The sequence below is a fragment of the Sorex fumeus genome, unplaced genomic scaffold (genome assembly GCF_029834395.1).
Source record: "Sorex fumeus unplaced genomic scaffold, SorFum_2.1 ptg000054l, whole genome shotgun sequence".
NCBI classification, from domain to species: Eukaryota; Metazoa; Chordata; class Mammalia; order Eulipotyphla; family Soricidae; genus Sorex; species Sorex fumeus.
The window spans coordinates 11019788-11308145 of NW_026606111.1; the positions used below are offsets into that span (position 1 = coordinate 11019788).

Here is a 288358-nt window from a genome sequence, read left to right on the forward strand (position 1 = left end):
CATTATTAATAATTTTATTACATGCCATACATTTCAATCATCACAGTGGACAAAAAGCACAGATGTTTCATTAGATATTAAAAAGAAATTTATTAAGTTAATTGACCTGTACATTATAGATTCAGTAAAATGTCTAATAGCAGCAAAATCTTTCCAAAAGATTAAGATATAAATTTCATGGAGTACTTTATGTCAATATTCTCTATATACAATTTCTCTTCTCTCATGTACCTATTCTCACAAGTATTTCACCCACTACACTGCACACAATGCTGTTGTTAGGTCACCCTTGATTAATTCACAGTCTGCATCCTATTTGATTTCATCAGTGACATTTAAAGGAGCCTATCATTCATCTGCCACTGGACTTCTGGGTTGTTTTCATATCCTGGCTATTATACTAAGCACTGCAGTGGACATAGGTGTGCATATATCTTTTCAAATGAATGTTCTTTGTGTTTGGGGGTTAGGTGCCAAGAAGTGAAATCATTGGGCCATATGGAAGTTTTATTCTTACCTTTTTGAGAAATATCTATACTAATTTTTCTTAAAGATTGAACCAAACATTATAACCAATAGTGAATAAGAATTCCTTTTTAAACTACATCTATACAAAGATTGGTTTTATATAAACCATTCTCACTGGTATGATATATTTCATGTGATTTTTACTTGCATTTTGATGATAATATGTGGGGATAAACTCACCTTTATGTGCCTATTGGTTATCTGTATGTCCTCTTGATAGAATTGTCCATTTATCTTCTCTCCCCATTTGTTAATGGGATAATTCATGATTTTTTGGCTGAGCTTTGTTTTTTATATATTTTAGATATTAGCCTTTTTTGATGTACAGTATGCAAATATATTCTCTCTTTTTATAGAATGTCTTTTAACTTTGGCCTTTTTTCCAAGCAATTTTTTAAAAAAATTGGTGTAGATATAAACAATGAAAAATATGCATTATCAGAAATGAAGAAAACGAGTGGTTTGCTGAAACATGCAAGGAACCAGAGGTTATCATGCTCAGCAAGGTGTAAGTATAAATACTGTATTATCTGACTCATATGTGGCATATGAAGAAAAAATTGGAGGGCCATGAAGGGCAAAATTTAAGCAAATTTATGAAAATCTTTGCTTCCAGATTATAGACTGAAAATTTAATAAGTGGAAGAGTAGGTAGAAGGGAATAATGATGAGATAGGTAATCTGGAATCAGCATGAGGTCACTGGTGGAAGATCATGCTACTTTTATGGTGGTGACATGAGGTAATTTAGTTCATTGAAATCATAAATGTTAACATTATTGTAATTGCCTTGTTAAAATGACAATTAAAATAAGAATGTTTATAAAAGAGGTAGGCTAGGGTGTAGTAGAAACCAGTGAAGAAACAATAACAATGGTAGTGAATGTGAAGTTGGAGCATTGTCTATCTGAAATTATGATTAGGAACATTGTATATCACAGTGACTAAATAACAAACAAATAAGTAGCACTGTAGCACCATCATCCTGTTGTTCATCGATTTGTTTGAGCAGGCACCAGTAACATCTCCATTGTGAGACTTGTTGTTACTGTGTTTGGCATATCGAATACCCCACGAGGAGCTTACCAGGCTGTGCCATATGGGCAGGATACTCTTGGCAGCTTGCTGGGCTCTCTGAGAGGGACAAAGGAATTAAACCCAGGTTGGCTGGGTGCAAGGCAAATACCCTACCCTCTGTGCTATTTCTCCAGCCCAACAAATAAGTAAATATATAAAATTAAAAGAGTTTATCACACCTTACTACATAAAGTCTCTTTTTATCCCCATCTTCCAGAGCAATCTCCTTTTCTGCGTTTCTTCTTCTTTTAGGCTCCAGAGACTGTATGTATGTATATATATATACATACATATATAATATATATACATATATATATAATATATATATTACCCTCTTTTCTGACTGTACTTATCCTGGATAATCTCTTCTCCCTTACTGTCTGATCTACCTACTTACCTACTTAACAAACTGCTTGTTACAACCTCCTCTTGGACATCTAATAGTCTCCCACAATAACATCTCCAAAATAAGCTGATTTGCATCCAAAAGGAGAGAGAGAACAAAGGGGAATGCCCTGCCATAAAGGCAGGGTGGGATGGGGGGATGGGAGTGATGGAGAGTAGGCATTGGTGGAGGGATGAGTATTTGATCATTGTACAACTGAAACACAAGCACAAAAATTTGTAAGTGTACAACTATACTTCATGGTGTTTCGCCAAAAAAAAGAAAAAAAAGCTGATTTGTACTGAACCCCAAATAGGGTTCTCTTTCAGGAGCTCCCTTTATGTTTCCCTTCTGTTAAGATTGTTTCTCCCTTTTCAGTTGTTTATTCCCTGGAGTAGCTCTTAGCTACTTTCCTTTTTTAATTTACACCATACCTCCAAGTGCTATAAATTAGGTTTCCCCTATCTTTAAAATATTAAAATATATCCATAATCTCACTCTTCTAATCGTCTCTATCACTGTGACCACCTCCAAGACAACATCATTACTCTTCTGGGTACTTGTCTCATTAGGTGGTCAGTCTGTGCCACAGATAAAGTACAACCAGGGTTAAAAATCCAGTAAGCCACTCTCAGGGAAAAGACAAGTGCATGACATGGGATCACTGAGGATGGATGACAGCACACAGGGCTCAAATTATACTGCCTGAGAAAAAAGAAAGCAAATAAAACTAAACCTTTTCTAAGGGATTAATCCTTCAGAACTAGTAGATTTATTCTGAGTTGAGGTGGACAATATGACAATGGACATCACACTTCCTGCTGCAATAGAAAGACTTCAACCAGTAATTAACTCATGGAATCACAAATACAGGAAACTCAGGCGTATTTGACCAGCTGTTGAACAGCTGCTGTCAAGAAATCTCAAGGAAGGTTCATACATATAGTCGTTTTTTATTTTCTTCTGGTAGATTTTTTTTAAAACAACACAGCAAATCAGAGAAGACAAGCAATTTTTAAGGGTCATAAAATCACGGTCTAACAATCATAGGAAGGACAGAGGTACTATCTCTCAACACCTCTACACAGCATAATGATTGTCTCTCTTCTGTGACATGTCTCACTAGGTCCTCTCAGAGGAGCCATGTAGTAACTGACCATCCCTGTTCAGTAAACTTTGATGCAGTGTTGCTAAATGAACTTCACAAATTCCAAATTCAGTAATTAAGCTTAGAAATAAACTGATGGTCCACCAAACTGCTATTAAATGCTTAAAGAGAAGAACAAAATATGGAGCATTAACAAAAGGAAGATATATATCCACAAAGAAGTAGCAAGCACTTGTACAGGAGCAGAAGTGCAGAAGCAGGAAGCCTATGTATTAAACCTATATATCTACAGGATGGGCTGGAGCGATAGCACAGCGGTAGGGCGTTTGCCTTGCACGCAGCCAATATGGCCGACCTGAATTCGATTCATCTGCCCCTCTCGGAGAGCCCAGCAAGCTGCCGAGAGTATCTCGCCTGCACGGCAGAGCCTGGCAAGCTACCCGTGACGTATTCAATATGCCAAACACAGTAACAACAGGTCTCACGATGGAGACGTTAACTGGGCCTGCTCGAGCAAATCGATGAACAACGGGAGGACCGTGATCTACAGGATCTGAGCTTTCTTGTCCAAATGTCTTTGCAGAAAATAGGTTTGACTGAACCATAAGTTATGCATTTAGTCCTGATGGAATACAATTCTAATCATAGAATATTCTGGTACAGAGAAATATGAATAGAACCATCATTGCTCTTAACTCTTACTTTTTCTGATACCGAACTAAATCAGACCTATTCTTAATTATGAACCATAGTAATACCTGTATCCTTGCTTCCTGATCACTATCCTAGTATTTGAAATAATCAGCAATCATAAACTTTCCATTTTTTGTGGTGTGGATGGGACATCCAGCAATGCTCAGGGCTTACTCTTGTCTTTGCTCTCGGGAATCACTTCAGGCAGGGCTCCCAGGATTATCTGTGGTTCCAGGGATCTGTCTGTATCAGCAGTGTACAAAACAAGTTCCTTGCCCACTGCACTATATCTTTGGCCCAAATTTTCTTTATGTTGTGATTATGTCATTATTTACATAGGAATCTTCCTAAGACTCATAGAAACAGATTCATCTTAAAGGTCAAATAATGATAAATGTCAGATGAAATTCCACAGAAATCTGTAGCACTGTAGTACCATTGTTCATCGATTTGCTCTAGTGGGCTCAGTAACGTCTCCATTGTGAGACTTGTTAATGTGTTTGGCATATTGAATATGCCACGGGTAGTTGCCAGGCTTTGCCATGAGGGCGAGGTACTTTCGGTAGCTTGCTGGGCTCTCTGAGAGGGGCGGAGGAATCGAACTCGGATTGGTCATATTGGCTGAATGCAAGGCAGATGCCCTACCCACACAATCCATAGAAATCAAACCATAAAAGTCACAGTCCTTGGGGACAAGAGACAACTGGGTTTCGATCATGGGCACCATATGGCTGGGTGTGGGCTTAGAGATCTTTCAGTCTATTCCCCACCTCTCCTTCCAGGTGTGGCCCTGGTGGTGACTGGCAGTGTACAAGAAGCATCAAACCTTCTGGTCTTAAACATTCTACTAACTTTGTGCTTGGTGAGATTAACTGGGAATGGCACCAGGTTCCCTGGGCATCTCTTGGGAGTCCCTTTCTTCTGCTCACGCCCCATTCCCTGCCTCCATAAAACACACCACGACACACACACACACACACACACACACACACACACACACACACATACCCCAACAAATGGTAGTAAGCATATTGGGAAGCTATAGTACAGCACAGAAATGTCAAGTGAAAATATGATAACTTGGAGGCAAGGCTTCCTTGTATTTCAATCTCCAGACATGACAGTCCACACAGCCATTGGCCAGAATAGGATGAAAAACTCTAATGTATGAAAGTCTCATAGTGCCTCCACAGTGAGTTAAGTGAGTAAAAGATAAACTTTCCATGAGAATTGTACTTGTTTTCCCAGGCAAAATTAAATGACACCAGTGATACTCCCCCTCCCATGAAGAGAAAGCGTGGTTTAATCTCAGACACCAATAGTTTGTGTGGATTGAAAATTATGAAAGAAACAGAGTACAGTATTTTCTAATCACTTATACAAGTGAAAAAACTAATTTGAATTTAATATGAATAAAATGGCCAAAGCATTCCTCACCCTGTAGTGCTGTGAGACAGTAACTCACAGAGGATGTAAGTCTGCCCTTGGATTCCTCCTCTGGCTCTTTGCTGACAATTATTTGTTAAGTATTGCAGTGAGAGCTGGGTGACAGGAGAGCGCCTGAGATATGAGGCAACTATATAACCTTGTCCCAGCCTCATGACTGCTAAAGAGCTCTTGTTGAACTTGTCTCTCTGAAAGAAAAAAAAAAGCATTATTGAACTGATATGTATACCCAGAACTCATATCAAAGCTGACACATCAGGTACACATTCAAACTACTATGCCAGGCTGTGATAATAATTACGCTGACTGTTGGTATCATTGTGTTCACACTATTACCCAGAAAAATTGCATCTTGAGATTGTTGTGTTGATTTAGATTTGAATCTATTCATGTCTAGAGCATAGAAAGATACCAAAAAATAATTTCAAAATCCTTCCTCAGTAGAAGATACAATATCAGAAGCATCTCTAAAGTAAGATCGCACTAAAGCATAGCATAGTGACCCAGGAAAAAGGGGTTGAGTTAAACATGGAGAATTTTCCCTATCAAGTATTTGAGGAAATTATTTATCTTTATGTATTTCTATCAGTTAATATTAATAATGAAAGAAAACAAAAAAGCCTTAGGTATAATATATGTTTTCTTTGCTAAAAAGATACTAAAAGATACTGAGGCCTAGCTATGAATGAACAGTGTAAATACATGTTACTTCTATTTTTTTGTGACAAAAATTGAAAGTAGTACAATTACGGAGTTTTAAAAAATGGGGATATTTTGAAACCTTCACTTGGAAAAATGTGAGTGTCAGAAATGTCATGAAGGCAAATATAATGTGGAGGTCACATAATTTAGTGTTCGCAAAGTGCATCCTGGATCAGCTACACCATCCTCATTTGAGGCTCACTAGATATATAAATTCCCCCTTTCCTGCTTCTAACTTGGAATCAAGAACCAGAAACTCAGAGTTGGAATGATAGTACTGTGGGCAGGCAGTTGCCTTGCATACAAGGGACCCCTTGGCATTGACTGCACCCTATGTGGTCCTATTAGCCCCACCAGGTTTATCCCTGATTGCAGAGGAAAGGAATAAGCCTGAAGAACTGCTAGTGTGGCACCCCCCAAAAGAATAAAACATTCAGGGCAGAACTATGTAGTCTGTGATTTAACAAGACTGTGATACCACTGGAGTTTGAAAGACACTGATATACAACTCCAGCTCCACTTGACTGATGGGCAAAGTAAAGATCAGCATGGTTGCCAGATTCATTGTTTGGGGCAAGGTGAAATTAGAGGCTTTGTATCTTTTGCTTATTGCTTAAGTGTATCTTACACTTAATCCTTTAACAACTAAAGATTCACTTAAATAGAAAACTTTAGCTATAAAATAAATAACCATTTTCTTTAAATAACACCAGTTAGATTAAAGAGATGTGACAGTGCACAAGGTGGAGGCATGAAGGAGAATCTCAGCTGCAGAGTCATGCATTTTTTTCTTTTCTTTTTTTTGGCGGGGTCACACCTGACAATGCACCGGGGTTACTCCTGGCTTTGCACTCAGGAATTACTGCTGGCGGTGCTTGGGGGACCATATGGGATGCTGGGAATTAAACCTGGGTTGGCTGTGTGCAAGGAAAACACCCCACCCGCTGTGTTATCACTCCAGCCCCAGAGTCATGCATTTCTTAATGATTTCAGTGTTGAGTCTTGTAAGAACCAGAAATTCATACAGACCCAGTATTCTGCTATAGGTTTAGTACATGAACAAAATTAAATTTTTATGTTTGTAAATCATTCCTGTAAAAATTACTATAGTTTTTTCTACAACCTAGATGCTGTAGGTGAAATCTCATATCTTATGCCATATTTATGCTTCTTTTTCCAATACAATAGTAAATATTATGCCTCCAAGCAATGGATTTAGAAAAATGGTGCAGCATACACTGAGAAGCTACTTTTATTAATTATTCAGTTTTCAAAATATTTATATGATGGTTACTGAATTGTATAAAAGTTTTCTCTCAATACTTTAAAATTGTATACTTCTAATTTGCAAGTTGGGAACTGTGAGATACTAACATTTCATTGTGTTTCTAATTAAAAGTTATTTAAAAAATAAACCCATTGCTAAATCAGTCAGAAATAGAAAATTTTTTTTTCTTTTTTTATTAGTGAAACACCATAAGGTACAGTTGTAGATTTACAATTTTTTGTGCTTGGGTTTGATTATACAATGATCAGATACCCATCCCTCCACCAGTGCCCATTTTCCACCACCATGGATAATATGCCCCCCACCCCCATCCCCCCATCTCCCCCTGCCTCTGTGGCAGGGCAATCCCCTGTGTTCTCTCTCCTTTTGGGTGTTGTGGTCTGCAAAAGAGGCATTGAGTGGCAAACATGTTCAGTCCATAGTCTACTTTCGACATGCATCTCCCCTCCTGGGAGGATCCTCCAAACACCCTTTATTTGGTGTTCCCTTCTCTATCTGAGCTGCCCTTTCCTCTAGAATGCCTGACTGGCCACTAAGCTATGGAGTAATCCTCCTGGTGCTGATCTCAGCTATTCTTGGGTATTAATCTCATATTTTTGTTACTTTATATCCCCCAGATGAATGCAATCTTTCTATGTCTATCCCTCTCTTTCTATTTCACTTAACATGATACTTTCCATGTTGTACCACTTGTATGTAAATTTCATGAGTTCATCTTTTCTAACAGTTACATAGTACTCCATTGTGTAGATGTACCAAAGTTTCTTTAACCAGTCATCTGTTCTTGGGCATTCAGGTTACTTCCAGTTTCTGGAGAAATAGAAAATCTTTAAGATAAAGGCATTTCAAGTATTTTTTAATTTACAGATTATGTTAAATCACAAAAAGAATAAGATAGATACATTATCATTCTCCAGGATAATTTTTATGACAAAATTACATATGTGTGTGTCCATGTGTATTTTTTATGTAAGATTACTGCTATTTATTCAGCCACTGATTAGCTGAATGAATTGGGCATGAACTCCACCTTACTTTTTTTTTAAATTTTTTATAATTTTATTTATTGAATCACCATGAGAGCATTTACAAAGCTTTTAGATTTAACTCTCGATCATACAATGAAACAACCGTACCTTCAACAGTGCCCATTTTTCACCCCCAAACTCCCCAGTATACCCCCATCTCACACCTTCCCCCTACCTGTGGGGCAGATGATTTCCACATTACTCTCTACTTTGATCACATACAATATTTTGACACCAGACCCACTGTTATTATTTGGGATTTTACACCAATACTCAGATCTGCTGGAAAGGCAACAGTAGACAATTTGTTTTCTATTGCTGGTCAAGAATAACACACGTCATGTGGCTGCAGTAGTGGCCGCGTGACTTTGAAATTCTGAAATTTTAACAATTAAATCTGGAGGAATTTCTGCCAAAACCTGCTGGATTCTGAGATTTGCTCCTGAGTCTCTGGGATCATAGCCATTAAGCAGCTTGATCAGGAGCCAGAAAGGCCGTTCATCAGTGGTGACTCGGGATCTCGTTGAGATGGGAAGGAAAGGGTTGGCTCCACCCCCATCCCTTGATGCCCCATGTGTTGTGTCTAGACATTGTAGGCCCAAACCTGACTGTCCAGTGGCCTCTGGAGGATGGCGGCCACTGGGCTACCAGCGGGAACAGGCCAAGGCACAAAACCTATTCCCACCTGGGTTGGCCCAGCGTCAGTACCCTACTGCAAGGACCGGAGGCATTTCTGGCAAAAGCCTCTGGGTTTCAAGATTTGTTTCTGAGTCTTTGGGATCACTGCCATTAAGCAGTTCAATAAGGAACCAGAGAGGCCATGCCTACAATTATATAGCTGAGCTGGAGGTGGTTTGTGGGTGTGTCTCCCACATACCTAACTTTTGGCTGTTTACTTTCTTGGTAAACTTTGCCCCAACTTTTTGGCATCTGGCCAAAGGCACAGCAGCAATTTTGGGGTATTCTGAAGTCTAAAGGTGCCATCAGGCTGCTGATGCACTCGTCTCACAGGTAAAGATTGACCTGCTGGCGGCACCATACCCCTCCATGTGTATTTCTTTTCTGCTATGCAAGAGACCACTTATAATAAAAAGACCAAAAAGGGGGATAGTTTTACTTAATGTGGTATGCAGACAAGATCACAGTGCTTCTGAAACAAATTTAACCATCCAGTCTCTATGACCTTGTATATATAACTTATATGGAAGTTTGTTGTTCCATTTGTGGACTGAGAATAATAATATTATATGACTTATTAGCATATTATAATAAATTAAAAAAGCACATGTTGAGTCTAGCAACAATATACCCCTACAGATGACTATGATGTAATAAATTTGGCAGTAAATATACACTAAATTATAGCTAATAGATTTATATTGTTCTTTATCCTCTCATTAAAAGTGCATACTCCATACATTTTCCTGATATGTATATGTGTGAATATTTGCATGCGTATGTGTATAGATTTTCAGCAGTCTTAATTGTTCCATTTTCTTATCCAAATTTGGAATACCTTTTATTCTTAAAATTATTTTATTTCTAAATACTTTGAAGTTAATTTTTCAATTTGTATCCTAAATATAGTGCATTAATTGGAAAGGTGGGAGTTACACCCAGTAGTGAAGAGAGCTCACTCCTAGTTCTATGTTCAGGATTACTCCTGGTGGGTGTCTAGGGACCACATTACCATGTATACTGGGACTTGAAACAGGTTCTGCCATGTGCAAGGCATACACTATAATCTACTGTACAATTGCTCTGGCCAGGCAGTGCATTAATTTCTAATTGATAGTTATAATTCCTAGCATGTTACACTTCTCTTATTAGATATTATATATTACAAGGATTCTTATATATTGTCATTTTAAAGTGACAATAATTTATAATAGCACTGTTCTCCCATTGTTCATCAATTTGCTTGAGCAGGCACCAGTCACGTCTCCATTGTGAGATTTGTTGTTACTGTTTTCGGCATATCAAATACATCACGAGTAGCTTGCCAGACTCTGCCATGAACCAAGGTATTCTCAGTTGCTTGCCAGGCTCTCTGAGAGTGGCAGAGGAATCAAACCCTGGTTGGCTGCCAGCAAAGCAAACGCCCTACCCGCTGTGCTAAATTTATAATAAAAACTTATAATTTAAGCTTTACCACAGAGCATCAGAAATAACATGAAATACCTTATGATGATAGCTATTAGAAAAATCCTAACAGTTGTTTAGGTTATCTACTAAGAGTTCTTGAAAGAAAATGGTTATGAGTTAAATTGTGAGAGATTAATGCTTTAAAGGTCCTGGCCCCTGATAGAAGTATAATTGTCAAATAATAGAAGTGCTAAGAATAGATGTATGACTTAAACTCCAAATGAGCCATAAATGTTCTACTTAACTTACAAAAAATTCATATATTTTAAGAAAAGCAATCCTAACTAATTTATGTCCAGATGGTAATCATTCAAATAACATCTTCAGTATTTAAAAATATATGTTTAGGAGTTTCGGGACACATATGTTCTTCTCAAGGCTTAGCTCTTCTCATGGCCAATACCCTGGCAATAGTTAGGGATCACTACTGGAGGTGATGGGTGTGGGGATAGGGATTAAATCAGGTTCAGTCCTGCACAAGTGCCTAAACCAGTGTACTCTGTCTCTTGCATTCAATTTTTAAAGTACTTTTCCTGAAAAAAATATGTATTTTATTAGTTCATTAGTTGCCAATTTCAGTAGTTCATTTATTAATTCATTGTGCAAGAACAAAGACTACATAATGTGATACAAGTACCTGATTAAAAATGAAACAGAAACAATATGTAATTATGTAGTCTAAATTTCTGGATAACACATCATGTTAACAAATAGTACTGTACTTTAGTCTTCATTATATTTATATATTGTATGTAAGGCTAGTTATGGTACTAATTTAATTACATTATAGTCAACATACTGGGCTGGAGTGATAGCAAAGTGGTAGGACATTTGTCTTGCCCGCAGCCAGCCCGCCCGAGCCGGGTTCAATTCCTCCGCACCTCTCAGAAAGCCTGGCAAGCTACTGAGAGTATTCAATATGCCAAACACAGTAAACAAGAAGTCTCACAATGGGGACCTTACTGGACCCGCTCAAGCAAATCGATGAACAACGGGAGGACAGTGTTTGTTTGTATAGTCAACATAAATTCTGGAGATAATCCATTTAGGTTTAAATTGTGACACTCAAAGTTTATACACTGTAATCTGGACAAATCACTATTCCTTTTCATCTTTTTTCCACATAGAGGAGTGGGATTGACAAAAATTCTATGTTTATTGGTTTAAGAAAACTTAATTAAAATAATTCTTTTACCATTGAAACATTTTCCATAATATTATTAATATTAATATTGTTAATAGCAAAAAGAAGTATTATTATCAACTTAATACCAATTGTAGTTTATTGTTGAATAATTAAATATATTTGAAAGTAACACATAGTTAATATAAGGATAGGATATTATAATCTCTAGAACTTCTGATAATTAAATTTTGGTATTTATTATGAGCAAAGTTTAAAATTAAAAATATTAAAACAATATCAGTACCTAAAAGTTTCTAGAAATATCTTATTATGCCTTTTTTATCCCATAAAAATGATAGTATTGTACTGTGTATTTTCCTTATGAATTTTCAGTGCAAATCAAACTTCATAAGCATATTCTGTATTTTGTCTTTTAAAGTTGTCACTAAGAACTATTACTGTATGAAAATTTTAATTTATTTTAAAGTTTCTTTGAATAGTACAACCAAAAGTATTTTCCATAGATTCAGTATTAAGATAGCTACTCTAGAGTTAAAACTGTATACTCATATCAAATAAAAATTCTGAGATAATAAATTGGGAAAATCAGGAAAAAAAGTCATAGCCTTTGGTATTCTATATGGTATAGAATAGCCCACAGGGAAATAAAATGCTATTTCATGAATCTCTTACAAACCCAAAGGATGTATTCAAATTACCAAAAAACAATTTTATGACAATGATAAACACATTTCTGTTGATCCAGAGGGATGATCTCAACTTCCCATTTCTTGGCTAAGGAGGATTAACATAATTAAGATTAATATCCTTCTCAGTGTCTTTCCCCATTGCAGACATATCTAAAGCCTTATGAAAAATCATGAGACATAGGCAACTGTTTCATTTTCTTGAACTTATGAGGGGTGAAGTAGAAAGAAAATGTAAGCAGTCATAATTCATAACATTTTTTTCAAATGAGGCAAGTACTAGAAACATTCTATTTACATCAGTTGCAGAACATGAAATTTTGTGGTCCATGTTATCGAAGTTCACAAGCTTTCCTGCACAAAAGTAGCACCTAAATTTTAAGGAAGTAAAATTATCAATGTGCAGTATGAATCCTTGACAAATAATATCAAAATAGGAGGGAGACCTTGGTATCACAACCCCCTTCTCTTCTCTTTATTGCTATTTTTAGCATGGGATGGTACACTGGCGTACAAGCAGATAGGTGGTTGTTGTTCTCTGGAGGTCAAATATTTGACTATAGCATTGGACTGTGGCAGTTAAGCTACGGGTCACTTGTGATGATATAGGTGGTTCAGGGACCAAACTCATATTCTCGTACTTGCAAGGAAAACAAACACTCTACCAATTGAATGTGTCCTCAGGAACCCAAGGTATCAATATGTTTAGAAAACCCTTAACAGAATCTTCTACGAATTCAAATTTAGAAATCACTTGTTTAATTGAAAATTTCAAATGCATATTTTTCTGTCTTATATTCAGTACCAATTTTCAAACAACTTATTTTTTTATCTCAAGCAAATGTTTATTAACTATCATATTATGTCAGCTTTAACAATTTTTTCTCTTGTTAATATTGAAGTAGAGTGAAGGATATGTTTAAGACATGCTAGTAATATGGGATTTCAGACTTCGCATATATTAATCAGATTTTCTACTAGGGTATGGACCAACAGTTATGAGACCAACACAATAATGAGAGAGGGTAGGTTTGGAGTAAATGAAAAAAGTGGGTCTTCCATTGTAGTAATTTTACATTTAACTTGTTTTTTTACACAATGGAGAGTCTTGAGGCCAAAGAAATAGTACAGCATTTACCTCCCACTGCTGAAGTTGGTTTGATCCTAGGCATCCCATATAGTCCTTTGAGCACTGTTGGGTGGGTGTTATCCAAAACAAAACTACAACACACACACACGCGCACACACACAATCATATGTTCCCATATGAATAAGAACACTATTCACTCACCTCTATTTCTTTGAATAAAATAATTTCTTATTTTAAATCGTGGGGTTTCTCAAAGCTTTATGCAAATGATTGCTAATTTCATGCTTGTATGAGATAGTGTGATATCAGAGTATTTTTTTTTACCAGTTGTGTATTTACTTCTAAAAACTGATAAATTATTTACTTTTGCTTTTTAATTGTGCCATGAACATTACGTGACTTTATAACAGAAATTTTACTTCTCTCAACATATTGTTATGTAATTTAATACTATAGAGTATATCTGTTTAAGTAATTATTTTTGTTTATTTTAAATCAAAACTTTTCATCATTAATATTGTTTTATATATATTGTTTATTGCATTACATTTAAAAATATTAAGGCAACACGATTTATTTAATTATTCATAGTTGAGTTAAGGTGTGCAATTCTTCAACACCATCCCCATTGCCACTGTCAACTTCCCTCCATCGATGTCCCCAGGTCCCCTCTGCGTCCCAAGTCTGCCTCCTTGACAGACATATACTTAAGTTTGATGTTATAGTTTGGATCTCATGCCAAAAATATAGTTGGCTCTCTCATATATATATTACAATTAACCACAGCTTACATAGCAAGTATCTCCTCTTACTCTCACATTATTTTTTTATCACTTCTCCCAACTTTTATTATATAAAATTAAGAGTAACCTGAATATTCCCCCTTTGATACCTTGTATTACAATTAAATTAATATGGATTTTCCTTAAGACATGTTCAAAACAATAAGTGAATTAAAAGGATGAGGGTGGGGGGGGATGCTGGGACCCATGGGGATGGATGACGGGCACTGGTGGAGGGATGGGCACTTGATCATTGTATAACTGAAACCCAAGCACAAAATTTGTAAGCCTATAACTGTACCTCATGGTTTTTCACTAATAAAAAAAAGAAAAAAAATGTTTTAAAGAAAACATCAACTGCTAACCTCCAAATGAAAGAAGGAAATTAGAAAAATGTTGCATTGGAAGCTAATAAATTACATAGAATGCTTCTAGATAACCAGAAGCCTACCATTGGAATGCTAAAATATAGAAGCCAAGACATCACTATATTTCAAATTCTGTAGTAAAAATAAAGAAGCCTTCTGAACACAAATCAGTAACAAAAGTCTTCCAGCAAAGGAGATGCAATAATGGTGAATTCCACCAAATCACTTGAGCACTTGACTTCCCGTTAATTGTCGATTTGTTCAAGCGGGCGCCAGTAATGTCTCCATTTGTCCCTATCACGTGCTAGTGTAGCCAAATGGAGTCTGTTCGTTCTAGGAACACAAAGAGCCTCAAACCGATCATTCATGATCTTGATGAAGAAGTCTGACCATCTGGTAGGTGGGCAGTCACGTGGTCTTTTGATGTCCTTTGGAATCCAGTTGGTAATGGCTCTAGTCCAGTGGTCATCTCTAAATCTCATTATGTGACCAACCCATCTGATTTTTGACGCCTTGACAAATGAGACAGTGTCCCTGATTCTTGATTGTCGACAGAGGTTGGAACTCTGTATTCTTTCTATCATTTGAGTAAAACGTGATACTCCAAACATAGCTCCTGCAATTCCTTTTTGGGAGACCCGAATTGCATTCTCATCCTGTTTGGCAGGGCCCAAGTCTCTGAGGCGTATGTTAATGCAGGGAAAACAGTGGAATCGAAGAGATGTGCCTGAAGCCCGAGGTTCTTCATCCTCTTAGCTATTTCTTCAATGCTCTTGAAGGTGTTCCAAGCCGCTCTCTTCCTCCTGTGCAGTTCGGGTGCCAGGTCATTTGTCATGTTGACTACTCGACCAAGGTACACATAACTGTTGCATTCGGAGATGGTCGTTCCGTTGAGAGTGAATGGAGCGTCAGGAACGAGGCTGTTTCTAATAAATATTGTCTTCGTAAGATTCAGCTGTAGTCCAACCTTTCCACACTCACGGTCGAAGTCAGCCAGCATTTGTGCTGCTTGGCTAATGTTTGGTGTTATTAGAACAATGTCATCAGCAAAGTGGAGGTGGTGTAATTGCCGACCATCTATCTTCACTCCCATTCCTTCCCATTCCAGTCATCGCATGATGTTCTCGAGGGTGGCACTGAAGAGTTTAGGTGAAATGGTATCACTCTGCAGAACCCCTCTCTTGACATGGATGATTACTTCTTTGTAGAATGGTGAGATCCTGGTAGTGATTCCGTAATACAGCTCACGGAGGATCCTGATGTATTGAGTTTGAATGCCCTGATTGGCTAGGGCTTCAATGACCGCTTCCATCTCAACAGAATCAAAGGCCTTCTTTAAATCAATGAACGTTAGATAGAGCGGCATCTTGAACTCCCGAGAAACCTCAATGAGCTTGGTTATCGTGTGGATATGGTCAATCGTGCTGAATCCTTTGTGGAACCCTGCTTGCTCGCATGGTGTCCTTTATCTACTGTTCTGCCACTCCTATTCAGGATGACTCAAGTGAACAGCTTGTAGATGACAGACAATAGGCATATCAGGTGATAGTTGCCAATGCCGTGGATGTCTCCCTTCTTGTACAGTAGTACAGTCCTGCTGGTTTTCCATTTAGACAGGTAGCGAGTGAAGAGCCGAGCCAGCGTATTGATGATTACTGATGGCAGGTTCTTCAGGTGTTCGGGTCTGACCTTGCCTGGGCCGGGTGCTGTTCATTTCTTTACTGACGAAATTGCCTGTTGGATTTCGGAAGGGAGAACATTGGGAATGACATATCCATTCTGCGGAATTTGGTATGTCGGCAGGTGAACATGGCTATCAAAGAGATCTGAGTAGAAGTCATGGATAATCTTCTCCCTTGCCCTTCTGGAAGATGTGATAGATTCATCAGGACGTCGGAGGGCAGTCATCTTGGTCTTATAGTTGGCGAAGGACAGGCGGGCGTTACAAACACTTTTCCTGGCCTCTGCCACATCTACCAGCACTTCTGCTCTTCTCTCTTTGAGGTCTTCCTTGATCGCATCTCTGCACTGCTTTGCAAGCTTGGACGTTTGCTTTTGGTTGCCTGAGGCATGTACCAAACCACGTTGGCGAATAAGCTGAAGAGTTTTCGAAGATAGGCATTTTTTTTGGCTATGTCTCTCTTGGTGTTCCTCGCACAATCATGGAGGTGCTGAACCAGTGGATTGTATTCCTCGTCAATGTTGTCGACAATGGAATCTTCCCATGTTGCCGCAATAGTGCCAAAGAGCTCCCAGTTGGTGGTTGTTCTGGGAGTTCTCTTCTTAAACTTTGCAGCCCTTTCTTCCCGCTCTGTGAAGTAGAATTTTGCATGAAGAGGACGGTTGTTCGATCCTGTTTGAAATTTTGGGACAACAGCGACATCAGTCAGGCAAAACCATCGATTGAATATGATGTGGTCTATTTCATTGTGGAACTGTCCACCGGGAGACTCCCAAGTCCTCCACTACCTCCACTACCCAGCCGCCGCCACACTCCAAGACACTTTCTGGACTGCACGGCCACAAAGGGGCCATGCGACACATTATAAGGTACTTAATATCCATCTTCCAGAATTGCCGTACCATATTTGATAGGGTTCAAATATGGTTTGAACCATGGGAACACCTACAAGGGTGATTAGAGGCTGCCCCAAAAGCCTCTATTCCTCTCGGAGAGCCTGGCAAGCTATCGAGAGTATTCCACCTGCATGGCAGAGCATCGCAAGCATTGTGTATTCGATATTCCAAAACCAATAATTACAATGGATCTCATTTTCCTGACCCTGAAGGCGTCACTGATATGGCAGATTTGAGAAGATTGAGGAAGGAGAGGCTGATAAAATCTCAAGGCCGAACTAGGCTGCCAAAAGGATGGAAGACAAAAATGATCGTCTGTACTTTCCACCAAATATCTTAAGAAAAATGAGCACCATATTTCCTATAACCTTACAAAAATATTAGATGGACGATAAGCATGTCTTTTTTAGGTCAGCAGAATTACCTTGACACCAAAACTAGACAAGAACACCACAAGGAAAGAAAATTACAAACAAATATCCTTGATAAAAATAGAAGCAATAAATACTAAATCTTATTTATTTGTCTTGTTATTTTGAGACATACCTGGTGGTGCTGAGGACTTACAGGTGATTCTGCTCAAGAATTACTCCTAGTGGTGCTCTGGAGAACATGTATGGTGCCAGGGATAAGCCATGTTTTTACCACATTCAAGGCAAGTGCCTTTCCCACTGTACCATATAACTCTGTCCCCAAACTACAAGTTCTTAACAAAACAATAGCAAACACAATTTAATTTTTTAAAAAATTGGGATTCAAGGATGGTTCAACATTTACCAATTAAGGTGATTTAATATTAACCAAAAGGTTAAAGACAAAGTCTATTTTGGGGTTGGAGCAATAGCACGGGGGGTAGGGTGTTTGCCTTGCATGTGGCCAACCCGGGTTCAAGTCCCAGCTCCTCATATGGTTTCCTGAGCACCTCCAGGGGTAATTTCTGAGTACAGAGTCAGAAGTAACTCCCTGTGCATCACTGGGTGTGACTCAAAAAGCAAAAAAAAAAAAAAACACCACACACACACACACACACACACACAAATCTATTTCAATAGGTGTTAAAATACTTATATCACCCAATGCAACCTAGATATACAATACAATTGCTATCAGCATTGTAAGCATATGTTTCACAGATATAGAACGAACAATCCTAAAATTTGCGTTAAGCAATAAAAAGCATGAATATTTTAAAGTAATCTTGAGAAAAAGGCAGTTGAAGGTATTGTGCCTCTAAAATGTCAAACTATATTACAAAGTGATGGCAATTAAACAGTTTGATAATGGCATAAAGGAGATGTATAGTCAATAAAATACAGTAGAGACCCTAGAAACCAACCCACGCATACATGCTCAAATAATTCATGAGAAGGAATTCTAGAAAACACAAAGGACAAAAGACAGTATTTTCAATGCATTGTGTTGAGAAAATCGAACACACAAAATAATGAAACTAATCTTGTACATCACACAAAAACACAGACGCAGAACCCTTGAGATGGATTAAAGATAAATCTAACACCTAAAATCATAAACTTCTAAAATAAACCACAGTCAGCTGCATTACAGCTTGTTTAGTAATAATAATTTGTATTGTGTCACCAAGTGCAAAGGCAGCAATGGGAAACAAATGAAAGTACATCAAGCTAAAAATGTTCCACACAACAAAGGAACACTATAACACTGTCCTCCCGTTGTTCATCGATCTGCTAGAGTGGGCACCAGTAACATCTCCATCGTGAGACTTGCTGTTACTGTTTTTGGCATATTGAATATGATACAGGGAGCTTACCAGGCTCTCCAAGAGGGACAGAGAAATCGAACCCAGGTCGGCATCATGCAAGGCAGACTCCCTACCCACTGTGCTATCACTCCAATCCAACAATGGAAAATGTTAATAGAAAGGAAACCTACTGAAGTGAAAATATTTGCAAATCATATATCTGAGAAAGACTGAATAGTTAAAAATATGTAAACTAATATTAATCAAAAACATTATTTACATGAGCAAAATATCTGAGTAGATTTTTTATAAAAGGATGAACAAATAATTGACAGGTTCATAAACAGGTGCTCAGTATCATTATAAAAATCCAAGAACTACAAGTTAAAAAATTATCTAATCACATCACACCTGTAAGGATTACTATTATCAAAAAAGTAGAGAAATAATAAGTGTTGACAGCATTGTGAACAAAAGGAATGTCTGTGCAATCATGGAGAGAATGTTAAATGGTACAGACATTCTGGTATATAATGTGAGTATTACTCAGAAAATTAAAAATAAAAATAACACATGGCTCAGCAATTTTATTTCTGGGTATTTATCCGAAGAAAATGAAATTTACATACAAGTGGTACAACATGGAAAGTATCATGCTAAGCGAAATGAGTCAGAAAGAGAGGGATAGACATAGAAAGATTGCATTCATCTGGGGGATATAAAGTAACAAAATATGAGATTAATATCCAAGAATAGCTGAGATCAGCACCAGGAGGATTATTCCATAGCTTAGAGGCCAGCCGGGCATTCTAGGGGAAAGGGCAGCTTAGACAGAGAAGGGAGCACCAAATAAAGGGTGTTTGGAGGATCCTCCCAGGAGGGGAGATGCATGTTGAAAGTAGACTATGGACTGAATATATTTGCCACTCAATGCCTCTTTTGCAGACCACAACACCCAAAAGGAGAGAGAGAACAAAAGGGAATGCCCTGCCACAGAGGCAGGGTGGGATGGGGGGGGGGGGATTGGGGGTGGGAGGGATATTATCCATGGTGGTGGAAAATGGGCACTGGTGGAGGGATGGGTATTTGATCATTGTATAATCAAAACCCAAGCACAAAAAATTGTAAATCTACAACTGTACCTCATGGTGTTTCACTAATAAAAATTTTTTAAAAATTAGAAAATGAAAAAAAGATAATATAGATACATCAACATGTATATTGTAGTCTTGTTTTTGATAGACTAGTCTTGAAAACAATGTTTCTATAAATAGGCAAATGCTTATAGAAAATAACATATTTATAAATATAATTCAGTCATTGTGCTGAAACGATAGCACAGCGGCAGGGCGTTTGCCTTGTGCGCAGCCAGCCCGGCCGAGCTGGGTTCGATTCCTCCGCCCCTCTCCAAGAACTCAACAGCTACCGAGAGTATCTTGCCCGCACGGCAAAGCCTGGCAAGCTACCCATGATGTATTCAATTTGCCAAACACAATAACAATCTCAAAATGGAGACATTACTAGGACCACTCGAGCAAATCGATGAACAACGGGAGGACAGTGCTATAGTGCTAATTCAGTCATTAGAAGGAGGCAACCTTTCTACTTGTAATGATGTGGATGTATCTCTTGCACTAAAAATAAATCAATCATTGGAACAACCAAGTATGATATTATCTCTTCTATGTGGAATTTAAAAAAAAATAAAACTCAAACTTATTGCTACAGAAAACAGACTGGTGGATGCTAGAGTTTGAGGGTATGAGATAGCCAAAAGTGCATGTTTCCCGCAATCATAGAATAAATCAGGGGATATAATGCAAAGGATAAGATGGTAACGATGATGAAAATAGAAAATTTCTCAAAAGCAAATCCCTGTCTCCTCCAAGACCAAACATAAATTATCAATTTCATTTGGAATGTGCTGAATCAGAAGTGTTGGTAGAAATGACCAGAAATATTTGGTTAAGTGGAACATTATTCATCATTATTCATGGGCCCGAAAAAAAGAACGTGCTTTTCAAAACAATTCCTACTATTCTATTTAGGAAAATAGATTGAAATAGAAAATTCCATCTGGAGTGGAATTCTAAGGGCTTATCACCTGATGTATCCTTCCCATGACAAGGTAAGTGACTATAGCTTATGATGTTGTACTGCATACTTAAAAATTGTTGAGAGTAAATTTTTAAAATTCTCATTTCTTGAAAAAATGTAATTATGTATGAGATAGATGCTGAGTAGCCATATGATTACTAGGAAAGAAAAATCTGAAGAGACCATATTCTCTAATTTCAAATTTGATTGAGGCTATTATCAACAAAACATTATGACATTGGTATTAAAACAGCTATAGATACCCCATAGAGTACAGAATACATAGCCCCCAAATAACCTACAAATACCATGATCAATTTATTTATGACAGAAGTGTCAGAGTAAATGATAGAGAACACAATATTATACCTAAAAATAACAAATAATTGTGCCACATTATACCTCAAAATTCTTTTTTATTTTTTTGGTAGGGGTCACACCAGCTATACTCAGGGCTTATTCCTGACTCTGTCTTTAAGGATTACTCCTGGCAGTAATCCGAGGACCAGAAGGGGAGTAAGGTATTAAACCTGGGTCAGCCACATGCCAGTAAACTCTCTACCAGTTGCACGATCTCTCTAGTCCCCAGCCAGTATTCTTAAAAGTTAAAACACAAAACAATCCAACTATGGCAAGTTTAAGTATAACTTTTAAGATATTTCCAGTATTTTAATTGGGAATTTTTCTTTGTACATTAACCTGACTAGGATTATAGGTTCAATCACTGTTTCTTAGATGCTAGAAGCATATGTGCTCCTGCTTTAAAGGATTTATATAAATATAGGACATTGATACTTTCAGACTTGAATTTTCTTGCTGGGCCAAGGTTCTTTGCACAGTAATTCAAATAGATTAACTTTTATATACTGAAGTGGACATAGAGTGTAGATGCTATATTTCCTTCTGTACTATGAACCTCAATGATGTATATCAATATAAAATAGAGACTTTTTCCTTAAAATTTTAAGAATTCTGCCTAGAGACATTTAGAAAATGGAAAGAAATGATCTCTGTAAACTTTAGAAATTTCAGAAAAGCAGACTGTGGCTGTACTTGAAATTTATCTTTCAAACACTTTGAAGGTGCTTTCCTTGCATGCTGGAGACCTGAGTCTGGTTGCTGACATGCCATGGTCCCCTGAATATCACCTGGTATAAATCTAACCTCATCCTCCATAAAAGAAACCCAGGATTAATACTTTTAAGCTAATGCAGTGTGTACAGATTTTCTTCCACTTAAAGGATATGTATCTTATTCTAGAAATCAACATTTATAAGTATAAATTCCTTCTTTTAAAAATTGTCTAAAGCTATTTCTGACTGCATTTTTTGACATATTTAAAATGAGACATTCTATCCTCTCACAGGTTACTGAATCCTAATTTGTAAATATTGGAAGGTCTTGAATCACAAATCTTAATGATTGAAATAATAGTCAGGCACTTTTCTAAGCCCTTTAATATGTTACTTTAATTCATTTTGACAGCAACTTTATAAAACAGGCACTATTTATCATTCCTATTTAATATAGAAGGAAATGGGCAAGATCACATTACCAGTAATCGGTAGAATTGTAGTTTGAAAGAAGAAATAAAGGAGTTCCCCACCTATTTCACACAGAACCATTACTAACTTTTTATTCAAGTCAAGTTCAAGTATTCCTGGAGGTTTATCTTGCTCAAACTTGTTGGAGTTTGAGATTAGAAGAGATGTAATTGCCATATCTTGGAATTCAATGAAGGTAACAATTTCATTTATCTACTTCAGAAATATAAACAGTAAATAAGACCCACGTTTACGATCATATTTTATAACATTAAATTGAGAAAAAAATCTAAAAAGTTGATAACCAGATTTGTGAGTTGAGAACCCGAGAATTGCAGGCTATTTAAGAAACCACATAATGCAAAGTCAGATGTAATAGTTCATATATTATTTAATACCATGCAAATCTATACACGATCATAATCATTACTTTTTAGCCAAAGGTAGAGATACTATCAATTTTTTCCAAAAATTTATTTCAGTACCTCTTTAAATTATATTTCTTTAATCTCAATGACTGCCGCATCTACCAGTACTGCTTCTCTCCTGTTTTTGAGGTCATCCTTGATGGCTTCTCTGCACTGTTTTGCCAGTTCGGATGTTCGCTTGTGGTTGCATGAGGCATGTGCCAAGCCACGTTGGCGAATAAGTTCAAGAGTGTTCGAAGAAAGGCGGTGTTTTGTGGTTATATCTCTGTTGGCATTCCTCGCACAATCATGGAGGTGTTGAATCATTCGATAGTATTCCTCATCAATGTTGTCAATGACGGCATCTTCCCATGTTGCCGCAACAGAGCCAAAGAGCTCCCAGTTGGTGGTCGTTCTGGGAGTCCTCTTCTTAAACCTTGCATTCTTTTCTCCTCGTTCTGTGAGGTAGAATTTTGCACGAAGAAGACGGTGGTCTGATCCCGTTTGGAATTTTGGGACAACAGCAACATCGGTTAGGCAAAACCGCCGATTCAATATGATGTGGTCCATTTCATTGTGGAACCGTCCATCGGGAGACTCCCATGTCCAACGTTTAGATTCAGCCTTTTGGAACTGTGAGTTACCATGGAAGGTTTTGGTTGACATGATGAACTCAGAAAGTCTGTCACCCTGTTCATTCCATTCTAGGCCATGGGTCCCGTTGTGGAGTTCTGTCTGAATGCAAGGTTCCATCCCAATGGAAAACCAGCAGGACTATACTACTATACAATAAGGGAGACATCCACGACATTGGCAACTATCGCCCAATCTGCCTATTGTCTGTTGTCTACAAACTGTTCACTGGAGTCATCCTGAATAGGATTAGCAGAACACTAGATGAAGGACAACCATGTGAACAAGCTGGATTCCGAAAAGGATTCAGTACCATCGACCATATCCACATGATTACTAAGCTCATTGAGGTTTCTCGGGAGTTCAAGATGCCACTTTATCTAACGTTCATTGATTTAAAGAAGGCCTTTGATTCTGTTGAGATGGAAGCGGTCATGGAAACCCTAGCTAATCAGGGCATAAAATCTCAATACATCAGGATCCTTCATGAGCTCTATTGTGGATTCACTACCAAGATCTCACCACTCTACAAAGAAGTAATCATCCATATCAAGAGAGGAGTTCGGCAGGGTGATACCATTTCACCAAAACTCTTCAGTGCCACCCTCAAGAACATCATGCGATGACTGGAATGGGAAAGCATGGGAGTGAAGATAGATGGTCGGCAACTACACCACCTCCGCTTTGCTGATGACATGGTTCTAATAACACCAAACATCAGCCAAGCGGCACAAATGCTGAACGACTTTAACGTGAATGTGAAAAGGTCGGACTACAGCTGAATTTTACGAAGACAATGTTTATGAGAAACAGTCTTGTTCCTGATGTTCCATTCGCTCTCAATGGAATCACCATCTCCGAATGCAACAGTTATATATACCTAGGTCGAGAAATCAACATGATGAATGACCTGGTACCTGAGTTGCGCAGGAGGAAGAGAGCGGCTTGGAATGCCTTCAAGAACGTTGAAGAAATAACTAAAAGGACAAAGAACCTCCAGCTACGAGCACATCTCTTTGATTCCACTGTTCTTCCTGCATTAACATATGCCTCAGAGACCTGGACCCTACGAAAACAGGATGAGAACGCTATTCGGGTCTCTCAAAGAGGAATCGAAAGAGCTATGCTTGGAATATCACGATTCACTCAAATGAGAGATAGAATCCGGAGTTCTGATCTTCGTCAATGCTCAAGAATCAGGGAGGCTGTCTCATTTGCCAAGACATCAAAAATCAAATGGGCTGGACACGTAATGAGGTTTACAGATAACTGCTGGACTAGAGCCATTACTGATTGGATTCCACGGGACATCAAAAATTCACGTGGACGCCCACCTACAAGATGGTCAGACTTCTTTGTCAAGACCCTGAATGATTGGTTTGAGGCTCTGCATCTTCCTAGAATGAACAGAAACCATTGGGCTACGCTAGCACGCAACCGGAATGAATGGAGACGTTACTGGCACCCGCTCGGGTAAATCGATGAATAACGGGGATTAAGTGATTAAGTGAATCTCAATGACATGTGTATATTAATTTTTCAGTAATAATGCTTCTAAAGCAGTTGGTTTTACAATTTTTCTATTTATACTTGTGAATACATATTTCTGTCTGAAATATGTTAAATATACAAAACAGGAATTTACAATATTTTATTCTAAAATAGTGAGTCATTCGAAAAATTCACAGAGAAAAATATCTTGCAAATTTTAATCACTGTCTTACCTGACATTCAAATCACCTAAAACCTGGTGAGAAGAATCAGAAATGGCATGCCTTGGTAGAGTGAATATAAATATCTAAATTATAAATCCCTAAAAGAAATATTGATCCAACCTAAGTCATGTTGTTTCTACACTAGATGTTCTGATCTAGTCATGGATGACATTTCAGGATGAACAAAGCATCAATAATAATATTTCCTAACACCGTCCACGCAGTGCTAAACCAACAAGCATAATTAGACATGCGTACAAACAAGATTAAAATAGAGAAATCATATTGAACTAACCCTGGAGCACTGACTTACAAGGAAACACCATTTATTTAAGCAGAGATTGTAGTTGTTAAATTCAGGCAGCCTGCACACATTCCATAACCTATGGGCCAACACTCAGAATACTTGATGACCCAGAAACTCCAGATGGGCTGTAAAAGTGGATAAATGGTTTGTAGTTAGAAGAGTAGGAGACCTGATTTAGAATTTATTTGATTAAGAGACCTTACCAGTTACATGCTACAGTATGGAAGGAAAGTTTAGAGGCTAAAAAGGAAAAGAAAAATCTTAAATTTCAGTCTTTGCTATACTAAAAGCCACTGAAGTGAAAACAGAGCAGGGGAGTTCTTAGGCCATGTAACATCCAAATCATGAATCTGAAAAGTCACAATGAAGTTAGAAAATATAAATACAAATGAGAATATTATACAAAAATAATTCTAAAATTTCATATTTTTTTACACATGCATTTTTGTATTTCTCAACTTAACTATGGAAAAAGCAATTAGAATACAGAATTTATCAATTGATTAATTTTTTAATTAATTCTGGACATCAAATCTAGGTCCTCACAAGCAAGGCATGCACTCTATGACTGAGCCTTATCAATGGCTAAAGGTAGCATCTGTAGATTTACTCTTTATATTGGTTAAAACTTATTTAACTTTATGAGTTCTTCATGCAGTTATTACTATTATTTTTTTAAAGTAAAGACAAATATACTCCCTCTGACATATAAGAGAACTGGATTTTACAAAGGATTTTGATATTGCCAAGGACTCAATAAATGGTGAAACAAATATAATCTACATTTGAGAATTTTTAATTCTTGGAGCTTTTAACTTATCTCTAATTTGGTGAGTCTTAGCTCTACAATATTTATTTTTTGTTAGATTGCTATTGAGTAATGTGTTAGTTGTAACTTCGTAATGAACTTGGACTATAAAGTGAAAGAATGTGTTTTGGTTAGACCTGAAATACATTTAGGTGGTTTCTATAGCAGCTGCACAGTTGCTTATTCAGTCAAAATATTGACTGAGTTCCTATCAATTATAAAATACCTTACTCCATCTATGTGCCTTGTTGGTCAACATGCAGCAAGGGAGAGCTATTGCAGTAACTACATGCACATGACTCCTGTATAAAGGAATTTTGCATTATAGAGGAAAAACAAATTGCTACATGGAAAGGAAAGAAAGTAAGAGACATCAAGATGTATTTACTCTTAAAATATCAAAACGTTTATCATTAAGTGCATCTCTCAGATAGTAAGTTTACAAAACCTCTATGTCCTTTTCTCAAATACATTGAGCAGGCAAGCAACAGGTCTGTTGTTGGTGTTGGGAACTGAAAGTAGATAATGGAGTGAGTACTGTGAAGCACATATTCGGCATATTTTATTAATATGGCATCATGAATAAATAATAAAGTATAATGATATATCTTTACAATAATTAAGTAAACATTACAGATAAATATTATGTAGTGATATCGCCTTGTGTTAAGGCAACACAAATTCCTTGAAAAAAATCAAACATATGGCCAGAGAGATGTTATGGCATTTAAAACATTTGCTTTGCATTCTGTCTACCCCAATTTGATCCCCAGAAACCCTTATAGTCCCCAGAGCCCTTCAAAGTGACCCTGAGGGCAGAACCAGATGTAAGCCCTGAACACTGAAGGGTGTGCCCCCAAATCAAAACACGATAGCATTGTAGCACTGTCCTCCCATTGTTCATTGATTTGCTCGAGTGGGCCCAGTAACATCTCCGTTGTGAGACTTGTTGTTACTGTTTTGGCATATCAAATACATCACAGTTAGCTTGCCAGGCTTTGCCATGCGGGCGAGATATTCTCGGTAGCTTGCTGGGCTCTCCAAGAGGGGCAGAGGAATCGAATTCGGATCAGCTGTGTGGCCTGCATGCAAGGCAAATGCCCTGCTGACTGTGCTATCACTCCAGCCCCAAAACAAAAACAAAAAAAAAGAAAAATAAAAAAAGGAGGTACAAGGTTTGGAAAATCCATAAAATACTTAGTCTAACTGTAAGGGAAAGTTTGGGAAAAGGTGTACTTCATTCTGGGATGAACTGAATTCCAACTTTGAATGCATTATTCTTTTCTTTCGTTCTGCACTACAGTTTGAAATCACATATACAACCCATTTCCATAGGCATAGTGTAGTTTCTTTGGGGAGGTTGCAGTTCTCATCTCTCTCTGTTCTGTTTCATAATTATTTAATACAACTTCTATTTTACTAAAATATAGAGGAGATATTAAGGGAGAGAGGTCATATTTTAATCACTCAGAATAAGATTTTGGAATAATATTATAATTATGTATCTGTATTCTATTTAAAATGTTTATGATCAGTTAGCTGAATATAAATATAATTTTATACAATTAGAAATTAAGATGTTGACCTCAACTGCTGACGTCAGTTAGATCATATAATAATATAAGGCATGATACAATTGTGACATAATTGTGGTAGTTCAGTCTTAAAAATTTGTGGGGGATATGCTTCTTCCAAGTTGAATGAAGAGACTATGACTAAGTAAAAATGTGAGGCCGAGGATATGTGAGAAGGATGTTACAGTGAAAAGAGGTTTCAGTAGGAGTACAGTGGTTAAGAGGCTCAGTATGCAGAAAGATATTCATGCATTATGTTAGGATGTATTACTAGAAAATAAGAGACTTACAAAATGAAGGTCATGTGACTTAATCATTCAGAATAAATTATTAAGAATTTACAAACTACTAGTAATTGTTCAGGACTTTAAATGTGAGTTGTACAAAACAATTCTGTTTTCTAAATGTGAAACCACATAGTTGATGGAAAAGGACAGTGTTAAGTATAGTAAAATCAGATATTTTCTGATTTATTTATTTATTTATTTATACATTTATTTTGCTTCTTTTGGAGGGGTCATACCTGGCTATGTACAGGGGTTACTCCTGGCTCTGCAATCAGGAATTAGTCCTGGTGGTGCTCAAGGGACCATAAGGAATGCTGGGAATCGAACCTGAGTCGGCTGCGTGCAAGGCAAACGTCCTACCCACTGTGCTTTTGTGCCAGCCCTGATTTCTTTTTTTTTAAAAAAATTCTAAAATAAATTCATGCAGAAAAAATGTCCACTTTCCCAAAAGAGGCAATTATAAATAAAGTATAAAATTTATTTTTGGATGTAAAAGAGGCAATTACAAATAAAGTATAGAATTTATTTTTGGATATAAAGACATGTAAGCCATCATATATAGTTTTCTACTATAACCCAGAATGCATGTTTATAAACAAAATGGCCTTTTTTGGTCTCATAGTTACTAGAAGTATATTCAAGTTGAATGAAATGTAGATGAGGTCTCTGGTGGCCTAGTTAGGTGCACCAGTCCTACAAAAGCTAGAAATTGAGCTTCTATATGACCCTGCAATACCACTTCTGGGAATATATCTCAAGGATGCAAAACAGCACAGTAGAAATGACATCTGTACCTATATGTTCATTGTAGCACTGTTCACAATAGCTAAAATCTGGAAACAACCCAAGTGCCCTAGAACAGATGACTGGTTCAACAAACTTTGGTACATCTACACAATGGAATACTATGCAGCTGTCAGGAGAGATGAATTCATGAGCTTTGCTTATAAATGGATAGACATGGAGAGCATCATGCTAAGTGAAATGAGTCAGAAAGAGAGGGACAGACATAGAAGGACTGCACTCATTTGTGGAGTATAAAACAACATAACATGAGGCTGACACCTAAGGATAGTAGATATATGGGACAGATAGATTGCTCCATAGCTGCAAGCTTGCCTCATGAGCAAAGGGGAGAAGGCAGCTGGAATAGAGAAGGGATCACTAAGAAAAAGAAGGCTGGAGGAATAGGTCGGGATAGAAGATGTGTGCAGAAAATAGATAAAGGACCAAACATGATAACCTCTCAGTGTCTGTATTGCAAACCATAATGCCCAAAAGTAGAGAGAGATTATGGGGAATCATGTCTGCCATGGAGACAGGGGGAGGGTGCGAAAGGGGTGTATACCGGGGATATTGGTGGTGGGGAATGTACACCGGTGGAGGGATGGCTGTTTGATCATTGTGTGATTGTAACCCAAACATGAAAGCTTATAACTATCTCACGGTAATTCAATAAAATCAAAAAATAAATAAAATAAATATTTGATGTCAAATATTAAAAAAATGTAGATGAGGTAAAAATATATTGTGATATCAATGATAAATTTAAGGAGAAGTATATGTTTTCTCAAATTTAATTTTTGTTTCAATATTTGTTTTAAAGATGATCACATGATACTATTTTGAAGTATCTAAGGCATTTTAACCATTTTAACATTCCATGACTCCGTAGGCATTTTAAAGAATAAAATACATTTACTTGATACCCACAGAAAGCTCTTAAGGCTAAGGGAATGAGGAAGAATTTTGTATGCCAGATACATAATTAGTTTAGTACAATAGGAAAGGGTATTTGTCAAAAAACGTTGATGCTATTCTACAATAAGCTGAGTAAAATTTTTCTGATCAGTGAGAAGCCATTTAAGTATTTTAAACCAAGGGGAAAAGCAATTACATTTGTGTTAGAGACACTACCCTGAATTTCGTAACTTAAGAAAAAATTAGAGAGGTCACCGGTTGCCCCCCACGAGCAGCTCTCCAGCATGGCCACAGCCCCAGAAGCACAAGGACTTAATGCAGAAATCAGCAGGTTGGAGCAGAAAAGTGAACAGACTATGCGTTAATCCATACCATCATGTCTGCCCGGAGGGCAAAGGGTGTTGCTCCCCTCCACCCTCTCCTCTCTGGAAAGAAAGATGGCGGCCGCATGGGAGCCTTGTGGACAGCAGGTATGAGCCGGGGGTGAGGGAGCGACTAAAACCTCATGGGAAGGGGGGCATTCCAGCCCGTCCTTCACGCCCTATGGAGGTCACCAGTTGCCCCCCACGAGCGGCTCTCTGGCACGGCCATGACTCCATAGCACAGAAACCAATCTCTTAATTATCTGACTCTCAGTAAAAATACTTCCAGGGTTAATAAGTAAAATATCAGAAATCAAAAATTGCGTGACTGATTTGGGGGGGGGGGTAAACTCTAAATAATAATGGTGCAACTTTTATTGAAACAACGAAGCTAGTCAAAGTAGAGATAGAGTGTTAACTAGAATTCTTCTGACTCACAGGCATTGGGGGGGTGGGGGTTTACTGGGGTTCTTCGTGGTGAAAAATAAGTATCGGTAAAGGGAAATGTGATTGATATTTGCTTGACCGAGACCTAAACCTGAAAGCTTTGTAACTTTTCCCACAGGGATTCAATAAATAAATAAATAAAAAAACAAAACAAAAAAGAAAAAATTAGAAAACAGATTGGAGGATGCAACATTAGTCTAAGTGAGATATGATGAAAACATAATTCAGAGTAGTATGACAGTGAATAGGATGGTAGAATTCTGATATTTTTTAAAAGTCTAAAATCAGGATATTATTATTAGTTATTTATGACTAGATAAGTGAAGTTTGATTCCTGGACACTGATTGAGAGAACTGATTAATGATGGCTAATATAAGCAAACACAATGGAAAAGTATCAGGAAAACATTTGGGACCAAAAATGCACTTTATACCATCAAATTAAGTTTTGAACAAGTTCTGAATTCATTGTAGTACATTTACAATAACCTATAAATAGATGTGTAGAAAAATGCAGAAAAAATAATTCCAAAGAAACAATGAGGTAACATATATTGGCCACTTGATGTTGAAATAAGTATGTTCCAAGAACTTACCTGCCAAATATAACAGCCCTGCAATGGGAACTGTTTCTTCCCATCTTTCAGGTTAGATAGGAATAGGAAGATGGATAGACATAGTTGCAATAATCCTCCCTGCTGCACATGCAGTAATAAGAATTAGTCCCACAGGAATGAACTTTAAAGCTTGTGTGTTCACCATCACACTTACTTCCTCTTCTGGCTGTCAGGGGCGAGTTGACTTACCACAAAAGTCTGTTTTTCTGTGATTTTCACTTAGGGATAATTTTGGATATTCTCTTGTGTCTGAGAGCTAAAGTGAGGGAACTTTTTATGATATAAAAAATAAATATTCTTTTCCCTTATCTAGGTCAAACTTAAAACAGTTCTAACTACATCTTTACGTATTTGAGCAGATTCCAGCTTCTTTTAAATCTGTTCCCACAAACTTCCTCCTCAGCAAACAAGATATTGTTAAGTAGCCTTACATTACTTGTCGCATCAAGTACAATTTCTTCTACTTGATTTAAAGTGCTTCTTTCCTTTTGCTCTGTTATTTACCACCAGGGATACCACCTGCATTTGGGAGACATTGCTATTTATTGTATTCTAGTCTTGTTCACTAATGAGCGTCTTCCACCTTCCTTTCTCACAGGTCTGTCTCCTCTCTGTGCTTCTCAGCTAAATCCCTAGGCACATCCAAGCTGCCCTGGCCTATCACAGAGGCATCCATCCGTGTTCTGAAATTAGTTTTCTCCCTCAGCACCCATTTCAATACCACCTCTGCTGCACTGTGTTCATCCTTCATAGCACCTGATCCACGCTACCTTTTAAGAAAAAAAACAATTTGAATTAATTTGCACTTCAAGGTTTCTAAAATATTTATAGAGTGTCTACTGAGTGCCAGAAAGAGCAAAATCCCACAGGACATAAAACAAAGATTTCCATTTGGCTTCTGCCCTCCAAGAGCACTTGCTCTACTGGGAGAGAGACACACGCAAATAATGTGACAGAACTCAGTAGGATAACCACCACACCAGCGGCCTAAGCAAACTACAAAAGAGAAATATGCCTCCTGAGTGTCAGTGAAGACTTGGAAAGAAACAACTTTTGAGTTGTGTCTGGAAGAGAGGGATTTCTCTGATACCAAAAAGTGAGGATCAGAGAAAGTTATATGCCATTATGGCACTTGTTTACTTTATGCCCAACGTGAGATCATCTCCTAGCACCACCTGTGGTACCACTGAGCACCACCAGAATTGATTCCTGAGCACAGAACCAGAAGTAAGCCCAGAGTACTACTGAGTGTTCTTCCTTTCATACCCCCACCAATTTAAAACTATAGAAGGGAAAAAAAATTGAAAATGGTGGCCACAGTTAGGGAAGCAGAGAAGATCATTCTAGTGAGCTCATTCCTCAAATAAAAACTGACTCCTTTTTTAAAGTATCAGTGCCATACTTGTTTTCTTAAACTTCATTTCTGCTGTACCCTTTTCTAGCTAAAACTGTCAATTGCCTTGTTCATTGCCTCACTCAAGATACTTAGCTTCTCTTAAGGGACTTTTCAGATTTTCCTTAAGTATACAGTTGTGTCTACAATATTACTTCTTTCTTTCCACAGTGTGAGGAAAAGTATTACTTCATTTTGCTGGTTTTTATTTTGCAAGTGGACCAATGTAGTTTGAATTTTCTTTGTTTGGCTAGCTCCCCACTATGCCTAACCTAAGAGGTACTACTTTATGGAAAGTGGAGTCATCAGTTAATTCATCAACAGGAGTAGCCTCTGAATTAACACATAACCCTTTCTGAGTAACGCTAGGTAGGTTTGGTTATTGGGTTCCTGTAGCTTCTGCTACTTTGGATTCTTATGGAACATTTAGAATTTGTTATCAACTAGCATCTAAGTGAAATTTTGGAATTAGAATTAACACAAGACATCACTGATATGTTTCTCAATAGATAGATGTCTGGAGTCAAACCTGCAGACACCAGAGCTAAAGAAATGTGTTGCTTTCCAGCTCATAGTCTATGTAATTTTGAATGGCAACAGTGTATACCTAGCAAATTGATAAAGAACTATTTGCATGAACTTTTTAGTTTGACATAGACTGCATGATCAGTGTCAAAATTATATCACTTTTAAGAAGTATTCTTATTATTTTATTCCTGAATTATAAATATCTACATAGGTACAGCGTATGATTTGTAGGAACTCTGGTTCTGTATATGGAGTATGAATTTCTTCTACTTGTTTTTCTAAGTTTGTTTTCTAGCCATTCACATTATTTGGTTTTATGTATCTAGGGCTGGAGCGATAGCACAGCGGTAGGGCATTTGCCTTACAAGCGGCCAACATGGCTGACACGAGTTCAATTCCTACTCCCCGCTTGGAGAGCCCGGCAAGCTACCGAGAGTATCTCGCCTGCACGGCAGAGTCTGGCAAACTATTGGTGACATATTTGATATGCCAAACACAATAACAACAAGTCTCATGATGGAGACGTTACTGGGCCCACTCGAGCAAATCGATGAACAACGGGAGAACAGTGATCCGTGATCCGTGATGTATCTAGTGGAATGGTGAGACTTGAGATAAGACTTGCATATCTCTCACCAAACTGGAACCAAATTTGCTTAAAATAAATGTATCTGTTTCTTCTTCTTGGTGTTGTAAAAATTCATGAACAACCACTAATAAAATATACTGATCACTCTCAAGTTATATAAAAAGTTGACATATATATGTATATATATATATATATATTCAATGAAGGATCATGGATATCAAAAGGGAAACAATGATTATCTTCATGGTAAAACCTGGTAAAATATTTGAGATAATACAATATATATATATTATAGGTTGCAACCAAAATATAACATCTCACTGACACTGTCTGCAAATCAGTCAATACTTGGAATTTAAAAAATCTCCACTACAGTTACATGCCTACAAAACTATTTCCCTTGCATGCCCACACAATACTAGATTAGAGCTATTTATTCTTATTTACCAAACTTTATTCAATAGGTCCAATTAAATTAGATCAATTAATTATATTTATTTTAACCTCTAGGTCAATCAGGAGAGGTCTTTTATTGTTTAATTATAGATTTAATTACATTCAATCACTGAACTTGAAAAAATCCTTCTACTGCACTTCACTCTAATGAGCCTAACAGAAGCATTGCCATTGAAATATTTTATTCTCCTGTTTGTATTCTTAAAGCTATGCCGAAATGTATTTGACAGAGAAGAGAGCAGCTGGCATGGAGCCATTGAAGGGACTTTGACACAAAGCCAAGAGGACACTTTCCTTCAGAGCAAACCGAAAGTTTACTTGTTTTTTATCACTTGTGCCAATACTTCTAATTTTTAGTATTTAGGAATATTATCACCTTTTATGTTGTCTTTCAGCCTTTTTTTAAAACTGAATTTTCTTTGCAGCTAACAATATAGCACAATAGCTAAAAACGAGGATAAAAGTATTTTAACTAAAAATAGTTACTGGTGGTGATCATATATATTTAAAAACTAATTATTGATATAACATTGTTGTCTACTATTTTGGTGAAAGTGCATTGGGAGGATAGTGTTTTGGGACCCCTTAATACATCTAGTATCTTTTCAGCTCATTTGACTGTCCCTCAGCATCAGAGGATATGTTGCTTTCCCTATTCCCATCTGTGCCCTATATCTTAGGCCTCCATATTTTTTATGCATTTTCATTAGGGATGTTTGGGGAAAAGCCAACATTTCAAAATTGTGTTTGAATCTCAGTTCAGGCTTGCCTGAGATTCAGCATCACTATGTGGTAACCAGAGATAGCACCTATTCTAGCAATAGCAAATTTCATTGTTTGAAACATTTAGTTTTTTGTCAAGTTTGTAGACCTTAGTGTTGGCATGCTACAGAATAGGTAGTGCATAGTTTTCTTCTGTTCAGGTACAACTGGTCTGATCAAGAGTCAGTATGATGAAAAACCCAGTTAGGAAAACCAGATTTTCACACTTCTCATTTTCTTTGAATTACATGATAGTGTTCAACAGCATATAAAATGCAAAAACCTTTCTAAGAAGCCATATTAAATCAAACGTTTAAAATATTTCACACTGTTCACTGAAAACATATTTCCTTTCTCATGAAATATTCTTGTTGGCACCACGTGGGTTAAAATGAGTTGAAAACGATTTTATAATGTTTGATAGGATAGCTCTTTGAAGACATAGTTATTACCTTGTAATATAGTGGAATTAAGTCAGTGTGTAATAGGATGAGGTGAAGCAAGGCATTTTTTTTTTCGTATTTTGACTAATCCAACAAAACATTTCAATATAATCTTTATTCCAAAGAACTTCGGTCATGATATTGTGTCAGAAAATGAAGCGTGAATAAGGGACATAAAGAATCCACCAATGACTGGAGACAGGGTTTTCTTTACATTGTCTAATAGACTCGTTTATTATTTTAAGCTGGTAAAAAGAGACTTATGATTCGTGTTGAAGAAAGAGATATTTGTGCTTGATACATTGAAGACACTGTTCAAAAGCAGTTTGTCCTTATAAAAGGATGACCCCTGTATTAATTCTTAGGCAAGGAGGGACAAATTCAACCAACAAAAAGCACATCTCGCCCCGAGTTCCCCATGATTCCGCCACATATAGCAAAAAAATACACATCAGTAATTTATTTGAACATGCACATCAGAGAGTAGCACAGTTCTAGGCTACCCAGGAAACAAAAGGGAGATTATCAGCATTACCTAAATTAAAAAGAGAGGTGAATCACACCATTTTAATTGTCTTAAAAACACGGATAAGAGGAGCAATTAAAATATAGTCCTAAATAGTACTAGCTAATGTAGATTACATAAGTATACAATATGATTCAACTAATAGTGCTCTGACAAGCATAAACCACCAGTTCTAGTAAACGAGGCCAGGTCCATTGCCGAGAAAATGTTAGATTCAGATGTAATAAAAAAGTACTTTTATTTCAGTACTGAATGCAAAACACAAGTCAAGTGTGAAGACAGTGTTCTAAAAAAGGTGGCTCTGTTAAAGCAAGGAGGCCATTTCCTTTTGCATTTTTAAAATTTTTTTTGAATTCTCAGTTTGACATTTGCTTTCTCTACCTTTCCTCCCCTGAGCACTAATTTATCAAAAGAAAGTATTTCAAGGTGCAAGTTTTACATTCTTATTGTTTTACCATTCCGTCTCTTTCTGGAAGAGAGTCTTACAATCAGCATTACAATGTTAATTCTTTAACTCTGAATATCTGTTTCACATACATGTATCTCAAAATCATAATGTTAATTGGGAAAAGAAACCTACAAACAAGAGTGATGTACTCATACACTTCCTATTGTGCTGTGTGTCTTTCCCATCCCTTCTCCCCTTTCCCTGTAAAGAGCTGTAAAAAATTTAAGGCAGATGAGGTATATTGCTGAAGAAAAAAGTTATTTTTGAAAAAAAACTCAAAAAAAACTTTTATTCTGCCCTTCTACTCAAGAAAGACTACTCAACTATAAATCTAGAGCTAGAAAAAAGCAGGAAAGACACCGTTTGCATGTACCATACTATGTCTTCTATTTCTAGAATGGCTTTTTGTTAATTTAATTTTAATAGAAAAAATAAGCACCTTAAGCTATGAACAAGAAAAGAACTTCAGTATTAGTGAGTCTAGAATCCAAAAGGAATTAAGAACACTCACTCAAACTCTTTCACTCATTCTCACAAAGGCCAATGCTACTGATTAGAATTGTAAAGTGCTGTACTTAGTATAAACACTTGTATACACTGCAGACACTGAAAAATAACCCTCAAGCACATTGTGTTATAGTTCCAAAAATATATTTACAGTCTATTACAAAGATTACAAATGGAAGTGTCTAGGTGACTTATTATGCTAATTAAAATTACTTTACAGATTATTTTTCCTCAGGGACAAAAACATTTTAGTGAAATTAAAATGATTTTTCTAGTCAATCAAAAAATAAATTAAAATATCAAATAACACTGTACAGTGAGCTAAAAGAAAATAAAAGGATAGGGAAGGTTTTGGGAAGCAATCCATTTGAGTTTTTCTATAGCCATCTTTGGTCCTAAATGTGGGAAAACACATTATGTAGCACTGAAAATACCTGTTCTTTTGTGATGCTCTGCAAGTAAAATAGAAAAATATAGTGCATTTTTAATGTATCCAGAGCTCACTACAGAGAAATGTGTGTACAAAACAAGACAGTATAAATAAAATTTACAAGTTTTACAAAGAAACATTTACAGATTTTGCTTCTGTTATTTGTTTGTTTGTGGATGCCCACATTATCAAACAAGACCAATTATGACCGATCCCTGGGATCTTTTTCTATTAAAATCATTATAAACAGCCCAATTCTCTTTGGAAGTACAACAGTTCAATTCTGGGGTAGTTCATGATTTTCAAAACTTTTGAAAGCATTACTCACAATATGTATACATTCCTGAAATATCTATAAAGACACATTTAATTATTGCTTATGAAAGTTTACACAGTAATCAAATAATATGGTTTAATAAATAAAGCTTAAGAAAAGAAAAGCCAGTTCCTCTACCTCTCCCTTAGATGGTAAAACATCCTTTTTCATTTAACAAGCGTCTCACTCAGCGTTCACAAATAAAAGACTATTTTTCAGAACTGCAAGAGTGATATTCTGTGCAGCAATTTGTTTTTGAAAGGTGAAAATTGTGAACTGCCCCTTTTAGCATGCTTCAGAGTTTCTAATATAAAACTTAATTCTTTCCTTTGTATTTGGACTGCATTAAACAGAATAAGGGTATAAAATTTACATTAACTATCCCTTAAAATTCCTAATGTCAGGATACTGAAAAAAAAAATGATGTGCTCAGATAAAATTTTAGATAACACTGGATAGTTTTTGCTTTCAGAGACTTGTCTTCATCAGTCTTTGATGAATCGCCTCATTTTTGTTAAATATAGTCATAAGCCTACAATTTGAGTTAATTTTAATTAAATTCTGTTTAGTAAAATCATTCTATAAACAATCTGTTAAAAGTGCCTTATAGTATTTATGGATCATTATTGCTTATTTTCATTGAAAAGATAGTTTGTTGTCTGATTTTTACAAAAAAATTTCTTTTTAAAAAATATCAGAGCTCTTGGCAACTTGCATTTGCTTGACTACCTGCCAATTAGCAAATAATAGTAAAAACATTACTAATTAAACAAAACAAAATGGCACAAAAAAGGATACCAATGTTCTGACAGATATGTCTTCATTCATGCTGTATATGTGCGTGTGTGTTTGTGTGTCTGTGTGTGTGTGTCTGTGTGTTTGCGTATATGAGTGTGTGTGTTTTAAATTTGAGATTCTGGTAAAGGTACCCAGTGTAATAAGTAATGTGTCATCGATTAACACTAAAAAGGTCCAAAGCTATAAACAACTTTCTAAAACAAAGTCCTTATGAAGAATAAACACAAATGATCTTAAAAAGGAATAGTCGGAAATCACATATTTAAGGAAAATATTTCATTGATTTAACAATAAGATCATGATTTTATTTGACAAATATATTCTTTCTTAAATTCTTTATGTACATTTTAAAAAGTCTATAAGATAAAAAGGAGGTTAGAGAGCTCAAGGTGTTTGGATGTTTTTCAGGTAGTACTTTGTTTATTGTCACTGCTGTTTTCCTGGCCACCAGTGGTGGATCCTAAATTCCCTTTTTTTTTTAATATATTCTGGTGGCACTTAGGAGTTCAAGTCTATAGGTGCTTCTTAATTTTTCTCTTCACTGCATGAAGGACCCAGGACATCATCTGTCTTCTAGCAGCATTCTATGCATATACTGAAAGCCAGTACTGTTCTCTTGCAGTCCATAATCTCCCTCATAAGGGAGAAATGCTTATCACACTTGGATACCAGTTCCATGTAAATGTAGCATTTGTGCTCTCATAGTCTGAATGCTGCTCATAATTTTCTTCTGATGGCCAACGAGTGTGATCCCTAAACTCATCACATCCCTGAAAAAGATAAAATACATTTTTTGTTAGTTACCTTATGAATAATTTCTTTGGCACTAAACTATCAACTCTTTAAATAATATGTTTGTCATAGATAAACAGCTTTTATCTTAGTCTTCTAAGTATGACAATCATATTCCTGCCATTGGTTAGATTAATGATCTATACCAAGATTGAGCTTTGTAAAGTAAGAACCGCTCAGATTCTCAACTTGTCATACATTATTTTAAAACTCAATTGAAATTTTGTGTAAGAAATAAGAAGCCCTCAATTTATTATTAAATATCCTCCGCCTCCTTGGAGATAGAGTCTGGCAAGCTACTGAGAGTATCTCGCCCGCATGGCAAAGCCTGGCAAGTTCCCCATGGTGTATTCGATATGCCAAACACAGTAACAACAAGTCTCACAATGGAGATGTTTCTAGACCTGCTTGAGCAAATCGATGAACAATGGGAGGACAGTGCTACAGTGCGAATAAATAAAATTTTACTTTTTTTTTTTTTAAAGTATTGGGAAGTAAACCTAGATTTCATGCATACAAATGTGTACTTTGCTACTTAGTTGTATTCCTGATCCAAAGTTTTGTATTTTTAAATCCTAAATTAAGTTAAAATTTTAATTATTGAAACAGGGTACTGCATAAATATAATATTGGTTGGCCTTTAGTAAACTGAGAATCATCAACAACAATACAACATTTTTTTACTGATTTTAATCATTGTATAGAAATTCTAAACTAGTATTGATTGTATACTTAACTCTAGCTTAGTTATAATTTACATTAAAACACCTTTTAATAATACAATACTTACATTTAATATCTTGAATTTGACATAAGCTAACCATATCTGTATGCAGTTTACCTTGAAGATAGATTAGATTGATTGAGCAAAGTAGACTGAGCTTAGTTTATTTATAAGCAGCTAAAATCACCAACAGTATAGTGCTAGAATATTTCAGTCTCTGCCAGTTCATAAGACCTTGAAAAACACAGTTTTTGCAGGGGTATAAACTGAATTGAGGACAGGGGTGGATAAGGGAGTAATTATGTCCATTCTACCTATGTGGTGACAAGAAAACCAAACAAGGCAGTATTTATAATTTAACACATATTAAATTCATATACATGTTGAGAATAACTAATAGCCGACATTCCTCTCATCTAAAAAGAAAAAAAGAGTGATCCCTTCTCAAAAGACTACATAAAGAGAACCCAGCTAACAGAACCTTGGTAATTGTTCTCCATTTTCAAACACATTAGATGAAGAACCACAAAATCCATAGAGTTATGTGGCAAACATAAAAACTGAGGTTCTGAGATATTACATTTTCCAAGGCCACACAATCAGTGATTGTGCAGGAGGAAAGGGAATTTAATTATTTCTATTACACTTTATACAATCTAAAAAGTTATTCTCATCAGGTCCCTCCCCAGGTTTAAAAAAAAAGTCAATCACACACCTTCCAAATAAATTAAACTTTTAAGTTATGGTTAATTGAGTTAAACTTCTTTAACTCTACCAAAAGGAAACATATTGGTTATCATTATGCATTTGGGTATCAGTAAAATGATCAATTTAATATAAAAATGATAAAAGAAAGTTTTGCAATGGAGAAAGGCTCCCCAGTGAATAATAACAAAAAGTATGAAATAATTAATGACAAAGTAAGTATAGTTGGATAGTATATATAACACTGATTATTTCTTAAAAAACAATTAGTCATTATTTAGCTAGCTGAATCAGTTTAGGAAAGAATGAAACCATTGTTTGAGTATTAGCCTGCTGTTTGTAAAACAACTGACTCGCAAAACACAATTTTTTAATAATACAGGACTATATACTATATACGACTTTAAATAAGACAGGACAGTAAAACAATTGTGTGTAAAACAAATGGCTGCATTTAAATGAGACTTTAATGACTTAAGGTTCAATGGTCTACAAAGTATAGAGATTTTCAGAATATGAACTCTGAAATGTCTTTCTTCCTGAATTTGTAGTTCAGATAAGTTACTATACAGATAGTGGCCTAACGTATAAAACTGGAATTGCACCTTGAACAATCCTTAAATATAATTTTATAAACTTAATCTTACTCAATAGTCATCCTGGCCACTGATTCAAGGGAGTTGTAGCCAGCCGCTGTGAAGTTATCTTTATATCTTTCCATTTTAATAGCTTGTAGCCATTCTCCAACTGAACAAAAGGCAGTGAAGTCTGGAGTGTTTTGATCCAAAAGAGGGCTTATTGGCCTAGATAAGATTGAAAAATGTAAAAGAAGTTTTCTTAAGAGTTATCAAACAAAGACTATCTTGGCTCATAGCAAACTAATATATGAAGAATAAAACTGCAAACTGCATATCTTCATCAATGCACACAATAATAGACATGTTAACAAACATCTAATACATCCAGAGACTTGATAAAACTCCAAATTTTATATCTTGTTGAGATTTCATGGCAGTCAATCTTCCATAGATTTTAGAAAATCCACTCAAGTTTTTAATAAACAAATATTTGTTATTTTTCTAATACAAAACTAACAGAGTAGAATCAGCATCTTCAGCTATGAAGTGATTTGTTCAGACCACAAGATTGCTACTGAAAGCACTGTACTTACTCTGAAGTACTGGTATCTTGTGAGCAACTTTTTGTGTTTATATACTTCCACAAAAGCCCAATTACTACTACAAACCAGGGCATCAAATTATCTGGCAGCTGAACTTGAATAACTACTAATGTGCATTCAGTGGAGCAAGGCTTGTGCAAAAAGAATGAAAGGAGGTACACTGGACTCCTACTGGGTATACCACCTTCATCATATACTGGATTACTTTCATGAACTTTAACTTCACAGAACCATTTTACTAAATATTTCAAAGTAAAATAAAAAAGATGATATGTGAATAATATAAATATATAAAATGGTACAAATCAAAATCACAAATCATCCTGTTATTCATCGATTGCCTCGAGCAGGCCCCAGTAACGTCTCCTTCATCCTAGCCCTGAGATTATATTCAAGGCTCTTTAGGAGAATGAGACCCATCATTGTTACTGGTCTTTGGCATATTGGCTATGCCACGGGGAGTTTGCCAGACTCTGCCGTGTGAGCAGGCTACATTCGGTAGCCTTCCAGTTTGTCCAAAGTAGGAATGAGATAATAAGATGTCATAATACGATGTCCGGGAGTTGGGTTTTATAGTCTCAGAGTCTTGGCCGCTGATGGGATTACACGGCGCCAGGGGGCCAGTTGGTGGGTGTGACCCCCGCCTACTGGAATTTGGAGGATCTAGGTGGAGGATGCTTGGCCCAAATCCGAGCAGGCTTAGAGATCTTGGCCCCGGAACCCATGTGACTTTGTCCCTCTGCCAGTACCTTCATGTGTGCGGAGAGTGGTCTTAGCATGGTGGTGGCTGGTCCTGGAGGTTTTTGGCTGCCGGAGCCCTGGTCGGGGCGGGGAGGAAAGCTCAACCCGCTCCCCTCCAAGGGGCCCCGGTGGCGAGGACAGTCAAAATGGTACAAAATTGGATATTCCACCCAATGACAAAAATCCCTCTTATGCAAGTTTTTTAGAGAGCCAGAGAAAACTGTAACTTTTAAGAAAATAAACAGTAATACTTAGTAGGTCTCTTCTGCATCAATTTAATTAAGGTTAGTCATCTGAAAATTTAAAAAATTAAAAAAATCAATGGAGTCATAATTTATCACAAGCTATAGCACAGCATGTAGGGCATCTGCCTTGCATGCGGCCCAGCTGGGTTTGATTCCTCCACCTCTCTGAGAGCCCAGCAAGCTACCAAGAGCATCCTGTCCACACAGCAAAGCCTGGCAAGCTACCTGTGACGTATTAGATATGCCAAATAAACAGCAACAAGTCTCCAGTGAAGACGTTCCTGGTGTCCGCATGAGCAAATCAATGAACAAAAGGAGGACATTGCTATAGTGCTGTCACTTTGCAATGGGATGGATCTGAGGAGTGCAATGCTTCATATCGGTATTTTGATTTCTCCTTGATTCCATTTGTTTAGATATTTCTTACCTACTACATGTTCCCAGGGGTGTTTTCAGACTATTTGGATTCCTAATCATTTTGTCTAGAATTCCAACAATTTGTTCAAACTTTGGCCTTTCAGCACGCTCCTTCTGCCAACAATCCAGCATCAGCTGGTGCAGACCAGCTGGGCAGTCCATGGGTGCAGGCAAACGATAACCTTCTTCTATTGCTTTAATAACCTAATAACCAAGAAGACATGAAAGTACTGCTTACGAAAGTTAATTATAATAAGAGGACTTACCCAGTAGGCAAAATTTTTTATCCAGAGAAGTGTGAAATACATTGCTTTGCAAGACTTATTCCCCCACCCCCCCAAACATCCATGTACATTAAGAATATTATCAAGGGGTATATAAAATGTAGGAAATGATGACATTTTCTGGTTAATTCAGCAACAGGGAGAGCAATTAAGTTCACCCAGGGTGCAATAGATGGAAAGAAATTTAATGTCAATCCAGAAGCTCTCGAAATGAATGCTATAGAAGGATTTTATTTATATGTAACTGTGAATAAATTTTACTTTTTTAAGACTTCAAATGATACTTTTAAATAAGACATCAAATTTCTGACTCTATTATAACAGAGAATATATTTAAGCATGCTGTTATTTAAATTATATAAAGCTTATGCACTTATGAACATAGAATTGTGACACAGAGTGGTGTGCTAGAATCAGTTTATATTGGTTCACAAGGATAATTTTCTCACTTCCATCTCCAAGTTCTAACTGAAATCTAACTGAAATGGGTGCACAAGACTGAGAGAAGGATTATAGAAGAAAATTAGGAAAGATTACAAATCTATAATTTCTCACTCATAGTGTTAGTTGTGAAACATTATTAGTACACCACTGTCTACACACCGAATAATAGAATAAGACTGTATTTATACATAATTTTGAATTTTTATAAAAACAACCTTCATAAGCATTTATATTTTTATATAAAAAAATCCAAACAATATTTATTCAGACTTATGGGGCTGGAGTGATAGAAGAGCAGGTAGGGTGTTTGCTTTGCACATGGCTGACGCTGGTTCAATCCCCGGCATCCCATATGCTTCCCTGAGCACTACCAGGAGTAATTTCTGAGTGCAGAGCCAGGAGTAACCCCTGAGCATCGCCAGGTGTGACCCAAAAAGAAAAAAAATCAAACTTGTTTATATTTATATGGAAAGACAAACAAATCTGAATCATTAACAATTGTTACAGATCTGTGGCCAGTTGCATTAGTATAGCATGTAGGGCCTTGCAACTGGCAAATTGAGTTTGATTCCTGACGCCCCATATGGTCTCGTGAGTCTACCAGGAGTGATCTTGGAGGAGCACAGAACTAGGAGTAACCCCTGAGCACAGCGAGGTGTTGTCTCCAAGACAAAACAAAACAAAACAAAAAATAAATGAGAGAAAGAAAGTTACAGATCTGAGCATCACAGAGAAATTTAAGTAGTTAAGCAACACAGATAAGGATGTCTTATAAAAGCTTCAAATAACTTTCAAGGAGGATTAACAAATTCTTTGTCATTGACTGAAACGACGGCAGTAAAAAAAGGAAAGAAATTACTCAAAAATCAAAAAGAAATAATCTTGAAATTTTGAAAGAATACAGGTCAAAATTTGTTAGATAAAAATGTTAACTCACTGTGTATCTAACGATCATTCAATAAAAGAAAACAAAATTTTAAAAAGATAGTTTTAGGCAAACTAAGCAATAGTAAAGTGGGTTAGGCTCTTGTTCTGCAAGCAGCTGACCCTGGTTCAATCCCCAGCACCCCGTATTGTTCTCAAAGTCCCCAGGTGTAACTCTTGAGCACAGATCCAGGAATAAAAACAGCCAGGTGCACTTCCGCTCATAGAAAAAAATAGCTCTTTGTATTTTGATTAATTTAATATTTGCGACTATAGAGGACTTATGTGTGTTTATATTCAAGAAGTGCACATTAATGTGTACAGAGTTATAGTATGGAACGCACAAAAAGCTCCTATCAATACATTTGAAGGGAAAACTGAGAGAAGATTCCTTTTTTAAGAGAGAATTTTGCATATGCAAGTGGATAATTCCCCCCCCCCCCACACACACAGGTTGAGGAGGTGGCAGGACCCGGAGGTGCTCAGGAATTATTGCTTTCTCCAATCCCAGGGATCATTTCTGGTGGGGCTCAGGGGAAAATATGGGGTATCTGAGAGTGAATCTGGTCAGCCAAGTGCAAATTAAGTACCTTGTCAGCTATAATATCATTCTGGCCCCCTGCAAGTTGATAGTTTAAAAGGTATAGTTTATGTACTTAATTATAGCATTTTTCAACAAATACTTTAAGTAAAAGAATCCTTAACCCAAATTAACTACTGAACACCAGATTGAATGTCCTGTACATTTTCTAGATACCATCTATACTTTTAAAATTGTATCAGATACTTTATTTGTTGTTACTGTGTCTGGCATATCGAATACTCTCGGTAGCTTGCCGGGCTCTCCGAGAGGGGCGGAGGAATCAGGTTACTATATCCTCAAACCTTTAATGTTTCTATTAATGGTGCCTATAGTCATCCCAGCTAGAAAGCTGAAATGAAAATGGACTCAACTATTCCCTGTTTGATAGTCAATTAGCATTTCATGGCAATGCTCCTTCCTAAGTATGATAAATGTTTAAATGCTGGAAGTATTTTCTACATGTGCACGCCTACACATATCCCGGTAGTGATCATGACATTTCCCCATACTTAAGCCTTTACAAAGATATAAAAAGTTTTTTTACACTATGTGTCTTTTATTAAGTGATTTATTTGAGTAACAATAATTATGAAGAAAACAACTTAGCCTAAATGACCTTAATACATTTCAGTGCTGAATGCTAATAAAGGCCACATGGCAAGAATTTTTTCAAAATCCTATTATGACACTATTACTACAATTATTGCATATCACTATAAACACTGCCCTAAAAATACCATTAAAAAGTTGTATGTCATATAAACATATACAAATTGTAACTCTACAAGGATAATAAATATATGTATATATCATACTATATATAATATATAGGAGGAATAAAATTTTAAAGTACTGTGCATGTAAAAGTTTTCATGTGGCTTTGTATAACATTACTGAGACAGAAGTACTCTTGGATTCCAAAGTGCTAGATACTAAAGAATTCGGTAAAAGAGTAAAATTAATGCATAAACTGTGAAAAGATGCTTTGTTCTTTAAACAGAAATTCAAGCTGAGAATAATTAATGTCTAAAATACTGCATACCACAAATTACCAAATGATAAATCAGGATTGTGTTTTCACTTGTGGAAACATTGCCATCTTTATGCTTGAGACAAATTATATTTGAATATCTGTAGTATATTTTCTAATTTGATAGAACTATTGCATGCTTATAATCTTAGGGGGGGTCATTATTTTCTAATGAATAGGTTAGTTCTACCTCCTAACCTATATTTCTGTATCTTGTCTTCTGAAATCCTGAAAGGAATAAAAACAGTAAAGGACATTCCCTTCCTTTCTTTCCTTTAAACTATCTTTTAAAATGTAAATCTAAATCTTATCATGATTAACCTACACAATATTCTTGAATAGACCTTTAAGCCTTTGTCATACCTTTATAACACCTTAGCTTTGAACACAATATAGTCTTAAGTCTTTGTATCAATGAATAAAGTACAGTATAATTAAATGCTTCTTACAAAAATGACAATCAATGAACTCCTATAGTTGTTCCATTATATTATAGAAATTTGATGATTTCCAGGAGCTGGAGAGATAGTACAGCAGAGATGTTCTTGCCTTGCACAAGAAGACCTGGGTTTGATTCCTGGCACTACACATGGTCTTCTACATCTGCCAAGAGTGATCCCTATGTGTAGAGGCAGGAATAAGCCCTGAGCTGGGTGTGACCCAATACCAATCCCCCGTAAAATAAAGAAATTTGGTTATCTGTTTTATAGCAGCAAACACAATATTTATCTCAACGCAGACTGAAACTTTTAGTTCTGATATACATGGTGACTTATACATCTCTAAAGACTCTCCAGTCCAGTATAACATTTAAAATAAGAGATGCAGAACGAACACTGAACCCTAAACTTTTCATTATAATTATCCCTGTACAGGAGCATTAGAGGTATTTGGTTGGAATTGTAGAGAGTTCTGAACCAGCATAATCCAACTAAGGATGAACAGGCTAAGAGGTGTAATTCAGGCACAAACTGAATCTTGAGATTCTTTGGTTTTACTTTAGTTAACTGCATTTTGTTTCTAATTGGGAAAACAAAAGTTCTGCAAATAGTTATAGGTGCATTAGAAACAAGAAGATATTTGTAGGATATCTGAAATTATTATTCATAAAATTTTAAGTAATTTCATTAAGTATATTTCAAAAATATTTTGTTTATGAGAATATAAGAAAAGGTTTAGGTTTGCCTGTCTAGGTATAGCCTTATTCCAAAAAAAGTAAAAAAATATATATTCATAGGTAATTTTAATACTAGAACATTCCCAGAGTTCCAGAAATTGATAGAAACACATTTTATTAAAAAAACACAATAAGCTGTAATCGTTATAGGTGTATACTATAAAGCTATATAATAAGATTACTCTTGTAATTAAGAGGAAGGGTATATAAAAATCTGTGAGATATGACCTATGATAAAAAAAGCAGGATGCTAGGTAAATGGCTCTGTTTACTGCTTATATCTGTATGAATTTTATTGAACCTACCACAATTAGACATATTTTGTTCAATGAAGTTATTTTGGATACCATTTATAGGATACAAAAAAGGTTTTAAAAAACATGCAATATTAAAAAAAGATATTTTTTATATTTAAAAATGATGTATTTTAAAGGATAAAATATATTCATCTTAATTTTTTATGAGAGTAGTTTTGCTACTCAAAAAAAACAGGACTTAACATTTAATTGGAAATAAATTTAGTTATAAGCATACTATATTTCATAGCTTTTAAATAGTTTTAATGTCAATACCTTAAATACATACCTTGTATGTTTCATATCTTTATGAAATCTTGTGACTTTGTATTAATAAAATCATTTATTAATCTCACTTAATAGGTTAATTAAGGGCTGGAGCAATAGCACAGCGGTAGGGCATTTGCCTTGCATGCAGCCAACATGGCCGACCCGAGTTCGATTCCTCTGCCCCTCTCGGAGAGCCCGGCAAGCTACCAAGAGTATCTCGCCTGCACGGTAGAGCCTGGCAAGCTCCCCGTGACGTATTTGATATGCCAAACACAGTAACAACAAAGTCTCCAATGGAGAGGTTACTGGGTCCGCTCGAGCAAATCGAAGATCAACGGGAGGGCCTTTACTTTACTTTAAGAGATAAAACAACTTGAGTTCTTGAAATAAAAGTATATATGATATTTTAAAAATTAGTAATTTAAAAATGTATTTGGATTATTGCATAAATTAATTAAAAGGGTTTGTCAATATGAAATGAAAAATATTTTATTTATGCAATATTTAAAATGGGTGACTAATTTATATATACAAAGATTTGTCTTTAAAAGGACATTAATCAAAAGGAATAAACATCTAAAGATTATTAATAGGAATGCATGTTTAAAATGTATTTGAAAATGCTGACCCTCAATTAATAGTAAATAATCATATCTGTCTCTATTTCATTCCATTTCATTGAAAACTCTAGTTATAGGCACATGGAAACTTTCAAATGAATCAACTGGTACATCTATTTGGGTGTGAGTGTGAATAATTTTTCCCATGTTTTATTTACTGAGATTGATTTTTCTTCATTGATTTCAGAAGACCTTTATCTATTTATTTAGAATCATCAGAAAAAAGACTTAAATATTCAGCCAAGAATTTCGGAAATATTTTACAAACATGCCTATCTCTATATGTCCTGCTTTTATGATACCATTTGAAAAATTAAGGCATATTACATTTAATATTTTAGTAGTCTCAGAAACCTTTACAAATTCCCTGGTAATCAAACTTAATAAAATATAAAACAAATTCCTTTGCTTTGTATATAAATCTAGATTAATTAATAAAAATTTAATGTCTCTGAAATCTAATGAAAGCAACTTTCCCAGTAAAACATATGCACAGAGGATTTCCATATATACGAGAGGGCTTACAGAGCTTAAGTTTTCTGTGAACACTTGCTAGAGACTCTAAGGAAAGTGAAATTATTTTTTATCTGAATAAATTATTTCAAATTATCAATTTTCATCATTTGCATACTGAAAATTGCACAGGTAATTGTTTAAATGACACCTTGTATCATCCTCTAAGAGGAATTTAGTATCAACTTCACCATAACAGTGTGCTGTATAGGTAATTTCAAAGTAATACAAAAGTGTGTCCAACTTTACAAAAACAGACCTTCAAGTAAAAACCTTGCTCAATAATTTTAGATCTTTAAGTAAAAAATGTGTTCAATTTCCTAGGTCAGGACTAAATGTAACAGTAGGCATAATGACTATTATTTTTCTCTCTAAATAATTTTAATTACACATATGTGGTATTATAATTTTTTTAAAAGTAGCTAAAAACTTTTAAATGATTTAAAATGAAGATTTATTTCTTCCATGCCACTTCTATTTGTTTTTAGAAGTTAAGTGAACTTTGAATTTAAGTCATCTTATATTCTTGTCATTCCTTTATGTTTGAATATAGTATAGAAGGAAGGTGTCAAAAGAAATGAAACTCTACTGAGTGTCTAGGGAATGTAAATATTTCTCTTTCTGTGCCCCAAGGATTTGTTTGCCCACTTTTTGACAGTCCATAAAATCTTTGACACTGAGACCTGTCAAATATTAACAACTTTGCTGCTGCCAAACGGACTCATCATTTAGACTTATATCTTTGAAAAATAAAAGCAAAAACAAAATAAAAAATTAAGTTTCATGCCCTGACTAAAAATAGCAACATACTGAATTGATTTATAATCTCTGCTTTTTAAAAGGCTGTGAAATTTGCATTTAATGCAGACATTTGCAGAAAAATGTACCCAGAATCAACTTACTAACATACAATCTGACATGAGTTGTCTGCAAACAACTATTCCCAAGTTTAAGGAACCATAGAACCTGACAAAGGAAGTACCAAATTTAAAAATAAAAACTGATTAATTATAACAATGTTACTTTCTTTAACTTATAAAATAAAAACTTTTACTGCTATCTACACTGACTTACAATACCTTAAGAGTTGCCTATACCAAACAATTTTGCTAGTCACATACTTTTTTAAAATGGTAACGTTGAATTGTTCAAGCATTATTTTTTTAATCTTGTGATAAATTCTCATTTGTATTGCTTCCAAAAAACATCAGTTTGTCTGAACTCAACCTTCATTTCAAATCATAATCAACATGTGTATCTCTGCCAGAAGTCTCCTTGATAGCATCACCTTGGTATTCTCCAGGCACCTGAACTAAAGCTTTGCTTCCACTCCTTCTTATGCACTCCCTTGGAAAATTCACTCAGCAGTGATGAATGAAGGTCTTCTCCAAACTTCTATTTCAAAGCTGGGTGTCTTCCTAGATTTTACACATTTGATCTAACATGTATTTGCATTTTTAACACATTGTGTTAGAATGTTTTAGTATTTGAAAGGTTTGTCGCAAAATTGTTCACTTCACAACATTAAATCTAGTACAAACAAGTTTTAACTTGCATTTAGGTCACATGATTTTATAAATTGTTGTTCGGGGTGAGAAGGGTAAGACCGTTATCTCCTACAACACCATGTTTTATGTCTTAGAATGTCCTCATGGCAACAGGTATACATGTAATAAATGCATCTTAAAGAATTTCCCATGGATACTCCCCTTGTGACTATATTATAAAATATCACTATGAAACACTTAACAATATTGATCATAAAATATAAATTGCCTCCTGAAATTAAAATTTAATGAAATCAGTCAATAGACAATTTAAATAGATTCTCTCAGGAAACAAACAAATAAGCTTCAAGATTAAAAAAAAACACACAGCCTTCCTTCCTCTCCCTTATGCAAATTGTTCTTTTACTCTTTATATTTTTTTCAAGATAGCTTTGTGAGCAGAGCCCCATTATTCTTATTTAGAAGGAAAATGTTTTGTAGCTTTATATTATTTTGAGAAAATTTAAAATTAAAACAATTTTAAAAGACAAAAAACATTCTCAAATGAGAAACAATGAAAATTACTTGAATACTAACATATAGTAATTAATGTTGTACTGTATATCCATAATTGTGGAAAAGTAGTCAAAATTTCTTGATAATTATATAAAAGTTTCTTCTGAATAACTCATTACTTACATGTTCCAATAAAAATAGACATTAATGCATAAGGTAATTTTTGTTTAAATAATGGTGACACCTACATCTTGATTTGACATGTCCCAGTAAGGTCTTTCTCCATAAGACATAACTTCCCACATGACAATTCCATAGCTCCATACATCACTGGCTGATGTGAATTTCCGGTACTGGATAGCTTCAGGTGCAGTCCACCTCACTGGAATTTTCCCACCCTGTTATAATAAAAATAATATTTTCAATATTCAAGATTATTATAATTTATAATGGTACCATTAATTTTCAGCTAAACATATGGCATCTGATTGTGAATCTAACAATATTTAAAGCTACTAATTTATTTTCTAAAATAATATTACACATTTTTATTTTTAAAACAATTTAGTTTAGTGGGATTTATGTAGTGTTAGGACAAGTGTGGAGTCAAAAGGCTAAATTAGAGAGAATAACTATGAAAACAGAATAAAATATGGCTTTATTAATTAAATCCTAATATTAATCTATTTTCTAATCTCACAAAAATTGTATCATAGTTTATTTTCTCTTAAAATCTTTATCAAGGGCCCAGAAGAATAGTGCAATAGTTTATGATCTCTGTCTTTCAAGTCTATGGTCAGGAGTTAAATGTGCACCTGTATTATCAGACACACTGAACGCGATCCTGACTGCTCTGTTCTTTGAGCCTGATAATTCTGATACCCTTGGTCTCTGGATCTGAAACCAATGTCTAGACTGCAGTTATGTATGTATAAGCGACTGGAATGTGATGCTTGGTGACAACCACAATGAAAGGAAGATGTTTGAGCACTGTACTGATCTCCAGAAAACCACTACAATTGGAACACACATGTCCCAGCTAAAGAGTGCAACACCAGTGCCCGCACTGGAGCTAAAGAAATGTAAACCACAGTGAGCACCATGGTCAAAGGTCTTGAGACCTCCGTTCATTATGGTAATAGTATCAACAACAACAAATAAAAGAGGAAGTTAGATATTAAACTTATTTAAAATATGATAATAGAGGTTGGGAAAATAGTATAGAGGACTGGCCAACCTGGAAGTGATGTGGCACCAGATCTCCAGAGATAGCTAGCCCTATTGGCCCTGAGCACTGCAAGGGAGAATTTAGAGGTCCAGAGAACTTAGAGGCCCCCTGAGAACTGCTCCAGTCTTTCTGGTGTGTCCCAGCACTTCAAAGCAGAAAGATGACAGCCTGAGTTTTGGCACTGAAATTCTAACCCCACTGGCTGAGTATTACTGGGAGTGGTCCCCGAGCACTCTGAGAACCATTTGGGAGTCCTCAAATAAATAGCACTGTCACTGTACCACTGTCCTACCATTGTTCATCGATATGCTCAAGTGGGCCCAGTAACGTCTCCATTGTGAGTCTTTTTTTTACTGTTATTGGCATATTCAATATGTCACGGGGAGTTTGCCAGGCTCTGCCGTGCAGACAGAATACTCTTGGTAGCTTGCTGGGATCTCTGAGAGGGCCGGAGAAATTGAACCTGCATTGGAAATGCAAGGCAAACACCCTACCCACTGTGCTATTGCTCCAGCCCCCTCAAATAAATAAATGTACAGAATAGGGTGATTACATTTTCTGTTGTAACTACACAGGCTACTCACTGTGTACTATTCTACACGTTTGCACATGATTTGTATTAACAGTGTCATTGTAAGATTTCAAGATAAACTTAGCTTAAAATTATATTAGATAAATAATACAAGATATTTAATCTGTTAGTTTACAACATTTAGGACTGGGAAAATCCAAAGGTATTTGTTAATTTTTGAAAGATTTCTTCTTTTAAATAATATGTGAATCATAATTAAGTTAAATGTGAATGGTGAATGAAATTTTCACATAATAAAATATAACCACTTCAATCTGAGATCAATTTGCTTCTTAACTCCCGTTTAGTTTACATTACTAAATCCTTTCTTAGTAGGAAAATCTTGGAGATTTACAGAGGTGTAGTAATAAGAATTTTTCTTACAGTAGTTGTATAGACAGCTTCGGGATCATCCTCTATAACCCTGGATAGACCGAAATCTGACACTTTACAAACAAGATTGCTGTTGACAAGAATATTTCGAGCTGCAAGGTCCCTGTGAACATATCCCATATCAGCCAAATATCTCATTCCAGCAGCAATTCCTCTCAGCATTCCAACGAGTTGAATGACTGTAAATTGTCCATCATGTTTCTGCCAAAGACAAAATAAAAGCCAGTTAACTGAATGTTGAAAGTGAAAAGACATCATCATGAAAAGTCATTAACAACTGTATAATAGATAATCAGTTATTTATAGCAGGAATTATATAACAAGAATTATAAAATAATGTTCTATATAATGACTTTTCTATATAATATATAAGTATTTGTGAAAATCATAGGTGGTGATTTAACTTAGAGTATCATTTTAGTAAATGATCATTTTTATAAATTAATGTATTAGTTCATGACATTTATAATTGGGAAAATCCGAAAGCACATACTAATTTTTCAGAGAATGAAATATCTAAAAAACATTTTTCTGATAGCTAATGTTTTTCACACATACCCAAAACATTAAATCATCTGAAATTATACAAAGGAATAAAGTCAACTACAGATTTTTTTTATCAAAATGATAAAAAAAAGCAAATGATAAAAAGTATTGTGCATGAACAATAAGGAACTAAGAAGTTAAAAAAATAATACTAGTTGATTTTGTTTTCGGCATATTCCTTTCCTTGTTTTGCTATTCTGAGGAATATTTATTGCAACAAAGAGTCCCTAAAATAGAACTGCTAGCAAGTGGGAACACTTTTACAATGGATTAGCCACCAGAAATTTCTAATCCACTTTACATTCCAAGTTTTTTTTTCAAATTGAATTACAAATACATACAATACATTGGTTTAGTAAACAATCTTTCTAAGTGAGCCTTTTTTCTAGTGAGTTAATAGTTATGCTATTACGAAAATGCAGCAATAAAAATTTATCTGAGTGCTTGGACTTCTTATAAATCTAGGTCTATGTATTGTTCTATTTTATGAATGATAACTTTGTTCTCTTATTTTTTGAATTATTTCCTCTTTTCCATTTAAAAAAAGCTAACACAGTCCAGGTACTTTGAGAATAAAAAATGCATTTTTACAAATTCATAATTTTTCATCTATAAAAATTGCACATTATTAATTTTAACATGTTAATACTTCCACATTTTATGTTTGATATAAACATAATAATGTGATAGAAGTGATTCAGTAAAGCAGAGTTGGAATCACTGTACCCGTAATGAATGGTTAACTCCTTTTTAATTCTTCTCTGTATTACCGTCATGTTTAACTGAAATTTTACTGAGAAAAGTGAAATGTATTCAAATTATGGAGACTTCTGGTATTCCCTATTCTTGAGGTAAAATGTTAACAGAAATTGTTTATCACCTAAGTGCTCAGCAATGATTCTAGTTCCAAAGAGCACTCTGAATATTTTCTTATTATAAACTACATTTTCTGACAATTATATTCTATAATCTCACATCCTACATTGCAAAACAGCGTTCATAAAATTATATATTAGCACTAGAAGTATGATTTTGTTACTTACCCTGAGAAATGCATCTAGAGCTCCATTTTCCATAAATTCTATGACAATCATGACTGGCTTTCCTAAAATTAAATATATAGATACGCATATGTATACACATATATATAAAAATAAACCAAAAATCTCCAGAAATCACGCCCTAAACTTCAAGGTGATGCCTTTTCTAATTCCAAATAGAACACATTCCTGAAAGACAGAGTGGGGAGGTGGTGAGCCTTCAAGTGTTTTTCTAGGAATGCAGCTAAGCTCAAAGAACCATCAAATGTTTGTTTTGAATATTGTCATGATTCATAAATTTAAACAATAAATCACTGTGTATTCTGACTCCTGCTTTGTTAATAGAAGTCAGAGAATGACATGGTACTAACAATCAACTTTATGGCTTCCGAAGTTAACGGAAATCTATTATACCAGGTTTCTTCTTTAACTCTAGTCCTGCTTACTTTATCCTTTTTACTATTTTGTTTGGGGCCAAACCCAGCAGTAGTCAGGGCTTACTCCTGGCTCTGGGCACAATGATCACTCCAGTATGGTGCAGGGGACCGTATGTGGTACCAGGAATTGAACCAAGGGAGGTTGTGTGCAAGGCAAGTGCCTTACCTGCTGTAGTGTATGTCTGGCCCCATGAACATTTTTTTCTGAAACCAAAGAAGCATTGTTTTAAGCAGTTACACCCCTCCCTCCCCAAATGAAAGATTCCTATTCCATTTAGAATATACTCATAATTTGACTTGATTATGTATATCATACAGTGTCACTTTTACAAATAAAAATAAAATTAGTATCTACCTCTCGTAACAACCCCTTCCAAATGGACAACATTCGGATGGTCAAACTGCCCCATGATACTTGCTTCACACAAAAAGTCTCTCCTTTGTTTCTCTGTGTAACCAACTTTCAGGGTTTTGATGGCCACAGCAACATCTCTTTTCCCTGGGAGCTTCAGTCGACCACTACAGACTTCTCCAAATTCTCCTGAAGTAACAGAAAAGCGCAGAGTCTCAATTTCAGAAATATCTTCTTTCTCAAAATAAAATAAAGAACATTCATTAAAAGCGCTTTTGAGCTTTTCCAAACTACATGCTATCCAAGCGCTGTTTTAATTTTAATTTTATTTTAGGCACTGTGACCTACAAAACTGATAGTGGTAGGATTCCATACATAAAATAATTCAGCACAATATCCACTACAGCTTCTGCTTGGCTCCACCAAGGTTCCAGTGTTGCCCTCTGCGCCCCCATGATAAACTTCCTACTGAAGACAGGTTCTCAGTTTTTGTTGCCTTTGGGCTTTGCTATTTCTCCACTATGTTCCTTTATATCCCGCATATGAACATTCTCTACCTGTCACCCCCCCCCCAAGTTTTATTTTTGACCTGGATTAACAAACTCTTTCAGAAATAACATTTAGATTTGAAATATACTGTCTACTAAAGCTTAAGAGCACATTAGCAAATGCTATGACATCCACTTACATGCTTTTACAATTTGAGAAGCAAATACTTCCTAGAGATTTAAAATCCATGACCTCATAGAAATTACATCTGCTGATTTTAAAGGGTTTGGTTTTCCAAATGTGCAATTATTATCAAAATGTACTGTATCTGCAGAAAACTTTTAAAAAATACTCCATACGTAATAATTTTGTCATGGATTTAAGTAGTACAGCGGCTATGTAATGCAAACGCAAGAAAATAAGATACAATTGAAAGGTGTAGGGGCTGGGAGGAGAGTTCAGCTTTCAGAGGCACAAACTTTGCATAGACTAAAATCTGAGTTTGAAACCTGGTACCACACGATCCCCTGAGCAGTGTTGAGTGTATCCCTGGAGGCCCCTGAGCATCACTAGGTGTGGCCATAGGGGTCCTCAGCACCACTTTGGCCCTGGTGATCCCTGGCACCACAGAGTACTAGCAGCAGCACTGAACCTTTCAACCCCTCAGCCTGGTTCTCTGAACATTTTGTGAGTGGAATCCCTGGAAATTGCTTGAGATTGCTCCCAACAAAGAAAGAAAAATTAGCAAGAATACGGTAAATCAAGTAAGAGGAGATGTATGTTCGAGTAAAATTCAGGAACATTACATTTTTTATTTTGAAGTAAATTGTTTGCAGTTATTATGAATTTATCCCAGGACACTCACATATGCATGACAAGTAGAACATTGGTATAGATTTCCAGCCCCTAGTTTTTCCTTTCCCAATGCTAAGTCATATCTTGAGTTTCCATACTTGAAGTAACATAAGCCAGAACTATTATGGAACAGCATGAAATAGAACAGTACATTGGAAATTTAACAAAAAAGATACACAGAATCATTGTGCCCCATGCTTCTTTTCTACTTTTTTTTTGAGATTTCATAAACAAGCACAGCCTCATTGCTTCTAACAGTTCAGGTAAATGCAAAAGTTCTATACTTGAGGTATAATTATTTGCCTGTCATTATGATGTATGACTTTCGATCCTGGCTAAATGGAACAGCTAAACAAGGAAGCTACAACAGCCTTACCTGCGCCAATCACACGCTCAATTTTAATACAGGAGGCATCTAGCTCCTTGGCGAACTGATGGACAGCTCTATTTGGGTCCTCATAGGTTTCAGGGTCAATGTAGGTTTTGGTGCCTGGAAATTTAACTGTAATGATGTAAGAAAGCATGACTGTGATGAAGCAAAGCACTTATTGTGCAGTCAGCCCAGGAATTTCATTATGCAGAGTGCTCCTTGGAACAGTGAACTTGCTTCCACATCACCTGATTCACAGCAGTTTTAACAGACTACTTCAGTCTGCTGACGTATAGGTATTATCTGCAAGCTTCTATAGGTAACATGGGATCCAGTTCATAGGTTACTAACTGAATTGCTTTTCCAGTAAATCAACAAAAGACATCACCAAAATGCTCTGACATGACTCTTATCAGACTGGAGGTTTAATTAAATTCACCACTATCATGGCATAGTTCATGCCTTACTGAGGTTTGTAATAGACTTGGAAACACATTTGTAAATCTATCAGTCAGTCAATCAATCAAGTTAATACACTGGGAAAAGAAGACATTTCATTTACAGGTAGCCTACTATACTGACATCAATATTAAAAACATTTAGACATCTTACTTATTCTTTTGATTTATTTTTTTAAAGACCAACCACCGTTGACATATACATAAAATTAATACAAGATGTGAGGACTACTATCACAGAGTCAGAGAGAAATATACTAAAGACACAGTTTCATCTTCACCGTGAGGGGCAACGGAGGTCAAATATACAAAGTGCAGAGTAAAGTTAGAAAATTTACAAGATTCCTGGGATCTGCTAACCACGTATGACAGCAATTTGAAAGAGGAATGTTTCATATGATTTTCAGTCATAAGGCTCAATAAAGAGGTAGCCAATATGCCTCTCAGGAAAGGTAGTCAAAATTCAAACAACATTGAATCATCTTAAAAGTTAAAATCTTAAAATGCACCCAGAAGCATGCAGGTAACAGATAATGTTAATGTTAACTTTAAATCAAATTTTATTACAATGATGTATTTCAATGCTAATCATTTAGTTAGACATAGATAAGTCAGATAGGCATATTTTGTTAGATGAATGCAATGAAAAGAATTACACTATATCCTCAAAAAAAAAAACCTTTATTGTTTTTAACAAAGCCACCAAACAATCTTTTCATTAAATCTTACTATTTGGAGAACAATATAATTCTTCATGTATTACACTGCAGCCTAACTGTGCTTATGTCATTACATTAAATTAAAATTATATTTAAAAAATAAATACATAACAAACAAAAAGAAGCAGAATGTATAAAGGAAAATGGGATTTAAAAATCTTGATTTATTCTGCTGTAGTTGTGTATCCAAAATTGATTGTCTTAAACAATTATTGTTGCAGTTTATAAAACTGACAGATGCTCATTTGTTACTAAAGCTGAACATGAAAAAAAACACAAGAAGAAAAGAGAGAGGGGATAGAAAGAGAAAAGAGAGAAGAAGGAGTACAGGGAAGAGGGGATGGGGAAGAGAAAAAGAGAGAAGGGAAGAAAACAATAGGTTAACCTCCTAGATTGGCAGGCAGATGGAGAATGAGCCATCTTCTCCCTTTTTATTTTTTTCCTTCTTTCTTTTCTTGTTTATTTGGTTTTGTTTTCTGATAAGGGAGCTAGATTGGAGGTAACCTTCTGCATCTCAAATGGATCTCTGATGGTTCTTTATTCATGCTGTCATAAAACATTTTGACAGGCTAGAGCAATTTTGGCACAAAAACATGAAATACTGCCCAACTTGGATTCGAAGATGTTGTTTGAAGAAATGGTAGGAGGAAACAAAATGTAAATTAGAATTGCTTCACTAAACTCCTCCATTGTGTTTATATCTTTAAATGTAACACTTGGGGCCATGGGAAGTTGAGGGTACCTGATATAAATTACTGGACAGTCTATTAAATTTGGTGCTCCAAACGCTAAAGTTAAATGGTTGCTTTCATATTTCTGCAAAAATTCAATCTGGATTCTTAGCACCTAAGAAAATTGACTACATGCTCAAGGAATAAAAAGACACCAACTTGTAAATAGCTTGTGACCATAGTGTTATACTTTATATATTTTGGGTGAAGTCATAAAGTCAAATGAAACGCCTGGATCTTGTCGTCTGACAAGTAAAGTTATCTTTATTAAAAAAGGTAGTTAAAAATATTATGTATTTACCCGGTTAGAATATGCTGTGTGCACTTTGATTTTTCATTATTCACTTAAAACTAGAGATTTTAAATAAGTAAAATTCTAATATAATTTTCATAAATTCCATCCAATATCAACAACAGTGTCTATCTTAATAGTATGAACTTTTGTGTTTTAACATATCATTTATATTCTCTTGAATGTTAAATATCTTAAAACCATCAGTGATATTTTGCTATAGAGATAAAAACAAATCTTGACTATGTTAGCAAGTAAAACATGCAATTATATTTTTTGTTCTAATTACAAACTGGATGTCAAACGTAAAAAAAAAGCAAATGGCACTATCAAAATCTTAAAACATACTTGTGAGTATTAAACATAATGCTATATAAATGTTAAAGATAAGGCATGTTTCCATTTACCCTCTCTATTATCTACAGTCTAAAAGCAACTATACTAAAGAGTATATCTCAGATATACTCAATAAAGTAAAAGTAATACTATTAAAGTAATATCAATTGATTCTGGCATGAAATTATTTCCATATAGGTAGAATCAGGGATTCCAGGAATAAGGGTTTTATGTCTTTCTTCCTTCTCTTCCCTCCAAATTATACATGCATATATATTTATATGTGTACATATGCATATATATGTTATTTTAAATGTACTTATTTTGGGCCACTCCAGGTGGTGCTCAGAGCTTACTCCTGGTTCTGCACTCAGGGATCACTCTTGACAAGCTCAAGGGACCATATGATGTATTAGGGATTGAACCTGGGTCAGCCACATGCAAGGCAAGTGCCCTACCTGCTGTACTATTGCTCAGGACCCTAAAATTTATTTTAAGATATATTAATTTTGTTTTTGGTCTATACCCAATAGTGTTCAGGGTCTGTTTCTGGATCTCTGTTCAGAGTCACACCTGATGGTGCTCAGGGAACCATTTAGTGAGTGCTGCTGATCAAATTGGGACTGGATGCATATAAGGTAAGTTTCTTAAATCCTGTACTTATTTTCTGGCCTACCAACATATGAATATATTTAAAAGTAGCTTTTCATTAATTTACTTTGTGTTTTGGGGCCACATCTAACAGAGTTCAGGGTTAACTCCTAGCTCAGCACTCAGGGATCACTCCTGGCAGGGCCTGGGGTATGCCTTGGATCAAATCCAAGTGGACTGGCCATGTGTAAGGCAAGTGCCCTCCCACTGTGCTATCACTAATGGCCATTTAAAGTAGATTTTAGTTTAGGGATGCAAATTTTGATCCTCTCCTTTCTGTCTAGGGATGTGTTAAAAATATTGTCTTATGTAATACAAGATTTTAAAAAGTAACTTTCAATTTTGGGGTACATATTCTAGCTATAAACTCGATGACTCTCTCATAAATAAGATTTGCTACAGGCAGAAAAAGTCCTTTTGGATTAGCAAAAGGAAGAACAACATGTGCAAGAGAGGTATCAACCTGAAGAGAAAATGCCAGAATCAGATGTTTTTAGTTTGAATTTGGTATAGACTTAAGTTTTGTGAGGCACGATCCTTAGAAAATAAGGCACAGCCACCAACGGGGAAGAAGAAATATCTAAGTCGGATTATGCTACAAAATTGTTAGGGCTTTCTCTGAACCTCAAGGAATAAAGCTTCCTCTGGCCATACATTTTTATATAATTTACAGTATCTAACATACTCTTTCTGCCTTCAGATGTTGCAATTTGATAATTTCCTAATCAATTTGAATGTGTATTGGGTAAAGTCATTTCTTAAGAAAACTAAGGTAAAGTAACTGTTAAAAAAATAAACATACAATGAAGTAATTTGGGAATAATAATAATAGTGTCGAATACTGAGACTTAATTGCACAGTTTTTGGATTGATGCTTGCATGTTTATAAATTTAGGATGAACACCTAAGAATATAAGTGTGGAGAGTGACATAAAATTTTGATAGAGATGTGAAAATATAATATTTTTGACACAAAATTTGTTAATCATGAAAAAATTTAATAAAGTTTTAGCTGCTAAGAAAATAATAAATAATTAAAAATTTATTTTCAAGGATTAAAAATAAAAGAAATACTGGATTTGGGTAAGCACCTTTTAAAATGCATTACCTGACTTTAACAGAAGTAGAAACAGAACAGTCAGAGGATACAATTTAAGTGACTATTTGTTTTCTACTTCTCTGAGTGATGTAATACCACTTATTCAAACACATTTTATAATTTTATCTACCATTCATATTGCAAAAAATCTAATTAATGTATACGGGCATCTATTTCTTTGGCTCCCTAAATTACTTTCTGCATATGATTTATAAAATATAAATTTTAAGAATCAGGTAACCCAAATCCATAGGAAAATATCTGGGAACAAATTCTATTAATCTATTTCCCATGAAATACCTTTAAGTTCCTATAAGTGATGAAAATTCGAAGTAGCTAATGAAAAAGAAAAGAGGCGCCTCAGCTTAGTCTTTTCTACAGCATTATTTGTAGGGTTGGGGAAAAAGGGAAAAATCTCTAATTTGAAATGAGTTGCTTACCTAAAATGTGGGCTCATGCAGTAATTAATGAATTACTAATATAATGGTATGGAACACTTGGGCAACATTCGCAAAATGAAAAATTGTGATATAAAGGAGCTATAACATACTGAAGTTAAATAAAGTTTCTTTTGAGAAAAAACCCTGAATATATTTTATTTTCAAAATTCATATTTTATAACTTTCATTCTGAATATCTTGTTCAAGTGTTTGAAAGCAGCATTCTAATCTCAAATAATTTCAAGCATGATGTACTAGGAATTAATTCATGCCAATCAAAACAAACAGATTTCTGTATTAAATGTGGTATATAATAATAAAGAAAAGCCAAACACTTACAATGAAAGTAAAGTTCTTCATCTCCCTCTTGGTCAGCTTTACTATATCCACAATGTCTGAAAAATATTTTGATGAGATTAACAAATAGCCTTCAGAAAGTTTCAGTATGACATACTTTATTTCACAAGCATTCTTTATACTTAAAATATCCCATTTACATGATAACATGTTTTATGTGATTTTAATATATTTGATGTCTTGCAAATTAGAACTATATACAAAATATAAATATTTCCCTTCCAGGTATAAACTTATTTAATATGAACATATTTAATTTAACAAAGTGGGACACATGATTTTACAAGATACAGAAAACAAAGATTTTTGTGGAATGATGAAAAAAGGGACATATTTTGAAGTGCTTTAGTCTCTAATCCATGAGTGACTTTCATCAAACTTTTTGCTGAAATAAATAATAGATTTTATTTAACTCTTTTATGTGCTTTTATTTAGAAAAACTGAAGGGGAGTTAAAGAGAAAGTACACATCATAGGTCATCATGTGGTCAGTAGAGAATATGCTAAGCAATAGATTTTAAGTTTCCACATCATAGACAATTAACCATTAATGAACCATTATAAAGACAAACAGTTCCCCAGGTATCATTTATGTTTATTACTACACTTTAACACTGAAAAGAATGAATAAAAATTCATATATGAGAATTTACAATAATCATTCTCCTTCAACTAAGGGCAATGGCCATATATATAAAAATATATATATAAATTTATAACATCCATAACATGATATACTAAATAATTTAATAATAATTCTGAATAATTGTATGGTAAAAATTAAAATGTATTTGTCTTTACCTTCTTCCAATGATGAAACCAAAGACCATAAATACCAAAATTATGGTCCCTGCTACTGCAACCACAGCAATGATAATAACAGGATTTTGTTCACTGGATACGGCTGTAGCTGTAGAGAAAGAAAACAGGCTCAGAAACTCTCAAGTCCAGGATAGGACTTGAGGATTTAAATAAAATCGTATAAGCCAGAGCAATCTATTATATTTAATTCAAATCTATGTTTAAATAAATTATATTAAATTACTAAATTTTATATGTTAATTTTTATTGAAAAAATTGATAAGAAAATACTTTTATATATTTTACATTTCTTCACTAGTAAAGGAACATATACAATATCTTATTAAATGCCTAGTCCCCATATAGTAGCTGGAAACTTAGTTATAAATTAAACAGTAGAGAACTTTAATCAACAATTCTTTTTGGATTTCTATTTTTCCTTCTAAGGCATTTAATCCTGTATCTGTGATATGTGAAAAAGAAGCTGAAATGCATACTCTGTATTTTTCAAAGCATCTTAAGTGCTTTTTAATTCATGTCATCTATAGAAAAAGCACATAATCATAGTAAATCATCATGAATTTATTATTCATCCCAAGTCAGGACAAAGAATAGCATTTTTGCCTATATTTTTACGTAGAGTATAATGAACACATTTGAGAGTTTAAGATGGCAGAGGAACTAGCCCATTTTAAAGAGCAAACATTCTACAAGTATTAAAAAAAACATTTAAACATCTAATTGCAGACACTTCCTGCACAATACTAAGTGATTCTTCTCTGCTCATTAACACAGCCCAGCTGGACCTTTTTTGAGAGTCTCTTTGGGAACTGTGCATGTTTACATGTCCTTTGAAGCAGCTCTGATTCCAATTCTTCATCGTCACAAGGTCTTTTCATTTCCATTTTTCCAAATTAGTGAACCTTGACTTATATGGTATTTCACAAATTGTCATACTACCCAAATAGCATTATATTTTCCATACCAATATAGACTTCATAAAGTAATCAAAGGAATGGAAAACAACGAAAATGCACATTTCAATGAACAAATCATCTGTAAATGATATATAATGCCAACCTAATATAATTTGCCAACTTTTAAAGCAATCAACAACTCTAATCTTTTGTTTTAGGCAGGATGGAAAATACTACTCCTTCCTGATGGTGGCAAGGGACAGAGTCTCTAGAGTAGGAAGTCATATGAGAACAGATTATGTCTTGCTATAACTCTTCTTTCACAACTCTTAATTTTATTTAACTACTCTTTATGGGTAGCTACAATAATAAAAAACATTTAAAATAGCTTAAGTGCATTGTTTTCTGAACTGCCTACGTCAGTATTGGCTGTTTTGCCCCCTGAAGAAAAGGCACATAGTAAAAAAATAGAAAAAAATAAAAAGAGTTTAAGTGATATTATTAAATTACATTCTATTATTCAACAAGAAAACAGCATAGTTTTTGTATTTTGTTTGCTTTATCTACTTTTCATATGTACTAACAAAAGGAAAAACAATCAAGTATATGATCATGAAGAAAGATAAATTGTATGTGTAGAAATTGTTTCCATTCAGCCAATGGTTCCCATGGGTTTAATTCTTTGCTTGTCGTTGACTCAACTCTTCCCTAGATTCAGAAATAGAACTACAAAGAATAAGTGAACTTCAGTGAATGATTAAATTGAATGTATAAATATTTATTTATACATTTTATAGTGAAGATCACCTCCTAAAATTTCAATAGTCAAACTTTATGTGTAATATTTTCATCATCTTCAGGAGTAATCCATTGAAAAAGTAATTTTTAATATAACCATATGCTATAGTTTCAGGATTTTATTTTATTTTATGTATTTATTTTTTTGGCTTTTTGGGTCACACCTGGCGATGCACAAGGGTTACTCCTGGCTCTGCACTCAGGAATTACTCCTGGCGGTAGCTCAGGGGACCATATGGGATGTTGGGAATCAAACCCGGGTTGGCCATATGCAAGGCAAACACCCTACCCGCTGTACTATCACTCCAGCCCCAGTTTCAGGATTTTAAAGCAGTAGGGTTCACTCAGAATTAAGAAGAGATATAGTGATGCATATGCAAGAGATAATCCATTAAAGTTCTATATTCCAATAATGCTAAAATGATTTTGATGTTATCTTCCCTTTTGTCCTGCTTCCTAGCACAGTGAATTCACTATTCCTGAAACTAAAATATCATTGAACTATGTATTATTCTAATATTTCTATGTATAGAAACAATTTGTGTTCCAATTTCTCTCACTATATTTAAAACTGAAAGCAGCAACTTTGTCATGTGTATCTATGCATCACTGACTCTTAGCATAGCACCTTATGCTATGTCCGGAGTTATTAAAGGGTGATCAGGGAAAGCTTGTGGATTACTTCAGAGCTTTACAAGGACTCTAAAAGATCAAAACTAATTCCATATAACATGACTGCATTTGCCTTTTCATTCTCATATACTCACAAATGCACAGCTGACTTTTTCAGGTTACTTGTCCAATAATGTTATCAATAAAGACTAATGAAATATGTTTTTTGTGTTAAAATTTTATAATATGATAAATATTGAATGTAATTCAAATAAACACAATCTCTTTGGGGATTGTCAATATTTTAATACCTTCAAGGATTTCTGAGACAAAAGACTGTGCTGAGCAATAAAAACTGGCACTTGAGACTTTCTGTACACCTGGCACTAAAATAGGAACATGGTGTACATGAATTTATCTAAAACTTATAACAGCCTGTGACTCTGGTACTGTTATCCTAGCAGTTAAGATACAGAGAATCAGCTCATCCGCAATCCTAAATTGCATATGGCAGAGCTGAGATTTAAATCTAAGAATATGACTTATGGGAACTGGTTGATATTGTCATTTTTCTTACATGTTGGAGACTGTTAGGGTATTTATACCTTTTTCAATTATCAAATACATTCCTTTTATAAAGCACTGCAATTGGAATTGGCAAGACAGAAGTAAGAAAAGGAAATATGGACTAGTCTTTCACTGACTTTACATTTCATTGAAAAAAATAATCTGAGTACTCTAATCACCAAATACTTTCTTTTTTAAAATTTTTTAATAGTGAGACATCATGAGGTACAGTTGCAGACTTACACATTTTTGTGCTTGGGTTTCAATTATACAATGATCATATACCCATCCCTCCACCAGTGCCCATTTCCCACCACCACGGATCTCAGTATCCCTTCCACCCTCCCATTCCCCTCATCCCACCCTGTCTCTGTGGCAGGGAATTTCCCTCTGTTCTCTCTCTCCTTTTGGGTGTTGTGGTTTGCAAAAGAAACATTGAGTGGCAATCATGTTTGGTCTATAGTCTACTTTCAGCATGCTTCTCCCATCCTGGGAGGATCCTCCCAACACCTTTATTTGGTTTTCCCTTTTTTATCTGAGCTCCCTTTTCCCCTAGTATGTGTGGTTGGCCTCCAAGTCATAGAGTAAAATTCCTGGTACTAATCTCAGCCATTCTTGGGTAATCACCAAATACTTTCAAGCAGAAAAATCAGTTCCAACATGCATTGCATGTGATCATTCAAGGTGCCACTACTTTTTTTCATTCATTCATCATCCTGTTAATCGTCGATTGCCTCGAGCAGGCCCCAGTAACGTCTCTTTCATCCTAGCCCTGAGATTATATTCAAGGCTTTTTAGGAGAATGAGACCCATCATTGTTACTGGTATTTGGCATATTTGGTGCGCCATGGGGAGTTTGCCAGACTCTGCCCTGTGGGCAGGCTATATTCGATAGCCTGCAAGTTTGTCCAGATGTTCTGATAAGATGTCGCGCGGCCGCGTATGCCACTACTTTATCTTAATTTTTTTGTCTATGACACTTGATTTTTAAATAATTAAACTCTGCATGTCTCAGCATTCAATAAATAATAATTTGACCTAATATTTTCACTTTCACATGTCACAAAAACACACAAATTCACTTCGAAAGTTCTCAAATCTAAGTATTTACCTGCCAAATTATGTCTGAGTAGATGTGAGATAACTAGTGTTTCTAAATTGTTTAAGCTCTTCAACATGGGTCAGAGATATAGTACAGAGGGTAAAGCATTCGCCTTGCGGGCAGCTGATCTGGATTAGCTCCTGGACACCCCATGTGATCACTGAATGCACCACCAGTAGTAAGAGGGTGGAGGGTGGGGGCTTAATGCAGACACTGTCAGTCTCTATTTTTTATTATTATTATCATTATTATTATTTGCCTTTTGGGGTCACACCTGATGATGTTCATGGGTTACTTCTGGCTCTACACTCAGGAATTACTCCTGCGGTGCTCAGGGATGCAGGGGATTGAACCCAGGTTGGCTACATGCAAGACAAATACACTACCAGCTAAACTAGCACCCAGGCCCCATGAATTTAAAAAGAAATGGGTTCTGCCTCTTTTCTAACTTGACTTTTTCAAAGGAAACCTAGTGCATATTAAAGAGATGACTTTAAAGCGTGAGTTTCTAACATTGCATAACAAATCTACAGATGTAAAATGTGTATTTGACCAACTTTTGCTAAGGGTTGTCCATACTTCTATATTGACGTTCACATGTAAAATTATCTGTAAACAATTCATTTCCATAAATATTGAAAAAAATGCCAGAGTTAGAAAAATAAAGAATTCAAACCAAAGGTGGTAATTACCTTCAAACATTTTACCTGTAGCTTCCTCTAGTGTTGCAACATCAAGTCTGGGACTGTAATTTCCATAGCCAGCAGCTGTAAATGCACGAATCTGGAAAACATACACTGTTCCTGGTTTCAGATTATTAATGGAGGCTGAAGTAGACTTGGTTTTTACTGTCGAATAGGTCCGTTCCCTTTGATCCTGAAAACAAATATATAGGGAATTTTAATTGCGACTGCAACAAGGCAGTTCAACAGTCAATTCCTGCAATTTATATTTCCATTTACTGCATTATTTTATAAAGGTTGAACTGTACCTCACGGGATCTCATAACAGTGAATAGTTTCTAAAAGAATAAAAAATGTAAATTTGAACACATGCTATTTTTCTACAAATTTCAGTAAGAATCATACTGCTAAAACATTTATGATCTGAGTTTTGCTTTGTTAGAAGAGGGCAGAGTGGCAAGAACTATTTAGCCATAAACATAATAAAAGATCCTACAGATTAAAGATTGTGGTATATCTGTAAAATATCTGGTTTACAAAAGTTTTTCACATAATATGTGAAATTAACATCTCTTCCTCAGTGTTATTAAGCAAGTGGTGCTATATGCTAAAATTGAACAGTCATTTAATTAAGAAATTTTGCTAGCTTAATTACACAGTGATCTATCAATCTGCATTAAAATAGTACTCTTCAGTCTAAGGCACATTTGCCTTGCATGTGGCTGACATGGGTTTGATCCTGACCACTCTATAAGGTCCTCAAGCCTCCCAGGAGTGATCCTAAGCATGAAGGCAGGAGTAAGGCCTAAACACTGCTAGATGTGACTCAAAAACCAAACCAAACAAAAAAAATGCTTTCTCACAAAATAAAACCATTTTTAGAAAAGAATTCAGTCTATTTTAATTTAAAAGTTGATAAAAAATCTCATACATTTTATAGTTTGACAATATTTTAAGCACCACTCATTCCTTATTTCTTCAAATATGAAAACTGAATTCACAGAGTTAAAAAAAAATATTTACCAGAGCCAAAGAAATAGTACAGTGAGCAAGGCCTTGCCTTGCATTCTACTGACTCAGGTTTGATCATCAGCACTCCTACGTCCTGCTAAGAGGGATCCCTTAGATCTCTGAGCAACAAAGCCAGGAATAAGCCCTGAGCACCACTAGGTGTGGCCCCAAACAAAAAGAATGTGACTATCTTATTATATAATATGAACTAAACAAACATTTAAGAATTTGAAATCTCAAAAAAAATTGAATTAGCAAAATTTTAAAGCTTAACTTTTTAATGATGAACTATATATAAAAACGTATAAAATAGTTATCAAAATATGTAATTTTAGAGTTTATTATTTGTTCTATAAAAAACACCCGTGCTTAATCGTGCCTGGCCTCGCCCACTGAACAAACTGAAAAACTACTGAAACTTGAAAATGTCTGGTTGTTTGGTTTGCCTTTACACTAAGATTTGCAACAGTAAGTAAACATGTACTTTTGATTTGATTATATTGATATGTGAATGTTTCATTACATTTATATAAAAGATGGCATTTTAAATATATAAATACCTCAACAACGGTAGATATATCTGATGTTATGTGAGATATAAGATCATGTTTTAGAAATTATCCTATAGAATTTACAATTATATAGTGATATATAGTTATATATACTTGGAGTGATAGCACAGCGGTAGGGCGTTTGCCTTGCACGCAGCTAACATGGCCGACCCGAGTTCGATTCCTCCGCCCCTCTTGGAGAGCCCGGCAAGCTACCGAGAGTATCTCGCCCGCATGGCAAGGCCTGGCATGCTCCCCGTGACGTATTTGATATGCCAAACACAGTAACAACAAAATCTCCAATGGAGACGTTACTGGGCCCACTCGAGCCAACCGATGAACAATGGGAGGGCCTTTACTTTACTTTACTTACTTTTATACTTTACTGTATTTAAAGGCTGGAGCGATAGCACAGCGGTAGGGCGTAGCTGGGCAAGCTCCCCGTGACGTATTTGATATGCCAAACACAGTAACAAGAAGTCTCACGATGGAGACATTACTGGGCCCGCTTGAGCAAATCGATGAACAACGGGAGGACCGTGACCGTGACTGTGACTGTATTTAAGAACTTGTACATATATTCTTAGAATATATATATATATATAATATAAGTTAAGGTTATTTTTCCAATAGTTTCCTAATTTGTTAATTTTACGATTGTGTAAAATTTTGTGTCTACATCCAAAATAGAAAAGCAATTCTTGAACAAATTTGTTTCAGAGTAAGGGACAAAAAGACAGTACAAGCTTAAGACACTTGCTTTGCATTTGCACAACTTTGGTTTGATCCCTGGCACTGCATATTTTCCTCTGATCACCACTGGGAGTAAGTTCTGAGTAAAACTGGGTTTACCCCCATGCCCAAATATATTCCCTTGCACTGTGAATAGCTTTTCTCTTACTTACACCTTAATTAACTTTAGAAATGTATGTCATTGCTTTGAAAATTTCAGAAGGACAAGATTCAGAGTTCAGGGAAAATCAGATATAACTAAATTATCATTAAAAATAAGAATTCTCACAGAAACACATTTGATAGGATCATAACCTGGGACAAAACCAAGGTATTAAAAACATGTAATTTTGGCCATGCAAACCATGACTTGATATTAAAATAATAGACAAGAATATTTTAAAGTCAGTTTAAAATTTGAAACAATTCTTAAACTATTTTTCTTCAAGCTGGAAAAATAGTTATATTTCCAATATACTATACACATTAAAATTATATTGAAACAATTAAATCAATATTTTTTCCAAGATCTAACTGCAGTTTTAAAATTCTAAGTGATTAAAATATGTGTTTGATGTAACTGGGATTTATATACATATATAACACTGCAGTAATTTGATTGTTCAGTAACAATAATACTCTCACTACAATTATCATTAGTAATAGTTATAGTATCCACATTTCATCCCTGAGCGAGGTCCTTTTCTGAGGCGAAGCTTAAATAATGATTTGTGAAAAGGCTCTCTATCTGTTCTTACTCCTCCAGTTAGTATAGAAATAAATGCAAAGACACATTTGACTATATCACTATTTACTGAAATACAAGCATTTAAAGAAAGTTAAAGGGTAAGCACTTGAGTCTCTAGTCACACTGTTTCATATTGCTGAACCATACTCAGCAATGCTCAGGGTTTACTTTTAGCTCTGCATGTAGGAATCATTCCTGATAGGGCTCATTTGTAGTGTGGTTAACCTGGTTGGCTGCATGCAACCAACCTGGTTGGCAGCATGCAAGGCAAGTGCCTTACCTGGTGTACTAACTCTCCAGAATGCCAGACTAGTTTTCCAGGAGAGAGAAGTACAAAAAAAGTGATCGCAATAACTAGGTCCACTAATATGAAACACGTCTGATTAGAAATTTAAATGAAAAGATCATCAGCAGATCTTAAGTCAAGAGAATAAAACATATTTAAACAGAAAATATCCCCATGTTTCAAAGTACTAACATTTTTAAAGCCACCATCATTATTATTGAAACTATACAAATTCAATAAATAATTAAGAACCCAATAAAACATACTGAAGGGAACACTTTTAAAGAATTTGTTAGCCTCGATAGTTTCTGTCATACTAAACATATCCTACATCTAATTATGATCACATCAAAAAGTGAATAAATAAATGTACTACTAGAGAAGTATTTTAATTTGTGTAAAAGCAGAGTACTTTACCATGAGGAAATCACAGTTGTAAGAACCAGAGGTTTGGGGAAATGGTTATTAAAATTACTGAAAGGAAATACGGAATTTGAAGTCTCTCCAAATAGTTGGCATTATGACCAATTTAGTGTATAGTGTTGTCGATGACATGAGGCATAAGGCACATCATTGTACATTTCAGCTGTTCTTAGCACTTACTTTCTCGTAATACTTGATTTCATATTCGGTGATGACTCCATTGGGATGTTCTGGTTCCTGCCAGGAAAGCTCCACACTCCTCTGCAGCACTCTCTCCTTCATTACTCCGCTCACTTGCGAGGGAGCTGTTTGGACAAGATGTGTCAATAAACAATGAGAAAATTCAGTGGATGCCTCAAATCAAATGTCACAACTGATCAGTCCCATGCTGTGCCAGTTTCATTAAGGTAAAAGAAAGCACCTTTTCATAGCTCACAATTTAGAAGCTAATGAATATTCAAACAGGACCTTATTACTGTTCATAAACCTTAATAGAAATTTAAATTAAAGTGCAAACAGCAGAAGATAGCATTGTTCAAGTTAGTGAAAAATGGAAACGATGGGGCTGAGAATGACAATTAAGCAAATGAATGCTAATTAAGGTTACAAAATATGATTTCAGATTAATCTCCAGTGATAAACTAAGTCCAAATATTTATTTCAGATGCAATGGCAATACACTTAAAAATAATTTAATAGTGTGCAAGAAGAGATATGTGAAGTGGCTACTTTAATCTTCAATGAAAGAAAGAGCTTTTTACAAGTTTTGAGTTTGTGTGTGTGTGTGTGTGTGTGTAATCACATGCATAATCTCCTAAAGAATTCTGAATAATCAAAGATTTTTAATATTAGGTAAAAGCTGTAATAAACTTCTAAAGTGGCTGCTACTTAGATATGTGTGAACACCATACATATACAGATTCTTACACATGTAAATTATATCTACGTAACCTAGGCTTCAAGCTTTGATAGAAGCAATGCAAGCTACAATTTTGCTTTCTCTTTCAATCTAGATAATAATATGCTTAGAGTTCTTTCATTCTAATTAGTGGCATATACTCTTTTTGGTAGCTAGGACTGTGGAATGTAGCAAACTAATTTGCTCTGTCTAATTTGCTTGTTGATGATTAACTAGTTGTCTTCTCTGACTAAATGAGTAGCTGCACTGGCTTGGCTGAAATTCAGTGGGGTCATTATGTTTCATGTATCACGCTCTATCTCATTCTGTAAAATATTTTCAGGCTCTTAATTTAATTTTCAGATGTCCAAAATTGTTAATAATTCTGCTGACAGAAAAGCAATTATACGAGGCCAAAACTGTTTAAGCAAGCTTCTAATGTTTATCCCTTTGGCTTTATTTTGTTTCTTCTATTTCTTAATATTTCTTATATCAATGTCTAGGAAAAAAACATTTTTCACTGCTTTCTGGGCTGAGAATTTAAAGGAAGAACACGGAAGATACATTATTCCCATTTTCCTCAGATTACTAACAAAAGCATAAATAGGACAGATTAGGTGGAACAACTTTCCTTTTAGGGGATGCAACTCAACAGACTGTGTTTACAAACTAAATATGTCCCTGATATGGCTCCAATGAAGCAAATTTCTAATAAGGAATTTTATTCTTGCCATGACTTTTAAAAGCTGAATACATGAAGTGAAGAAAAACTTTGTTTCTAAAGTGATTTGTCTTTTCAACCAGAACATGCTGAGCAAATCTAACCCAACTGTGATGTTCTGGAGTCTACTTTCTCAACCCACAGCCTTGGAAGAAACACTCTTAAAAGGAACGAGTCTTCTTAGTAGTAAATAATCTTTAACAGTGCAATTTATTCACAGCCACTCAGAAAAATTCTTTAGTTCAAGAAATTAGTAACACTTTGCAAAACTAAAACAAATATAGCAGAGGTGAGAAAAATTGCAATAATCAATACATGAATTAGCCTCAATAGGCTGTACTCTCAGTGTTTACAACACAATATGTGCCATTTGGAAGTAGGTTAGCTGGATGGAAAAGAGCTAGTAGGTTCTAATCTCTGGGTTTCCTTCAAATAGCATACATAACTTAATGATTATCAAAGTATAAAACACTTCACTTAGCTTCTATTATAAAATGGTAACACGTGGTTTACCTTTGATTTTAGAACTTAGTACTAAGATGGTGCCAGAGTGTTTTGGGCACTTTGGTGGTGCTGAATTGCAGTAATTTTGTACACCAAACCCACCTATATTAACATTATTAAAACCATTTCACCTAAATCACAACAAAAATATGTTACTACTTCATTATTTTCTGGTATGTTGTAGGGAGATCGAAGTATAAGAAGCCCTTCAAGCTATACTCAAAAACTATATTTCATCCTGGAAGATTTTGTTAAATAAACTATAACAAGGGGTAAGTAAAAATCCTAAAATACATTTGAATTATAAAGTATTTTGAAACTATAGCAGTGCAGTAACCTACATGGTATTTTCTCCTATTTGCACAAGAAATCATGTATCTGATTGACTAGTCCTTATTTAGTTTGCACTTCCTTTGTTTTTCTCTATCTTCTTTCTCTCTTTGTCTTCCTTAAATGACCAGTTTTTATTTACTATGCATATCCTTTATTTTCTTTTCTCCTCTCTCCCTCACATTTCCTTCCTTCCTTCCTTCCTTCCTTCCTTCCTTCCTTCCTTCCTTCCTTCCTTCCTTCCTTCCTTCCTTCCTTCCCCCTTGATGATACTTTATCAAGTCATACAGTTCAGAGGGTCAGAAATAAAAATACTAGCACAGGGCCCTTGAGAATAGATAAATTTCATGACAGGAGAATATGTCATATGCAACATTTCAAATGCAAAATTTTGGTACAAGAATACGGAAAATAGTTTTCGTAGTGTTTAGTATCTTAACAGTAAAGGACAGCCAGCTCACAATGTATAGTTTATGAAAGAAAAGATCTCTAAGCTTGTCAGATTCTGTCATTATTTTTATCTAAGGTCATATAGAAGAGTAAAATCGAAATGATGTAAATTCTCTTTTTCATTTTGTTTTGTCTTTTTTTTGTTTGTTTGTTTTTATAAGAGCATATCAGGCTGCATTCAGGGTTTACTTATGACTCTGCAATCAGAGATAACTCCGGATGGGCTGGGGAGATCATAGATGAAACTGGGGATTAGGCCCTGAACCTGGATCTAAAGCATTCAAGGAAAATGCCATACCACCATTCTATTGCTCCAACCTGGGTAGTCTCATTTTCAGTAACAATCACATTTGTGGTTAATACATTTTACTTATTAAATCAGCTACAATTATACAGTTTCATTAAGAATACACTTAGATCTTAGACCATAATATTCAGTTAGCTATATTCTGAATATCATTTTGAAAGATATATGTATATAAATGCTATATATATCTAATACTCAACAAAGTACCATGAAAATATCAAAGTGTATTAAAATGCATTTTAATTATAAATGATGTGAGGTTAATAAACAGTTACCAATAATAATAAATTCCCTGAGTTGGAAATTATAGGCAAACAAAGTGATAAGGATTCAAAAAAATGACTGACACTCTTTTTTTAACTAATGAATTAAACGGCAAATTTAGGAAAACAGAAAAGTCTTATTAGAGATTTAAAAATTAGTAAACAGTTAACTATAAAACTTGCAATTGTAAATGAGGCTTTAGATTTAAAATAACACTAAAAAATGGTACATTTATGTACTGATCTGAATGAACAAATGGACTGGTATCAAATACAAATGCTTGAAGAACAACGTATATTTCAGAAAAGTCAGATTCTTCAAGGTTCCCCCTTACACTTGAAGTATTCCTCTTTTCGATCCTACCCCCACAACTCCTGGAACCACCCCAACATCTCACGCTATCACAATAAACTCAGTCTTGTAGATCAGTCCTTAAGTTCCCTTGACTTTGGCCATTTGTTATTCCCTTACTTTTGACTTCCAATTCCCATGTTTTTATATTGCACATATAAGAAAGCTCATCATGCACCTGTCTCTACCCTAAATGATTTCATTAGGAATTAAACTCTGCAGTTCCATCCATGTTGTGGCAAATCACATGATTGTTTTTCCATATAGACATGTAGTATTCCATTACATATAAGTACACCATAGTTTCTTTGCCCAATCACCTGTTTATGGACACTTAGGTTGTTTCTAGATTTTAGGTACTGTGAATAATAGTGTTCCAGTTAACATAGGAGCACAGATATCTTTAGATATATTTTTTGGACTCTTCAGGAAGATTTAAAGAAATGGAACTGCTAGATCACATGGAAGTTCAATACTTAGTTATTATTATTATTTTTACAAATATTCATGTTGTTTTCCAATGAATCGATCCACATTCCTACCAGCTGTGAATGCAGATGTGGGTTCCTTTTTATACCCATATTTCCATTACAGTGATTGGACCTTTAGTGGTGAGCACATATATAAAATTAACACAAATGCATACATATATATGTATGCATTTGTGTTAATTTTTAGTGATGTGATCTGAAATATATGTTATAGTACACTGTTACTTAAAGAAAAAATGAATACTAAATATTTTATTCATAAAACTATAGAGGTACAAGGTTACTACTTGAAATATTTTAGACATTTCTAATAAGTTTATGTGCAGACTGGCTCCTCCAAGTAAAATCACAAGTAACAGTCCTCTCAGGAGAATAGGAATCTATGTCAGATATACATCTACCTCAAAAGCCCTTTACTGTTGTAGCTCAAGTGTCATTTTTTATTCTTAGCAAAATTACTGATGAGACAGGCATTTCTTTTTCTTTGTTGGTTCCTTGATGATTTTTGTTCTACTACGAGCTACTTATTTTGTCATGTACTCATATTTTGAGTATCAAAGAGGTACTAAGATATTCTTGTATTACTCTGAAGTACCCTTCATTGTAACACTAGAAACCCCAAATAAATATTGCTTTATGATGAGTTTCATTATTTCATAAATTCAGTATGCAAATTTACATAGCTGAATTCCATAAAAATGCATAAATGATCAAAAATTTCATTTCAGATAATAATGTATAAAAAAAGTGAAAATGTAGATCTAAACAGTGTAAATAAGCACAATATAAACATTACAATCGTAACCTAAGTGCTGGCAAATTCTTGGAATAAGAAGAAAGTATGCAAAATTTATTAGTTCACAAAACGTAATTTTAAGTCCAGTGACTAGTACGACTAGAAATTTAAAATAATTATCAGGAAATCTGGAAATTTGTGCATAATCTAGAAGAGATAACTTTGTATCAGTTAAATAATAACATTTTTTTAGATTTGGGTAATGTGGTACTTTTTATTTTTAAATAAATTTTATAGTGATATCACAGTCTATAATACTATTGAAGTTATAATACAATTGAAAAGTTTCTATACTAATTCATACACCAGTGTTTAAAGTTCCCTCCAGTATTATACCCTGAAAACTTCCCCAAATGAATCTGAAATTGAATAAGATAGATGCAGAGGTATATTATGAGTGTGCACTCTTAAAAGTGATCAGAAGAGTATTTTCAGTTGAGTATATTTTCTTTGACTGTGAAGCAGGGTTCCTAGTATTTGTTATTATAGATATCTGTTTTGAATTTCAGTCATAAAATAATATATGTCAGTTGACAATAATGAAATGGTAATTTAGTTCAAATAATTATGCCATTGATATGCTATATATAACTTTTTAGGAATAGATTTATATTAGGACTGTATTAATTTATATTGAATAGTTTCTACATATTTACACTAACATATTTCTGAACTAATATATATAATAAATATATATTAACAGTGTAGTAATTTATATTGAATGAATTTATAATTATATAAATTAATTTATATTTAATTTACATTTACATTACATATTTCTGAATTGAATATATATGAATGTAATCTGATATTAGATGAAAAATCTTGATTTTATATGCTATTAAACATATTATGAATCATAGTAATAAATATGCTAGTAATTTACACATGCAATTTTTGATAATTAAACACATTAGCTTATCTGCAAAGTACACTGTGTATAACACTATTATATTTTATCTACAGTGTCTAAATTTTTTTATATAAAAGAAAATTACATACAATATATACTTGTGAATTACTTATAAAATATTATGGAAGTCACTGTTGTTTGATATGTAATGCTAAATATTTATAAAGTGTTAAACACACATATAATTCACATAAAACAGAACCTAATACAATAAAAATAAGTTTGACAGCTTCACATTATCCCTTCATTTACTCTATGTCTAAATTTTTGATACTAGTTTCAATGAATAAAGAATTTCATTCTATTTGGTTTTATCAATCTTTTCTACTTTATGTTTTCCTTTTCCTCTATTTCTCCTTTTTGTGTCTTCTACTTTTATAAAAATTGGTCTTTTACTCTGTTTTTATTTCTAGGTCTATACTCAGATGTATTCAAACCAATCTTCTTTCTTAAAATTAGTCTAGCAATAATCTTTTTAATATAGCAATCATTTCTCATTACGGGTTTTGTTCATTTTATTCTTAAAAAATGATTTAAAATCGTCATTGTGAGGCTCCTAACAATTAATCTGATTTTAATTTCCCACCTGCTATAAGAATTATTTAAAATGGGAAAAAAACAAAAAGGAAAATGGAAGAAGGAAGAAGAAAAAATACAAAAGAAACTTTTAGTATCTCAAGACTCACGAAAAATACCTTGCTTGAATTGTGCAATTAAAAATCTTATCATCTAGAGATGCTAAATAAATTTCATTTACGAAGTGCATAAATCTAAGAAATCCATATTTCTTGAAATTGGGTTTTCAGTACCTATCAAGATTTATTACATCTCAAGAACCTCTTACAGTCCAAGCATTTATTCTAACAGATTCAGCTACATAAATTTCAACTATCAGTGCAGCTTGATTTTTAAGTTGTTGTTGTTTGACAATGTATAAGCAATTATGGAGAAGGTTAGAGTTAAATTAAAAGATGCACTACAATTCTTTAAACTGAATGATTCCAAGGGTTCAATGTGGCACTAATTTACTAAATAACATTTCAGTGGCAAGAGAAAATTAGTAGTTTCCAAAGTGCACTATTAGTACTCAAGTTGTTACTTTTATGCACTAGAAAAAAAATCTAGCTTACAATGAGTAGTTTTGTGAAAGGAAACTTACGAAGTTATGAATAGATTCATTCTGACTGTAATTTAGAGCTTAGAGGTGTATAATTTATATTTCATTTCCCACCAAATTAATAACATAAATAGCTTTTAGGGTACCAAGTTATCCTACAAGCTAAACCTCTGGGTAGATGACCTAAAATGTTATTAAAATATTTTGCAGCAAAACTGCTTAAAGGAATTGTTTCAATATTAGTAGCTATGCAAATCAAAAAATTACAACAAATCAAGTTTTTGTTACTAATTCTTTCCCCATAGCTGATCTTTCCCCATATTTATATAGGTGCTTTAATATAGAAATTAAGATCTCAAATCTACCCTCTTTAGATATCTCTAAGCAGAAAAGTTTCTTTTGTTAGTTTTCTTCAACTTTCTTCTCTTGCTACTTATTGATATTTGACTTTAATAACTAGTTTCAAATCACCAAGAAATACCCACACCAATTACTAATTAAAATATAAATGCAAGAAGACAATATCGCCAGCTTCACTTAAAATCAATCAGGGCAGGGAAATATGACCATGGGCTATATCTCACCAGCTATATCTTTCAGTAAACAAAGTTTCATTGAAATACAGCTGCATCTGTCTATTTACATATTATCTGCAGCTTTTATTGTAGTACAATAGAGGTAAAGAATTGAAGCAAAGAAATCATTGCCAGCAAATTGTGAACTATTTATTATATGCTCTTTTTTTTAAAAAATTTTTCCCCAGAGTGTTGCCTATTCTGAGTAACAGTTAATTTCTTGCAAGTAAGAAAACACAAGGAGGGGAGGGAATAAATGCATCCTGCAGATTAAAGTTACTATTGTGTTCTGCGGCTCAAGGATGTAAAGATAACTCTTTCCCTATAGCTGATCTTCCCCAATAGCTGAGATAGGGAGCTGGTGATGGGGACAAAAGAAGAATGGGCAGAGCAAGATTAGGAAGATGGACCAAAATGAAGGAATCATCAGTATGTAATGCCCTGAAGTTGGTCAAGATAGTTTCTGATAACCTGGATGACCTAAACCCTGCAGACCTAACACCAGAAGATAAACATAATAGCATCCTTTCCCCTGCTTCAATGTCCTACATTCTTAAAACAGAATAAGGAAATGTTCACTCACCCACTTTCCTTAAAAAGGGTCAGAATGATAAAATAGGTAGGGCTCTTGCCTTGCACTTGGGCGACCAGGTTTGAGCCCTAATCCCTGGCACTCCTAACCCCCGGCACCACTTAGGAGTGATTCTTGAGCACAGTGCGAGGAGTGAGATCTGCACACAGCTAGGTGTGTCCCAAACTCTTCCCATCTCCACCAACAAGGTATAAATGAAAAAAGGCATCTGATTTTTCTCTGGAAGCCTTCATTAGAGTAACCCTCAAACTGGTTACTCTGGTAAAAAGGTAAAAGGTAAAGGCCCTCCCGTTGATCGTCGATTTGCTCGAGCGGGCCCAGTAACGTCTCCATTGGAGACTTTGTTGTTACTGTGTCTGGCATATCGAATACTCGAATACTCTCGGTAGCTTGCCAGGCTCTCCGAGAGGGGCGGAGGAATCGAACTCGGGTCGGCCATGTTGGCCGCGTGTAAGGCGAACGCCCTACTCGCTGTGCTATCGCTCCAGCCCAAGACTGCGATCCCTTTCCCTTTTTTTTCTGAACCATAAATAGCCTTTTCTGAATTCAGTCACTACATCTTGGGTCCCTGGCTTTCAATCTTAACTGTTTGAGAATAAAAATATAAGACCCTGCATGGGTTATAACACTGTGGTTACTGAAACAGTATCACATCACTCTATCACACTCACAAGCCAGCATGTGATGAACAGACAATGTCACTTAGGATCAAATCTTAGGATCTGAACAAGGAAAGCCATCCTTTCCAGCAAATTCTCTCAGTATTCTTTTTTCTGCACTGCACTCACCCTATTCCCTAGGTTGGAAGTAGCCTTTAAGTTTTTAAGCCTGGTGTACTATTGACAGACCCTCCAAAAATATAGTAAAGAAGAAATTTGATTTTAAGGAGGAAACTAGATGTGCCTTCCACTGTCACAACCAATGGCGGGGGGGGGGGGGGGGAAGGAGATCATAGGCTTAATTCAATTCTCCCAACAACCTCAATTAATTTCTCTTCTGAATATAGAACAGAAAGAGCCAAGGGAAGTGATTGTGATACCCCAGTGATAGAAGGCACCAGTCATGGATGAAAAATAAGGTCATGCAAACTACTACTTGAGGACATATTTAAGATGTCACTAAATCTTCATCTGTCAAGTCTGAGTGAGAAGAGAACACACCCCTCCCCAAGTTTAGCTGTCTTTGGGAGTGATTTCAGGAAAGACATTTCCCTGTGGAAACAAATAGTCACAGCAAACTTTATCAGGGCAATGACTCCATCTATAAAGGTCATAACTTATGATTTAAACAGCTTTTTAGTGTGAAAAGCCATTTCCTAGATGACAGCATGAATAATATGTTGACGAACATATAGGTGGACCTTTTTAGAAGAATATAACTTTCAATGACTTTTTTTTCATTTAGTCATTTATAACTGAAAAATTCTAATGTAAAACTATGAGGGAACTAAGGAGAAATCTCTATGCATGCTCCCTGTCACTATAATTCATTTCTATTTCTAAAATCCTACTAACTTTCAGTGATCTATTTTTTTTAAATTTGGGATTAAAACGATTTAAAAAAATGTCCTTCTTCCATCTCTTCCTATTCCTTTTACCTCTCTCTACGCTTTTAATATCTCTTTTGCTTTAAGTCAGCATACTATTCACAAACTATTCCTGAGACTCAGAGAGCTTTTGTTTTCAGAAAAGTGAAGCAACACAGGATGCTGTGTACTGGTCATTACACAATCACCTACTGGTTTTGTCTCAATGGCACAGTAAGGTTCTTCAGTATGAACAATATACTGACATCCTAGGATTAGCAGCCTGGCAGACAGTTTTACAACTGATTTATTAAACATAATTCTGCTTCCTGGTTAATGGAAATTTGATTCTTTATCATCACGGAACAAAACAAAGCAAAATAACCACAGTAAGCACTGAAATACATCCCAATAGTCTATGTTGCAAATATTACCCCATTGATGTTAGTTAATATTCACAATTCCCTGACAAACAAATGCTTAATTGCTTTTCAAAATGAGTGCATTTTCTACTTTGTCCGGTAATAACATGTGTTCAAATGGCATACCTCTCTGGAAAACTTCATTATGTTTCTGAGCACATCTCCATTTTTTTGTTCTAAACTATTTTAGATGACAAACAAAAGCAAATATGTAGCTTATTTTGTGATATGTTTCAATGCAAAATTAAAGATAGGGGCCAGACAAATAGTAGAATAGGCAGGGGGCAAAAATTGCATGTGACTGACTCAGGTTAGATTCCTGACATCACCTGCAGAGCTCAGAGCTCCACCAGGAGTGAACCCTGAGTACAGAGCTAGCGGGTGAACCCTGAACACTACCAAGGTGTGACCTTAGAACAAAAGAAAAGAATTAAAAATTGCTTTCTATCTGGTTTGTATTAAAGATTGTTATTTTTAGTGAGAGGTGTTCTATAGAATAGTTGAACAAATATGTCAACTAAACATCTGACAAATGGCTAATTTTCAAAGTAAATGAAGCACTCACAAATTGTAGCAAAAATTATAATTTCATCAACAAATGAGGAGAAAGATTGCAAAGATACTTTCTCAAAGAAGGCAATCTGATGTCTGATAGTCATATGAAAAGCATTCATCAGCGGTACGGCGTTCGCCTTACAAGCAGCCAACATGGCCGACCTGAGTTCGATTCCTCCGCCCCTCTCGGAGAGCCCGGCAAGCTACCGAGAGTATTCGATATGCCAGACACAGTAACAACAAAGTCTCCAATGGAGACATTACTGGGCCCGCTCGAGCAAATCGACGATCAACGGGAGGGCCTTTACCTTTACCTTTACCTAATTATCAGGAAAGTGTAAATCAAAATTGCAATGAGACAGTAAGGCAACCAGTGAGAATGGTTTATCTAAAAAATGCCAGAAACAGTCAGTGCTGGTTAAGTGATGGAGATGGGGATAAAAGAAAATTTACTTATTGTGCTGGGGTGGTAAACTGGTAAAAAAAATTATCACTAAAAAAAGAAACAAATCAAAACAGCCCAAACTACCATATGATCCAGAATTTTACTGTGATAAATCTATATCAACACACACACACACACACACACACACACACAGAGAGAGAGAGAGAGAGAGAGAGAGAGAGAGAGAGACAGAGACAGAGACAGAGACAGAGACAGAGTCAGAGACAGAGAGGGATGGGGAGAGGGAGAGAGAGAGAGTTTAAAAACATATGTGCTTAGCCATATTCATTTTAGTGGTACTTGTAATAGCCAGGACATGGAAATAACAGGAGACCAACAATAGATGAGTGAATTGAGTATTTTTTGTACAGCTTATTGAATGTGGTAGGCAGAGCCACTGGGCCTATACTCTTGCAATAATTTTTAAGGGACAAGCTGTTGACTTTGATCCTGGAACCACTTACTCTTCTGTGGGTATCATCATCCCACACAGATAGGTGGAAACAATTGCCAATGATCAGGGCAAACGAACCAATGCAAGCTAAGTTGCCTTTGCTGATACAGAGTTATTGGCAATGGTATGAAGAAACAAGTGACAAAAAACTCCAACAATATGAATTCTAATGCCAACTCCTTGACTTTAAGTAGATTTGATGATCTATTGTCTTTATGATGTGAAACATTGGTCCTTCATGATGGCGAATGATGCAGGAACTTCCAAAGTCTCAGTAAAGTGCAAGGAAGAGACAAAACATTTCTATCCAGAACTTCTACAGTTCTAATAAAGATGAAGGAATTTAAAGAAGTCTATGCAGGGAAGACTGTTACCACTGCTGTTTGTACCAATATTGGCTTACTTTAATTGCTCTTAGAATTAAACTTCTGAAGATGAAAGGTGCTTGAATTGGAACTATTGTTTGTCTCAGTTAAAGAGCCAGACTGCTATGCTATAGAAAATAGCTCAGAATGGTTGTAATTGAAAGGAAAATGGGGTAAATTTGATTTAACATATGTCAGACTAAAACAATAATGGCAATAATATATGATTATATACTACTTTGTCTCTACATATAATTATTGTAAGTAAAATAAAAACGTATTTCTGGAGATTCATTCACTCTCTTCATAAGCCTTTAAGTTATTCTTCCCAGCTCTGCTACTTATTAGCAATGTTATATAGCGCAAATTGTTAAACTACTCCAATTCATTTAATCTTCATCTGAAAAAAACTAGGGACTTATAATACTACTGTTGTACTACTGAAAAAGATAATGAATATGATCACAGCATAATCATTAGCAGCTTGCAATCTTTCAATAGATGTTCACTGTATCACTGTCACTGTCCTCCCATTGACATCAATTTGCTCGAGTGGGCACCAGTAATGTCCCCATTGTGAGACTTCTTATTACTGTTTTTGGCATATCAAACATGCCAAATGGAGCTTGCCAGGCTCTGCTGTGCAAGCGAGATATTCTCGGTAGCTTGCCAGGTTCTCCAGGAGGGTTGGAGTAATTGAACCCGTGTCAGTTGTGTGCGAGGCAAACGCCCTACCTGCTGTGCTATCACTCCAGCCCTCAACATTAAATAAACACATGATGGTTTAAATCATCAGTGGGAAAAAAATGTAACCAAAATTAAAACAATAAAACAACACATTCTAATAAGAGAATTATATTTGTTCATCAGATAGACAATTTGTGAGGGCATGAAGGAAGGAATGGTAAGAAAAGAGGAATGGTAGAAATTTGGTGGTAGATGAGGTTTTGAATGTAGATTTACTGAGGTCTTACTACTTACAGTATTCACAAACCAATGGTGTTTTCATTTTTTTAATTGAAAAATAAGCACTATTGACTTTACAGAAACCATATAAACATTTTAGTTCATTTATATTATTTCAGTAAAAGGCAAAAGATTTATACAATCTGGAGCGATAGCACAGCAGGTAGGGTGTTTGCCTTGCACATGGCCAACCCGGGTTTGATTCCTCGGTTCCTCTTGGAGAACCTGGCAAGCTATCTAGAGTAACCACCTGCACGGCAAAGCCTGACAGACTCCCCATAGCATATCCGATATGGCAAAAACAGTAATAAGAAGTCTCACAATGGAGACGTTACTGACACCCTCTCAAGCAAACTGATGAAAAATGGAAGGACAGTGCTACAGTGCTTATACAGTAAGTATTGCAATGGAAACTGTCATTTAAAAGTTTGACATTTTTAATACAATATTTTAAAACATGGTTATTTTAATTTATGCTCTCAGACTATATTTAGACATCTGTGAAAGCACAGAAATGCATTATCTGATTCACATATTATATCATTTCATTTCAGATCGTGTTTGTAGAGAACATGACTTAATAAGTGCTTTGCAAAATTTAAAAACATCAACCTAAAATCTCATTTAAGGATATTTACTGCATAAAATATGATAAACTTTATTTTTATTTTGTTTTTATTTTTTAATTTAGCGATAGCACAGCGGTAGGGCGTTTGCCTTACAAGCGGCCAACATGGCCGACCCAAGTTCGATTCCTCCGCCCCTCTCGGAGAGCCCGGCAAGCTACCGAGAGTATTCGATATGCCAAACACAGTAACAACAAAGTCTCCAATGGAGACGTTACTGGGCCTGCTTGAGCAAATTAGTGAAACACCATGAAGTACAGTTGTAGACTTACAAATTTTTGTGCTTGGGTTTCAATTATACAATGATCAAATACCCATCCCTCCACCAGTGCCCATTTTCCACCACCAAGGGTCCCAGTATCCCTCCCATCCCCCACTCCCCCCCCTCTATGGCAGGGCATTCCCTTTTGTTCTCTCTCTCCTTTGGGTGTTGTGGTTTGCAAAAGAGGCATTGAGTAGCAGTCATATTTGGTCTATAGTCTACTTTTTTAGCATGCTTCTCCCATCCTGGGAGGATCCTCCCAACACCCTTTATTTGGTGCTCCCTTCTCTATCTGAGCTCCCTTTTCCCCTAGCATGTGTGGCTGGCCTCCAAGCCATGGAGCAAACCTGGTACTAATCTCAGCCACTCTTGGGTGTTAGTCTCCTATTTTGTTATTTATGTTCCACAGATGAATGCAATCTTTCTATGTCTATCCCTCTCTTTCTGACTCATTTTGCTTAGAATGATACTTTCCATGTAGTACCACTTGTATGTAAATTTCATGACTTCATCTTTTCTAACAGCTACATAGCACTCCATTGTGTAAATGTACCAAACTTTCTTTAACCTGTCATCTATGATAAACTTTAGATCTCAATTATACACAACAAAAATTTTCTGATTGTAGGAGCTGTCCCCCTAGCAAACACACAACCACAAGGTCAGGAGAGTCTTCTGGGAAAAATAGTGAGTTGCGTTCAGGGAATAATAGAATCGATTCCATGGCAAACAAAAATGCACCCTGGGAAGAACAGAGTATAACAGTTTAGGGTCTTCTAGATGTGGGAGGGCACTGTAGGCAAAAGAGAATAGGAAACTCTCAGGACTTTATTTTGTAGTTTAAGATTGTCTGCTGAGTGGCTCTATGAAACATCCCAGCCTTTGCTCTTAACGCACCCATCAAATTTTGGTATGCTTACAAATTGTTCTGAATGTCTCTGTCAACTTTAACAATAACTTGTGTATTGGGAACTAGAGTGGAGAGTAGTATTGTACTGAGTGAATGGTCAGCTTGTGTGCTCACTTATGGATATACAGGTGACCTTAAAACTTGGACCCATGTATGTATGTTTGTCTCCTTGTATGACTGTCTTATTATGGCTACTGATCCCCTCTAGACAGAAGTGATACCTCAGATTGACTTTAACATCGTTAGTAGTTTTCTTTGATAACACTGTTTGTTGTTACTTTATTTGAAAATTTCACCATAACCATTAACAAAATTATCACAATCTTTAAAACATATTTTTGTTATTCTGATGCTTTTAAGTGTTTGTGTGTGTAAAACAAAGAACTTTTTAATTAAAATAAATGAAGAGACTCACAAGGGAAGAGAAAGATAGACACACGTTCAACAAAAAACATGGCTTTCTCCAGAGTGAGAAAAACCAGAAAAGAGAGTTAACAAGAAAACAAGAGCTTGGCAAAAAAAAAAGGGCTTATATTATTTTAATCACTCCAAATTAAATATCTTATTGTTGGGTACATTAAGATGTCAGTCTGGACAAATTACTTTCTCTCATTATATCTCAGTTTTTGTGTTGTTTCAAATGCAAATAATATCAAATTTTAAGAGACTGTCAATTTTAAATATTTTTTAAGAAGTAGGAAGTTCTAAGTATCTATGAACAAATCTTAAGGTAATTTTCTTAATATTAATATAGGTTTGTCATGGTTTGAGTCTGTTTACTTTACCAGCATCAATTGTCTATATCTTTCTTCTCTTAACTGTAGCACTGTAGCACTGTCCTCCTGCTGTTTATCGATTTTCTCGAGCGGGCCCAGTAACGTTTTCATTGTGAGACTTGTCGTTACTGTGTTTGGCATATTGAATATGTCACAGGGAGTTTGTCAGGCTTTGCTGTGCGGGCAAGATACTCTTGGTAGCTACATGTCAATATTACAAAAATGCCTTTTAACTTCTTTAACAAAGAAATCTCTCTTCCTTGTTAACTGTTAAAACCATTTCATGACTTTGTAGCTATGGCTTCAGACTCATTTTAAGAGAAAGTTAATATACTTTCAGACTGATAAGTTCCTGATTACAACATTAAACAAAAAACGGCTCAAGGTTTCTATAGTTGTCATATACTTTTACTAAAGCAAAAGCTTGCATGTTTTCCTCCACTAATGAAAAATGGGCTCTACTGGGTAGTATTTGCATTTGTTTATGGTTATATCTCTAGTCACTATTCCACAGTATAAAACACAAGGAAGTTTAACACACACAGTATAAAACACAATACTTCCTGTGAACAACTGAATAGTTCTAATATATTTGGACAAAGACTTAAAGAAGCTACTTAAAAAAGCTTTAAGGGTAATGCAGATGCTCTAAAATAATTCTTGCATGTGAATACAATAGCATTCAAATCACAATGCTGTCTAATATTCTAGGAATCACCTTAGTAATTTAAAGTCCAGATAGACGACAGTCATTGAATTAATGACAACAAATATACTCGTGTGTGTATGTGTGTGTGTGTGTGTTATGTGTATGTGGCAGGGGGAGGAGTACAATCTGAAATACTGTTACTCTTGGCTCTGTACACAGGGATCACTTCTATTAGGCCTGGAGACCATATAAGGTGCCAGGGTGGAAACTGGTTAGGATGCCTGTAACGTATAAATGGCTTTGTGGTATAAATGGCTCTGGTCCAACAAGAGATAATACTTTTTAGTGGGAAAAACTACTGATTAGGAAAAGGCAGGTATAAATGAAACATCTTCCTTGTATTTAAAGCTGTTTTTTGTTTGTTTCAATTAGGCCACAAAACAGCAAAGCGGATAGAGGGATATGGAATACCATTGTATTATGTCACAGATAGCTTCAGATCCAAGGAATTCCTTGCTGTGTTCACATGCTCGGTATATGTGTAAATAAGTGTGTAAATAAATAATGGATTTTATCCTAACAATAACCCTCAAGAAGCAACAATGCTTCCTCATACAAACTTTTATTATGTAGTGGGAAAATAACGCAATGTTTACAATTTCTTTAAATACTAGGTGTATAGGTCAACAATACACAGAAACCAAAGGCAATAGCAGCAGTAGATGGTCAAGAGTTATTTAAGATATATCTATATAAGCATATGCCAATGCTTTGTTTTAAATATTTTACTCTCATTTTAGAGCTGATGAAAAATTTTTATATTTATAAAATTAGAGCTGTGGAAACAAAGAGAGTGCAGAAAGTGTTATCTTCTCAAGTTAAATACTATTTGTAAATCATAGAGGTGAACGAATGCTGGAAAGAATAAATGCTGGGTACTAGAGAAATCAAATAAATAAAATTTTTCCCAAAAATAATATAAATATCTTAAAGCTACTGACACAATAATAAATTCAAATGAATCATTGAGTAGGGTCATATGTAGAAAATACATGCAGACACAAAAATGCATATTTATTTGTAACAAATATTTTCCCATATAGGTATTTAGTCTACTATCTTTGAACTTGCAATTGTATTTCTTATGTGAAGTAACTGAATTCTTTTTTTTTTTTGCTTATTGGGTCACACCTGGCAATGCAAAGGGGTTCCTCCTGGCTCATGCACTCAGGAATTACTCCTGGCGGTGCTCAGGGGACCATAAGGGATGCTGGGAATCAAACCGGGGTTGGCCGTGTGCAAGGCAAATGCCCTACTCATTGTATTATCACTCCAACCCCAACTAAGTTCTTGATAATTGAAGATAAATATAAAATTATACACTATATATTTTAAATATATAAACTATATCCATAGAGTAATTTAATTAAAAATTTATATTGGTGCTGGTCTTCTTCCTCCCCCAGGTCAGTTAGTTCATCAGTATTTGAATTCAGGACTTGGCTTTCTCTGTGTACATGTCCCAGGTGTCCTCAAGGATCCTGGGACGCTCAACATCCTTGAGCTACTTCCCCAACGCTGTGCTGGTATTCTTTCTCCCCCAGGTTGTATCCCGCCACACACCAGGTACCCGTAGGGGCTTGAACTCTTTAGAAGTGGGCGTGGCCTAATTTTGGGCGGGCCAACGCTCAAGAGGCTGCAGGTAATCTACTCATAATCAACAATCTCAAGTAAGATCTCAGTCTCCATACCTCCACACCAACATGAAGAAACAACGCAAATCCACACCACGTGGGGAGGACAATGAAAAGAGTCCTGAAGCCTCAGTAGGTGTTACTTACCTAAGGAATCTCTCTGAGAAAGAATTCAGATATGAATGAAGGAAGATGTTCAATGAACTCAATGAAACAGTCAGACAGATATCCAGTAAATTGAAGGAGCACATGAAAGAAACAATGGATCAGACAATCAAGAAAATCCAAAAATAAATGAGAGCAGAAACTGGAAAGCTACGCACAGAAATGACACGAATAAAAGATTCCGTAGATGAAATAAAAAACTCAATCTGTGCCCTCAAAAGTAGAATGGCCACAGCTGAAGATAGAATCAGTGAGCTGGAAAATCAGCTGCACAAAGACAACAGGCAACAGCAAACAATGGCAAGAGATCTCAAAACAGCTGGAGAGCAAATCAGAGTCCTAGGAGGTGGTTCCAAGAGGATCAACATTAGAATCATTGGAGTACCAGAAGCTCACGGAAACAATCCCCATGAAAAAGCCACGGTTAAAAAAGCCATTGCTGAAAAATTCCCAGAGCTGGACAATGCAGCCATTCAGATTCAAGGAGCCTGAAGGGTGCCAGCTAAAAGACACTCTAACAAAAATACTCCAAGAAATATCTTAATTAGAATGATGGATGCCACAAATAGAGACACAATACTACAAGCATCAAGGTCAAAGAAGGAAATTACATACAAAGGAGCACCCCTTAGATTCATAGCAGACCTATCAAAGGAAATCCTCCAAGCCCGAAGTCAAAGGGGGGATATAGTAAAAAAACTCACTGAAATAAAACCATCATCAAGAATACTCTATCTGGCTAAACTCTCACTCAAAATCGAAGGAATGGTAGACTATTTTGTGGATAAACAGCAGCTCAGGAACTTCATACACTCAAAACCAAACCTAAAAGAAGGGCTAACGGGGATACTATGAGACAAGACAAACCCTACAAGCACAACAGACCCTTACAGAAAGATGACACAAAACCCCATAACAATAATCTCTCTCAACATCAAAGGTTTAAATTTATCAGTTAAGAGATACAGAGTGGCAAAATGGATTCAGAGACCGAACCCAACATTCTGCTGCCTAAAAGAAACTCATCTGAATAGTCAGCAAATACACACTCAAAGTTAAAGGATGGAAAACAATCCAGCAATCAAACAGCTCCCTCAAAAAAGCTGGGGTGGCCATACTAGTATAAACGACATAGATTTCAGGTTGAAAAAGATTAGAAGGGACAGCATAATCCATTTTCTATTCATCAAGGGATACACGCAACAGGAAGAAATCACACTCTTAAGTATATACGCACCTAATAAGGGAACAGCTAAGGTAAGGTAAAGGGAACAGCTAAATATTTAAAATAACTGCTAACAGATTTTAAGGAGGCCATCGCTAGCCACACAGTAGTAGCCGGTACTTCAACATCGCTGTATCACCTCTGGGAAGATCAACAAGAACAAAACTCAGCAAGGAAACATTGGCTTTGAAGAAAGAAATAGAAGAGAGAGGGCTTATAGATCTATACAGGGCTTTACACTCCAAAAATAAAGAATACACATTCTTCTCCTGTGCACATGGAACATTTTCCAACATAGACCATGTGGTAGGCCACAAAACATACCTCAATAGAATCAGGAAGATAGAAATAGTATCAACAATCTTTCAGACCACAATGTACTGAGAATAGAAGTCAATCACATACAGACATGGAGAACCAAATCAAACACCTGGAAATCAAACAACTCAATGTTGAACAATGAGTGGGTCAGGAAGAAAGGACGAAATCAAAAGATACCTAGAAACAAATAAGAATGAAGACACAAATGAAATGATATGATCCTATACTTAGAGAACCCTAAAATCTCTACCAAGAAACTCCTAGAAACAATAGACTTGTACAGTAAAGTTGCAGGCTATAAAACCAATACCCTGAAGTCCATGGCTTTCCTATACACAAATAGTGAGAGAGAAGAAAGTGACATGAAAAAAAAAATCCCGTTCACCATTGTGCCCCAGAAAATCAAGTATCTAGGAATTAGCTCAACTAAGGAAGTAAAAGACCTGTACAAAGAAAACCACAAAACGTTACTTCAGGAAATAAAAGAGGACATGAGGAAATGGAAAGATATCCCCTGCACATTGATCAGGAGAATTAACATTGTCAAAATGACAATAGTCCCCAAAGCATTATACAAATTCAATGTGATCCCTATAATGATACCCATGACATTCTTCAAAGAAATGGAACAAACCCTCCTCTGAAATTCATATGGAACAATAATCCCCCACGAATACCTAAATTAATTAATGGGAAAAAGAAAATGGGAGGAATCAACCTCCCTAACTTCAAACTCTACTACAAAGCAATAATAATTAAAACAGTATGTACTGGATCAAAGGCAGAACTGCAGACCAATAGAATAGGGTTGAATATACTGACATCTCCCCCCAAACATATGATCATCTAATCTTTGATAAGGGAGAAAGAAATATGAAGCAGGGCAAGGAAAGCCTATTTAACAAATTGTGCTGGCAAAACTGGACGACTACATGCAAAAAAATGGGCTCAGATCTCTGTCTAACACCATGTACAAAAGTAAGATCAAAATGAATTAACACCCTCAATATCAGACCGGAATCCACAAGATGCATTGAACACAAGGTTGGCAAAACCCTCCATGATATTGAAGCTAATGGTATCTTCAAAGATGACACACCACTGGCCAAGCAAGTGAAAACAGAGATAGACAAATGGTCTTAAACTTAAACTATCTTAAACTAAGAAGCTTCTGCACCTCAAAAGAAACAGTGACCAAAATATAAAGACAGTTTACAGAATGGGGAAGGATATTTGCCCAATACCCATCTGATAAGGTGTTGATATTAAGGATATATAAAGTTCTGGTTGAACTCCACAAAAAGAAAACATCCAACCCCATCAAAAAACAGGGTAATGAAATGAACATAGACTTTCTCAATGAAGAAATCGAATGGCAAAAAGGCACACGAGAACATGCTCTACACTGTTAATCTTCAGGGAGATGCAGATCAAAACAACAATGAGATATCATCTTACACCAAAGAGACTGGCCCACATACAAAAGAATAAAAGCAAACGGTGTTGGCACGGATGTTGCCGCGGATGCTGCGAGAAAGGGACCCTACTTCATTGCTGGGGTGAATGCCGACTGGTTCAGCTCTTTTGGAAAGCATTATGGATGATTCTCAAAAAATTAGAAATTGAGCTCCCATTTGTCCCAGCAATACCCCTCCTGGGAGAGGCAAAAGAGTATAGTCAGTATCCCAGAGAGGGAAAAAAGTATAGTCTAAGCGACATCTTCACTTATTTGTTCATTGCAGCACTGTTTATAATAGCCATAATCTAGAAAAAAAACCTGTGTGCCCGAGAACAGATGACTGGTTAAAGAAACTTTGGCACATCTACACAATGGAGTAATATGTAGCTGTTAGAAAAGCTGAAGTCATGAAATTTACATACACCTGGTACTACATGGAAAGTATCATGTTAAGCGAAATGAGTCAGAAAGAGAGGGACAGACATAGAAAGATTGCATTCATGTGGGGAGCATAAAGTAACAAAATAGGAGACTAACACCCAAAAATAGCCGAGATAAGTACCAGGACTTTTACTCCATGGCTTGGAGGACAGCCGCACATGCTAGAGAAAAAGGCAGCTCAGCCATAGAAGGGAGCATCAAATAAAGGGTGTTCGGAGGATCCTCCCAGGATGGGAGATGCATGCTGAAAGTAGAATATAGACCGAACATGATTGCCACTCAATGCCTCTTTTGCAAACCACAGCACCCAAAAGGAGAGAGTGAACAAAAGGGAATGCCCTGTTACAGAGGCGGGGTGGGATGGGGGTAAGGGGGGGTTGGGAGGCATACTGGGATCATTGGTGGAGGAGAATGGGCACCGGTGGAGGGATGGGTACTTGATCATTGTATAGCTGAAACCCAAGCACAAAAATTTGTAAGTCTACAACTGTGCCTCATGGAGTTTCACTAATTAAAAAATAAGTACAAGTAAAGTAAAGTAAAAGTAAAGGCCCTCCCGTTGATCATTGATTTGCTGGAGCGGTCCCAGTAACGTCTCCATTGGAGACTTTGTTGTTACTGTGTCTGGCATATCGAATTCGTGATGGGGAGCTTGCCAGGCTCTGCCGTGTGGGCGAGATACTCTCGGTAGCTTGCCGGGCTCTCCGAGAGGGGTGGAGGAATCGAACTCGGGTCGGCCATGTTGGCTGCATGCAAGGCAAATGCCCTAGTAAAATTTATATTGTTATAAAATTGACTTGTCATTTCATAAATTATTGCATTCAAAAATAATATAAATTAAATAAAATTCTAGAATATTATTTTATTAAGAAATCACTAGTGATTTCTAAAATCATATTAGTGTTCAACTATATTACATTAAGTTACAGATATACATGAAAAATTAAGGAAGCTATTCTGAAGAATTAGATGTGAAAGTTTGCCTGCCATGCGCTTATGGTTAGTGCTTGCTCCTCTGTTCTTTATGAAATCCCTTGTTTCTTTTTTTGACATCTGAAAGAAAACATCATCATTCTTATGCCTTTTTAAATCAATCTGTCGACACTGGTATCAAACAACTTTGAACTGATGTTGAGTTGTGTAACAAGTGACAATATAAACTCCCAAGACAGCCCAAACACTTGCTTCATGAATGCATTTTGGCAGGTCAGACACCAACCTGATACTTACAAATGTGTAGTACCAATAAGCAAGCATCACAAGTCCTAAAGCTTAGCTTCTATTTCCAGGGAAGACGTGTTTATAGTCTCTAGAAATGTTCTATATTAATTATCATTCCTCCGTCTTGATTTCATTTTGATTCAGCACAAGCATAGTATTTTTCAAAGGGGAAATACTTGCCACCTGCTAGTGGATAAAAACTGTGGCCTGTAGGTACTGTGTTTGTAAAAGACTCCCAAAGGCAACAAAACATTGTATTCCCTGGTGGGCTACTCATTTACTTTCGGTTTTCTTTCTCCCACTATTCATCTATGGTGACAAGTGTCAATTATGGACAGAAGATTTATGGGACAGGAAAGATAAAGCCCAATTTACAAATCATTTCCCACGCAAGCAGACAGGTGCAATGACAGAGTCAGCTTGCTGTAATTGAATTTTTTGCTTCTATCTACTCAGTCACAAAAAGATGTCAACCTCAAGGATGTTAGCTTTGGAAAAATTCTTAATATACTATGATTTTTGAATGTGAAAATGAAAATATAACCTTATTTTTAACTCCAGAGTCCAAAATATAATATACTAAAATAATTTTTCATGTAGTTATACAATTTTATTTACCCACTGAATGGCCACTGTATCATTAACAATGAATCAAAATTTGTTAGCTTTAAGTACAATGACAATTATGTTTAATAAAATAAATTTAATTCTGATGTATCAAAACACTAATATATATTTAACTAAGATAACTTAAAACTAAAAAATAATGCATTGTATAAATGTGCCTTATTTGATGGATAACAATTTAGAATTTTGTCATTAAGAAAAATGTTTTCCAACACATATGGATTTTAAAAATAAAAAGGTGTGCTATATAGTTTATAGTTAAATGTTGCTTTTTTCAAAGAACACAAAAACATAATATTTCATCATAGGAGATGATGTATGGTTATATTAAGTATAGTGTGCCAGGTTTTAGAAACTTATATCCATCTGCTAATTATTATTTTAGATGCTTAGTTTAAATGTCACTTTTCCATGCTTATATTAATAGGTAATAATACATATGTAACAATGATACAAATCAAAGCTTAGATATCTACAAAAATATAAAATTTTCATGTATTATGTATGGATGTACATTACTGAATTCATCTTATTTAAAACAATTCTACGTAATACTATATTGACTTGTTTAGTGGTACCTTAGCATTTGAAATTTGACTATATATTTTTTTTTCTGAACAAAATATCTTACAAGTCCTACAAAGTGTGTTTCCATTTTCTTTTTCTTGTTTGGGTGGGGTAGGGAGCGTCACACCTTGTGATGATCAGGGTTATTCCTGGCTCAGCACTCAGGAATCACTCCTGGCAGTGCTCTGGAAACCTTATGGGGTGCTTGAGATGGAAGCCTGGCCAGTTGCATACAAAGCTAGCAACCTACAACAGTACTGTCACTCCTGACCCTGTATTTCATTTTTAAGTACGGAGAGAAGAGGAGAATGAAAGGAGGAAGGAGGAAGAGAGAATAAAAGAGACAAAGGTTTTCAAATAAATGTTACGGGTAATAAATTGTTTTAATTTTCTAAAATTAGAAAATAATTTTCTAAGGGTGTTTCTTAATATATACTTAAGGTAATTTTCAGCTATTATATAATAGATTTATTTTGTTTGTCCAAGTCTTATGAAATTTTCCATTATTTTTCTATTTTACACTCAGCAGTGCTCAAAGGCTACTTCTTGTTATGTGCTCAGGAATAACTCTTGGTGCTCTAAAGACCTATGTGTGATCAAACTGGAGTGCCATGTACTAAGCACGCATCTCACCCCCTGCACTAAGACTCTGGCCCATATTTTTCTTAAAAACATATGTATAGACTTAATTCTTGTGTCAAACAAAAGTAACACACCCAAAATTTGAGCTATATTTTGACTGTTAGAGGAAATTTTTATCTGCTTTCTGTTTTCAGAAAAAAATTTCTAGAAATGTCTAGAAGTTTCTAGAAATGTCTTTTCTAAACCACTACTACCAAGATAAAATTTTTAAGTTATATTTTGTTTTCTTTATTTCATATAATTTATGAGCAATGTATTAAAAGTGGTATTGGAAAATAATTATCACTTGATGACTTGACTTCCCATTAATCGTTGATTTGCTCGAGCAGGTGCCAGTAACGTCTCCATTTGTTCCTGTCGCGTGCTAGTGTAGCCCAATGGCATCTGTTTGCTCTAGGAACACGAAGAGCCTCAAACCGATTGTTCATGATCTTGATGAAGAAGTCTAACCATCGGGTAGGTGGGCGGCCACGTGGTCTTTTGACATCCCGTGGAATCCAGTCGGTAAGAGCTCTAGTCCAGCGGTCGTCTTTAAATCTCATTACGTGACCAGCCCATCTGATTTTCGACACCTTGGCAAACGAGACAGCGTCCCTGATTCTTGATCGTCGATGGATGTTGGAACTCCGGATTCTTTCTCTCATTTGAGTGAAACGTGATATTCCAAGCATAGCTCTTTCAATTACTCTTTGGGAGACCCGAATAGCATTCCCATCCTGTTTATGTAGTGCCCAGGTCTCTGAGGCATATGTTAATGCAGGAAGAACAGTGGAATCAAAGAGATGTGCTCGGAGCTGGAGGTTCTGCGTCCTCTTAGTTATTTCTTCGACGTTCTTGAAGGCGTTCCAAGCCGTTTTCTTCCTCCTGCGCAGCTTGGGTGCCAGGTCATTTGTCATGTTGACTTCTCGACCTAGGTACACATAGCTGTTGCATTCGGAGATGGTCGTTCCGATGAGAGTGAATGGGGAATCAGGAATGAGGCTGTTTCTCAGAAACATTGTCTTTGTAAGATTCAGCTGTAGTCCGACCTTTCCACACTCACGGTCAAAGTCGGCCAGCATTTGTGCTGCTTGCCTAATGTTTGGTGTTATTAAAACAATGTCATCAGCAAAGCGGAGGTGGTGTAGTTGCCGACCATCTATCTTCACTCCCATTCCTTCCCATTCCAGTCGTCGCATGATGTTCTCAAGGGTGGTACTGAAGAGTTTCTGTGAAATGGTATCACCCTGCTGAACCCCTCTCTTGACATCAATGATTATATCAAAATAATTATATCAATCTCTATTTTATACTTCCATTTGTGTTGGATATATTCTGCTTTTATAGGCTACTAACCGGTCCTTTATTATATTTTTCTGAGAATATGTATTCATAATGACATTGTCTCATAATATAACTCAATGATTTTCTTTCAAAAAGCTTTTGTTATTCTAGTCATGTAAATTTTTAGGTACCTACAATGTAAGAAATGTAATAACACTGAAGATGTAAATTCGTCTTAGAAGACTCAATATAGTCAAAATATGATGACACTAAAACAGTAAGTACTGCTTACTTTTTTATACGTGATGTCCTTTCATACATTTTGAATATATTATGCACTTTTCTATAAAAAATCTTTAGTATAATATGACCTCTTATAGATACTCGTCTTTTTTAACATTTGTTAATTGAATTTTTAAAATTATACTTCCTTGTTGGCCACAGTTCTTTTTCTAAGTATGTTACAATACATAGTAGAGACAATTTCCTATATAAATAACCCAAATCATTAATTTTTATGTCTTTTTGGGCCATACCCAGCAATACCAGAGATAATCCTGGCCCTGCACTTGATAATTACTTCTGAGGTGCTTTGGGGATCACATGGGATGCCGGGGATTGGACCTTGGTTGGCTGAAACACCTTACCCACTCTACTATCTCTTAGGCCCTAAATAACCTAATTTGAAACTCAAAACAGTTTCTGAAAAAATGCCTTCATCATCTTTCAAGTAGGAAATAGATTAAAAATTTTAAGTAATTTTTCCCAAGGTCACTTTATCTGTAACACTAAGAGTTGACAACCACTATATAGATTTGGAGATGACTGCTGGACTAGAGCCATTACCCACTGGATTCCATGGGATATCAAAAGAACACCTGGACGCCGACCTACGAGACGGTCATACTTCATTGTTAAGACCCTGAACAAATGGTTTGATACTCTTTGTGTTCCTGAAGCGAGCAGACGGCACAGGGCTACACTAGCATGCAACAGGAATGGATGGAGACATTCCTGGCGCCCACTCGGGCAAATTGGTGAACAACGGGATGACAAGTGAGTACAAGTTATATAGATTTGACATAGTATAAACCTAACGTATTTTTATTTCTGAGGCATGAGAGATTGTTTGCAGGTTATATCATATGGATTTTCAAAAGACATTTTAAAAACCAAAGTTATCTCTGATCAATATAGTCACAAAGTCCCAAGTAACAACTTATAAGAATAAATTTTGGTGTTCAATTACTATTCAAAAATACCATTTTAAAAAGTGCTCCATTTTATCTTTTGTTAACAACTGGTTTGAGTTCAGAGGCAAATAAATTTCTGCCAGGCCATTCTGAACCAAAGCCGAAGTTTGAAACATGGAAGGAACTTTAAAAGTGCAAGTTGCCACTGGTTATTAAAATAAAAGCTTTCTCATATACAATCCTGTCTATCAACAATAGCACTTAGTGACCTGCAGGGCAGCTATTTACTAAAAACAGGAACTCAATAATTGAGGTTCCCTATATACTATATCTCGAGTCTGCACCCAAACATACTACAAAGACTGGAGCTAAATGCATTTTAAGCCACTAAAGTTTCTACTTCAGCATATATCTCTGCCAAAAATATCTGTTGTTGTTATTTTATACACAATTCACAATTGATTAGAGTAGGAATTACCCTTCAATGGGCTGAAAACAAAATTAGTCCTTAACTAAACAAGTTTTAGCTGTAGATATAAAAAGACATTCAGAGATGAACTTTTCAGGAGATACAGTTGAGCAAAAAAGAAAAAGGTATTTTTTTCCCATTTTTAAATAAAAAAAATTAGGACAGAAAAGGTTTACTAGAAAAAATAGAGAGAGAGAGAGAGAGAGAGAGAGAGAGAGAGAGAGAGAGAGAGAGAGAGAGAGAGAGAGAGAGAGAACATAAGCCCCTGTGGCAGGGGGAAATATAAAAGAAGTTGTATCTTAGGGTTCCTCTGTTTTTAACCTAGTGTGATCTTACTTTGACCTCAATCTAAGAGAATTAACAGGCAAAAAAAAAAAGTTCCAAATTTTACAATAGCACTGTAGCACTGTCCTCCTATTCCTCGATTTGCTCAAGTTGGCACCAATAACATCTCCATTGTGAGACTTGTTACTGTTTTTGGAATATCGAATATGCCACAGGGAGCTTGTCAGGCTCTGTCGTGTGGGCAGGATACTCTCGGTAGTCTGCTGGGCTCTCCGAGAGAGATGGAGGAATTGAACCCGGGTGGATAGCATGCAAGGCAAATGCTCTACCTGCAGACTTTTTAATGGGCTTTTTATCTTAATAATGAAAAACTATTGCCACAGGCTTTGTACACATCCATTTTGAAAAATAAAAAGGTAAAGAATCTTTCCCCAAAACATGTACCGAAGTTTTAAATGAAATTTAAAGATGTATATAAAGGATGTGGTGTTCAGTATATTATATAATGCAATTACTTTGAATTCTTGGATAATAATAACCAGATAATGCGTTATACTTGAATTATGGTGATTATAATAACAACTTTCTTGATTACTAAGGCGTCACATGGCACCTCAAGAATTCATCACAGGTTGCATTAATTTGTACAGAGAATGTTAGAAAATTCAGAAAGACACTTGGTGAACTATACTATCCAGAAGGATGGAGATTTTGCTTTATTTATTCATTGTCAAATATTCAACTGTAGCACTGTAGCACTGTCTTCCTGTTGTTCATCGATTTGTTCGAGCAGTCACCAGTAACGTCTCCACTGTGAGACTTGTTACTGTTACTGTTTTTGGCATATCGAATATGCCACAGGGAGCTTGCCAGGCTTTACCTTGTGGGTGAGATACTCTTGGTAGCTTGCCGGGCTCTTTGTGGGGCGGAGTAATAGAACCTGGGTTGGCCGCATGCAAGGCAAAGGCCCTACCTGCTGTGCTATCACTCCAGACCAAATATTTAACAAAACCAGAAATAAAATATCAGAAAGAGGTCATTAAGTTAAAATAAATTTTCTAATTCAGTATCTTAAATTTTATAACTGAAAAACTGAGATGTCATGAAGACAAGTTACCTTTAAAGTAAGTGCAAACTTGGGTAAATTGAAAGTCGAGAGTAGGTTTCTGGCCTGAGAGGTATTACAACTGCTGGGCACTTGCCTTGCAAGCTGTATACCTGGGTTCAATTCCTGGCACCAGGTGTTGTCCCATGAGCCTGCAGGAGTGATCCCTTAGTGCTGAGCCAGGAGTAAGCCCTGAGTCACTGCTGTATGTGACTCCCAAATAAAAACAAAATTAAATAAAAATGAAAGTAGAATTAATTGTTTTAAGTTAGTTTTACTTTGGTGGGAGTAGGGGTGGTTTTATTAAGGTCAGTCATGTATCCATTATTTCAAATTTCTCCTAACTTAGAAACTGCAAGACCACACTTTTCTGATCTACATATTAGGAGTGAAAAGAACAGAAACAAAACTATTTGCAGTTATAGGTGCCTTTCTGTTACAAAGTTGAAAGAGTTGGACCATTGGGTATAATATGAAGCACTTTCAAGAAATTCTTAGTTGAATAAATTGAGTGCCCAATCAATTATTCATTGTGTACTATTTCATAATCGTTAAAACACAGCATATAGTTTTAAATCTTCTGAATTGGAAAACTGGCTTTCTTACTGTAGACTTAAAGCTTTGAGAGTCAACAGCTATTTCTTTTTCTACCAGACATTAATATTCAGGGACGATTATCTAAGAATAAACCTAAGAAATGAACATGACTGATGGAAAGAAAATCTTTTACTTAGACATAGAGAAACATAGATTAAATGTAGAAAATAAAAGAGTACCATGATACATAAATAGTAAAAAGTAAGTAAAGAGAAATAATATGTTCTGTGATAAGAAGACTCAATATGAAAGAGAATCTTATTCAAATTAGGTCGTATTCAATAAAATGATCACTCAATGAGAGAAACTCAAAGAGTTTTAATTTAGCCCAAAGAGAATAAAATGTATCTGGAAAAGCAAACATTTTAGAATTATCAATCTTATTAAGAAATAATAATAATTAGGTAGCAAAATTATAAAATATTAAAAAATAAAATCTATTAAAATTGAAAGGTTATACTAACCAACAAATTAGTTGTGAAGAACTAGCATTTTGCAATAATGAAAATAAATTTTATAAAATGTGGATTAAATAAAAGCAACTGGAAAGATTTAGGAAGTAAAAAAGAAAAAACTTGAAAATACTATGAAAATCTGTTCCTAAAAAATTTAATTTTAACACAAAATCATAATCATTTAATAAAATAACATCAAAAAATTTTAAAAGTTTTCAAAACACAAAACTTTTTCAAAACAGTATCAAAACTAATTAAGCAAAAAACTGAATACTAAACTTTTATGATTCAAAGAAAAAGTACATATAAAAGTTAAAAACAAAAATTTTAGAAAATCAAGTATATTTATATGTATAGTATAAACAGGTATACATATATTTGTTTCAATGAACCAACAAATGTTTGTTTAGTGATTAATATATCATGGAAACTCTTAAATTCAGACTATCCAGCAAATGAGTACGATAAATTAAAAGGTACATATTTATCTATAGCTGTTTTCAAGAAACTAATATCTTAATGGATAAGTGAAGGAGAAATGTAGGAAATACACAATAATAAATAACATGTGCTCTGTATGTTAATAGTACTATGTACTAATGAGAATATCTGAAGCAAAGGACAGTGATGAGAAAATTGTGAGGGTGCAATTTTACATTCATCTTAAAGAGATCATTTTAAGTAGTTATACCTTATTATTTATTGCTTTTAATAAATTTGAAAAGAAATGAAGATGACAAAATAAACCTAAATGTATGAACCAGCATAGAACCTACTCCACATCTGAAACTCAAATAGACTTTAGGGCCTGGGGAAGCCTAAGTGCAGATATGAGGTCATGAGATTCATCCTGAGCAACATTTCACAGGCCAAGTGGATTCTTGTGCATGCACAGACTTTAGTCATTCCTTCTGCTGTGAAAAATTGCAATTTCTGAAGCACCACAACCAAGTGAATGTCAGCACAGCAGTCAAGTTAAGCAGCCTCCGGGGGCAAAACTGTAAGTGTGCCAGCACCCTACCCATGTATGTGGTCCCAGTGAGCATCATAACCAGTTCCTGTGAAAAAGCAAAAACACTACAACCAAAAGTGTGCAACCCACATTTATCATTTATTTATTAAATTTATTATTTAATGGATTTTTAATTTCTAAACTTTTACCCCATAGCTAGAAGATTTATGATTCAGTAAAAATGGGAGGTGAAGCTGTATTTTTGAAATATGAAAAAGCAAGGTATAGGGCCATTCATTCTATTTCATAATGTCCGTAGAAACTATACCTAGCTTATGTAAGTCTCCATCTTCCACAAATTGTTTACCTGAGTTTCTCTGATTGAATTGTCAAGAATTATCTGCGGAAACCTTTCTACTATTACCTAACTGCTATTTAATATGCCTCTCACATGCTACAAGATGTGAATATCTGAGAAATAAATAGGAGAAAGATGATTGTGCATCTGTTTTTAAAGAAAACCTTCAGTGTACGCAAAGGAAGAGAACATTGACAAATTTTCTGATTAAATCACCGAATCCACTAAAGAAAAGTGTAAACGAAAATTGGACATTTTAGGATGAAGAGAACATTATGCATATATTCTAAAATGTTCCTACGTATTTTAAAAGACAAAAAGGATTACCTAAGGGCTTGTGATTTACACTTGTATCTATAGTGGAGACAGAGCTGCAGTTTATATTGAATTGCTTGTTTTTACAAGCTAAACTAACAAATCTGTGTAGAAAAGATTTCTAGAGCTGCCAATGATAGTACCAATGCTTATTTTATCCGTCCTGTACCAGCTTCCCAAACCAAATCAATGATTATTTACTAAATGCCACTAAACCACTTACTTTACTGTTAATACTCTAGAGAAAACAAAATGATTGATTATACCTTATGTTCTGATTTAAAGGAGGGTATTTTCAGGTTGAGAAAGTAAAACATAGCCACACAAAATAAATCATATGACTTCCTTAATGAATACAATGGATTTTGTACAGGGCTTTGTTTTATTTAAGGATTTTTAGAATCATTTCTCCTCTTATTTTAATAGCCTTACTGAGAAGAATGCACATAAGCTGATTCTTTGAAGACTTACAATTTATTACAGTTTTGCACAAATTTTTGCTATTGCTAGAATCTAAATAAAAAAATCAATACCTATGTTGAGACACAGAGATAGGTAAAAGGGTTGAAAGGGCAAACGTGGGGTTCATAGTTTGATTTATTTGTTTGCTTTTGGTCACACCCAGTGGTGCTCAGGTTTTACCACACCTCTGTGCTCAGCAATTACTCAGTGAACCATCTGAGGAATCTCGGATAGAACTGGGCTTGGCTGCATGCCTCCAGTCCATGACACGTGGAGATTGATCTCTAACACTGTATACTCTCCCTCTTTCAAGATCACACCCGGGTGTGACCTGCCTACTACTTCAAGTAAGAGCAATAATACATCGCAGGAGTGAGAACTGGTTCATCAGACTCCATCATTGGACTGAGCATAGTAGAGTGTTCTCCTAAAAACTGAGCACTATTAGGCAGGATATAGTTAAAACTTAACTATTAATACAAATAGAAAGCTATACTCATTAGCGTCTTTACTTTTGAATAACTATTTGGTTATATAATTCTGGAATTTTTTTTGTTTTATTCTATTATTTTTTAATGTCCCTCAAATGAGTGCATTGATTCTGTTTGTCTCTCTCCTTTGGACTCAGTTCACTCAGTATAATAGTCTACATTTATTTATAAGCAAATTTCATGACTTCATTTTTTTCTGGTGGCTGCGTAGTATTCCATTGTGTAGATGTACCACAGAATTCTAGATTATGTTCTTTTGTTCTTTCGGCACTACAAATATTTCATCTTGATCTCTCCTTGTTAGAGTCATTTTCTGTTTTATTTTCTTTTACTTTTGAGTTTCACCTGAAGATGCTCAGGGGTTACTCCTGGTTCTGCATTCTGGATTTACTCCTGGTAGTGCTCAGGGTAGCCTACAGGATACTGGGATCAAACCAGGTCAGCTGCTGGCGGGGAAAATGCCTTAACTGCAGTACTATGCTCTGGCCTAGTTGGTAACATTTCTGACATATTTTATCATGTACTTTTTTTTTCTCTTTTTTTTCAGGATTATTCTTTAAAGCCCTAGGTCAGACTTTTGCTGAAAGTCTTCAATGAAACCTTTACTATCATGCCTTCACTGAAGATCTCCAACAAATTCCAAAGCACCTTATCAAAAAAACCCAAGTGGTCCATAGAGCCCTGCCTTCTTCAGCTTCTACTCTCTCCCGTAAGTATATATAAACATATAATATATGTGATATATAATATAATCACTGTCATCACAGTCATCCTGTTGATCGTCAAATTACTCGAGGGGGTTCTAGTAAAGTCTTTATTCCTCCCAGCCCTGAGAGTTTAGCAGCCTCTTCTTAACTTGTCTTTTCCCAACAATTGGAGGCTCTTTCAGGGTCAGAGGAATGAGATCTGTTGTAGTTACTGTATTTGGCATATCGAATACGACACGGGGAGCTTACCAGGCTCTGCCCGGGCAGGCGGGATACACTTAGTAGCTTGCTGGGCATTCCGAAGGCATATATTTATATATTTTTTCATATTAAATATAATAGATATAAGTATCATATATATGTATATTAACCAGAACTCCTGATTCATGGCTTCATGTATGGTCTTCCACTTGTCTGGAACACGTTTCTCTTAGATATGAACATGGCCATGATTTCTTTCCTCTTCCTTGTGTGTTAATCTTCCTCTTTTATCATTAATTCAAACTGTTGGTCATATTCTCACCACCCTGTTCCGATTTCTGATACTTATTTATCACACTATATATTTTGTTTTGGTTATCTCAATCCATTTCTCTAGCATTTATTTAAATATAAATTATAGTTATAAAATGTGTAAGAATAAATTGAGTTCTAGTAAGAGCAGCAGTTGTGACTGTTTCTGAGCTTTCTTATTCCTTGTCAATGCAAAATATATATGGGTGGAATCGGTGAGGACCTGAAAAAGTTCATAAAAACAAAACGAGCTGAAAAAAATCTTTGATTAAACAGAAAAATGAATTTATGGTAAAAAATTAAAAGCTAATAGTGAAACAAGAAATAATGCAAGCACAAGTACAAGAAATAATAATAATATGATCAGGCAAAGCAGTTCTACTATACATATTTTAATAGATTAAAATCTTTCAATACCCCAAGACACACTATCCTAATTACAAATCACTTTCCATGTGGTATATTTCTTCGTTCAATTTCTCTATAACCATCAAAAGTTATACAAGCAACTCCAACTTAAAATGCCGACACAAGAAAGAACAATCTCACTGCTAATAACAATAACAAAAAGCACTGTACATATATTTAAGCAATTAAGTGACCAATAACTAGTGACTCTAATAGTAGCTTTCCTTTCAAACTCTCCCTAAGTTTTAATGATAATTTAGATTCATTAGACATTTTTAGGTTACTATGAAAAATAATATAGATTACAAACTGCCCAGCAAATGAAAATCACAGTCATTAATTTCTTTATTACCAATGGGAATAGATACTGAAACTAAGCATATTTTTTCCCTGTTGTCAATACCTAGATAGTGCTATGTTTGCAAACTTAATAGAATTTTTTTTAATGTTCCCATATATCCTGAAGAGTCACATAGATCTAAAGGTATATAATGTAGTCATTTTGAATATCATTAACAAGCATTCATGGGTCATAGAGAATACAGCTGGCGAAATATTTGCCTTGTAAGTGGCTGACCTGGGTTAGATCATTGGCACCACCAAAAGTGACCCTGAGTACCAAACTCAGTACTTCAAGCTCTTCCTGGCATAGCCCCCAAACAAAAGGAAAGTCAGGCCTCAGGCTTGGGTCAATGTATTCAGGGATCTTCAGAGCTATCTGCCTCAAGAGAGAAATTGAAATAAAGCTGAACTACTATCACAGATGACCTTAGATTAATTCTTTAACCAATCATCACTTCCTAACTAATTTCAAACTTAATTTACATCTGTGTCATCTGTGGCTAAAATAGCCTATTTTAAATGTGGACCAGAATTATAAGAGATCTTGTCTACTTTTTCTTTCTACTTTTTCTTTCTGTACTTGAAACCTACCTATTTATGTGCAAAATAAAGTATTAGCCCTGAGTTCTAGCTCCAGGCCATAAATCTTACAAAAACACCCTATAAAAGTACTGTTTTATGTAGAAGTTCTAGATAAAACAGGAATCAATTCTTGGTTATTATGTTTTGTTTTTCTAGAAAAATACTTATTTGAAATAATTAACTGAACATTTCCAATTTTAAGGAAACTTTGAAATCATAGGATTTTTCTAAAGAACTGTGGTGTGTTCCAGATAAATAACTCTTTAGCTGGCTGGCAGGTCAGAGAGCAGATTGTGAACTTTATTTTCTATTTATTTAGAAAAGGGTTTTATTGTTGTTGTTGTATATTTTTTATAGCAGGTTACTCAGAAGCTACCTCTGGTTCAGGTGTTGAAGAACCTTATATTTTTTCTCATTTAATGTGATAAGGAAACCATGTTGTTAACTTCTTTGGGAATGAAGATTTTAAAAAATGTCCTCAGGGAATTTGTCAAGTATCAGTTGCTACAAAATGCCAAAAGAAAAAAAAACCCTTATCTCTCAAATATTTAAATAGAGAAAAGTAAATATTTTCTGTTAATTCAAATTCAACCAATTCCTTAAATGTGTGTATGGCACAGATCTATAGACTTAAAAATGATAAACATAAAGAAAAAAATCAGAGGACTTAGAGTAAACAAGGAATGAATGGTAGCAATATAGTACAATACCCCCATGGCCCAGTAACATTGTGAGACTTGTTGTTATTGTGTTTGGCATATTGAATATACCACGGGGAGCTTGCCAGACTTTGCGGGCGAAATACTCTCGGTAGCTTGCTGGGCTCTCTGAGAGGGGTGGAGTAATCAAACTCCGGTCGGCCTCATCGGCCTCACCTGCTGTGCTATCGCTCTTTAAATTGAAGTGAAATAACATTTAATATTCAATTATTTCCAATGCTTAACATGTCTAAAAACAATCCTAATAAACTATTTTTCTGTCCCTAGATTATAAGTTAAATTCTATGAACAGTTCAGACCAATTATAAATTCATGAAATGTGTAAATAATATAGGTGTAAATTAGATTATTTTAATTTATTTACCTAAATAATATAGGTAAATAAATTAAAATAATCTAATTTTTCAAAATGACAAGATCACTAGCTCTCAAATTTTCACTATTAAACTTTGAATTAAATTCTAGGACTTACATTGGGAGACAGGAGTTTGAATTATCAATGAAAGAAACCAACTCCATCCAGATAAAAGAATAAATCTCTCTAAAAAGGTATAGCAAAAGCTAGGGTGAAAGTATAAGAGAGCGGGAATGGTACTTCTTGTGCATGACCCATCTGGGTTCAATCCCCAACACTCTATGTGGTCCCTTGAGTACCTCCAGGAGTGATTCCTGAGCCAAGAGTAAATCCTGAGCACGATCAAGTTGTGACCCCAAAGAACAAAATAAACAAAGTAGTTGAGGGGTTAGAACAATCTATTGATATTTACATTATTATTTAAAGATTTCCATAGAAGAATTCCCAACTCTTTAGTATACAAAAAAAAAAATGGAAAGTATCAGAGTCACTCAAACAAACCCTGTATGGTTCTCTGAACTATCCGGAAATGATCTCTGAGCAAAGAGCTAGAAGTAAGTCCTGCATTGGGTGTGTCTCAAAAACAAATAATCAAACAAAAAGTATACCACAAAATTAATTTACTTTAATGTGAGTTATAATTATTTCAATAAATGATCTCATGATATATATCTGGGCTGAAGCAATAGCATAGTGGTAGGGCATTTGCCTTTCATGCCTTGCCTTGCATGTGACCGACCGCAGTTCGATTCCTCTGCCCCTCTCGGAGAGCCTGGCAAGCTACCGAGAGTATTTCGCCCACATGGCAAAGCCTTGCAAGCTCCCCATGATGCATCCAATATGCAAAACACAGTAACAACAAGTCTCACACCAAACACAGTAACAACAAATCTCACAATGGACAACGGTTTTATGTTTATGAGCTACAATGCAGTGCTATAGTAAATACCTAAATCTGAGAATCACTTGGTCCTACATTTAATAACAAATTATAAACTAGTTGTTCAATTCTAACTACAAGTTTAGAATATTTTTAAAAATGTGATACAGCTGCACTATTGCTAAAAACACAATTATAAACAATATTTTAATGCAGAATTTATATATAAATATTAATAAAATGCAATAAAACAATATCAAGTCTTTTTAAATTATAGCTAGCTACAAAGAACATACTTATTCACTTCATCATTGTTTAATCAGATGTTATATCACCTGTCATTTCTAATTCAGAAAACCAATACATGTAACAATAAATTATACAAGATTAAATAAAAATTAATAATGATGACAAAAATAAACAAAATTTTAGTTAAGAAGGCACCATTTATATCAAATATTTACAATCAGCCAAAGAAATACACTTATTAAGCTAATCTCTGAAAAATTTTGAATAGTTTAAAATAAGTCAGCTTTTCTGAACTAATCATATACACAATACAGTAGCAAATATCATCGTAATAAATTATTTACCCTCACTTCTCTCTTCCTAAAATAGAAAACTTCTAAGAAGCCTTGCTCTTTTCAATGAAAACTAAAAATTCATTTTTAATTTGACACTGTTAAAATACATAATTTTGAGTAAACTATATTTGCATCCTTTTTGACTGATTACTATAAATTAAATTTGATGACATTTAAAGCAAGCTGTTAGCAGACAGTGTAGAATAAGAGAAACAATGGTAAAATATGTGTACTATTATGCTATTAACATAGACCAATCTTTAGAGCTATGTCTCTTATATCCTTATAATTGTGGAACGTCGTCCTAACCTTTTAATTCCTATAAAAACACTCATCCATGCTTCAAAAGCTCTCACAAAAACAAGAAATTTATCTACTTTATTTATTTATTAATTTTAGTGAAATAATGAACAAAATTCACTTAGAAAGATGTGAGATGAGAGAAAGAGAGGAAATACGTGTTCAAAAGGAAACAAGAGAAGGTGGATTAGTGGTGGGATTGGTGTTGGAATACTGAATGTCTGTAACTAAGCAGATGACTTAATAAAGTTATAAAGTTAAAAAAAGAAGCAGGGGCTTTTAAAAGCAAGCAAAAACCAGTAAGATTTACTAAATACAAAGTACCTTTTTTATGGTTATGTGAAAGTAGTAAACTACTGCTCAGATATCAGTACTTCCCTACTATGAATATGAATGTTTGCACTTTTGTTCAGATGTCATCACTATTAGAATAAAGAGTGAACATTATCCTGAATTCTCTCATTTGTAGTGTTCGTGATAAAGGATGAATGGTGAAGAGATGTGGCTGAACTGAATAAGCTAACAGTATTTGAGTCAGATAAACTGGACAAAGTCCAAATAGAAAAGATATTCTTTGTATCTCACACAATGCTGACCATTTTGATCATTTTTAATCTTTTGAGGTTTAATCACTACTGAGTGATATGCTACATGATAACTCAAACTCTTTCTCAAGCTCTAAGCATCACCATTCTGCCCTGTTGCAGATATTAAAATATTGTTTCTGTGTCTCACTGAAATAATTGAACAGATCCTTCAACACCTGCTGTAGTCATTGTGTAACAGATTTCAGTACACAAAATTATTTTTCCCTAATTTTGTTATAATTAGTAGAATCAATGCACTATAAATTCTGATAATTTAAGTACAGGGGTCCCATTTACTGTCAAGAGTGCCCATGAAATCATCATAACTTTTAAAATCCTTCATGACTACATTAAAAAATATTCCATATTAAGTGGAGGTTGGTAAAACAGGTAAAGGAATCAAATGAGTAAACTTGCAGGTATGCAGTTATAAAATAAAGATATTGGGAGTCTGATATATACCATGGTGACAAGTGATGCTGTATTGTACATTCTAAAGGTTTTTTCTCTTATCTTCTCTCTCTCATTATTATTTTTGGGTCATACTCAGAGGTGCTCTGAGCTCAGGGATTACCACTTGTGTTACTCATTAGGATTCTGGGGTTGGTCACATGCAAGGCAAGTGCCCTAACTAACTGCTGTAGTATCGTTCCTTCCCCAAAATTAGATTGTAAAAATTCTTGTCATAAGAAAAAAAAGCAACTCTCTATTGAAAAAAAAAGTTAAATGAAAATAATTTATTGATAGTCATTAATTATGATGAAAAATATCTTAGGGGCCAAAGATATTGTTCAGGGTTTAAAGCAATTGCCAAGCAGGTGGCGAACCCTGACTAACTCCTAGCATATGGTCCTACAAGAATACCAAAAATGTACCTTGAGCTCAGAGCTGGGAATAAGCCCTGACCAGCAAAGGGTGTGCAGCAAAACTATACACACATACACACACACACACACGTGCACACACACACACAAGTTTTACAGTATATACATTTAAATTACATAAATTGTTCATAGTGAAAAATAATAGTATTTGCCCTTTCTAAAATTTTAGACAAATTTTAATAAAACAATACTTTAATTGGAAAATTAATTTTGATAAGAATACTGATAAAATACTAATCTATAAAGAAACAAATGCACTACACATTTTATCACAGCACATCTTATTCTTCAGATCAGTGGAATATAAGTGAATTACAAAGTAAAATATCTTGTAGAAATTAGCCATTAAAAGGATTTACTAAACTTGTGATATTAATAAACATGATTAATTGGATGTCTTCACTATAATCAGAAAATAGCATTTTTCAGTTTTTACTTTTTCAAACACAAAGAGCAAAATACAGAATGTCTATATATAAACACATGTTAAGAGTTGGATTTTAGAGGCTGGAGTAAGAGCACAGCGGGTAGGGTGTTTGCCTTGCATGTGGTCAACCCGGGTTTGATTCCCAGCATTCTATATGGCCCCCCAACACCGCCAGGAGTGATTTCTGAGTGCAGAGCCAGGAGTAAAAAAAAGAATTGGGTTTTAAACAACTAAGTTATTTTATATTTGGTTCACAGTCTAACTCCTTAACCACTTTGTAGCTTTAGAAGGAGGCATATAACATGTGCATATAAAAAGACAAGAAATGGTGTCAATATATATTCTAAGTGTTCAATAGAGATGAGTTTTCTAATAAATTTACATTTTCAATGTCCTGAGTTTCCAAATAATTACTAAATCTATGACAAGAGTCAATCTCATATAAATTCTGATTATGAATTCAATGGAGAAATGTGTAGCTCCCTGAACCTCCAAGATTCAAATAATTATTCAGTATCACTGTGAAAGTCATTGAAAATGGAATCAAAATAGTCTGTGGAAATTCACCCAAAGAGAGGACATAGTCTTTATTTTTTATATAGTGTTTAACTCTAATGTCTTTCAAAAGGTAAAAGTAAATAAAGCAAAACAAAACTAACAGCAGGTTCTCTCCTACTCTATGAAATAGACTGCACATCAAAAAAACAAACAAAAAACCCGTTGTAAAATGTTTCACAATAAACAATTTAACTGTGTAGCTTTGTTTACATAAGCATACACCAAATAACAGCTACTATTATAAAAAGTTTATCATAAGATGGGCTGGAGTGATAGCACAGTGGGCAGGGTGTTTGCCTTGCACGCGGCCAAGGCAGCTGACCCGGGTTCAATTCCTCTGCCCCTCTCGGAGAGCCCTGCAAGCTACCCGTGATATATTTGATATGTCAAACACAGTAACAGCAAGTCTCACAATTTGTTGTGAGATGTTACTGGTGCCCACTCGAGCAAATCGATGAACAACAGGAGGACAGTGCTACAGTGCTATCATAAAATGAATAGGAAGGGAATATCAACGTGATTATTTAAATAGCTAAAATATGCTAAGCATTTAGAATCCATCTAAAGTAATACTTTCAACAAATGGTTTTCTTTCACAATAAAATGATACGAAAAAAGGGTTAAAGAAAAAAGTAGCATATAAATTCAAATATGTACTATTAATAAAACATTGAAAAAATAACAGTTGGTGAGTATACAAATCTGGATTTCCTATTCTATCTAAAAAACATTTTTAGCAATGTTGCCAATGAAACTATAAATGTTATTACAAAAGAATCTTAGAGAAAAATCACTAACAGTATAACTTGAGATAAAAAATGTTCAACTTAGATACCTAAATAGAAAAAAATTCACAATTTTAAATGATTACCTATATAATTTTTAAGTTTGCTAAATTAAATTATGATCTTAGGGAAAATAATAAAAACAGTGCTTATTGTAAGGCATGAACATAATTTGTGCTTGTGACTCAAGCAGAGGTTTTCTTATCTTGTAACTAGGTGACAGTAAAAAAGAAAATTTGAGTAGTTTGAAGAAGAGGAAAATTTTGAAACTAATACTTTATCAAGCAATAATTCAAAACCAAATATAGATGGTAATAATTATATTGGGGGAAATGAAGAGCTCAGGAATGGTAGTCTTTTTCATTAAACTTCTACTCTAATTTTTAATTTAAATTTCACTTTTCTCCAGAATTTTCATTTTTTCTTCTCTGTCTTACAGTAGTTATTAGTCTCTATTATTTTTCTCTCCTACCATCACCTTATCCCTTTTTGCTCATTTGTTTGATTATCTAGTTTCTAGAGATATTAATTCAATTTAACAACAGGTATATCAACATTTGTGTTAGTTTATTTAGGAAGCTTTGAAAAATATTTCTTTTCATTCAGGAATATATATAAGGCAATTTGTATTTTTAATACAATACATCAAAGTGAATTATACAAGACAATAATTAAGAATTTTAAGTTTGCTTAAATTATTCTTTTTTAAAAGAAACATTACAAAGAAAAATGTAATAATATATATTCATTACAGTTATTTGCATTAATGTTACTGGGCCTGCTCAAGCAAATCAATGAACAATGGGAGGACAGTGACAGTGACAGTGACTTAATAAAAAATCTAAGACCATTTCTTTTAGTCCACAAATCACATGTATCATAGATAAACACAAACTGAGAAAATAAAAACATTCTCAAAAGGAAGTTAAGTGGTTGGATGTCTTAAATGGCTGGCTACATGCAAATTTAAGAAAAAAATCTAAATTTTTAAATTTTAAATTTTTAAGTTCAATTATCTAAATTTAAAGTGTAACCACAGAGTTTTGCTCTTTTGGACAAATCATCCACCGTCTTTCCATATTTCTTAATGTGCCCATTGTTTTTTTTTTTTGCACCTTTTGGGTCACACCTGGCGATGCACAGGGGTTACTCCTGTCTCTGTACTCAGGAGTTACACCTGGCGGTGCTCAGGGGACCATATGGGATGCTGGGAATCGAACCCGGGTTGGCCGCACGTAAGGCAAACGCCCTACCCGCTGTGCTATCTCTCCAGCCCCTAATGTGCCCATTTTTGAACTTGAAATTCAACTTGGTTACCTCCTGATGCTTCCATTTTCAACTTTTATTATAGCATAGCAGATTTAATCATTTTATATCAAATTTTATTAACAGTTATCTTACAAGTATCTGTACTTTCCAAAGTGTACACTTTAAAATACACTTTAAAATACACTGTAATCATTTAACAAAAATTAAATTCCACTGGTCTTCTTTAAGAATTATAGTGCCATTTAGTTAAAGAAGGCTCACCTATGCTCTTATAATTTTTGATAGTGGTCTTAAAGTAAAAAATCTAAACACATGATTTCAAAGAAAGTATGATTTATTTATGCTTATACAGTAAGTTTCTGCATCGTCATATTTATGACAGTAACAACTGTAGACAAGTCTACTTAACTCTCACAAACTACAATGGGCAGAGGAGTTTCTTCTAATAAATCTATTTTATTTAATGAGTCATATGTAGCAGATTGCAGCTGGAGTGATATAGCACAGCGGGAAGGGCATTTGTATTGCACGTGGCTAACCCCGTTTGGATTCTTACATCCCTCTCGGAGAGCCTGGCAAGCTACCGAGAGTATCCCTCTTGCACAGCAGAGCCTGGCAAGCTCCCCGTGGCGTATTGGATATGCCAAAAAACGGTGACAACAAGTCCCACAATGGTGATGGTACTGATGACCACTTGAGTAAATTGATGAACAATGGGACGATAGTGCTACAAAGCTATGTAGCAGATTATGTGTAGGAATTAAAGCAAAATGTACCCTATCCAACTTTCTAAATAAAGTAATTCTGCAAAACAAATCCTTACACATTTTTCACTTTCTGTCATTTTCACTTGAAAATTAAAAATAACTTATACCACTTGGATATATTCTTAATGAAATATCTAAAAATATTTAGGGTTTTCACCTGCGGAATTACATTTACTGATAGAAACTCTGGCAGTTGTGGTTTGATATAGTTCTTATTTTATTACATACTTATTCGAGATTGGGAGCGTTCATGGTGGTATGGCTGTAGACAAGTGCTGTAGCGATAGCACAGTGGTAGGGCATTTTTTTGCCTGTGGCCAACTTGGCCAATCTGAGTTCGATTCCTCTGCCCCTCTCAGAGAGTCCGGCAAGCTACCGAGAGTATCTCGCCCGCACAGCAAAGCCTGGCTCACGATGGAGACATTACTGGGCCCGCTGGAGTAAATTGATGAACAACGGGAGGAAAGTACTAAAGTGCACTGTAGTATGTAACAGTGCACATAAGTATGTAACTTATTAAACATAGGCTTTCTAAATTGTGTTTAGTAAAGTCTTAGTGCAAACAGGTATACTTTAAAAAACTAATATCTACTGTTTCAAATGTCTATCAAGTTTCATACTAATTAAATCTCATGTAATTTATCATTTACATATAGTATGTTAATTTAGTATTGTGTTTTTATCGACTGTAAAGTCTAACACATAAAAATAAGGTGAACATATTCACTGTGCTTAATTATACCTTAGAATTGTATCCTTAGAATTGTATATTTTGATTGATTATTGGGTTCATACATCATATAAATTGCTGCTGTTAATTTCAAGACTCTCACTATATATCTCCTGTATGTATGGATTCTAAATTTATATGTGATGTAGCTATGAACACAAATATTGAAAATGTTTAGAAGTCATAATGAAAATAACAATTATACTGACAAGAGAAAGCTAAAGTGTAGTACTAAGATGGAATGTAATAATTTCATCCTGCACGCTTTGTAAAAAATACATGTTGTTTTTACTAGGGTCATTTCTCCTCAGTTGCTCTTTATCAAACAAGTAATAATGAGTGGGACACTTTCTATTTTCTTTATTCACTTTTTAATTCTGCTAGGATGAAAACAGACTTGAGGTGGCTGATCTGAAGGGCTGTATTCTCTACTGAGAAAGTTGCATTTTTCCTGAGTAGATATAAAACAATCTTGCAAAAGAAAATAAAAACACTAAACGTCTAACATTTAAATTATTATGGGGATATTCAGGAAGACTTATTATTTTGATTATGTTTTAAATGAAGTAACAGGAAATTAAGTTCATATTTCTCCATGTAGGATAAGTGAATGCATGTTTTAGGAACATATTATTTAGTCACAATAGAAGCTAGGAAAGAAACATAGCTGTTCAAATAGGGAAAGCACTAATTTGGGGTATAGGTATATTATAGATCTCAGTTTTGTTATGGTTTTAATGCTTTTTATACATGATTATTAGTCAAGGTTGATTTTCACACAGCTTTTTCCAGGTATTTCATTTTAACATGGGTAAAATGATTATTCCATTCCTGAACTTTGCTTTAATAAGCTGTTTCTTGTACTCAGTGGCAGTTATACATACTTATCAGTATAAATGCTAAAGGCTTGAGAAGAAATTCCTGAGAATTCAAACATAGCTAACTTGTGTCCTTCCTCCACATCAACCTCTCCATTCCCAATTCTTTAAGCTGTTCCAAGAGCAGAACTGGTTGACCCTGTCTCGCACCTACAATAATGTGAAACTGGCTCCTGCTGCCATCACAGCTGGCTTCTGAATCCTTTGGAGAGTCATTAGCTACAGAAAGAGATAAAATCATTTACCTAATGAGAGGTTACAATGAGTTAAAACTCTTCATCTTCCTGGCCCACCATCGAAAAATCAATGCCGCATTTATTCTTAATCCCATACCTAATCAAAAATTATTTTCTGCATCTGGTATGGTCTACCATTGTTTTTATCAAAATATTATAACCGCATGAAACTCAAAGAGATAATCCAATTATGCTACTATCCTCTCCGAAAAAAAAATGTACTTACAACACATACTGTACTTCTAAATGTGAACATCTCTCTTGTGCTAATTCATGGATTTCTCAAAGGAAATAATATATATGAAAACACTAACAGAGTGCTTAGTATATAATATGGCTCTCAAAAGTGTTAGTTTCTTTTTCTTGTTTTTATTTTGCCCACAAATTCTAACACAGTTTTCTGTGCATGGCAGAATAAATTGGCCTGCATGTTTCCATAGCTTGCCATTATGCTGCCATCTGCTTGGTGAGAAAGAGAAAGATATGTGCAGAAAGTTGCTACTTCAAATGAGGTCTACCGAAGCAAAGTACTCACCAATCCCTAGTATGTAAGTTCAGGTTTATACACTAATAGTAATTCTTAACGTGTTTTTCACTAGAAATTTTTTAAAGCCCAACAATGTTACATATTTGTACACTTTTTAAAAAGATGCAGATATCTAAAAGTTATTCTTAATGCAATTTTAGTTTGTATTCATTGTTTTTAGATTCAATTGTTTTTAGTGAATAATGGAGATGAAACTACACTTCCTCGACTCACCTTTGTTGACTGTGACATGACCCTTAAGGAGATGTTATCATAAAGGGGCTAAAGTTCCCTGCAGTTTTCTTATTTTTCAGTCTTCCTTTTTTCAAAAATTTCATTTTAATGTTGCCTAATAATAGGACAAGAAATCTATATATGTGGTTAACAAACTATGGTGGTAATTTTAATAAATAAAACAACTTTTTCTGGTTAATATACTATATATATTGGAAACTAAATATTATAAACTATATATTCAACTTATGTATAATTGAATAATAAACTACTCAATGTAATCTCTGCTAACAGTTAAATTAGGATTAAATTCTAAATATATGTGTGTGTTTTCTAGATAATTTTCCTAATTAACGTTATGACTCAATTCAATAAGTGTCCTAGATATTCATGTCAGGGATAAAAAATCAAAGGGAAAATGATTTTTATCCTAATTAAGTTTACTGAAGTGGGGGGAAAAAAGAACTAATGAAAATTTAAGAGTATTAAGAGTGAAAAGAACTTTGGAAAAAAAAGAGAAAAAAATAAGTACAAGCACAGTTAGAGAAGTCATAAATTGACATAGTATTGGGCCAGAAATACTGAGAAGCTGTATCTGAACAATGTTTCACATATTGTGAGACTTGTTACAGTGTTTGGCATATTAAATACATCAAGGTAGCCTGCGAAGCTTTGCCGTGCGGGTGAGGTACTCTCGGTAGCTTGCCGGGCTTTCCGAACAATATTGAAAGGGGAAAAGTTACCAAATATCTGGGTAAAGATAATCCTAAAATAGTGAGAATACCAGAATAAAAGAACTAAAGGTGTATTTCCCAAGATCACCAAAGAGACTGAAATGGTTGGAGTGAGTGTGGAGTGCACTGATAGAGTTTACAATCAGAGATGTTAAGAGAGCAGATCACACAAGTCTGATTGACTTTGAGCTATTTCACTAAGTGAAATGAGGAGTCAAGTATCTTAGGAAGTTTTCCAATCATTCAAGTAAGAAATGCAGGTGGGCTGGAACTGCTAATCACCTATAAATATATGGAAAATGGTCAGGTTCTACAGAGAAGTGGGGTGTGTGTGTGTGTGTGTGTGTGTGTGTGTGTGTGTGTTTTGAATAGTCAAGAGGATTACCTTAGAGAAGGCCTATGTTAACAATAAAGCATAACATAATACTTATTTAGAAACTACTGATAATTTGGCATCCAAGTGAAAAGTTTTTTATAAAGCAAAGTAACGGTTTATTTTATGTTTTCCAGTTCCCACAGAAAGATGAAAAATAAATTTTAGTCCAAAAAATACCTCTTCCTAGTCCATATTAAATAGATATTTTTATGTATCTGAATAATTAGAAAAATGGTGAAAAAACATACAGCAGAAAATTAAAAATGTGATTCAGTGTTTAAATCTACAGCATGTATTACAAGCTAGTCTTAATAGGATGATACTGTAAGAAAGACAAATTAATGACCCGTTTCATTGATAAATTAACCTTCTTGTGAAACTGCAGAAAATATACTGAACATCATATTTTTCTGCTTGCTTCATTTTACTTAGAAATGCCTTAGTAAATGACAGGTTTTAAAACTAAGAACTTCAGCATGTTGTAATATTCTGCAGATTTAACAAAAGCTTCACAAAGCATTTTGATATATAAATAAAATCTGAATAAAGATTCAGTATATTAGCTCTTTTGTTCCAAAAGAGAATTCTTTAAAATTAACATTATACTACAGTGATAGGCAAAGTGATTAGAGACTAAATACGCTTGGCTATTTTAAAAGAATACAATCATTAGCACAAAATGATTTGTAGTGCAATTTTTCTTCACTTGGGAGAAAAACAATTCCCCTTTATATTTAGTAAATATATTTAAGAATGTAGCTATAAAAAAAACAGGTTCTGTATGAGTTTAAAGCTTACTTTTCTCTTGCATAGTTTTTAAAATATGTTGTGAAACAGGTCAAATCTACATTCAAAATCAAGGGAAACAAATATACAATAAAGTAATTTACATTATTTTGATAATCTACAACATTTCATAAGCATTAGATAGAAAACATAATTTGAAAAATCATGTTTAAAGCTTACACAGCTTTAATAGTATTTAATGCTTTAGAGACGAGATGGCCCAACACAATTAGCCAAGTCCTGAGGCAGCATTAAAATGCTGAAATATGATATTGTAGGAAATTACAAAGTCAGACATTTTCCAAAATAATTTTGATTAGTTAAAATCTAATCTCAGGGCAGGAGAGATAGCTCACATCATAGAGTGCATGCTTAGCAACTGCAAGGCCCTGAATTTGATTCCGAACTCTGCACAGGCCTCCACGCACTACAAGGATGATTTTCAATATATATAAAAATTAAATATAATTCAATTTATAAATGACATGTGTTTTACAAAATAATTTGAATATTTTTATATTTTATTGTTTTGTTGTAACTACTAACAAAAACCAAAAGCTTTTCTTTCTTAAATATTATAAGGAAGGTTTACAAGCTCTCTAATACATCATCCATGACCAGGTGAAGATATATGAATTTTAACATATTTCTTTTAAATCAGTATATATTTAGCATAGGAATTAAAATAGTAAGAATCACCTGTTATAACACACACACACACACACACACACACACACACACACACACTGGCATATTGTGGTACCCATTCTGTTACTCACAGAATCAGAACTAACTTCCTGACTGTGGGTCTCATTAGCTGCATTTGCCACAAGTACCTCACAAAATAGAAGTCAAAGAATAAACAAAGAATAAAAAGATGGATAATAGTGATACATTATTTGCTGATAGTGTATCGATCATAGTGACTTAGGGTAAAAAGCAGAGTGGCAGCTATTTAAAATTGGGTAGAAATTTGAATGTAATGAGGTGAGAGGATGGGTGTTCTGATGAAGAGAACAAACAATTAAATAATAGCCAGAAGACAGTTACTAGGTGGTGTAGGAGGTACAAGTAGCTCAGAGTTGCTGTGGATTGTAGGATGCAATGAATACTGTGATGTGTCACTCACTCCTTGATAATTCAGTGTGCTGGTGACTGATGCTTACAGGCTAGTATCCCTCTGACATACCATTCTAAACTATTCAAAGCTGATAAAAACCACTGGATCAAGGTCATCCTCCATGCATGAGGGCCTGTCCAATGAATACTTAACTAATGGAGCGAAGGTGATGACGTAAACTCTGGCTCCATGTCTCAATAGGGACAACTTTACAGCATGCTCCCAATTCTAAAACATTCTGTGAGATTGCTGGGATATCATCTTAGCTCAATAAATTCCTCTGCCGATCTTGATCATTTTTCATCCCATGGGTGTTGACTGATATTGAGTACAGGACCCAAACATCCTGTCCAGATATCTCTGCCTGAGAACCTGCTCATTCTTGGAAATTAGACCATAATGCTGAGTTCACAAATAAAAGCACATTTCAGTTCCTTCTTAATTATTTGCTTTATCTGGCAAAATGAAGGTAACATTATCCTTGGAATTACTAGAGAAAATTGTAAAACTGAAGGTTTCACACACCCACAAAAATCTAAATGTCCACTTCCCTTCTGGAATTGCCATATCTGTCCCTATGAAAAATACTGAGTAAAGTACTAAGTGATAACTGAGTAGCTACTGAGTGTTCCCCTCAGAGGAGCCAATACTTCTTCAGGGTCTCCCATTCTTTTTAGCACCACACCAGCCTCAGCATTAAAGACTAATTGTTTAAAAGGTTGTTTTAAAAAATGGTTAATTACTCAGATAAATATCTAAATGGCAACAGTTAAGATATTTTAAAGTAAAGTAAAGTAAAGGCCCTCCTGTTGATGTTGATTTGCTCGAGCGGGCCCAGTAACGTCTCCATTGGAGACTTTGTTGTTACTGTGTCTGGCATATCGAATACTCTTGGTAGCTTGCCGGGCTCTCCCAGAGGGGCGGAGGAATCGAACTCGGGTCGGCCATGTTGGCTGCATGCAAGGCAAACGCCCTACCCGACTAGAAAATTTAAAAGATAATAAGGCATACTCTTCTGAGTTCTAACTCCTTCTATTGTCTAACCTTAGCTTACATGGATTCTCTACACCTTCACTTCTTCATTTAAAAATGGTAATTTAACATTATTTATATTGTTCTGGAAAAATTCAGTCCAATGACAATGAAGAATTTAAGATGGTACTCAAAGTAAAGTAAAAGTTAAGATTTTTACACCCATAGAAGTATATACTCATGTATTTTACATATATAATACACACAATGTAAGTATAATTTATGCTGCATGTAATTCATATATTACCTGCAATAAATATATTCTTAAAATAATACATATGGAAAGATAAAAAAATGCAAAATTTAAGATGACAATTTGGAGATAAGATATAAGATAGCATTTTTAGTAAAATAGAGGATAAGCTATTCCAATGAAGAATTACATAAAAATAGAAAGCAAGTGTGTTTCATAGCAATTAATAAAAATAATTTATTTTCTCATCAATTAAAATGAAAATTTATTTTGGGAGATTAAATATTCCCTTTTATTTCATAGAAGAGATGCTTCTCTAATATATTGGATTTTTATAGATAGATACTCTTCATAAATCAATTTTTAAAACTGAACTCACAGAAAGGTACTTCTCAAACTCCCCAGCCTATGATTTTGATAAGAACATATTTCGAAGCAGTGCAGTTAGCTGTTTATAGTTTTGTGAGTCTGAAACAGGGAAATATATTGGAGATTATCTTATTTTAATGTCAGATCTTTAAAACAGTTTCTAGATGAGCTCTCTCTCTCTCTCTCTCTCTATATATATATATATAAAACTTGGTATTTAGTGATTCATACAAATTTCTAATACAAAATTTTCAAAAGCCACCTGTAATACTTTTTTCTCACTACAGTTTAAGGATCTAAGTATTTAGGGGACATGCCAACCTCCATGTTGTGTATGTGCACTACACTTGTGTGCAATATTGACAGTTCCAACAATAATTAATTCCCTCCTGGATACATTTTTCACTAAATTCAATTTAAAATTTTGATTTATAATTTTATATATTTATAAATTCTCCTAAAGGGGGAGAAAAAAAGTGATGAAAGAAAGTTTTATTTAAATGCATTTATTAATTTTGCTTATTATTTACAATTTGAAAAAATCACGAGAGAGAGTGAGAGAGAGAGAGAGAGAGAGAGAGAGAGAGAGAGAGAGAAGGAGTTAAAGTGCTGTTGTGTTTTCAATCAACCACAATTTGATCCCTGCGCAAAATGGTTTCCTGAGTACCATCAAACATGCATCCTTAGTATAGGACCAGGAGGGAGTTACTAGCATAGCCAAGTGTGGCCCAAACCTTCTATCTTTCTACCCACCCACCCACCCACCCCGGCCCATCACTTGAAATGTGTAATATGGAACTCTTTGAATACATGTACTTAACTATTTAGGCAAAACAGCTTATTTCTAAATATTCAACTTTCCAGGAAAGAAATGAGTAAGTAGACTTCAAACATCAAAATAGCTCTAAACTTAGAAAAAGGGTCAGATTAGTCCTTACAAAACTGACCTTTTATTCTCACCAGTGTTTGCTGAGATACTGGCATTCAATAGGGTAAAATGTTTTCAAATATATTTGGGACTCCGTCATCTTTTCCCAAATGCTTTCCATTTTTTGCTCACTGTTCTACTCATTATCCTACATCACTTCCTACAGTTTAAGTCAAGAAACCAAAATAATGACTTTTAAGTATACAGAATATAAAACTCTGCTAAATGCACATGAATCTGTATGCTCACAGATTCACGTTTTCATTAGGTACTAAATTTCAACACAGAAAGTAGCATATGTTTTCTGGCCTACTGTAATCAAGATTTTGGAAGGGCAGCTGTTTGACTATTTTATTTATATTTTTTTTAGACTTCACTTTTTTTAAATTAAAAATTCCATCTGGATTAAAATATATTCCTGCAAGGTTAGAAAAATCAAAATTGAGAGGAACTACCCCTAACTGATCCTACTGGCATTCATACAGCGCTGCTCTTTAGCATCTTTCAGTTTGATATCGTTTTTGGATATAGCTAAATGCCAGATACCCTGACAAACATATACTCTACCAGCTGGATCTCCATCTGCTCAACTAAACATTTTCACACCAAATCTGTATAAAAAGCTATGTTTTCAAAGAGAGTTATCTACAACTGAAATATTAAAATCTTAACTCCAGGAGTCTTCCCATTTACATATTTCACATGAATACAAGTATTATTGGTTGCCTGCTAGCTGTCTGTTGCCAAAAGTTGTCTTAAACCATACATGAAGGGGCACCCAGGCTTTTTCAGCACAAGAAATATTTTTGACATTTTTTCACAGAAGTATTGCTATCAGCTCTGATGTGTTTTGTTATAGAAAATGAAAAGTTAATTTGTTCTTGGGGGCTCACACCTGTTAGTCCTCAATGTCTTCTCCTGGCATGGTGCTAGAAGAGTCATGGATGCAGTGTTCTGGAGGCCACAAATTGCCAGAAATCAAACACAGGGCTCACACATGCAGAGATGTGCTTTAACTCCATGAGCAATCTTTGAGACATCTCCTGAGCCTTGGATAGCACACTTGAAAAATCACATATGGATTAAGTTTATCTTCAGGTAGTTTCCTTTGTTGTATGTTACTTATTAACAAAAATGTTTTATAGTAAGTTCTTGGGCTGGAGCGATAGCACAGCGGGTAGGGCATTTGCCTTGCACACAGCCAACATGGCCAACCCGAGTTCGATTCTTCCGCCCCTCTCGGAGAGCCGAGCAAGCTACTGAGAGTATCTCACCTGTACAGCAAAGCCTGGCAAGCTTTCTGTGACGTATTCGATGCCAAACACAATAACAAGTCTCACAATGTTACTGGGCCCGCTCGAGCAAATCAATGAACAACGGGAGGACAGTGACAGTGACAGTAAGTTCTTACAATATTCCATTAGTTTTTATTTCTTTGGTTTCAGTTATGCAGAGCCATCAAATAAATTTTATGCATTTCTACCTCCAAATCAAATTAAACTGAGACAAAGCAGCAAATAGCCCATAAACACAGTGGCTAGTAGATTTCTCTACTCATAGAAGAATCATTATTAAATACCGGAAAAATCAAGAGCACACAAAAGGTATGAAGAATAAAGTAGAATATAATGTTCATTTTGACAAAACTGTGATCACAGAACTAATAAATCTCGATGGGGGAAACAACCTATTATCAGAAATGTATAAATGATCTCCTAATAATAATGACAGTCAAGCTTTGAAAACATGTGTTCATGTTTGGATAAGTAAGATCAAACTGTTATTGAAATTAGGGAAATAATGGTCAAGAAAAGAAAGAATGAACGGTATCAGGGGCTACACAGAGTCACACACATCTGCATTTCTTAGTACCAAGGTAAACAAAAATAAATACTACATAAAATATTCAGAACTCTTCAGTTTCTTGCAAATTATGCCCTTGGCCAGGAACACAGAGGAAACTGTTGTTCTCACAGCAAGAATTGAAAGGTGAGTTTCATTTTTAAGTAGAATTGTGCACAAACATTATCTGTAGATTTCCTACTGGCTATTTTCTTATCTATTTAATAATCTTGAAGAAAAAAATTTCTTCCTAGTAAATACATTTTTCACTAATATATAAACACAATTTTGTACTAGTAAGATTATTAGGACAGATAATGGACACACACATGCATAACACATATATATTTAACACTAGAGAGCAGAGAGTGAGATAAGGAATATACATAGAGAAATATTCTTCAGGAAATATCATAGAAGATCATCCTAGCTTCTATCTCTCTTCCTTCTCTAGGACTAAAAGGATCCCAACCACAATAGAAATAAACAATTATGGTCTCTAGTGCAAAATTCTGTTAAGATCATAAGCCTGGGGCAAGAAAGATAGTACAGTAGATAAGGGACTTGTCTTGCAGGTGGATAGTCCAATTATATTCTTGGTACCACCTATGGTCCCCTAAGCACCATCAAGAGTGACCCGTATCACAAGACTAGGAATAAACCCTGAGCATTTCTGGCTGTGTCTCAATCCCTACCTCACCCTCTGCTACCAAAAAGAGAATCTACTAGTGGACCAAAAAGTAACAAATTGAAAAAAATAGTATATGTATTCAGAGAAATATTTGTATAAGTTATAACCCAAATAAAGCAGAAAAATGAAATTTGAAAAGAATGAGTCCTAAAGAAATTTATTTCATTGTGACCTCAACTTTATCTCACTTTTCTCTTTTTTTATACAGTGAAATAAAAGTTTCATTTAAAGAGATTAACTTAGAGAAATATGAGTCAAGAGACAGAAAAAGTCTATGTAAGAGAGAGAGAGAGAGAGAGAGAGAGACAGAGCCAGAGCCAGAGACAAAGAGACAGAGACTGAGATAGAGAGCCAGAGCCAGAGATACAGAGACAGCAACAAAGAAGCAGAGAGAAAGAGACATACTTAATGGAGAATATGGGCTTCTGGTGGTGAGGGAACTCTTATCTTCTTCTATTTTTATATTACTATTATCATTATGGGCTGGAGCAATAGCATGGCGGGTAGGGTATTTGCCTTGCACGTGGCCGACCCAGGTTTGATACTCCATCCCTCTTGGAGAGCCCGGCAAGCTACCAAGAGTATCCCGCCCACAGGGCAGAGCCTGGCAAGCTCCCCATGGCGTATTCGATACGCCAAAAACAGAAGTTTCATAATGGAGACGTTACTGGTGCCCACTTGAGCAAATCGGTGAACAGGAGCACAGTGACACCGTGCAGTGTTATTATTTTTATTATTATCATTATTATTATTATTATTTTAATTTATTTGGCCCATAGCCGGAAGTGCTCTGGGCTTACTTCTAGCTCTATGCTTACCGATCACCCTGGTGGTACTCATGGAATCAGAAAGGGTGCTGGGGATAGAACATGGGTTAGTTGCATGCATGGCAAGCACCCTGAGAGCTGTACTATTTCTCTCGCCCTCTCCAATCTTCTTTCAGTGATAAAATTTCTATATGTATGTTATACTTCAAAAAAAAATAAAAGAAAGAAAGAAGGGAAGAAAGACAAAACTGGAGTGATAGTACAGCAGGTAACTTGCTTGCCTTGCACGGGACTTATCCAGGTTTAATCCCCAGTATCCCATACATTCCCCTGAGCACTGCCAGGAGTAATTCTTGAATTCAGAGCAAGAAGTAACCTGTTTGCACTGCCACATATGGCCCCAAAACAAACAAACAAACAAAAAATGTCAAGCCATTCACTTAACTCCAAAATACAGGCCAAGATAGGAATGGGTCACTGACTAAAACCTGAACTTCTTCTAGGAGTAATTGTCTAAAATTTCAAGCTGTATTTAAAATGATAAAAAAATAGAATACAACTTTCTTCAAAGTTCATTTCATCCCACATTCCACATTTACTACTAATTTTGCCAAAACATTATCTGCTTAGGCTTTTAAGTAAAAATCACTGTATCACTGTATCACTGTCATCCTTTTGTTCATCGATTTGCTTGAACGGGCTCCAGTAATGTCTCCATTCTTCTCAACACTGAGATTTTAGCAGCCTCAATGAGTAAGGAGAGGCTTTAAGTAAAAATAAATAAATGAATAAATAAATAAATAAAATAAGTTAAGGGAACGATTGACAAAATGAACTAATCCTTTTCTTTATATTTAAAATAACTGTCCATTTAATCAATTTTAAACTCAGTAAACTAATTTTTACTCCCTCTGCTCTTCAAATTACATACCCACAAAGACATATTTCAGAGAATCTGAATATATTAAATTGGCTGGAAAAAAGGAGTTTGAATCACAAAACTATCAATGAAGAAAACTTAATTCAAGCATTTGCCAAGAAAAATGGTTATCATCAAACACAGGAGATTAAATAATTATCTGTTTTCTTTGTTGGCTCAAGATAGATGTAGTACTGCTGCCTAAGTTTAACGACAAACATGACATGGTATTCTGTCTTTGCTATCAATGAGATCCATCAGAGTCAAGAATAAGAATAAGAATACTAGAGTTAGAAACAGTCTGATGTCTTTACCAAAATTATTTGGTAAAGTTAATTCTATTCATAGACTGATATATAAATATATAATGGAAATCTCACATTTTATAGTGAAACTGAAAACAGCATTGGTATTTATCCCCAACAGTAGCCAGAATTTCTGGAAACACTGTAATTATTTAACCACCAAGTATCTAGCCCTTCTCAAAATTACAGTCATGCAGTAGTATCACTGCATCACTGTCATCCGGTTGTTCATTGATTTACTCGAGCGGGCACCAATAATGTCTACATTTGTCCCAGTCCTGAGATTTTAGCTGCCTCTCCTTATTCGTCTTTCCCAGCGCTTCCATATTGGAGGCTCTTCCAGGGTCAGGGGAATGAGGCCCATTATTGATACTGCTTTTGGCATATTGAATATGCCACAGGTAGCTTCCAGTGGTACTCAATAAAAATTTGCCTAACCAGCAGTTTAAAATACAGTCTAACTATCACTATATCATTGCCACAACATTAAGTATCATTGTAAACATGTATAAGGGGAATGCTATATTCATATAAAACATAGAGATAATGTTTCACGAGCAATAAACAGAAATAGCCTAATTACAACTGAGAACCCTAAGGATGTGAGACCATCCTGATTAGATGACTCCAAGTAGTTTACTGGATATTATAGGAAGGCAAAGCATAAAAACACTATTCTAAGACACAAGCATAAAAACAATATTCTAACTAAAAAAAGTATTGTCTTGAATTTAAAGGTAAAAGTATATTGTCTGCAACACCTGTGGTATAAGTACATTGCTTGCTAATGTGGGGAGACCCAAAAACCTGGCACTTAATCATTGTAGATTTTGGGGTTCAATTTCTTCCCTCCGGTTCTAGTTCATAAGCACAGTAATCTTTTCTGTCTCGCATATCTACCTGATCTTTAGTGACTGAGAGAGTATTTGACACACCACAGGCACTAATATTTATTGAATGGGCAGCAACAACAAAGATAAAATTTAAATAAATAGAATGAACTAAAATATAAGGCTGCAGGGTTTTTGAAGATTACTGTCTTCTTTAGTTTTCTGCATGTTAGTCCGACACTGTTTATCAAATGATATCCCTGTTATCTGATTGCACATTGTCTTATGCCACAATACAGTATCGTTTTCAGTGGGTGGTGGTAAATATTGAGGCAAGCTGAGTATCAGCCACCTTTAGTGTACAGATTAGTAAAATCTAAGATACCATAGATGTTCTGATAGATGTTAGTCTCATACTGATTTGACTATGTTCAGTTGTCACTTTTCACCTTGCAATGCACATGACAGCGATTACTGCATTCACCTTGCAATGCATATGACAGATTACTGCATCCTTCTTGAGACACTTTATTTTCAGGGTTTGAAATTCTGATTCTTCCTCTTGTCTCACTTGTCACACTGGTCACAATTCTCTATCATATATTCTGATTGCTCTTCATCGGCCAGTGTCCTGGCACTGAAATCTGAATTCTCTGTTTTGTTCTGTATAAACCTGTTATTTTTAGTTTCATCAATAAATATCCTATAACCATGTTAATAATTCCATTGTTATATCACTAATCCAGATCCCACTTGTGAACTGTAGATTTGTATAGTCAGTTGGAAGTAACTATCACCATTTTGAACAGCACAACGAAGGGTGATTCTAAACTTTTCAGACTGATTCCTCTTATAATCATCTACATCTGAGCCACAAGCAATTTCACCTTTTCAGTTGCTTAGGCTAATATACTCAGTCACCCTTGGTCTTCTCTCCTCCTGCCCCATATTCAAACAGTCAGTTAATCTTATTAATTCTATCTATAATACGTATCCAGACTGTGAGCAGTACTCCTTACTATTCCATCGCTACCAATATAGTGTCAGCCACCTTTATCCTTTTTCCAGATTATTACAATAGCCTCCTAACTAATCTCCTGCTTCCACCTTTGATCCCCTCTTATCTATTCTTAACACAGCAGCCCAATGGTACCATTGAAATGGAATTAGATTGATGCCATTTCTCTGTGAACCTTACCCACTGACTCTCCATCTATATCTAAAGTCAGTGTGTATAATGACCTGCATGGATCAATGCAATATATACTTAAACTCTATTAACAATCTGACCTCTACCTTTTATATTCTCCTCTATCTCTATACACCAGCTACACCATTCCCCTTTTAAACATACTAAGCATGTTCTTTGCTCAGGGCCTGCCTCTGGTTTTTCTCCCTGATTGGAATACTGTTCCAACTTTGGGATTTGATTTCATACCTTAACCAGAATGATATCCATATGTCATCTTCTCAGTGAACTATTTCCTAATCATCTTTGAGAAACTGTACTCAGAAACTCTGTAGTTAGGTGCTGTCTAATTCTTAAAATAATTTATACACATGAAATATAGATTTTTCTGTTCCACTATGCACCTTGCTTGCACAACAAGCTTATTCTGATTTTGTGGCCACAGTAGGCAGTACTCACTGGCTATTATACCTGCCTCTGTGTTCAGGGGTTACTTTGGCAATGCTCAGGGAACCGTATGTGGTGTAGGATACCCAATCAGGGTCTGTTGCAAGCAAGGCAAATACCACTATTCTCATACTGTCTCTGTTACAACTAAAGGCTTTCTTAGAAAAAAAATTGTTCTTCGTGTAGTGCATTTTAAAAGCACCTAAGTCAATGTAAGATTTATAATAGGCTGAACAAAGATTTTGAATTAAAAGAATAAATGGGTGCATAAAGGAAATATTTAACTAATGATTTTCAGATATCATTGATCTGAGTAATATATTGGTGGGACAGAATCAACATCTTCTATGAAATGCACCACATGCTGGTGAGTGTTTTTGATTTTCTTTTTTTATCTTTCCACTTAAAATATAGGTAAACTGAACTTAAATAACTTGTTACTATTGCATACAAATATTTTGCTTTGAACATAGGTACCTGAGTTTATAGCGAATTTCAAGCAAGCATAATGGGGTCACTATTTATACTGGATAATAACATTCTCATTATAAAATTCCCATGGGATCCCAATATAATCAACGTTCCCTTGCTAAGAAACAGCATAAATTATAGGAGAAAGGTTCACTGACAGTTGGGGAACAGGACAAAAAAGAGGACAAGGATTTCTTTTCTATTCTGAACTTTTTTTCCCCTTTCTTTGAGCCATATCTGGTGGTCTTCAAGGAGCTTCTGGATACTTGATAGACCATGAAATGCTGGGAAACAAAGTCAGGGCTCCTGCATGTAAAGCATGTATTACAACCCTTTGTACTATCTTTCCGGTATCAGGCATGCATTTCTTAAACTACAGAGACGCCATGGTAAAAACATAAAGTGAATAAATAGGCTGAGTTATAAGCCTCTAATTTGAAGATGACAAAGCTAAAGAAGAAAAGAAAAATTTTATAAAACCAATTAACTAATATTACACTGTATAAACTCATGGTCAATTTCATGATCATAAGTAACTTAGATGATAGCAAAATAATTGTAAAAAATCAATATCTTTATACACACTAGTAACTAACCCCTTTGTGTATCAGAGGTTATCATTTAGGCAAAAGTTGTGGAAACAATTGCTAATTATCAGTTTTTTTTCAGACATAAATGTTTGAAAGCTTTACTCAACTAACATCTAAGTCAGACCATAAACATTAACACAAATATGAAAAAGAAATTGTCATTTTGTATATGCAACAAAGCAACATCATATGGTTTAAAGGCTCTCCAAGAATTTTGCTGATATGGGTTGGAGAGATAATACAGCAGTTAGGGTATTTGCCTTTCACAAGGCCAAACAGGATTTGATCTCTTGCACCCCATATGATCTCCCAAGACTGCCAGGAGGATATCCTGAGTGCAAGGGATCAGTTACTCCTTTGCATCACCAGACGTGGTGCCAAAACATAAAATATAAAGAAAAATAATTTTGTTGACAAAGATTTGAGTACTGGGGTTCGATCGACAGTTCAGTGGATACGGTACTTGTCTTACATGCAGCTGAGCCTGGTTCAATTCTTGGCTGCCCATATAATACCCAGAGCACCACTGGGAATGTTCCCTGAGCATAGAGCCAAGAGTAAGCCATCACACACACACACACACACACACACACACACACACACACACGTATGCACATACACTCATATGGCATGCACACACACAAATAATGCGAGTAGTTCTATGAGCAATGAATCCGGATATGTTTGTTTTTTTCAAGTATTTTCCCCACAGAGTCATTCCTTTGTAGGCTTTTGACAAGAAGTAAAAATCTCTCCAAATACATTCCATCCATTAAAGTGTATGTTTGAGGTCAATTAAATCAGTAAAGGTTGAATCATAAAGTAAGTTCCTTGATTTTATCAAATATTCTTTTCATTTTCTTAATTATTTTTGATAGTTTTATGTGAAAAACAATCTTTCACCACATAATTTGCTACATATTATATTACTGTGATAGGGTTAGAAAGCAAAGACCCTTTCTTCAGGACTTATTTTGCATTGTAAATTAGGAGCATATGGACCAGGGTAATTCTGTAAATGTATAAATTTTGGCAAAAACTGTACTGGTAGAATACTACAATAAAGTGATATCACTGTGGTTTAGAAAATGGTGCTACTATTTACATTAGTCAAAATCTGGAAATAACCCAACTGTCCAAGAATAGATGACTGGATCAAGAATCTATAATTCATAAATGCAATGGAAAACTATATGACTATATGTAATGACACAAAATGCTTAAGCCTTTGTGGAAATAGAGGGTGTCATGTTGAGCGAAGTAAGCCAGAAGGAGGACACAAAAGCAGAATAATCTTTCTATATGAATATAACAATACATAGTATGGAAATTAAAAATAACCAAAGACAGAAGAACCTGAGAACTGGCTACATAACTGAATTTACTATGGCAGAAATATTGGGGTGGAAAAAGAGGAGGGAGCCCTGTGACAATGGTAGAAAGAAATGAACACTTCCGTGGAATCTGTGTTATTGGAACACTGTTTGCATAAAACCTTATCATTAAGAGTATTGTAATCACAGTGACTAATTTTTTTTAAAAGCAGCAGAGATGAACAATAACTTATTTTAAATCAAGCCAAGTTTTCTAGTGTCCACTCTCAAACTAAACTCAAATGTCTTTCCTCAGTTTCCTCTCTTTTTCTTTCCCCTGTAGGGTCTACTCCTAGTGATGGTCAGCTGGCACTGTGGGACTGAGAGTTTGATGGTCTGAATATGGTGCTAAAGAATTCAGTGTTAACATGAAAAATGCATGTTCAGGTTATAATGATATTCATGTCAATGTTAATTAACTTTGTGTTTAAATGAATTTCACATTTCTAGAGCAAATTCTCTAACCTGATTTCTCCAAGTACTAGAGGATACATTTATTTATTTATTTTCCAAATTCTAAATAACACATGAAATAATGGGAAATGAAGGTAGGGGAGAGTCCAAAGAGCATTACCATTGCTTTAACTATTGTAGAAATCAATTTTAATGAGCGTTCTGCACTTGTTAACTAGGATTCTGATTCAAGTTAAAAAATATCAGAGTTAAAATATGAAGTAAGTTAACCTTATTCCTTCGTAGTTTTAGATATATTTACATGTTTTGCCTTCACAGTGGATCCAAAATTAGTATAGGCAGTGATACACAAGCCATATTTAGAAAGTTCACCATATGAGTCTGCATCATTTTATTAGAATTGATTCTTTACCAGAAATAGACTAGAATATTTATAAATCAAGACAGAAGAGGTAATGTAAACCAAGGAATAAGAGACAAGGACATAGGGCAAGTCTGACATCACTGTGGTCTCATACAGTCACTTTATAGGTTTATCATCTTGGGCAATTGGTTTAATTTCTGCCTGTATTCTGAAGAATGACATATTCCTCACAAACTGTTGTAATTTTGACATCCTGGGAGTAAATCAAGTGTTAATATTCAAGGTATGTTTCTATACCTTCAGCCTTATTTTTCTCCTTAATAAAAGCACATGAAATATTCCAAGTTATTATGAAAACTTTTCTGAGATATAGTACAGAAGGTAAGGTGCTTGCCTTGGTAGTGGCTGACAGGTGTGCGAACTCTAATATCCCTTATGGTCTATGTGAGCCTGGAGTGATCTGAGCACATAGCCAGGAGTAAGCCAAGAGCACTGCAGGGTGTGACCTACTAACAAAAATAATTCTATGTTATAATTATGATAAATATTATAATTAAAATAGGGATTATTATTATTTTGTATTTAGTATTACAATGAAATGAGACCTTCACCCAATGCATAGTACAGTCATTTACATATGTGATATACTATCTGTATAGGGTTATAATATTTGTTTTTTGCTCTGACCAAGCACTGAAAATTACTTTTACTCAAATTTTTGAAATTTCCTTGGTATTTACATTATAAATTCAAAAGATTGAAACTTCTGGGTCATTAGTGATGTAAGAAATTATTTTTCAAAATAATGAAATAACTGCACTTAAGGAAAAAAATCTATGTTTAATAAAAGAGAATACTGGATAAATGCAATCAAGTAAGAAAAAAAAGAGCAAGAGAAGAAAACCTGTTATATCAATAGTTAACTTGTAATTTGGTGTCACTGCAATCATCATGAAGTTTCTGTTTTTATTTTTAAATCCTATTCTATTAATAGCAATTACATTAGAGACCCAGAAAAATTATACTTCTAAATTATTATAACAATAGCATATTTACTAACCTATGAATAACTATAAATTAAATTGTTCCAATTACAATCAATGAAACTTTAGAGATATAAATATTAACTTAAGAGTAATAAAGAGATTATTAATATTCAAATCACACCTGGGGAAACTCTCTTATTCCTCTCCTGACAGTCCTCCATCACAGGAAAGAGATCTGATCAGAGTCAGGGGACATACGAAAATCCTCAAAAAAAGGGCACAGGTGGTATTCTTCTTACCCAATACAAACTGGATAATGTTTCGTTATAATTTATATACCTTAAAAACACACATAAAATGGTATAAAATGAAAAAAAGTTAAGATCTGTATCCATCCCTTTGAAAACCTCCTGTGTAGACCCGATACACATGTATCTGTTCAAAGTCTTTTTACAGCCCATAAAAACAGGAGAAGTATATAGTTCTTTCTCAGCACTAGCTCAAAATCAGTTATTGCTCAAGCAAGTAACCTCTGGCTTACAATGATATCCTTCTACAACTGAACCAACTTTGTCTAGATTTGAATGATATAGAGTACTGTGAATTGATACGTTTTATAAAACCATATATAAAAGAATGAAAGGATATACAAAAAGAGAACCATGTGCTTACTCCCTTCTTTGCCCTATACAGGCAAAGGTGTTGGGGGTGTTTTAGCAAAACATAGTCTTGAAGTACAAAGGACTAATTAAAAGTGACTGATGGTGTTGTTTTAATGCATTTGGCTAAAGGCACATTCACCACAGTGAGATTCTTCAGAGGAAGTGTCTTAAACAATAGAAGAATGCACTGCTGCTTTGTTTTCAGATTCACAATTTAAAGACCTCACTTTTCTCCCACGGCAGACTGACTCAGAACACTGGAGAAAGATCCTCAAGGATAAGGTTGCTCAATAATGTCAAAGATTACCAGTGATCAAAAAGCAAGGTTCCAATGACCGCACACCATTTCCCAAAGGTCACAATCACAAGAACTTGTAGTAAAGTGAAGGTATTTACATAGTAGTTGGAAAAAGTTGTAACAAAAGAGTGCATTTATTCTTTGGGATACAGATTAGAAATGAGACCCGCTTTACTGTGGGTAGTTTTTCGACTAGTTCTACCCTTTGAAAACCTGCTTTTACAAATATAAAATCAGTTCAGGCAGCATTACCTATTATTGAAGAGCTTCAACATCTATTTAAAACTCCTCAGAGTTCTGCCAATATATTCTGTAGATGATAGAGATTTCTCTCATAGATAGCTAGCAGGAAACGTCCCAATATTTTCCATATCAAGAAGTACTGGATTACAGCAAGTCTATACTTATTCTCACCTCTGATCTCAAACCTGCAGCTCTCAAGTTGCATGTGTCACTGAAAGAAGTAAATAGTAAATATCACAAAAAGTGTGTGTGTTGGTGGGCGGGGGGGGGGGGGGCGATGGCTGGCGGGGGGAGCAACAACAAAACAGCAGCATCTGAGAGGCAAAAGAATGGGTCCTCCGGAAACAACATGCTATTCATTCACCATGTATATGAGAAACTGCAAGGAAACTTTTTCCTGCCATTAGTTGCTCTCTACCAAAACAAACAGAAAGGGTGGGAAGACAGGAAGGAGAAAGGGCAAAAATGGTGAGGGGCATGCTTGAGAAAAGAAAGAAAATAGAAAAGAAGTAAAAAGAGGAGGAAGAGGCAAGAAAAGAAGGGTGGAAAGGGAAGAGGAGGGAATAGGAGCCAAAATATATTTTCAGGGTGCCCTGTTACAGTACCAGGTCACAGAAATTTAAAAGGCAGACAAACTTTCCGGGCTAAAGTTATTCTATCGTATATTTTTCCTATCAAAAATAGAATATATATACAATATCACCTTATTTTCTCTCCCCATCCTTTCCCTTTCCCCATACCCAAACCTGATGTTACATACATATATTTTGACTTCCTGATTTTTTTCCCCCTAATAGTTTGAGTCAATGGAAAGTTGTGTGTCCAAGAATCTGCATTTAGCAGCTCATTTTCTACTCAAGAGACAAAGAACCCATGATGAGATAGAAATACATCAAATATATGATCTGAGAAAATAACTCAAATGCACCCAGACTTACACAAGAGACGGCCTAGGAGGTAGCAGAGAGATTTGGAGCACATGCAAAGTGTGCCAAGATAGATTCGCAGCACCACAAGGCCTCATGGGTCTGCATCTGAAATCCTGGACACAGTCATCATGGGCCTTGTAGTTTCTGGCACCACAGGGCCTGCGTCTCTAAGCCCCCTAGCCCTGGATTGCTGAACTAGCTTGCTTAGTATCCTGGGGAGTCAGATTTTACATTTTTATTTTTTAAGGAAGATGGATATTAGAAAATCACTTTGTATTTATTTTGTATTTGCAGGGGAGCTAAACCTGTATTTACAGAGGGGGTAAACCTTCTCTGGGACTGATTTCTGACTGTACTCAGAAATCACTACTGGTGGTGGGGATCAGGGGACCAAAAATGATAGTTGGTTTCATGCAAGATGTACACGTCATCCCTTGTCCCATCTTTCAGGCCATAGAATATCACTTTATTGTTGTTCTTCTTCTTATTTGTTTCTTTGTTATGGGTCACACTTGGCAAGCTCAGTTTACTCCTGACTCTGTGCACAGGACCCTATGTGGTATCTGGTATCAAACTCATGTTAAGTACATGCAAGGTAAGAGCCTTAATCAATATAGCTACTTTCTGACCCCTAGACTATCATTTTAAAGCAAAGAACTCATGGTTGTTGATCTTTAAAATATTCATTATAATTTAAAATAATATGATATTATATATATATATATATATTGATAGGAATAATATAGAGTAGAACAACTTTAGCCCCAGAAAGGTATTTTTGTCTGTCTTTTAAATTTCAATATAATTTCAGTCTTTAGTCATCTCTGTAACTCTACTCCAATTTTATAGTCTTCCTTTCAAAATACAACATAAATTGAGTGTTATTGTTATTGAGTGTTACATAAATTGAGTGTTATTGAAGAGAACCCATATACTGATAGAGAAATGCAGTCTTCTATCTTAGATATGCAACTAGATAATTATATATTTATTAAATTGAAATGTTTTTATGTTATGCATAGGCATATAGAGCAACAATATAACATGCAATACCGACTACATTTCAAGCTATTTAATTTTTTTAAATGTGAGACAAATATAAAATGATAAACTGGCATCATTTCTATAAGTATTAACCTAAAACTGTCAATAAATAGGCTTTCAATTGACTAAGTATTTAAAAAATTTTTTAAAAACTTCTATATTAATTAGAATATAGTATACCACTTATTAATGCTGCTGTAAATCTGGTTATTGAAAGGTGTAAATATAATGAGAATAGTTTTAAAATTAATTATTCTTGTGATTTTAGCAAAATGACATTTGGTTTTTTTGGATTCTACACTTAAAATTCATAGTTAAATTTTAAGTACTACATTAAAATGTGTTATTTTTTTATTTTAAAGATTAAAGATATACATTAGTAGACTGAAAATAAAGACTAGTTCTGTAGAGCTAGTTTGATAGTGAAAAATATTTACATTTTCAGTGTTAACTTATACCCTTGCAGAGATCAGGCCAGTTTTTTGTGAGAAAGATCAAAAAGAAAGGCAGAAATTTATGGATTTAATTATCTATATCAGAGTGATTGTAGAAACTGGAAAAGTATTTGTAATTATAATTTTCACCCCAAGTTTCCCATATGGTCTCCCAAGCACCACCAGGAGTAAATCCTGAGTGCTGAAGTAACCCCTGAGCATCGCCGAATGTAATCCAAAAAAAGCAAAAAGAAACACGCAAACAAAAAAAAAATACAACAACAACAACAACAAAAAAAAAACAAAAAAGACAAAAAGCAGAAAAATAGATGGAGAAAGACTGTGAATGACTTCACCTCTATCTGTAATTTCAGGAAGGAAGATGAACAGACAAAACAATATACACAACAATTTGCAGTTACCAGAGGAAGGGGAGACAGAGTGGGTAGGTGGAACTAAGAGTGGTGGAGGTTTAAAATGGGGGTGAGGGGGTGCCCCTCTCGGAGAGCCCGGCAAGCTACCGAGAGTATCTCGCCCGCACGGCAGAGCCTCCAAGCTCCCCGTGATGTATTCGATATGCCAGACACAGTAACAACAAAGTCTCCAATGGAGACGTTACTGGGACCGCTCGAGCAAATCGATGAACAACGGGAGGGCCTTTAACTTACCTTTACCCTAAGTTTCCAAAAATACCAGCAGTTGAAATTCTTAAAAATATTATAATGAGTAAACTTTAGTATAGAAGACAAAACTGTCTTATCCTCCACAACTCAATAAATTCACACTATGTTTTAAGAGATAGCACAGTGGGTAGGGCGTTTGCCTTGCACGCAGCCAACATGGCCGACCTGAGTTCGATTCCTCCGCCCCTCTCGGAGAGCCTGGCAAGCTACCGAGAGTATCTTGCCCGTTCGGCAGAGCCTGGCAAGCTCCCCGCGACGTATTCGATATGCCAAACACAGTAACAACAAAGTCTCCAATGGAGACGTTACTGGGCCCGCTCGAGCAAATCGATGATCAACGGGAGGGCCTTTTTAAAAACTTTCAGTTTTAATATTTTTTCTTTTTACTATCCTGAGTAGTGGAGCAAATTATGCCATGCAATAATAACCAAATTCCTAAATTAAAAATAAAAACAATAAATGAATTTTTGTACTAGATTTTAAGACAGAACTATAATAGAAAATTTATTTTAAAACTATTGTATGTTTCTGTATGTAAACTAAATTGCCAAGATTATTGAAATTTGGTATCAAATGGTATAAGTAATTAATGAATATCACTAAAATAAAGGAATATATTAAAGGTGAGTTATCTATTATTGAGAATAAAGCAGTTGTAGAAAACAATGTGTGATGAATTAATAGCAGAATAATAGTAATTCAAACCTTAATGAAACAGCTTTTAGCCCAAACATCCCCCTAACTTTGTACAACTAGAAATCCAGAACCAATGAAACATGTTTAAGTTTAGATGGTAAATGTAGCAAACCTGTATCAGCAGAGTAAATCAGATCTTAAGCAGAGTGAATCAGATCTTAAGCAATACGTAAGAATGTGTCACATACTCTACATATCAAATGATATGAAGATTGGCTAGACCTATAGGTAAGAGAGTTCATAATTTCCCAAATCTATGTACCTTTTTGAATATAAAAGCTTGGTAAGTTGTCTAGTACAATTTAATCAAAATATCTGTGATAAAACTTTTTAGACACAGTTCTACAATTCGGAAGACACCAGATCTCTTTCAGGGCCCGCCTGGCTAAGAAGACCCAAGACCTATTCAAGCACACATAATTCAAGAGGCCTGCCTGCCAGCAATAAAGGCTGAAATTGGATACTTGGTGAGATTAATTACCTAGATAGGGCTTGATAATGCAAGTCAAATGGGAATGTAATTAAAGTGCACCTTCCATGAAAATTATTCATTGCTGATGGATCAGGTGACAGATAAATCAAAAGGCATTTTAAAAAGCCTACAGGTTAACTTGAAGCAGGTCTTTCCTCTTTATAAAAGTCTGTAATTGCAGGTGTGGAATTCACTCCTGCTGTCCTAGCCTCATCATGATACCAGAAGAGAAAAGGGAGATTGTATTAGAAACAGAAGCCAATAGAAAAACCATTAGGATCAGAGCTCCAAACAAAAGGTCAGCTAGACTGGAACCAGTTGGCTGGCAATTTTCAGGAGAGAATATCACTTTATGCTCATACTATAATGGGATTGCAACCATAAAAGAACAAGTGATGAATTAATAAGATGACTAGTCCCCAGGGTGCAATTCTTACAGATGAAAGGCATGCTGGGGTAATCAAACAGAGTTATAAATTAGATAAATCAAATGGCATAAGAAGTATTTTACATCATCATTATTAAATAAAGTCTTCAGGAATATGCTGTTAATTCTTTACTGTCAATACACTTATTTTCAGTCTAAGAGCAATAAAAATCAGAGTTTTACAACAACAGCAGAGTAATTTTAGTTACCCAGAGGGATACTAAATCTAATTTTTGTGTTGTTTTCTCCTATGTATGTTTATTATACACCTAAGAACAGAGAGATAAAACAAAATGTCCAATTAAATGATAGTTATTGAAAAATACAGCTTCACATGTTATTCATTTTTCTGCTCTGATAAATGGATACATCTTATTTTATTAAACTGTATAAAGAAAACACATAACAGTGTTCCTGTTTTCAGGACTTTAATGCTGAACAGGTGAACCAAGCCATCTAATAAAAGATATTTAAGATTCATACAAAAAGGGCAACTAATACTTAGAAAAAAATAACCTTAACTAAATGGTTGAAAAGTGTTTTATGGAAATCTTGAAATAACAGGGCAAATATTGGTAGACTCATCTAAACCACTAAATACTTTTTCATTTTAAAAATATTTTCCAGCCCGAGGAGATAGCTCCATAATCAGGGGTGCCTGTTCTGAATACTTTGAGACCCACATTTGAATTAAAGCCACACAGAACCACAAAGAACAGCTTGACCCACAGGACCAAAGGGTTCAATAATCTTGAGTCCTGGCGATGTACTGTTGGTCTGGTTAACCAAGAATAGGTGGGAGTGGTTTCAGGCTCCTCAAGTATGACTTGGGAAAACCCCAGACATATTTTTTCCAATGATTTTAAAATGAAACTAATAAAAATACAAAATCTGATTTCAAATTCCCGTCAATAATCCATCCATTCTCAAATCAACTAGAACTTCTCAAACTAAGAGAAAATAATTTGAAAACATCAAAGCCATATCACAAATGATTGAACTTTCTTATAGCAATATACATAAAGATTGAATTAAATATAAAATCTATATGATAGCTCTTCCTACATGATGAAACCTCAAGAATAAGAAAAATCACAGGCAAACACACACAAAAATTATTTTAACAGGCAACCCTGATGCACAGTGTCTGTGATTGAAGTATTATTGGTAAATTAACAAAAATATATTTGGCTTGAGAATGATTTATTTATAGCCCTCCTTTCCTAAAGGTCACTGATGAAAATGGAAAACAAGCATGGCAAGCAAACAACACATTTTATCAGGAGACACTGCTCTTTATGTTCCTCATAGGTTCCAGTCAATAACTTAATCCCAAACCAAACTATAAAGTAAACTGTCCATGATTTGTCAGATTAGTTGATGCTTGTCCAGAAAAATGGTCTGAAAAAAGAAGTCACCAGTATACTATAATTAAGATTCATTCATCCATTTCATCCCTGGATTCAAGAAAATAATGAAATATCAAAGTAGTCAGAAAGCAGTCAAAAGGAAATCAGTTTAGTATCTTTCCAAATATAACACCAGTTGTAAACTACCAGGTGTTCTGGGGTGGTTTACAGATCAGATGAATATCCAAGGTTGGTAGAAATAACATGGTGGCCTTCTGTTCTCTGTGTATATGTTTTTTTAAAGATAGAGGAAATGAGGCTTAAAGCAAAAGGCCTCGTGTAAATATACTGAAAATAGTGGAGGCAAAGACTTCAAACTCTTAGGTCCTTTTCTACTTTTTCCTACGTGAGTCTCTGATATGAGGCATAATGTTTAATGTTTGGGAAGAAGAAAAGAAACTAGAAAGAGAAATAAATAGGAAGAAGTCCACAACATAAACTGTAACAAAATGTAGAACTACAGTACCTCATATAGAAGTAGCAGGTTATTCTATGAAATGTTGCTCATTACTTGACTTTATAGTAATTATGAATGATAGAACTTTGTAATAAAGGGGATGATGTTATAAAATACATCCTTATAAAGTTAACATCTTTATTTTATAACCTTTGTTTCTGAGATTACTATTATCTGAACAATAAAATTTATGTGATACCAAATTTAGGTTCTTAATGATATCAGAGGTATGCAAAAATAGGATAAGATGTCAAAACAAAACCAAAAAAAAAGGAGAAAACAAGGTTATTATAATGCATAAGAAAAGAAAAAAGGCAGTCATTTTTTTCAAACAATATTCAGACTCATTCTCTTAGTCTTTACCAGTCTGATAAATGTTGTATGAAATCAGCATAAAAATAATCTATTACAATTCAATTCAGCCAACATTGAGCATTACGTCACATATTCCTTAGTGTTAGGCTTTGTTTTCAACCATGACAAATAGTATCCTGAGTTTCTTCGGCATGTTTTCTACTAAATGGTTTCTTACGGTTCTAAATTGTCAAATATAATAGACTTTCTTCTTTCTTCATTTAATTGACCTTTTGTGACATTTGACTCCATGAGCAATTGATTCTGGAAAATTTCCTTCCTTTGGTTATCATCATAGCCCTTCTAACCAATAACCTTCTCTAGTGGCAGCTGTCAGGTGTTTTTGATATTCTTCCAGCGCCTAACCATTGTGTTCTCAAAACTCTCAAACTTTTAAATTAGTTTCACTTCCTCTTCCCCCCAAAGGCCATTCACTAGAGCACTATTTAAAGATTTATGATTCCCAAAGCTACTATATTTAAGCTCTGCCACTATCCTGATGTTCATTTTCTTAGGCACATAATTTGCTCACAAATACAAATTATAAGTCACACAGTTGTAACAGTTAATATACATGTAAACATCCATGCATGTAGGAGATCACTTTAGATATAGTCCGATGTAGCAGGAGTTATGGGTTTTGTGATTAAGAGTATTAACATTTGAGCAAACCATGCAACCGTGAGAAGGTTTAAGCAGGATTTTTGCTTCAATTATCATGTGATGGTCATCATGAATGCTACACACAATGTTCTGCATATTTCTATATACTGAATTAATTATCAAATATTATTAAAAAGTGAAGCACTAATTATCTGATGTCAACATGCTATGGATGATTAAGAACTATAAGCATTATAGCTATGCTAATTGCCTTTCTGGGATATCCTTCTCTAGTCCTTGTGTCTTAAGCAAGGCATGCAGCTACAGGTCTGTACGTACATCTCTGCATGTACTTTGTCAAAGAACATATATCATCCACTCTGCTTCTACCCTGATTAATTTTGTTGCATTGCAGCAATTATCTTTCCCTTTGTTACTGAACTCTTCATAAACATAACGCAGAAAATCTGGGTAGTTATTTTTGAGTTTTTACCTTCCAATTGATCCCTATTTCTTGTTTACAATAATGTAGGAGGAATTGAAGTCATAAAACAGTGTGAACTGAAACAAGTAGCAAGTGGGCTTTTGCACCAGTAATCGACTGATCAGAAAAGCAAGATCTTGATAGTGTTCTCTCCTTCACCCTATTACTTAGATCAGTTGGTTAAAACTGTTAATGATCCTCTTGGATCAATGTCTTTTCCTTGTAGCTCTAATTTACTGCATTAGTTGATTAGTACAGATGTTTTTTGTGGATGGCTTTGCATCATTTCACCAGATTGCTTGTCTGAATCAAATTTGTTTCAATTCATCACCAATGAAGCGAGAATAAAATAATCAACATTTACTCTCTCAACACTGGTATTGAAAAGCAGAACAAGTAAATCTGTGTCAATTTAAAGACTATCTTCTACCTTCTCAAAGCTATGTCTCTCAAGTTAGGCAGGATTTGAAGATTTATACATGGCTAACTGTAGCAGTGTGCAAGATATGGGACTGAGCAACTCACGTACTTTAAATTATTAAACTTAAAATTTTTATCATCATCATCATTTCATCACCAAAAATTGCTTCATCAACAGTAATCACTTCATTAACACAGATCACATTATAAATGTATATAAGAAAGATGTAATGAAATAATATCTGCTGGCTTTTCATATCCTATGAAATAAAGTTATTAATTTCTTGGTTTCAGTCATTGTTTTTCCTGGAACTGTCTGTAAAATGCTCTTCCTTTAGCAATGCTTATGAAACATGGTTATGAGAACTTGTCTATAAGAATTAAGCAAGTAACTCATAGATCAAGATACGATTTAAGTGTATCATACACCAGGTAAATCATGTGAAAAATCCTGTCAATTATGAATCATCAAAAATTTACTTCTATTCAAATCATATTGAATGTATATTTAAATATATTGGTTTACATTCTTTGCATACTGGTAACTATTGTATCACATACAATTTGATGTTTTGTTATATATAATTGTATAGCTTTTCAGAAAAAGATGATCAATATATATCAACACAAGATAAAGTAATATGAAAATATTTATGTAGATTATGTAGGTTCTTCCTATTAACCTGCTTTTCATATATTCCCCTAAATTTATACTTAGTTACACTTCAGGAAAGCATAACAGACTTCGTGATTTTCAAAGTAAAAAGGCCATTTATTTTAGAGTAATATATAGATGCCTTCTCAATTGACTATAATATCCATTAAATAAACAGGCAGTAGTAAAATAAGACATATTCCACTAAGATTAAAATATAGTAAGAATTATTTCATATATTATATCTTTCTCAAAAATTTTCGAATAGGTAATTATATATTTCTTGAGAAGCCTAGTTAGAGGAAGCTTAAATTAAACCGGTTACAGATGTCTATTTCCAAAATATAGATTTAAAGGCAATTTTCCCTAGAAAAACTTAAATCATTCATTTCATAATAATGTAGAAATTGATAGCTTAATATTGCCAAGAATATGACAAACTTGCTCAAGCCTAAAAACTCTGGAACAAAACTCATAATTTATTTTGTATTGAATGTTCTCCTACCATGAATGTAGCACATTCTATAATTTATTAGATAATGAATCTGCCCTATTTAAAAAAAATCCTTGATATTAAAAAAAATACTATTGGTCTTTCTGAACTTGTATAAAACTCAGTACTTTATTGGGGGAGAAAATTATGCAGGTGAACAAAATTACTACAGTCACATTCCTTGATCCATATCCATGAAAGCATGCATAACCAATCTTCATATGTAGGAAAAAATTATCTTTTGAAGTAATAAGGTATATTAGTGATCTCAGTGATTGGTATTCATATTAGTATACAACCAGCCACTATTCCCAAATACCATACTCTGGATGGCCTGAAAAAACATAAAAGATATTTTCTCACAGTTCTTGTGACTTAAAGTCTTTGAATAGGGTATGATAGGATTCATATTCCCACAAACCTTCTCTTCTTGGTTTGTAGATAGAAAACTTCAATAGCTTCTTTGCTGTGTTCTAATATCACCTTGCCTTTTTCACGCAGGGGTTCTAAAGAATTACTATGACTCTTGCTTAGGGATTGCTCCTGGCAAACATTGTGAATCTATATGTGGTACCAGGAATCAAACCCTGGTTGATTGCATGGTAGGCAATGCCCTACCCACTGTACTATATTTCTGGACCAGTAAATATTCTAAAACAATAAAAGCATTATATTACTCTTATGTATAAATCAAGGTCAAAATTCCAAGGAAACATAAAAAATGCAAATTTACATGAAGATGTAAATATATAAATGAAATGTAATAAATTGGTTTTGCTTAAAGGACACAAAATTTGATGTCCTATTACTTAAATCATTAAAAAGACGAGTTAATTTATGAGAAAAAATGGTCACAATTGGATCATAGTTATCAATGTGAGGGGAGATTTTATGACCAACATATGACTTTTGTTAATGCCTTTGGGTAATTTTATCTATCATACTATATAATATGCCTTTATATTATATTTTATTTTGAACATTATGCAAACATTACAAGTCCAATAGAATATTGATGCATTTATTAATTTTGATAGAGAAACAAGATATGGTTATTTGAAAAGGCAATAGAAATTAGTAAGATTGACATATACAAGGGTAATTTTAAAGTTTCTTGAAAAGGGAAATAAAACAATTGCTAAAAGCCAACTTGTAAGATAACTAATGTTAACTTCCAAAGATTATATTTGTTTATATACTGATTATATCAAGCAGAAAGTCTTGTTTTCTAAGACAGCGTTTCCATTATCCCTTCTCACAAAACTTTATTCATTCTGTTTATACCACTATACCCTCAGAAAATAATAATTATTTGTAGGCCCCCATTCTCATTGAATAGCAATTCCTCACCATGCTCCTAAATCTACCTACAAATTTCCATGTGAAAAAGCAAAACAAAACTGAACTGTTAAAATGTTGAACAGAGTAGTCTACTCTAAGTTCATGGAACATTAAATAATTCTAAGGTAAGCAATGTATTTGATTGCCAGGATTGAGGTCACCATTATGTAATTTACTGTGATAGTCACAAAAATTGTATAGGTAAAGATTCAATCTTCTATCCACAATGAATTAAACTTTATATTACCAAGTTCACAATTTTACTTTGAATGTTAATTATATACAGAATTTTAAAAAGTGCATTAAAACCACCCATTTATAAATAATACAACTCATGGTGAAGAAAAAAATGTAGATTATTTTTTGTTGTTGCTTTTGTTTTGGGGACAGTAACTGGTGGTACTCAGGGCTTACTCCTGATCTGGGTTCAGTGATCACTCCTGGCGGTCTCGAGGAAACATATGAGTGGCAGAAATTGAACTCTGGTCAGATAGATGCAGGGCAAAAGCCTTATGCATTATATTACCTTCTCAGCACCATTTTTTAAGAGAAATATGGCATAGTATGTCAAAAGTAAATTAATGAAAGAACTGCTCAAACTTCTGATGTTTAAAGAAAATGTCTTCTATATTCCTTTCTCCCATGGGAATCAAGGTGAATTATGAAAAATACTTTTTAAATAAATTGTTATTAGCAAAAAGCATCAAATTCTGTGGAAATATTTAGAACCTAGAACAGAGTGAGTTATCTCATTTGCCTGTTCAAAAAGAAAAAAGATCCTTCACTTCCCAAATGCCAACCAAGCAGAAAGTCTTGTTTCCTAAGACAGCGTTTCCTTTTTCCCTTCCTACAAATCTTTATTCATCCTGTTTATACCACTATTTTCTAAATGCTCTCTGAATTTTACATACCTGATTCTTTTGCACAACTTCTCTATAGTGAAATATGTGAACTGTAGAAAATGTACTGCCCAGCTTTTGACATAGGTGCTGGAGAGCAAACCTGAGTTCCCTGTCACCCTCTAGAATGTCCTTGCATCTTCTCAGAGAAGTCTGTCTAGACAATACTGAGATAAAAGCCTTCCCTTTACTCTTTGAATCTGAACAGATTGAAAGTCCTTACAGGTTAGAAGGCTCCTGTGGAGCTGGATGAAGATTCGCATAAGACAAGCTCACCTTCCCCTCTCTGCTCATTCCTACTCCCATCCCTTCTCTTCTGTGATGCTGACCTCAAAAGCAATTGTATCCATCTAACTAAGGTGCTGGAATGTTTTATGCATGAAACCCTACCATTTACAGTTTTACAAACCACAATACATAAATAAAATGAATGCCTTCTTCTGGTTTAAGCTAATTTGAGAAATTATATCCATTTTTAACAGATTGCCAGTTTGATCTTAATTCCTTACCAATGATTTTGAGAACATAACAGTCATAGTCATCAATTCTGTGAAAAACTGTAGATTCTTTACACATATTTCTCAGCAATCAATAGTTAGCTGTCAACAGTGTGTTATACAATGGTAATGTATTAAATAATAAGAGTTTTTCTATTTGATTATGGACATAAAACAACAGTTCTAAGCACTCTTATGTCCCTAGTGCCTTTGCTACTGAGATGCTATGTGATTCCAAAGAAGCCAAGACTCAATTCTGAAACTCTTTCTATTTAAAATAAATACATAAAAAAACTAGTGGAAGTATAATGTTTAGTAGCTAGTAATTATTGTTTCTATTATTGTAGCTAAAATTTTATAGAATATGCCTTTTTCATTCTATAAATATTACTGGATTAACATAAGGTATATTTTATGAGAAAATTTAGATTCAAAAACGGTAGTTACTTGTCTAAACTCAAGTAACTATGTCATATAATAGAAAAACCTACACCTTTTCCACTGATATGACAATGCTTTACTATATAATGATTCTTTTTTCTGTAGAGGACAAGTTTCCTCATCAGCATCACTGTCATCACTGTCATCCCATTGATCATTGAATAATTGAGCAGGGGCCAGTAACATCTCCATTCATCCCAGCCCTGAGATTTTAGCAGCTTCCTGTTACTTGTGTATTGGAGGCTCTTTCAGGGACAGGGAAATGAGACCCATTATTGTTACTATTTTTGGCATATTAAATATACCACGGGTAGTTTGCCAGGCTCTGCCGTGTGGGTGGGATACTCTCGGTAGCTTGCCAGGCTCTCCGATAGATATATATATATGTGTATATATATATATATATATATATATATATATACATATATATATATCCCTCTATATCATAGAAATCCCTCTATGATTTCTTGCCTACTGTTGAACCCCATCAAATATGGTGTGGCAATTATGGAAAATGGGTAGGGAGTGTCTTATGATTTGTCCAGGAATATGTTCACTCATATGTGAGGCTCGGCCCGAGCGTGTGGAAAGCAACCTGGAGCGCGGCAGCGGTTGGGTAGTGGAGGTTGGCTATTGGGACTGAGTCCCTTGGGATGCGGAGGGCTCTCACCTGCCCCACTCTAGGGTGCCCCGAGTGAAAACAGCCTGGCATGGGGGTCTCATGGCATGGTTATGGGGGGGTCCTCATTTTATGCTTCCTTCCGGGAGAAGCAGCTGTGAGTTCTGGAGTCTGGCCGATGAAGAGATTATCTAGAGCAGGCAGGAGGTGGCTAATATGGGTGTGACCCCTGGATGAAGGCGATCTGGATCTGGCTGTGACATCTGTCACCCCATTGATCAATAGGGATGATTCAGCTGATCTGGCTGGCTAGGCGGGTATCCCCTTCCTTCCTCACCGTTCCATGTGCATCCCCCTGAAGCTATGTGCTTGGTCGAAGAGGATGGCCTCCCCCAAATTGAGACAGACAGATCTTCAGTCGAGGGTATACGAGTAGCTGCACTTCCCTGCTAGAACCTCCAAACAAGCCTCTCAAGCTTCCTCACAATTGCAAAATATTGCTTGCACAGCTAGCATGTAGAACTATGTTACATAGTAGAAACACAGATAAACATAACAAATCACTCACCTGAAGAAACATCACTACATTGCTTAATCCATCTTGCAGAAAAGGCCATAATTAGCATTTTGCACTATTTTTTAATATAAAGATAAGAACTGCTAATGATTCCACAGTTTATAAAGGTATTACAGAATGGGTCAGCAAGTATACGGTAATCTGTTTTTATTAACTTCCGTATTCCTGCAAACCATTTTGTTTATAGAGAGAAGACGGTGGCCAATATACTGATTTAATGGGGAAAGAGGCCCATGAGGTCCTAGAGTATAAGTTTCTTTTTCTCTTTGTGTAAAACCATATGTATTTTCTAAAATTCCAAACTGACTAGTTTATTAGTATTTATGTGAAGTTATTAGTATTATGTGAGTATTTATTTATCTCGTTTTGGTTTCTAATGTTATTCCACAGCACACACAAGAATATATTCCAGTGTCTTAATAGCAGTTTTTTAACTAAATCTGTTATCTACTGCAGTATGGATTCCTCATAAGGAGAGAACAGTTCTTTAATTTCCATTCCTCAGTGTCCTGCAGAATGCTTAACAAAATCTACATACTACAGTTGATGGAATTAAATATTTTAAAATGACACTTAATAGTCAACTCTTAAGAAGATAAAGTGGTTTAATGGAGTGTACCAATCATAAGGAATATAAGAAAATCATAAGGAATACAATGTCATTTATAAATAGCACATATTTGTGTGCACTTGTATTTTAAAATATGAATAATTTTGAGGACTATATATTATGCATATAATAAATCATATTTTAAAAATTTCAATATAAGTTTGATCTGTGTGACTTTATGCTTAGTTAGGAAAACAGACCTACAAAACAACACAAATATATTTCATCTAGCCAATATCTAAGTCATATGTTCATGATAAATACAGAAGATAATATAAAATTATCTAAATATAATATCACATATTATGCTTCACTAAACATTTCTGGGCTGAAACCAAATTTTGGTTTAAAATTCAGTATTTTTTTTACTAAAATGGATATATTTTATAGAAACCAAATGAAACAATTCTTTCCCAGCAATTTTAGATTTTGTGGATGCATTTTTGAGGCAGTCTCCTGCCCCCGCGCCTGGCTATTCCTCGCCGGGGCCCCTTGGAGGGGAGCGGGTTGAGCTTTCCTCCCCACCCTGGCCAGGGCCCCGGCAGCCGAAGACCTCCAGGACCAGCCACCACCATGCTGAGACCACTCTCCGCACACCTGAAGGTACCGGCAGAGGGACAAAGCCACGTGGATTCCGGGGCCGAGATCTCCAAGCCTACTCGGATTGGAGTCGAGCATCCTCCACCCAGATCCTCCAAATTCCAGTAGGCGGGGGTCACACCCACCAACTGGCCCCCTGGCGCCGTGTAATCCCATCAGCGGCCAAGACTCTGAGACTATAAAAACCAGCTCCCGGAACCGTGCGGCTGCATTCGCGGCCGCACAACATCTTATTATGACATCTCATTCCTACTTTGACAAACTGGCAGGCTACCGAATGTAGCCTGCCCACATGGCAGAGTCTGGCAAACTCCCCGTGGCGTACCCAATATGCCAAATACCAGTAACAATGATGGGTCTCATTCTCCTAAAGAGCCTTGAATATAATCTCAGGGCTAGGATGAAGGAGACGTTACTGGGGCCTGCTCGAGGCAATCAACGAATTTTTTTGAGGGGTGCTGATTTTTGCGTGTTGATTCTTGGTTTTGGTCTAGATTGTAGGTCATATTCAGTGGTGTCAGGACTTATTCCTGAGTCTGAACTCAGGGATCACTTCTGGTGTGGTTTAGGTGACAAGAAAGGGTACCAGCAATTGAATCCAGGTTGTCACGCACAGTGCAAGCATCCTACCTACATATTGTGCCTACCTCTGGCCCCTATGTACAATACGAGAATATACTTGTTAATTTAAGATCCCAATATTTCCTTATCTTACTTCAATAAAGATTTTACTGTTTTCTGCCTTGTCAGGTTCACAAAAACTTACACACAAGAGGGGCTAATTAGCATCCACTAATGTAACACTTACAGGATGACCAAGTTTTCTAAGTTTTCTCTAAAAGAATTACACTTAATAGGATAATAAAAGAGAAAGCTCTATTGCTATATAATAAAAGAGAAACCTCTATTGCTATTTCTGCAGAAAAGAATAAACAATGAAAAAGCTATACTACATTAATGACATAGTTGAGAGCAACAACCTTTAACACCAATAACACTGGCCCTACTCTAAGCAAAGAACAAAGGGTCTTTGGCATAGTTTCATTATATAAACGCTAACATGAGGTTGAGAGCTCAACACAACAACTTAAAGAAATGTTAGAATGCACAAACAACCTTCACATATTAACTGATTATTTTATAACCTTTTTCTCTCTAGCTCATACATAGGTTCTGTTAAGAAACCATTTTGTATCAGTTAGGCTGGTGATGATTAGAAAACTAGATTTTATTTATCATTAAAGTGAGAGCATAAACTAGGTGAGAGGCATGCTGTTTGGCTAAGAGACAATGAGAATTTCAAGGACCATTGCTTATACCCATGACCAGAGATAAACATAAACAAAGTTTCAAATCACTGGCCATTTGGAAAACTGCAAAAACACTGTTGAAGCAGAAAGCGGGTATATAAACTTAAAAGCCTGTACAATAATTAATTTAGCAAAATAGCAATTCAAAACATTTCTCCTTAAATCAAAAAATTCAGAATACATATTTCTTTTTGAAAGTATAAAAAAAATTTATTACTTTGCTTGTTTCTATAATTTGAGATGTAACAAAGATTAGACAAATATGAATTAACATTTTAAAATGAAAATTTTAATCTCTGGCTTTCAACTTTATTGTATTTATTACTTTAAATTTTATTTTTTAATTTATTTTGTTTATTTTTTATTTTTTAATTACTTTAAATTAATAGCTCTATTCAGGTATAATTTATATACTATAAAATACTATTGTTTTATTAATTAATTATAATTTTAGGTATGTTTGTAGAATTGTATTACTGCATCCAATTTTGTAAAACTAAATTACTTTCACCAAAATCAATAAAAATACTGGTTTGTTACAAATCAGAAAAAAATAACATCATCACACGTTATCAATTAACTACTGATAGATATTTGATTCAGGATTTAGGAGAAATCTTTGGTCTATTTAATGTAGTCTTAAAAGCTTTATATAAAATATAAAAATGTATACATATATATTCAAAAAGCAGGAAAATTCTGTTCAACTGTGTAACATTTATTCAGCATATTTATGATATATTTAAAAATAAAGATGTCCTTTATTATAGTTGACATAAGAATTTTCAATATAGTGCATCTAACAAAGGGGCAGAGCAATATAGCATTTTAGACACTTGTCTTGCAAGCAGCTGACTGTTTTGGTACCTTTAACCCTCCCAGGAACGTTCCCAGAGCACAGAGGCAGAGTAAGTTCTGAGATCACTGGGTGCTCCTCTTCCACACACAAACATATATGTACATATATGTATATATGTGTATACACACATATAAATATATAGTTAATCAGAAATAAATAAAAGGAATACTTAATAGGAAAATACAATGAAGCAACCCAAATATCAGCTCATTTTCTCATTTTTCCTAGGTAAGGTAAGGTAAAGGTAAAGTTTCAAAAATTTAAAAGTTTTCACATTCTTTTACTTATAAACCACTGCTTTTACATAAGAGATTTGATTTGCAATATCCTGTTAAATAAACATGAAAATGAAGCCTATAGAATAAGAACCAACTAATCTGTCCAAAATCCTAAGCATAGGACCATATGCATAGTTTTCATTCTGTGGGTATAATTTAAATATGCAACATTTTAGAAAACTGGCATAAAGATAAAGAACAGATTAGCTGATATGCAGGATTTGGGGATAACATCGGTCAACTCTGACAGCTAAATATCAGAACATTTTAATAAGCCATTACAAAGCTCAGACAATTTACAATCTGTGCAAGTCTAACTTTATTAAATGATGATGACATAGCACTTGGCTTCATCTACAACATAGCATCTTCCTAAGAAAGCCAGATTTATCAAAACTTTAAGAAAGACAGCTTCCTCTCAAGCCTCTATTATCTCTCCACATCTGTATATCTTCTTTTTCCACTCTGGAAAAGCCCAACTTCTCACTTGAGCTCATCTTCCTCTCTCTCTCTTTCCCCTCATAATTTTCTAATTAAGATTCATTTGATCAGAACCTGGTTCTGAAACTTTCATCAGTAATAAACTATAACCAAAGCTTTATAAAGTCTTCAGTATCTGAAACTGCAGTAATTGAAGCCTTCACAGTCTTCCAAAACACACATACTAGGGCAAAGAAAGACTAAAAAAGGCATTTATCACAAATGTCAGAAAGCAAATAAGCGAAAACTGCTTTCAGGTTAAGATAGAATTACATGGTTTTCATTCAATAATTAGTTTCCTTTGAAATCCTCATAAGAAACTTGCTATAACAAGAAAAAAATCACTACTGATTGAAAAAAATTAATGGTACTGTCACATATTAAAAATATCATACTCTACATATTCAAAAAAAACAAACACATGTGAACCAGTGAAGCCAAATCTTGCATAATCTTTATTCTTTTATGATCATAAATATAGAAATGCAAGACGTATCTATGCTACATCACATTATCCCCAGAATTTTCACTCTCTTCTAGATCTTTTCCCAAAGCTGCTTATCTTAGAGATTTATCCTTTTATTTTTTGCTGTCAAATTTCCTTTACAATTTATCCTTTTATTTTTTGCTCTCAAATCTCTGCAGATGTTAATGAATACAGTAATAGTTTAATGGGCAACTGGAGGGATAACAAATAAAAATTAAAGCTGTGAATAATCAACACGATGGACTAATCAAGTTCTGTGTAACAACGTTAACAAAATATTCAGTTAAGACCCTGCAGTTAAATACACTCACATAATCCACTAAGTGAAGACAAATACAGAAACATACCTGCTTGGCCAGTGGTGATACTGACAGCCGCAAAGAGCCTCTGGGAACGGCTTAAGTCAGAAACTCCATTTACAGCTTCGACTTCAAAAGTATAATTTGCATGGGCTAGCAGGTCCATGACAGTGACATAGTTATCCTCTAATCCAGTTTGCTGGGGCATGTATCCGATGTTACTCCCACAGGGAACGCATTCACCCTGCTCCCAACTGCACCGTTTACACAAAATTCTGTAGGTCACATCATTTCTTCCGCCATTGTCAGCTGGAGGACTCCATTCCAAACTTACTGTGGTTTGGTTGATGTTGAAAATGAGGTTTTGTGGTGCAGATGGAGGCCCTTGGAAAAGGTTAAAAAAATAAAGATAGAAAAAAATAATCTATGAGGGGCACAACGGCTAATAGTTCACTTACCATATAGAAAATTATGCTGAAATGATTTCTTTTCACTTTAATATTTCACTATCTTTATGAGAAAAAGATGTAATAAAAACCTCCATGATTCACTGTTACTCTTTGTTCATTTTCCATTTAAAATGTCAAAATGAAAACAGTATCACCTGCCTGTACTTTTTGCTATGGTCTTTAGCTATTTTACTTCCATGCAATGCATAAAGAATAGCTAATGCACTTTTTAAAAAGTGTGCAATTATTTAAAAATACTTTCCTTTTTAACCATCTAACAGAGAATGTATCTATTCTTGATGTGCAAAAGAATGACTTAAAGTGATAGCTGGGATTAGCTTGGGATTTTTGACTCAAACATTCATTAACTGAAGCAACAAACCCTGATCATATTGGTGATGGAATAATATTATGTAAACTATTACTTATAAAACACATTTCCTATGCAGGTAAAACACAATGTTTACATTTTATTCATGATTTCTACTGGACACACAAGAATATTAAAAATCACCTTGATTTTTCAGGAATAAAAATTACACTGAAGATGATAAAACATTGATTACATATTATTTAGCCTTATATGCTCATTGAAAATTAAAATATTTAATAAATTAATAAATTTATTAATTAATAATTAATAAATATTTAATAAATATTACAAATCTCAATACAATCTTAATGACATCATGGAACACAAATTAATTTGTGTTAATCTGAAAGATTAATCTGTCCTAAATGTCCTTTATTATTTTACTATGAACTTACTTGTGCATGCAACATACGATGGGTCAGAAGGGGCCCTATAATATCCATCTTCACATTCACATCTTGAAGAACCTTCTTTATCAGAAAAACTGTGAGTTGGACAACGAGAGCACTGAAGATCTTGAGAAGAAGATTTATAGAACCCACGGCCACAGGCTGGGTAAGCAAAAAAAAATGAAAATAAAATTTGAGAGCAAATACATTTTTTTCATTTAATAATATTTAGCAAAAAGAGTATATGGCATTTTATTTGTGAAAGATACATGTCAGTGATAACATTGTGTTTCAAGTATATCAACAAACGTTTATTTCCATTTAAAGACAAAATAATGAGAGCAAATGATTGGACAAATTTGGTCAGATTTGCATCTGTAGCTAACATTAATCCAAAAATAAAAGAACAAAAAGGAACATGAAGAGATATGATAGAGACTGAAGTATATCATTGGTTTGTCCTTTCCATGTTGCCATAGGGAGGTTAGGTTTATTGAGTTACTCCCATCACAGTGCTCCCATTCCTGTGTTTATTTGTAACTTTTTTCGTTGTGCTTTGTTGGCTTGTAAATATTATTTTTCTCATTCCTAAATCCTTTGCATAGTTAATTCAGAGCAATGTCCTTTTGGTATGGACACAAGAAGACAGTAAATGCTAAATGCTATGCTTTTGTTATGTGGGAGTTAATGGACTCTCAATGATATTTGCCTCCTGAACATCTGTTCTCTTGACTTAACCCTCAGTTGCCCTGACTTTCTAGCACCCCAAATGCAGGGTCCCGACAAGGGACTGGATGAACCCTGGGCAAGCGATGAGCTATGTGTTACCCTGGCATCGAAATGGGCCTGGCCAAAGTGCCATGATGCTTAACTATAAGTTAAGAACTTGGTCATGGACAAATGCTGTCATGATCCAAAAGGTAATAACTAGATTTGGACCCTGCTAGGGTCAGGAAAGATTAATCTGGCCTGAGCACGGTAGTCTGGGTCTGTGGCAAGATGTTCCCAGGAGAGCTGCCCTACAAGCCTAAATGTATCTCTTACTGTGTCCATACAAAGATAACTGATATTAAGAAGTAGAATTAGGATGTTAATTAAGTTATTGGGCTGAGGAAAGTAGAAAAACACCTTAAGTGGTATTTTGCCAGTGAGCAAAGGAAGGGTTTTCTTATGTTGATTTTGCTACCTGACTGGGTATAGTGTCTACCCCAGTGCTGGGGAGTTGTGAAATAGAGTTGGAGAGAGAGAGAGAGAGAGAGAGAGAGAGAGAGAGAGAGAGAGAGAGAGAGAGAGAGAAGGGCAGCAAGATGGGGCATGGACAGACTAGCAAGGGGGGCAGAGGGAGAAGAATGTAGAAGAAGAATACAAGAGCAGGTACGGAGGGAGAGAAAGACAGAGGGAGAGAGAGAGAGAGAGAGAGAGAGAGAGAGGGGGGGGGGGAGAGAGAGTCCAGGCTGCGCGATGGAATGCAGAAAGATGAGTGGGAGAGACAGGAGGAGACAGGAATGAGGGGCAGCATGACACTAGAATGGGGGGCTCAGGGAGACTGGAACAGGTGCGTGGGAAGAATGGAATAAACGGCATCTGATCAACCAACCAGCTTGTTCCTCGATTTCTCTTCCATCTGCACCATGGCCTTGGGTCGCTCTCCTCCCAGGCCCCCCAAACACTGGCGGTGAGGAGAGAGTGCCGGGGCCTTCCCCAGCCGCCATGGGAGATTACAGAGTAGCGTCAACATCTAAAATGTTTCATTCAAGGTAACTATTTTTTATAAAACAGGCTGCTTTCTACTGGGCTAACTTCCTTATGATTAGAAGTAAGGAAACCCTGTAAGAATCTACTCACTCAGAAGTGAGAAAAAAGCCAACAGCTAAACAGAGATGATGATGACTGTTTATTTCTGCTGAAAGGCTAAGTTCCAAACACTCTAAAACAGCTGTTCTCAGTAAAGAAAAGACACATGAAGAGAAAGCCTCTATCACGTTCTAGTTAGACTGTTTTGCTCATTTTGAATCTACTCTCCAGTAACTCAAGTACACTCAGCCCATTCAGTATCACTGGCCACAAACATTTATTTTCAATTAAAATTTAGCAAATTTTTATTATTTAAAAATAATAACTGATGAAACTATATGTAGAATGTATCAAATAAACTCAGTTTATCCCTCAATTTATGAAAAGGACACCTAAGTATTACTTTCGATTAAAAAGAAATTAATAAGCCATACCTATAAAACGTTATTAATTTATAAAACGAATTTAAAACTTTTTGTTTAATATATTCAAGTTTATTTTATAATCTCAGCTATTATTCAGAAATTTAATCACATTATTACTCTTGGGGAGAAAAGACAATCCTATCATATCAAGATGGCATATTTTCCAGAAAATAAGTTGAGTCACTCTCCTCTTTTTGTTCATTTGCTTGAATACTTAATGCACACCCATGGTACAACTGAGAGCTCAAAATCATCTTTTGAGCTTCAGGAAAATAAATCTGTTTTACATGAACAAGATAGTACTTAGATAATTATGGAACTGAAAGATGTATTGTATTGAAATAGATACTTAGGTGACACATATTTAAACACAACTACACTATGCCTTTGTAAATATACAGTTAACTACTGCCCTCAGAAGTCAGTCTGCCTTTAGTTGCCTTTCCTTGGTGGGAGCATAAAGAAACCCCTCATGATCTTATTGGGTGAAGAAACATAATGCAATTTCACATATCTTAAATAGCACTTACTACAAATCTTAGTCACAGGTAAATGTAAATTTGATTCCAAAATAAAACGACATTTAAAACACTCCTAATGACATAGCCTTCCTACTTAAAAAAAAAAAATGGTTATCTAGCAAGATAAAGTAGTTAGCATGGATTTCTAAGAATGGAAATTTCTTTAAGTATTCACTGCACCACTGCACCGTGTTCTATATAATCTGCAATTCAGTGATCAGATAAAGATCTATAAAATCATAATGACAAAGCTTCATCAACAACTTGCAGCAAGATAATACTTTGGCTCAGAGAAATAAGAATGCAGGTGGAGGTGTATTGACAGTCTTTGAGGACACTATGATTTATTTCCTTACCTCTATAAAGAGAGGACATTAAGAAACAGAGAATTGGAGGATACAATGAGAATATAATTTAATATGTACCACGTAAGCTTTCCAGTATTAGTACCCAACATTAGACTATCCAGACACAGTAACAACAAAGTCTCCAATGGAGACGTTACTGGGCCCGCTCGAGCAAATTGATGATCAACGGGAGGGCCTTTTACTTTTACTTTACTTTCCTTCTCCCATTGCAAATAGAAGCATTTTGTTTACTATAAATTAATAAGATTATCTAATGCAATATATACTTCAATTATATTATAATTAAAATCTTATGTTCATTTTCCTCTATATAAGGAAGTATATTTTTGTTCAATTTTTATGAAGCGTAGAATATATATGACAACTAATGTAGAGAAATTTAAAATCCTTATTATTCAACTTTCAAATTATATTAAATTCTGTTAACCACTTTAACAGATGGGGAAACAGATTTGAAGCAAAAGTAACCTGAGTTCTTCAAATAATTCTGTTTGTCTAGGTTAAAACTGGATTTAGAACACAGAACTACTGATACTGTACCATATGCTATTCCAGCAGACTTGACTACTGAATAAGACAAAATTTGGCGCTTATCCAATGAGTCTCAAGAGCTTTAGCAACCCGAAATTTTTTTAATGGTTTATACTGTCTTTTATTACACATTTTTTTACTAATTTAAAGCTATTATTTTAATTTAGAAAACTAGAAAATAATATCTTTGTATACCTTGAAGAGGAGATCTAAAATAAGTATTTTCAATTTCATTATGAATCTTGGCACTAAAGAAGCCTGTAAAATTACGGAGTGCGTGTATGCCTATCATTAGATAGATAATAATAGAGACAATGCCGGAAAAATGTGGTCATAAAAGTCTTAACATTTTTTCTTTGAAGTACTATTCTGTCTCAGTTCAGTTGATAATGAAAATAATAAGTTTCAATAAGACACTTTTCACTTAACCTGTAAGGATAATATTAATTTAGAGTTATTAAAAATAAGTGCCTAATTTTAGGAGCTACGGTGTTAAAAATATAAAGCCAAGAACATGCATCGACATAAGCTGTATCTCTTAGGATAATAGTGAGCAATAGGGTGGCAAAAAAGGAAGGAGCAGATGCTCTAAAATTAAAATTGTAAATGAGAAATCTATATAAAATAGCTATAGTAAAATAGTGAGACAAACTGGGGTGAAATGACATTTATCAGAGTCAATTGCATAAGGAAGAATTAGACCAGCTTTCTAAGTATTTTCCTCCCACAAAAGCTACATAGAAATCTATACTATATATGGCACTGCTTCTAAAAAACAAATGTTGTAAAAAAAACCTTTGGAATATTTTCTGAAACTTCAATCAATCCCTATAACGAGATAAGTCCTCGTTATAGGGATTTATGACGCACACAAGAATAACTTTCGAGGAATTATGCAATAGCAGTTAAAGACTTGCTACTTTTGCTTGATTTCTCAATTTGTTCAACAACATTCGAATGCACAGCAAACTTTAATTGCTATAATGTGTACACTATAGTAAAGTTAGTTGTAATTAAAAACATACCATTTAATTTCCTTTTTTCGTACTTTTGTTATTTTACCATTGTTTTAAAGTAATGTTTCACTGTGTTGATATAAATAAGGACAAAACTTATTTAAAATATTTAATTACTTTTGTTACAACGATTTTTAACTATTATTTTAACAATATTATTTTTCACTGCTACACATAGACCTGGGGGTGATTCATTTCACTGTTTTTACTACATTTAGAGCCTAAATAAAGTAACATAAATTCAATATTCTATAGTCAAGGACCATAATCTTGTTAAATTTCATACACTAGGCAAGTTTTCATTTAGTCCTTATTTTAAAGTGAAAAAACACCCACAAATGGGGTACCTAGAAAGCGTATAAAATTTCTGTTTACCAGAAAGTACTAACTCTATCCATTGCAATAGATATTAATTATATAGCTATATTACAGAACCTTCTAATTTATGTCCTACATCTAAATATAACTTATTATATGCAGTTTCAAGTTTTTTAATTATGTTATATCTATAAAACTGAAATATTTCAGAAAATGTTTTGTCTCAGTTTAATTTTAAATAATGAGCAATATGATTTCCAACTAATAAATAAAGTAGTTTAAAAGTACATCACTCAAACTTCTGAACACAATTATTAATATATGAGTTAGTTCTAAAACTCTGTATTCCAATCATTGATTAAACTCTCAAAACAAATACATAATCTATAATTACTTTTACTCACTATCAATAGGTTCATCAATGCATCCTAGATCAATGACATGAAACAGACTATTTCTTGTTCTCAATTAAGATACAGATACTCAGAATAGCACTGTAGCACTGTAGCACTGTCCTCCCATTGTTCACAATTTTTCTTGAGCAGGCACCAGTAACATCTCACAACAACATCTCGTTATAGGGATTTATGACGCACACAAGAATAACTTTCGAGGAATTATGCAATAGCATAATTGTGAGACTTGTTACTCTTTTTGCATTTCAAATATGTCAGGGGTAGCTTGCAGGCTTTGCGGGAGAGATACTCTCAGTAGCTTGCCGGGCTCTTCGAGAGGGGTGAAGGAATCAAACCCTGGTCGACTGCATGCAAGGCAGACGCCCTACCCGCTGTGCTATCACTGCAACCTACAGATACTGAGAATATCCCCAATTTTTCTGGTTTATGGCCTAGAGGAGGAACCTGAATAAAAGCCTGCTTTTGTTTCTATGGACCCTCTCCCATAAACTAGTTATTCAACAAAATTCAGATATACCTAAATCTTTCCTAAAGCCTAAGAAACTGAGGGATCATCTCTTTAGAATCTATAAACTCTAACTTTATTTGCAGATATTCCTGGCAAGATCCTAAACATTAGAATATTGATGATTCATATCTTAGCTAGCTATCCTCTATGACTGCACATTTGATAAGGATGCTTTGCTTAAATGCACTGATAAGGTCTGAGATATTAATGAGCTTTCCATGCACATGACTGACCCAGCTGGATCCCCAGTACCACAAATGGTCTCCAGAAACATCTTCAAAAGCGATCCCTAAGTATGGAGTCAGGACTAGGCTCTCTAAACACAACAAAGTTTGAACCTAAAATTTAAAAAAATGTTAAAAAATAAACACTAACGTCTTGTCATTAATTCAATAATTAAATCCTTATAATAGCCTGTTATTTCTAAATCTCAAAAGCTTTCCAGGCTTTTGAATCATCATCCTGGAAATTACAGGTCTTTCCTATGATCATCAAACTCTCTAAAGAACGCGGGATAGTAAAATATCTCCACCATAAACTTTTGAGGCCTATAAATTAGATATTATTGATAAATTGAATAACTTTGAAAAAAGTGAAAATAAGACTACAAAGGAATTAGAATCTTCATACATCTCTATGAGCATTCAAAATGTTGTTTCCAATTTACAAAAAAAAATGACCTTTTTACTAAAAAAGGCAACAGTTGCCATGATTTTCAACAATTCCATACATATTTATGCCATATATTTGTATATATTTATGCCCACAAGGAAAATACATAAATTTTCACATAATAACTATTCACAATAGCAAAAAAGCAGAAACAACCAACATATCTATAACACATTAATACATGCAAAGCAATATAACAATCACTGCTGACACATGCTATAACAAGAATGAGCCTTAAAAACATGTTGCATTACACAATACCGCCACAGAATCTGCAGAGCTAGTTACAAGGTAGGGAGCACATGTTTTCCATGCAGAAGTTTGATTGATACTCAGAGGTGAATTGTCTGCAGAACATCTCTGGTAGTGAGCATTGAGCACTGAGCCAGGATGAGGGTTCCAGTAGCACATGACACATGGCCTTGAAAACCAATAAAATCTCCAATCACAAAAGACTACATATTGTACAATTCTAATTACCAGTGTTAGAGGGACTGGAGAAACTATGGTGCGCAAGTTGCTTGCCTATTATGTAATTGATCCAGATTTGATTCCCAGCATCTCATAAAACACTCCAGGCCTGTCAAGAGTGACCCCTGATGCCAGAGTCAGGAGTGAGGCCTCTGCACTGCCTGGTGTGGCTCCCAAAATGAGCAAAAAAAAAAATATTTCTATTAGTGTGAAATATACAGCTAAGCCAATATATACATGAAGTAGATGGGTGGTTGCTAGAACCTGGGGCATGAGATTTGAACGAATAGCTCGACAGATCTTCAGCATTCTTATGTTTTATCCATATCACTCTGCCAGTCATAACTTTTTCCCTTCCCTACCCCCACCGTTCCATAAGCTAACTAAATGCAATTAGCCCAGCTTCCTCAGGTCTTACTCTCTTTCCAGACCTGTGATTTTAAGAAACACTGAAAATTTTCTGAAGGAATTATGTGTGTGTGTCTGTGTGTAAAATATGAGGCTTTGCAGATGTTTCCGGCCACAACTATGCAGCTGCAAAGCGTTTATTAATTATGAACTATAAGTGGATTGTTCTGTAATTGAAACTTTCTGGTTTTAAATATTATTGTAGAATTGACATACATACAGAATTAGGGATTGTGATGAATGTTGTTATTTTATTTATTACAGATGGACATTTTACTAGATTCAGGCGGAGCAAGCCAGTTACCATAGGATCCTTAAAATATTTGTGTCATGTTAATATCTATACTTCTATAATGCAAAGGGGAAAGCACAGCTTGTAGAAATAGTACTCCCACTGCTAAAAGTGCTGACCTCATCTGGGATGGACAGATCCAGAATCTGTATTTTAATCCTATTGACAGTGCCTCAGTGGGAATAATTACAAAAGTCTGCCTGAAAGCCAGACCTCCTGTCACTGATATGCTAAGACTTTTTTCATATTGAGAATGAACAGTGGGCAGAAGAATAAAAACAACATGATGTAATGAGTATATTACAGTTTGGGAGGCCTCACGTAACTTGTAAGGATTTAGAAGGGAAACAATAGAGAATATAAAATTTGTGACAATAGGTACTCAAGTGCTGAAACCTTTAGAATATTTTAAGCCTCACATAAAAAATTAATTTTAGGAGGCTATAAATGTATGTGAATTACTTTAGTATTTAATGTTCAGTTGATACTCCAGTAGAACAGAAACAGATGTAAAAGACGCTTTTATTTATTTTTTTAAGATTTAGACCATGAAAAGAAAGAAAATACATTATACAAAATGAACTTTTTTCTTTCTATTAAATTATCTGTCACAAATGTACTAGCAATAGTGCCATGGACCGGTGTTCAAAGTCTTTTATTTAACAGAATATTACTATAATAATGATGTGATTTTTAAACATTAAAAATGAGGAAAATATGTCAGATTAAATCATTCAAAATCTATTTTGTCTCCGTACTTATTCTACTTTATAAATATGAGGCTAGTTTAAAGAGGTAATGCAATACAGCAAAAGAGAATTGGATTTTAACTCAAAATATCTGTGTTCAAATCCATTCCATCACTTAATGACATTGATTTGGGCAAAGACATTTCACATTCCTGACTTCTATGTCTCTGTCTCTGTAAATAATTTTAAGTGTTCTTGACACTCTTAATATTCTCTCCATGTATTTCTATTTGAGAAAGATTATTTTAAAATAATACACTAATGAATCATTTAGCTGTTAAATTTTCTTGTAACTGTCTTTATTGAAATGTTATCTTTAAAAACACATATATTTCTTCCACTGTCAACAAAATCCCCCTGAATCCTATATACAAACTCATACCCACTTAGTCTTTTCAGAGGTGCCTTGTGAGAGTGCGAGAGACAGGTTAGGACAGGCTGTCCTGCCTTTTCATGCCATCCCTGACAGGCAGTGGCAGATACTATGTCGGGATTCCCTCCGCCTGGCTTCTTGTTCTCACTGCATGATCACTGTCAACTATTCACATGTACATTCCCTTTGGTTCATGTAGGAAAAGATCCAGAAATAGAGTTGTAAATTAAATGAATTCACTTAAAATTAATTTTGATAAAGGGAAAGATTTACAAAGTCATCTGATTATCTGACACACTCGTTATTCTACTTATAGGTCCATCCAAGAGATCAACTTAGAGATTAAAAAAAAAAAAACCAATGATTAACTACAGGACTCCAAGATGTAATGACCCCATTGGAAAAGAGCAGAGTAATTTCAACCCTAAGTCAAATCACTAACAAGGTAGTATAGTTACAGCATTCTCATGGACTATGAGCACACATATAAAGTGGAAGTTAGGCAATCAAACTTTACCATTAAGTATCTGTAGTAACTAAAATGTTTGGCTTATATTTGGGCCGTGTAACATTATAACAGCAGAGCACTTGCCTTGCACACAGCAGACACAGTTTTATCCCCTGCACTCTATATGGCCCCCTGGCCACAACAGGATTAATCCCTGAGAACAGAGCCAGGAGTAAGCCCTGAGCACCACCAGGTGTGACCCCCCCCCCAAATGGCTTATACATATGAGATAATTGTTGAATATTCTTTAATTTTACTATAAGATGCTCCTAATTGCAGCATTATGAATAAGAAGCCTCAATAAGAAACACTCTTAGACAATAGAAATATTTCAGAGATAGCAATACCTAGCCGTTTGTTTATATCCTATGTTTTTTAAATTCTACTCAAAAAAAGGTTAATGTAGTGGATATATATCCATGTGACTCCAGAAAAGAGCAATATTTTACGATATCTTCTTTGAAAGATTAAGAGACACTGCAAGTTTCCTGTCATGCCTTTGGCTGTATTCCATTGTCCCAGGACTGAGCCTCACCTAGGAAATAACCTGCTGAAAATTCAAGTATGTGGGTCTTTGTGACTGAAATCTCCAAGTTTCCTCAGAGCTGGGATGGGCTACGTCATCCCATCTTCCTGTACTTCTGGAAGCCATAGCAGTCATGCCCACAAGTCACCTCAGTCACCTGAATGCTCATCTACTGGTCTTGCTCCAGAAACTCATAAATAAATCTTGTAAGAGATTATAAAAATTAAAAGAGAGATCAGGAATTTTATTTAGACAACATTTAATGCAATAATCATTCAAAATTAAAATTAATATTCTGTATGACTGACATTATTCATTCCATCACATAAAGTCTCAACAATCCAAAAGAATGAACATGACTTGTGTTTTACTTATTTTCAGACTGTCTGCCCCACTTGCAAGTACAAGCTACAATAAGCTTTTGTAAACACATTTCTTTCACATATGCCATAGTGGAACTTAAAAAGACTACCTCATCAGATTGTGATAACTTAAAACACATAACTCATGTAAAAAAATTAACAGTGTTGGATAAATTACAGAAAGACTCAATAAAGTATATTTATTATTTCAAGGCGTTAGTATTCATGCAAAGTTTTAATTCCACTTTACTTTTGATAAAAACACTCAAAACTACCCCATTGTTATATTGATATGGAAAGAAGAGACAAATTAATCATAGGCATATATACCCAATCCATTCCCTTACTAAATCATTTTTGTTGACCTATTCTTTGCAATATGTCAGACAACAGCCCACAATTACATATACCTAGAAACATATAAGATGATCTTTAAATATATTATCTTTTCACCCAAAGTCAAATGATATAGAAAATCATTTAAGTGGATGCTTAAAATTAAAATTAATTCTAAACATAGTTTATGTGCTTTCATTTGTATTACTTAAATGAACTTAACTAGCTCCCATTTCAGAAATGAATAGACACGAAAGTCACCTTTCCTGCCAAAGCTGTAACATTATATCAATGTGATGTGAGAAAAGTGCTCAGTGCAGGTAACATGCAGGAAGCACACGTAGGGACACATTATTGACTTATTATATTTAAACTGGAGAGCTGTTGGTGGCAGTTATTGGCTTGTTTTTCAATAAAGCTCATAGTTTATTTGGCAATATCAGGATATTCTGTAAGAGCAGAATACTTCACACTTAAAAAAAGTTTCACTGGATATGAAATATGTATAAAAATATAAATGCTTTTTATCTCATTACATTTAAGTGATCACTTTAGTTGAAAGAATTAAAACTAGTTATCTGTGAGTGACTCATCAATAATGTGTTTTTTCTCTTACAATATATTTAATTTAACATATCTGCAGGAAAAAGGTTTAAAAGATTCATAACAAGTAATACATAAATTCATCCTAAGTTCTTTAAATGAGAAATCTGTCTGGATTTCAAACATTCTAAGATATAAGGTTTTACCTCTAGCTCACTGCCACAATTTCAAAAGTGATTAAAACAAAATTGTCACAGTTAAAGCTTTCTTTCTACTTATTTTATGAAGACTATTTTATTCCTTATTTAGTCAGTTGCAAAATGTAAATCAATACTAAGTCTTGTGAAGCCAATAACCCTAAAGCAGTTTAAGACAGTTTGAACATGTGGGTAGATAAATAATCATTTCTGTTATGTCAGTGGAAAATTTTCTGGAGATCATAAAGAAACCAGTTTACCCTGAAGCATGACATGTTAAAAAAAATCATCAGGATAAAGAAGGAACTCAGTAAATTCTTAAATCTTTGAAATAAAAGACAATAAGAGGCAGAATAAATCTTTACTACAATGATGCTTTTGAGCTCACCTCGGTTTTTCAAAAATGGAGATATCAAAAGCAAACATGTATATGCACATTCACATGATATGTTTATACACATTTGGGTATACATATAGTTTGATATAAGTAGGATTAATAGTTTCAAAAAAGTAGCAGAAGTTTCTAAATAGAATCCCATACATTCATTTTGTTTTTTTGCTTTTTGGGTCACACCTGGAGATGCTCAGAGGTTATTCCTGGCTCATGAACTCAGTAATTACTCCTGGTGGTGCTCAGGGGACTGTATGAGATCCTGGGAATCGAACCCGGTCGGCCGCTTGCAAGCAAATGCCCTATCCACTGTGCTATTGCTCCAGTCCCTCATTTCTTTAATAATAAGAAGCAAGTTTATTAACTTTTATCTCCCACCAAGCAAATCATATAATATAGCTCTTTCTATATCACATGGATTTTACACTCAGATTATTGGCAAAAAATAAATATATAATGTGGATAAGTACTAGAATTCCAGTCAATATGTTTTTATAAAATTCATTATAAATTACTATATTAAGATATGTAAAAATCATTTTATCAGGATTAATCCAGTCATTTAAAAATATCTCATCATCATAAATATAAAAATATTTACTTCATTCATATTCCCTGACCTCCTAATGCTAAGGAAAATAGTATATCGTTAAGAACAACATACCACAATTTCGATATTAGCATTGTTTTATTTCTTCATGTGTGTGTTCCTCTTCCAGCTCACTGTGAGCTCCTCAAGAGCAAGGATTATAATACATATCTATTCATGGATCTCAAAGCATAGCATCATGTATAGCACATAGCAGGAAGTTAATCTATATTTCTTGAATTAAAAAATCTTTACTCATTGTATGGCATTACACATCCAGTAAAAAGCATCTCATTTACCAAAGGTTAAATCACTGATAGTAAATTTTTATTAGTAATGAAAATCAAAGGAGAGAGAAAGGTATAAAGAGAAAAAGAGAGAAGAAAAGTGACTGCCATAGAAGCTGGCTGGGTGTTGGGGAATGATGGGAGGGAAATTGGAGAAATTAGTGTGGAAACCTACACTGGTCTAGGATTGGGTGTCGCACAACCGTATGACTGAAACCTAATCATGAACGGCTTTGTAGAGGTCTATCTCACAGTGATTCAATAACAAAATATTGAGAGAAAAAAAAATAAGGGAATGAAGTGACACCTTTGAAGCATAGCAAAGCCGTCTTCAATGAATGAGTTAAGAGAATATAGAGTGTGACTCTCACTCATAAGGGGGGTCCTTGTGCTATACAGGGAGAAATATGTACAGCCATGTTTAGATTTACACTATAGATGACTTCTATCATGACTATGATATTTCTTAACAAAGTTAAATAAGCAACTCATGAATGAAAATAAAACATTTTTAAGAGCACAATTAGACTCTTTCTTTGAACACAGGAATGGTAATATCCATGTAAAGAAAAAAAACTAAGTTGTAAATCACACATCATAACAAAACTTTCAGAGTGGGGTCCTTTTTCAAGGAAAAAGCAAAAAATACAGCTCCTCTATATTCTTTTTAGAAAGTTATATTTTCTTGAATATATAACAACCTAAAATCAAAAACATATGATTATTCAAATTTCTAGAATAATCTCAAATTGCCATATTTACAAAGTGTATAATTACTTTCAGTTTTATTAGTAAATTAGAAAAGGACCACTATTAAAATGAAATTTTATATTTCCATTGAAAGATGCACACATACCAGTAAAATATTGCACTATGAAAAATGATTTGAATTTATTCATCTGACTTTTAATTTTTAAAAACAATCATTATAAAGTAAACAAAAGAATTTAAATACAATAGGCTATTAGATCTTTGTTTTCTTTATTAGAAGCATAAACACACACACACAAAAATATACCCATATATGCTTCTGCTTGCATATTGTTTTCACATTCATAAATTTTTAAGATAAATTAATTCCATATATAATTTGTATGGAGGGTAGCACTGTAGCAGTGTTCTCCCATTGTTCATTGATTTGCTCAAGCGGGCAACAGTAACATCTCACAACAAATTGTGAGACTTGTTGTTACTGTTTGTTTTGTTTGTTTGTTTTGGCATATCCAATATGTCATGGGGAGCTTGCCAGGCTCTCCGTTGGGGAGAGATACTCTTAGTAGCTTGCCGGACTGTTCGAGAGGGGTGGAGGAATCGAACGCGGGTCGGCCACATGGAAAGCAAACGTCTTACCCGCTGTGCTATCGCTTCAGCCCGTAGGGAGGATATGACAACTAAAGCATATATATATATATGTATATATATATACATACACACACACGTGTGTGTATATGTGTACATGCATATATATGTAAATGTATTACAATACTTGTATACTATTTCACTTTTTTCAAGTTAAAACTTGAAAATAAAAAACAGGAAAAAAACTGAATAAAGTGCTAAGGCTCTTATTATCTTATTATTTTTACCCAATAAGAGTAGGATTAGAAAATGAAAGCTGAAGATTTGTAAATCATTGAACTCAAAAATAAAAGATCATATATTTTTATCAGAAAAAAGTAGGGAATTTACAAGACTGATACTTTTGTGACAAAGAAAAATACTGGACATGAATATATTTTCCAAATAAAACTTTTTCAGAAAGTTTTTTTTTAAATTTTGAATGCTTTTAATTTGGTTTTGGGGCCCACATGGCTGTGCTCAAGATTTTACTCTTTCTTTGCACTCAGGGATCTCTCTTGGAGGGCTCAGGGGACCAAATATGGTGCTGGGATAGAACTTGAGTCAGCTATATGCACGACTAAACATCCTACCTGCTGTACTATCACTAGACCCCTGCTGAAAGCTGTTTTACAGAAAAGAATACACTACAATATATTAATTATTCTATTTTTACATTAACTATAAATGCACACAGAGAAATATTATACTAAGTCGAATTAATTAGAATCTGAATATCTCAAAATCAATACAGAGTTTTGAAAATATGAATTTATAATAAACAAAAGACAAGTAAAAAGAAAAGAATGCCCTAAGATGATACTTAAATTAAGGAGCAAAGAACATACAAAAGAAAGCAGATGAAAGATTATGCAGACATACCATCACAGAGGGATACCAGTTACAATGGATCAGACAATAATTACAGAATAGATATCCCCCATCTTTATGTTAAATTATCCTTTAGGGAAATTATTCAAGAAAAGATAGGTCCCTGAGCACCCCTGGGGCAGTGCTGAAAACCTCATTAGCATTGTAAGCATTGCCAAGGAAGCCTGGGTGGTCCCTAGCATGGCAGGGCCTGAGCAATAAAGCATTGTTGAGCCTAAGCACTGAGTAAACTCAGTTCATTTGAGTATCATTGGGATTGGTCCCCAGGTAAACCGGAACCAAACCACTTGTTAGATGCACCCCACCCACCAAAAAAAAAAAAAAGGATTTATGTGGAAAATAACACCTTTGTGAGAAGATGGGCAGCAACAAATAAATCAGGAATCTGATCCTTAAGCTTCCATGCTCCCTTCAACATTTCATTTCATTACAATGAACTCCATACTATGGTATGACAAGAATCCAGGGTGATCTTTTCAATAGCTGTAAAACAGGAGCCCAAAATGTCTAATCTATTCCTTTACTACTTAACTTTTGTTTGTTTGTTTGGGGACCACATTAAATGATGTTCAAGGGTTATTCCTGCACTCAGGGATCTCTCCTGTTTATTTTCTCATCCTACTAAAAGACAGTGTTTTTATAAAATATTTTTCTGCAATTTGTGAAAACATTTTTATCAAAGTAAGTTGCATTGCTCTTCATTTTCTTCATTACTTATATGTTTTATGTACTTTCTAACATGATGAACAACGGGAGGGCCTTTACCTACCTTATACTTTCTAACAAACTAGTATGCTTTTTGTTTAAACTTTTAAATGATTTCTGTTCACTCATGAAATGAGTTGAGTACTGCTGCACTTGTTTGTAGCTCTAACAATCTTATTGCTATTTAATATGGCTAGAGAAACAATCTACTTTACATATGAAAAACCAGGGTAGTCTAGTAAGTTCACATACCAGCATAGCTGTTGTATCTTTATTACAAATTTTTAATAAGTTCTTACGTTAACTTTTAGGCTGGAGCGATAGAACAGCAGGTAGGGCATCTGCCTTGCACGCAGCCAACATGGCCAACCCGAGTTCGATTCCTCTGCCCCTCTTGGAGAGCCTGGCAAGCTACCGAGAGTATCTTGCCCACACAGCAAAGCCTGGCAAGCTACCCGTGATGTACTCAATATGCCAAACACAGTAACAACAAGTCTCACGATGGAGATGTTACTGGGCCCACTTGAGCAAGTCGATAAACAATGGGAGGACCATGATCATGACGTTAACTTTTAAAATAAAGTCAAATTGTGTGGACAATACAAAATTCTCAAAATGTATTATCTTTCTTATTTATAATATATACATTATGATTTAGAAGCACTGTTTTCCATAAGGTGCTGGTTGACGCAGGGGGTAGTACTTAGAGGAACCTTTTATTTGTTCTCTTGGAGAAGGCTGATTTCCAGGAAAAAGTAGAGTGATTTCTCACACCCCTTCTAAGGGAACAATAGAAAAAATAAGTCTGCAAAATTCTGAACTAGAGTAGGGGGGGACAACACGCGGTGGTGCTCAGGGATTACTCCTGGATCTGAGCTCAGGGATCACTCCTGGTGGGGCCCAGGGGCCCATATAAGGAATGGTCCTGGGATGGTACCCAGGTCAGTGGCATGCAAGGCAAGGACCCTACTGGCTGTACTTCTGTTCGGGTCCCTAGAATGAACATTTTTTAAAAAAGTATCATAAACATTTTCTAGACTAGGCTGCTTATATTTTCTATGAAAAGTCCTCATTTGGGGGACCAGAGAGATAGTACGGAGGGTAAAAGCACTTGTATCATACACAGTTGAGCAAGGTTCATTCTGCAGCACCATATATGGTCCCATTAGCACTGCTAGAGTGATCCTGAGCAAGGAATAAGCCCTGTGCATGGCCGGGTGTGACCCCCAAACTAAGTATTTAATCATACTATATTAACAAGATAAAAAAATGTCTGCATTCTAACAAAAGTGAAGCTCAAACTAATTCATATATTTAATAAATAGAATGTTTTCTTCACTTAATTTTGTTCATCTCAAAAGAATATAATTTATTTAACTTGACTTATAAAGTCAACTTTATCAAAAATATAAACCTAATATAATTTAATTGGGGCTGGAGTGATAGCACAGAAGGTAGGGCATTTGCCTTACAAGCGGCCAACATGGCCAACCCGAGTTCGATTCCTCCGCCCCTCTCGGAGAGCCTGGCAAGCTACTGAGAGTATCTCGCCTGCACGACAAAGCCTGACAATCTCCCCGTGATGTATTTGATATGCCAAACACAGTAACAACAAAGTCTCAAAATGGAGACGTTACTGGGCCTGCTTGAGCAAATCGATGAACAACGGGAGGACAGTGACAGTGACAGTGATAATTTAAAAAAAAAAATTCTAATTATTAATATTAAAAGCTAAAAAGAGAAGCCAAAAGAAAATAATTTTATATTTAAATATCCAAATAGCAATATAACTTGTTCTTCAGGAATATACTCAAATGAAAAATAGTTTGTATCAAGTATAAAACAGTTTGAGAATTTTTTTATATTGTGAATCTTCCACTTAAACTTTTAACTGTATTTCTTTTGGGAGAGGTAGGGATGGAGTTGGGTCACACCTATTGATGCTGAAGGGTTACTCTTGTCCTTATATTCAGGAATTACTCCAGGTGGTGCTCAGAGGAGCACATGATATACTCAAGAGAGAACCTGGGTCAGCCACAAGCAAGAAAGAACCTTACCTGTTATAATAATCACTCCAGCCCCAGCAGTTAAACTTCAGTATTGAATAACTTTTTAGTGGAGTTTTCCAGGGAGCAGAACACAGGACCTTATACAAACAAGGTATGTACTCAGCCAATGGACTTCACCCCCAACTCTAAACAATTCCTTTCAATACTTAACAGAGCAAGAAACCGTGCCAAATATAAAACTTTAAAGTTCTGCTTTCTTTATTCAACATGATAGAATGGCATCAATAAAACAATGTTTTCTTTTTAATTTTTACATTACATTCTTGATTATCTTAAACTTCGGAGAGTACAAATTTGTCTTGGTGTGGTAAAACAGTAAAACACTCTCCAAAAATTAAGTATGAAAATATTTATATTTATATGAAGGAATAAGTTGCATAGTGCTGAACTTCCTGAAATACATATCTGACCTCTGCTTTAGGCAATTGAGTTTCTCTTTGTTCTTTTCATTGCTCTAATTATTTCATTATATAATTAAATCTTAAGAGATAATTATTACCTTTTATGATATAATTAATATTTTACAATTATAATGATATTCTTGAAATTAAATACAAAAATGTTAATTATAGTTCACAGGAGTTTAGTCCTTTGGAGTCTCTTTCTGAATGCCATGGCTCATAAGCAAATTTTTACCACTTGTGTTTTGTTTTCACATTTTATGTATATTTATATGGCTTTTATTACCAATAAAATGGCTTTTTTTACCAATATGGAAAAAACTGTATCTGTGAATATTCAATAATCACTTATATGTGTAAAACAATCAACAATATACTTTTAAGAAGGCGCATGGATTATGGAGACAAACATCTGAATATAAACTCTGGGTTCAAATGCTAAACCTACCTCTGGAATACCAGAAAAGTAACTGCTGTAGCTCCATACTTGCGTGTCACATAGGATGAGTAACAGTACTTTCGAAATGTTATGAATGAATACTAAATTAGAGAATTTTCAAAAGCAACTAACATATGTTAGATTATTTTGTCAAGTAAATATGATAATTACTTTTGTTTGCTTGTTTTTTCACTTGGGCCACACCCAGCTGTTACCAGGGCTTGCTCCTGGCTCTAAGATCAGGATTAACCATTGGTGATGCTTGGGGACAGGATTGCGTGCTAGGAATCTAGTATGTGCAAAACAAGCACCCTACCTGCTGTACTAGCTCTCCAGCACTTGGGTTCATTCTGTTATTACTATCTTAACCTAGTAAATACTTTATTATTATTATTATTATTAAAGTAATTTTGCATCCTCCAAAATATACAGATTTATCTGGAATATTCTCCAATATTTTTGCTACAATGTTTTTAACAACAGAATTATTAAATATTATGTAACTTACACCTGAAAGTTTCAACTTAGGAATTCCATGAGTAGTTTAAATAAAAAAGAAAATAGTATATAGTATAAATAATGTGTATTCCCAACAGTATTTATAATAATAATATTTACTAGTATTCATAATATATCCCATTTAGTAATAGATACACTTGGTTCTCTGGATATGTATGCCCATCTATTTTTAAAGTGAACACTATTCACTGTCTTATAAACAAATACTGTCACTGTCACTGTCCTCCCGTTATTCAACGATTTGGGGAGTGGGCCCAGTAACATTGTGAGACTTGTTAGTAAATAAAAATGAAAAAGTATATATATATATAAACACACATCCTATAACTGAAGCCCAAATTTGAGAATGTACAAAAGTGTTTAAACTCTTCAATTTCTGGTTCTAGGCTAAAGATTCAGGAAGACACAAGTTATCGTGGCCATTTCCATATTCCAAGTAATATCAGATAAGTTATATTGATCCTTTTCATTTTATAAATAATCACTTCATAAAGATGTATAAATAATTAATATGGCAATTAAAAGGCTTCAATACATTATACAATTTTCCATCTATAGTATAGGTATATAATTTATAATTCCCCGATGTAATACTTCTCAAGTGGAGTAGTTATGTCTATTAAAACTCTTCTGCAGTATCTGCAGACAGTTTTGATCATCCTATCTGGAAGTAGAGTGATGTCACTGGCATCCTGTAGGTATACCATAAAGATGCTGCTAACCCTCTTTATGGGCTCTTCAAAACAAAGAATTGCTTGATACAAAATGTCAATAGCATGCCAGCTAAGCATCTTTTCTTTATCATAAACATATGTCAGTTTTACCTCTGGTGTCTAGATATTTCCTTATTAATGAAATCCTGTTTTATACTTTTTAAAAAGGCTATGACTATATTTTTTTTAAAAAACAATATAAATTTGTAACAAATTTAGTCATACCCTTTATAAGCTAAGTTTTTCTTCAAAGTTCAAGGTGATTTATATAAAGAAATTGGTCACATTTTAAAAGCAGAAGAGCCAGAAGCACAGTACAGCAACTGGGTGCTTGCCTTGCATGTAACTGACTCAGATTTGACACCTCGTCGCACCCTGTAGGGTCCCCAACCCCCTTACTCCTCCAGGAATGATTCCTGAGCACAAAAGAAGCCCTGAGCACAGCTAAGTGTGGCCTAATACTAAGGTAAATAAATTAAATAAAAAAGCAGCTGCTAAAGGACCTGACCTGGGAGATAGTATAGCAAGTAGGGTGCTATTCCTACACAACTGACCGGTCTGATTCCCAGCATCCAATATGATCCCATATCAAGCACTGCCAGGACCAGAAGTGATTCTGAATCTAGAGACAGGAGTAAACAAGGAACACCATCAAGCGTGGCACAAAGAGCAAGGGAAAAAATAAAAGCAACTAGTAAAAAAATCAAAAACAGACAAAGTGACATAACAATCAAAGTATCATTACCACCACCATTCTTTTTCTTTGTCTTTTATTACAAAGTCCTAGTACATAACTCTACTTGTCAAGGCCATCCTAATTTAAAATTCAAAAGGAGAAAAGACTTCCTCCATCTTGGCATTTCTTTAGTAATTTCTACTTTCTTTTACATCTACTATGGAATTAATCAATTTAAAATAATTAAAACTTAAATTTTCTAGGATACACAATATGACACTGAGTGTGCTAATACTTGTTACTGATGTCATTATTCTTTTGTTACTCTGATTACTGTAACCTAGTGTCCATTGTCTGTCATGCCTTATCTTATTTATTATTTCCTCTACATGAATTAGGTCATTCACTAATTCAACATTTTTTATAGTTACTATGTGCTTGTTATGGTATTAATTATAGGGTACTATTGTGGTGAAGACAAATACATATCAGTCCCTAAAATCTCAGATCTCTCAGTTAACTGGAAGCCAAAGATTAACCAAGTGATGCTAATAGAGCATGATGTGTTATGAAAAGGGATCATGGTAGGAACATGAATAAGTGGCATTTCCTGTGGTGTAATTGAAACATACAGAATAAGTAAGAGACACTCAATGAAGAGTGGAAAGCGATTATTCACTAGCAAACAAAGAGTATGGAGAGAAAATATCATGGAATATTTGTGGCAATAATAGAATGTCTATGTGGTGGAATGTAAATACAAATGAAAAGCAAGCAATAAAAATAGAAAAAGACAGTGAGAGTTCAGGTGTTTTTTTTTTCCTTTTTCCAAGTGAAACTGGAATATTTTGAGAAATAGGGTGATAAGACAAGCAGTTAGAAAGAATACTCTCCTCACAAATGAGTTAGCTAGAAGAAGGAAATGAGAATAGAGAGAAGATGGTTGTAGAAATACCAGTGAAAGGCGACAATAAAGAGTGTAACAAGATATGAATTAATTTGGATGGAACTAGATATTTAGTAGATCTCTAGAAATGAAAATCAATTTTTATGATATGTTAGCTAAGATTTATTTTTAAATATTCGATGATACAAACATAGTAAGTAGTGAATGGAACAATAGTACAGAGGTAGGGCACTTCATGCAGCTGACCCGGATTTGATTTCCAGCATCTTATAAGTTCTCTTTAGCCCATCAAGAGTGATCTTGAGTAGATAGCAAGGAGTAAGCCCTGGTTTACGGCCAAATGTGATCACAGAAACAAAAATACCAACAATGTCCAGTAATCCAGCACAGACCAGCAGATTTAATTTAAAATATTGTAAAGTACAATTTAAAGTGCAGCTAAGTATATACACACGGCATGTCATATAACGGGGATGGCAAATCAATTTTCTTCATCTGCAAGTAGTGGCTCAAAAGGAAGTAAGTAAAATAATTCACTACCATTTATAATTCATCTAGGTAGTAAATGTGGGTTTATAACTCAGTCTCAGATTCCAAATCTAGTTGTTTCTCGTGTTCCTTGTTTATCAACAAATCTGACAAATTTTTGTGCTGTTGAGTGAATACTACACACTCAGACACCTGATTACAGTCAAGTATAAATTTTGAATCGTTTCATAAATGTATATGGTGATTTGCTAAGCAACCCACATAGAAACAGAAATAAAAACATAAACTTATTTTACTAATTGTAAATGAGTTGAATAAAATCCTGAGTAGGCATGTATAATAATATAATAAATGCACAAAGAAGAGATCTATTAGAATTGGCCAGACTAAAAATATATTTCACTTGAGTTAGTTGGAAGTGTGATCATAGCATAAATATTTCACAAATACGAAAATCAAATTTGCCTTCATTCAAGTTTACTCTAAATGTACATTAATTCCAGAGAAGAAAAAAAGTTGAACTATCTCTTCCTCCAAAACATAATATTTCTTTCTATTTAGTTATATTTAAAAACTAATCCAACAAGGTACTTCTCCATTTTCTGCTCTAAATTTGATTTAAAAATTATAACAGTTTTCTATCATGAAATATGAAAATGAACCACATTTCAATACAATTTTGGAACATTGCAAATTCTTTTCTTAGAGAATAATGAATGCCAGTTACGCATATAAAATTTTAATTTTCAATACAATAGGTTAAAATAGCATGGTAACCTGAAAAAGTTCAATGTATAGAATCAGTGTCACTGTCACTGTCCTCCCATTGTTCATCGATTTGCTAGAGTGGGCCCAGTAATGTCTCCATTGTGAGAGTTGTTGTTACTGTTTTGGCCATATCAAATACATCATGGGTAGCTTGCCAGGCTTTGTTGTGCTGGCAAGATACTCTTAGTAGCTTGCCGGGCTCTTCAAGAGGAGTGGAGGAGTCGAACCTGGGTCAACCACGTACTAGGCAAACGCCCTACCCTCTGTGCTATTGCTCCAGCCAAAATGTATAGAATATAACTTAAAAAATGATTAGTTAGAAAGAAAGAAAAAGCATGGAAAATGAAAGAAAAAAGCTTTTACAGAAGTCAGTTAAAGAATCCATAATCCAAATAAATATGGTCACTCTAATAATAACAGAATGAAAATCCTCTTTACCGTGAGAATAGCATTTATAAGAGGTCTTGAATTCACAGTGATGACCCATAAGTAAAATTTGCCTTTGAATATAATTATTATAAATAAATAGCATACATTGAAACTTCTGAAATTTGGGTGTCTTCGATTTTAACAAATTCTTCTTACCATGACCTTAAAAGTTGAATTAGAATAAATGTACTTCATAGAAACAACTCAATTATTACTGAGTTCAATATAAGAACTTTTTTGGGGTCATATATTTGTTTTTAGCACACCCCAACGCTAAGTAAAGTACCCAAATTAGTGTTAAAAACCCGGGAGTCTTGCCACACTTAAATAATAAATTTCAATGTCAGTAGCATTTTTAGGGGCTTGAGCAATAGTACAGCAGTTAGGGCACTTTCCTTGCATGAGGTTCACCTGGGTTTGATCCCCTGCACCTCATATGCTCCCAAGACCCTGCCAGGAATGATCCTTGAATACAGAGCCAGGTGTAAGCCTGGAATACCCAGGCCCCAAGCCCCCCCAAAACTAACGCTAATACCATTTAGTTAGAACGAATCTATAAGACTAACATCTAAACATTGAAAAGCAAACAATAACCATGAAAACAAACACTATTATACTGTTCGCAATTCTTGCATATCACTTATAAGCCGTCAATGGAGAAGCTTATTTTGGTAGGAAACAAACAAACAAACAAAAAAAACTGCTTTGACAGAGACTCTTAAGGAGTTGTGAAAATAATCTCTGACAATATATGTTACAAAAGTAAGATGCTACCATAAAAGCATTCCTCCATGGATACCAGGCATCTTAACCCAGGTTTTGTTTCTTTTTTTTTAAGAGCAAGAGTTTCAATTAGAGTTGAAACAGACACGAAATTTTTTAAGATGCCTAGAGAAAGAAATATCCATTAGTAAGCACCATTCTCACTGGGATTGCATTTCTTGAATTTTCTCCATCAAGGAAAGGAGAATATCAGTTTTTACACTTTAGTCCAGGAAAGTGATAGGCTGAAATTAGAGCTGCTAAAAACAAGCAGGTACTGAGAAATTCAAGGAAATGCTGCATCAAGAAACTAAGGAATGAAAAAAGGATAAAATTCTCTTTATCCTTATAAAATTGGCACATTATGCCAAGTGAGGTAACAGGCAGAACTTCACAGCAGATTAAAAGGAATGGGAGGACAAATGTTTCATTCAGGAGGCCTTTCTATATACAAGATAACTTTCCACACAGTAAGAAAAGCCGTGCCTTTTATTAACTCCATTTGAAGTTTTGTGTTACTATATAAAACCTCTTTTTTTTCACTTATTCATGAATATATTGGCAAGTACCTCTACATCATTCATACTTATAAAAATTCGGCATGGCAGGTGGTCCTTAATTTTTCACAGAAACAATTACAAGCTCTAAAGAAATTGACTTCTTTTTTCTTTTCTTTTCTTTTTTTTGCAAGTTACTATTAAGCAAAGACTCCAAACATTTTGTGTAAATGCTTCCTTTAAAAGTAAGTCTTCTTAGAAACAATACTTAGTAGAATTTCTAAAGATTGTCTATGTCCTAATCACAGGTATATTTGTTTGAAAAGACATAATGTGCCATTTAAAATGTACTATTTTAAAATGTGTATACCTTGAGTATCCTATGCACACCTATCCTACTTGGCATTATTACAAATTTTGAAAATTCTAATATGATAAAATTTAAGGTAGTTTAAATTAAAAGTAAGTAATAAAGCAAATAACTTTGTTTAGTTATCAATTAAATGATACAAATCTTATTTTTATAAATAAATAGCTAAGAACAAAGCAAGGTACCCAATAACATAGTGGGTAGTGTGTTTGCCTTGCATGCAGCAGACCCAGCTGACCAGGGTTTGATCCTTCGCACCTCTCAGAGAGCCCAGCAAGCTACTGAGAGTATTTCAAGCTACCTGTGACATATTCGATATGCTAAACACAATAACAACAAGTCTCACGATGGAGACATTACTGGGCCTGCTCAATAAATCGATGAACAAGGGGAGGACAGTGCTACAGTGCTACAGTACAGTATTTTTTAAAAAATCAAATGCATTTTAAGATATTCTCTAAACAAATTTAATTTTTAAATTTTTTTCCAAAAAATACATCTTTAATAACTGGGATATTTTGAATCTAAATTATTCTATAGGGCAAAAGGGTCATTCTTTTCATATTGTAAATAACATATTCAGTAATCATAATAAATAATTAATAGACATAAGCAAACTAACCAAAAATTAAATTAATCATACATTCAAAAGAATAGAAAGCTTATATTCAAGTTGTCTGAAATTAATGAAATAGACAATAAGTTAGTATAAAATATTATTATATCTTGAATTTGATGACAAAGTAAATCTTTTTTTATTTTTCCCCTATGCTTTTTACATTTTGATTCTTCTGCTCTATCTTTTGGAAAGATAAACTGATAACATTACCATATACCAAAATGCATAGCCATACTTAAGCTATCATACTCAATTAGATCACTTTCATTTTGATGTAACAAACTCTTAAATTCTCCACTTTGAGATCAGCCATCTGACTTATTCCTTTTTTCCTTCTGTAAATCTCCTTCATATGCCCTTCTCCTTAGAGGACACTACACAAGGATTTTTCCCACTGTATTTGCAAACAGTGCTCCAAATATTCCATCAATTCTACCAAATTCTATCAATCAAATAAATTTAGGAAATTAGAGACAGAAAAGTCACTAATACAAATCTCTCAACGCTTTTGCCTTGCACTGTAAACTCCCCTAAATGGCATCAAATTATTTTTATGTGGACCACACAAGTAATTAGCATTTACGCACTTAACTAGCAAGTTCATTTTATCCTTTTTTTCTTCTTCATGACATTTTCTATTCCAGATATTTTCTCACTTTACCTTTTGATTCCTTGTCTCACTTGATTATGGTTTCAGATTTTATCCCAACTAGAGATAGTATAGTGGGTTATGGTATTAGCCTTCTACATAGACAATCTGGGTTCACTTCCTTGCACCCCAAATGATCCCTAAGCCCCAGAAGCGGACCCTGAACAGAATGCTAGGAGTAAGTCCTGAATGCATCTGGGTGTGTCAAGAAGAGAGGGAGGGAGGGAGGGAGGAAGGGAGGGAAGGAGGAAGGAAGGAAGGAAGGAAGGAAGGAAGGAAGGAAGGAAGGAAGGAAGGAAGGAAGGAAGGAAGGAAGGAAGGAAAGCTGGTTACCACTGACCACAAGTAGTTGATAATCTCTAGGAGTTCTATAGTTAGTGAACTTCAAACTTGCAGAGAAAACTTTTCAGTATTTTAGGAAGTAAATAGTGTCTCCTAAATCATCTAGTCCAGATTTAAGTTCACTTGTCTTCTCAACTATTCCCAAAAGTATTTTCACAAATCTTTCACATAGCCCTACCATGTTACTAACTTGCTAGAGCTAAAATAGAATAATATTTAAGAGGACAGCAAAATACGACTAGATTATAATGGCATGTGTCTTAATTAAGAGTTTATAGTCTTTTAGATAGCAGTTCTATCTTGATGAAGTTCTATTTTGATACCCTTCTATTCCTTTCTCCCTTCCCTTCCATTCTCTAGGTTTCCAGAGACCTGAACTGTAGCACTGTCCTCCCATTGTTCATTGATTTGCTGGAGCGGGCACCAGTAATGTCTCCATTGTGAGACATGTTACTGTATTTGGCATATTGAATATGCCACAGGGAGCTTGCCAGGCTCCGCTGTGCAGGTGGGATACTCTCAGTAGCTTGTTGGGCTTTCTGAGACGAACAAAGGAATCGAACCCAGGTCAGCCACATGCACGTCAAATGCCCTACCCGCTGTACTATCACTCCAATCCTTCCAGAGACTTAGAAATTGCAAATGAAAATGTTTTGAGTTGCTCCAAATGATATTGATGCTTTCACTTTTTCCCATCAATATTTCAGTCTTAAACTGTTAAAGTTATCACTACAACTAAAATTCTTAATTTTTTCAAAAACTAAATGGAATAATATAAAATTCTTTAGTACAATATAGAAAGCTCTTCAGAATTTAGTTATCTCTTATATTTTTCTTTACCACTGTAGTTCTCACTGAAATTCCACCTATCTAATCACCAAATAGCACCTTTAATTTCTCAAATCTACCTTTGCTTATAATGTTTAAAGTTCCTGAAAGTAACTTCATACTACTCAAACTACTCAATAAAACTATAAATTGAGCTTCCATATGACCCAGCATATGACTTTGGAGAATACAACCTGGTGTCACAAAAACGCACTGCAGAAATATCATTTGCACTTCTTTGTTCATTGCAGTACTATTCACAATAGACAGAATCTGGAAACAGCCCAAGTAACAGAGGACAGGACAAGGAAACCATGATACATGTACACAATGGAATACTACGCAGCTGTTAGGAAAAATGAAGTCATGAAACTCACTAAATGGACAGACGTGTAGGGTATTATGCTGAGTGAAATGGGTCAGAAAGAGAGGGAGAGACAGAGAATGATTGCACTCATTTGTGGGACATAAAAATAACGATGAGCAGTGGCTCTCTAGCATGGCCATGGTTCCAGAAGCACAAAGACCTAATGCAGAGCCCGGCAGCTTGCGGCAGAAAAGTGAATGGAATATGCGTTAATCCACGGTACCATGCCTCCCTGGGAGGGAAGGGGTATCGGTCCCTTCTGCCTTTTTGCTCCTGGGCAGCAAGATGGCGGTCTCCTCAGAGCTTTTTGGAAAGCCAGGTATGAGCTGGCAGTGACAAGGCAACTGCAGCCTCATGGGAAGGGGGGCGTTTCCAGCTCATCCTTCACGCCCTACCGAGGTCACAAGTTGCCCCCCACGAGTGGCTCTCCGGCACGGCCATGGCTCCAGAGCCACAGAAACCAATCTCATAATTACCTGGCTCTTGGAAGAAATATCTCCAGGCTCAATAAGTAAAATATCAGAAATCCAAAATCACGTGGCCGCCGACATCATATGGTTCTCATAACTAACTGTAGAAAACAAATTATTTCACAATGCCTTTTCAGCAGTTCTGATTGGTGGGTGTAAACTCTAAACAATAATGGTGCATCTTTTGTCGAAATAATGAATGTAATCAAAGTAGACAGAATGTTAAGTAGAATTCATCTGCCTCACAGGCATTGGGAGGGGTGGGAGGGGGTTATATTGGGGTTCTTGGTGGTGAAAAATAAGCACTGGTGAAGGGAAATGTTTGATCATTGCATTACCAAGACATAAACCTGAAAGCTTTGTAACTTATCCCACGGTGATTCAATAAATAAATAAATAAATAAAGACGATGAGACTAATACCCAAAGACAGTAGAAAGAAGGGGCAGAAGGATGGTCTACAGTTGAAAGCCTGCCTCAGGTGCTGAGAGAGAAAGCTGTTGGGATAGAGAAGGAACCGCTATGGCAATGATAGTTAGAAATGATCACTCTGGATAAGTCCTGCATGCTGAAAGGAGATGAAGGAACAAACAAGATAATATGATAATCTCTCAGTATACCTATGGCAAACACTAATGCACAAAAGGAGATAGAGAGAGAGAGAGATAGAGAGAGAGAGAAAGAGAGAGAGACAGAGAGACAGAGACAGAGACCGACAGAGACAGAGACAAAGACAGACAGAGACAGAGACAGAGAGACAGAGAGAGACAGATACGCACCATGGCAGATTGGGGGTGGAGAGGGAAGGGGAGGGAAACTCTAGCCATTGATGATGGGAAATATACAATTGTGAAGTAATGCATTTGGAAGACTGTATAACTGAAAACTGAGCATGAACAGCTTTGTAATTTTTTTTTATCTCATGGTGTCTCAAAGAAAACCCCAAAAAACCAAAAACATGGCTCCAAGCTGCTATATTTTTCTCCTGCTGAAACTTACCTACTGTTAAATTAGAATTATATAAAATTAATAATTTTCTCTCCTACACTCTTACTACTTAATCAAATTCACTGTGATATTATCTATAAAATCTACATAAATTATAGCACTGTAGCACTCTCCTCCCATTGTTCATTGATTTGCCCCAGCGGGCACCAGTAACGTTTCCATTGTGAGACTTGTTACTGTTTTTGCCATATCGAACATGCCATGGGTAGCTTGCCAGGATCTGCTGTGTGGGTGGGATACTCTTGGTAGCTTGCCAAGCTCTCCGAGAGGGATGGAGGAATCGAACCCGAGTCGGCCACGTGCAAGGCAAACGCCCTACCTGCTGTGCTACAAAATAAATACTCAGAATAAGATGCCAGAGAGATAGTACAATAGGTAGAGTGTTTGCCTTGCACCTGACAGACGTAGATTTGATTCCTGGCACCCCACATGATTTCCAGAACCCACTGGGAGCGATCCCTAAGTGCAGAGACAAGGGTAAGCGCAAACACAGAGCCAGGAGTAAATCCTGAGAACCTTCTGATGTGCGCCCTCCCCACTCCCAAAACAAACATACAAACAATTCAGAATAATTTTGTTTTGTTTGGGATTTATTTTTCCTTTTAAAGAGTAGATGAGAAATAGGTTTGGGGAGAAAATACTGACAGAATAGTTTACTTGACACAACTTTAAAACATTAACCTTAAAAATTATACCTAACATACAAGTGGTACAATATGGAAAGTATCATGCTAAGCGAAATGAGTCAGAAAGAGAGGGATAGACATAGAAAAATTGCATTCATCTGGGGGATATAAAGTAACAAAGTATGAGATTGATACCCAAGAATAGCTGGGATCAGCACCAGGAGGATTACTCCATAACTTAGAGGCCAGCCGGGTATCCTAGAGGAAAGGGCAGTTCAGATAGAGAAGGGAGCACCAAATAAAGGATGTTTGGAGGATCCTCCCAGGAGGGGAGATGCATGTCGAAAGTAGACTATGGACTGAACATGTTTGCCACTCAATGCCTCTTTTGCAGACCACAACACCCAAAAGGAGAGAGAGAACACAGGGGATTGCCCTGCCACAGAGACAGGGGGGATGGGGGGATGGGGGTGGGAGGGATATTATCCATGGTGGTGGAAAATGGGCACTGGTGGAGGGATGGGTATCTGATCATTGTATAATTGAAACCAAAGCACAAAAAATTGTAAATCTACAACTTTAAATAAAATAAAGGGAAAAAAATTATACCTAACCTCCAAACAGCTTAAAAGACTAATCAATAATTATATAGGAGTAAATAGAGGTAAAGCAAACATATTTATGCACCTTAAAAAAACACTCATTAAATCAACTCCATTGCAAGATTCACAGTTGAAGTTTCTCCCTAAAATATTTTGAAATGACATGGAACTTAGTATTAATTCCTTAAACCAAATATACTGTCTAGAAATTTAACAGATGTATTTTTAAAGAAACAAAGAAGTTCAAAGATTTTAGATGTATAGCAATCAAAAACCAGCTGCACTACAAATAAATATATGTGTAATACATTATGGCAAGACAATATGCATAAAATACTGATGTATTCATTTTCTTTCATTAGTTAAATTAATAACCAATTTTATTTCCTTTTTTGAATTAATATATAATTATGAGTCAATTTATTCCTTGAAGAAATACACTTACCTCTGAAGAATTAATACATAAAATCTTTTAAAATGCATGTTACCCACTTGCAGTGTAGTCTATGGATGATACCGAATTCCAAAAAGCTCAAAGCCACAAAGAAACTGATTGCAAATGTATAACTGTTTATATATATCATATACAGAAGCAATGCTATAGGTCAAAGAATACTAATCTATAAGAGTAAAATATATATATGTATTTTAAATAACATATATAGACGATGTGTCCAGATAGTATTTTAATAATACTGAAAAATAACAAATTGTGTGTAACACAAATTAATGACATTAGTCAACACGGCAAAGTTGTGTTAATTTTGTCATGCTACACTCCTATCTCTTTTTCTTCATATTATGTAAATAGGCCTAGATGTATGTATGAGTTCTGCTTTTTAGAATTTAACTAGACAACGTTCAAATATAGTTTTGATCACTCTGCTTCTAATTATTGAGCAGAGAATGTGCCATTGATGGTGTAAGTTGTAAAGAATATAAAGAAATGAAGCTATTTTGTGATATGTTGTAAGAATATCTAGGGGTCATATTACAGTAAAATTGATACATAATGGTTTATCTGCCAGACCTATAGGAATACAAATACAGAAGGATGTGAAGGATGACAGGATTAGAAAAAAATTCAGAAAAAAATGACAATATAGGAAGAACATTACAATATATGAAAAAATAAAGATAAATTAATAATAAATACCTCAAATTATTCCATAGATAACAGAATAATAGGTAACAGGATATAAAGAGGCAAGTTTACAAAGGATTCTGCATAAGATACTGCTGAATAACTTAGAACTTAAATGTGAAAATTGTAGAATTTAATGAAAGTTATGATATGACTGAACTTATATCTTAAATACAATAGTAACGGTAGGAGAAAATATTAAAAGGATAGAGAAATGCAAACCAACAGGAAATTAACTAATAATTCTTGAAGGTAGACATGGAAAAGTCTCAGACTAAGAAAGTGACAAAGTTCACTGGCTAAATTTGAGAGATTTTATAGAAATTAAATCAATAAGCCTTATGGAACATTTCCAACCACAGTTACCAAAATAGAAATGCAGAGAGCAATTCTTAAAATAGCAATTGTAGCCAACATTTATTAACTCTTCACCATATATCACAGAGTGTGTTAAATGCTTTACGGGCATCATTATTACATTGTATGCATATTTATTGTATGTTTTCTTGGTTCAAGGACTTTCTGTATATTGATAATTTTTCCACACACAACTTTTGAAATAGATAATATAAAATTTCTTACTCTGAATGTAAGAAATTATTGTCTTAACAGATTAAGTAGCTTGTGTCTTCATGCAGCTAATTGGTAGATTCTGGACTGGTACCTAGAATAGATATTCTAATCATAATCATATTTAGTTTTTTTAATAGGGTTTGCAGCCAATCTGAAATGTATCTAAAACTATCATCAGAAAATGGAATATTCAGTCACTTACTATAAAGGATGTATAATAATAAAGCTGTATTAAACATGCTTTCAGAAGTGAAAAAGATAAATGAAAAATAATACAAGTTTGGAAAATGTAAACCAGAATTGCAACCTCAGAGTTTCTGAACATACTTAATAGCAAAGGCAAGTAATTTTTATTCTATTCTACTTTAAATAAAAATTTAGCTAAATACAAGTTTTTTTCAAAAGGTTTGGAAGGGATGTGGGCAAAGTCCCAACCATAAGGCTGAGCCGAAGGAGGATGTGCCCATAGACACCTTTTGATGATGGAATTTCAGTGCCAAAGTACACGCTGAAGGCAGGACCCCGGCTTCAAAACCGTTGAAGTGCTGGATTTCCACAGAAAACAAAAATATCTGACTCCATAATGTGTACTTTTTTTTTCAAGTCTGGTTTATAGAAAAAAAATAAAACCTTTCTTGTAGATGAAAAAATAATTATTACATCTGAAGGAGTATAACAAAGTAGAAAATGAACATTTTGTAAGCTTCCAAAATAATAAATAACTATGCTGGCATAGACAATGAGACATTGAGTGAAGAGTCAGGGAGACAGCTGACATCAGGAAGCATGTGTCCAACAAGAACTCGGTCCTGAGTTGGTCTCTGGTACCACATGGTCCCTGAGCACCATAGGGTGTTGCATGGCTGTTCAAAGTATCACATCCTACATAGCAATCCAGGGCACACTTCACAAACAGATTTAAGAGAGGACTAATGAAAAATTAGAAGGGTCATAGTACAGCGGCTATGGCACTTTGCTTGCATGCAGCTGACCTAGATTTAATCCCTGGAACTCCATTTGGTCCCCGGAGCACATCAAGAGTGATCCCTGTGTAAAGAGCCAGGAAGAAGCTCTGTGCATCTTTGAGTTCCAAATTGCACTAATATGTTGTCAGGTAACTGGAAAATTAAAAATTATCCAACTAACACTGCATAAATTACTCATCAGTTACAAAAGGGAAAGTGACAAAAGTGACAAATTCCTTTAGAAAAGTCCAGTTTAAACCTGGACTTATTGTGTTGAACAACCTGTATTAGAGAACATGACATGATTTAATGCAATTAAAATTGAAGCACATGAACTATGCAGTATTCCTGAAAAAAGAGTAATTTTAATTTGAAAGTAAGGAGATACTAGTCAGGCAAAAACAAATGTGCATGAGAAGCAGTGTATACTTTTAATTCTTACAAGAAATGTTTATAAGAAACTTTCTGAGAATGCTCTATGTTAAAAGAAAGAATAAACACAATAAACAAACATGAGATTCTCACTGTAATCATGAACTGAGGAAAAAAATTAACTTTAAAAAATATCTTGAAATCACTAGAAAATTAGCACATGAATTATTTATCACATAAACTTCCTAGTAAACATTTAGTTGGGCATGAAAAATACAACACTGAATTTATATAGCAGAATTGCTTCTTTTGGGATCATATACTTGACTATCTATTATTTAAGTATAAGTTTGTCAGCAACTTATTTTCAAATAAGTTCCTCTAGAAAAAAATGACAATAGATATGCATTATATATGTATATTTGTATATTATCTGTGGTCAGGAGAGGGAAACAAATATATATGTGACAATATTTTTAAAACCAAATAATCTGGAGATATTAGTCTGTTCATTTGCTATGATTTCCTCTTTTGTCCTTATGAGTTTCTTACAAAGAAAAATAGTATAAAGTAGTAATGAATTTCTTGGAGTTAAAAATGCATTGCTTACATTATTAATTTTTAAGAGTTTCTGGCAATCTGTAAACTCATGTAAATTTATCTCTCCCTAACAAATTTATCATTGCTATCTATAAACAAAAAGCACTCAAGAAATGTTTGTTGAACTAAATTGAATTGGTTTTTTATTCAAAACATCTTTCCCCAACAGTCTTTTAGTAGTGAATTCTTGCTAATGCCAATATTTTTGTTTTGTTCTATCTTTTATTCTCCATGCAGTACTGAAATATCCCTAATCCCCCTTATGTTATATTCCTGGCTGTTTGAACATTTTTCTCTCAGTAAAACACATTAAATTGTGGCAATCATATAAATTATGAACAAATATTTAAATCTAACCGAAGAGTATTTGTGCCCAAACTCTTCGTGTACTTTAAAGATAACAAGCCCAGGAGTACATTTTGTCAGATATAAGCCTTCCAGAGGTTAATGCAGATTCAGAAACATGCTTCTCTTCCATGAGGGAAGAAACGTCATAAGAATTCCACTCATACTGTGAATAGAAACTCATGCCATGTTCTCAAACACAATACCACTGTCTAAGAAATAAAATGGACAACAACCAACACAGGCAAAGAAAATTAGAAAAAATTTCCCTATACCCAAATAGTTTCATGTACTATACAGTGTGACATCTCAACCCCCTCGTGTCAATGATTATGTGTTGGCAGAAGAGGACAAGGCAGAGCTACAGAAAGAGCATGAGTGTGGCAAAACACAAGGAACACAAAAAATGATTCATATGAAAAATTATTTACTGCAGAGCCTGCTAATCTACCTCTATGTTATGACAGTGTTTATTTATTCTACCTATAATAAGACTTATAGGTACAAATTATGTAAGGAAGGAAACATAGGAGGGAAAAATGGAGAAAAGGGAGACTGATTAGTTAAGTAATCTAAAAATTAATGTCAAGAGCATGATATGGCTCACTTTTATACATACTACTTCTAGTTACTTAAAAATGAAATTAAAGATTAACTCCATGCTTTAAAGAGACAAAGAAAATTTAAAGCTACACAGCTCCGATCTGAATGTCAGTTCTTTCTGTTTAATCTTTAAATATACCTATAAGCAATAGAGACAACCGTGTTACATATAAAATGGCACAACCTAAGTATTTTAATAGTACAATGTACAATCTAAAAAATATTTAAATGATATGCCGAACTTCTGCTTTAAGGAAATAAAAGCAACTTTTACACCGAGTTCCTTTCATCTCAGAATTATTTGTAACTGTCTAAAAAAAAAAAAAAAGAAGAAGCTGCATCTATGCTGACAAAGCAGTGTAGAATAAACTCCAATCTACACATAACTACAGAGACCTGCAGGTATTGAAAGTGAAAATCACCCACTTTTCCTAAGAGCAAACTTAGGTCAAGCTTCTCCAGAAATCCTTGACCCCTATGGCACAGTAAGAATCAGAAGTAAAATCAACCGTGCCCTCAAAGGGATAGTTACCTTTTCAGTTGCCTTGTGAGCTTTTGCCTGACTGCCTCAATAGGAAAGGATGGGAAATGTCAGACCAGATATTGAAACTGCAGGTTTATTTTTCCATCCAGATTGACACAAAGCAAAAACAATTTCCATAGCTCTCAGAGATGTTACTAGTCACTGGATGATTCTTTAATTGATTATACTACAAATAATCTGTTCCATTTTATTCTTTATTTGTAAAAGAAAGGAAAGAAAAAAACATCTAAAGCATTATTGAAAGTATTCATTAAACTGACTTATTTTCTTAAACCCATATAAACAACCTTAAAGACTGCAAAAGTACAAAGGTAACATTTAGTGTATTTTCACAGAGAATATAAAATTACTACTTTGGAAAAATCCTGACATTTGGGGTGCCTTGAAATGAAAAGTAATTTCTTTCATACTTGAATTTATAAATCCAGTCTGATACTTATAGAATAAAGCACCATTTATTATTTTTAAAACAGTAAGCATAAAATCTGTTATAATATACATACAAATTTCTCAGATATTATCTTTAAAAATAAATCATGAAGATAAAAATCAAGTTACTAACTAAAAGTATATTTGAATTTTTGCTTTTAAAATTAATATTTGAATTGCTTAATTTTATGCAAGATTACTTATGACATTTATATTTATGAAATAGATTATAGACATTAGAAAATATTTTGAAAATATGATAGGAAAAGTGATTTTACGTAATAATATGAAAAGTAAATATAACAAACTGCAAAGGATAATTTGATTTTATAGTTTGATTCAGCATAAATATCTTTGAAACTCATTCTACAGCCTGTTGTAGCAATCATAATCCATGTTTATGATATCTGATTTATGTAGGCATCTATAATAACCCTCTACTGTATTCTCAAACCATAGTCCTCAAATCATACATTTTTGACTGGCATCTTGGAATTTCTTATTATTACAGGCTTTGTTTCATTCTTCAAAGTCAGAAATGAAAATGTATTATAGTATATAGAATAATACTGGGTGACATATCTCAATCAATGATTATAAAATTAATACAAAAATGATGTTGAACACATTTCCTACTCCCAAATATTATAATCCAAACACTTCTTCTAAGAATAAGCAACTAAGCCCTGTAAGAAGACAGAAAATAACAAAGGATTGAAATGATCCCACAGTGAGTAATTTTATAGAGTTATCAGAGCTTTTAAGGAACCATAAAACACTGATTCACATGTTAAAAACAAAACAAAAGGAAAAATATATTTTGAGCTAGCAGGATTGAAATAAACCAAACTATAAACTCTCCCAGCAAATGATCTGAGAGACAGCAGCAGCATGAAATGACACTTTGGTTTCTAAACTTCAGTGTTACTAATCTAATCTGACTTCTGCAAATCATAAAGTACAATTGGCCTTTTCAATTTAGATTCAAACACCTGGCTAAATCCATTAACCAACGATTCCATGAAGCAAATTTGACTGCCTTTTAACTAGTTCTTCCTGCTTTCCTAAATTTCAGAAGTATATACAAAGTTTTTATGTACTGAAAATATCTTGAAAATCTGTAACATAAAAAATTATTCAAAATCATATTTTCACTACACTTTATCACCATTTGTTACAAGAGAATTAGGCCCAGACAGCAGGTCACCTAACAAATGTTTCTGTCAAAATAGGAAGATCCTGTCATTTCTGTACTATGTCTGAGTCTATTTGTGTCTAATAGATTATGTCAAAATATTCTTTATAAAATAAATACAATTTAAAATGTTTGAAAATTATTTCAAACCCCAAATTTATTATCATAAATACCACTAACAAAAACCTTTAGGAACTAGTTTATGTCAGTGTGTTGCTTTTGAATTAATTGATCCACTGACTTAATTTAAAATCTATATGTCATATATAACATAATTCATAAGCAAGGCTACAACTTTAACACTTGAATTGTATATGTAGCTTAGTAAATCCCACAGAAGATAAATGTGAGATTGAGAAAGAGACTGAGACTGAGACCAAAAAAAATCATGTTCGTAGTGATGTTACTATGAATGTATGTAATTTCTTTGATCTTTAAGAACCATTATTCTCAGACACCTTGCTTAGACTAATACAAACGTTTGGGGGAGAAAAAAGTGGAAGTGACTTAACACATGTTTAGTGTCTCTAATGATTAGGTTCAATAACACTTCCAGGAGAAAAGTGTATATGATTTCATCTTAAGTAAGAATAAATATCTCACTGATCATATGCTGTCTTTTTTTAAGTTTAGTAGAACAAGACACATGTTCACTCCTTTAATAAGTACAAATAAACAAGACTGATGAGTTGAGCAAAGATCAATACACAGATTCTAAAATTTACAGCTGTTTATTTTTAGATCAAAATGATTGATGTCAATTAGATGCAGATCTGTCCTGGTAATTCTCATGAAATCTACCATGTCAGACAATCACCTTTCTCAGATTCCTTTGAAAATTCAATCCATGGTTTCATTTATCTTTTGTTTAAATCTTTCAAGTCTTTATACAACCTAAAATTACTTTCTAATATTTATCACAACTAATTTTCCATTTCCTCAGTGCTAATATTTAATTTAACATGTATAGTGGTTACTTTTAGGTGTTTGAACATTTATGAACACTGGTACCTTTTTCAGTCTTGTTTTGTGAGGAAAAAAACAAAATAAGGCACTATGGAAAATCCTTCAGAATGTACGGGAAAATAGGCAATTTAAGATGTAATCCCCAGTAAGTAAAAAAGATGAAAATTCTAATTTATGCACTAAAAAAGGGTGTTGGGTGCAAGAGATATTACAAACTGGCAAGAAAAGCAGCTTTTTAGACAATGCTGAACAAATAACAAAATACAGTTTCTCTGTTCTCTAGTAAGACCAAACACTTTTATAATTATAAATATATTCTAATTTATTATGTTTTAACTATGAACTAGTCACTGATAATTTTCTTTTGAGATTTTTAGTGAAAACTGATTCATTTTCTTCTGGGTCTAGGTACTATACACTGCTAGACTACAGGAAGTCAAATAGGATCCTATTTGCAGCACAGTGAAGTTCTGCATGTAAAATGTTATGACATGCAAATAAAAACAATGCAGAGCTAAACATCAAAATGGTAAATCTGGCTACTGTTAAAGTCAACAAAAATTTGTAGTGGTATAGGTAAAGGATATATTTAGCTTATCTGACCAATAGCAATAGAAAGTACACATACACACAGAGACACACACATACAAATACACTGTGTCCATCACTCACTTTTTGAAGTGTCAGATAACATTATTTCTCAAATGACACAGTGGGCTTCATTTGCTATGCATAAGGTCAGTGAATATTAGCTTCATTTACACTTGGCTGAGAATCAGTTGGTGTCAACAGTAGAGGCTTAGTTCCTCTACTCAAGAGTGTTAGAATCTGACAGAGAGCTGCCACTGAAGAAGATGGATGATCTTCCTCCCTGACCCTGCTCCCCTAAAGTGTCATAGTTTGGATCTCTTTCTATCTCTCCAACAAAAGACCCTCTCTGAGCTTCCCAGTGGCCTTCAGCTTTATTGGTGCTAACAGGTCCAGACATTTTCATCGATTGGATTCTCTACCTTTTAAACACAAGCGCTTGCCCTTTTTGGCTAGCTAAACCTTGGCACAGATGTCTTCTTTTGTAATTGCGTCTCTCCTGTCTATTGGAAAGGATGCAATCCGACAGGCAAACATCATGTCAGCACAGAAAATGCTGAACTATTTATCTCAGTTTCCCAATGCCATTTTAATGAAAGTGATATGGCATTTGTCTGTAGAAATTAACCCCTAGACAATCTCATAGTACAATTCTAAATGGAAAATCAAAATATCAAGTCATTTTGATGACTAACTAGTATGAAAATATTCTATGCAGAACTATTCAATGGCAGGGGAAAAAGTACTTCCCAGACATTCTATATAAGCAGTTACTGAAAACCATATTTTAAAATCAATATACCCGAAAAAATTCTATATAATTTGCAGGACTCTATTTTACTTTCTACTAGTGACTGACACCATAAAATATGGCCTTTCCTGACAAAACAAAATACACAAAATATTTAATACCTAAGAAAGATACTGTAGCAATGTAATAAATTTTATGTTTCCTAGAGATCTTGACTATGAATGATTTTCCTATGTTGGAAATTTTGTTATTAATATTTGAATAATTTTAAAGAAATGACCCAACCTCATTATCAAATGTTCAAAAATGCATATGTAAAATGATGAAAAGTTCTTACAAATTTAATATATTTTACAAAAACACGACTACTTGAGTTTGTATGAATTCATAACTGAAAAATTATAAAATTTTAAAATCTGTAACTATCAAGATTAATTATTCCAAGAATCATGAACTTTAAAATTTGCCTATCTGAAGTGTAGTTAGCTAAAATAAGCATAAATGTATATACATATATAAACAGATCATACCAATTCACAATACGAAGAGACACTGAAAATAGACCACTAAAAGTATATATTATAACAATTTTCACTCAAGTCAACATCTTGTTGAACTGAAGACATGTTCATAAATTTGGACTTTGGAATAAATAATATTCGAACTACTACATTAGAAGGTTCTAAGATTCTGCTTAATATCTTCCTTAACACTTTTATTCAAGTTGAATAAAATAATTACAGCTAAAATTAACATAAGTTTAACTCTCTTCAACCAGAATTACTTAAATTTAGATGCATTACCAATAATATTCATTAACCATTCTTTAACTAAACGCATTTCACAGGGCTGAGGAATCTACTGAAATATACAACACTGATATACTTCAAAGGGAAATTTAAGAATAACTTTACTACACATATAAATTTCTCTTAATATTTATTTGCATGTCTAATAGTTATTACTATTATGATGATTTTTGTGCTCAAATAGAAAATTAATCTTAAAAAATAAAAAGGGCTATGCATTGAGAAGGAGCTAAACCATTGACACTAGGCAATGGTTTACTAAGTAAAGATATGAAGAAAGTACTCTTCATCCAAATATGGTCTAGGATGATTTTATGTTTTTAAGTGATCTAAGTGGTCTGCCTATGCATATTTTCAGGAACATGTCCATCAACCAAAATCAGCATTCTACCCCACTACTCAAACTCCAAGTGACAGTTTGCTATTGACATTAATGAATAATAAATAACCATGCCCTTAGGTGTATATGAATAAAATATACATCATTCCCAGTGTAGTTTTACCTAAAATACTACTATATATAGTAGACTTGACTTTTTGGATTTTCTTTATTTTTTTCACTTCCGACAGGAAATTCTTTTTCTAAGCCACTGCAAGAATAGATGTGTTTAATGTGAGCTTGGTATACTTTACTGTTTTGCTTTTTAATAAAACAATCTTGCCTCAGCTTTCCTGAAACAAGCCTAAATGAGCTGCATTTCAGACTTCTGAATATACATGCAGTATTTTACAGTCATTAAAAGCGGTTTGTTGTCTTTGTGATAAGAGTTTATAGCAGGATATTCTTAAAAAACTAAAACACCAAGAGAAATTTCAGTATCCTAACCTTGCTTATCACCCTTCTTCATACGTAATCTACCTTCTGCTTGGTAAAATTAAATAAATTATCACCATACTCTCCTTTGTTGCTATATTTTCATCAATTTTTCAAATACAAAAATAGAGCAATAGAATTCATCACAACTCCTGAAGAAAATAATTAGAAGCTGTATATAATCAGGCATTCACGTACTACACATTTTGACTGAATCCCATCATGGTAGACCAACAATTTCTGACATTGCAAAGCAAAAGTTCAAATTTTTCATGTCTTGAGAGATAGTACAGCATGCAAAGTACTTGCCCTGCATGTGATAAACTACTTCAATACAGAAACTACATATGGTCTTCTGACCTTCACTAGGAATGATCCCTGAGCACAGAACCAACAAAGTGTGCACAAAAATAAATAAATAAAATAAATAAAACCATCACCCCCAAATAAAATCAAATATTACTAGGGAATTTAATCAACACTAATCATAATGTAGTTTGTGTTCTTAGTTCAGGAAAAAAGATCTACTTCAAATTCTTAAATTTGTGTCATGCTTATAATTTTTTGCTAAATAAATCATTTATTGCCAAATTCTCAGTTCAATATTATTTTCTGTAAATATTGAACATTATGATTTGAAGAAGGAAAATCAGATTGTGTGTTATACTTAAGAATTCTACAAAAAATATAAAAATGTAGAATATAGTTCAAAACAAAAGATATGCCATCATTAGATCAAAATTCATAAGGATAATAGCTATTATTTGTTGATGATATTAAATTGCTTTATTAATTGTTAACACACACAAATCAGAAATGTAAAAACATTTCCGTGTAAGAAAGGCAAAGCGGGAAATGTTGCCTGTCAGTTACATATTTACAAATAAACAAAGACAGAGCAGAGAAGATCTACTGTCATTATTTTAATCCACTTAATAGAGGAAAAGATATGATGTACAAGTTTTAATCCAGGGAAAAGTTCAGAATTTTCTAAAGAGTAAATTAAACAGCTATTGTCAAAGTTTATAAAACAATAAAAAAAGGTGCAGATGGTAAAAATGGTTAATCATTTCATAGAAGGAAGGGAAAAAAAGGTTCCTTTTTAAGTTTGTTTGTTTTGCATTTTGGCTTTTGGGGTCACAGTTGATGATGCTCTGCACTGAGGAATTACTCCTGGTGGTCGTCTGGGGACCATATGCAATGCCAAAGAATGAACACGGTCGGCCGCATGCAAGGCCAATGACCTCCCTGCTGTACAATCGTTTAGGCCTTGTATTTTTAGTTTTGTACAAGGAATAAGTATAGAATTCCTGAAAGCTATCATCAAAGCTAATTGATAGGGAAAATGAGAGGGAGATGTAACCAGAAAGGCAGAAAAACATTTACCCAATGAATGATGAAGTATATTTGAAATCAGGAAGACTACAGAGAGAGAGAGATTCCTGGTCTAGATATGATATTAAAAAATCATAGAAGAGTTGCCTGAATTTGAAGTGAGCAGCCATGAGGTCTTACTGAAATATTTGCAAAGGGGTAAAATGATCAAGCAATCATGACCAGCCTTGGAAAACACAGTGATCACCTGCATAATGTTCCTGTGTAATGAACATTGGACATGGCTAAGAAGTGTGGCTGAAACAGCAAACTTAAAGAGTTCTTGTTAGGTTTCCTTTGCAAACTAAAATAATGCACTGTCTCAACATAATAAATCTGGAGTCTTATGTTCTTCCAGCCCCACTCACAACGGGAATGTCTAAGCTTAGCATGTGCTAATTTTAAAGGTCAGTTTTGAGAAATAGATTTTGTAGATAGTATTTCTGCCTTTGCAAGAACCTGAAGTTCTCAAATCTGTAGGTTTCTCAAAGGAGTAGTCAGAAGTCACAAAGGTAAAATGCAAAGTTCATGCTAAGACAAAAAATAAGGCTTCTAATAATATAACCAATGTTTTCATTTTGAAACACATTGTCATACAATAGTCAACCTCTCCAAAATGATATGCTACTAACTAAAATTCACCTTTTTTTAGTATGGGGTAAAATATTACAGGAGACAGGAGAAAGAGAGACAGAGAGAGAGACAGAGAGAGAGAGAGAGAGAGAGAGAGAAATGGGGGAGAGACAGAGATCACAATTTACTAATTTTTCTGGTAGTGGAAATCCAAACATCTACTTGAAAACAAAGAAAGCTTTTTATAATTAATTTATGAAGAAAAATTTAAAAGCACCATAAATCATATTTTATTCTTTATCTTTTTGCTTTTCAAATTATATAATAATTCCAGAAATCCTAGTTGAGATTTCCACAGAGGAAAAAATATCTTAACTGTTCAACATTTATAAATTAAGAGATTAGCATACATAAAATTAGATATCTATAAGTGGGTCAAGGAGAAATAGAAGCTTATATTTTTGTTCCAACACATTAGCATGGTCATTTTTCCTCTTTTTGCAAAGAGATAACTCATGTGTATCTTTGTGTTAAATCATGTATATATAGAATACATGTAATTATGTACATATGATGTGTGTGTGTAATGTCAATGACTTGAATTTTGGATATGATAGGAATGAACTATTAGAAACATAAATGAAGACTTTAGTTGGCCTATTACTTTTTAAAGCCCAAAAATCTTCTCTAAGTTATCTTGGATAATCTCCAAGGCATATTTAAACTCCAAGAATTAATTTTCATGTTTTGGAATAGATTATGCTGTCAATACTAAAAATGTCTACAAAATAATTATGCTATGAAGAAGATATTCATTCAAGGGTACATCCGCTTCTCAAGAATAAAACTCAAGGATTTAGTTCTACACATATTAAAAGTAGAAAACAAACATTTTTAAATCAATTAAGTTAATATAGCTAACCCATATACCATTTTAAATTTGTACTATGAATTAATTATATTGCATAAGCAACTAAGAGAGGATGTCATTGTCACATGTGGAGTATTTGAGCTGCTAATAATAATAAAATACTACACAAATAGACTGTAGTCATCTTTGGAAAATAAAAAAAGTTTAGAGAACTTACTAAATATTCAATTTTTCCCTTAGAAGAAATCTTTACATTTAGTAATTCTTCACATAGATTATGTTTCTCTGCATTTATTTACCCCAACTTTATTCACTCTTGAAATGGAGAGTAGTATATTTGTATAAAAATCATTATTGATCAACTTTAAGAAGTGATAAATATAAAGACTGCAATTAAGAATTGCATTTGTTTGATATAATATTTCATTAACAATTGTGACTTAGTGTACCCTTCTTCTGATCTAAATTGTCTACAAATCAATGTTAAGGCTTCAGAGCAGTTCTGAGGCTAACACCCATAATGGGGAAAAGTCTAACCAATATGTTAATAGGATGACACAGGAAATAAAATTAAAAAGCATTGATATGTATATTTTGAAAGCTTACTAATTTTCTTATTCATTGAAAGCAAGAACAACATATAATTTAATCAATAGGACATACTTTAAATGAAAGATCTAAAACAATTAAAAATCCACAGTAAAAAAAATTAAGTAACTATAAAAACTTTTAAAGAACATTCCATATAACAGAATGTATTTTCCCTGATAACTGTGTCATGTACTAATCCCAGATGAAAAAATGTTAACTAAATACAAAACCTACTTTATAAGACTATAAGATTTGAAAAAACAATGTAGATTTTACTGACATTTGTCTGAGTTCCTATTCAAGACTGTTATTTGGATTTAATATTGATCCATGTAATTATAAATTTTAACAAATTTTAATAAATAGAAAACAAAATTATATATCTCATAAATGAACTAAATTTAAGACTGAATTTCTTATTATTAGATTTTTTCATTTCAGTTTTCATATGTATATTTATATCTTAATATACAGCTTCTATTATTTACATATTAAAATTATATTACTATCCCAGTGGAGACAAACTTCATAAAATTAAATTTGTAAGATAATTTACAAAAGATGAGAAAGTTAGTTTACCGAATGGTAAGAGAAATTAGGACCAAGAAATTTTATGAAATTTTCCTTTAGACACATAAATATCACATATTTAGAGTATAAAATGTATAGCTATAAAAATTTTTTTCTAAGAAAACAGTATTTTCACCTAACAGCTATGTTATACACAAAAGTATCAGAAATATCTCTCACATTTGCTGACAATAACCTTAGAGGAAACGTCTAAAACTTGGATAGAAAAATCAGATTATATGCTACAATGTAAAGAATTTGTATTATGATATCACCTACCAGAAACTGATGCCAAATAATTCTTCCACAACAAATATAGAAACTTGACCTTGTAATCGCCAAAGTGAGGATGCTTAGAAATGTTCTGAAACCACAAACTGAGCCTATAAATCTCTGAAATTCCTTCTTTCTTTCTGACTTTTTCCTTAGTTCTTTCTTCTTCCTTTTCTGTATTTACTAATTAGCTATCATCCTTAATGAACTGTGAGTATGTTCAAAGATGAGTGAATATTAGTAAGAAATCATATATAATTTACTGAAGTCTAGAATACTCTAGCGGAAAAGTGTGGTATGTTAAAAATTTAAGTACCACTATAATATTTCTCTTATATTTTACCTAATTACAACCAAGTATGTCTTTAAAAAACAGGAAAAAGAGACAGAAAAGTGTATTTGCTCTTAGGAAAGAAAAATGTGGCATTAGGACAGATAAGATATATCACTTATTCAAAAATGTGCTGAACCAAGTAATGTGAGCTACTGAAAGTGAATAATTTAAGGAAGAATATTTTTTAAACTGTTGGATAACTTTAACTCTGATCACAGAAATGCATTTGAACATGACACTTTTATACATTTATATAGTGTCCAATACAAAGAAAGAGTATTAGCTCAGGGATTGATTTCTCAACTTCATTTCTTTGTTTTTGCAATTCAAGCTAATATATACAGCATGTAATTTGGAAACAAAATCACAAACATGTTTCCAAGTAGTTTATTTTAGGAAACATTATCAAGCCCTTGGAACGTTCTTCTTATGATATAGAAATAATAAAAAAGTAAAATGGTTTTCATTTCATCAGAGGAGGCAAACAGAAGACATACAAAGCTAGAGACAAAGAGCGTGATGATATGGCAGTGCATACATGTAAGAAGTGACATTACTTTCTTATTTGGGGGTGTTGTTTTATTTTGGATTTGCGGGGAGAGGGCACGCCTGGCTGTGCTCAGCACTTACTCCCGGCTTAGCTCCGTGCTCAGACATCACTCCCGATGGGCGTCTGGGGACCTCACATGGTGCTGGGAATTAAACCGGGTCTGCTGCATCCAAAGGCAATTACCCTACCCACTGTACTTTTATTGAAATAAATTTCTCATCTGGAGCAGTCATCTATCCATGACTGCTAATTATGATCATATCACCATAATATAAGCTATGTGAAAAATAAAATACAATAAAGAGGTTCTCATAGCCACAAGTTTGCTTACTCATAGAGACTAACCACACATACTCAAAAAAAAAAAAAAACCTAAGTAGTGGCATGAATTCGAAAATATCTGCCTTGGCAGTGGGTCGTGTACAGCAAAATCTTTAGGATGTCTGATAATTATGTGTTGGGCATTCAATGGTATAATGAACTATGCTACAGATAGAAAACTAAAAAGTTTGTGTTGTTAAGAAGCTTAAGAGCTAAAAAAGAAAATCAGAAAATAATCAAAATCAGATAATGATTCCCACAGGGATGAAACAAAATGTTAATAAGTGTCCCCATCTACCAGGGTATAAGTGGTATTTAATTTGGAAATGTAAAAAAGGAAATGTAACAAAATTTCAACAGCCTTAGTTATACCAGGTATTACTAGCTTAGGCAGTATAAAAGCAAGGAATGTTACAGAGGAATCTGGAATGGTTCAGCCAGAAACTCTTATCAGAAATCGAGAGAAAGGGGCTGGAGCGATAGCACAGCGGATAGGGCATTTGCCTTGCACGAGGCCAACCTGGGTTTGATTCCCAGCATCCCATATGGTCCCCCAAGCATTTCCAGGAGTAATTCCTGAGTGCAAAGCCAGGAGTAACCCCCGAGCATAACCGGGTGTGATCCAAAAAGCAAAATAAATACATTAATTGTTTAAAAAAAAGAAATTGAGTGAGAAAGGTGACCAAAAAAGCTAAAGATATCATAACATATGATAGGTAATAAAAACTGATTAAGTAGAAATATTTATTTTTCTGTCAACTGGAGGACAGATGTTAAGTGATAGGGCATCATAGAAATATCTACGACTGTGCTTAAGCACAACAGATCAGTAACTGGTAGTAGGAGTAGAGGCTTGAGTTTGATAAATAAATGACTGGAGATCAGAATAGAAGACTAGAGTCAAGTTGGAGGGATTTAAATGCCAGTCTCTAAAAATATGGGGGGAGGGAGGAAAGGGAAATTTTTATTAAAAATTAAGAGCCTGAAGCTTCCTGAAGTGGGAAAGAGAGTGAAGTTTTATTAACATCTTAGAGCTTGAAACTTTCTAGGAAAAAAGGGATATTATGTATGTTGTGTTTTACAAACGGGATTCTGACTGCATCTGGAAGAAAGAACTAGATTTAAAAAAAAAAGCAAAAAAAATTAATCAGGACGTTGATACTTTGGATACTTTATCATAAATGAAAGCAAAACCTCACATTTGATGATATCCTAAAAGTATCTGCATGGAAGACTGTGGCAGATAAAACACTTTTCTAGTAAGAGGCAAGTCACTATACTGGCTAGGGACAAAAATCTGCAGCCAGCCTGTTTTGAACGAACAGCAGCCTACCACTCTCCAATGTGACTGTGGGAACTTAACCCACCTCTCAGAGGGCTGCGGTTTCCTTACTTAAAAAAGCGAATGGATGGGTAATCAGAGCAATCTGTTAAAAACAAAAAATACCCATTGAAACTAATTCCAAGAGTCAGTGCAAACCAATGAGATTACCAGAGGAAAAGTGTGTGTGGAAAGAAAAGAATGAGTCGAGAAACCTTCGGGTGACAGGATGGCACCAGAACTTTAGGTGAGCAAATAATGAGAATTTGCACATGTACCAGTGTAAAAGCTAAACCTTTAAAATTTCATAACATTGTAAATCAATATAAATAATTTTTTTAAATTACTAAAATACATATACAAATAAGACAATACAAGAGGGGGATAGAGACCATACCCAGAGCACTAATTAACATATTTTTCTCCTTTGAACTGACAAGTGCATAACCTACTAGACAAAATGAGCCTGTCACATCTCCCATAAATTTAAATTAATTAATACATGTGAAGCACACTTAAAACAACTCTTGTCATTTATTTATACTTAAAAAAAACCACCAAATTTATAAGCTTTTTTCTTATTGAATGACCTAAATCTCTTCTTTTTTTAAATCATTTAACCATCTAAGCAGTTTATGACTATTCTATCAGCTGTACAGAAACTAAATTATTTTAAGAACAATTATTCTGGAGATACAGCTCAGGTTGTTCTAGTATGAGCTAAGGAATTACATTATAATTATATAGCTTTTAATATCAAGTATTTTAGAAACATAAGGAATAAAAGACTACACATTCTAAATATTCATCATGAGACTTAAGTTTCTATCTTTTTCCCTTTGAATATTTTATGTAATTTTTAACATCCAAAATACTATTCTTTATTTTTAATTTAATATTGCCAGAACAATTCAAAATTTCAATATGTATCACTGATATTGTAAGCATGAAGTTCAAGAAAGTTTATTGAAGCTCTTTAACAGGATTCATAGGTTCTTTCCAATATTTCAAATTATATACATTGTTGGAAAGATTATATATAAAGATTCTTTTGTTTTATTAGAATGTCTTTTTAGGTAAGCTACTACTGATTCAAATCATGTTTAACTATTTGTGTTTTATGAAAAATATGTTTATTCACTCATTTCTATGAGATTTCTTTACTTAGCAAACTCCGTGTTGCATTATTAATACTAAGATGATAGCAAGCATTAGTTGATTATTTGCTATGTCCCAGATACTATTCTTAGATTTTCACATGCATTATTTCATTCAATTCAGACAAGAACCCTATGAGGGTGGAACTATTTTTATTAGCCCCATTTTATACTTAAGGAAATTAAAACTTAGAGAGATGTCCTAGTTTATGCACCTGGTATGTCGTCGAATATCAGAACTGAAAAACCGTGACTCCAGTATATGAGCTATTAACCCCGCAGTTTACACTGCATTTCTCTACAAACCTAAGTATAATTATTACTATAACAACTCATTTGTTATAATGAAAACTGACAATACAAATTAGTTGTTAATTTTATATGAGGGGAAAAATTAGAAAATGAAATAAACATAGATTTTAATATTATTGCTGCTATAAAATGTGTTTTAATAGATCTGTATATAATTTCATGTTATAAAATGGTATAACAAATCATAAATAGAATATACTGTTATTGACTTTTTAAATTCCTTATAAAAATTAAATGTGATTTGAACTCATTTTAAAATGAATTCAATGAAAGATAAATTTCTGAATCTGCTCAGATTTAGAAAATTTAAATTGAGCAATACAAATGATGCAAGCAGCAAATATCTCTATGTTCTAATACATGTCCATTAAACTGTATTATACCTTTTAATTTTTTTATAATGAGGATACTTAAATATTTTTTCACCAAAATAGAAACGCTTTTAAAAACAAGAGGTTCTTTTTATAAGTACAATTACTCCAGGCAAACTAAGCATATGGTCACCCTACATAGAATAAAGTTTCATTAATTCTTCAGTAACTGAAATCTATTGCTTTAAGTCCAGGGGAAATTTTAGGAAGCAGTGTGCTATAATGGAGATGAAATGACTCAAATTGAGGATTCTGCATTCTCATCCAATTTTGTTAGTTATTAATATCCCAGAGCTTCAGTTTCTTCATATGTTGGGGAGGGAAAAAAAACAATACTTTCCTCTTCTTAGTAATGTGTTAAAGATTAAATGAGAAAATAAACATGACTGTTTAGACTACATTGCAAACTTCCAATATAGATCCAAGTTATAATACTGAGAGATCCAAGCTATAAAACCAAGGTAGACAAAAACAAACTACTCTACCTTTAAAACTCTAAAATTCAAAAATACATTATATTTTATAACGTGTCTGAATATATTTATATATATACATTTTTTGTTAGTTTGCAAACTAAGTTTATGGTAGTTCACAAAAAAAGTTGTAACATGACATGAGGCAAGTTTTTAAAAGAACTTTCTCACATCAAAATCAAACTAAGCTATTAGAATTCTATATTTAAATGATTTTAAAACTGGCTTCATAAGTTCACACTAAGAACCTGAAGACCTACATTTATTAGTAGTTAAGAAACATGTGGCTTTTAAATTGAGAGATTTCTTTTTTCAAAATTATGAAAAGAAAAATACGCTCCTCTACTAATTGATAGAAACTATGATCAGCATTCACAGTTGTTCATATTTCATATTATACTCTACAAACAACACAATGAATGCCCCGAAACACTGCCTTTAAGTGGCTATTCAGCATCATTTGACTAGGGAATCACTAGTATCCTCTCCCAAACACTTCAGTTTTCCTCAATATGGGTCTAGAATTTGTTTTCAAACTCTTTAACAGGATCACTGAAAGGAAACAGGATAAATACTATAAAGGCAGGCCTGGATCAATTCCAGAGGCAAGTACTCTCACAGCACTGGGTTGGAATTATGCCAAAGAGGAAAGTGTTTTTGCAAATGAACATAATGCCATAGTTAAGTATAAGGTATTTAATTCCTTTGTCAACATCACCAAGGTGAAAAATTAAGAAAGCTATACGATGAACAGTTTACTTGACTTGCTGGAGAATACACATACACTTTTTCAGTAGAACTGTGAAGAATCATCTTAATTCCTTTAATCACTTTGTTCTCTTAACAAATCTTTCTACTAATACCTGATTCCATCCATTCCTACACAGAATTACCACAGATAATAGTGAAGCAATTTAACTTTAAACTACTTTAGTGTTTGCGGGTGACAATTCTGGTACTCAAATGTGGTTCCACTTCTTGAAACCAAAGTAAATGAAAGTGAATAAATTTAATAGTGTCACATACAGAGGGATAATTTTGCTCATTTGGGAAAAATCAGAGTCTTTCTGTCATGATAAATATATCTCTTTTCTGCCGTTAAAGATCACTTTTCTTATTAAATTCTATACTTAGAGATTTAGGACTCAAACAGTTCTTTTTGCTTTCCTGACATATATGTAAAACATTTGAAATACAAAAAGTGAAACTAAATGTACTATGATTTTCTGAAAGATCTTTAAATCCTAAAAGAATAGGACCTTTAATTCTATTTATCATTCTTATCTGAGATAGATTTAATTCTGTATTTCATATGTGATTTTTAAAATTGTACTCTTATTACTACTGAAACTGGCTGCTTCTTCAATAAGAGTAATAGCATTTCTGAAATTTTTCTTGGAGTTGATATTATTGAGTCCTCCATTAGTTTTCAGTAATTGACATCATCTTCTTCTCTCTGAACGTACGAGTTAACAGAAGATATTTCTATACTTGCCCAATGAAATAGCATTCTACCTACTAGCAGAAATGAATCACTAACTTTTGATTTACATAAATATGGATCTTACAGAATTTTCTACTCACTAACAAATAAGGTCAATAAGGGACATAAGGAGATGACAGTGGGTAAACAGACCAAGCTCCTTCATGGTTTATCACAAGAGGCTGCTAAACTAATCTTAGGATGTGAACCTGTATCATCTCCATTTGTTTTGCTCCAAGTTCACTTTACAATGTTAGCTATGTGGTAGATAAAAATGGAAAGTTGGGCTATAGTGGACATTATATAACAGAGAATGACTGAGACCATGTATGTGAAGTATTCAGTTCTTCAACTAGGAAATGTATTCGCTCAGTTATTCTGTTATTGCATCTAGAAATAGCTGAGCTACATACGTAATTCTGAGATTTCTAACAGCTGAAGTAAAATGGTAAAAAAAAAATTCAAATGCATTTTAACATGTTATTAAGCTGAACAAAAAATAAGATGTGATTACTTAATATGTAGGCAATATACAAAACTTAATAACAATATGTGATACATTTATCTTTTTTCATACTAAGCCTTTGAAATCCAGTGAGTAGTTTATACTTATAGCCCATCTCAATTTAGGATGGCCAGTTTCCAGAACCTAAATTATTGTATGCAGCTACCGCTACAAACACATGATAGCACAAATCCAAATATTTTTAATTATTATTATTCTTTAAAATTATAACAGAATGAGAATTTCTTGGGGAGTTGCATAATTTATATATCAAGCCACTATAAGCAAAGTATTTAATTTCAGCAATGAATCAGAATAATGTTTACTAGGATTCACCTCGCTTTGTGATCCGAAACAAGGGAAATAATATTAAAAGCCCAGGTTCTAAAAGAAATGCCCAGATTTTATATTCCAAGTTAAGTCAAATATTACTGAAATAACTACAAGTAAGTGATTACCAATGATAGCTCCAGTTTTCTATTCTGAAAAATAGCTGACAATGATTTGTTCCTCACTGAATGAAGTTTTATAGGTAAAGCACATCACAGAGGTATCCACACATAATAAATTATTGGAAATACTACTTAATAATTACTGATTCTCGCCCCTCTAAATTAAACACGGCTTACATATATTAAATTTGTGCCCCTGATTCAGCAGAAAGGATGTGTAAGACTGTAAGATTGTTTTTTTTTTTTTGAGCATACATTATATTTTTAAGTTATAAGTTAAAAGATATTTACTTTAAAGATAGTACTCGGGATATCTACAAACAAAATATCTCTAACTTTAAATTCCAAGCAATGTAGTTTTGTTATTATTTTTTTATTTTCCCAGGAGAGAGAGAGAGAGAGAGAGAGAGAGAGAAAGAGAGAGAGAGAAAGCAATTGATTCAAAGAGAAAGTGGGATTCTCTGAAAGAGAGATAAAAATTCCCAGTTAAAGAAAGTAATTACACCTTACAACTTAAGATGCAGGAGACCCCAGATTGAGGATGTACTATGATGCCGTTTTAAAGAGAAACATATTGGTCAATACTTGTCAATTATTCAATATAAAATGTTCTCAGTCATGACAACAGAATGCAGTGTAAAAGAAAATCCAATTTTATAAAACAAAGGAAAAAGCTAACTAATTCATATACTTTTTTGATTCAAAGCAAACAAAATATTCAGTTGCTACAGTGTGGTAATGAATACTTGACTTTGATCACTTTAACAAAAATCTGGCACAATATACCATGATTTTTAAGAAAAATACTCACTTTATGACTTAAGAGAAGAAAAACAACTTTGGTAGAAGTAACTGCTAAGATTTAACAATTATACACCAATGTTTTAATACTTACATAAAACAATTTTATAAGTGTGCAAATGTATTGTAGCTCTTCCTGTATGTAAAATTCTTATCAAATTCTTTAACCTTCTCTTTTCTGTTACACACCAACCAAAACAATAAAAAATCGAGAGGTATCTCATAGAAATAAATCCCAATTAATAAAACCCACTGTTCAATTTCCACTTTTATGTCTCATAACCTAGTGTGCATCTGTTGATTTCTATAAGAAGAATAAGGCAAATTATATTTTAATAACAAATGTCATTATCAACAATATTTACTGCATACTTAATGCAGATATCACTGTGGGTAATCTCTGATAATCCAACAGTGACTTTACTTAACATCTGTATAAAACTACTGGTACAGAGCATACTCACTTGTTCAAAGAATTATTACTTAAAATATCTGATACTGAAATAAAAATGTAAATGAGAATTTTAATGGTGCATATTACTTACGTTCACATGTGTCCCCTTTTTGCTGGTATCCTGCTTTGCAGATACATTTTCCAATGGGCACTAACCACTCTCCTTCGGCACTGCAGTGCATCCTGGGTGAGTTTTCTGCTTCTTCTTCAGCACTGCTGACACATGTCCCTCGAACCTCCACTAAAGAGGAAAATTCTGAACCAGTCACTGTATCTGGAAAGATAGCTAAGTTCTCAATAATGGACCAGCACTTCTTGTAGTACACTTTGACAGAAACCAAAGCTATACAAGCCCCTACATCCTGAAAGGCAAGATAGAATCCCTTTTTGGACAAAGGTCCAATCTCTCTCACCTCAGTGTTCAGCTTCATCTTTCTTTCACCGAGGTCACCTTGGGTAAAACTTTCATCGGCAGCAATGGTGTCTATTTTTACATAGAGGTTTTCTCTTATATTCCTGCCAGTGTCGTAGTCTGTTTCATAATAGTACAAATTAAAAGTTTCCTTGCAAGTTCCCAGTACTCCAGGAAGACTGTTACAATCCCTCAAGGTAAATTTCAATTCTACAAAAATCCTTTGTGCATTCCCTTTCGAAATCCAGTTAGTCCGCAGCCAGTTGTTTTGGTTGGGCTCCATGACCTGGCACACCTGGTACGTTCTGATCGGGGTATAGTTCTCATCCAAACCACTAATTTCTTCCCACTGCAAAATTTAATAAAGATCATCAGTCATACCGAAAAACTATATATAATTTTTTGTTGTTGCAAGTGAGTAATCTTCAATCTATCATAAGTGTGTATCTTTGAACGACTTAGGTAGGTTCCTGCTCTGGACAAAAACGGAACCTAAGAATCCAGCTGATTCTCGGTCCAGTATCATCCGTCTTCTTGAAAGCAGAGCATCATTTTGGTTGCTTGCACTGTTTATAAACACACAAATAATACATTTTGTTTCACATCCATTTGCTGCATATTACTGTTTCCTTTTAAATATTTGCTTATACCTATAGGGTCCACTAAAATTATACCTTGATAACCACAGTGCAGAATACAATTACTTAAATTGCCATTTAATGCGCAGTATACGGGTGCATGGCAGAATTTTTGATAACACACATATTTGGTGGTAACACTGAACCTAGAAAGTACCTAAACACACACACAAAAAAAAAAACTTCAAAAGTATTCTGAAATTTCAAACCATTACATAATGAATTGACATTTTGAATGTAAACTTTTTAATAAACTCTTCAAAGTAAGATATACCGTATTGGTAGTTCACAGAGTTATTTATCTATTGTGCTGATGTATATAATCCTGTATATAAGTCACATAACTACTCTGCAAATTAAAATTCTATATCATATTTTAGTAAGAAAATCTCTGCAAGGAAAAATTAAAATGTTTGAAAATTTGCACCCATACACTACATGGTGAACTCATAGTAGTTAGATAAAAAGGAAAATGAAGTTTACAAGAATTTACTTTTAAAGGTCATGAAGCGACGTATGATATTATGTACAAAATTTATTAGTAAATTCATTTCATCTAAAAAAACTCGAAGACCAAAAATATAATGTTTTTTATATTAATTTTATAAATATAAAAAATTCAAGACAGAGTGATTCCTCAACAGGCTAGAGGAAACAATTTGAGTTCTGGAGGTCCAGGTTTGTTTCTAGAACTTCAGGGTCTTTCTACAAGGAGCAACCCCCAAGAGTCATTCTGGAAGTATCCCCTGAGGACTATAGATGTGGCATCAAAGAAATAAATAAATAAAATGCCACTACTTTTCTATAAGGAAACAGTGCAATCTTCATCTACTTGTATTCACTTTGCCGATATAATATGCTATATATATATATATGTATCTTGGCAAGCTTAGAAAATGATACAAAACACTCATGTTTTGCATGGAATGTGGGAGGCCCAGTTTTGATTCCCAGCACCATATGTTGGCCCCACACCACCACCAATAAGGGCCCCTGAGCAATGTACCACAAGAATTCGCCTCCAGAGCAATATATATTTATATATGTATTCAAACCTAAAGTCATATAGCATCCACTATTTAAACTATTGTTTCAATTTTTTGAAAAGTAAAAAATAAACTAATAGATCCTTGGCAAAGTATTTTATACATAAAACTTGACATGGGATTCCATTTATTGAAATAATTTATAACATAATAACACCTACTTTTGAAAATAGTTCTTGGAAAATATATTACCAGAAATTAACAATATACTACAATGCAAAAATTACTTTTATTGTATATTTGCTAAAATTTTATAACATACAGATAAATATAAAGCTATTGCTGAAAAGCAGCAAGGAAACCATTGTCATATCCAGCTTCTCTTAATCACAACTTAAGTTGTAGCTAGGTAATGGTGTGCATAGTTTCCCTTTTCCTCCATGAGTTACTTATCTGTTTAAATGGAGCTGAGTCAAATATACACAAATTAATCTACTGGCACAGGTAGATTTTAGACTAAAATAAGTGAAAAGGGTAATAATAATATTTACCAAAAACTAAAGTTCCAAAGATTTATGTTTACTTTTAGAAATTTCCTAGTTAAAAAACAATGAAAGCAAATTATAATAAATGGGCACATTTCAAGAATTACTTTTTCTAACACCAATAACAATTATAGTGTTTAGTTATATGTATGAAAAATCAGTTTTAATAACTATGAAGCTCAAGTTAACTCTAATTGTTATTTAACAACTTATTCCTAAGGGAGAAATTTTAAGACAAAGACTATAAATAACAAATAGTGAGATCACGTAAGATCATTTAACACAACTCTTATTTTATTATTTCACTTTCTAAAAGACTGCAATCATTCCCACAAATGGCACCATTGGGAAAGAAGTCCTATTTCAGATATTGTGTTTTCATAGTAGGTTTATAAAATTATTTCATAGAAAATTACATCAATACCGCTAAATTATATTTTTAGTCACAAGGGACAAATACATTTCATATAAAGAAAACAGTACCAATCATCATTTTCTAATATTATCTGTTGATTCTTTCAGATATGTAGGGTTAACAGTTGACTCAAGATACTTTGGACTGATAAAATGCCTATTTCAGTTCAAGATACCATAGACAGTTATAATTTATCATTTTATAGATTACATGGGTGAAATACTACAATCATATATCAGTTTACTTCTCCTTAGAGATAAAAACCACCCTCTATCTCTCTTTGCTTTAATTGATGGATGGTAGAAAATGGGCTACATCCGTCACTGGCAAGAAAGGTGTTTCATTTTTTATTGTAAATGTCTTCCTATAATGTATATTATTTGACTCATAAAAAGTACTCCACTTTCAAGATACATGTGACAGCTATTCCTCATATTCAACATATTTTTTGCATTGAATTAGTAAACTATTTGTCACTTCTTCATAATTTATTCTGAACAAGCGAGATAACTACAATGATTTTACCAATCTCTCATATGTTCAGTGGAAAAACTGAATATTTTAAATAGATTTGCATTGTTCAGTTTTTGCCTTCTTAAAGTTCATGACATACTGATTTTATGTTCTATGAAAAATCAAAAATTTCTTTCAGACTTCATTTTTATTTTTTCAAAATGTGTTACACCTTTTACATTTTGACTTCTATACTTCAAGCCCTTTGAATCATGATTTTTTTACTTCCAAAGATTAACTTAAGTAACAAAGGGGTTTGTTCTCTTTTATCATAACCACTCTTTCTTAATAAAGGGATGAAGTACTCACCCTTACAATGAAAATAAGACCTAAAAACATAGAAATTGAACTAAATACAAGTAAATAATGTTATTCCTCATATATAACTATGAGAAATAGTGGTCAAATTTTTAAGGGTTCAATTTATATTTTCATGAATTTCTATTAGTTTCTGTCATATGTTATACCAGATTCTTACTATGATATCTGCACTACTACTGATTAATAACAAAAGGTAGCACATAAGAAAAATTTAGAGATTCCAAGCATTTTCAAAGTTTTCTACAAAATACTGCATATATTACATTTTTGGAATCTCTCTTAAAGTATATTCAGAATGATGCTAAAACTTTTTAAGAGGAAAACAGATTACATGCTGTTTTAAAGAACTATATACAACCTACCTGGTGATTATACTGAAGTATAAAGTAACTAAAGAGGTTTAAGTGAGTTTGTGAAAGGAATGTTCCCTGCAATTAGCATTTATAGCCTGGAATTGAAGCATGGCTCTATTCATAATAAGGATTAAAACATTATGGTGTGTTGAATTTTCTTATTTATTTCCCCCAGCTGTAAGAACCCTTCATTTCCCAAATAACACAATGTCTTTACAACAAAATATTCAATAGGATATTTTAAATCAAAACAGCTTAATTATGAAGCTTTTTTCACTATGCAGGGGTTGTTTCTTACTTTCAAAAATTGAGGTTTATACTTTTATAAGGACTTACCCCATTGGGTGGAGAGGAAATCCATTCCAACTCTGTTTGTTGTGCTTTAGAATCCAGCAGTAGTACTAAAAAAGAAAGTTTATTTTCAAATGTTACATGAAAATTTAAGCATATTTGTCAACATTGTGAATGCAATTCAAACACCTTATCAAGACTGGATTTTATGAAATTATTTATGCAAATGAATGTGTACAAATACCCACCTTATACAAGTATATTCTACTTTCTTAGGGAGAAACGATTCTAAGATGCTAACATTATAATTGATACCTCTTAAATTAAAATCTTAAAATTAAAAAAAATGAAAGTTAGGGTAAAAACTTAGTATGGGATGTATCAATTCTTAGCAATTATATATTAAAATTTTGTGAACCTTACAACCCTCCAAACTTAGCCAAATACAATACCATAAACTTAAGGTTGACTATTTCCATATTATGCTTCATTCAGCCATTAACTCCTAATATTCTGACAAAGGTATTTCCTAGGACCTTTAAATATTTGGAATTCATTTTTACTTTCCACATAGTATCCTTTTTTTAGAATAAAATGAATACTACTAAAAACTACATTAAGCTATTCTATGATAAGTATATTATTTTCAAGACATATTTTGTATTAGCCAAATATCTGTTCATTGTATTACCACTTTTTAAATTTCCACATATGTAAAAATATTAGTTAATGCTCAAAATGATGTTTAATCTTTAACCTGATTTAAAACCAGTTGAATTCCACTTCTGTGCTCTCAATAATTCAATTAATTTATTTCTATATAAATGTCATTGGTGCTATTAATGCAATATGATGCATTCAGATGTAATATATATCAACGCATATCATACTTTCAATTGGATATATTTATTGCTTCTTAGGGCAATTACCTCTTAGGGTATTCACTCTGCATCAACTGGTTTCAGAGTTACTTGAGTTTTTACTGTTTAAAATACATTTCTGACTCTACAACATGTTAACAAATCTATTAATTTATCCAGAAATGATAGTGAATGTATTTTTAGGGATGTAATAGGCATCGCTCCAAATTTAGCAAAATACTGAAATTTAGACCTAAATAAAATACGTACTTTTACAAACTTTTAATTAATTGTTAAAGAAAAAAATATGTACTTGGAAGGTTGTGAAAATCTGCCATGCTAACAAAACAAAGGAACAATTGATCATGGGCTCAATTACTTTACACTAGACAAGATAATTCTGTGACTATAAATAGTGACTTTTGTTCGCAAAATCTTTTTACACGCAGGACTCTTGCAGTGAATATGAGGGCACAAATCTGTGGTCACACACACTTGACCCTCTGTCAAATAAGTAGAAAACTCACTTTTAAAATAGCAAGCACTGGTTTCACACTTGGAACACCATTAAGTCGTGGGACTCAAATTTATATAAAGTTATGCTTTGACCGCGTTTGTGTGTGTGTGTGTGTATGTGTGTGTGTGTGTGTGTGCGTGTTGTCAACAACAGAGACAAAGCACAAGGAAACAATGTGAGTCGCAAGTCCTCTCCTTTGGAGATTTATTATATAACAATCGTCATACTTTTTATTCATCTTCCCTTCTGACAAGATTCGGTGGATTTTCAAGCGACAATGTCGGGGCAGTGGATTTTCTAGTGACATTCTCAGGCCCTTTTGTAAGTGAAATGCTCCCACAGCGATCACTGTTTTATTGCCATTTCGCCACCCCTCAGCACAACATAGGGCGGGAGTCGGGAACCCAGCAGGGATGTGATGGCAAACAAGTTCAGGGAGAAACTAACGCACGACAACAAAACGCCCCGCTCCTGAGCCTGGAATCAGCAGCAACCTCTGATGTGATCCGTGTGTCCCCCTCCCCACTGCCCACTGCTCGGAAACCCAGCCAAGCGCTGAGCGCATCCGGTGCCATCCTCCTGCCCCTAAGTCCGCGGAGTGGAGCAGGGCGGCCCTCCAGGACCGAGACGCGCCGGCCCGGGACCAGGGGTTCTAAGCCCCACCGCGCCCACCGGGCTGGCAGCGAGATGCATTCATCGCACGCCGGGGACTAACCAGCCTCCGGCCGCGTGGGCAGCGACCGGCTGCGGGCGGCGGGCGGCGGGGGCCGGGGCGGGGCCGCAGACGGGGCGGGGCAGGGGCTGCCAGATCTGCGCGCCCGCCACGCCGAAGCTCCTTCTCCTCCAGCCCTGGAGACTCTAGGGAGCCGGTGGCGCCCCAGCTCCACTCGGAGCCGGGAGGAGGAGAGAAGCTTTCGGGAAGCGTCTCTCTAAGGGATCTGGCGGCGGCTTTTATCGGGAGAAAAAGCAGCAGCTGCACTTCGCCTGCAAGCATCAGGCTCCGACTTTCATCAGGCGCCCGCCGTAGCGGGAACTGATTGACCTCCCAGAGAGATCAGGGGTGGGGAAAGCTGAGGAAAGGAGCCCCTCATCTTCTCACCACCCACCCTCCCCAAAAAAATCACTGAAAAGTCTGGGGTTCTCAAAGCTCCCCCCCAGGATGCAGGAAAGCAGCCTCTCGGCTTGTTTACCCCTCGGAAAAGGCAACGATCGGTCACCTCCTCGCCCAGCAAGTGTCCCTGGGCAAAAAGCCAGGCGCTCTCGCCTCCTTCATTCACTTTTTAAACCTCTCACTTTTGCCTTTCAAGATTTCAGTCTCCGAGAATCAGAATCCTCTCCACGTATCTTGCACCCGCAAGAGAAGGGAGAGCGAGAGCGAGATACTCAGGCTGCAGAAACCTCTCCCCCTAGTGATGGCAGTTATTTATAGCTCAAACTCCTGCCCGGGTCGGCTGCAGCTAGCGCGCGGGGCTCTCAGCGGTTGTGCAAACTTTTCCTTAGGTCCCGCAATTCCGGAGTAATCGGTGCAAGGTTTCGGGAAAGAATGTTCTCTGATGTTAACGTAATAGGAGTAGAAATGTGATTTTTACTGCGCGCGCGCGCGTGTGTGTGTGTTTCTAGCAGCTGCTGCTTCATCTGCAAATGCATAACCGACACCTCGGTATCCTGTTTTCTCTGAATGGGTACAGCGTCAACACAGGTTGCTGATGTGGAAACTAGGATCAGAAGGTCAAAAGGGACCAAAGAATAGGACAAAGTGTCGATTGGGTTGTGAGCCGAGAGAAGGAAAATGTACCAAGGAACTAAAAATGCAACACTTTGAAATCTTTAAGTTTTTAGTAATTCATAAAGTGAGAAGCGATATGTAACAGCGCACCATCCCCCAACCGCTACCGTGACCTAAATCTGTTAAAGAGTCCTCTACACTCCAGAATCAAGTAATTATTAATTCTGATTTTTAATAGGAGAAAACCATCCTTAGATTTACAGACTGGAAGACGGAGAGGTGGAGGATTGATTGTGACACTGCTCTGAAGCATGACATTACCATTGATAGGATTTATTTTTCCCCAGCTCCAACTACAGGCACCAAAAGGTATTTTACCTTCTGTCAATGGTTCAAAGGAGAAAGGGGGGGGGGGGAGGTGGAGATGGGGGTGGGGGTGCAGGGTGCATCTACACGCTTATCCGGCTGCCCAAATGTAGCCTGCTGCCCCCACGCAGAGCTAGCCCCGGGCTCCAGGTCTTTCTCGAGGTCTGACCGCACGAAGTCCTCAACTGCTGGACGCTGGGCCAGATGTTTGGGGTCTTGCGGTCGCCCGGGCAGCATCTTTATTGCACAGCCTCAGACTGCCCCCTGTCTCACTGGTCAGACCAAACCCGCTGGGCTGCCCCAGTGCCTACGGCCGCCAGCACCGCGCGCAGCGCACGCTGCAAGGCAGGTCCCCAGTCCGCGGGGCGCGCGCCGCTCTCCCACTTCACCTCGGCGGCGTTATTGTTCCGCGCGGGCTGCCGGGCGCCAACCCCAGGCCTCCGCCGCCGCCTCCGACGCAGTGAGCACTTCATTTGCAACCCGAGCGATCCGAGCGCCTACCAGTCAAGGCCCCCTCGGGGAAGGCTCGGGACTCGGGCAAACACCGAGGATCGGACCCAGACACCAGGGGCTGCGCTCCCGTGGTCTCCCACCAACTCTGGCCAAAGCTTACTCCACTAGAGAACACCGATGGGAGGAGAGAGAAGAAGGCTCGAGGAAGAGACCTAACCCAGCCGGGTTCCCCGAGAAGGAGCTCGCCGACAGCCCCCCGCGCGCATACCCCGGCGATCGCGGCTGCTGCTCACGCCCTCCAAATAGCCCGCACCAGAAATCTCTCTCCCGTCGGGCGGACAGCCCCGGGCGCGAGGCTGCAGCGGCTCGGAGCAACCCCGCGAGCTGCCCGCCCTCCAGGAGCAGCCGGAGCGGCGAGGGGGCGGGGAACCGGCAGGGGAGGGTCGCCGGGCGCCAGAGGCGCGGCTGGCAGACCCGCTGACGAGCCGGTACGTGCAGGTAGACAGCGAAATAAATAAGTCAGAACAAACTTTGCTTTCCCATCTCCTTACCTTCCTTTGCAGCCTGCGCCTCCCCGGTGTGTGCAAAGCGGAGCAGCCAGATGTAGCATAAAATAATCCATGAAGGGTGCCGAGTTTGAAAAACCATGGTGCATGAGCAGGTTTTATTTTAGCTTTCAGTTGAGTGGTAGCTTTTTAAATGCTGTTTGCTCCGAGATGGGTTTGGGTTTGGATTATTTTTTTGGTTTTAAATTTTTTTTTAAATTAGTATTGCGCTCCTCGCATCGATTCCCCTTCTCGATCTCCGGCCGGCTGCTCCACGTTCAGCTTTTTTAATTTTTTTTTTTCCCCCTCCAGTTTGTTCGCACCGTATTTGCTGCCTGCAAGTCTCCGACTGCAGACCGGCCGCTTGCTCCACACTCCAATAATATCAATTAGGGGAGGGGGCGGGGCTCCGGGCCTAGAGCCTACGCCACTCGGGCTGAGTGGCAGGCGCGGCCGACCTGCCAGACAGCGATTCCCAGGGCCTGGGGGCGGGTCCCGACCAAACAGCCGCCCCGGTCGTGGGGGCGGGGTTCGGGTTGCCGACCAATCGGTAACGAGAGGAGTCAGGTTGCGGGTCCAGGATTCCCTCCAGGTTCTGTGCTCCCGGCCAGCTCCGGATGCTCGGAGAGAGGGGAGAGGAGGAGAGGGAGCTGAGGTGCGTGCAGTCGTGAGCGCTGTGCTTTTCGTAGCGGCATCTTTCCTGGAGCAAAATAAATCCGAGAATAATGTTTCGTATGAGTGCAACAGTCTAGCGGTACCCCTCGCGGTCGTTGAGAAACCTGAGATGCAAGCCATCTCTCAGCTTCCGTGCACAGAGCCCGGACTGTGAAATGAGCTGTGCCTTTAAGTAACTGCCTTTTACTTTTTTTGTTGTTACTCTCAACCTTCGCGGGTCGGGTAACTTCTTTCTTTCTTCCTTCCTTTCTTTTCTCTTATTCTTTTTTCCTATCGCGAAGGCGTTCTACTTCTCTTTTTCTGTTACTTCAATGGCAGTTCTCTCTGGACCTCACTCTGCAGAATCTCTAGAAGAATGAAAGTACTCAAATGTATTATGTTTAAAAAATGTTTCCAAGAGTTTGTAACAAGCTCTGGCCAAAGAAACAGAGCTGGAGTGGAAAAAGGAAGTCTTTTGTGTTCTCTCTTCTCTTATCCCCCGCCCTATCATTTCACAATACTTAAGTGGCGAATTGGAACCTTAAGAGAATCCTCAGAAGGTTCTGTAGCATTATTCTTACACGTTTATAAATTTTCTGAAATTCTTCCCCTTATTGCCCCACTTTGATCACTGCCCCATTTTGCTGTATAAATTACACTTAATTTTAGAGAATGCCACCATGCATTAAATTCTAAGGCGAGACCTTTTTACATGTATTGACCACTTTTTAGTGACTAGTCAATAATTTTCTTCCAAAGGGAAACTATGAATTAAAAAAAATAACCAGCGTTTCTAGTTGAATCCATCCAACGAATAAGCCAGGAATAGAGACCATCCTAGAGAGAGAAATCTATTTACCGTTAGGCAGTTTCAAACAATACAATTTAAAAGGTGGGTAATTTAATAAGAGGAATAACTTTAAGCTCCTAATTGCCAAATGATCCATTTCAAAGGTCACACAGAATAAATTGATGACATGTTTCTGATAATCTTACTTTTCTTGTCCTTTATTTCTTCTTCAACAACAAAAATTTTCTAGTTATTTATGATTTTCTTTTTGCATAAGGACAAAGTTTAATCTTGCCTAATATTCCAAACTTTTCTTATATTTTATATAGAAATATAAGGTAAATTAGGTCATTTCTAGTATTTGTAGTCAACATTTCTTAGAGAAGTAAGATTTTATGCTAACTTGTCTTCTACAGTTTTTTTTGTCTAGATGAAATTGTGCAGAGCAGAGGAAGAAAATATCCTTCTCCTCTAACCTCTGATGCTGAAGGGTTTTTTCCCTCCTGAATGTTATGTGTTCTTATTATACCTATTAAATTATACTTATTAAATATTTCAGACACTATAGCTAAAAGTATCTTGAGGGTCTTTTAAAGGATTCATAGAAAATATAAACTGCTTAGTCGATTAACCTTGAAAAAATGTACAATGCATTTGTGAAGAGATCAAGTGGTTATTTACACAAGCAGATGCTTTACAAGTAAAAAATGTAAGGTAAAACACTAGAATTAAAAACATAAATCCTCACACATAGGCTTTAAGACTATTAATCTAAAAACTACATACTCACAAATATTAAACCACCTCTAATAGTTGAAATAATTCTCCAGTATTTCAACACTTTCTCTAGGGTTTCATCCCCACTTCTTACAATGACACCAAGGTAGCCTTTAAAGTTTAAAATATCCCTTTCATCCGTTGAATGACTAATACTCAGTGATGTGAATACAAATACCTTTCCATTAAATCAGGAAACCAAAGAAGTAACATTCTTCAGTCTGATGAGTGTAGGTGGCATAGGGAACCCTTCTTATTGTGTTCCTTTGCTCTCAGACTCAGGGGCATGTGCAGTCCTGCTTTTATTTTAGAGACAAGAGACTTCGCATTGAATGCACATGTGCTAGATCGCTGACAGTTTTCTCTGCAGATGTGCAGAGTTGTACAATGATACTAATTATTATTATTATTATTATTATTTTAGGTATGCCAATCTTCTCTGCTTTCTTTCTAAGTACTTTGGTAAAGAAGTTATGACATTTAAATTAAGCAAATCACTTAATCAAAAAAGAGAATATTTGTTCTACTGCATATATTTTAATGTGTAAATTGATATCAGATGATACTTGACTAATGGTAAAGTATGTAAATCTATTTATGAAGCCATTGAAGAAAAAGAACAATTTTTTTCTTAATATAACTAAAATGAATTATTTAGCTTCATATCTATATACTGTGTGTTTTATATCTAAAGCAAGTTATAAAAGTTAAACAATTGTGTCTATATAAAATAAACGATAAAATATCACATTTTTTAAATAATATCAAAGGCTGTATATAGCTATCACTTGTGAGCCAGAGCAGAAATTCTAAACTGTATTTTGCTTTTGATACACTCATTGTATAATATTCTTGATAGAGTAGCCTTCTTACATTTAGTTAATTTTAAATAGGAAAAAGATGAAAATCTTAATATTTTTATTCCAAGCATCCCTTCTCAAATACTTGTCAAAAAGTGCTGGTGATTTAGCATAAAAAGAAAAAATGTTCTTTAGCATAGAAAGAAAAAATGTTTTTCTTCTGATACAAGGAAGATATGCAAATTTTCCACTGTGATTTTTAATCTAATTAGTAATATTCCCATATAATTATATATGTATGAAAATAAATATATAATTTCAAGACAGACATCCCAAATAAGATAAAGCAGGCATATCCTTTTATCTATCTTTAATACTAATATTTCCCTCTCTATTTATTCCCAGGAAATCATCTTTTGTTTTAAGAGTGACTATTACTTAGGGATAAATCAGGTGACTTTAAGGGAAAGTTTCATAGTTTTCAAATAAAATTCCATGTGCGTATAGTAGAAGTAGTAGTTGTAGACAGGACTGAGAGAATAAAGGAATAATCTGACACTTTAGAATGTTATAAACCCAAGGCTGCCAAATTAACTAACAAACATGAAATCTAAGACTTGTTTCTGAGTCTACAACTTTTACACTTACTGTCTAAATGCATTTACAGCTGGTAAATGTGAAGTACAAGTTCATCACAGAAAAGGGGTAATTTAAACTGAATTAGAAAAGGTACTGTGCAGAAGAAACTGATTATAAACCGAAAAGAAACATTGTGTCTCAGCTAATAGATATTACAGAAAATTGCGTTCTCTATTTGTGATTTCAGTCAAAATGTAAACAATCTTTCCACTGTGCAAGAAAACCATTTAAGTGTTTACATTAGCATGATTTATGTAGTGTGTATAAAATATTTATTTTCAGTCCAATGTAAAAAATGTACATAAGTTAAGCACATAAAAATAGTAATAATTTAACCTATTCTGCTTTGCTTCAGATAAAACTGACCACGTAATCAGTCAGACTTTAGGAATTATATCATGATTCTATTTTGTATCTTTATTAAAGTTTATTCACTTTTGTGAGATCAAATTATTAGCGACATTTATAAAATTAATTTATAATTATTTTTAAAATTAAAGTATAATTAATTTACTGAAATTGTTCTGTTAAGACAGTTCAAATAATATAAATTATAACATTTAATGTATTTGATATATAATATAAAATTATAAGTCCAACTAAATACGACTAATGTATTGATTTTAGAAGATTTTAGAAAATCTTCTAATCACTTATATACTCAAAAAGCGTTAAGTCATTTAACTTTTATTATTTACTAATATTAAATATATACCAAATATAGCATTAATTTGTATGTCTTATACACAAAATTATGTAATGTCTATACAGTAATCTAATTTTACTTAGAGTTTTCCCCTCAAATGTTCTTTTAACCCATTATGTACGCGTCATTATGCTAAATCACCAGCACTTTTAAGACGAATCAGCTTAAATTATTTAGGTCATCTTTAAATGCATTCATGGCTTCATATTACTCTTTTTTTTAGTTTTTCAAACTCAGTATGGAATTTTAGGTGTCAAAGAGATCTATGATTATTCAGTGACCACCAGGGGGCACCACAATCTCCTGATGTTCTGACCAATCAGGTCTATATTGAATAAGGATGATGTCATTTTTAAATCATGTATATTTATATATCAAATATCTATTTGTGCCCATATACTGATGCATTGGATGTATTTTATGTATCTATAACTACATATAATTAATCCGCATTTTCCCATTGTCACTATTAATTTTTACTCTTACCTTAAGAGTTTCATAAAAATCTGTGAAATCTTATGTGTCCTATTTTAGTCTATAGAGACCAAGTTAACTGCAAGGACACAAGACTACCTCAGAAAGAGAATTATCTTAACAGAAAAATTGCTACAGTTTTATAACTAGTCATTGGAGAAACTCCAGATAGATTTCAGATATTTTCATTCTTACCTTCCATTCATCTAAGTCCCAACATCCTTTCTTTCTTTCTTTCTTTCTTTCTTTCTTTCTTTCTTTCTTTCTTTCTTTCTTTCTTTCCTTCCTTCCTTCCTTCCTTTCTTTCTTTCTTTCTTTCTTTCATTCTTCCTTTCTTTCTAACCAGTGAATAAGGTCAGTATGGTTGAGTGTTCTCTTAGAAATAATATTTGTGAGATTTTCAAGAACCTATGAACATCCTAGAACCTTCCCGATTAAAGGACATCTTAATATATTTTTAAAGATAGCACAGTGGGTAGGGCGTTTGCCTTGCACGCAACCAACTTGACCAACCCGAGTTCGATTCCTCCGCCCCTCTCGAAGAGCCTGGCAAGCTACTGAGAGTATCTTGCCCACACGGCAAAGTCTTGCAAGCTACCCATGACGTATTCAATATGCCAAACACGGTAACAACAAGTCTCACGATGGAGACATTATTGGGCCCGCTCGAGAAAATCGATGAATAATGGGAGGACAGTGACAGTGACAGTTGATTGAGGTACTTACAATACTGTTAATGATGTTTTCATGTACACTTCACTCCAACACCATACTGACCACCAGAGTACCACTTCCCACCAAAGTCCTAAAGTCCAGTTCTGCGCCCTAGTTCTCCAGTTTTGTTGCCTATGGCCATTAGTTGCTCCCGTATTGTGCATGGTTAAGTCCAAATATGAGAGAGATAATTCAAAATATATCCCTTTTTTTCTCACTGACTTCACTCAGCATAATACTCTCTAGTTCCATCCATGACAGAGCAAATTGCACGATCTTCTCCTTTATAATGCTTTATGGTATTCCATTGTGAGTACATACCATAATTTCTTGATCCATTCATCAATTCTTAGTAATTTGAGTTGTTTCAATATCTTGGCTATTTTACCAAGTGATGCAATGAACATAGTGTGCATATGCCCTTTCAAATTAAAATTTTAGTATTCTGGGGGTAGATGCCAAAAAGTATCTTTGGGTCATATGGGAATTCTATTCTTAATTTTTGAGAAAGCTCATATTACTTTCCATTCAGGTTAAACATAATGGCATTCCAACCAATAATGAATGAAGATTCTTTTATCAACAAATTTCTCTAGAACTGTTTTCAAACTTTTTGGTAATATGCCATTCTTGTTGGTGTGAGATACGAATGAATATAGTCCTTTACTGCTAGTGCTGAAATTTATATTTTTAAATGGTCACGGTCACGGTCCTCCCGTTGTTCATCGATTTGCTCGAGCAGACCCAGTAACGTCTCCATCATGAAACTTATTGTTACTGTGTTTGGCATATCGAGTATGTCACGGGTAGCTTGCCAGGCTCTGCCATGTAGGCGAGATATTCTCGGCAGCTTGCCGGGCTCTCCGAGAGGGGCGGAGGAATCAAACTCGGGTTGGCCATGTTGGCTGCGTGCAAGGCAAATGCCCTACCACTCTGCTATCACTCCAGCCCATTTTTAAATGAACACACAAAAATATAAGAAGGGAAGACAGAGGGTTTGAAGATTTAGTAAAGTAGATAGTTTTCTTAGTGTTGTTTTTCTTCTCATTTCCCTAATAATAAGTGACCATAAAAACTTTTTTATATGCCCATTGGCCATCTGCATCTTCATTGAGAAGTGTCTATTTATCTCCTCAACCCATTTGTAGTTGGGTCTTTGTTACTGTCATTGAGCTTTGTGAGTTCATTTTAGATCTTGGATATTAGCACTTTATCTGCTGTTTTGTGTGCAAACATTCTCTCCCATTCAGTAAGATGTCTTGCTTTGTTTTATTTTATTTTGAGACCACACCTGAGAAAGTTCTGCACTAAGCAACTATGCTCAATGGTGCTCACTGGGGGGCATATGGGATGCCCAGGATCAAACCCAATTAGGTCGTGCACTAGGCAAATGCCTTATCAGCTGTACTATCACTCTGGCCCAGTACGATGTCTTTTTATTTTACCTTCAGTTTCTTTGACTGTGAAAAAGCTTTTTAATTTGATGTAATCTTGTTTGTTTGTTTTTGTTTTTGTTATCTCTGCTCCCTGTTGTGGACACTTCTGAGGTCCATTATCTCGGGAGTTAGGCCAGTTTATACCTCAATGTATTTTGTGGATTCTAGTCTAATCTCAAGGCCTTTAATTCACTTTGAATTTATTTTTGTGAATGATGTGAGATACAGTTCCAATTTGATTTTTTTTCACGTAGTGATTCTGTTTCCTTAAGGGCCATTTTAGATTCCAATTTTCACCCAAACTTCTGACATGGTTAAAACTAAAAGTGAAAATCTGTTGAAATTTGTGAAACTATTCTCAAGGTCTAAGAAAGGTATCAATAAAGAACTTTCAATATTTTGACATATTTGGCAACACGATTTTTACATTAGGAAGAAAAAGTCCAGAACAGTGTCCCCAAACTGTAAAATTATAAAGCTGTGCTTATTCTCTCCATTGACTGAGTATGGAGTTCAGTATGCCGCTGTAGGAAACCTCTAACTTCCCATGTAACAGTGTGCATTGTGAAGAAAAGACAATTTTTTTTATAAGACAATGACTGTCCTGGGAGGAGTTTCAACAATATTAGGAACTCTGAAGTATTAAAATGGTTCTGACTGAGAAGCAAATGAGCTCAAGTGCCACAAAGTACTTGCTGTGAGGAAAAGATGATTCTGAACTTAAAGCTTGCTTGGTAAAGACATATATATGCCTATGAATCATAGATGGTCTCAGCAACCAAAGGATGAGGTTGATACTATTATGAAAATCTAAGCTCCAAATGAAGATCAAATGCAATCAAACTGTTGGCCAAAATGTGAAATTAACACTAAGGGTGGGAAAGGATCTAAAGGCATGAATTGCTTTAGCAATCCTGTGTAAATTGTTCTCAGTTACACTGTAGGACTGTGATGGGAAGAAAAGTATTAGTAAAGGGATCAAGCCTACAACTCAAAGGAAATTTGATCTCTTTAAACAACGAGAGCTAGAAATTGTTAGACAAATATAGAGTGGAGGAAAGAAAATTTTTAGTTGAATCACCGTGAGATAGTTACAAAAGAAGAGAAAATTTTAAGAAAGAGATGACACATTTTTCTCTTAAGGAAGAGGACAAGCCAGCTTAAAAGAAATAAGTGACTGTATTTCTTCTTGATGGTAAAAACCAAACTGATTAAAAATTCCTAATACTAATTGCAAAATTTTCTGGAAAGAAGATACTGACAGAAACTTGGTTAAAGTGAGATTTTTTAGTTTTTATTTAATTTTTAATTTATTTTTCTTTTGGGGTCACACCACATGATGCTCAGGGGTAACTCCTGGCTCTGCATTCAGGAATTACCTCTGGTAGTGCTCGGGGGACATATGAGATGCTGGGAATTGGATCCGGGTTGGCTATGTGCAGGGCTGGAGCGATAGCACAGCGGTAGGGTGTTTGCCTTGCACGCGGCCAACGCTACCGAGCCAAGTTTGATTCCTCTATCCCTTTCGGAGACCCCGGCAAGCTACCGAGAGTATCTTGCTGGCACAGCAAAGCCTGGTAAGCTACCAATGACGTATTCGATATGCCAAACACAGTAACAACAAGTCTCACAATGGAGACGTTACTGGGCCCACTCGAGCAAATTGATGAACAATGGGAGGACAATGACACAATGATTTAATTTTTATAAAGACACATGTAGATACATGCAGATGAATAAAGGATAGTCCTAGCATTAATCAGGAAGACTTTTTGCTTTGTATTTCCTTTCATAAACAAGGAAATGGCCATATTTTTATAGTTAGGACCTAGAGAGATTGTACAGCAGCTAAGGCACTTGCCTTGTGCATGGTGGATGTGGGTTCAGTCACTAGCACCTTATATGTGATTACTGAACACAGAGACAGGAGTTTGCCATGAGTTTTTATTTTGCCTCACAAAATAAAAACCAATAAAAGATAAAAAAAAAAAAAGAGAGAGAGACATTAGAGTAGGTTGGGCACTTGCCTTGCATGTAGCTCATCTGGGTTCAATCCCCAGCACCAACCATATACAATTTCCTGAGGATCATCTTCAGTCATTCCTGAATACAAAGCCAGAAGTAAGCCTTGAAAACAGCTGAATGTGGCCCCCAAAATAAAATTTATAAAACTAGATAAAGCTCACCACCAAGATTTTCTTAGTGCTGGTTTCAGCCACTGAATAGTAATAATATTTTGATGATCACACTACTGTGATCAAAAATAAGACACAAAGCATAATAAGGCTTTTACCATCCGGTTTGTCCAAGGTTGTTTTCTTTTCTCTTCTCTAAACTCAAATCAAATAGAAATTTTATAAAAATTTACATTTCATTTAAGATTCTATGAAGTTATTATTATCATTGTTTGTTTTTTATCGCATTGCTTTCTCTAAAAGTTCTGAGTTAACCTGGCACATTCCCTAGTTGATTTTAGATTGATGAAAAGACTTAGGTCAATCTCAGTTTAATTAAGTATTTTGATATTTGATTGTCACTCTCCCAGCAGTCATTTAACAGGCAAACTTAGGTAGCAAAGTCTATAAAACTAAATATGTGAAAAAAATGTGGCAGAATGATCTCTCATGTAAGGATAGAAGAATAAACATAAAAAACAAATTACCAAATATGTTGAAGAAAAGACATTATCCTTTCTTCCATTCCAATAAAAAAAGATAAGACTCTTTTTTGAGTTCTTTAACTTTCAACTTGGATTCTATGTCTATGCCATAATAACTCTTTGTTTTAACAAGTTTGGATGTGTGTGTGTGTGTGTGTGTGTGTGTGTGTGTGTTGTATGTTAAACTTTTAAGGAAAAAAAATGCATTCCACATTTTTAATTAGGATATACTACAACAATGTACATATTCTTGGGTATTTTTAAAGAACTATTCAAGGGGTGATCACATCTCACAAGAATGATAGGACAATGAAGGATGCTAAGTACTAAACTGGAGTAAAGTAGTTGCAATATTACTACTGCAAGATTTCTAACTATTTAAATGTCTTAAATCAGTTCATGTCTTTTTGTTTCTGATTTGGGGTCAGATTCAGTGGTGATCAAGACTTATTTCTTTCTCAGTTCTCAGGGAGCACACCTGGCAAAACTTGGGACACAATATGGCATATTGGGATTGAACCTGGGTCAGTCATACCAAAGCAAGTGCGCTTCCAGCTGTACTATTTCTACAGCTTTACGATTCATATTTTTTCATTGTTTTATATTTGTCCATTTCAATATTCTTCATAAAGTATAAGACTTCAAAAAAGATCTCTTTTTGATCAGGGCTGGAGCGATAGCACAGAGGTAGGGCGTTTGCCTTGCACGCAGGCAACATGGCCGACCCGAGTTTGATTCCTCTGCCCCTCTCGGAGAGCCCGGCAAGGTACCGAGAGTGTCTCACCCGCACGGCAGAACCTGGCAAGCTCCCCATGATGCATTCGATATGCCAAACACAGTAACAACAAAGTCTCCAATGGAGATGTTACTGGGCCCACTCGAGCAAATCGACGAACAACGGGAGGGCCTTTACCTTAGGCCTTTACCTTTGATCAGAGACTAAAACTCAAACTTTACATATACTTTAGTATTTACTAATATACAAACAGATGTATATAAATATTTTGTTGCATATGAAATGTAAACATGATTCTATATATTTGAATGTAGCACTGTAGCACTGTCCTCCCATAGTTCATCGATTTGTTTGAGTGGGTACCAGTAACGTCTCACAACAAATTGTAAGACTTGTTACTATTTTTGGCATATCAAATACTTCACAGGTAGCTTGCCAGGCTTTCACGGTGTGGGTGAGATACTCTCGGTAGCTTGCTGCACTCTCCAAGAGGGGCAGAGGTATCAAACCTGGGTCAGCCACATGCGAGTCAAATGCCCTACCCGCTGTGCTATTGCTCCATTAAAAAATAATTTAAATTATTATTTAAGTAATTATATTAAATGAATAATTCAATTTTTTTCTTATATTCTATAGATAGCATTTACTATAATCAATGTTTTTAATTGATGTTATTTGAAAATATAATTTTTTTCAGGTTTTACCATTATGAGGCATTTAATACCAAAGTTAAGTAAATGTTTATTTACAAGTTGCATTTAAATATATCTTGTTTAAATTATAAAGATAGGTCCAGAAACACCCCTATTCAAATGTACATATGCTACTTTTTTTGAAGATCACTATTACTCAGACTTTATAATAGTCTCTCCATGACTTCCACCTTAGCCTCTATTCAAATTAAGTCTTAGAAAACAAATTTAAGGAGCATATGTTTCCTACTCAGCAGACCAGTATTTTTGTCTTGAATGAATGATTTTCACATCCACTTTTCTGAGTTTTTTTTTTTATATTCCTATACTTGTCCATAAGTGCGAGTCCCTTAACTAAGCATTTCATTACCCCCATTTCCCAATTGGGAACTATGTCTAGAAGTTATCCCAGTTGCTTAGGGATCTTAACCTTGTTATTTGTTGATACAGTCTTGATGTAAATTACCTATCATCTACCTGGTATCAATTGCTCTTTGGTGTCTTTCTTTGTCACCTTTTAGCCAAGTATTACTCTGTTTTGCTGAATCTGTCTGATACCAGCTATTTTTGCATAGATGCCAACTATTTTCTATCAAAATATGATTGGGCACCTCCTCTTTTGTACTGAATATTTTATCATCTTTAGATCTTGGTGTTTCTTCTAGCTACAACATGTACATTAGCATATTCCTTCCTACTCTATTACCTCTTTTGCATATAGACTGTGAAGACTAACATTTCATTAGTTCACATTAGTATGTTATATCTCAAATTATAGAACCTCATCTTGTCATTAAATTACAGCAGTAGAATAAGGTCAAGTTTTAGAGTTAGTCTACAATCTGTGTATGCTTGTTTTCTTCTTTCTTCCTCCTTGCGTCTTTATTTATTCCTTGCCTCCATTTATCACACTTTACAAAGCACATTCTAGTTTGTAGCCTTTGGCTAAGTACTGTATGCAAAAATGAGTAAGAAAATGATTTTAAGAGAAACTAAAATGATTCCTCATGATCTTCAGGGGACACTTATCTTAATATATGGTAGGAATAAAATGAACTGACAATGGTTTTTTTAAATGACACGGATGCTATGATAGATGTCCTCAGACCACAAACTCAGACTGATGAAAGAAAGGATCATAGAAGGGATTGATGTTTTAAATCTGTCTTCGTTTTTCATTAATTACTAATAAGACAACAAAGGCAATAGTTTATTAAAAGGATATTTCAGAGAGTGGAAATAACATGTACAGGATACAGCACCAAGCATATAAGTTACTTTTATTATGGAGGTAGCAAACTATGCTACCATTTCTTGTTTTTCATTTTTTAGGCCATACCCAGAAGTGCTCAAGTTTTACCCCTGGCTCTGTGCTCAGAAATTACTACTGGTGGTGCTCAGGGGACAACATGGGATGTCGGGGATTGAACCTGGGTCTGCCACCTGCAAGTTAAGTACCCTACCACTGTATCAGCACTTTGGCTCCTCCTAACCATTTTAAGTGGGTAAAACTTAATTTCAAATTCAGATAGTACAAATATTTATGATGTTTCATATGTTAGCTATATGTAATTTTATAACAAATCATCTAGTCAAAACATAGAAGATTAACAAAACCAACATTTTCTCATCCGATTTCTAAGGGGCATGAATCCAAGGAAACTAAACTGTTTACTTTGCATCATAGTCTATCACATGCCCTGATTAAGTATCTCAAAGTTCAGTGCAGGCGATCTGCTTCAGAATTCATATGCTCATATATGTGACAGGTTTTACATTCTGAAGATCTATTTTGAAGATTATCCAATGTGTTAAGGACAGGTCTCATTTTCTCACTGGACAATCACTAGAAATTTCTGTTTCTTCCCACAAAAACCTACTCATAAAGTTGTTCCCAAAAAGCAATTAGCTTCAACCGAGCACCAAGGTTACAAAAACAAGAGAGCAGGAGAGTGAATAAGATGTAAACCACAGTCGTTTTATAACTTGATCACTTGATCACTTGACATACCATTACTCATCTATTTGCTTAAGAGGGTGCCAATAATGTCTCCATTCATCCCTGTCGTGTGTTAGTGTAGCCCAATGGGGTCTGCTCATTCTAGGAACACAAAGAGCCTCAAACCGATCATTCAGGGTCTTGTCGAAGAAATCTGACCATCTCGTAGGTGGGAGATCACATGAAATCAAAGAGATGTGCCCAGACCCGGAGGTTCTTCGTCCTCTTAGCTATTTCTTTGATGTTCTTGAAGGTGTTACAAGTCGCTCTCTTCCTCCTGGGCAACTCAGGTAAGGACATTTGTCATGTTGACTTCTCAACCTAGGTACATATAACTGTTGTATTCAGAGATGGTGGTCCCATTGAGAGCATCAACTACCTCCACTACCCAGCTGCTGCCATGCTCCAGGACGTTTTCCAGATGCTCGGGCTGAGACTCACGCATGAGTGAAGCCCCACAGAACCAGATAAGCAGAACTCTGAGACCTTGGACTCCAGGCTCAACGTACCCGGGGACAGTGATCCTCTGCCTGCTCCTACCAACTACAGGTGACCAAGGGGTTAAAACCTGGAGCCCCACCATACCTTGTCTGCTTCCATAAGTGCCAGTGACCCAGGGATTATGCACAGAAGACCCACCCTACCGGTACCAGATAAATACCTCACGGCAGACGTCCAAAACCTCCACTGCCCAGCCGCCGCCACGCTCCAGGATGCTTTCCAGACATTCAGATCGAGACTCACACATGAGTGAAGCCCCATGAATGAGATAAGTGGAACTCTGAGACCTTGGACTCCAGGCTCAACAAACCGGGGGACAAAGATCCTCTCCCAGCCAGAACAAAAATATCTGTCTGTACTTACAATGCATGTACACTGGCATTGGAAGCATCCAATCGAGGAACTGATGCTACAGGCGCAAAAGATCAAGTACAACATCATTGATCTGACCAAGATGAGAAGGCATAAGTCACATCATACCATTTTTGACACTGGAGAAGAACTGTTCATTAGAACATGCGACAAAAGAGGCATCGGTGGTGTTGCTGTTCTTGTCAACATGAACTTGGCCATTGGCAGAACACTAGATGAAGGACAATCATGTGAGCAAGCCGGTTTTTGAAAAGAATTCAGCACCATCGACCATATCCACATGATAACCAAGCTCATTGAGGTTTCTCAGGAGTTCAAGATGCTGCTCTGTCTAACATTCATTGATTTAAATAAGCCCTTGATTCTGTTGAGATGGAAGCGACCATTGAAGCTCTAGCCAATCAGGGCATTCCACCTCAATACATTAGGATACTCTGTGAGCTGTATTACAAATTCACTTCCAGGATCTCACCATTCTACAAAGAAGTGATCATCCATGTCAAGAGAGGGGTTCTGCAGGGTGATACCATTTCACTGAACCTCTTCAGTGCCACCCTTGAAAACGATGACTGAAATGGTAAGGGATGGGAGTGAAGATAGACAGTCGGCAATTATACCACCTCCTCTTTGCTGATAAAATCATTCTAATAACATCAAATATTAGCCAAGTGGCACAATGCTGGCCAACTTTGACTGTGATTGTGGAAAGATCGGACTACAGCTGAATATCACAAAGACAATATTTATACGAAACGGTCTCGTCCCTGACATTCCATTCCCTCTCAACGGGACGACCATCTCTGAATTTTATAACTTAATCTCAGAAATGATATGTTACAGTTTTCTGACAATTCCATATCAATCACTAGAGAAAACAATAAGCAAGAACTTTAGTATATACTCGAAGAAAAAGAATGTGTCTTCTGCTTTCTAAGTTCCTAGTTAAGACACATGTCATAAAAGACAGGTTAACTAACAAAATAAAACAAGACACCTAACAACATGTATATGTCATATATACATGAGAGAGAGCCAGGAAAATAAAACTCTTTTATCTAATTAGAATTCAGATTATCATTTTAGTAGGGAGAGGGATTATAAAATTTTCTAGGTGAGAATAATTATTTTAGGAAAGAAGAATTGGTCCTTAGAAGAATATACAGGATATGTATACATATCTGCCGTAGTGTGTGAATTTGTGTGTGTGTATTTTGTTTGTCTGTGTGAATGAGTGACATTTTAGTACCTTTTGAAGAAACTGCCTTTATTTCACAAAAAAGTCTATTGATTGTGCCATTTTTAGGTGGCTATAGTTCAAAATAATCAATATGCCAAATTAGAATAGAATACGGCACATTTACTATTAGTCTTAAGCTTCCAGAGTCAGAATCAATAGGGCCATTGGTGCTGACCAATGGTACTAACATAGGTGCTCATAGCAAGACACTATAGGTAGATCCTTCAGTAATGATCTCCAGAAATCTAAAGATCTTTCCATCACAGTACATACTAAACCTGAGAACATGTTGTATCCATGAATTTTGAATAATTCCTCAGGCAGTTCCCTCAAAACCAGGAAAATGGAATAAAAAGACATTACCTAACATTGTTCTAACTCTCCTCACCAATCAGGAAGCTAAAGAAGAGAAATCGGAAGACTGTTGTGAAAATCATATGACATTTCTGTGACGTTCTTGTGAGAATATAAATCGAATGAAAGGAGGGAGATTCCTGACATCTCCCTGCTCATCTGTAAGTTTCAGCTGATTCTATTTAAGACTGAGAAACAAAATCTATTAAGACTTCTCCCTTTATTTTAATTCAAAAACTCACGTAGACACCTTCATTCATGTAAGAGATGTTGGGAGATGTACAGTGGATATGACTTCAGTTCTTTCTCTGGCACCCTGTATGGTTCCCTGAGCTTGCCAGGAATGAGTCCTGAGTGTAGAACGAAGAGTAAGCAGTGAGCACAGCCAGGTGTGGACCTTAAAAAAAAACAAACAAAAAAGTTGTTTACAATAGAGTTTCAGGCATACAATAAAATACTTCTCCTTTTTCTTTTTTCTTTTGAAGTAAAACAATTTTGTGGAAATAAAGAGAAGGGAAGTGAGATTTAGATATGTGCTCACCAGGGTCTTCTCCAGAAAGGACAAAAGCAAAGTACACATCACAAGCAAGGATGTGCGAGACATTTTCCCAGAAATGGAAAATGCTCCCTAAAATAAAGAAGGTTTTTTCTCAAGATGTAGAAGAGGTAAGCATGTTCTCATCTCTTTCTCTGCCAACTCAGTTGATATACAATTTTCCCAAACTGCCTCAACCCCTGTTCCCCTTTGTTAGGATAGTTGCCAACTAGAGAGCTAGGATCTCTTTATCTCCTTTTGACATTCTTTGCATGGCCTTTGTTTTAAATCTGGATCCTCTCTTTTTAAAAGCACTTACTTTTGAGCTGGAGCAATAGTACAGCGGGTAGAGCGTTTGCGTTGCATGCTGCTGACCTGGGTTCAGATCCTTGGCACCCCATATGGTTCCCCAGCACCACCAGGAGTAATTCCTGACTGCAGAGCTAGGAGTAACCCTTTGAGCATTGCCAGGTGTGACCCAACAAACCGAATAAGTAAATAAGCATGTATTTCAAAGCATTCACTTTTCTGGAAAAATCAGGTGTAGTGTCTCTCCTTCCCATCAAAATCTAACCTCTAAATAAGATTCCACTGGGGGAAAAAAGTGCTAAACAAATCAGGAAAGAATTTAGTGCTGAATAACTATTAACAATAATAAAAGTAACAAAATTTAAATGCTTTTATTAAAGTATAAGATCTTTGGAAATGTACTTATTCCATTAAATACCTTCACTGTCACTGTCACTGTCCTTCCATTGTTCATCGATTTGCTCGAGTGGGCCCAGTAATGTCTCCATTGTGAGCCTTGTTACTGTGTTTGGCATATAGAATACATCATGGGTAGCTTGCTAGGCTTTGCCATGCGGGCCAGATACTCTCGGTAACTTGCCGGGCTGTCTAAGAGGGGCGGAGGAATCGAACCTGGGTTGGCCAGGTTGGCCGTGTACAAGGCAAATGCCCTACCTGCTGTGCTATCACTCCTGCCTGTTTATAAAATGAAAATTATACATATTCTTAGCATCGACTGTGAAACAGAACCTAATACATTTCATAAATGCACCACCTTGCCTAGCTTTGGCTCTAAATTTTAACAGAAAACATTTCCACATTTTAATATATGCTCTTTTTGTGCCTGATATATTCACTTGACAAATTGCAAGATTTGTCCATCTTGTGTAGTGTAGTGTGTGGTGTTAGGGTTGCTTTATTCTCTCAGATATGTAATGTTACTTTGTTTCATATTAGGAAAACAAACCAAATATATTTATCTATTCTATTATTAATGGGCATTTAAAAACCTAGCTTTTTAAAAATTTAAAAAAAAATTTGGCTTTTGGGGTCACATCTGGTGATGCACAGGGGTTACTTCTGGCTTTGTACTCAGGAATTACTCCTGGTGATGCTCAGGGGTCCATATGGGATGCTGGGAATTGAACCCGGGTCAGCCACGTGCAAGGCAAATGCCCTACCCGCTGTGCTATTGCTCCAGCCCCATTAAAAACCATAACTTTTGAAAGTTAAAGATATTGCATTCAAAAATGTCTTGCTGTGTGACCAAAATATAAACATTTTTATTGATCATATATTTGTAACTTGATTTATAGAGTTTAGGTTTTTAGCTTTAGTATATGTGTTATTTATTTTTATGTTTTTTTTTAAGAAAACTTGCAGCAATGTATACTCCTGTTAGTAAAGATAAGGCTTAAATAGCTCCACCAGCACTAAATATTTTCCTACGGTTATTTTTATCACTCTGGTAGATACATGATAGTATCACGTTATGGGTTTAGTAACTGTATGATGACTACAAATGAAATATACTAATGACTATACATCTATTGGCCTTGTAAATGTCATAATTTGTGAACAGTCTGATAAAAGTTTTTGTCTTTTTTTTCTGAGTTATATGTCTTTATTATGTGTTTTAAGTATCCTTTGTGTATATTTCTACCACCCTTTATCAAATATATATACATTTTTTTCTTTTCACTCTTTTAATGACACCTTATGAGTTAAAGTAATTTTTACATGTCCCAATTAATTATTATTTTCTTTTTTGATTAGTAAATTTTGTGTCTTATTCAAGAAATGTCTGTCAAATCCAAGGTCAAAATTATTCCTCTTTGTGTTTTTCTATTTTTTCTTTCCTACTTGTTTTACCTTTTATATTTGGATTTACAGCCCATCTGGAATTTATTTTTATTTATGGTGGGAGGTGATAGTCAAGATGAATTTTTTCCCATAGACTTTCTTAAGACCCAACATCACTCTTGGAAATACTGCTATGCACTGCAGTATTGTAGTGTTCTGGTCACAAACACAAAAGATGTCTGTATGGAACAGTCTAATAATATTTTGAGGAAATTTTATTATTAAGAAACCCATGTCAATCTTGTATACATGTTTACAAGAAATCTTGTATACATGTTTAATTTTGTATTGGAGGAGAAGTATGCTACTTGAAATCCTATGTTGTCATATAGCTTCATAACCATAAACCACAACTTTGTTGATGGGTCTTCAAAGAATTTATTCTCATCTTTTTTTAAATATGTTTATTATGCACTTAAGTTTAACCTTTAGGGAAAGAAAATGGCCTGTAGGCAGGATTCTTTATAATGCTAAAAAGAAGAAAAAAATACATCAGAAAACAAAACCAGGGAGTAAGATTCTAGTCTTGGAAATACCCAACAACCTATTTCCTATCTCCAAAAGAAGCTTCAACTAACCCACAAAAAGACTGCTGAGAGAACAGTTCCTACTTCCTTGTCTATGAAGCTGATAGCACAATTCTCTTAACCCACAACAAAGCTTATAGCTCCAAATCATTTTTAGACTGGGGACTCATTCCTCAATTTCCCCAACCAGAGATGTTCCAAATTGGGTTTAAAAGGTAGACTGGGATAGAAGTCCAGCTTCAAGTAAAGAGGTTAATTTATCTCTTGAATCAAATACCCTGCCCTTTTGTTACACAAGGAAATAAAAACTAGCGTCGAGGGCTCTTGGAGTGGTCTGTTCTTCAGCAACCCACTGCAGTTCCTAAGAAGCGTATTATTTTTCTTTCAGTAAACTCATTAGGTGTTCTGAGACATCAGGAATATTAGTGATTAAAAAAAATTAACCCAAAAGCATGTTCCTGCCCCAATACCGTTGTCCTTCCAAAGTGCATAGTTTATTTGAACTGACATATATTTCATCTGTCCTTTCTGTTATACTGGATAGAAAGTAGTTAAGCTAGGTACTTCTAAGTTTTTAGATTATATTCTCTCCAAGTTTCCAGAGTTAGCTTTTCAAGACATGTCATATTGGTAAATTACAGTGAAAGACCGAAAAGGTACTCTGGGTTTCAAAAGAAATTTTACCATTCCCTGACTACTTTGGAAAATTAGTACTGAGGGAGTGGCTTAGATTTAGGTTTATCTCCGGAAATAATCTTTCAATTGGAGAAATCTTTGGATATAGTGGGGGAAACATCTAGTTACAAAACATCTGTTGTTGTCATATGAGTCAGCACCCTTGTTTCTCCTTGAAGCCCCAGGGCTCTATAGCATTCCTTAACTCAGAGTAAAAAGGCTTGTTTTGTCTTGTTCCTCTAGAATTTATAGCCGTGTAGATTCTCCATATGTATACAGCTTAAGTTGTTCTTTTTATTTTAACTAATCTGTCTCATCATAATGATTGTTTGACAAGACTGAGAACAAGAGGAGGAGGAAATTTTTTCCAGCCTATCCTGCAGCAAGCACCACCACAAATGATAGTATGGAACATAGTAAGGAAAAAGAAACTTCTCAAATCACACTATCATCTTCAAATCACACCATCATCTTTGGTAAAAGAGAGAGAAATATGTCCTAAAACATGCACTCCTTTGATTCCTTTTCTTCTCCTTCATGTTTTATTCAATTTGGGACAGATCGCAGACTGAAAGGATTATAAATAAAGTGATCAAAGTAACTTAGAAATATAGTTGTAGAATCTAGTATTTAGGCTAAAATTCATTGCCCTGCCCTATAATTTTGACCTCTGTTTGCTGACCTCTTGCTTTTGTCATTGCTGATAACCTTAGTCCTTCTGATAATCTAAATCTAAAAGGATCTTCCTCCATCAAGTTCTGACAGGGACTGTTTTGGGAAATTCATCTATACATTCTTCCTTTTAAAATGTCCTTACATGCTTCAACCTTGACATGGCAGATGCAAAGGCTGTTTTTATGCAGGACTGCATCTAAATCTTAACTTGATGGAGGAAGATCCTTTTAGATTTAGATTATTACAAGATACATGTCATGCCATAATTGTGTGTGCACGTGTCTGTTTGTGTGCCTTAATCTATGTCTATATATAAGAGTGAGACTATAGATACGTATTTGCTGCGAATCTGCAGTTGTCCAGAGAAACATTATCCCTGTCCATAACAGATTAACCTGTTCATCCTATTCATAGACTTATCCATAAATAAATTCACTGTTTTAGGAGTTAGTATTTTACTTTCACTTTCATTTTCTTTTTTATTCTTGAATACATGACAAGGGGTTATACAGATTTGGCTGTGGTGTATTCCCAGAGGCCCATGCTTTATAGTACACAAATACTCCTGGATGCAGTGTGATGGGGATCCAGGACTTTTGCATGGTACTACAAAAATGTCATATGGTGGTGTCATAGCGCCCATACTCAAAAGATGGAGTGGTGCTGGGGACTGAACTTGAAATCTCTTGCTAGTACTTTACTGCTGAGTTCCCATTCCACTCCCAGCTCTTTTGAAATATTTATAGAAGATTGATAAATTCAACTGGACAAGAGAATACATTTGTAAATTATTGTGAATATATTGTTTTTCGAAATAAGGAATCTTTGACTAGTGGTAAAATAATTATCAAATAAAATTATAATCTGCCATATGATCAATTTTAACAATCTGGGGGAGCAAGCAAAATTGGATGCTATCTACCTCTGTGAGCAACCTTCCCAGTGATATGATTCTTGGTGTAAATATGTTGATATTGTGTCTATGTGATGTTATTTTTTTTAAATCATTTTGAAGAATGTTTCCATTTCCATAGCTATTGTCTCTTTTCCAGGTGTAAAATGTAGCATCACCTAACATCACAGTACTTCTTTAAAATTTCTGAACATTTGTTCTAGCCCCTATGCTTTTTTCATAGATAATTTGATAGTGAAATTTTTTTATTCTATCTTATTATTGTTTACTTTCATTCACTTTTTCTCAGTAACTTTTTCTTTAAGAACTCAGGCCCAACTAATTTATAAGGCAGCTATTTTAGAAAAAAATCATATGCGAGGAAAAGAATTATTGTGCCTACTCATTAATTGAATATGAATCTTACAATAAGTTTATATTTGGTTCCAAGAATACATCTTATAAATAAATACTAATCAAAAAGCACTATAAAATTTATTAGTCTTATTCTGCATACTGAGTTGAATGCTACATAAAGATGGTTGTATGCTATAACAGATAAAATACCAGTCTTTAGTCTTACTTTGAGACATATGGAGGTCTTTTTTATATCAATATAGGTGATATAAAATTTTTCACCTAATAAAAGTGAAAATACATTTATCCTAGAGTAATAACAAACCCAAAATTATAAATATGGCTCACTTAACACATTGTTTTATAATCAAATTTATAAAAATGTCTCCTAGCAAAAACACTAAGTCAGTAGTTTTTATATGGATATATATATGTATATAAGGATATAAGCATCAAAAGGAAGGAAGGGAGAAAAAGGAAAGAAAGAAAGAAAGAAAGAAGAAAGAAAGAAAGAAAGAAAGAAAAAGAAAGATAGCAAGAGAATAAAGAGAGAGGAAGGAAAGAAGGAAGGAAGGAAGGAAGGAAGGAAGGAAGGAAGGAAGGAAGGAAGGAAGTGAGTCTACTTACTAACCCAATCAAACTAGAGAAAACATTTGCTAAAGAGAACATGATCCCTTTGCCCAGACTCTATTCCAACCTAGACTTCTGAGTGTCTCACTCTCTTTCAGTCTCTCCTATCTGTTATTTGGAACAATTATGATTCTTTGCTATGCTGTAACATTCATATATATGTGCCAGGATTGAAAAGTTCAAATTCCTATGTAGGAGTTATTACAGTTACTTCTATTGAATGAACACTGGGTTGGTCTGTGTCATTCTTTTCAGATCTCTTGTGGATCTGGTACTACAGATTGATGTTAAAGGTACTGGCGCTTCAAATGGACAGGAATGTCCTGCCTCTATCCCTGACTGAGGCTCTTCCTTCTTTGGGTTTGTTCAAATTTCTAGTGAGTTCTCTTAAGTATTAATCTTTTTAAGAAAACATAAGATATCTAAAGGTATCTTTGGTAATATTTATTAAGAAATGTTTCTCTTTCAGAAGTATTTACCTTCTCTTCTTTTACATTAAATTGCTCTTTAAAGAAAATAAGACAATACAAGTTTTATGGGGTTTTATGCCTTGGATTGAACCAGGTTGTTGCATGCAAGTGCCCTACCCACTCTACTATCTCTCCATACCCTGGAAACAACTTTTATGAAGTTTCTTCACTAATTAATATTTTGTGTTGCCTCTTACATATTCATATTATATTCCATGTGAATATATAATTTTTGTCAGAATATTGAATAGTGAAAATTTTATTTACTTTAAAAAATGATAACAAACATTGTCATCCAGAAAGACCGTTTCCTGATATTGTTCTGGTCTTGCTTAATGTCAGTAATAATTTATAGTGCTTACTTCAAATTGGTGCTATCCTGTGGGGAAATAAAATATTCCTTATATTTTGTGGGGTTTTTATTAAGACTGGAACATCTACTTTTCAGTCTTATACTCTAACTTGTTACTGAGAATTACCCAGGACTCAGTAAGTTTTTCATATATTCACCCATGATGGAAAATTTTAAATTTTATTCTAATAGTTTAGTGCCTCTTGAATTTTCTGGTGCTATAAATTAAATAAATAGACATGTTTTTTCTTCCAGTATTTAATTTTATTTTATTTCTTAGGTACAACCACACAAACTAAATAGTGAAAGATAATATTTAAACGCAGTATTTGCCACAGGCATTCATACCTTGTTTTGATTTTTGTGTTATCATTTCAACATTTATCTTCTATAAAAATGGTAATTTCTTATAAATAGTTGTAATAAATCATTATCAAAGTCAGTAAGTTTTGCTCTATTTCTATTATTCTGTTTCTATTATATCTAGTGTCATTAGAAATGGACTTTGTGCAATCATAAATATTAGCTATTTCAAGTAGATATTGTGACTTTGTGCTTTCAGGAATGAGCTATTATGTCTTTGTCTACTATGTCTTTGTCTCTTTATTCTTAATTTTGTGGAAGTGATATTTATATATCATAAACCTTTCTATCTTCAAGTGAACAATTCACTGTAGTTAGAGCATTCAGAAAGTTTAGCAAAATTTATTATATTTATCTACTTTAAAGCATTTTTATCATCAAATGGTAATGCATTAAGCAGTTTCTCTTCTTCTAATTCTCTCCACTGACTGGCAAACACCAATATATTCCCTATCTCTGATTTTTACCATTACTGTATATTTCACATCTATGGAACCATTTAGTTGTGGTGTTTTGTGACTGACTTCTTTTACTTAACATTGTATTTTCAAGGTTCATCCAAGTTGGAGCTTTTATCAGCATTTTATTTCTTTCAATAGATAAATAACATTCCATTCCTCCCCACTATTTGTCTATTTTTTCATTCTTTGAAAATGAATGAAAAAAACATTTAGCTATTGAGAATAGTGTTGTTATAAACATACATATATATATATATAGATTCATTCAAATAAACTACTTTCTTTCTCTTATGTCTATACCGAGTAAATTTTCTGGGTGCATGATATTTGATTATTAACTTTTTGAGGAGTTGTCAAGCTGTTTTTCACCATACCTGAATTATTTTATATTCCTTCTAGCAATGTATGACAGTTTCAATTTCTCCAGCCATTGTACACATCCAATGTTAAAATTGAAGATTTTAATGCCCTCCTTCTTAATGTTGTTGAGAAAAGCACACTTGCTTCCTGCTCATGCATGAGTAGTTTTTTTCCTATTTACTTCTTCTTTTACATGAAGTAAAAAATTTTATGCTCCATCAGGCTAAACTTAAGCTCAAAAAGAGGAGAGATACCTCCAACTACATATGAATACAGACACACATTCCGATGCTGTCACACCTAGGGATTTTTGAAAAATTATAGGGTTTACTATTTCTCATCAGGGCAGAGTAGTTTTCTTGCTTGACTCATTTCTATTCTGGTCAGAAAGTTAATTAATTTTTTTTTTTTGCTAAAAGTCATATCCTTTGCTCCTTCCTGCTTCCTGCTTACTCTCCATTTTGTTTATCTTAAAAGGATGATTTAAAAAAATTCTCATTATGATAAGTTCAACCAAATATATTTATATCATATGATTGATCTTCTTCAACAATTTAAGAATATTCAGTGCCTCCTCCTTCAAATTCTTTTCTTCTAAAGAAACATTACTTTCTAATTTAGTTGTTCAGATTTTGATTTGTCCCTCCTTTACACTGTCACTCCTAATTACTGGAAAATGAAGATTCAGCTAATGTTCATATTCATCACCATGTAGAGATAATGGTTAAATAGCTATAAGCTACAGGAGTTCAAAAGGAAGCTAGAATAATTCATAGTAGCCCAAATCTAGAAATCATGCACATCCAAGAACAAATGACTGGGTAGAACTTAGATCCCCAATGGAATGCTATTTGACAATAAGAAAAGACAAAATATTATAATTTGCTTCTATTACTCTGGAGAGTATCATACAAAGTGAAATTAGTCCAAAGAAGAGGAACTAAAACAGAAAAGTATCTCTTGTCTGTGGGATATAAGAAATGTTGCAAAGGATAACAGAACATGGTCAAAGGTAACAGGACATAGTAAAAAAGTAATAGAATGTGAGAACTTGTCTGCGGACTGAATTTACCACAGTTGGCTGCCAGAAGGTTGAAGGGGAAGACACAGACAATAGCAGAGTGAAAAGGACACCCTAGTGGGGGTTATGGTGTTGAAGCACGGTATGCACAAAACTCTATCGTGTAAACCATGGTGCCCGATATAAGTAAATCAATATTATAAATCATGACAGCTCAAATTAAAACCAGCTCCCGGAAGAGAACAGTGCAGTCTCCTGCCCCCGCACCTGGCTGTCCTCGCCGGAGCCCCTTGGAGGGGAGCGGGTTGAGCTTTCCTCCCCGCCCTGATCAGGGCTCCGGCAGTCGAAGACTTCCAGGACCAGCCACCACCATGCTGAGACCACTCTCCGCACACCTGAAGGTACCAGCAGAGGACCCAAGGCAAGCGGGTCCCGGGGGGGGCTGAGATCTCCAAGCCTACTTGGATCGGGGCTGAGCATCCTCCACCCAGATCCTCCGAATTCCAGTAGGCGGGGGTCACACCCACCAACTGGCCCCCTGGCGCCATGTAATCCCATCAATGGCCAAGACTTAGAGACTATAAAAACCAGCCCCCAGAACGGTGGTGCTGCTGCATTCGCGGCCGCTTGACATCTTATTATGACATCTTATTATCTCATTCCTACTTTGGACAAACTGGCACGCTACCGAATGTAACCTGCCCACATGGCAGAGTCTGGCAAATTCCCCGTGGTGTACCCAATATGCCAAATACCAGTAACAATGATGGGTCTCATTCTCCTAAAGAGCCTTGAATATAGCACTAATCTCAGGGCTAGGATGAAGGAGATGTTACTAGGGCCTGCTCGAGGCAATCGACGAATAACAGGATGATCATGATTCGTGATTCGTGACAGCTCAAATAAAAATTTTAAAAGGAAAAAAATCAGTGTAGAATTAAGCACTGTAGCACTGTAGCACTGTTTCCCATTGTTCATCGATTTGCTCAAGTGGGCACCAGTAACGTCTCCATTGTGAGACTTGTTGTTACTGCTTTTTTTTTTTTTTGCATATCGAATACATCATGGTACCTTACCAGGCTTTTCCGAGCGGGCAGAATACTTTCAGTAGCTTACCGGGTTCTCCAAGAGAGGCGGAGGAATCAAACCCAGATCGGCTGACATGCAAGGCAAATGCCCTATCCGCTGTGCTCTCGCTCCAGCCCTGTAGAATTAAGATAAGATATTTTATAATGAATATTGGACATTGCATAATATACTTTTTGTTTGTACAGATGACATAATCTTTCTTCACTGTCTGATATCAGTGATGGTTATCATAATAATATTTACATATGTGACTTCCTTTTGGCTAAGTTGAACTTTCTCATCAAGTTACATATAAAAAAATCATTTTTTAAAAATAAGGCTTACTTATAGCTTGTTGACCTGGAACAAGTAATTTTCTAAACAAAATTTCATTTCTTGCTATTAAAATTATATTACCTCTGTAAGGATTAAATAAAAGTAATACAAATTAATAAAGTTAAATTAATGTAAGCTTGCAAACACTATAAGATATGTGCCTTAAACTACCTAATATTGTCCAGAAAGGCAAATCCCAATTCATTATCGGACATGAAGAGAAATAAATGAAGGAAAATGGAATGATTTAATGCTTTCATCTGGAAATTTTATTTTAATATTCAGAAACTCCACAATTCTCCCAATTCATCATGGTCTTTGTTTATTACTAATAAATTAGTGTGCTGATGGAAAGAATTCATTACCCTTTCTGCACACTTCACTAGTTGCAGGTCATTTATTAATCTGTGTTATCTGGTGAGACTGAAACAGCTGTAATTACATTGTTAAACACTGATTAATAAGCAACTCTCATCACTAATAAAAGAAACATGTAAAATGTGTATTCTTTCAACTATTTAACTTAAAGTTTTACTCTACTCTTGGGAATAAGGAATTTCAGAATGCCATTAATATTCCTTCTGAGCAAACTTGATTTGCTTTTGCAGCTGCTTCTAGTCACACCTATGAAACCTGATTACCAGAAAGAATTCAATTACTTAAGAGAAACTCATCTTGGCGACAAAATAATATTAATTCCCTAAAATTAACATTCAAAATTGAAATACATTTTTATGATTTGCAGTTATTTTTCTTTAATTTAATGTTACAAGACTATTCAATCAAACTGTGTTTTTATTTCCCCTATTTTGATTATACAATTGACTACTCATCTATTTGCAGTTTGGAATTTAAATTTTTCCAGATTGGCAGTGATTCAACAGTCAGAAGCATATTAAAAAAAAGAACTCTGTAGTTACTGTTTATTAGGTTTCCAGTATAATCAGTTTGATTTAAGTGTTACCAGAACATTATTACCTGTCAGATATTTTGATTTTCATTAACAGTAAACAAGTTGACTGCCTCTGACACATGTGCAAATTATACAATTTCCTTTCCATCAATTCATAGAAATGATAATTTAAGAAATGGTTTTCTAGTAGATGTATTAGGTATAACCTAATCAAACTCATGACTTCTTAATAAAGTACTTCATGTGCTGTCAAAATTTCATCTAGAAATTCAAGATGCTATATAGTCTCTTGTATCTTTAACTCACTGCTGCACTAATTTTTCTCACACTCATGTTGCATTTCAGTTTCACGATCTTTAAAGAGGTAACCACCATTTTTAGGCAAAACAGTGGTTTGGCAGGAGCCCGGGTTGTGTTATAGGCCCAAATCCCATGTGTCACTAAGTAGCAGGGGCATGGGGGAAATTAGCTAAATTTTCTTACAGTGAAGATGAAGACATAATGTTTTCAAAAAGTGTCCAACAGTAATCTTCTAATTTAACGAACAAAATGCCATTTTCAGATATTCACTTGAAATAAAGCTTTTTTTGATAGGGACTATAGGCAAGCTATAGGAGGCCGAATGGTACCTGGTCATTAAACTCAGACCCTCACATGGGCGGGTATATGGTCTACCACTCGAGCCATCTCTCTGACTCACAAATCTCGATTTAATTTCTGAGAGTTTAAGATGCTCAGGATGGTCATCATGTTCTCCAAATACCTCAACCAATAGTTGGCTTGTAACTTCTGAAAACCTGTTTTTCATATTTTCTATGGGCTATTCATATACAAAGAAACTCATACAGAAAACTCAGTAGTTTTGATATTAAAATGATTTCACATACGAAGATCAAAGATTTAAAAATACTAATTAAAAAGTAAATAGGCAGACAAAGGAAAAGAATGACCCTGGATGAAGACAGAATAGGTAAAGGGAGGACTAAGTAGGACACTTAGTATGGCACAAGTGAAAAAAGGAGGCAGAGAAGACAGGAAGGGGTATTAGTCATGGGTGTGAGCAGAAGAACTCCACTTACTTCATCAGGAACCTGGTTTCATCCAACAGAAGACTCAGTACTGCAGAAAAGGAACCCACCCACTAAAGAAAGATTGCTACTGCGGTTACTAATGAAATAGATACAGTTATTTGTCTATGTATGCAAGTGCTACATATCTAATCACTATTTCTTACTTCCTCTGATTTTAGAGTCTAAGATAGACACATCTCATTTGAAGCTCCTAAATTCAAGGATTACTTTACGGAGAAAGAGCAGCAGTATGCAAGGTCTGACCCTCTGGCTTTGATGTCAATACAGGATCACTAAATCTCAATTCCCATTAGAGATTATAAATAATGGGGAATTTCCTCAAAATAAACAAAAAAGAGGAGGTCAGATATTTTAAAAGACAACCTCTCTAAAAGAAACAAAAAGTCCACCACATTCTAGTACCTGCCTTGTGTGCTGTCTTCAGAAAAATAATGGAACATCACCAAAGATAATGTTAAACGATAATGCTATGATGTGGGGTGCAGGCAAATCACTAAAGGGAAACTCTTTTCTTCCTGAAGAATTTCTAAAGATTTATTTTCTTTTTACTTTCTTTCTCATCCTAAGCAACATCGACTGGATTCACTTGTCTGTTTATTTGGTTTTTAAAAATGAAAGACAAACATTGAAAATTGGAGATGGAGTCGACAGAGGCTGAGAGAAATTTAGTCCCTTAGCTCCTTCTTGCCAAGCCTCATCCATGCTGGCTGTGACTGATGCCCTCTCAAAGTTACAGCTACTGTTTTGTTTCTTTTCCTTCACTTACATATTTACCTGGATTCCAGAATATTTTCTCTCTCCTTCATAATTCATCCTGAGGCTAGACCTTTTCCACTATCATAACTCCTTGGATATTATCCCATGATTTTTAGTCTATATTTGGTTTCCTGCCACAATCTGATTGATACAGAGAGGCTATAAGAAAGATTTTCTCTAGAAATGGATTTTTGCTTTCCCACACATTTATTTATTTGTACTTAGGTAAGGAGATAATTTAAATCTTGGACATACATTTTTTTTAACTAACCTTTCTTTCATTTCCTTAAAATAAGAGCTCTTGGTAGTAGAACAATTATCATGACCAGTGAATTCTTCCTTTGTGATATGAAGAGAATTATGTGACAAAGCTGGGTTTATGTAAAGCAGTTTACTTCTGTAAATCCAGGGAACACAAAGACTTGAATTAGTGAAACCAGGACTGTTTGCGAAGTCTTCAAGGCAGCTTCCTCAAAATGATGCTTCAACAGTGACTTTTATAAGTTCCTGTCTCAGGAGTGGGTCTGCGCTATGGTGTGGAGTCTCAGGTTGATGCCCTGCCCTCATAAAGTAAGCTTTATAAAAGTAAGCTTTATTAGAACGTAAAAATCTGTTGTTCAAGTAGGCAGAAAAGTAAACAGAACTTCCCTGAGAAGAATATGTAGTTGATCTTAGACATATAAAAAAGTGTTCCTTGTCACTTGTTATCAGAGAAACAAATAAAAGCATTAGTGACGTTTCAAGTCACATCAATAAGACTGACGTATATCAAAAAGGACTGAAAATTACAGCAGCGGTTGGCATGTGATTAAAAGGAGCCCTCTTTTTCTTTTGGTGGTAATGTCATCTCGTTGATCCCCTATGAGAAATAGTGTAGAAACTTCACAAAAAGCTGAGCTTCCATATGACCCAGCCATCTTATTACTTGGCATCTGTCCCAAGAACGTAGAAACATTAAATTTAAATTAATTATGCATGCACACCTATGTTCATTGCAGTGCAAAGTGAAATAGTCAGAATATGGCAACGTCCCTGATGCTGAGCAATGGCTGAATGGAGTAAGAGGCTGTGGCATATGTACACGATGGAATACCATGCACCATAATGAAAGCTCAGTTTTCTGCCACTCAGATGGAACTGAAGGGCAGCATTTTTAGTAAACTAAGTCAGAGTGAGAGCAAATACATTATGATCTTACTCATCTGTGCTATTTAGAAAAAAATGAAACCAGGAAATAGAAAGTATTGAATAATGATAAAATACTGGCATTTGATGATAAAACTGAGTAGTGGGGAAGTGAGAGAGGAAGAGGCAGGACAGCAGGACTAGCTGCAATTTAAGGACAGTGGTGGAAGATACTGAGCACTTTGGAAGTGTTGAGCTAGAGAAAATTTGTATAACAGACCCATGTAGTTTACACTATTCTAACCATGTTACCTAACTACACTATAAATACAAATATAAATGCAAACATAAACAAATATAAACCTTTTGTTCCACTACCTGCCCTGAGGCTCTTGACTGATTCACTCCTTAAACTTCAGGTACATGAGGCCCTAGTACTGAAGATGGGTCTTTGGCACTGACTCTTCATAAATTATAGGAGTATCAAAATAAATGACCTGTAATAACAATAAAATATCAAAGTACAGTAGCAAGTCAAGTAAAAAAAGAAGCCGCAATTTTGAGATTTCTATATATTCTCATCTATCCTGTTTAAACAAAATTCAATAATATAATATTCATTTATGTTCTTTATTCAAATTTTTTCTTGCATAATTGTGTCATGAAAATAAAATTTATTTAAATTTAATAAAGAATATATGCTTTAGGATATTCATTTATAATGTTTCACAAGCTTTTATATATAAAATAGTTTAAAGATTATTTATAATTTTCCACAAACTTTTAGATCTAAAACTATTTAAAAGATGTATTAACGCATTCTATCATGTGGATTAAATTATTTAAAAAGCTTATAAAAAATCATGCACTGAAAATTCTTAGTCACTACACTAGCACTCTAACCCCAAAGAAAGCATTCTTCATTCCTCTTCCTTCCTTTATTTCTTCATTGTCTTTTTTTTTCTGGGTACCATAGTTAACAATACTGTTAATGATAAGATTTAATGCACAAAATAATTCCTTACTTTACCCTTCTCAGGGATTAATTTCTCTCCACCATTGTCCCCAATCTTTAACCTGCCCCCCATATCCCTCCCCTCTGATAAACTTCCTACTCAAGGTCATTTCTAGATTTTTGATGCCCTGGGGTCTTTTTCATTTCCCTACTGTGTTTCTTTATATCACACGCATAAGAGACATCATTCTGTTTGGCCCTCTCCTTCTGACTACTCAATGTGATACTCTTTAGATATAGGCACGAAGCAGCAAAAAAATAGAATTGCTGCATCATATGGAAGCCTGATCCCTAGTTGTTGTTGTTCTTTTGCTTTAATTAAATACCATGGTGTTTACAAAGTTGTTCATAATACAATTGGTACAGACATTAGATGTTCCAAAACCAGTCCCACCACCTTCCCTCCACCATTTTCCCCATTTTTACAATCACCTCCCAAGCCTGCCCAATTAACAGGAAATAAATAATGTACTTTATATTTCTCATTAAAATAAAATGACTAATAAGATCATCAAAAATACTTCAGTAAAATAACATTTATGAAAATTCTTGTAACTCACTATCTGATCATTAGTCTTTCTCTGAGGGTTCATTAAGCTGGGGATCCCTAATTTTTTTTTTGAGAAATGTCCATACTGTTTTCCAAAATGACTGGACCAGTCAGCACTCCCATCAGCAGTAAATGAGGGCCCCATTATCCTCACATATATCCCAACAGTGGTCGCTTTTGTTCTTTGTTATGCATGCCAGTCTTAGTGGTGTGAGGTGATATCTCATTGTTGTTCAGATTTCCCTGAAGAGAAGTGATGTAGAACATTTTTTTCTTATGAATTTTGGCCACTTGTGTGACTTTGAGGACATTTCTCTACCTACGTTTTCTTTAATATAATTTTTAGATTCAGGCTTGGTATGTAGCACTGTAGCACTGTCCTCCTGTTGTTCATTGATTTTGCTAAAGCAAACACCAGTAATGTTTCCATTGTGAGACTTGTTGTTACTATTTTTGGCATATCAAATACGCCACAGGGAGCTTGCCAGGCTCTGCCTTGTGGGTGGGATACTCTCTGTAGCTTGCCGGATTCTCTGAGAGGGATGGAGGAATCAAACCCGGGTCAGCCATGTGCAAAGCAAACGCCCTACCTGCTGTTCTATTGCTTCTGCAGGCTTGGTATATCAGTTTTAATCCACTTTTATGTGACTTTTGTGCACAATTTTAGAAGCTATCTCTTTTTTTCTCAACCTTTATCCTTTCTGATTTTTATCTTCTATCTTCCACAAATTATTTTATTAAAAAAATAAACTTTTGTTTTAACCTACATCAGAAATTATAGATTTAAACACCTCCAAGATCTCAGATAACTTTTGTTTAAATCATTAATTTTGATGTTGAATCTCAATATTGGAATGTATACCTGTACTGCCAATTTGCAACAGTGTCATCACCAATGGCATATACAACTCAAGATAGAAATCTTAAAATGATCCTTGTCTCATTCTTCATAAAAATGATAAAACACTAGAAAAGGGTGTTCTTGCTCAAATCAATTATCTTCTCCATTACTAGTCTTCTTACTATTACTATATTTTTTCTTTTTTGATATACATTAAAATTTTATTTTATTTTTATGTATATGTGATAGTTATTGTAATAATGTTTAAATACATAGTATTGAAGCACAAATTTACTATACCCATCACTACGGAGGGGTCCAAGACCGTCCACTGCATTACTATACTTTTCAACACAAGATATAAAGGTTTCTTAATAAAAAAGCATTTCATCTAAAGTACACACACACACACACACACACACACACACACACCACCACCACCACCACCACCCCTACCACCACCAACATTGCCTCTTCGCTGTCTCCTCTTCTTTTCAGATCTGCTTTTCTAACTTCTAGCTTTCCAGAGAGGATGCTGAGACTGTGCATTGTAATTTTAGCAGTTAAATTTGCCATGACTGGGTTTACAGTGTTACTTTGCTGATTTACAAATTGATAAACAATCTTTTAAATGTACTACAAACAAGAGTAGAATGCAAATTTCTTAATTTTTTATCAATAAAGATAAAATTTTAAAAATTATTGTTTCTACAGTAGGATACTGTTATAAATATTCCTGGCTGGCTTATGACTATGTCAATTGACTGTAAAATTTTGACATTATTATCTTAAGGATGAAATTCATGCTATTTTCATGGCATATGAGGCCCTTATCATTGGTCCTAATTCATCTTATCTGTCTCATTCACATCCTTTACTCTCATTTAGACTGTGCCCACATCACTCTTAGTTTTTTTGTGGTTTCCCAAATATATTAGACCACTTCCTTAATGCTTTTGCATAAGCCCTCTTTCTTGTCTAGAGTGATTCTTTCCTCAAGTCTTAGTTCAAAAGTTATTTTAATGCAGACTTCTTTTTTAAATTTTCTTTACCACTTTTCATCTACATTGTCTTCTAATTACTTGCTAAGCATATCACTTTTCTTAAACCGAATTTCTAGAGAACAAAGATCTCTCATTTAAACCCCAGTGTCTAGCAGAGTGCATGTTAATTATTGATTGTGTTCCAGGTGAGGTAGTGTGGGAAAACTACTATAAGAAACATAAAGGATTATTTATGTGGCCAAAGAAAAACAAGGAATTTGAATCCCCTTCCCCAACTATCCTATGGTTACCAACATTGTGATAAAGAGAAGATGCTGGGAAACCAATTTCGATCAGTTGGTAAAGCATGCTCAATGACTAGAACCCTGACCTTACTTGACTTTTCTCATTAAGCTCAAGATACGCATTAACTTACTTGCCCTCTAGTTGCATAATTAGCTGCTTATAATACATACAATGTATAAGGAAACACATAGTCCTTAAACTCATGCACAACTTTAATACTACTCCAGTCATGCTATATGTATATTCCTCCCTTACGTATGTAACTCCTTAAGTCCTTAACCCAAAACCCTGTGCATATTTTCCCCCTCTTGACATGCCTACAAACACACATTTAATGTGTATTACCTAATAAATCTTCGTCTTGTCTTGGGTTTTTTCTTTTCTCCAGCAAAGACTAGAACCAAAGTATAGTAAAGCATTTTTATCTCTTCATCCCTGTGATAAAATCATGAATAATAAACATAGCTGCTGGACAGACTATCTTTTTAGTAATGTATGTGAACAAAATCCTAGAAAGCATCTATTCTAACTGTTATTTATATGAGATTTATATAAGCCTATATTATAAATGTTGTCCATAATAGTAATAAATATTAGAATTCAAATTAGAAATACCTGTTTAATAATTATTACAGCTTAAAACAACATATACATCAAGGAGAAAAACATATAGCTGTGTATTTGACTTTGGTGGTTTCCCTTCAAAATTTTCCGTTCTTCTTTATCCATTTATGAGTCTAACAAAATCTGTCTGCTGAACCAGATCACTTGTGCCCACAAGTTTTTGTTGGATGTGTTTTTTTTGAAACCTAGTGAAAGATGAAAGGGAAAGGACTGTTACCCCTTCTCTTCCTTTCAATGGGGTGAAGCCTTTTCACAGTTACTAAACTCATATTGTTGCATCCTACTTTGTGGTTCTCCTATACCTCCATCTCTGTAAATAGTCTCAGATTTGTGTAGTTTGCTTAATTATGCTGATTTGAGTATGACATCTGTTTTTTGTTGGGAACCTGACTGATATAATTCTCTTCTATTTCTTTGATTGCTTGTTCTGCAGACAAAATTCAAAGTGAGTAAGGATGGCTTTTTATGTTTCTTTATTACTTTATACAGCCATACGTTTTATTCACCCTTAGGCAACTGTGCTTGTAAGCAGACTTAACTTAAAAATGAACAATGGCATGTTTTTGCAAAATATATCTTTACTACAGACCAATACTTCAAAATTATGTAGGATGAAGTTGAATAGCATTTACATTTTAAGAAAATTTCCTATTAAGTAGAATTATTTATTTAAAAGTATAAATCAAGTTAAGAGATATTAGAGTATTTCTCCGAGTAAATAAGGTTAAGAAAGAAAAGCTTTTATGAAAGTTTTGTGTTTTAAAACAGCTTAATTTAATATTTTTGAAAATTGATTTTAAACTTTCTGTGGGTAAAAATTAAAGCCAACTGTAAGGAAGATATTAACAATTTAGATAAATTCTAAACATTTATATATTTTAAAGATTAAAATGAAATATATATCAAGTAGGACAATATTTATAAATACTAATATTTGAGGAAAAATTTAGTATTATAGAATAGATTCCTAGTGTATTGTTTTAACTTCTAGTAAATTTTCTAATTTTTATTCCAAAGTATTCAAATATAGTATTGTATATGAGCTTTGATAAAATACAATACTCAGTATTATTTCTGTAAGGTTACCTTTACATAAAGCCACTTTAAGATTCTATTGGTGTTTTACTGGATACCCTCCTACAGATGATAACCAATGGACATTTTAATTCTGTAATGTGTTCTTTTGTTGAGTATTGCAGGGAGTTTTTGATATATAATGTCTTAAGATTCATTTATTCCCATTTAGAGGCAATACCTTTTTGAATGATAGGACTAAATTAGAGGTAACTAGAAGGGAAGGAGGAGGGGAGGTAGTAAAATCAGGCAAAAGGCATAGGTTGTATGGCATAGGATAGAAATAAAATTTCAGTGGTAAACTTAGTAAAATATTAGTTTATAATTCCATACACCTGAAATTTGTTACACTGCAGTGTTGTTTCAACTAAAAATAATTAAAATCAACAGCCAAGAGCTATCTAAACTCAAATTTTACTGGTATTTTCTACTATGTAATAGCTCTTATATAAACAAAAGGTCTACAAGAACAAGAGCAACAACAAAGGAAACACTAATAACATTGATTCAGTGCCATTAACAGTAAAATTGTACTTTCTTACAGTTTAGAAGGTTTGAAATCTAAGAATGATTCAAAAGCAAACACAGTTACTTTTGAGACTCTCAAAAGCTTCTAATCACTTCTTGCTGTGTCCTCAAATAGCCTCTCTTCTGTTATAATTAGAGAACAAGAGTGTGTGAGTTCTGAGTTCTGATTGTCTCTCTTTATATAAGGACACCGGTGCTATCATATTAGGCTGTTATCCATTTAAACTCATTTAAACTCATTTAAACATACTCTCAAAGGGAGGCACTCTATCTTCAAATGGTTCCATTGGGGGTTATAAACTTTGGGGTACACAATTCATTCCAAAATAACATTATCTAATTCAGATGGGAATAATATAATTTAACCCAAAAGTGTTTTGTTGTGAAATTTACTTGGACTAATGTATATATTTACCATATGTTTCACCAATTTTTCCCTTCTTATTTGTCTTTCACTTCTTTAGTCACTTTAAAAGTGTTCTAAAGCAGAGGTAACTTAAAATTCATTTTACTATGAAAAATTTTCTAGAGTGAAATATATACTTTAGTCTATTTTATATGAATGTTTAGTCTTATATTTAGTTATCCTACCTTTTCTTTTTCATGATCAAATATTTTCCACAAATGTTTTTTCCACTTTTTCTTTTACTCTCTGACTCTTTCTCTTACCATACCCAGCCCTTGACCTCAGTCTGTTCTTCTGAAATGATCAACAATATGCCATAATCTCAAGGTTAGTGACACTTCACCTCTTAACTTGTTTTGCTGCTGAGGCCTGTTAGAAAAATTGACTATTCTTTCTATTAAATTAGAAATATTCCTTGTGTTTGATACTGCATTTTTATATGTTGCAGATTGGTTTTTTTTTTTTTGCTTTTTGGGTCACACCCAGCAATTCTCAGGGGTTACTTCTGGCTCTGCGTTCAGGAGTTACTACTGGCAGTGCTCAGGGGACCTTATGGGATGCCAGAGATCAAACACGGGTTGGCCGCATGCAAGGCAAACACTCTACCCGCTGTGTTATTGCTCCAGCCCCTATGTTGCAGAATTTTTATCAGCATCAATTTTCATTTGCTTTCAGCAATTCTTAATGACTACCTAAGAATAAGACAAGTTTGAGAATGCTAACCATAATCTGACATTCTGATAAATATGATTGTGAGGTTTATATCCATGAAGGAGTCTGAATGATCACTAAATCATTAGATACAGTCTGTGTAGAGGTATAAATTATAAAATACTAGAAAGAAAGCCAACATGTTGAATAAGAAACTCTAATCACATTGAGTGCTGGTGCCCAAATCAGCCATTCACCAAGATATTGATGTCTGTGGTTTTATACCGATTTTTTCCATGTTCTTTGATAGTACCTCAGTTCTCTTGATGCAACTCTTAAAAACTCCATAGTTAAGTCTTGTTCACTTCTACATTTCTATACATCAAGTATACCTTTTTTGGTTGGTGAGGGATATGGAGGTGGAACACAGCTGGTGAATATAAAGTGAATGGCTTACAAATTCAGGGGATTATATGGGGTGCAGGAATCGGACCCTGATGAGCTGCATGCAAGGCAAGTGCCTTACAGGCTGTATTATCTCGCCATCCCCTACTTTCATAGTTTTCCAAGTATAAGAGCATCATGGCTTATGAAAAAAGTATTGAACAGCCTCAAGCATCAAGCTGAGGATGTTCACCCTTTACAAATCTTCAAGCCAGAGATTCTGAGTTATTTATATATCAGAGTCAAACTTAATTTTATCCTTAAGGGATCTAGTTCCCAAAATAGAGTTAATTGATAATGTAATTCTCTTTGAATTGCTTCTTTTCTACTCTCTTACAGAAGTATGAAAGTATAAACACCCACTTACTAATTGGGCCTTTATTTTCCACCTGCAGATCTGTTTCTGAGTAGTGACCTTCTTTCCTTTCTAAATGTGCTAATCTATCAACCAGATTGTAGCTATGTTCTGTCTTCCTGCTGGGATCTAACACCTGCTCCTGCAATCCCCCTTTTGACTTTTGTCTGAATCCAAATAGAGTTTCTTACATTCTTTGTACATTGTTCATGGTCTGTACTACCTCCTACACCCCTTCTGCTCTTTGTAGTTAGTCTCACAGTCAATCTAACTATTGAACACTAAATACAAACTCCACACCTGTTCTGCCCTGGTGTGTTTAGATTAAGGTTCATCCTTTTCTTTCTTCTGTTGGACTTATTGGAACTGCACATTGGAACTTGAGTATCAGTCTAATATATTACTTGATCTGACTTCTGATGTTTCTTTTTTCCTCTATCATTAAACTTTCTGAGAACTTATATTTTGAATCTAGTTTATCTATCAATTCTAAACAAAACATCAATACCACTGCTAATACAGTCAAGTATAGATTCAATTAATTTCAGATAAACTTTAAGGCAAAAGCCTATATCCATTAATAAAGGCAGTTCTGTATTTTTTGAAAATTTCCTTCTATATTCTAGGAACACTTCCATCATGACCTATTGTTTTGCTTCCAATCTCTCTATACCTGTTTGAATTTCTCTTGTCCTAATAGTCCTGCAAAACAGTAACATATATTTCTTTTGCCTAGAGTACTATGGGTTTCCACAAGGAACTACCTAAGTGCCTTTTCCTGATTTGTTGCAATTAACATAGCCCTTTTCTTTCCTGTTCTCTAAAAGAATTACCCATCTCCATTTTCAACTACAATTTCTTTAACACAATCTTAGTTTTATAATCATTTTGATTATTTTTTCAAGTTATTTAATTTTGATCATCAATAAGTTGTAATGTTTCCTTGCATTCTGTGTACTTTGAACTCCTGTGGAATCTTTTCCCCTTCCTAACTCCTTAGTCTTCTCATTCTCCCTCCTAGGTTTTTGCATTCTCATTGTTTATTTTTTTCTCTGCATAATATAGTTTGTACACAAACATACATATAAGTTTGAAAAATGCAGTGGCCATGCATATGTTCATCTAGTTTAAGAAAATGAGGATATGGAAAGATAATACAGGTGGGAAGGTGCTTGCCTTTTATTCAGCTGGCCCCAGTTCAATCCCCAGTAGTAAATATTGTTCCCTGAGCAACACCAGGAGTGATCCCTGAGTGCTGAGGCAGTGTAAGTTCTGAAGATCATAGTCATAATGCTAGAATGGCTTTCTGATAATAATCTATCTTCGTTCCACCCTAGAGGTAGTTGGTACCACAAATTTTGTACTAGTAAAGTCATTATTTTTCTTTATATTTTTGTATATGTTCCCAATAATATATTTATTTAAATAATTTCTATTCTTATATCCCTTACAGCATTTGCTTTCTGTCAACTTCAGGCTAAGAATTCATTGTAAATTTTATTTCTTTATTCTCAGAACTTAATAATTCTTTAAAACATTGTTAATAAGTTAATAAGTTATTATTAAGTTATACAATTCTTCCAATTATAATTCTTAAGTTATATAATTCTTCAAAACATTGTTAATAAGTTATTAATAAGTTATTATTAAGTTCTTAGCAATAGTATTGTTAAGAACTTAATAATTCTTCAAAACAGGGGCTGGAGAGATAGCACAGCGGGTAGGGCATTTGCCTTGCATGCGGCTGACCCGGGTTCGATTCCCAGCATCCCATATGGTCCCCTGAGCACCGCCAGGAGCAACTCCTGAGTGCAGAGCCAGGAGTAACCCCTGTGCATCGCCAGGTGTGACCCCAAAAAAGCAAAAAAAATTCTTCAAAACATAGTTGGCATTTTAGAATAAGCTAAATATATTAATAAAAGAAAATGTCAGTAGATTAAACCTCTTTGCACATGTATGATTCCATCTAGTATTTTTATAGGAAGGTATCCACGATGAACACTTTTTTAGTAAAGTAATTCAATCATAAGAACTGAAACAAAATACATGTTTTGTTAAATTTCTTTTATAATCCCAGTTCTCTCACTAATTGACTGGCATTTTGGGCCATTTACTTAACCTCCTGGTCCTGTGTTACCTAATCTATAAAATGAGGTTGGATTAAATGATCTCTAAGGTCCTTTCAAGCTGTGAAATTCTATGATTGTCATCAATGATTATATAAATAAAAAATTCAATTAACAGGAACATCTTAATCCCTAAGCATTATCATTAAATTGAGATTTTATTTTTTCAAAGAGCAAGTATTTTCTATACACAGTAGGAAAAGAAAATTTCACAAATCTTCCTTTCCCGCTATAATTTAGCTTCATCAATATATTCATTTTTTATAGTATGTGAATAGTGTTCTCCCTAATCAAATGTGGTGACATCTTTTTCCTTAAAGGGGAAACATTGGGAGATTTTTTAAATAAATTTTATTAGTGAATTTATTACCTAACTTAGAATAGCAGTGTCACTTGACTAATCAGGTATGGCATTTCTCTTCACAGATCAATTTTGTCTTCCTAGATTGTACCTGCCAGGTGACCAGCTTGGGGAAAAAAAATCTTATCTTTAATGATTAATCTTGATTTACACATATTCCTGACTATTTTCAAGCCCATTACTTCCATCTAACTTCTGTTTATCCTTTGTTTTTTCTCCCTTTTTTAAATCTTCCCTCAGATGCCTATGTTCCATGTGGCGACTTCTGGGTAATCACCCTTGCCTAACTGATCAACGTAGATCTTCCTTTCATAAACTTTTTCCTTGACCAAACTCTTCAACCACTGTGTTACAGCTACATTGTCAAGATCTGCTCAGGTAACATAAACCAAATAATGAAAATAATTTAAGTACAAAATATAATTCACTGTTACTAAATTTTTTGCAATATCAATGTGATATAAATGGCATAAAATAGATTTTACACATGAACAGCATGCAATTGACAAATATATATATATATAGTGAATCTGTCAATAGGATCAAGACAGTAAATAGAATTTTATCTCCCTCAAGTAGGCTCATAACCCTCTGCTACTCCAGATTGCCACCTTTCTACACAGTGGTCTTTTCCCTTTAGTCTTTGGGTGTCACTTTATAACTAGTGAATATCTTGAATTTTCTAGAATTTTATATAATTGGGTAATAGCATATGCATTTTTGTCTGGATTCTTTCATTCAATATATTATTTTGGCATTTATCAATATTATTTTATATACACCTTAATTGCTATCCATTGCAGAATACTATTCTAGTGTATGAATTTGCAACAATTTGCTTATTCGTTAATTTGTTAATGGATATTTATGTCCCAGTCCTTGATTACTAAGATATAGTTTCTCTGATTGTTTATATTCAACTCTTTGTATAGGCATATGCTTTAATTTTATGTGTAGAAGTACCATATTGGCATAGCTGGATCTTATAATCTGAACTTTAAGAAAATGCTCATTTCTTTTCCAAAGTGACTACACCATTTTACCAGTTGAGTGAATGAGAGTTCTTGTCCCTCTTTAACCTTCCACAACTTGTAACAGGGAGTCTTTCTAATGAAACAGTACCAATAGATGTGGAATTATATTCACTCATGTATTTTTAGAAATATACATAAATTGTTCAAACTACAGTAAGAAGAACACAATCATAGTAAAAATGTTGGAATAATTAAATATAAAATTTACTAGGAAAGATTTACTAATAGCAAATAAGCCCATGAAATGACACTTGGGCTCATTCGTCACTAGGGAAATGCAAATTATTTTAGATATTTTGATTCACATTAGAATCAATTAACATGAAATACAAATTACAGAAACATCCTATTTTTTGATTTAGTTGAATATAATTAGTATTCTTTATATGCTACCTCATTCTATTTTTACCTTAATGCAATATGGAAAAACTTGTTGCATAAATATTTGCATTTCAGATTATAACCATGTTATATATTTCTACAAATGAAGTTACTGGATACAGAAAAACATATTTTCAAATAACTTTAGCATTATACAGTTTTATCAGTTAACAAATCTTTACCAAATTTTACCAATTAACAAAACGTTCCTCATGTAAAGTAACTTGTTAACATTAGCTCAAAAGATCTTCGTGAATCTTTTGAAAGTTTTATTTTATTTTAAATAAAATAGTTTTAAAAATATTAATAGTCATTACTTAAATGCATCTATTATGTAAACTTTTTTCAATTTTTATTTTATTTTCAGAAAGTTTTTACTATGATTTATTATATTCAACGTTCCAACGGGCTGGAGCGATAGCACAGCGGGTAGGGCGTTTGCCTTGCAAGCGGCCAACATGGCCGACCCGAGTTCGATTCCTCCGTCCCTCTCGGAGAGCCTGGCCAGCTACCGAGAGTATCTCACCCGCACGGCAGAGCCTGGCAAGCTCCCTGTGACGTATTCGATATGCCAGACACAGTAACAACAAAGTCTCCAATGGAGACGTTACTGGGCCCGCTCGAGCAAATCGATGATCAACAGGAGGGCCTTTACTTTTACCTTTACCTTAACCTTCCAACACCAATCCTGTCACCATTACACCTTCCCATTACACAACTATTATTTCCAATTTTCCTAACCACGGCCCAAGCTTTCCATAATAGCAGACCCTAAATAATTTATTTTGTATTGCTTGTTATGGATATCAGTAAAAACGATGAAAAAATAGTTTCTTAGAAGAAAGTGTGTGAAGGTTGTTGTATCTCACCCTGGAACAATTGAACCCATGTACAAGAGATTACTAACATGTTGTTAACTTGCCTGTTAATATTTTCTTAATCAAGATTGGTTGCCTTCCTCTTTACATCCTATCCAATGTGGTGTGCTTCTCCTGGTATATCAATGGTGTAGAGTATGAGATGTTGTTCCAGTAATTCTAAAATTTTGAATGGGGCAATACAGCTGGAGTTAAATTTTTAACTGGATGGTGACGTTGGGGATTGGAAGCATCTCTGCAGCTTGTTGAACTTTTTTGAGATTTATTTGAGTCTCCAGATCATGGCTGATTAATGATCTTATTTAGCGACAGAGGCAGTTCATGGGCATGACTGTCAGACTTCTAGAAGTACAAGGGAAGTGGGGGAAGGTGGCCTATCTCTGATTCCATGAAAACACATGGATTTTGGTCACAAAACCCACCTACCTGAGTTTTTCAACAAGTTCATTCTAAAATGAGACTTGTCCTGAGCCTGTGGAGTCCAGCCATGGGCATGGTGGTGATCAGGTTATGGAGGATTTGGACTTCTGGGGCTTTTTTTGGGCAGTGGTGGACTCCTTGCCCAATCCCCCACTCGTGCCCCCAAGATGCCCCAGATGAGACTAAGTCTGGTGAGGGTCTGGAGACATTTCTCTAAAATTTCTTTCTTCCATCTTATCTCTAACATCCTTCAGTAGTTTTTCTATTTATCTATTTTCTCAAACATTTCCTTAAATGCTTGTACTGCATACATTTTCTATTCTAGAACCTATGTATTATGTGACTTTCAGGACATTTATAGTCTTATTCATATGGACCTCATGTTTTTGTTCAATTCTCTGCTAAATAGTGAATTGAGGGCATATAAAAATATATATATGAATATATATGTGTGTATGTGTATATATGTATGTATTTCTAGCTATGTAATAGCTATTTAATACAAGGTAAAGCTATATAACTGTTAGTTTTCTATCTAATCATCTTATTTTATTTTTAATTTAGTACTGTTTTTCTTCATTCTTTTAAACTTCTTAAATAATAATACCCATTAAATTATATTATAATTTCCAAATGTTTTTAATTTGTCTTTAACATTTCTTTTTGGTGAAGATATTCTTTAGAAATCCCAAAAAAAGTTTAGATTATAATGATTTTTACCTTTCTCTTTGTATTATGAGTGTTTTATGTCTAATATGCTCCACTCTCCTTTTATGGGAGATTAGCCACATTTGGTGGTGCAGAGGGTAATAGGAAGTACCCAAAATCAAACTCAGGGTTTCACATACACAACGTAAGCAAACTGCCGTTGAACCACATCATCCTGTTCCTGGCCCTTACTATTTGGTAAAAAATTAGTTATATTTTTGTTAACTGTATTATTTAAAATTTTAAAGACTGTCATCAATTTTACTCAAAATTTTCTGAATATCAGAATTCTGATCCATTTGATTAGATGATGATTCTCTAAATATTATGATGGCATGTGCTAATAATAATCATAGCATTTGAAAATGTCAAATGTGTTTTCATCACTTTCAAAATTGGACTATTTTAATAAAATTTAAGATGAGAAGATACACCAATTAATAGATATACTCAGTTGTTTTAATTTTTTATATTTATTTATCGAATCACTGTGGGAAAAGTTACAAAGCTTTTGGGTTTAAGTCTCGGTTCTACAATGATCAATCACCTTTCCCTTCACCAGTACTTATTTTTCACCACCAAGAACCCCAATATACCCCCCTCCCACTCCTCCCAATGCCTGTGAGGCAGATGATTTCTACTTAACTATCTACTTTGATTACATTCATTATTTCGGCAAAAGATGCACCGTTATTGTTTAGAGTTTCCACCCAACAATCAGAACTGCTGAAAAGGTATTGTAAAATAATTTGTTTTCTATAGCTGGTTATTTGTTTTCTATAGCTGGTTATGAGAACCATATGATGTCGCACGATTTTGGATTTCTGATATTTTACTTACTAAGTCTGGAGGGATTTCTGCCAAGAGCCAGATAATTATGAGATTGGTTTCTGTGGCTGTGGAGTCAAAGCCGTGCTGGAGAGCCGCTCGTGGAGGGCAACTCATGACCTTGGTAGGGCGTGAAGGAAGAGCCGGGAATGCCCCCCTTCCCATGAGGTTGCAGTTGCCCCATCACTGCCAGCTCATACCTGGCTTACCAATAAGCTCTGAGGCGGCTGCCATCTTGCTGCCCGGGCAGTTGTTTTAATTTAAAGGCTCTCCTTATTAGGAAAGTTATGAGCACCAACTCTGTCCCACATCTCTTATAACAGATTTTTGATAAGCCTCATTTTTTAGTATGCCAATTTTAGTACATTATTTTATCTCTGTGAACCAACTGGTGACTGAAAATTAAATATTTATTTATTTAAAATATGCATAATGCTTATCTGGAAATATATACCTTTATGGGTTTGACCAAATTTCTTATTTCTTTAAGGCTATTTTTCTCACTTATCGAGTTTAAAGTTTATCTCTACTATCTTTTTTACCCAATCTGCCATTCTATGACAATCCACTAAGAAATATGTCTAAAATATGTATAATAGCCATAATAACATCAATAAAGTACAATAGAAATAGCAGAAATTTTTGTCTGACACTACTCTCCATCAAAATTATAGTGCTATCTTATAATTTCTGTAGCATTGTGCAAATTATTTTAATTTTACAGGTCCAAGATTCATTTGGTGTGAATAGGAAATACCAATTCATACCTATTTAAGTTGTTATGAGAATTAAGTAATAAAGAGTCTTGTGCTATGTTTGCATTTCTCTGTCAGAGTAACAACAGGAAACAGATGGTATACTTGAAATAGGTAAATTCTTGAGTGATATATTTATGGAGATACAATTATAAAGATGTGGGTGTCTGAAAGCCACAATGGATATTGCATTAATCCAGTATATACTATCAAATGAATTATTATCATCGTTTGTTCCAGTCAAATTGAAGTAGTTGGGGAGTCTGTATGCGCAGTCTTGTAGTAACTTGTCTTGAAGGAAGAAATGAACATTTATGGAGGTTCACACTTGGCCTAAGACATCAATAAAATTCATTTAGAGGGGTTGGAGAGATAGTACAATGGGGAGGGCATTTGCCTTTTCCATAGTCAGACCCTAGAACCCTATGTGATCAACCCCTGAAGCCGAACCAGGAGTGATCCCTAAATGCAGAGCCATACTAAACTCTGAGCACCATCTGGTACAGGCCCCAAACAAAATCCAAACAAAAAATCATTTTAGAAAGCTATTAGATTGGATAACTGCCTGAGGTAATAAAATGTGGACTAAAGGATTTTATTGCTAATCAAACTTGTGTTGTCTAGGTATCTACATATAAATATGCACCGAGAAATTCCTTCACACTAGAAATGGACAAAGGCAGCAAGTCTGAGTTTTAATTTTCTATGAAGTTTCTATGGTTCAAGACTAACTGACCTCACTCTAGACTTATTAATACAAGATTCTCAGGCTTTTCCTGTTTTTCTTCCTCAATGTATAATCTTTGAGTAGTGGGTCTTTATCAACTATACTTCACTTCGATGTGTTCTGGAGACTGCTGTCTGCAAGTAGTTTTAAGCTGTTCCCACTCCTTCAATTCTGAAAGCTCTGTGTGTACACTCAGCTACTTTCTTTTCATAGAATTAGTGTACTCTTCAGTTTTAAGTCACATTCTGCCTGGAGTCAAAGCTGGGTCTACTGTCAAGGAAAGCAGGGGTGTCACAGCACTTTCCTGGATGGTCATAGTTCCAGGTGCTGCTCTTCAATTACTTCATGTCTTACTTGTCAATGAACTAATAGATAGACATAGTTGGTGCCATAAAAGGGTTATGGGATAGAAATTTCAACCCTAGACACAACTTGTCCAATTCCTAGCATTACAATATAAAAAATAAAATTTTGCTTCTCATTTTTTCTTTATTTGAAAAAATTCAACACTTACCTTACATAATTGTACAAAGTACAACTGAAATTATATAGGTGATAATATTTGCAAACTCAGATGGAGAAGAAATATTACTCTCTGGAAAATAAATGCATGTTCTTGGGGGTCGAAGATATAGTATAGTGGGAAGAGCACCTGCCTTGTACATAGCCTGCCAGACTTCTATCCCCAGCTTCACATATGGTCCTTGAGCACTTCCAGGAATTATTCCTAAGCATTGATCCAGGAGTAAGCCCTGAGCACTACCTGATGTAAATCAAATCACCCCACACTTAACAACAAATAAATAAAATAAAATTACACAAACATCTAATATTTGGTTATCTAAATACAGATTTTAGTTTGTTGTTATTTTTGAAAATGCAAATGAAAGGTTTACATCAGATGCGTGGCCCCAAAACCAAGAAAAGAAATAAAACAAAATTTAAATGAATGTTCTTGAGCCTTTGGAAACAGCACTCTATATTATGCAAATTAGTATTGATTTTCTCTTTATGGTCTCCACCTGTCTAGCCAAAGGAAAAAGATATTTATTTCTTATGGACATTTCCAGGGATATTAAACAATCCTATATCTTTAGTGTATTTAATATAATTCAGAAATTAATAAACAACATTTAGGGTAATCACAGATGCAGGACTGCACAAATCAAATAATAATCATGTTTATTTTGCACTGATAAAGTTCCTAGAATGCACCTTTGCTTTTAGTGGCTTGAATAGTTTTTGTAAGCCTCCGTTAACTTTCCTTAAATTATGAAACTTCACATTTTTATTGATTTTAAAAAAGGAAATTGTATGACCTTCATTAAAGGCAATGATTATTATTAATTTTTTAATGCTAAGATAACTCTACTGTTCAAATGAATCAGCTTACTGCATGGCTGTTTAGATCTTTAAATGTTTATGTGAGTTAAAATTTTATTAGAGGCTGTTATTTTCCTTATATATTTTGTTTTATAAACCAAATCATAATAATTGCATTATTATTGCTTAATATTATATCTTTATTAGTAATTAGACTCTGCACTATTTTTCAGTGCACAGCAAAGAAGATTTTAGAAAGGCAATAAGGATATTAAATCAATTCTTCAAAGCACTAACATTTCCTCTACTGCTTTAGAATTTTCAAGTAATTATCTCACTTATTTTTCTCTGTTTCAGTGAGTCCACTTGAATGTATTTGTGAACACAATCTTTATATGCTTTTGTGGTTCTATTGTTGCAGTCTTTCCTTTTGAAGTATTCTGTGGCATTCATGAATGTTACTCTGTTTCTGGCAGTTGACCCCAGGTACTGTGGGAAGTCAAAAGGATGTGATTTCTCTGATGGGGATTACCTTCCTAGAGACTGAGCAAATACAAAACCATGCCCAACTAATTAAGCAAACACTTTTATATGGTAAAAAGTGATTTAATAATAAAACTGGAGCATGGCATCTGAGTGAGTGTTATAGAAAGGGAGGTGAAGGAGATCTCTTTAAAGTGGTAACATTTAAACTATGGCTTGAAATATTAAAACGGGCATGAATTTTAAGATCTATGGCTAAGAATATATTAAAACAAATATGAATAGGTTCTAAAGAGAGGAAAGAAGGCCAATTTGGTTAGAGTGTGGTGCATAGTCAGGCAGAGGCCTCGTAAAAAATATTACAGCCTTTGAAAATTAATTTTAATCGTAGTATTAAAAAGAATTGCTCTAAAGAATGACATGATTTGAGCTACATGTTTGAAAATCTGCATTATCATGTGGAAAATGAGTCATGTGGACGTCCAAGATAGACTGTCAAGGGGGTAAGGAGAGTTGTGGGATCTCAGTAGAGAGCTTGGTAATGAACAAAGCAGTGAGTATTCAGTGAAAACGGTCACATAGGGACATCCTTGAGAAAGGTAATCAGTAGTTCTGTTTTTCCTGATGTATCGTATATGCAAAGTGATGCACTGTAGTACTGTCACACTGTCCTCCCATTGTTTATCGATTTGCTTGAGCGGTCCCAGTAGCATCTCCATTGTAAGACTTTGTTGTTACTGGGTTTGGCATATCGAGTACATCACGGGTAGCTTGCCAGGCTTTGCCATGCGGGCGAGATACTCTCGGTAGCTTACCAGGCTCTCCGAGAGGGTCGGAGGAATCGAACCTGGCTCAGCCAGACCAGCGACTTGCAAGGCAAACACCCTACTGCTGTGCTATCACTCCAGTAGTGAGTGGTCACAAGGTCAACCTAAAGTGAACCTGCAGCAAAGTGATGAAAGATATGAAAATAACTTGCCTTTAAGACTTGTTGTGGGGTATGGTGTCACGAGTAAATCAACTTGTACCTGTGAAACTCCCAGAAGAGAGCTCTGCACAATGTCCTGACCCTGCAACAGACTATCTTCACCAGGGCACCCCAGAGGGGGACAGGTGAGAGTCCTCCTTGCCCCAAGGGGCCCAGATCCAGCAGCCAAAAGCCTCCACAACCCAACCGTTGCCACGCTCAAGTCTGCTCCCCATGTGCTCAGGCTGAGCCTAACAAATGAGTAAACATATTCTTAGACCCATCATAAAACACTCCCTACCCATTCTCCATGATTACCACACCACATTTGGTGGAGCTCAGATGGTAGTCAACAAATCATAGAGGGAAATAAAATATATATATATTTTATTTCCCTCTATGATATATATATGGGGCTGGCACGATAGCACAGCAGGTGGGGTGTTTGCCTTGCATGCAGCCAACATGGCTGACCTGAGTTCAATTCCTCTGCCTCTCTTGGAGAGCCCGGCAAGCTACCGAGAGTATCTCACCCACAGGGCAAAGCCTGGCAAGCTCCCCGTGATGTATTTGATATGCCAAACACAATAACAATAAGTCTCACGATGGAGACATTACCGGGCCCGCTCAAGCAAATCAATGAACAACGGGAGGACAGTGACAGTGACATATATATATGTGTATATATGCAAATATATATATGTATATATATATATATATATATATATATATATATATGTGCTTTGCCTTACACGCAGCCAACATGGCCAACCTGAGTTCAATTCCTCTGCCCCTCTTGGAGAGCCTGGCAAGCTACCGAGAGTATCTCGCCCACACGGCAGAGCCTGGCAAGCTACCCGTGATGTATTCGATATGCCAAACACAGTAACAACAAAGTCTCACAATGGAGACGTTACTGGGCCCGCTTGAGAAAATCGATGAACAACGGGAGGACAGTGCCTTATATATATATGCGTATATACATATTTTCAGATATATATACCAAAGCTCACATCACCCAAATATAACAACATGTTAGTGATATCCTATAGAATGTCTTAATGGCTTCTGCCAAAATAGAACAATGTTCACACTGATTCCTATATGAACACATTTTTGTAAGCATGTTGAAAAGTTCTCCATAACACAATATGAAATGGAATTGTTTCAATCCAATATGAAATGGATTGTTTTGGTTGTGTTTTGGGACAGGGATTGGGGTTTGGGATGGAAACATCCCGAATTTGGTGGTGGGAAGGTATAATGGTGGTGGGATTGGTGTTTGAATATTAAATGTAATCAAACATTGTGAACTAACTTATAAAATTTAAAAAAAAAGAAAAAAAGTAATGTGGAGTTCATGCCCAATTCAATCAGCCTAATCAATGGCTGAATAAATAGCAGTGCCCCTACATTATAAAAAAAAAAAGACTTGTTGTATGATTATCTGAATATCACTCTATCCTCTGAAGATACAAACATGTTGGTGACAGGACAGATTTCAGACTGAGGTTGAACCAAGATTTCTGTTTGCATTTATAAATTTAAGATACCTATCACTTATCACTTAATCACTTAATCCCCGTTATTCATCGATTTATTCGAGCGGGTGCCAGTAACGTCTCCATTCATCCCGGTTGCGTGCTAGCGTAGCCCAATGGTATCTGTTCGTTTTAGGAACATGTAGAGCCTCAAACCGATCATTTAGGGTCTTGACGAAGAAGTCTGACCATCTTATAGGTGGGCGTCCACGTGATCTTTTGATGTCTCGTGGAATCCAATCAGTAATGGCTCTAGTCCAGCGGTTGTCTGTAAACCTCATTACATGTCCAGCCCATCTGATTTTTGATGTCTTGGCAAATGAGACAGCGTCTCTGATTCTTGAGCATTGACGAAGATCAGAACTCCGGATTCTATCTCTCATTTGAGTGAATCGTGATATTCCAAGCATAGTTCTTTCGATTCCTCTTTGAGAGACCCGAATAGTGTTCTCATCCTGTTTTCGTAGGGTCCAGGTCTCTGAGGCATATGTTAATGCAGGAAGAATAGTGGAATCAAAGAGATGTGCTCGTAGTTGGAGGTTCTTTGTCCTTTTAGTTATTTCTTCAATGCTCTTGAAGGCATTCCAAGCCGCTCTCTTCCTCCTGCGTAACTCAGGTGCCAGGTCATTCATCATGTTGATTTCTCGACCTAAGTATATATAACTGTTGCATTCGGAGATGGTGGTTCCGTTGAGAGCGAATGGAGCGTCAGGAACAAGGCTGTTTCTCATAAACATTGTCTTCGTAAGATTCAGCTGTAGTCCGACCTTTCCACACTCACGGTCAAAGTCCGCAAGCATTTGTGCTGCTTGGCTGATGTTTGGTGTTATTAGAACGATGTCATCAGCAAAGCGGAGGTGGTGTAGTTGCCGACCATCTATCTTCACTCCCATGTTTTCCCATTCTAGTCGTCGCATGATGTTCTCGAGGGTGGCACTGAAGAGTTTTGGTGAAATGGTATCACCCTGCCGAACCCCTCTCTTGATATGGATGATTACTTCTTTGTAGAATGGTGAGATCTTGGTAGTGAATCCGCAATAGAGCTCACGAAGGATCCTGATGTATTGAGTTTGTACGCCCTGATTGGCTAGGGCTTCCATGACCGCTTCCGTCTCAACAGAATCAAAGGCCTTCTTTAAATCAATGAACGTTAGACAGAGCGGCATCTTGAACTCCGGAGATACCTCAATGAGCTTGGTTATTGTGTGGATATGGTCGATGGTACTGAATCCTTTTCGGAATCCAGCTTGTTCACATGGTTGTCCTTCATCTAGTGTTCTGCTAATCCTATTCAGGATGACTCGAGTGAATAGTTTGTAGATGACAGACAATAGGCAGATTGGGCGATAGTTGCCAATGTCGTGGATGTCTCCTTTCTTGTATAGTAGTACAGTCTTGCTGGTTTTCCATTGGGATGGAACCTTGCATTCAGACAGGTAGCGTGTGAAGAGTCGAGCTAATGTATTGATGAGTACTGATGGTAAGTTCTTCAGGTGTTCAGGTCTGATCTTGTCTGGGCCAGGTGCTTTTTGTTTCTTTACCGACGAGATGGCATGTTGGATTTCGGAAGGGAGAACATTGGGAACGACATATCCATCATGTGGTATGTGGTATGTGGGCAAGTGGATGTGGCTATTAAAGAGATCTGAGTAGAATTCATGAATAATCTTCTCCATTGCCCTTCTGGAAAATGTGATAGATCCATCATGATGTCGGAGGGCAGTCATCTTGGTTTTGTAGTTGGTGAAGGACAGGCGGGCATTACAAATGTTTTTCCCAGCTTCTGCTGCATCTACCAGTACGGCTGCTCTCCTGTTTTTGAGGTCATCCTTGATGGCTTTTCTGCACTGTTTTGCCAGTTCGGACGTTTGCTTGTGGTTGCCTGAGGCACGTGCCAAGCCACGTTGGCGAATAAGTTCAAGAGTGTTCGAAGAAAGACGGTTTTTTGTGGTTATCTCTCTCTTGGCATTCCTTGCACAATCATGGAGGTGCTGAATCATTCGATCATATTCCTCATCAATGTTGTCAATGACGGCATCTTCCCATGTTGCTGCAACAGAGCCAAAGAGTTCCCAGTTGGTGGTCGTTCTGGGAGTCTTCTTCTTAAACCTTGCATTCTTTTCTCCTCGTTCTGTGAGGTAGAATTTTGCACGAAGAAGACGGTGGTCTGATCCCGTTTGGAATTTTGGGACAACAGCAACATCGGTTAGGCAAAACCGCCGATTGAATATGATGTGGTCTATTTCATTGTGGAACCGTCCATCGGGAGACTCCCATGTCCAATGTTTAGATTCAGCCTTTTGGAATTGTGAGTTACCATGGAAGGTTTTGGTTGACATGATGAACTCAGACAGTCTGTCACCTTGTTCGTTCCATTCCAGGCCATGGGTTCCGATGTGGAGTTCATCGACTGATCTTCTTGGTCCTATCTTGGCATTAAAATCACCGACAAAGATACCTATAGGGCTCATAAATAAAAATATTATATTCAGTTAAGTATTTTATTCCAAAATATTAATTTATTACCATTAATATTAATTAATTAAAGACAATTTGGGTGATAAATTATTCCAGAGTTAACATTAGTGTGCTAGGATCTTTAGGTATTATAAATTAAACTGTCCTCATAAAATGATTATGATATATTCAGTGTTTTTCAGAATTTTAAAGCGAGGGATTGCTTGTTAGAGAACTTATGCAGTAATAAAGCATAGTTTTCAGTTCATATATATCAAACTCTGTACTTTATGTTCTTTTCAGAAAAACCCACTGACTTCCAGATATTATTATTATTTGCACTTCTACCATTGTTTTACAAAAACTTAAAAATATAAATACTATCGTTGGGGACTTTAGTGCAATGAATCTACTACATCATAATAAAGTTTTATTTGCTGTGATTTTCACAAATCAACTGAAAGACCATTTTAAAGCATTTACTGTACATTATAGAGCTTTTCATTTAATGCAAATTGTATATCATCATGGCTATGTAGTTTCTATTCACCTAAAATGGAGCTAAGTCTTTAAAAACAAAATGAGGCTATGTAAATTTGAAGATCATGTTGGCTTTATTTAACAATTCATGAATAGTGCAGCATAGAAAGAGTCTCCTCATGCAGTACAAAATGAAATGAGAGGGTAACAAGGAAGTTAAACCAATAAAAAGTGAATTGGTTGGGGCATGGTCACTTTCCTGAGAGAATGGCAGAGACCTATATGTTCCATTCGCTTAGTGGTAATTAGGTTATTTCTTCTGACTAGTTTAAAATTCCACTAATGGGAGAGGCTGAAACTATAATTAAGTCTCCCCTCAGTGACATGAGGTTTAGAATAAATGACTCCATTTGGGGCTTGTTCTCTTGTTTTTGACATCTGAATACTTAAGTTTGAATTATAAAATGTAATGTTGAAAGTGATGTTAAAGGATGTTTGCCTTGGGTCCAAAAGATAGTACCACTGATAAGGTGCTTGTCTTGCATGTACCTGATGTAGGTTTGTTCCCTGGCACAACATATGGTTTGTGGAGCCCTTCCAGAAGTGATTCTTGAGTCCTGACCACCAGGAATAGGCCTTGAGCACAGCTGGGTGTGACTCAAACACCCAAGCCTCAATAGACATTTGTCTTTTCTTGTATACCTATTTGAGAAGTTGTTCTATGATGTTTAGCAATGAAACTGCATGCACAGAGCTCATATTTGCAACAACATAAATGGACCTTAATATATTGTAATAAGTGAGATAAGTCATAGAAAAGCAAATAGTGTGTGATGGCTATCTACCAATATGAGAGATTTAAAAATGGAAAATAATATGGCAATTATAGGAGGATGTAACATTAAAACATGTAAGGACACAGACACTGATTGAATAACAAATAAGCCTGGACAAGTGATATAAAATATAGTGAACATAGATAGTAGTTCTGAATTATAAGCATCAAATTTACTAGAAGATTTTTGTATTTTAAACAGTTAAAGAGAAAGGATCATTATATATTATGATAGAGGTGCTAATTACTCCTATAGTGGCAATTATAGCACAATATATGAATGTATCAAATTAGCATTTCTTCACCTTACATTTGCATAATACATGAAACTATACTGCAATAAAAATTTTTTATCCAATTATAAAAAAATATAAAGACACCAAGCAGTGGGTGAAATAAGAAAACTGAAGTGCAAGTTCATTATTTTTTAAGATATTTAAGATTGTTTTATAGTAAAACTTATAGTGGGCTTCATTACAACAATTCAAATAACAATTTAACTAAAACACATTTATTATGTATCTTAATTACTAATATAGAAGCTTCAAGTATTCATATCAAGTCACAATTTTACATTTCATATTTGTTTGCTTTTTCCAGTAACAATCTTTCCCTGTCTAATATAGTCCTTTGACATATTGTAAACGCTCAAGTAATACTTACTGAATTAATAAAGAAAATAATGAAACTATTTATTGATTTTTCTACCTTATGATTAGTGATTATTCTTCCAATACTCAATAATTTTTTTTGTAAAAGTCACTATAGTAGATCCCTTAAAAAATATGTCTGTTTCCTAATCATGGAAACCTTAAAATGTGACTGACTTTGAAAATTAATCTTACTTAATTTAGAATCAAAATAATCTTCAATTATCCAGTGAGTCCTAAATCTCATGAAACATGTCCTAGTAAGAGGCACAGAGAAAAGAGGTACCCCCCCAAAAAAGGCCATGTGAGAACAAAGACAAAGATAAAATTTATTAAGCTAAAAGCCGGAGAACATGTAGAACTACCAGAAGTTGTAAATGACCAGGAAATATCTATGAGTCCCTAAAGGAATACAATACCTTGATTTTAGGAATTTGACTTCCAACACTCTGAATCCATTTTTTTTATTTTAAGTCATACAGTTTTGTTTTTGTTTTTGTTACTGTAGTCTCAGAACATGATGCGATACAGAGTGGAAGGCATGAATCTTAAACTCGCAGAATGGGATTCAAATATGGTATGCCAACACCCTACATGACTCAAAAGCAACAACAAAAAGAGCTTATTATAAGTAGAAGAATACATTTAGCTATGAATCAAAAATATTTTGATTATCATAAAAACATAAGGCATAATTTATACACAAGACAGAAATAAAATGTAGGAACAAATAGGAGAGGAGGATGAAAGAAAAGTGGGGAAAGAAATGAGAAAAGGAGAAAAAGTATGTTACAGGAGAAAAAAGATCCTGAAATTTGAGTCAATGTCAGGGAACTATATCAGAAAATAACAAAATTGATTTTAACTCAAAGAATAGAAATTATAAGAAAATTGAAATAAAATACGAATCAGTAATATATACATTTTTAATATTTATATAATAAAACATCACTTAGAGCTAAAATTAATGAATTCAATCTCTGTATGCCAATACAACTAAATTTAAAATATATTAAGCAATTTTTCAGGGTACCTTAAATATCCTTAAATATCCAACCCGCACAGCAGAGCCTGGCAAGCTATCCGTGGTCTATGCCAAATAGACCAAATTGATATGCCAAATCCAGTAATAAATGGATCTCATTTCCCTAACCCTGAATATGCAGAGTCGAGAAGGATATGGAAGGAGAGGCTGATAAAACACCAAGGCAGACATAGGCTGCCAAAACGCAGAAAAACAAAAATGATTGTCTGTACTTTTAATGCTCGTATGCTGGCATCTGCTGCATCCATTGAAGACCTTATGGTACAAGCACGAAAGTTCAAGTACAACATCATTGGTCTGACCGAAACGAGAAGACATCAATCCCATCATGCTGTTTTCGACATTGGAGAAGAACTGTTCCTTGGAACATGTGATAAAAGAGGCGTCTGTGGTGTCGGTATCCTTGTCAACACAAACTTAGTCACGAGCATTGATTCATTTGAATGCCTAACAACCCGAATCGGACGATTACACTTGAATAAATGTGGCTCACTACCGGCAGTTTCTATCTTTGTTGTCTATGCACCAACATCCAGTTATGGTGAAAGAGAAACTGAGAAATTCTACATGGAGCTGGAGAAATTCTATAAAGAAGATCACACCTTCTACAAGATCATTGTCGGTGATTTTAATGCCAAGATAGGACCAAGAAGATCAGTCGATGAACTCCACATCGGAACCCATGGCCTGGAATGGAACGAACAGGGTGACAGACTATCTGAGTTCATCATGTCAACCAAAACCTTCCATGGTAACTCACAATTCCAAAAGGCTGAATCTAAACGTTGGACATGGGAGTCTCCCGATGGACGGTTCCACAATGAAATAGACCACATCATATTCAATCGGCGGTTTTGCCTAACCGATGTTGCTGTTGTCCCAAAATTCCAAACGGGATCAGACCGCCGTCTTCTTCGTGCAAAATTCTACCTCACAGAACGAGGAGAAAAGAATGCAAGGTTTAAGAAGAGGACTCCCAGAACAACCACCAACTGGGAACTCTTTGGCTCTGTTGCGGCAACATGGGAAGATGCCATCATTGACAACATTGATGAGGAATACGATCGAATGATTCAGCACCTCCATGATTGTGCAAGGAATGCCAAGAGAGAGATAACCACAAAAAACCGTCTTTCTTCGAACACTCTTGAACTTATTCACCAACATGGCTTGGCACGTGCCTCAGGCAACCACAAGCAAGCGTCCGAACTGGCAAAACAGTGCAGAGAAGCCATGAAGGATGACCTCAAAAACAGGAGAGCAGCAGTACTGGTAGATGCAGCAGAAGCTGGGAAAAACATTCGTAATGCCCACCTGTCCTTCACCAACTACAAAACCAAGATGACTGCCCTCCGACATCATGATGGATCTATCACATCTTCCAGAAGGGCAATGGAGAAGATTATTCATGACTTCTACTCAGATCTCTTTAATAGCCACATCCACTTGCCCACATACCACATACCACATGATGGATATGTCGTTCCCAATGTTCTCCCTTCCGAAATCCAACATGCCATCTCGTCTGTAAAGAAACAAAGAGCACCTGGCCCAGACAAGATCAGACCTGAACACCTGAAGAACTTACCATCAGTACTCATCAATACATTGGCTCGACTCTTCACACGCTACCTGTCTGAATGCAAGGTTCCATCCCAATGGAAAACCAGCAAGACTGTACTACTATACAAGAAAGGAGACATCCACGACATTGGCAACTATCGCCCAATCTGCCTATTGTCTGTCATCTACAAACTATTCACTCGAGTCATCCTGAATAGGATTAGCAGAACACTAGATGAAGGACAACCATGTGAACAAGCTGGATTCCGAAAAGGATTCAGTACCATCGACCATATCCACACAATAACCAAGCTCATTGAGGTATCTCGGGAGTTCAAGATGCCACTCTGTCTAACGTTCATTGATTTAAAGAAGGCCTTTGATTCTGTTGAGACGGAAGCGGTCATGGAAGCCCTAGCCAATCAGGGCGTACAAACTCAATACATCAGGATCCTTCGTGAGCTCTATTGCGGATTCACTACCAAGATCTCACCATTCTACAAAGAAGTAATCATCCACATCAAGAGAGGGGTTCGGCAGGGTGATACCATTTCACCAAAACTCTTCAGTGCCACCCTCGAGAACATCATGCGACGACTGGAATGGGAAAACATGGGAGTGAAGATAGATGGTCGGCAACTACACCACCTCCGCTTTGCTGATGACATCGTTCTAATAACACCAAACATCAACCAAGTGGCACAAATGCTGAACGACTTTGACCGTGAATGTGGAAAGGTTGGACTACAACTGAATCTTACGAAGACAATGTTTATGAGAAACAGCCTTGTTCCTGACGCTCCATTCGCTCTCAACGGAACCACCATCTCCGAATGCAACAGTTATATATACCTAGGTCGAGAAATCAACATGATGAATAACCTGGCACCTGAGTTGTGCAGGAGGAAGAGAGCGGCTTGGAATGCCTTCAAGAGCATTGAAGAAATAACCAAAAGGACAAAGAACCTCCAGCTACGAGCACATCTCTTTGATTCCACTATTCTTCCTGCATTAACATATGCCTCAGAGACCTGGACCCTACGAAAACAGGATGGGAACGCTATCTGGGTCTCTCAAAGAGGAATCGAAAGAGCTATGCTTGGAATATCACGATTCACTCAAATGAGAGATAGAATCCGGAGTTCTGATCTTCGTCAACGCTCAAGGATCAGGGACGCTGTCTCATTTGCCAAGACATCAAAAATCAGATGGGCTGGACACGTAATGAGGTTTACAGACAACCGCTGGACTAGAGCCATTACTGATTGGATTCCACGAGACATCAAAAGATCACGTGGACGCCCACCTATAAGATGGTCAGACTTCTTCGTCAAGACCCTAAATGATCGGTTTGAGGCTCTACATGTTCCTAAAACGAACAGATACCATTGGGCTACGCTAGCACGCAACCGGGATGAATGGAGACGTTACTGGCACCCGCACGAATAAATCTATGAATAACGGGGATTAAGTGATTAAGTGATTAAGTGATTAAGCAATTAAAAGTTGCAAATTATGCAAAAATATGCTGTTATGTGTATAACTAATATCAGTACACAGAACAATACAACAGTGTTACATGTGAAAAATTGTGAATAGATGTATGTATAAAAACTGAAACATATTCAGGAATGTTACACTATAATTTCATAAAGAAATTGGGGCTTACCCTTTTGTTTTAAACTACTGCCCACTTATAAACAGTCTTTGAAGTCTAAGTATTGTATTTGTTACTGTGTTTTAAAGAATTTTTTCAGAAAGAGAAATGACTAATCTTACTTTATTCATTAATCTGTTAGAGTATATTATTTATTCACTTATTGAAATAATATTTGGGTTTGGCTGAACAAGAACAAAGGGAATATAATGTGACAGTGCAACCAATAGCATTTCAGAAACACATTAAGTTTTGAAGTCCAGCACTCTTATTTAAATATAAGTTGTTTACCCTAAAGGAAAGAGTGAGAAAAAGGGAATGCCCTGCCACAGAGGCGGGGTGGGCTGGGGGGAATGGGGTGTGGGGGTGGGAGGGCAACTAGGATCATAGGTGGTGGAGAATGGCCACTGGTGGAGGGATGGGTACTCGATCATTGTATAACTGAAATCCAAGCATGAAACTTTGTAAGTCTACAACTGTACCTCATGGTGTTTCACTAATAAAAAATAAATAAATGAATAAATAGATAAAAATGAAAAATAAATATAAGTTGTTTGTTCCAAAGATTGCGTAGTTGACATGTTTTATTGTCTTCTATTTACAGTGACACATTACATTGTGTTTATACTGATATTCTTTACTATGACTTGTACCTGGTGTTACAAACTGAAATTTGCGGTGCTACTTACAATTCCTGCTTCATTTCCTCTGACTTTATTGCTCTGTTTTCTTTTCTTTTCTTTTCTCTTCTTTTCTTTTCTTTTATTTTTTATTTAAATGAATTATGTCTTAGGTTACGTTATTATTGTGTTTAGGTATTCTGTAAAGTTATTCACATAGTTTGGTGGCAACATAATGCCCATTTAAATTTTATAAAATTACGTTTCCAAAAACAATTCTCTAATAGTGTTTAACTTTGTGTAATTTTCTCTGTCAACAGAATAGATCATCTTTCCTTTGCAGAGAGTTATCATGTGTTCTGCTTAGATTAATCTGAGTCTATTTTTCTAATGTCTCTCATGATGTCCTGTCAGAAAGAAGTAACAGAGAGAAAGAAGGGAATGCTACAAAAGAAGGAGGATTCCTCCTTTCAAAATGTATTGAATTTAAAACTGACACAGAATTATTTGGATTCACGATTTTCTACTTGAAATCAAAAAATTAAATTTATTCTGTTACTTGACACCACTTCCAGATTAAAACAGGTCCCTTCTGGTTTTCTCAAAGATATCGTAAGTTTCACATGAATGATACACAAATTTGCCATCAAACTTTTCAAATTGAAAAGAAGATACATCTTGTATGATGTTAATTTTATGTAATAAATTTATCTTAATATTTAACTATTTAAATTTAGTATTTAGTATTTAAATTACTAAATATTAAATTTAGTTTAAAGTTAGTTTCAATATTTAATTGTATCTACTATTAAACTTCATCCTGAATAACTTTAACTTTATTTAGTATTTAAATTACTAAATATTAAATTTAGTTTAAAGTTAGTTTCAAAATTTAGTTGTATCTACTATTATACTTCATCCTGAATAACTTTTCTCATGTTTGTGAAAAACAAAACAAAAACTAAATTAACCTGTGGGCATTGAAGAGCAAAATATCTAAGTATGCTTGCACAATAACATTTTCCTAATAAAATCCTCATAGTTTGTAGATTTTTTCATTGTTGATAAAGATGCTATTAAACATTTTGTTTAGATTCTCTACCTTTAAGGAAACTTAAAAGAAATCGTTTTATTTATATATATATATATATTGATATGTATGTACATGCATACACATATCTACACACATACATGTGGGTGTGCACATATATATGCATATATATTTGTATGGGTGTTCATATATATTCATGCATGTATGTGGATATATATGCTTATGTGTGTATTTGCAGTAAATTTGCTAGCTCAGCAAAGACGGCTGGTCAAAGGGTTCCTGGCCAGCCTTAATAGAGCAGGCCTTGGGGATTCTCATTAATCTTCTAATAGTTTCTGCTGTCGTACACTCTAAAGTCCTTTGCCTTGTAAAGTGTTTGTGGTGAAGCAGCAGTACTTTTGCTTTCCACTAAGCAATGTCATAAGGCCAGATCCCAACAAAAGCCATCTCCTTTTCAAATAGTTACAACCTTAGTGGTATTATTGGTTAGGGTGCTGAGCTATGAAAAGAAGACTCTGTTTGTTTAACTGTGCTCCACAGTGCAAACAAGACAAGAGAATACAATTCCTCAAGTCTCCTGCTCTTCCTTCTCCTACTCTTCTCCTATCCTCCTCCTCCTCCTCCTTCTTCTTCCTCTCCTTCTCCTTCTCCTTCTTTTTGTTTATCTTAAGAGTAGTATTGTTTTTCCCTTAGTAACTGCAAAATTATTTTGCAAAAAGATATTAACGTATTTCATTGTATTTATTTTTTAATGTGACTTCAACAATACGTTATGATTAATCTCATCAGCTAAGAGAATGGCTTTCTAATTACATCTAGTTAAAAACATCTTGTCAGGGGCTGGAGAGATAGTAGAGTGGGAAGGGAGTTTGCTTTGCATGCGCTGACCTGGGTTAAATTATCAGCATCCCTCCCATATTTTCCCCTGAGCACCACCAGGAGTGTTTCCTGAGTGCAGAGACACGAGTTAGCCCTGAGCATGGAAGGGTGTGACCCAAAAAGGCCCCCCCCCCAAAAAAAAATCTTGTCAATAACTTGTAAAATACTTCCATATTAAGTCACAATTGTGAGTTACTATAAATTAAATTTTAATAAGTAACTTTTGGAAAACAATTTTTAATCAGTTTTTCATGTTTTATTTTATGTAATAATGATCAATAAGCATCTTTAATTCCTAACAGGTTTGGATATCCTTGAAACAGTAAACAGGGTTAAACATTCTTGAAAATGACAAGCACAAATAAGATGACTAAGCTTATTTTTCTGTGCAAAAACTTATTTATGTTCTACTACCATTAAAAGAAGTTTCTATTTCATAAAATAAAATAATAGAACTTATTTAACACAATGTCTCCATTACTTTTTATTGTCTGTATGCACTCCAGCAATCCGTGCTTGATGAGTATACTATTTAGTATGAAGATCAACTTGGAAAATATTACCATTGTCTTTATTAAAACTAATATCTTCATTTAAGCAAAACCATTCCCTAAAATTGGTAATAGCAAGAAAATTACAAATGAAAATATGTTTTTCACAAAATGTTGTATATTATACATAATATACATACACAAAAACATATCATACACATATATATGTGTGTATGTGTGTGTATATAAGCACACCCCACCCCAAGGGGCCCTTCCCCGGCAGCCGACCTCCGCTACCCAACAACCGACGTGCTCCAGGATGCTTTCCGGAACACACGACACATTGTAAGACACTTCCTACCCATTTTCCACAATTACTACACCATATCTGATGGGGTTTAGACAGTAGGCAACAAATCATAAAGAAAAATATGTAAATACGTGGCTCTTGGGGAGCCCAGCAAGCTGACAATATCCCGCCCATATGGGCAGAGCCTGGCAAGCTCCCCGTAGCGTATTCGATACGCCAAATACAGTAACGACAACAGGTCTCATTCCCCTGACCCTGAAAGAGCCTCTATTCATTGGGGAAAGGCGAGTAAGAAGAGGCTGATAAAATCTCAGGGCTGGGAGGAATAGAGAAGTTACTGATGCTGGCTCAAGTAATTCAACAATCAACGGGATGGCAGTGATACAGTGATATATATAATTTAGCATCTTAGTACCTTGCAGAGAAATATTTATAAGGCTATACCCATTCCTGAATCGAATAAAAAAAAAGAGGCATCATGGACTCTAAACACTTCTTTTGTTTCCATAAATATCCATACATATCACTTGATCACTTGACATCCCATTTCTCATCAATATGATCGAGCGGGCACCAGTAACATCTCCATTTGTCCCTGTTGCGTGCTAGTGTAACCCAGTGGTTTCTGCTTGTTCTAGGAACATGAAGAGTCTCAAACCAGTAGTTCAGGATCTTGAATTAGTCTGACAATCTCGTAGGTGGGCGGCCACGCGATCTTTTGATGTCCCATGGAATCCAGTCGGTAACGGCTTTAGTCCAGCTGTCATCTCCAAATCTCATTACATGTCCAGCCCATCTGATTTTTGACACCTTGGCAAATGAGACAGCATCCCTGATTTTTGATTGTTGACAGAGATTGGAACTCCAGATTCTTTCTCTCATTTGAGTGAAGCAGGTTACTCCAAGCATAGCTCTTTCAATTCCTCTTTGGGAGACCCAAATAGCGTTCTCATTCTGTTTTCGTAGGGCTCAGATCTCTGAGGTGTATGTTAATGCAAGAAGAACAATGTAATTGAAGATATGTGCCTGAAGCCAGGGGTTCTACGTCCTCTTAGCTATTTGTTCGATGCTCTTGAAGGTGTTCCAAGCTGCTCTCTTCTTCCTGCGCAACTCAGGTGCCAGGTCATTTGTCATGTTGACTTCTCGACCTAGGTACACATAGCTGTTCATTTGGAGATGTTCGTTCTGTTGAGAGAGAATGGAACATCAGGAATGAAACTGTTTCTCATAAACATTGTCTTCATGAGATTCAGCTGTAGCTCATTCCCCATTCATATATACTACTCTATAAACAAAAAGCACAAAGAATTAATATCAGTATGAGAGAATAACAAAATATAAAAAAGTAATATGCCATGCTAATTGATTCTTGGTTGTAAGACTCTTGCAACACACACACATACACATACACACACACACACATACCATCTTGTGCTTCTCAAAGTAAGGTCTCCCAATCAATAGTGTTAGCTTCATCTGGGAGCTTTAACATGAAAATTCTTATATCCTTCTTAGACTCAAGTGGCAGTACTGGTAAGCTAAATTTAAACAAGTCTCAAGACAACAAGAGTTGGTTTGTGGGGGTGACTGCTGGTACTTTCAGAAGTATAGGGAAGTGGGAGAGGTAGCCCAACCTTACCTTGAGAAAGTTTGGAGATTTCAGTCACAAAACATGCATATCAAAATTTTCAATAGCTTAATATTTCAGTGAGGTCTGCCCTGAGATAGTGGAAAATGACAGGGGACACGATGACGAATTTGGAATCTGGGAGCAAGTGGTTGCTGGGGACTCTGGGCAGTCATCAGGCTGACCCATCCCTCTCCTATTTACCTTGGTCTGTTCAGTCTTGTGTAGGTCCAAGATTGATTGCGGCTTTTGATCTCTTTCTAGATTTATTTATGGGTCTCTGAACAAAGCCGATAAATAAGCTTGAGGTTTTTGGGTGTGGCTCCCACATACCTAACTTTTCACAGTCTAATTTCTTAAAAAATATGCTTTCTAGTTTTTGGGGTCTGGCTGCAGCAGCAGTTTGTAGGTATCAGTAAGCTTGAAGACACTATCAGGCTGCTGATGCACTTGCCTCAAAGCGTACAGGTTGAACCTGCTGGTGGCACTGCACCCCCGTCATGGGGACTTTATTTTATTTTATTTTTTTTATTTATTTTTTTTATTTCTTTATTGAATCACCGTGGGAAAGGTTACAAAGCTTTCAGGTTTAGGTCTCAGTCATGCAAATATCAAACACATTTCCCTTTACCAAAACTTATTTTTTACCATGAAGAACCCCAATAAAACCCCACCCCCCACCCCTCCCAGTCCCTGTGGGGCAGATGAATTCTAGTTAACACTCTATCTGCTTTGATTAGATTCATTGTTTCAATAAAAGATTCACCACTATTATTTAGAGTTTACCCCCCCCCCCCAAATCAGACATGCTGAAAAAGCATTGTGAAGTGATTTGCTTTCTACAGCTGGGTTCAAGAATTAAATGTTGGTTTTGGATTTCTGCTATTTTACTTATTGAACCTGGAAGTATTTCTACTGAAAGTCAGATTGTTAAGAAATTGGTTTCTGTGCACTGGAGACGTGGCCGTGCTGGAGAGCCGCTAGTGGGGGGCAACTGGTGGCCTCGGTAGGGCGTGAAGGGCGGACCAAAACGCCCCCCTTCCCATGAGGTTTTAGTCGCCCCCACTACCCCGGCTCATACCTGCTGTCCACAAGGCTCCCATGCGGCCGCCATCTTTCTTTCCAGAGAGGAAAAGGCGACTGGGGCAACACCCTTTCCCCTCTGGACAGACCTGATGGCCTGGATTAACGCATAGTCCATTCACTTTTCTGCTCCAAGCTCCCGGGTTCTGCATTAAGTCCTTGTGCTTCTGGGGCCGTGGCCGTGCTGGAGAGCCGCTCGCGGGGGGCAACTGGTGACCTCGGTAGGGCGTGAAGGACGGACCGGAACACCCCCCTTCCCATGAGGTTTTAGTCGCCCCCACATCCCCGGCTCATACCTGCTGTCCACAAGGCTCCCATGTGGCCGCCATCTTTCTTTCCAGAGGGAGGAGGGCGGAAGGGATCAACACCCTTTCCCCTCTGGGCAGACATGATGGCCTGGATTAACGCATAGTCCTTTCACTTTTCTGCTCCAAGCTGCTGGGTTCTGCATTAAGTCCTTGTGCTTCTGGGGCTGTGGCCGTGCTGGAGAGCCGCTCATAGGGGGGCAACTGGTGACCTCGGTAGGGCGTGAAGGGCGGACCGAAACGCCCCCCTTCCCATGAGGTTTTAGTCGCCCCCACACCCCCGGCTCATACCTGCTGTCCACAAGGCTCCCATGCGGCCGCCATCTTTCTTTCCAGAGAGGAGAAGGCGACTGGGGCAACACCCTTTCCCCTCCGGACAGACCTGATGGCCTGGATCAACGCATAGTCCGTTCACTTTTCTGCTCCAAGCTGCCGGGTTCTGCATTAAGTCCTTGTGCTTATGGGGCTGTGGCCATGCTGGAGAGCTGCTCGCGATGGGCAACTGGTGACCTCAGTAGGACGTGAAGGACGGACCGGAACGTCCCCCTTCCCATGAGGTTTTAGTCGCCCCCACACCCCCGGCTCATGCCTGCTGTCCACAAGGCTCCCATGTGGCCGCCATCTTTCTTTCCAGAGAGGAGAGGGCGAATGGGGCAACACCCTTTCCCCTCCGGACAGACCTGATGGCCTGGATCAACGCATAGTCCGTTCACTTTTCTGCTCCAAGCTGTCGGGGTCTGCATTAAGTCCTTGTGTTTCTGGGGCCGTGGCCGTGCTGGAGTGCCGCTCGCGGGGGGCAACTGGTGACCTCAGTAGGACGTGAAGGACGGACCGGAACGTCCCCCTTCCCCCGTCATGGGGACTTTAAATCCTCGTCTGAGGGTTTACTAAACTGTTGTTGCTAGTTGAGAATCTATGCTAATGTTTTTACTAATCAAGCTTAACTTCTATGTTACATTCTCATCCAATCTGGTATGCTCCTACTGTGATTATTTATATTGTAGGAATTTGGAGATATCTTGTGGCAGTCAATACCTGATGCCCCAGCAGCCACACCAATGTTCCACCACCACCTCCATGTTAGCTCATCTATTGGCCATGCTTCAGAGATTCATGATTAAATCTCTAAAGAGAATAACTGGTTGCAAAAATTTCTCAGATACACTGTCCCTGTGTGCACTTCCGGTGGGTGGTGGGCATTCAGCCACATCCTGCTCTGCTGAAACCACAGAAGTCGGACTTATACCCTAATAGCTGCCACCATGCCTATGTCTGGGAATAACTCTTATCTGTGTATTTATTTGGTGATCAAACCTAGCGATACTCATGGATTATTACTATCTCTGCGCTCAGGAAATATTTCTGGCTGTGCTCAGGGGGCCACAGGGAATATTGGATATCAAACCTAGGTCAGACACGTTTAAGGTACTACCATGTGGGCCCCATGGGAATCACTCTTGGTGGGCACCATATGGAGTTCCAGGGATTGAACTCAGTTCTGTTGTATACACTACAAGCACCACACTGACAGGCTTACATGTATTTTCTATTCTATCAGTATCCAACATAATTATTTCTTGCTATCTAAAATAATATTTTATACATAAATATTAGAAATAACAAAATAATTTGTATTTCAATTGTCACAAAATGAATTGGGAAGAAATTTGTCACCCAAAATATATTTCCTAAATGTGAGTAAAATCTTGAACAAGGAATGTGATTTTAAAGTATATAGCACTTCTCTTTTCCTGTTAGTCCCCAACACTGTGCCTGGTCTTCTTCCTCCCCCAGGTCAGTCAATGCTATAACCCGGCACTAGGCTTTCTCCACGTATGCGCCCCAGGTGTCCTCTAGTGGACATGGCTTAATTTTGGGCCACAGGTAGTTTACCCATACTCAGCAATCTCATGTAACATCTCAGTCTCCATACCTCCAAACCAACATGAAGAAATAATGCAAATCCACACCACAACGGGAGGGTGTTGAAAAGAGTCCAAAAGTCTCAGTAGTTGCTACTCACCAATGGGACCGCTCTGAGAAAGAATTCAGGTATGAAGTAATGAAGATGTTCAATGAACTCAATGAAACAGTGAGACAGATATCCAGTAAATTAAAAGAGGACATGAAAGAAACAATCGAGAAATACGGGAAGAAATGAGAGCAGAAATTGGAAAACTATGCACAGAAATGTCACAAATAAAAGATTGGGTAGATGAAAAAAAAAACTCAGTGTGTGTTCTCAACAATACAATGGCCACAGTTGAAGACAGAATCAGTGAGCTGGAAGATCAGCTGCACCAAGCCTACAGGCAACGACAAACAATGGCAAGAGACCTCAAAATATCTCTAGAGAGAATCAGGGTCATAGGAGATTATTCCAAAAGGAACATTAGAATCATTGGAGTACCAGAAGGTCAGAAAAAAAATCCCAATGAAAAAGCCACGGTTAAACAAATAATTGCTGAAAAGTTTCCAGAGCTGGACAATGCGGCCATTCAGATTCAAGGAGCTCGAAGGGTGCCAGCCAAGAGACCCTAACAAAACACTCCAAGACATATCATAGCTAGAATGAGGATGCCGCAGATAAAGACCCAATACTACAAGCAGCAAGGTCAAAGAAGGAAATCACATACAAAGGAGAACCCCTTAGATTCATAGCAGACCTATCAGAGGAAACCCTCCAAGCCCAAAAGTAATGGGGGATATGATGAAAAAACTCACTGAAATGAACACTTCACCAAGAATACTCTATCAGGCTAAACTCTCACTCAAACTCAAAGGAATGGTACACTCTTTTTGGGATAAAAAGCAGCAAAAGACTTTCATAGACTCAAAACCAAACTTAAAAGAAGGGCTAAAATGGGGCAACTATAAGACAAGACAAACCCTAAAAGCAAAACGGACCCTTACAGACAGAAGACAGAAAACCCCATAACAATAATCTGTCTCAATGTCAAAGGTCTACATTCACCAATTAAGAGATGCAGAGTGGCAAAATGGAGTCAGAGACAGAACCCAACATTCTGCTGCCTACAAAAAAACTCATCTGAACAGTCAGAGAAAACACAGACTCAAAGTTAAAGGATGGAAAACAATCCCATAAGCAAACAGCTACCTCAAAAAACCTGGGGTGGCCATACTAGTATCCGACAACATAAATTTCAGGTTGAAATACATTAGAAGGAACAACAAAGTCCATTTTCTATTCATCATGGAATACGTACAACAGGAAGAAATCACACTCATAAATGTATATGCACCTAATGAGGGAACAGCTAAATATTTATAAAAACTGCTAACAGATTTTAAGGAGGACATTGCTAGAAACACAATAGTAGCTGGAGACTTCAACATCACTTTATCAACTCTGGAGAGATCAACAAGAACAAAACTCAGCAAGAAAACATTGGCTTTGAAGGAAGAAATAAAAGAAAGAGGAATTATAGACCTAGGAATTATAGACAGGGCTTTACACTCCAAAAAAGAAAGAATACACATTCTTCTCCAATGCACATGGAACATTTTCCAAAATAGACCATGTTCTAAACCAGAAAACATACCTCAATAGAATCAAAAGGATAGATATAGTATCAGCAATCTTTTCAGACCACAATGCACTGAGAATAGAAGTGAATAACACACAGACATGGAAAACCAAATCAAACACCTGGAAATTAAACAACTCAATGTTGAACTACAAGTGGGTAAGAAAGGAAGTCAAGGACAAAATCAAAAGTTACCTGGAAACAAATGAGAAAGAAGACGTGTGCTACCAAACCTATGGGATGCAGCTAAAGTCATGTTAAGGGGAAAATTTATAGTTCTGCAAGCATATCTCAGAAAGTAGAAAAGGGCCCACATAAACAACTTGACTTCACAGCTCAAGATCTTAGAAAAGGACCAACAGAAGGAGCCCAAACCAGGCAAAAGGAAAGAGATCAATGACATGGAAACCAAAAAGACAATCTGAATGATCAATAAAACCAAGAGCAGGTTCTTTGAGAAAATAAACTAGATAGACAAACCACTAGCAAGACTCACAAAGAAAGAGAGATAACCCTAATAAACTGAATCTGAAATGAGAAGAGGAATATCACAACAGAAACCAAAGAAATTCAAAAGATCATCAGAGACAACTTTGAAAGTCTATAGCCACAAAACAAGAGAACCTAGAAGAAGTGGGTAAATTCCTGGATTCCTATAATCTTCCAAGGCTAAATCAAGAAGATTTAGAGTACCTGAATAGTCCTATCAACATCAAGGAAATTGAAACTATAATCAAAAGTCTTCCCAAAAACCAAAGCCCAGGTCCAGAAACAGAAACTCTCCCAAACAGTTTCT

General features: G+C 35.1%; 1 protein-coding gene across 5 annotated transcripts; it reads right to left on the minus strand.

The window, feature by feature from the left end:
* Nucleotides 1–38534: 38534 nt before the first annotated feature.
* Nucleotides 38535–218741, minus strand: EPHA7 (EPH receptor A7). 5 transcript variants are annotated; one of them, XM_056125477.1, is made up of 17 exons: nucleotides 218361–218741; nucleotides 213933–213997; nucleotides 209505–210174; nucleotides 155852–156007; nucleotides 154683–155018; nucleotides 72187–72311; nucleotides 68280–68448; nucleotides 63577–63685; nucleotides 62759–62814; nucleotides 57700–57813; nucleotides 55983–56168; nucleotides 55194–55255; nucleotides 53596–53805; nucleotides 51661–51810; nucleotides 43279–43472; nucleotides 41333–41488; nucleotides 38535–39234 (listed from the first exon to the last, which is right to left on the minus strand). In XM_056125477.1, the coding sequence occupies exons 1-17, from the start codon at nucleotides 218455–218457 to the stop codon at nucleotides 39120–39122; spliced, it is 2970 nt and encodes a 989-aa protein (XP_055981452.1). In that variant the 5' UTR covers nucleotides 218458–218741; the 3' UTR covers nucleotides 38535–39119. The 5 variants fall into 5 exon arrangements, with proteins under 5 accessions (XP_055981452.1, XP_055981451.1, XP_055981450.1 ...); XM_056125476.1 differs by having other exon boundaries at nucleotides 57700–57825; XM_056125475.1 differs by having other exon boundaries at nucleotides 68265–68448.
* Nucleotides 218742–288358: the final 69617 nt, after the last annotated feature.

What these genes read in the sequence shown, in the direction of transcription:
- EPHA7 (XM_056125474.1), bottom strand. Translation starts at nt 218,457, where the DNA reads ATGGTTTTTCAAACTCGGCACCCTTCATGGATTATTTTATGCTACATC. An exon ending in ATCGTATGTTGCATGCACAA is followed by an intron (nt 155,019 to 155,851) that starts GTAAGTTCATAG and finishes ACCTTTTCCAAG; the next exon opens with GGCCTCCATCTGCACCACAA. An exon ending in TGAGCGTGTGATTGGCGCAG is followed by an intron (nt 56,169 to 57,699) that starts GTAAGGCTGTTG and finishes CTGTTACTTCAG; the next exon opens with GAGAATTTGGAGAAGTCTGT.